The sequence below is a fragment of the Rhinatrema bivittatum genome, chromosome 3 (genome assembly GCF_901001135.1).
Source record: "Rhinatrema bivittatum chromosome 3, aRhiBiv1.1, whole genome shotgun sequence".
Lineage (NCBI taxonomy): Eukaryota > Metazoa > Chordata > Amphibia > Gymnophiona > Rhinatrematidae > Rhinatrema > Rhinatrema bivittatum.
Window position 1 is genome coordinate 301,470,593 of NC_042617.1, and position 268,211 is coordinate 301,738,803.

The 268,211-nt window shown below is 46.0% G+C and overlaps 3 protein-coding genes across 3 annotated transcripts in view; all 3 read left to right on the forward strand.

The window, feature by feature from the left end:
- Nucleotides 1-17,401, forward strand: part of IGFBP6 (insulin like growth factor binding protein 6) — an 18,946-nt gene extending 1,545 nt beyond the window's left edge. The window contains exons 2-4 of the mRNA XM_029595058.1: nucleotides 1,973-2,124; nucleotides 2,690-2,809; nucleotides 15,527-17,401. Of these exons, the coding sequence (XP_029450918.1) occupies nucleotides 1,973-2,124; nucleotides 2,690-2,809; nucleotides 15,527-15,646 (392 nt within the window). The 3' untranslated portion in view covers nucleotides 15,647-17,401. The remainder of the gene's footprint in view (nucleotides 1-1,972; nucleotides 2,125-2,689; nucleotides 2,810-15,526) is intronic.
- Nucleotides 17,402-66,284: 48,883 nt separating this feature from the next.
- Nucleotides 66,285-238,375, forward strand: SOAT2 (sterol O-acyltransferase 2). The gene is made up of 16 exons (XM_029595059.1): nucleotides 66,285-66,347; nucleotides 84,886-84,986; nucleotides 101,488-101,618; nucleotides 106,805-106,941; nucleotides 120,402-120,461; nucleotides 121,371-121,478; nucleotides 121,743-122,031; nucleotides 159,307-159,382; nucleotides 168,697-168,781; nucleotides 170,372-170,417; nucleotides 173,557-173,686; nucleotides 180,446-180,543; nucleotides 187,595-187,693; nucleotides 200,457-200,592; nucleotides 202,635-202,780; nucleotides 237,639-238,375. The coding sequence occupies exons 2-16, from the start codon at nucleotides 84,920-84,922 to the stop codon at nucleotides 237,693-237,695; spliced, it is 1,665 nt and encodes a 554-aa protein (XP_029450919.1). The 5' UTR covers nucleotides 66,285-66,347; nucleotides 84,886-84,919; the 3' UTR covers nucleotides 237,696-238,375.
- Nucleotides 238,376-256,765: 18,390 nt separating this feature from the next.
- LOC115088576 lies at nucleotides 256,766-266,607 on the forward strand. The gene is made up of 3 exons (XM_029596833.1): nucleotides 256,766-256,864; nucleotides 258,401-258,936; nucleotides 266,440-266,607. The coding sequence occupies exons 1-3, from the start codon at nucleotides 256,766-256,768 to the stop codon at nucleotides 266,483-266,485; spliced, it is 681 nt and encodes a 226-aa protein (XP_029452693.1). The 3' UTR covers nucleotides 266,486-266,607.
- The last annotated feature ends 1,604 nt before the right edge of the window (nucleotides 266,608-268,211 follow it).

Sequence of the window (268,211 nt, forward strand, 5' to 3'; positions counted from 1 at the left end):
CCAGTGCAGAATTCAGGAAAACTGGTATGAACAAAGCATGTCACAACACCTTGTTAGTCACAAAGCAAAACGAATAGTGGGAAATATCACTAAAGAAACATTTGAACGTTCAGAAATATCCATAAGAGGGTAAATCCTATCTTAAGCACACATTTTTGGTGCTTAGATTTAAAAGTAATCATCTGCGCCGCGTCCCCCGTTTTTCAGAAATACATGTTTTTTTAAACAAATGCAGTCTTTTTTTTTTTTTAAATCAGAAAAGGTTTAAAAGAAATAAAACACCATAAATTCAAAACAATATCAATACACCATTCGAAAAATAGGAATAAATGTTGCCTAAGGGGGGGGGGGGGGGCAGCTTCTGGAAGCCTGAACTTGACTCCAGATTTTCTTGGTCTGAAAAATGTACATCAGGGCCCCCGGACTCCCATCAAGGAGGCCAGAAAAATACAGAGTTGGCTTATAATGCTGGCCATGCATGCACCGACACTGTACCGCAATCTAAATCAGTCCATTTCCAGCCACCCATATTAACAAAACGTCTTGAACAATTGAAAGGACTTTGGACACCTTAAAATAAAAAATAAAGTTTTGAACAGGAGAACTGGGGTTTTAAATCCATATTATTCCGTACCAAAGGCAATGCCACCACCACCAAAACAGCCCACCATGTCTTTTTGCAGCTGATAACAAAGATCAGCACCAAAAGGTGGAAGCTGTTGAATGAAGCAGACATAAATGAGAAGTGATCTAAGATCTTGAGGCATAGTTAAGTGGTTGACAACTAAGGGCCAGATTTACTAAGGCTTTTCTCCCATTCTGTGTCTGGGGGGGGGGAAAAAAAAAGCTTAGTAAAGGAGGCTCTAAAAATTAATGCAAAAAAAGGGTGCCAAGCCTTGCAGCTGGGGAGCAGAAATCCAAGGAAGCAGTACATGATGGAAGGGAGAGCTACTGATGTGCCCCAAACAGGAGAGAGACCTCATCTGATGATCTCAAAGTTCCAAAACAGCGGGCCAGGGAGATGTCCAGAGACAAGAGGAGCGCTAGGGAACCCAGGGAGACTGGCGTAACATCAGACATGAGCACCCCAAGTTCCCTTTCTTTTCAGGGTGCATCTAGCTTGCCCCCTCTTTCCCCCATTGTGGATTTCTGTGTCCAGAATACTGTATGCTTTTCTTTTTTTTTTTTTGCATTGAATCTCAGGTGCGAACTCCTTGAATATGAGAGGAGAATGTATCCTATGCACAACCCATAGGGGGCAAAGACCAATCAATCAAACAGTTGGCACCTGAGATTTACTAAGCATTTTTTCCTGTAGACACAGAATGGGAGAAAAGCCTTAGTAAATCTGGGCCCTGGATGCCAAACGCTTAACCATGCCTCAAGATCTCATTTTTTTGTCTTCTGAATCCACCCTGCTGCAGATCTTTGTATCATCTGCAAAAAGATGACCCTTTCCTATTGCTCCCTCTGCAGTATCACTTGTGAAAATATTTGCATTTAGCTCATAACTTTTCATTGGTAGCACAAGGCAAGTTACATTCAGGTACTGTAGGTATTTCCCTGCCCCAGCCAGCTTACACTCTAAAGTGGTCTATTTACTAAGTATTTTTTCCATAGACACAAAATGTGAGAAAATCTTTCCTAAATGATCCCCTGAGGTAATGAGGGGTGAAGTGACTTATCCAACGGTAGCAGCAGCAGAATTTGAATCCTGGCTTTTTGTTCTTAGCCTATTGCTACTAACCTTTAGATTACTCCTCCACCCCTAACAGGGAACAAAATCTCCGGTGATTAATAATTGCCATAATTTTCTGCCATTGCTTGCAGTATCTCCATTTGATAATGCTAATTTTATCTATCTGTTTAGGGGGCACTGGCCAATAATATGTCTGATTAAGATTTCAGTATTTTGACCCGAAATGCATTGAAGCTCAGACTTTAAATCGCTTTTACTCTCTTCTGACTCCAGGAGAAAGTCGGAGGGATAACCGTCGAGCAAAGGAGAGCAGGCCGACACAGGAGCCCGTCGTTCCCCAGCAGCACCTGCTACTCATAAACAGCAGCAAAGAGGATGTGTTTCAAAGCACTCAGGATGCGGACATTAAACAAGAGCCAGAGGTGGTGGGTAAAGGGCAGTTCAGTGCTGTATTGAAATTCAGTCAACACCTCCTGCTGAGAGAGGCTGGCACTGCAGGAGCTGGCGGGCCCCCCTCTCACACAGGTAGCATTCCTACACCATTCCTTACAGCGCCTTCTGCTGGAAGAGGCTGGGACTGCAGAAACTATGAGCTCCCACAGCCAGAGCTGTGCAACATTCCCTGCAGCACCTCCTGCTGGGAGAGGCTGGAATTGCAGGAGTTGTGTGTTCCCCCCACAGACAGTGATACTGCACCATTCCCTATAGCACCTCCTACAGGGGAAAGGCTGGGACTGCAGGACCTAGGATCTCCCCCCACAGCCATCACTCCTGCATCATTCCCTGCAGCACCTCTTGCTGGGAGAGGCTGGAACTGCAGAAGCTGGGTGGCAGTTCAGGCTCTTCCTCCACTCAGTTGAGTTGTGTGCAGACTTGTGAGGTGAGAAGGTGTATGAGTAAAGTTCCCCGAACCACCCATCTCCCAGCAGCCTACAGGAGCAGCGGTTGCAGCTGGCCTTGCTGACCTTGTCTTCTCTCCCTTGTTTGCAGGCCCCCTGTCGGGTGCATTTGGTGATAGTTCTGCAGGAGCTAAAAGCTTCTGTGTTCCGCAGCCCGAAGGACATGTACATCCCCAACTGTGACACCAAAGGCTTCTATCGGCGAAAACAGGTACTGGCACCCTCCTTCCGCTGCATCTTCTGACGATCCCACCCCATCCTTCCTCTATGGATGTACCAGTTAGAATGATTTTGTTCTAAACCGAACCATAGCCCTTGCTCCATTAATACTGGGTGGGATTACATTCTTCTTCACCTTTTACACACATTTCCTACTGGTGGGGGTCTATGCCCTTAGCCGTCCTCTGCCATGCTACCTGGTAAAATGTGGGACTTGATATCCCAATAAATAGAATTGGGATGCAGTCAATATGCTGAGGCGAATAAGGTGGGAAAGGTAGGAGGGGGGGGGGGGGGGGCTGAAGAGGTGGGAGGTCCAAGATTTTTGGCCATGAAAATCTTTGAGGGTGGACTATCCCAAGATTGACAAGATCTTGGCGTGGCAGACCAAGGAGAAGCTAAAGATACGTGTATATATTCATCGTGATAGGGGAGCAGCCATTAGGCAACTGCAAAGTGGCAATAATGAGAGCCCCAAGGGGATTTGAGGTACAGTGGGTACTGCAGAATGCAGGTATATTAGTAATGGAAAGTACTGCCTGAACGTACAGGAGGAGCTTTGAGAAGGAATTCTCTGTGCGCGTTTTCGTCCCCCCTGACCTAACTCCCTCCTCTTTTTCTGTGGGGGAGACGGAGGGGGCGCTATGAAACAATGAGGGGGGAGGGTGGGGGAAGGGCCCCCACTCCCTACATTCACAGAGTGTCTGACTTTGATTCAGGCCCCTGGGTTTAGTTGTCAATTATTAAACAATTCCAAATGAATAATAATGAATCCAACCATATACTGTACATGTAAACACACCCAGATCCCTCCTTTCCTTTTGCCTCGCCTGTCTTCTCCTGGCTCCCATTTCCTTTCCTTCTCCATCGCTCTGTTTTCTGCCCCTTGTGTCTCCCATCTCCCCATCCCTTCCTGCATTCTCCCTCTGCCTAAGTTCTCCATCCTGCATTTAGTCCTTCATCTTCCCTGCTCAGTTTTCTACCTTTCCTTTTAATTCACAGTTCAAATCTCCCCTTTGCCTTGTTTCTCCCTTTTCCCAGCCATCCAATTCTTTCTGTCTCTCAGCCCTTCTAAATTTCTCTCTTTTATCCCTCTGAATCTCATCCTCCGGAGCTCCTCAACTCTGCAATCTCTCACCCTTTCCAGCCTTCTTCACCTCTCACCCTCTAGGCTTGCTATCTAACCCCAATATCCTCCACTGTCTCTTCCCGTCTTCTCACCTCTTCCAGTTTACATCTCCCTAGCTCCCCCTCCGGCTACTTCCCACTCTCCTTTACGCCTCCTTTCATGTCCACCAGACCCCCATCAGGCTGCAGCAAGGGGAGGAGGCTGCTCCAGGGTTAGAAACTGGAGGAGGCTTACGGTGGCAGTGGGTCGGGTGGTGTGTACAGGAAGCAACTTGACCCTCTTGGTGACATGAGGCAGCGGCCCCCAATGGGACCAGAAGCCACAGACAGCCCTGACCGTATAATTGCAGCAGGAGACAGCATCTTGGCGGCGCGTGCTTGCGGTCCCCGTGGCTGCTTTCCTCCTTCTGCTCATGTCCTTTTTTTGAGTTAAAGTGTGAGCCATGGAGGAAGAGCAGCCGCCGGGACAGCAGGCGCATCCGCTCAGGCTGTTCCCGTGCTTTCCCTGCCAAGAAGCGGTGTGCTGCATCTGCCATCAGGCCAATATTCTTGCAACTGCTGCTACACTTGGACCCTTCTCTTCTTTGTGATGGGTGGGGAGATGCGGCCTGACCCGGACTTCTTCTTTCTGCTGACTCTGGAAAAGACGAAGTATCAGTGGCACAGCTCAGGCCTAGACCTGGGATCCCTGACGGCCTGGAAACTCTGGCAGACGCAGTCGTGGCTATGTCTGTCTACGTCCACCAGTGGATGCATGTGATTTTCTGGGTTTTTTTCCAATGCTGTTATGGATGCTATGGAATTCTGTCACTGGGTTACATTTTCAAAAGTGTGTGGTTGTACATTTAAAGATGAATTTTTAAAGAGTTGCGCGCGTACAAAATATCAAATGTATGCACAAATAGCACATATTCGCAAAATTGCTATTTTATAAAACTCAAACATACATGTGCAAGTAAATGTGCTCGTATAAAAAAAAGGGGGCGGGCCAGAGATATTCCAGGGCAGGGCCAACATTTACACGTATAAGTTGCTATTTTATAACCTGCGAAAGTGAGGCACATACGGCTGTTACCCGCGCATATTTACACCCCCTAATTATCTGGTATAAGTGGGAATAAACTTCTTTATAGCCAAATACTGCCTGGGTGAGGGGTCAGGGTAAACGGGGGGGGGGGGGGGGGGGGGGGAGTTCATTCAGGCTGAAGAATCAGGAGGGGTCTTAATGACCTAGACATGGACTGGGCAAACTGGCGGACTAAGTGGTAAAACTGGTAAATTCCTTCACTCGTGCACATTACAAAATTCGATGATTTACACGTGTAAAAGCCTACAAGTGCTAAGGAAAATAACGCAAGTTAAATCTCCATGTGTAAATGATTAAAATAGGGAATACAAATACTCACCTACAGGAGGTTTGCACCACATCTTCTAGATGCGTGAACATGTTAAGTAGATTTAAGTACATTTTGTATAGTGTGTGTGCATTTGCGCGCACAATACAAAATATGTCTGATTGCATGTATGCGGCCATTTATGTGCATTCATCGGCACACATGTTTAAAAGATACACACATAAGCACTACATTTTCAAAGACTTAGTCACATTTTATGTGATCAAAAATAGAGGGGCTGATATTGAAAAGGGTTTGAGCAGGTAACCTTTGATTTCCTAGCGTGTAGCCAGATGGACTCAGGACCAATGGGTATTGTGCTCTCCTGATAGCAGATGGGAGACTGAGTCAGATTTCAAAGCTGACGTGGCGTTAAAAGCATTTAGGATAACTGGTTAAGGCTAGTAGTCCGCATGCTTTCTGTTAAGAGTAATAACTGCTGCTCTGTGCAGGTTACCCCCATGCATCTTTTTCGTCATTTCCAACCTCTAGCCTTTAGGGATTAGCAGTGTTTATCCCATGCTCTTTTGCATTTTGTTTTCATCCTCACCACCTCTTCTGGAAGAGAATTTCAGGCACCCACCACCCGCTGTGAAGAAATATTTCCTGATGTTGGTTCTGAGACATCTAGTTCTACAGCTTGCTTTCCAAAATGACACAAAGGGGGGGGGATATGATAGAGGTCTACAGAATCATGAAAGGACTTGAAAAAATTAATGTAAATTGGTTATTTACACTCAGATAATAGGACTAGGGAGCACTCCATGAAGTTAGCAAGTAGCTCATTTAAAACAAATCAAAGAAAATTATTTTTCACTCGACGCATAGTTAAGCTCTGGAATTCTTTGCCAGAAGATGTTACAGAAGTTAGTGTAACTGGGTTTAAAAAAGGTTTGGATAAGTTCCTAGAGGAAAAATCCATAAACTGCTGTTAATTAATAAGCAATCGTAGCTTGAGATTTATTTAATGTTTGAGTACTTGCCAGGTACTTGTGACCTGGATTGGCCACTGATGGAAACAGGATGCTGGGCTTGATGGACCCTTGGTCTGACCCAATATGGCATATCTTATGTTCTTACATATACCTATGCAGCATGCTTAGCTCTTCAATATTTCTCCATCTCCATAGCAGATGCGGACACTATTCCAAACGAGAATAGTGTAACATTTACAAGAAAGAAGAAAGAAAATTTATCTTTAAGAAGAGAGCCACACTTCTCCTGCGGTGAAACCTAATGGTCCCTCCCCCAGTCGAGACTTTCCTGAGGTGATTTTTGATATCCCTCAGAGGTGAGCCTTAGTCCGCCGGCCGATTCCTGGCATGGACAGCCCCCAGGGTGGCTGAAAGGCAGCAGGTGCAGATTCGAGTGTGGCGGTGAAGGTATTCCCCTCTCCCCCCGCAGCTGGAGACCGCTCGGCACTCGACCGATAAGCGCTGAGACCAGGTAAGGTAGAAACCTTTACTTCTGAGTCTTCGGTCTCCAAGGCTCGAACAGCTGTACCGTCCTTCCTCAATTGAGGTTTAAATCAGGTTGAGCAGCCCTCCTTGGGGCAGGCCCTGATTCGGTACGAGGGTCCACACATATGGAGACCCTCCGGGGGGGGGGGGGGGCAGGGGGTCGACATCTTGCCTTCGGGGTCGTCGGTGCCATTTTCCCCCTCCAACCGATGGTATGCGCGGGGCAGGCAGGAGGCTCGAAGCACCTAACTTAAGCGCTTAACTACGGTTTGAGTGCACAGCGGTGCGCACAACTAGACCCCACGCATAACTGGGCATTTAACTGTGCTGCGTGCATAAACTCCGTTGCCTGCACGCACAACTTGTGCGCACTTTGTGCGCATAACTTCTGCTCATCCGATGCTCACAAACTAAGCACATCCGCGCTCATAACTCCACGAACGGGCGAGTTCCTAAGCCCTACACGCGCACAAATAATGGCACTGCCAGCCAAGAAAGCCAAGGGACCCTTCCTTTGCCCAGCCTGCCACTTAAGAGCCGCACAGCCTGGATAGGAATCCCTCCTGTGCCAACAGAACCAGGGAGAACTAAACCAAGACCCTCTACAGCCAGGAGAGGAATCCGGAACCACTGATGATGGCATCCCGGACCTAAGTGTTTCCAACTCGGCGCCCCCACAGGAAAATTCCTCCGGGGCAACCTCTACAATCCCCCCTGGGATCAACATGGACCCAGGAACATTCTCTTGGGTTAAATTTTTTAAAGGGCTGCAAACCTTTGTCCAGGCACAATCAGCCCCTACTACCCACCTAATTCAAACCCTGCTGGAAGCTCAAGCACTTCCCGGCCCCTCCCGGGTCCCTCGAGACATGCCTTTCCTAACCAAGAGCGTCCCTGATGAGGATCCAGACACCTCAGAAGAGGAAACTGACTCCCTGGAAAAAGTAGAAATTCCCCCAGGGATGGAGCCATACCGGACCATGCTCCCATTCATCCACAAGGACGAATTACCAGCCCTCGTGTCACTGGGTCTTCCAGGCACGGAACCTACATCAGAACCAAAGAAGAATCCCATGTTGGTGTACTTCCGTAAGGCCTCATGATATTTCCTATGTTGGAGCCCATCAAGGAACTGTTTGACCTGGAATGGAATGCTCCAGAGGCCACTTTCAAAGGGGGGCGGGCACTAGAAGTCCTGTACCCACGGCTAAGGAATTTCTACGTTTCCCCAAATTGGATGCTATGATCTGTGCAGTCTCAAAACGTACTACAATCCTAGTGGAGGGGGGAGTGGCGTTGAAGGACATCCAGGATAGAAGGCTGGAAGCCATCCTTAAGCAGTCCTTTGATGTTTCAGCAATGACGCTACCTGCTGCGCATTAGCGACACATTCCTGTTTGATCCTCGCCAGAGATGCAACCATGCCCGGAGAAGCAATGGAGCCTGCGGTCTCCTTCCTCACTGATGCTACTGCAGACCTCGGCGCACCTCATCCAGGGGTGTCGCCGCCGCAGTGGCGGCAAGAAGACAATTATGGCTCCAGATGTTGTGTTTGTGGCATTATGGACCCTTGGTCGCAATGGAGATGACTCCACCCACGGGGAAGGGCCCCGAGGGGAACCACTGCGATTGGCTGACACAGTGAGCAGACACAGAAAGGACAGTCTTTTATTGTACTGCTGTAGATGATGGTATGCAGGAAGAAAAGGCACAGATCCAAGAGGTGCCAATATGCTCAACAGGCTCAGTAGTGAATTCTCACCCAGATGGTCACGATAGGCAGAGCCCGCAGTGCGGGAGGTGTCACGGCTGGTGGGTGGAGTTGGAGCACCGGCTCGTAGAGGTACTCGCGGAATGGAGGCGTCTTCCTGTAGGTGGTTAGTTAGGACCGGAGGTCCGTGGTACAGGATATAGCAGAGAAGGGCCCTAGAGGAATGATTACCCAGTAATCCTGATATCCTGAAAGAGATAGAGAGACCCCCGAGGAGCGGTTGTCTGTGTAGCGAGGACTCCGAAGGGGAACAGAAGCGAAAGACCCCCAAGGGGCGGGTGTCTGGAGCTTCAGAGGATCGAAGCCCTGGAGAATTGCGTCTAAGCCGCAACTTAGAGCAGGCAGAGTAGCGAAGAGAAACCTTGCTAACTCGCTGGTGTGGCGGAAGCGGAGGCTTGATGTACCCGGAGGTACTGACGTCATGCGGTAGGGCCGCCCCCGAGGTTCCCGCCATGAAGTGTATTTGAGCGTCTGATGTGTGCGCCCGAGGAGGCCACGGGAGTGAGCATGGCGGATGGGGACGCCCATGCTTGATGGAGAACGCCGAGGCCTGCGGCACTCGGCACTGGAGACAGCCATCTTGCCAAGAGAGAGAGAGAAAGGGGAGAGAAAGAGGTAAGGCAGAGAGGTCATAGCCGTCTGTGACCGACGGACGCAACACCGGAATTGGTCAGCTGTCGTGACTTCCAAAGCAAACCTCACAAAAATGCCTTTTAAAGGATCCTTCCTGTTCGAGAGCGAACTGGAGAAATTAGCCAATAAATGGGGGTGTTATGATATCGAGGTGTTTGGTGGATTCTTAGGGGCAACAGTGATAGTGTCTCCCACGGGGAGGAGCCCCATAGGGAACTGTTGCACCAGGCTAGACTCAGATGCACAAACACAGAGAATATATATTTATTATGCAGCTTGTATGGTTCACCAGAGGTGGCAGTAGAGAGTGGATTAGGTAGTAACAGTCTGTGATCCTCGGTGGAGGAGACCCGTCCCACAATGGTGGTATAAGGCCCTGATGCAGATATCCAGTGAGGCGCTGTAGGAGAGACAGACTGGCAGATGTTATAACACACTCCCTGGTAGCTGAGTACATAGAGTTCCCAGTAAGCAGTAGAGAGAGGATAGGTATTAACAGTCTGTAATTCTCGGCAGAGGAGACCCGTTCCACAGTGGTGGTGTAGGGCCTGATGCAGATGACAACAAGGAGCTGTAGATGAACAGACTGGGAGAAGTTGTACTCACTCTCTGTAGCTGAAAGGTAGTGTTCCAGCAGGTAGAAGAATTGGTAGCAGGCACCAGGATAGACACACAGGCCCTTGAGGAGCGAGTACCTGGATTCAGGATAGGCACCTGGAAATAAGCAAAGGGCCCCCGAGGAGCGTGTACCCAAGTTTAGTAGAACCCCGGAGGGTGTAGATAGCTTCTAGCAGCAGCATAAGTGACAGAGCAGCTTCAGACCGGAACAAATCCAATCCATTGCTAACTCGGTGAGAGTCAGCAAATGGGCAACCTTTTGTAGTAGGAAGCAGTGACGTCACTCGAGGGGGACGCCCCCGAGGTTCGCGCCAACACTGATACAAGGCCTCAGGTCAACATGGCGGGATGCCGTGCCAAAGCCGCTCCAGGGTGTGCAGCAAGGAGATGCTAGGGACGCCATTCTCCCGAGGCTGATGGAGAAGGCTGAAATAGAGGTGAGGACAGGAACAAAAGAACATATCAGTGCTCCTCCCCCAGAAGAACCAAGGGTAGAGGAGCGCAGCGCTTTAAGCCTTACAAGAATACACAGTCCCAAGCACAGTCCCAAGCACCTCGTCCTTCAGGAAGGTCTCAGTCCTTTCGAAACAGGCACATTAAGAGAGGAGCAAGCTCAGGGGCAGGCCCCAGCTGTACCCCACAATGAGAAGACGCAGACCCATCCACAGAAAGAAGTCATAGGGGGACAGAATTACCCTCTTGTACCTAAAGTTTCTCGGATAACTTTAATTGGGTAAATTCAGTGGCAGCGTTATCCAGCTAAGCGTTACAGTGTAACTTTATCACTCAGTGGCCCGAAAGTGGATTTTCAGCTGCCTAATCGTGCACATGTATTTTCATTTTCTCCACATTCTTGGCTGAATATATAAAAAAAAAAAAAAAAAAGTATTGAGGGGATGGGGGAGGAAGCATTTTGAGAGTATATATTAGATTTACATCTTCCGTTTTCCAAAGGTATGAGTGTGGATGGCATGCTGCTAATGCACTTAATTCTGTCGTGTCGTCCCCCCCCCCCCCCCCCCCCCCGGTTTGAATTGCCTGAATGCATGCACATACATTTACCCAACTCCGTTTTCAGATTTAATTTAGATGGGTACCTTGTGTTTGAAAATCACTTCATTCTGTGCAGTCTGAAGATTGTGTGCATAACTTTGCTGTTAGGCTCCTAATTGAAAATTTATCCTCTAAATGTAAGATGCTCATGCACTGGCCCTGGTTAGGTGCATGCAAAATGAGGTGGATTTTCAAAGATCACTAGATGCCCAGTCTTGGTGTGGAAATCCCTCCATTTAAATGCATAAGGTTCTATAGAAGAATTTAAATTTTAAAGTGTTCAGTACCTATATGTTAAACATCCATGGGAATGAACTTATGCCTCCATGCTGTTTGACTGGAATACAGTATTTTCTGCCTGGACAGAAACTGGAGGTTGCCACCTGGTTTCATGTCATAAGGACCAGACTGAACCAGTCCTAGTTGTGCCCCATTGCGTGCATGGAGCTGTAGATCTGATTTCTAAAGCCAAGCAGGAGTCCCCTTATGCAGTCTGGGGAGTAAACTCAGCACTGAATCAACAGAAGCAGTGCTGGTTGGCAATCTTAATAAGAAATGCCTTTTCAGACTTTTATCTGTTTAACAATTTTATATAAGGAGCTCATGGGAGCACCACTAGCCAACAATTCAACAGAAACAGATTTATTGAAGTCTGAAGTTTGCATTAAAAAAAAACAAAAAACAAACCCAAAGTGATTCAATCGCCACCAAGCCATATTACAAAATATTGCACACTGTAATTATCAAAAGTAATGATACATTTCATGCTAATCATAACATGATTAAATATGTTCTAAAAAGTGTGAGTTTTGCACAAAAATATCTCTAGGAAAGGAAATTTGGAATTATAGCCATCGTGGAAAGCATAAATTTATACCTCATGCCACCAGAAGGGAGCAAAGCCTGGAGCCTCATTATCTTAACCTTGATTCTACACTTAACACACCAGCGTCACAGATTAAGAATTATTTATTGTGCAAGCAACACAAGGGTATAAATTATTATAAACACCAAATACCTAGAAATGAAATTTGGAAATGGCTGATAGATTTTTTTTTTTTAAACCGTATTTTTAGCCCAGTAGTTTTCCCCATACTCTATTGCGTTTCCAGCTGAATTGGAACTGGCCTTCATATTGTCCATCCAGTCTCCCAGCTAGTTTTTGTAGGGTAGTTAACTGCCACTCCATGCAGGATACCGCCAAGCAGAAATGTAAACTTTAGATGTAATAGAAAGGTTGCTCCATTTGTTCCTTTCCATCCTCTAGCCATTCAGGATCCTCTGGGTTTGTCCTGTGCCCTTTTGAATTCCATGACCGTTCTTGTCGTCACCACCTCTTCCGGGAGGGCGTTCCATGCATCCATCACCCCTTCTGTGAAAAAATGTTTCCTGACATTGTTCCCGAGTCTAATCCCCTTGGAGTTTCATATAATGACCCCTAGTTTTACAGTTTCCTCTCTTTTGGAAAAGACTTGATCCTTAATTCCTGTCAGGTATTTGAAAGTTTCTATCAGTATCTCCCCCACCTCTCCTCTGCTCCAGGGTGTATATATGTGTATGTGTGTATATATATAGATATATATATATATATTTAGGTCCTTCAGTCTCATCTCATAAGTCTTTCAATATGGACCCCACACCATTTTGGTCACCTTTCTCTGGACCGCCTCCATCCTGTCTCTATCCTTCTCGAGATATGGTCTCCAGAACTGAACACAGTACTCCAGGTGAGGCCTCACCGAGGATCTGTACAGGGGCCTTATCACCTCCTTTTTTTTTTTTTTTTTAATTTATTTATTTATTTAACAATTTTTATATACCGGCATTCGTAGGACACATCATGTCGGTTCACAATTAACTGAGAAAGGAAATTACAATGAACGAGGATAGAGAGAGTCAACGATATTACAATGAACTAGGAACCAGGATAGAGAGAGTCAACGAGCAGGGATACAACTTTGAAAAACGAACTGGATGATGATTATCCATGTTAAGAGTAGGTATGCATCAGGATGTTAAGGATGCATTTACACTTAAGAAATTAACATGAACTTATTTACAAAATTAAAATTAAATGCAGGGGCAGGGAGAAGGGGAGAGGGGGAGCGAGGGGGGAAAGGAGAGGAGGGGGTAGGGGTATAGGAGAACGTTAAGGCAGTGGCACTTTCAAGGAAAGGCTGTTTGTAGGAAAAGAGGGGAGGGGTAGGGGAGAGGCAGCAAGGTGCTGGGGAAGGGTGGGGGGAGGGAGCAGGGGGGGAGGGAGCTGGGGAGGGTGAGGGAGCTAGAATGGTGAGGGAGAAGGGGGGAGCTGGGAAGGTAAGGGAGCGGGGGGAGTTGGGATGGCGAAAGGGAGGTTGAGGAGGGGGTGTGTAGGCTGAGCGGGAGCTGAGTAAGATCGAGACATGACAATGCCTAGGATTGGGAGGAGTTGGGGTATGCCTAATTATTCTAATTATTCCTCTCTTTGCAGCCCAGCATCCCCTTGGCCTTTGACACAGCCTTGACACATTGCTTCGCCACCTTCAAATCATCAGATGCCATCACCCACAGTTTCTCTCCCAGTCCCAGCACATCAGTCTTTCCCCTCCCCCATGCATGACTCTGCACTTCTGGCATTGAATCCCAGCTGCCAAACCTTTGACCATTCCTCCGGCTTTCTTAGCTCGCTTCTCATTCTCTCTACTCCTTCAGGGGTGTCCTCTCCGTTGAAGATCTAAGATATTTTCTCAATTTTTATTAATTAGCCTGCTTTCCAAAGGGAAAGAAGGTTTATGAAATCAGGGTGTGTGAGTGTATGTATATCCCTAATAACTTTTGTGTTTGATGTCCTAATCCACACCAAACTTTCAGAATATGAGGACTCTTGACAGGAGGGTTTTTTTTATGTTTTCCTGGATTTAAACCTAATCCAGGGACTGAGGCTGTGCACACATTCACATTCCAGAAGATAGTCTCCTTTAGTTCCTGGTAGAACCTCTTGTTAAAGATCTTCTCTATTCCAGCCAATGCAGCAATGATCCTTGGGGTTGAAAGTCGTGCACCACAACTCCCTCCCGGTACCCTGTACCCTAGTCTCAGCCACTAGATGTCACCATTGAGCAATGGTTGGGACTGTGAGTGCTGCATCTAAGGCATTCCGAGCCCAGCCATGCCTGGGAGTGAGAGCCAGGCCAGGGAATCAAACCTGAATGGCACTGCACAGTGCTGCCACTGAGCCCATCAGGCTGACCTGACATGGCTTGGCGGAGCACAAAATAATTTATTTACTCACTGAAACAGAGTCCCAGCTTAGAGGAAAAAGACTTTCCATATAGTCTTACACTCCCACAAACAAGGTTTGAAAAAACAACAACTTGGGACCAAAAAATATTACAACCTAATTGTATCTGAATCAAGAAATATGATTATTATGAAAAGGAAAGCAAGAATGCAGAACAATTTTGGTATCAAAGGGTTACAGCAGAAGCTGTGCTAATAATTACTAAGGCTCATGAGGAACTGAAATACGTTTTTAAACATATGTAGTCAAGCAATTTTGTATCTAAGCTGGGTGTAAATTGTCCCTGGGAGTAAAAAAAATAAAAAGCTATATATACACTCTCAGCCAAAATCCCTTCCTGCCTGAGAACTTTAATGTTAGATCCATATGGGTGAAATTTCAAAAGTTTAGCAAGCAGATAAATCTAGCTAATAAGAACCTCCCTCAAGACTGGCTAAATTTTGTGTGCACAAATTTAGCTGGAAAGAAAAGGGGCAAGGCCAGAGACAGGCCCATGGCAGGTTACAGTTTAACCGACCCAAATCTAGCTGGACAATTTAGGGAAAATTCAGGCACAAATGAATAAACATTAAGTGTGGTGGAAAATTTGGGGGAAATTATCCTGTGAGGGTTTTTGAAAATTGACCAGATAAAGGCATTCCATTTTGACATCCAGTGTTACATCTAGATTTCAGGAAAGGAAACAATTCCACAGAAAAAAAAAGTATGCAAAAACAACAACGCTGTGGGACTTTAGCCCCCCCTTAAGGCCTAAATTTAAGGACTGGGCAAAGGTTTCCCAGTACTTTTTATTTTTATTTTATATTTATTTATATAAAGTTTTTCTTGACCGATATTCATCAGAGACATCATGCCGGTTTACATGTAACAGGGGAGAACGAAAAAGGAGAGGAGCAGTTACAAAAAACAGGGTAATGAGGAACTGGGAAGTGCAAAAGGAGAAGGTACAGGAGAAGGAAAGCAATAGGCAAGGAGGAAATATATAAACTTATATACACAACATGTATCCCAAACTTAAGTTGGGATGTAACAACACAGTTAGCTAGGGTCATGTAAAAAGTATGGAAAACTTATATACACAATTTGTTATAGAATTTGTTAAATATAGAAGCTGTTTCTTCCTTTGGAATCTTTTTTTTGTCATCATCGCACGAAATTAAGACCGCAGGCAGAAGACGTGCCATTCCAAAACTGCGCACGACCTTCTCAGCTTCTCCTATTTTTTTTTTTACAGCACATCCTTAACAGTACAGATATGGCGCATTTTAGACCGCACATGCATTAAGGCTGCCTAATCCTTCACTCTGGCCCAAAGATTAGTTCTCTTTCTTCTGGTCCCTCTGTTGACGTGTTCCCTCCCTTCTGTTCACAGTGCAGGTCATCCAAAGGACTGCGGAGGGGGCAGTGCTGGTGTGTGGATAAGAAGGGCCATCCTCTACCGGGCTCCGAAGGATCCTCTCACTGCTTGTCTGGCGGCGGTGGAGGCGACTGAGACCAGCATCATGCGCTGCAGGCTGTATCCTGCCGCTCTCCTCCCTCCCCAGCCTTCATCCCAAACACAAAAAAGGAAAGCAGAGAGGAATAAAGAGGACACTAATAGAGAAGCTACTGTCTTTAATTTATTAAATGGAATACAGCACTGACGAGGAATACCCAGAAGCCGAACAAAGAAAAAAAAACGAGTGCGTGCATCCTCTTTCTTTTTGTTATTTTAGTCGTATGGCGAGATTAAGTGTTTGAAATGTTCGGGAATGCCATCTGCTTTGCTAGTCCTGCTGCTTCAGATCTTGGTAAGGAGGGAGGGGGCTGCCGTGCTGTTCATTATCATTACTCTTAGCATTAGCAGATCTGTCAACAGGTAGTATCCTATAACCAGTATTCAGCAGTCTTATAGTGTTGAGTAAATGGTGCTTCATATATGTTCATAAAGACAGGAGGGATGGGGAAATTATGAATGCAGAAAGGTATATTATTCCGTGCAGGCAGTGCCTCAAGATGGAAAATGTTAATACAGGCCTAGCTCTCTCTCTCTTCCCCTCCCTTTGCCACGGCTATCCTCCACTTTTATTCACCACTCTCCCTCTGGTGCTCCTCCAATTTTAATTTCCTTCCTCATGGGCCCAGCAAATGTCTTTGGGGGTGGAGGCATAACATTAGCACTCATAGCCCCAGAACCGAGTCTATGTCCGATTGCCACCTCCCGTTGCTTAAAACCCTCTCAAAGATATCAGTCTGAGGACAGCTGTCCCTCACCATTTAATCCCACCCTTGAGAGGGCAGTGCCTCCGTCTCCAGGCGGGTGGCAGTGGGTCTGGGATGGGAGACTTGCAGCATGGGGGGGGGGCCCTGGGAAATTGTCCTGATTGACCACCCTACAATCCTCCAGCACCAGCCCTGGTAACAAAGAAATACGTCTTCCCAGAGAGGGCGCTGGATGCAGGGGAGGTAGTAGGATGACAAAAAATGGTAAGAGGACTTAGGAAAGACCAGGGTAAGCCCAAAGAATCCTTAAGTTACAAAGAAGTGCAGTTTAAAAACCAGATACCAGGTAAGGTCCGCGGTCCGCAGTCCTGCAGCAGAAGTGGAGGCAGAGGGGCTTTGCAGTCATTATCTGCCATCTGATTCTAAAACAAGGTGATTTAAGTAGGGTGTCCCCATGCTGGGTAAGAATTAAACTACTGTGTGGCATGTATGAATGCCTTAAAGCAATTTGTTGCCTGTAAATACCTGCCAAAGTACCTCGAGTACTGTGACAGAGTCCTTTTCTTCTGTAGCTCCTGAGTCCCTTAACAGCTTTAAGTTACAACAGCGCCTGTATGCTTAGGGCTAGGCAACCTCCAGTCTCGTGGGCACCAGTCCACTGGGGTTTCAGCATATCCCTAATGAATATGCACGAGAAAGATTTGCTTATAAATGAAGCAGTGTCCAAGCAAATCTTTCTCGTGCATATTCATTAGGGATATCCTGAAAACCCCAGCGGATTGATGTCCAGGGGGACTGGAGGTTGCCTAGACCTGTATGTAGCGTTACACATTTTCTCCTTCTATGTGACTATGGGGAAAATGCTTAATACTTAAAGCCTTATATTTTTCATAAAATGTAACTTTGTTTGAACACAACATTTCATGTGATGTATCCTTTCAAAAAAAAAACTATCAAAAAAAACAAACTTATTTTTGTTATAAAATTGAGGGATTATTTTTACTTTTCAAAAATTGTTATAAAATAAAGTGAGTTTATGAATCAGTTTGTTTTATCAGTTTCAGTTTATTCTCATGCGCATTCTGAAGCATAACAATTTGTAAATTCAGATGAGTAAAAACTAAGCGAAGGTGAGAGATCTCATTTCAGTACAGGGGTGAAGAGTAAATGCAGGTGATTGTGTTTCTGAGCACTCGGTAATTAATGTGTAATGCTTGTGAGGACAGTTTCCAGAAGGATCTAGGTCCCAATCCTGGAGTTAGCCTAGACCTGTGTTTCCCAATGGGTGTGCGCCTTCAGACCTGATCAAGTGCGCCACGGAAAAGTTCACCACTGCCTGATGCTCAGACCCAGACCAGCACCTGGGCTCTGCTCTCAGCACCTACGGGGGTGGCCCTTAAACGTGCAGCAGCTCCTTTTTGCGTTCAGGTTCTTGCATGTCTTCTCCCTAGCTACAGCATAAGCCCTGCGAAGGTGGGCATTAATGAGCCATATGCAGGGCTTGGATAGCCCGCTGCTGTAACCACTAGGTCACTCCTGCACCTCAGTTAATTTGAAAGACACTGGAAGGCTGTGACAAGTCCATGTGTGTCTCTGTCCCCTCAGAGAGAGGCAGGGGCTTTGAGTGCTTCCTTAACTCTTCTTTTGGCCACATAAGTCCTCCTCTGCTAAGGCTGGTGTAGCACACTATATTTTTTTTATTAATGTAGGTGGGTCTTGGGCTTGAAAAGATTGAGAAGTATTGGCCTAGATCCCAACACGCTTTGTAAGTAGGCCAGAGCCTCCCAAACTTGTCTTGGTGATAACCCCCCCACCCCCACCAGCCAGTTGGGTTTACAAAATATCCATCATGAATATACATGAGGCACATTTGCATATACCAATCTCCTACAGAGCCTTCTATGCTCACTTGAGTTACAGTTAAAAGAATTATTTGCCTTGATTTTGCTGGGTTAACACTTTTTCTGTAGTGTTCTGTTTCTGTGTAAAGATGCATTGGATTTAAATGTACACAAGCCATGTAGCTTTTGCTTTGAAGAGCAAATAGGCTGACTTGGAATCCCATCTTCCCCACCGCCTGTTTTATTTCCATACCCTTTTTAGAAGGGAGATCTGATTTTATAAAACTTTGTTCAGCTCTGCATTTAACACCTCTTATTTATATTCAGGCCGATACAGTAAAAATCGCAGGAGTGCGCGCGATTCAGTAAATAAAATGATTCAAATTAGGGCCCGTGGTAAAAAGAGGCGCTAGGGACACCAGTGCATCCCTAGCGCCTCTTTTTGGACAGGAGCGGCGGCTGTCAGCGAGTTTGACAGCCGCCGCTCAATTTTGCCGGCGTCGGTTCTCAAACCCGCTGACAGCCACGGGTTCGGAAACCGGACGCCAGCAAAATTGAGCGTCTGGTTTTCAACCTGCGAGCCACGGGCCGATTTAAATTTTTTTTTTTTAAATTTTTAATTATTTTTAACTTATGGGACCTCCGACTTAAAATCGCCATGATATTAAGTCAGAGGGTGTACAGAAAAGCAGTTTTTAGTGCTTTTCTGTACACTTTTCCGGTGCCGAGAGAGATTAACGCCTACCTTTGGGTAGGTGCTAATTTCTGAAAGTAAAATGTGCGGCTTGGCTGCACATTTTACTTACTGAATCGCGCGGGAATAACTAATAGGGCCATCAACATGCATTTGCATGTTGCGGGCACTGTTAGTTTCGGGGGGGTTGTACGCGTGTTTTCGACGCGCTATTACCCCTTACCGAATAAGGGGTAAAGCTAGCGTGTCGAAAACGTGCGTCCAAACGCGGGATAACAGTGCGCTCCGCTGCAGCGCACTGTACTGTATCGGCTTGTTTGTCTGTGAGTGTTTACTAGATTGTAAGCTCCATGGAGCAGGGGCTGTTGCTTCTGTGTACTTGTACGGTTCTGTGCCTGGGCACATCTGGTTGTGCTATGGCAATGACTAGTAGCAGGAGCAGAGGTAATGTTCAGTGTATGCAAATTAATCTCATGCATTAGGTCACCTGGACAGGTTTGGGAAACCCTGATGTGTGTGTGGGGCGTTTGGAAGAGAGAGGAAAATTTATGCATAGAATTGCATTTTTCAGTTCGGTGTGTGTCATTTCTCCCCCAGAACCCCATCTGTCGAAGTTGGGAGGCTTTTGCAAAGGGTATGCACAAGCGTCACACCCACGTTCCTTTAGACGGTTTTAAAAATCTGTCAACGGTTATGCAGATAGAGAGTATGGGTTGTACTTGACCGCTAGGTAGCTTTAGTAAATATTGCTCCCCTTTATGAGTTCTAACTGTGGGGCCGGCCCAGCAGCAGAGGGCTGTGCACTGCCACGAGGGAGAGAGTGGGATTTCCCAGATCCAGCTTCTCTTCCCTATGGACAGGAAAGTGCATGCACATATCTGAGACACAGTTTGAAACCTGTGAGCAGGAGCACCAATCGTCAAGGCTTCAATCCTGGCTACTGTCCATTCACAATTCACACCTTGACTTTGCCCCTGCCTGCATCGCACATGGCTGGCCAGCATGCAGGCTGAAGCTCTTGAGGAGCTGTCTTGGGAAATGTAAATTAAAAGGTGAATAGTTGATGGATATGATTGTGCAGGGAAGGGGGCTGGGAGAGGAACATATTTTTAAAAATAGCTGGGATGTAATCCTATGAAAAAAAAAATAGAGCAAAAATGCACATTTGTGGGGGTTTGTTTTTTTTTGGGGGGGGGGGGGGTTTGCCGGGATGCAGTCCTGGAATTTGCATATGGAGCAAGGATACTCTTTTTTTTACATTCAAGAAAATGGGTCCCCTGTGTGGCTGAGATCATCACTTGGCTCTGAGTGTAATAGGAGAACTTTAAACTGGACAGTCTGAAAGCCTAAAAAGAATTAAGTTTTGATATTTATATAATAAAAGAGGGTGAGGATCCTAGCAATGTAATGGTAATGCATGTTCTCTCCACGCCATCTCCCCACCTTCCCTGGTTAATCACACCCATCACTAAACTGTTCACCTACTGATATTTATATTTCCCAGGGCAAAGCCTTTGAGAGTTTCAGCCTGGATGCTGGCCAGCCAATTCTGATTCAGGCATGACATAAGTCAAGGTACATTAATGTACTTCCCTGTGGAGGTAGCATTCACAGCCCCTGCAGGAGGGAATCTCAATTATTGCTGAATGGTGACACCTACTGGCCAGATTTAGAGTGCATGCAGACTGGGCTCCGGCAGGAACAGTGAATCTTTGGCCACCGGCCAAGGACCTTCCCTGCAGTGGCTGGGCTAGATGTTGGGGTTATTATGAACACACAAAAAAAGGGAAATGCAAAGTCAATACACAGTCCAGAAATCAATAAATGTTTAAAGAAAATCTTCTTTATTACTTGTTCCTTATAGATTCAATACGGCTGCTCCAAAACTTATCACAGTATAGAGAAGTTGTCAGCTGGGTCCCCCGACAAGGACCTGTGTTTTGCCAAAGGCTGCATCGGGAGGGACTATTATAGTGTATACTTTTCACCACTACAAATAAAACAAATAATATTCATGAATACTGTAGACTGTAAAGTAGTACTGTAAAAATTTCGCCAAGACTCATCCATATCTGAGTCAAGGGAGAGCGGACAGTACTGACTGAAACAGGAATTTAAAGGGGTGAGAATTTGGCAAGAAAAACTGCGCCAATGAAACGATTCCAAACCAGAGCAAATGAACCAATCACAAAAAGACAGCATAGAAACAGATGCGAAAGCAACTTGAAAGGCACTCAAATGAAGTGATGCCATTCCTTTCATTGTTAAGACCCTGTGGAGATAAACTATCCAGTCTGTGTATCCATTTTTGTTCTCTACGAACTAATGTCTCACAAAAATTACCCCCCCCCCCCCCATGTTGGGGGAGGTATTATGTCAATCACAAAAAACTTCAAGTCCATTTCAGTATATGCATGGTGAACCCAATGGGGAACTAAGGGAGCAGTTTCTCGACCAGTCTGAATATTAGAGCGATATTCAATGATCCTAGTATGCACCGAACGAGTTGTCTTGCCAGCATACAATGTAGAGCAAGGACAGACAATCGCGTAGATTACTCCCCTAGAAGCACAAGTAGTAGAAAAATAGAGAGTGTAATTTTTACAGGAAACAGGATGTTTAAAAGAAGTCATAGGTAAGACATGAGGGCAAACTGAACACTGTCCACAGGACAGATGACCAGAGTAACCTGAAAGATTTGGGAGATCAGCAATTCTGAGTTGTGAATGAACTAATATGTCTCTAAGATTGTGTCCACGTCAAAATGTAAATCGTAATGGGTGTCCAAAAAATGTATGTAAGGATAAGATGGGCCAGTAGCGGCTAATAATTACCGTGAGATCTTGTGTGTGAGTGGACAGAGGCAAAATGCAGTTGATGCAACCATCAGAAGAACGAGTCTGAGGGAAAAACAAAAGGTCCCGATTCGCAAAAAGGGAAAAGGGTACCCTTTCTCCCTGAACCAGGCCACTATCTGCTTAGCTTGAATTAGGAAATCAGACTTAGACAAACAAAGCCATTTAAGTCTTAGTAGCTGACCAACTGGTTTATTCATTCTTGTGAAATCTGTTTTTATTTTTGAAAAAGCAGCGAACACACTAGCAAAACTTGACATATGATACATAAAGTGGTCTGTTACATATCATACAACAGTAAACTTCTATGAACGTACGTTTCACCCCCAGAACCCCTAACTGGCCCTAAACCTCCCTCCCTTATCAATCAATCCCTCCCCCCCCCCCCCCCCCCCGGTGCACTGAAAGGGGCCAATAAAAACTCCCAATGACAGAGACCAAGGTCCTCCTGGATCACCATGAATGCAACATATCAGACATCTATATGATTAAGGAATAAACTTTTAGAATCAGGTGGTAGAGTTAGAATGAATGGTAACCAGACTGTGTTAATAGCTCTCCTAGTTCGTATCGGTAAGTGCTGGCAGGACAAGGTTTCCATTGTTAACAATTGTATAATGGAGGAGCGCGTCACAGATGGCCCCTCTGGTTTTCGCCATACTGTGAGAATTGCTTTACAGGCTAATAAACAAATTTTTGTAATCCAAAGGATGTGTCCTTTTTTCCCCTTAAAAGATCAAGGAAAGATCCCAAAGAGTGCCACCAGTGGTGAATATGGTATCTTAACACCAAGAATTCCATTTGCGGAATGAAAGACTTTCTTCCAGAAAGATTGTATTACTTGGCAACCCCAAAGAGAATGTCCCAGATGTGCTCCCCCCACACTGCATTTTATACAGTCATCCAATGTTGCGATCCCTGCCCGATATGCTTGTCGTTGGGAAATGAACATCCTGTAGATGACTTTGTAGTGGGTCTCTCGCAAGAGCATATTACTAGTAATCCTGGTCATCATGATGAAGATAGATTTGAACGCTGCAATCATTATGGGTTGTGCAAGCTCAAATTGCCATTTAAGTCTCACAGCCTCCAGGGACCAGCATTTGTAAGTGGTTTCCAATTGCCGGTAATAATAGGAAATGGAATGTTTCTTAGGATTGTCTGGGTCAAACCACGTTCGCAACAATTGCCACTTAGGATTCAAAAAGTTTGAATGCCCTAACGATTTCATATAATGTCACGCTTGTAGGTACTAGAAGTAATCCTTAGCTGAGAGACCATAGAGATTGCAGAGCCCAGGAAAGTCGAGCAGGTTCCCATCTCCGCAAGTCAGTTGGGCTATACAAGTGAGCTTGGATTTTTCCCAAATACGGAACCTGGAGGAACCCTCTTCCGCAGGGAATGATGGATTACCACAAAATGGGAGGAATGGTGAGACATTGGATGGCAAGGCAGCCTTTTTCATGAGCCACTTCCACGTCTGTCGCAATGGTCACAGTAAAAGTCCCGAGCTGATGTTCGTAGAAAGGGTAGCACAAGATACATGTAGGGCAGGGGTCAGGAACCTTTTTGGCTGAGAGAGCCATAAACGCCACATATTTTAAAATGTAATTCCATGAGAGCCATACAATATGTTTAAAACTAAATACAAGTAAATGTGTGCATTTTATGTAAGATCACACTTTTAAAGTACAATAAGTCTCTGAAAATATTACACCAGGCCTTAAGACACCAATACATCTCCTATTAGGAAAACGGACCAAGTCAGGCTGCTATAGAGTCCTACACAAACTACACGCCAGCAGAAAACCTCACCTGAATCACGTGCTGTCCCTCACCTAACATAGAATAAAAAGACCAAAACGCATAACAAGAAGCATGCAGAAAAAACTGAATTGGAAACTGCACCAAGCCAGTCTCTGTATGCAGTGTAACAAAGGAAAAAGAAACATCACCCATCCTTATAAAACAAATCAAGAAATATAAAATCATCAGCAGTAAAACTGTACTAACAAAAAGAACATATTTCGAAACAGCTGATGAGTGGAATATCCAATAATTAAAAACTCATATAAAACATTTCCAGATACCAACAAAATATTTCAAAATAGCAGACACAAAGACCCAGTAATGAAAAATAATAAGGATACAAAAATTTTTTTGCTCTGCATACCTGGGAACGTTTGATATCCAGGTGTCCCGAGATTGTTCTGAATTAGCAGGAGGTGGGGTGGTTTGCTTGGAACTTTCTCCTCTCTGTCACATACCAGCGCTCTCTCTCACACTGGCTCTCAATGACACACCTATACACACATGCTCTCAGTCACTCACATATACACATATACTCTCACTTATATAGGCTCTTAATTACACATTTACACACATGCTGTCTATCTTTTCACGCTTACACACATACACAGGCTTTCAATCACATAAATACATGCTGTCTTTTTCTCTCACACACAGACTCTCATTCACATGCTTACAAACATGTCCTCTCTCTCATTTAAACACAGGCTCTCAATCACATACTCACATGCTCCATCACCTAAACCAGCTCTCAATCACACACAGACACATGATCTCTCTCTTACTTATACACACAGGCTCTTAATCATACATACACATGATTTCTCTCACACACAAATGATCTCAATCATACACACATACTCTTTCACACAAACAGGTTTTCAATCACAAACTTACACATACAGGTTCCCAATGGTAAACTTACATTCATGCTCTCTCTCTCTCACAGGCAGGCTCTCAATCACAGACATACTCTCTTTCACATGTACAGGCTCTCAATCATTCACATACATGCAGTCTCTCACTCACACACACACACACACACACACACACACACAGGCCCCCCCACCCCCCCGCGGCCCGGAAGAGGAAGTGGAGAGTATCGGGTGCCTGCGCGGCAAGAAGAGGCCACGCAAGTGCGCTCGGCATCGGCCCGAAGAAAAGAAGACTGCAGCGCGGCTCGGAGGAAAATGAAGAGGTTCAGCCGCGGCCGATGGGACTCCGCCTCCGCGAGGGCTGAAAATGAAGAGGTTAGCATTGGGAGGAGGCTGCTGCTGCCACGAGTTCCCGGGGTGGGGGAGAGAGAGAGTGAATGAGCCCGGGCGGAGGAGGACCGGGGAGCAGCTGGGTCAGCGGGAAAGTGTGGCGACACTTGTCTGCGAGCCAGATGCAGCCCTCAAAAGAGCCATATCTGGCTCGCAAGCCATGGGTTCCCGACCCCTGATGTAGGGCATAACGAGGAGAAATAGGAGTAAGTAATTGTGATTCAAGGATAGTATCAGAGAAAAACATTGTATCCAAGAGCCAATCCCCAATATGTCTCAGATTTATCGCATGATTGTATGTTTTCAAGTCAGGAAGGCCAAAACCTCTCACTGACATCGGCCGCATCAAAGTCTGTAAAGCCAACCTGGGTCGCTTCCCACGCCATAGGAATTTAGTCATCATTCTCTGAAATTTGGTAATTGTAGCTTGAGTGAGAGCAAGTGGTAGGATGCTAAGGATATACAACCACCGGGGGAGCACAGTCATTTTCAGTAAATGTATGCGTCCAATGAGCGAGAGGGGAAGGTGGCGCCAGGAAGTAAGCGAATCCTCAGTTTTCTGTTGCAATGGAAGCACATTACCATCATACAGATTGTCAGTACATTTCGATATCCAAACCCCTAAATATTTAATCCGATCACCCGCCCATCTTAAAGGAAACTCCCCGTTCCATGGTATATTCATTCTTAAAAGGGATGGATGGTGACTGTCTTATTTAAGCAAAGTGTTTCGGTCAGGTGTCTTGCGAAAAACAGATGTAAAAAAAGAGCCCGAATCGAGTGTGATCATGATATCAAGAAAAGGAATTCTTTGAGAACTGATGCAAAAATTAAATTGTAAATGTTTGTTACAAGAGTTAAGCCAATCTAAAAACATAAAAAACCCGTACATCAGTACCTGTCCAAAGCAAAAATATGTCATCAATGTACCACCACCAAATGTGAATAAAAGAAAACCATCTGTTACTTCTAAAGCTAAAACCTATCCTCGATGGGATGGAGTAATCTTGCAACCTAACGTAACCTCCTTCCCATCTGTTCCTTTGTGCAAGGGGGGGGGGTGGCAGACTCAGACCTCTCAGTGCTGACTATGTTCTCTAATATGGGGAGGGATTTTTCCATCAGGTCTTGAGATGCTAGACTTTTTAACTTCAACATACTGTTATGGCTGCTGGCTGCGGCGGGCCGCGACCGGGACCAAATGTCATGGCCGCCGGCTGCGGGGGTCCATGACCGGGGCCGAAAACTCACTGAAGGCGTCAAGCCGCCTCTACGGATTCCAGAGAGGCAGGCAGGCCTCTTTAATGCTGACTTTGCGGCTGCTGTTGTTCCTGGGCCCGGCCGCATGACTTCCTTCTCGGCCAGGCTGACTCCTCCCACTCTATCTCTGCTTAGAGCTGCGCGCGCCGCTGAAGCTAAGATTTAAAGGGGCCATGACAGGAAGTTGTCGTGGCTCCTCCTGAGGACTCCTCCCCTAGTTTTTGTATTTAAGGCAAGGTTTGCTCCTCAGACCTTGCCTTGGTATCTTACCTTCAGGCCTGCTTGGCTCCGATGTTCCTGATCCTCGCTGTGGACATCTGGTTCCTGTTCCGGTTCTTCTGTGTTCTTCTCTCCCTCTCTCGTTGGACGGATTCTCTGGAACTGTTTCTTGGATTGGCTTCTGACATTCCCTTGGCTTGACGTTGGACCAGCTTCTGACCACTCTCCTGGATTCATCTCTGGACTGGCTTCCGACCATTCTCCTGGATTTACTGTTGGACCGGCTGCCGACCATTCTTCGGGCTTGGACTACTGGATTGGACTACCGACCTGCTGGAGGCGCCAGCCGTCTGGATTCTTCGACCTGCAGGAGGCGCCTGCATCCAGACTACCCTCTGTCTTCTCCGAATCATCTAAGTCCAAGCGGCCGGGTTCCTACGGGCTTCTCCTGGGGGAACCACAGGCTTCCAGTGGCGAAGTACCGGTGCAACTGCCAGTCTGCGAAGCCTCGCCTTCCGACGGTAGGAACCTAAGAGGGTTCTCTCTCATAGGTAGTGCTAAACCTACCTCGGACTAAGGGTCCACCTCCTGGTTCGTAACACATACAGTTGTGGTGTTCCAAAAAGAAAGCTTTTGTTTTTTTTACAAACCAAGGAACATTTATTAAAATAAACCGCAAGCAGGATATTAAAAATTCAAATTTGGTATCTTCAGATCATTGGACTGCTACAAAAATCAGGGTGAGGATGTTCAACAGTAAAGCAGAAATCATCATTAAGAAAATATTCATATTATGGGTCCTTTTTGCTGGAATTCTGCCCAAGATAGAAAATGAGAGAACATTCTTTGCAAATTGGTCACTACATTTATTGTCCTACTTATTTTGTATCACCAAATACAGCTGAACCTGCTATCCGTAAAAAAAAGGAGGAAAAGACCTCAGACCACCAGCATGTCATGTTCAGTAAACTTCTGAATATGCTGCATTATGTTCAATCATAGGTCATAAAAACTTCCTTCTACCTATATTTTTATTATTGTGCAAATAATTATTTTTGAAATGTTCAATTTTTTGAAGGTCCAAATTTTGGATTCATACAAAATAATTATTTGGTTTATTTTCAATACGGCAACTCCATTGCTCACAAGCCAAACTGAAATAGTTCTCTTATAGGGTGCCCCGACACGGACCCCGTGTTTCGCCCGAAGGCTGCGTCGGGAGGGACAGGGTAATTTTAAGAAACTAGAATAAAAGAAACAACAATTATGCATTTATAAGAACTAGACCAAAAGAGGGTACATAATGTCAATGTTTGCGCCGAGAAAACATACCTTTAAATGCAGAGAGGGATTCTTACAGCTGACAAGGCAAGGAGAGCAGGAGAACATAAGAACATAAGAAAATGCCATACTGGGTCAGACCAAGGGTCCATCAAGCCCAGCATCCTGTTTCCAACAGTGGCCAATCCAGGCCATAAGAACCTGGCAAGTACCCAGATTGACAGAACACAGCGTTTAAAGCAGTCTGTTTTGGCGCGAAAGTTTTACACCAATCAAAACAGAGGAAAACCAGCCAATCAAAGAATAGGTAAACAATACAATAGCGAAAACCAAACATAGAATCACTAGTTATATAAAATATTGCCACTAAATTTAATTATTTAAACCCTTGGGATGGAGATAGTCTAATCTGAAAATCCACTTTTGTTCTTTTCGAATAAGCATCTCAGAAAAATTACCACCCCGAAGTGGTGGAAGTAGCATGTCAATTACAAAAAATTTCAAATCATTTTCTGAATGCCCTGCCAATCGCCAGTGTGTAACCAGGGGTGCCGTTTCAAGGCCAGTGCGAATGTTAGAACAATGTTCCATGATTCTTGTCCTAACTTGTCTGGTGGTTTTGCCCACATACAATTTAGGGCAAGGGCAAGGGCAAGAGATCACGTAGACTACTCCCCGTGATTGGCAAGTGGTGGAAAATTTGAGGGAAAATTTTTGATGAGTTATGGAATGTTCAAAATTAGAAGTGGGAATGACATGAGGGCAAACAGAACATTGTCTTGAAAATGAGAATGAACCAAAATATTTCTAAGATTCTTGCCAAGGCAAAAAGAAAAACATAAGGGACAGTCAAAAACTTCATGAAGTGACAGCATAGACCAATGACGTTTTATAATGGATGTGATACTATGAACATGGGTGGAAAAAGGTAAGATACAATTAATGCAAGTGTCTGCTGCCTTAGTTTGGAGGATAAAAAGAAAATCCTGATTCACGTATAAAGCTCACTTGAAGGCTCTACAGAGGACCTGGTGAGAGTACCCCCTTCTCCTTAAACCTAAGCAGCATCTACTTAGCTTGTGTTGCAAAATCCTCATGGGACGAACAGAGGCAGCGAAGCCTTAACAATGGCCTAGCAGGAATGTTCATTTTTAAAGCAGTGGGGTGATGACTATCAACTTGCAACAGCGTGTTGCAATCTGTACTTTTACGGAAAATAGATGTGGTGAAAACACCATCTTGCAGCTGGACTTGCACATCCAAAAACGAAATTGTGAAAAAATCAATAGAATAATTACATTTCAAATGCTCATTGCAATTATTGAGCCAATCAAAAAATAAGAAAAATTGAATGTCCGTCCCCTTCCAAATCAAAAAAAATGTCGTCTATATAACGGTGCCATGAAAAAATAAAATGAAACCATGAAGAAGTATAGATGAAATCCTCCTCAGATTTACTTACATATAAGCAGGTGTTTGAAATTGATATATTTGGAGTGCAGTTTTTGGCTCCGTTTTCTCGTGATTTTGGATATCTCCAATTATTTATTAAAAACACTTCTCAGCACTAGTTTGCTTCTTCAAACTAGTGCCATCAGTTCTAAAGATTGGCACTAGCTTCTTCAAACTAGTGCCATCAGTTCTAAAGATCTGCCGCTGACGTCTGGCTCCAGGAATGAACATTTGCTGAAATAAAGAAAACAAGATATGCTCTGAGGCAGCTTAGTCATCGAAACACTTGGCCAATGTCTGCAGCAGATCTATAGAACTGATGGCACTACTCAAGGTCTCAGTTCAGAACTGGAGCTGTGACAAAGTCAATGGAGCCAACTTTCAAAACAACTGGGGTTGCTAAAAACTCAACACAAATTACCGCTCCTTGGTCTTGATGAAAGATTTGTCCAATACTTCCCATGAAGAGATTTACTCCCTCTACTTGTGGAAGCTCTCCACGTCAGAGGGGACTGAGAGCACAGTGAACTGTTAAGTGCACTATCACAGAGGAAATACCTTGCCAGTTAGGCAACCAGAGACTGGCTTCCTCTCACTCTAGGCTCCACGACAACTCTCCCTAGGGTAGCCAACTCCAGTCAGGACTGGCACCACTGGGTGTGCAAACTGTGCAATTGCACAGAGTGGTACAACCAGTGGGGCAGCGTCGGGAGCAGGGAGAGGCCCATGCTGTCACAGTGGACCCGATCCCACCGGTGGCAGAAGCAGGAGACCGCAGCAGAGTACGCCTGTCCTTCAGCTCTTCCTCTTCCTGTATTGAACACTCATGGTGCTAGAACGTCCTGTATTCTCGCAAAATGAGAATACAGGAAGTGCTAGCATTGCACAGGAAGAGGAGCTGCAGAACAGAGTTTCTCCGCAGTGAAGGAACAAGCTGGCAACAGCAGCGGAGGAATGAGAGAGTGAGAGAATGTGGGGTACGAGTGGATTCCAACCTGCAGGTAGAGGGCCTAGGGCTGCTGGTATACCCCAACCAAAGAAGAGCTGAAGATGCCTGCAGGTTTGTCTGAGAGGGAGCGTGTGTGTGGGCCTAAGTCAGCGAGAAGTGAAGGACATGTGTGTGTGGGCTTTATGAGAACCAACTACAAAGGAGAACACAGGGACTGATAAGAGATAGTCTATGTCTTCCTACAAAGTATTGTGGGGAGATGCAAATAGAATGGAAAATTGGACCCGAAAGAAAGGAAGAAGGAGAACAGATGTTGGGGTGCAGGTGGTCTAGGGAAAGGAAGCCAGGCCAGAGTGACACATTTAGAAACGATCAATAGTTGGCAAAGGTAACTAGGAAAAATGTATATAAGCCTTGTAACGTTGTGACATGGGAAAGGAGGAATCCCAAGGTGTTCAGTGTTCCTTACTGACCCTGTATTCTCCTTCTTAGACACGTATATTGTGATTGGCCAGTCATTTAGTATAATAAACATTTTACTAAAGTTCTAAATTTTGTCAGAGTCTCGTGTCTGGTATAGAGCGGCTAAAAAACATACAGACGGTGGTGGTCCTCCCTGGAGTGCTGCAGTGGGTTCCCTTCAGAGATACCACAGTGACTGCACAAGTTGCAGACCCTGCAACCTTCCCTATCTGAATAGATGGAACTGGGTGGAGAGAGAATTTGTTCTTTATTTTGTGATATACACGACAATGAAGGAAACTGCTGTGTATGAAAATGCATCTAGCTACAAGAGAGATGCATCAGCACCTAAACTGTAACCTCTGCATTATCACGTGTCCCAGAAAACACAACTACCCCACTTCTATGCTCTAACAGAATCTTCTCTCTCATCACCATTTCCTGTTTCCCTCACATCTTTCCACTGTCTTTCCTTCCCTCTGCAGCTTCTCTTACCACTTTCAGGCCTGCTTGTGTTCCTCTTCCTTCATCTTTTTCACTGTTCCTATCTCTGCTGCTTTATCTTTTTCCCTTCTCCCCATGTCTCTGTGCTACACTGTCCTTCATTTCACTCAGAAATGGAATATTTTATAGTAAATGTTTTGTGGAGTAGCCACTGCTATTCGAGACGTATGTAGCAGTGAATCAAATTCGGTAGCACATCTAAAATAACAGAACATTTAAACAAACATCTCCCCAACCTTTCAATGTCTGAAGTTTTATCCTTTCGTCTCTGTTCTCTATTTTGTCTTTTTTTTCCTTAATCTTCTCTTGAAACTGCACTCGTGTTATTCATTCCTGTCATCTTTTCCTCCTTTCCTGTCTTTTTGGTCTTTTTTTTTTGGCCAAATCAACATCCTCTATGCACTACAACCCCTCTTCTTCCTCACATGATTCCTTTTATTCTTCCTCTTTACATCTCCTACCTCTGCAATCTTCTTCTCTCCACTTCTCACTCCTCAGTCTTCTTGTGCTCTTCACGACCTTCACTATTTCCACTCCTCTGCAGTCTCTTCCTTCTTGCCATCATTTTTTTCTGTGGTCTCTCCCTTGTTCCCTTTTCACCGTAGTCTCTCTATATTCCCTCTTAGCTATCTTTTTCTGCAGTCACTTTTTCTTCCACCTCAACCTTTCTCCCTTCATTTTTCCTTCATGAAGTCTCTTCCTCCCATTTTTCCAACCTTTTCTGATGTTTCTCTCCCCGACTTCCATCTTCTTCTTGTCTCTCTTCCATTTCTCTCACTACTGTAGACTCCCCTCCCCTGCAATCTTTTATACTCCCCCCATAGCCTCCCCCCTCACTACCACAGCAGTTTCATGGTCTGTCTTTCTCGCCACCCTAGCACAGGTCATCATGCCCATCTCTCTTTACCTTTCAGCCTAAGTTGGAGCAGCAGTAAGTGCACTGAGCATCTCTCCTGGCTTTGCTGATAGATGGATGGATAGGTCTTATCCAGCTAACTTTAGACCTGCTGAAAATATAGATAGGCATAGTTTAATGGGACAAAGCCAACATGGATTTATCCAAGGGAAGTCTTGCCTCAGAAATTTGCTACATTTTTTTGAAGGCGTAAATAAACATGTGGATAAAGAGATCACGTGATGTGGTGAGCAGGGAGGACGTGTTTGCCTCGCGCTCCCAGTGCTTTCCCTCCGAATAATCCCTCTACCACCAGGATTTTAAGACCTCCACCCCCTTGAACAGCATACTTTAATCAAGGTTGAATAAGGAATCGGATTGGATGATATTTTATCTACTTACGAGACGGTATGACTACATGCCCAACTAGAAAAGATAAAAAGACAAGCAGAGCAAAACTGAAGTCAAAATGACCACCATACATCCAGCTATGACAGACAGGGCCTGGAACGACTCTGCGGTAGCAATGATTACCACTGCAGTTGTGGCAACTTTAAACTCTCGTTTCGATGACATTTCGGCGCAACTGGCAGAAGTCAAAAGCTCGCTCGTAGATTATAATTCCTGCATTGATATCATTGAAGGTCGGGTGAACATAGTGGAGGATGACACTACAACCCTGCAAGTCAAGATAGTGACTCTAGAAAAAACAGTGGTGGCACAAGACTCAAAAATCAAAGATCTGGAGAACCGTTCAACGAGATCGAATCTAAGGTTCGTGGGATTCACCGAGCAGATTGTAGAGGCAAATCTACCTAATTTAATTGAGACCTGGCTCCCAGCAGAACTGGGTTTACCGGAGTTAGTGGGAAACCTTAAAGTAGAATGGGCCCACCGAGTCGGGGCTATATTACCAGATAGAAAATCACCGAGAATTGTGGTGGCAAAAATACTACACTATGGGGCGGATTTTCAGAGCCCTGCTCGCCTAAATCCGCCCAAAACCGGGCGGATTTAGGCGAGCAGGGCCCTGCGCGCCGGTGAGCCTATTTTACATAGGCCTACCGGCGCGCGCAGAGCCCCGGGACTCGCGTAAGTCCTGGGGTTCTCCGAGGGGGCGTGTCGGGGGCGGGCCCGGTCGTCGCGGCGTTTCGGGGGCGTGTCGGCAGCGTTTTGGGGGCGGGTACTGGGGCGTGGCTACGGCCCTGGGCGGTCCGGGGGCGTGGCCACGCCCTCCGTACCCGCCCCCAGGTCGCGGCCCGGCGCGCAAGAGGCCCGCTGGCGCGCGGGGATTTACTTCTCCCTCCGGGAGGCGTAAATCCCCGGAGAAAGGTAAGGGAGGGGTGTAGACAGGGCCGGGCGGGTGGGTTAGATAGAGGAAGGGAGGGGAAGATGAGGGGAGGGCGTTAGAGGATTCCCTCCAAGGCCGCTCCGATTTCGAAGCGGCCTTGGAGGGAACGGGGGTAGGCAGCGCGGCTCGGCGCGCGCCGGCTATACAGAATTCATAGACTTGCACGCGCCGATCCAGGATTTTAGTGGATACGCGCGGCTCCGCGCGTATCTACTAAAATCCAGCGTACTTTTGCTGGCGCCTGATGCGCCAGCAAAAGTACGCCTATTCGCGTTTTTTGAAAATCTACCCCTATGCGCATAAAGTAAAACTCCTTCAAGCATACCACAAGAAAAAAAGAGCTCCAGTATGAAGGGAAACACCTGTTGATCTTCCAGGATTTCTCTACTAAAGTTACACAACTCAGACATGCAATTTGCATGAATCTGGTGAACCGCCAGCTTCGATTTGCTTTAAAATCGTTTAAAAATTTGGGCCGAGGCTGGCATAAAATTCTTCGAGATGCCGAAAGCAGCAGAGGAGTTCCTCAAGGAAAGCACACAATCATCTACCTCAGTTAGGCAGAGAACACATGACCCATTACAGAAGCCTAAACAGACTAGTTTTGAGTTGGGAAAAGAAGGCATGATTTTGTGTGCGTGAAACAAGCTCCCAGGAAATTCAAACTCTCATAAGGAAAGTCTGTTTGAAATAATGGGAATCCTCCCTGAAGGGAAGTATTTAGTTAATATCATTGCATTTTTCTAACTATTCAAATAATGTTCTGTGTTCTTAGTTTCAAGTTGGGAATTCCCAATTAGGGAACACTGGACTCTTTAACAAATTACTTATTTTAGGGGAGCAGTGGAGAAGGAGGGAAGGCACCTATGTGCTCTAATCTGATCTCCAAAGGATGAATTTTTTACCTCCTTCACTAGGTATTTTCTGAGGGATAGAGGGGGGAGGGGGCATGCGGGCGGGAAAGAAGGTTGTCTCCAAGAGGTAAAAGTAGGCTTGCAAGCTCAGCTATTTTAATAAGCTTAACTTACTAAGTTAATGTTGGTATTGTTTTGTTTACAATCACAGGAACCTGTCACATTCTAATGATTAATATCTGGTCCGGTAAGAACATAAGAACATAAGAAAATGCCATACTGGGTCAGACCAAGGGTCCATCAAGCCCAGCATCCTGTTTCCAACAGTGGCCAATCCAGGCCATAAGAACCTGGCAAGTACCCAAAAACTAAGTCTATTCCATGTAACCATTGCTAATGGCAGTGGCTATTCTCTAAGTGAACTTAATAGCAGGTAATGGACTTCTCCTCCAAGAACTTATCCAATCCTTTTTTAAACACAGCTATACTAACTGCACTAACCACATCCTCTGGCAACAAATTCCAGAGTTTAATTGTGCGTTGAGTAAAAAAGAACTTTCTCCGATTAGTCTTAAATGTGCCCCATGCTAACTTCATGGAGTGCCCCCTAGTCTTTCTACTATCTGAACGAGTAAATAACCGATTCACATCTACCTGTTCTAGACCTCTCATGATTTTAAACACCTCTATCATATCCCCCCTCAGTCGTCTCTTCTCCAAGCTGAAAAGTCCTAACCTCTTTAGTCTTTCCTCATAGGGGAGTTGTTCCATTCCCCTTATCATTTTGGTAATCCTTCTCTGTACCTTCTCCATCGCAATTATATCTTTTTTGAGATGCGGCGACCAGAATTGTACACAATATTCAAGGTGCGGTCTCACCATGGAGCGATACAGAGGCATTATGACATTTTCCGTTTTATTCACCATTCCCTTTCTAATAATTCCCAACATTCTGTTTGCTTTTTTGACTGCCGCAGCACACTGTACTGACGATTTCAATGTGTTATCCACTATGACACCTAGATCTCTTTCTTGGGTTGTAGCACCTAATATGGAACCCAACATTGTGTAATTATAGCATGGGTTATTTTTCCCTATATGCATCACCTTGCACTTATCCACATTAAATTTCATCTGCCATTTGCATGCCCAATTTTCCAGTCTCACAAGGTCTTCTTGCAATTTATCACAATCTGCTTGTGATTTAACTACTCTGAACAATTTTGTGTCATCTGCAAATTTGATTATCTCACTCGTCGTATTTCTTTCCAGATCATTTATAAATATATTGAAAAGTAAGGGTCCCAATACAGATCCCTGAGGCACTCCACTGTCCACTCCCTTCCACTGAGAAAATTGCCCATTTAATCCTACTCTCTGTTTCCTGTCTTTTAGCCAGTTTGCAATCCACGAAAGGACATCGCCACCTATCCCATGACTTTTTACTTTTCCTAGAAGCCTCTCATGAGGAACTTTGTCAAACGCCTTCTGAAAATCCAAGTATACTATATCTTCTGAACACAGCTATACTAACTGCACTAACCACATCCTCTGGCAACAAATTCAAGAGTTTAATTGTGCGTTGAGTAAAAAAGAACTTTCTCCAATTAGTTTTAAATGTGCCACATGCTAACTTCATGGAGTGCCCCCTAGTCTTTCTATTATCCGAAAGAGTAAATAACCGATTCACATCTACCCGTTCTAGAACTCTCATGATTTTAAACACCTCTATCATATCCCCCCTCAGCCGTCTCTAATTCGTACAATGCACAACATCATTCAGACCCAATTCTTTTCTGGGAAACTGCCAAGGTAGTTCTCCGGGGTGATATTATTGGGTATTCAATTAGGTGTAAAAGGGAGCTAGATAAAGAAATCTTAGAATTAACTACTAGTTTTAATCAATGTAAAAGAGCCCTACATTTAAATCCCACCCCTGAAACTCAATGAAAGTTTATGATGCTGAGGGCATCACTTAATGACGTTTTACACAGGAGAGCGACTTCGTCTATGTTCTCACTAAAGCATAGACTTTGTCTTTATAGCAACAAAGTGGGGAAAATGTTGTCCCATCTTATGAAAGGAGGACGGAAACAAACTTATATTTCTAGTCTCTGGGTTAAAACAGGGAAACTAACATCATCATTAGATGACATTACCACTCTTTTCCATTCTTATTATCAGCAGCTATATATAGCAGATAAGGAAGACTTGCTGGCAAGAGATCAATTTATGCAGCAGATCTCGCTGCCAAAATTTACCATTGAGCAGGTAGCCCAGTTGAATGACCCAATTCGAGAAGAAGAAATCATGGCAGCGATTCAAGGTCTTAAGTGTTTCAAAGCCAGTGGACCAGATGGGATGCCCCCTTTCTTCTATAAGATGCTAAAGACAGAAGTGCTCAGTAGCATGAATCCTTATTTATAGCTATGGTTTGGCAGGGTTCCATGCCTGAGACACTTTGAATGGCTACAATGATTGTTTTACCAAAACCTGGTAGAGACCCAGCATTCACGTCGGCCTATAGGCCAATCTCTACTCAATGTTGATATTAAGATATACACTAAGTTCCTGGCCAATTGACTGGCAGATATTCTCCCTTCTTTACTTTCACCAGGTCAGGTTATTTTCGTGAAAGGGAGACGATAGAGTATAAATATTAGACATATCGCTCAGTTGTTAGATCTCTGACACCAACATAAGTTTGTAGATCCTGTCCTGGTGGGATTTGATGCTGAGAAAGCATTTGACAGAGTCTCTTGGCCCTCTCTTCTGTTTGTGTTAGATAAGTTTGGTTTCTCTGGCTTTTATTTACAGGCTATCCAGGTGCTATATTCCAATCCCGGGACGAGGGTCTTGGTAAACGGACACCTATCAGTTCCTTTTTCTTTAACAAGAGGTACCCAACAAGGATGTCCCTTATCGCCACTCTTGTTCATTTTATCACTGGAACCTTTAATGCATGCTCTTCAGGGTATTTTGGACAATTACACAATCCTTGACAGAGTATTTTTTTGTTTTCAGATGACATTCTTTTTATTCCCCAAGCTCGCAAGCTCCTCCCGTGAATTTTGCCATCTTTGGTTCTTCCTCAAATTAAATCTGGAAAAGTCTGAAGCTTTAGATATAATGGGCTATCTACAAGCATCTTGGATGGATATTTCACTACATTGGGTAACAAATTTGCTTAGATATTTGGGCATATATCTTCATAGGGACCCTGCTCAATGGTGTTCAGTAAACATCCCACCTATTATAGATAACATTCGAAAACTAACTCTCGGATGGATGCAACTCCCTTTTTCTTTAATGGGACGTATAGCTCTATTTAAAATGTCTCGCCTTCCGAAACTCCTCTATGTTTTACAAACACGACCTCTTATTATAACTCCTTCAGACTTACGTAATCTACACAGGTTGAGCTCCTGCTTTTTATGGAGAAATCGAAGGGTGAAAATAGCTTTCAGGAAACTAATGATACCTGCAAGTGTGGGAGGCTGGGGATTCCCTAATATACAGCTATACAATTTAGCGTGTGCACTTCATTCAGTTGGGGATTGGATTTTCTATAGTAATTGCTACTCGGATGTGCAGTTGGATTGCCGGTTGGCAAGGCCTCTGGATTTACGCTTTTTGTTATATGCGGGCACAAAGGATCTTCATTTACATTTGAGTACAAATATTTTGGTGAGATATGTGCAGTTTGGCTGGAGAGCCACACATAAGAGGATGTTGCTCCCTTGAACGATGTCACTATAGATGCCTCTATGAGAAAACCCTAGATTTATTCCAGGCCAAGTTTTACTTACGCTTAGCTCAACAAGACTGCTTTATTTTTTATGATTTTATTCATCCACAGACCCAAAAAATATATCCATTTACTAAATGTCAATAATTATTTGGGTTCCAACCTAATAATGTTTTCTATTATCTCCAAATTGCTAGTTTTATCTCTAAACAGCTTGGGTTGGATACTTCCTCATATATTTTGGGCCCCTTTCAGAGATTAATGTCTCTGTTTTGAGAAAGGAAACAGTCACTGGCCAATATTTATAAACTGTTACAATCTTCAGTGTCCTATAAAATGCTGGGTGTTTTGGCTGAGCTCTGGAATTGAGATCTGGGTTTAGATTTAGATGAAGATGATCTGATGGACGGTCTAAGAGATTTTTATGAAGCCATTCCATCGATCGGACTGAGGGAGCAATTTTTACAGGTCATACATAGAATAATTCTATCTCCTCTTAGAGCTTTTAAAATTTATTTATTTTATTTATTTAATAAATAAATAAATTTAATATTTAATAATATTTAATAATAATAATATTTAATTAATAAATAAATAAATAAATAAAAGCTTTTAAAATGAAACTTATTTCGTCCCCACAATATCCTAAATGCTCAGAGACCCAGGCTTCGCTGAGCCATGGGCTGTGGGAGTGTCTCCAAATTTAAGGATTTTGGGATATAGTGCTGAACTATATGGCAGAGATATTAGGGTGTCCACTCCTGAAGAAGGCGTCTTTAGCTCTGTTTGGTATTTTAGACGATGAAACAAGCTGCACGAGCCAGAACTATTTTCTTCTGGATTAAGGGTTTTGTAGCCAAAAAATGTATCCTGCTTAAATGGATCCAACAAGATCCTCCGTTGTTGGATTTTTGGTTTGTCGGAATGTTGAACTTTTTGAATCTCAATCATTGTACATGGATCCTTTCGAGGAAAAGCAAGAGGACAGCCTTCTTTAAAGTTTGGGACCCATTCATTAAACACCTCCTTGCTGCAGTGCAGAGCAGATATGTAGCAGAGGCTTGAGAGTCCTCCTGTCATGCTTGTTATTGGTAGAGGGAGTGTTACTTTTGGGGTAATGTTTAACAATAGCCTGCAACTGATGGTATCATATATGTTCTCAATAAGTCTCTTGGATGAGTAATAATGGAGATTAGGGTTATGGGGGGACAGGGGTTATATCTGTTGTCTCACTGGATGTTTATAATATTCAATGTTGTTTATATCATAATAAAGACAATTATTAAAAAAACAAAACATGTGGATAAAGGTGAGCCAGTTGATATAGTGTATCTGGAGTTCATGAAAGCATTTGACAAAGTCTCTCATGAGAGACTTCTTAGGAAATGAAAGTGTCATGGGATAGGTGGCAGTGTCCTACGGGGGATTGCCAACTGGTTAAAAGATAGAAAACAGAGAGTAGGGCTAAATGGTAAATTTTCACAATGGAGAAAGGTGTATAGTGGAGTGCCTCAGGGATCTGTTCTGGGACCACTGATTTTTAATATGTTCATAAATGACCTGGAAATGGGAACGAGTGAGGTGATCTAATTTGCCGATGATACAAAATTATTCAAAGTTGTTAATTCACAAGAGGATTGTGAGAAATTGCAAGAGGACCTCACAAAACCGGGAGAATGGGCTTGTTAATGGCAAATGACATGTAATTTGGACAAGTGCAAAGTGATGCACTTAGGGAAGAGTAACCCAAATTATAGCTACACAATGCAAGGTTTCACATTAGGAGTCACCACTCAGGAAAAGGATCTAGGCAGTCATTATTGATAATACATTAAAATCTTCTGCTCAGTGTGCAGCAGTAGCTGCCAAGAAAGCAAATAGAATGCTAGGGATTATTAGGAAAGGAATGGAGGATAAAATAGAGAATATCATAATGCCTCTGTATCGCTCTTTGGTGCGACTGCACCTTGAATATTGTGTGCAGTTCTGGGCACCACATCTCAAATAAGATATAGTAGAATTAGAAAAGGTACAGAGAAGGGCAACCAAAATGATAAAGGGGATACAACAGTTCCCCTATGAAGAAAGGCTAAAGAGGTTAGGACTCTTCATCTTGGAGAAGAAACAGCAGAGGTGAGATATGATAGAGGTTTACAAAATAATGTGGAATGGAATGAGTAAACAATCAGTTGTTTATTCTTTCAAAAAGTACAAAGATTAGGGGACACAGAATGAAGTTACTAGGTAACTAGATGTACTAAGTCTCAGTCTTTTCCAACTAATAAGATAAAATACTTTTTTTACTCAACGCGTAATTAAGCTCTGGAATTCATTGCCAGAGGATGTGGTGAAAGCTATTAGTGAAGCTGTGTTTAAAAACAGTTTGGACAAGTTCCTGGAGGAAAAGTCCATAAACCATTAAGGTGGAGTTGCACATATTCACTGCTTATTCTTGGGATAAGCAGCTTGGAATCTATCTACTCCTTGGGATCCTGCCAGGTACTTGTGACCAGGATTGGCCACTGTTGGAAACAGGATACTGAGCTTGATGGACCCTTGGTCTGACCCAGTATGACAAGTCTTATGTTCTTATTGAGCAGGTCTAACTGGATAAGTCCAAATATTGCTACTTATCCAGCTATGTTAACTGTATAAATAAATCCTCTCTGAAATGTCCAATTCCCATCCCCCTACTTATCCAGATAAGTGGTGACCGCTAAACATAAGCAGATATTCAGCCATGCCACCTCTTAACTGGATAAGTTATCTGGCAATGTGGCATTGAATATCAACTTCATTATTATTTCCCCAAACTAAACCATACATGTTACAAAGTCTATACTATATTTAAAATCACTTTTACATTTCTCATCTTAGGAGCATGATCCTTTGGTTGCTGCTACAAAGGACACTGACAGCAAACCAATCAGCATGTGTAGTGGAAATCCTTACGCAAACACATTACTTCATTTGAACCCAAACTGCTTCCATTGTACTGTGGTGATATGCTTGCTTGAGGATTTCTAATACATATGTCGAGCAATTTCTTGTACATGGTTTATCACCGTCACTGATCACAAAATGGTATCATCCAGAAATGTATAAGGGGTAAAAATAGCGCGTCGAAAATGCGCGTCCAACCAGGGGCTAACAGTGCGCTCAGCCTGAGAGCACTTTACTGCATCAGCCCAAAAGTTGGAAAAGACTGAGACTTAGTACATCTATTGGACAAGGAAAGTTGCTCAGCACTTCTTCTCTGTTCAAGTCTTTTTTCTTGGTATTCTCTACTTCATGGGGCTGCATGGGGGTAAGGGGGTACCCTGGCCATGTCTGTGATGCCTCCTCCATGGTACAGTCTGATACCAGATTGTTCTCCCGCTCCCCCCCCCCCCCCCCCCCATCCTCTCCTCACATTTCCTGGCTAGCTGCCACCTGCATCTCAGGTTTCTAGGTGCACTCATGCTAGAGCGTGTGTGTGTGTGTGGGGGGGGGGGGTGAGGGTACATGAAAGCTGTAGGGGACTGGGAGAGAGGGGACCATCAACAGCACACCTTCCCTGCAGGAGGCAGAGCAGAGCAGCTCTGCAGAGCCCCCAATACTTACAACTAGCCATCCTCACTGTGAGTGAAGCCCCCTGCCTACCATTCCTATCTGTGTAATGGGGACTCAACAGCCTGCACTGCTTGGCCACTCACCTCCAGGGCCTGGCTCCTCTTGGTGTTCCTGTGGCAGCTCGCATTGCTCCTTGTCATGTCGTCGTCGATGGAAGGATCGAGGTCAGCCCAGAGGCAGCAACAGAGGAGAGTAAAAGTCTGTATTGGACAAGGTGGAGTCCCAGAGACCCAGGTGCCAATAGAACCAAAGTCAGACAGGGGACGCCGGAGCAAGAACAGGCTGAAGCCTGAATAGGCCAAGTCCAGGACATAGACTGAAGAGGCATCGTAGGGCAAGCTGGAGTCAGGGCCGGCAGCAATCTGGAAGCAGTTGCAAGCAAGGCTGAGGACTGGACAAGGAGAGAGTCAAGAGTGTAGTTGGGCAATGCAGAGGTCTGGGTCTGGAGAGAGGCAATGGAGTATTAAGGCAATGCAGAGGTCTGGAGAGAGGCAACGGAGTAGTCAGGCAATGCAGAAGAGCCAGCGGCCTACCGCCGCCAGGGACAAGGGACCAGGCACTGGATTCACTTGAGAGATGTAAGAGGGCCAAGCTGCGGGTCTGCTGCGGCCAGCACGCATAACATCTCTTCAGTTCCTGGCCTTCTTCTCTTCAATTACTGTCTCAGTGGTCCTCGCCTTCGTATTGTGGTCAGTCTTCACTACTTCTGTCTCCTCGCGTGCTCGTCTGTGCTGTTCCTCACCTTCCTGCCTGCCTGTCCCATCTTCCCATGGACAGATCTCCGGTTCTGACTTTGGATTACCTTGGACTCTGCTTGACCTCTGCCTGCACTGACCACTGCATGATCCTCAGCTACATCTGAACTCCACTTTCCTCTGACCGCTGCCTGCTCTCTGACCATTTCTGAGCTGTCTGCCATTGACCACTACCTGCTTTTTGACTATGCCTGTCCTGGACCCTGGCCTGTAACCTGACCATCTCTGTGGATCTCCAGTTCGTTAGCAGAGGCCCTTACCTGTGAGCCTCAGCACCTGAGGGCTTAACTTAAGGGGGAACTAGAGCTGGTGTAGGCAAAGCTCCAATCGGGCCTCTGCCTCATCCAGTTCCACCAGCCAACATTGGGGACTTGCAGGACTCCACCCTGCAAGTTGCGCCAACTCCACCTTGGCCCAAGGGTCCATGGCCGAAACACTCCCTTAACTTCTTTCCCTCCAACTGACCCCTCTCCCAATCTCTATCCCTCCAGCTGATCCCCTCTTACATCCTCCAGTTCCTCTCACCTATGAGGATCCATTGCCAATTTCCCCTCTGGCTTCTAGGTGGCGCTGTGAACTGCTTGGACTATCTATCCAGTCTTCCCAGCTCTGTGCTCCTCACTTCCCCCCCCCAAAGCTTTTCATCAGTGAGTTGCCAGAATTTAATCCTGCTTTCTGGTCCCTGTACTCTGGCTTTATCCTTGTTGCCTGAATCCAGAAGACATCTTCATCTCTGGTTTCTGCCTTCAACGTTCTTGCTTGCCTTCTTCTATGTTCCTAGATTCCTGGTATGCTCCAGCTTCCTGTTGTATTCCAGGTATCTCGATCCTTGTTTGCAACGGGAGGCTACCCCTGTTTCTCATGACTTGCCGGCCACCAGCACCTAAGGCTCAAGCAACAGGGAAGATGGTGTTACGCCTGTCGGTCACAGATGGCTGCGACCACTTATGCTCACCTCTTTCTTTGCTGCACCATCAATCCTAGGAAGAATGGCGGCCTCTGCCAATCACCGCCGACCTGTGTGGCATTCCCAGGATGGCGTGGGCGCTGCCGACCGGCATCTTGTTTCAGGAATCACCTAGCCACGTGCTTGCGCAAGGGCCACCTTTGTACACGTCATGGCGGGAACCTCGGGGGCATCCCCTCCGAATGAAGTCATCTCCCTGCTGTACTTATACTGACTGGCCCTATGCTTCGATGAGTTAGCAAGGAGTTTCTTCGTTGCTGAATTCCGCTTCATCCTTGGACTTCCGGTTCCAGATTCCTTCCTTGGCGTGAGATGCTCTGGGTACCCACTCCTCGGGGGCCCTTCCGCGTTCCTGGCTATCTGTACTCAGAGGGCCTTCCTGCCTTGGACTACTCCCTGTCCCTCTTCCCGGGACACTCTCCTGGAACTACCTCTTGTGAGTACATGACTACAGACTTCAACGATACCGAACCTATTGTGGGATTCTCTGCAGTGTACCCCGTGCCTCGGGCCACTACCGTATCCTCCCCAGTAGGAGTCGCTCCGGTATACCCTGCGCTGCAGGCTATTACTGCACCATGTACAGGAACCTCTTCCGGGTTCCTGCACCTCAGACTACCTTCTCATCATCAACATAGAACAGACATCTTCGGCGTACCCCGCTCTGCGGGCCACTACCGGATCTTCACTTCGAGGGTATACCCCTCAGCTCAGAACTTTACTTTAACTGCATCTCCCACTCCGTGGGCTTTGCTTTTCCTTCCTTCATAATAAAGTCTCTACCTTACAGCTGTGTCCGAGACTACTGAGACTACACCTACCGACGGTGAGGCTCACAGAGCTCCTCCCTGTGGGCGGAGACACCTCTCACCTCGGCCCAGGGTTCACACTCTTACAAAACAAAACAGACGGTTGGCATAGGCAGAAGCCCTTTTATTGTCGGCTGCCTGGATCTGTCTCTCTAGACCAGAGCTTTCCAAACTGTGTGTCGGGACACGTTAGTGTGTCGCCTGCAGTGTGCAGGTGTGTCGCGCAAGCCCGGTCAACTCTGATGCGAGTTTGGGCTTTTTTTTTTCTAGAGATTCACTTTTTTTTTTCAGTTTATGGGTTGCTTATTATTGGGTGATTTTTGCTGTCAATCGCGTTTTTTGGGGGGGCTTGGTGGGAAGAACGAGCCCAGCCATCCTTGCATTGGCTGCTGCTGCCGATGAGGCCTGGCCATGAGGAGTACTGACTGCAAGCAGCAGTGTCTGGTGATCATGGAAGGGAGTGAAGCACTTAACTGGCAACAATCAAAAAGACGAGGTACATGAGTGTGGGGGCCAGAGATGTGCTGGGGGGAGAGAGATGAGTGAGTGGGGGGCAAACGTGCTGGGGGGACAGACATGTGCTGGGGGGAGGAGAGAGATGAGTGTGTGGGGGACAGACAATTTGTTTTATTATTGTTTCTCATAAATTATAACAATAACATGAATCTTGGAATATATATTTTTAATATAAATTTAAGGTTTTCATGAGATAGGTTGTGTCGTGAAACATTTTATTTATGTATATATTTAAGGAAACATACATAAATTGTCGAAATATGTTTTGTTCGTTTAACCTTTAACCTCTGGTTTACTAGTAGACTGAATTACCGTGTTGTGAAATTATGTTTGTCTAAAAAGTGTGTCACCAACATGAAAAGTTTGGAAAGCTCTGCTCTAGACATTAGGCTGCTCATTCCTGGGGCAGCCCACAGATGATTACAGTCGCATCAACGACCCAGTCCATTCCCTCTCTCTTTCACCCTTTTCAGCCCTTTCTGCATATCCCCAGCAGAGCTTCTGTCACCCCCCAAGCCCTTCTTATAACCTGCAGCTGATCCTCTGTCATCCTCATCCCCCTTCTCTCGGCCTCACCTTCTCCCCTCTGACCCTCCTTTCACACACACCCTAGCTGACCTCCTCTCACCCTCAAGCTCCCCCAGTTCATCTTCTGTTATTCCCCCTCTCTCCCTCCAACCCTAAGCTAAACTCAGAGGCAAACCAATGGTCTTTTGTGCCTGGGGGGGGGGGGGGAGGGGGGCCAATGCATTTGTGTTGCCTCTCCTGTGTCCCCTGCCTGCCCCAACCATTCTCCTTTTAGAAATGGTTAAGATTACAGAGTCCCACTAATAACCCCAGAAAAAAAAATGAACTGGCAGACTGTTGTGAATAGCTTACAGGCAAAACTTTTCCCTGCCTGCAGACAGACTGCCAATAGAGTTCATTTGCCCTTTCCCTCTTCCCTCTATGGTACTGCAAGCAAACAAAAACATTATCTAATAAAGAATGAGACCAAGAGTCAAGGACTGTGAAGTAAAATTTCTAAATTCTTTGAAATTTTCCAATTTTTCCACTTCTGCAAAAAAAATAAAGAAAAACCATTCCAAATCTGTCCTTTTTTTTTTTTTTTCCCAGACCTGCATATATCTCTGCAGCCTCATTACAGCACACTGCCTGTCCCCTCACTAAATACAGAATAATTAACCACAAATTAAAGAAACATGGAGACAAAAGCTGAACTGGAAACCCCCAACAGGCCAGACTCTGCCTGCAGTATAACACCAGAAAAATAAAAATGGCATTTTCCCTGTACTGTAAAAACACGGAAAAAGACACAGAAAAAATACAATTCTTCCCACTTCTCATCTCAGAGAAACAGAAGCAATAGCAGCCTCACTCTCTTATCCTCCCAGTCCCCAGCAATCTTGCTCCCCGGCCCCTTTCCCCTCCCAGCCCCCTCTCCTCTCCCAGACCTCCCAGCAGTGTTGCTCCCCAGCCTCTTCCCTCCCAGCCAGGCTCATACACAGCACAACAGTGGAAAAATGGAAACATCACCATTCCTCATAAAACAAAGTCAAGAAATATACATCAACATCAATCATAATAGCAAACCATACTATTACAAACATTACTTCAAAACATACGGGGCTGGATTTTAAGAGGCATGCGCGGGCGTAGATTTGTGCGCACAACCCGGCGCGCACCAATCTACGCCCGATTTTATAACATGCGCGTTCAGCCGCGCGTATGTTATAAAATCTGGGGTCGGTGCGCGCCCCCTTGCATCTCCTTGTGAACACTTGTGCACCTTGCGTGCGCCGAGCCCTAGGGGAGCCCCGCTGGCTTTCCCTGTTCCCTCCGAGGCCGCTCCGAAATCGGAGCATCCAGTATCTAGCTGCTTCTCTCATATGCACAGCTTCTCCGAAATCGGAGCGGCCTCGGAGGGAACTTTCCTTTCGCCCCCCCCCCCCCAGCCCTACCTAAAACCCCTCCCCCATATCTTTGTTTTGCAAGTTGCGCCTGCCTCTGGGCAGGCGTAGGGTGTGCACGCCGGCCAAGTGCTGGTGAGCGATCCCCCAGTCTAAAGGCCCAACGGAGGCCTCTGGCAACGCCCCTGCCCCAGACCGCCCCCGCTCCTTTTTTCAAGCCCCAGGACATATGCGCATCCCGGGGCTTGCTCGCGTCGCCGGGCCTATGCAAAATAGGCTCGGCGCGCGTAGGGCTTTTAAAATCTGCCCCACGATGAATAAAGCATCTAATAAATAAGAATAAGGATAAAAAAAATCTTTAAATATTTCCCAAAAATCAACTGAATATTTCAAAACAGCAGATATATCAAACAGCTAATAATTAAAACTAATAAGGATAAAAAATGTCCCCCTCTCCATACCTGGGAACTTTTGATTTCCAGTCACTCTGCAGTTGTCCTGGATTAGGGAGGGTAGGGAAGGAGGGAACTCACAAACATTTTCCTCTCTCTCTTTCATTTACACACATGTTCATTCACACACATGCACCTTTCCTATCCTCTCATTCTCACTTCCTTTTTCCACTTCTTCATGCCCCCTTTCCCACATTTCTTCCCTCTCACTCAATCACCCCACCTCTTCCTGTACTCACTCTCATTTCCCTTCCCTCCCTCACTTACCCCTCCCTCTCTTCCCTCTGAGTCACTCACCCCATTCCATTCCCTCTGAATCATTCAAACCCCATCACTCCTTCCCTTCTTTCTGAGACATTCATCCCCTCCTGACCACTCACCCCTTCCCTTCCCTCTGAGTCATTCATCTCCTCCCTCCCACTCTGTGTCCTTCCCTCTCAGTCACTCACCCTTTCCCTCCCTCCCACTCATCTGCTTCCCTTCCCTCTCAGTCACTCGCCTCCTTCCCTCTCCTCTCAGTCATTCACCTCCTCACTCCCCTCCTGGTCACTCAACCTTTCCCTCTGACTCACTTTGTTCCTGTCTAATTCACTCCCTCCCCTCTCAGTCACACACACCACCCTCCTCTTCATCCCTTTCCTCTCAGTCACATCCTGGTATATGACTTCCCCCCTCTCCCCATTGTGGCCGCTTGTTCCTGTCATCCAGGTGCGGGAAGCCCACTAGCAAGCATCCAGTATCTAGCTGCCTCTCTCATATGCACAGCTTCTCACACACTTGCATGCATCCTCTCTCTCATACACAAAGACACACACACACACATGCACAAGCTCCTGCTGTCTCATATACAGACTGTCACAAACACACACCTCACTCTCATTCGCACAGGCTCACACACACACACACACGGTCCTTCTCTCGTACGCACAGGCTCTTACACATACGCACACTCCCTTTCTATCATACACATAGGCTGTCATACACATACACACACACACACACACACACACACACACACGCTCCCTCTCTCATACAATAATTTCACACACAAAGGCATACTTTCTTTCTCTCATACGCAGAGGCTGTCACACACATGCATGCTCCTCTCATATACCCAGGCTCTCATACACATGCATGCTCCCTGTCTCTCATACACCCAGGTTCTCACAAGCTTGCTCTGTCTCATACACACAGGCTCTCATACACACATACATGCTCCCTCTCTCACAGACATGCATGTTCTTTCTCACTCAGACACAAAGGCTCACGTACACCAATGCTGTCATACACACAGGCTCACTTTTTCTCACCCGGGTTTCTCCCTCTCTTTTTTGTGGAGTTTGCAAGAGAAGGGGGTCCTGCGGTCTCCTCATTCAGGCCATTGGTCGGTTGGGGTGCGTTGGTGGCCCCAAGGCCTCTTCTTCATTTCAGCCACTGTCGGGTTGGGGTACACAGACAGCCCCGATGGACTTCTTCTTTGGTTGCCATGGGGGGTCCAAAGCAATCTTGATGGACCTCTCCTTCATAACCCAACAGTTGCGGGAGGAGAATAGAGGTATGGGCCCCATACGCAAAGGCGAACAACACCACTGCTCTACTTTCTTATGTACATGACCCAAGCTGCTCTATCTCCTTTTTAAAGGTTAGCGCCAGCAGTCTGGTTCCACCCTGGTTAAGGTGGAGCCCATCCCTTCGGAAGAGACTCCCCCTTCCCCAAAAGGTTCCCCAGTTCCTAACAAAACTGAATCCCTCTTCCTTGCACCATCGTCTCATCCACGCATTGAGATTCCGGAGCTCTGCCTGCCTCTGGTGACCTGCGTGTGGAATAAGGAGCATTTCAGAGAATGCTACCCTGGAGGTTCTGGATTTAAGCTTTCTACCTAAGAGCCTAAATTTGGCTTCCAGAACCTCCCTCCCACATTATCCTATGTCATTGGTGCCCACATGTACCACGACAGCCGGCTCCTCCCCAGCACTGTCTAAAATCCTATCTAGGTGATGAGCATCATAGCCTTTCTTTGCTCGTTGTCCTGCTTTACGAAGCATCTCTTTAGTTTTAGTCCAAGGTTGTTGAATATCTTTGGCAGCAAATTGAGCTGCCGGGGACGACACTGAAAGTGGAAGTGGTAAGGATGGTGTTGGCAGTCGTCCATAGACCACTTCAAATGGTGTTGATCCAGTAGATGTTGCTGGATGAGAGTTGATGGCGAATTCAGCCCAGGGAAACAGTTCAGCTCAATCATTTTGGCGAGTACCCACTGTTATGAATGAGCAGTGTATGGGTGGATCCTTGGGTACTGTGGCAGATGACCACGCCCAAGGGGAGGAGTCCTGTGAGGAGCAACAGTACTAGGCTAGGCTCAGATGCACAAACACAGTTAGTTCTTTTATTAAACAGCTTTGAAGAGTACCAGCAGAGGTGGCAGTAGTGAGGCAGTCTGGTAGTTGCAGTCTCAGGGACCTCGGCAAAGGGAGCCCTTCTCACTCCGTTGGTAATGGGAGGTTCCGAAGCAGGTTTCCCAGCAAGGAAATACTGTGGATGAGATAGACTGAGAGTTAGTGTACTCACTAGGTGTTTGCTGTAGATAGGCGATTCCACCAGGTTGTAGAAGTAAATACAGGCACTGAGACAGGAAGAGCAGGCCCTCGAGGAGTGAGTACCTGTTCCCTGTAAGTCACCTGAAATAAAGCAGAGGGCCTCCAAGGAGTGGGTACCCAGATTAGCAATTACCCCTAAGGGCAGCGGCAGCACGGAAGCGGCAGAGTAGCGTAGACAGGAACGGATCGAGTCCATACGAGTCCATACGAGTCCTTGCTAACTTAACGAGCTAGCAAAATAGAAGATGTTATATACCCGGATGGCGTGATGTCAGTAAGGGGGATCGCCCCCGAGGTTTGCGCCAAGGGTTGCATAAAGACGTGGGTGACATGCGCGCACCCTAATAGGTACCTGGGAGGAGCATGGTGGGAGGCAGAACCATAGTCATTCCGGGGACGCCGGAGAGGTCAGCTTGTAGACGCAGCAGTAGCCATCTTTCCTAGGTAAGCGGGAGGAGCCGTGAATAAGGTGAGGCAAACGGGGCGAAGCCGTCTAGCACCGATGGACGCAACACCCACATAGGCACAAATAAACTGCTTGAGTGTCCTATTCATTCTCTCCATTTGCCCATTAGACTGAGGATGGTATGATGAGGTGAAGTCGAGAAAGATATCAAACTTCTTGCACAATGCCTTCCAGAACTTAGCTGTGAACTGGGTTCCTCTGTCAGAGACGATGTGCTTTGGCATGCCATGTAGGTGAAAGATGTGAGTGATGAAAAGCTTTGCAAGCTCCATGGCTGTGGGCAAGCCAGGGAGAGCCACGAAGTGAGCCATCTTCAAGAAACGATCCACTGTTACCCAGATAGTGTTGTTTCCTCCTGAGAGTGGTAAGTCTACCACAGTCTGTAACGATGTGTGTCCAAGGCTCATCTGGTACTGGCAAGGGCTGGAGTAGGCCCCAAGGATGGCCAGGCGGTGGTTTCTGTCTGGCACAATTAGAGCAAGAAGCAAAGTAGGAGAACATGTCTTCTTTCATGGTGGGCCACCAGTAGTACTTCTGAAGTTTTGCCAAAGTTCTGCGTTGACCAGGGTGTCCAGCCTGTTTAGAGTTGTGAGCCCACGCTAATAACTTTTTTCTTAGGTTCTTGGGTACAATGGTCTTACCCGCAGATACTGTGTGAGTAGCTGACAAGATAACTCTTTTCGGGTCGATGATATGTTGAGGTTCTTCAAGTACGTCCTCGGAGAGGAATGAGCGAGATAGGGCATCTGCTCTGACGTTCTTATCTCCAGGCCGATATTTCAGCACAAAGTCAAATCTGTTGAAGAACAGGGACCATCTCGCCCTCCTATGGTTTAGGCGCTGTGCGTGGCGGAGGTACTCCAGATTTTTATGATCTTCAAGCCAGGGGCGCCACTCCTCGAATGCCATCTTGATTGCCAGGAGTTCTTTATCTCCTATTCCGTAGTTCTTCTCCGCTGGCGAAAAGCGACGGGAGAAAAATGAGCATGGGTGTAAGGTCTAGATCACCAGCCTGGCTTAGCACCGCCCCTACACCTACGTCTGAGGCATCGACCTCTACGATGAAGGGCCTGTTTGGATCCAGATGTCGGAGGTATGGCTTGCTTGAAGGAGAAGGAAATTGATGGACCAGTTGAGAAAACTGTTGAACGGTGCTCGCCCCACAGTATGGGACTATCTACAAGTCCTCGGACTCATGACATCAACCCTAGAAGTCGTACCATGGGCAAGGGCCCACATGCGACCACTACAAAGCTCCCTACTGTTACGATGGAACTCGATGTCCCAGGACTACACCATCCGCTTCCAGTTGTCGGGGGAGGTACAGACCCAGCTCCTATGGTGGCTACAAGAAGACCATCTGAGCAAGGGAGTAAGACTATCTCCACAGACCTGGCTCTTGCTCACCACGGATGTGAGGGTGGGGAGCCCACTGTCAGGAACTGATGGCCCAGGGGCAATGGGACAAGGAAGAGTCGGGATAGAACATCAACCGACTGGAAGCCCAGGCAGTCAGACTAGCCTGCCTACAATTCAGTCACAGACTCTGAGGAGAAGCTGTCAGAGTCATGATGGACAACGCCACAACAGTGGCCTACATCAACCGCCAGAGAGGAACCAGAAGCCAACAGATGTCCATGGAGATAGACCCCCTAATGACGTGGGCGGAAGCAAACCTGCAAGGGATCTCAGCTGCCCACTTTGCGGGAAAAGACAACGTCACTGAGTATTACCTCAGCAGAGAAAGACTAGACCCAGGGGAATGGAGGCTGTCACCCACAGCCTTCCAGTTGATAATAGACTGCTGGGGAACCCCAGTCATGGATCTCCTGGCAACCCGATCCAACGCTCAGGTTCCCAAGTTCTGCAGTCACAGACGAGACCCGCAATCCCAAGGGATCAATGCCCTCGTCCAAAACTGGCCACAGAAAGACCTACTGTATGCCTTTCCTCCATGGCTACTACTGGACGGGATCATCCGCAAGATAGAACACCACAGGGGGCTAGTACTTCTAGTGGCCCCGGACTGGCCAAGAAGGCCATGGTACGCAGACATGCGACGACTTCTGGTGGGGAAACCCCTGTGTCTACCTTCACACAGGGACCTGCTCCAGCAAGGACCGATCCTCCACGAAGACCCAACTCGATTCTCTCTTATGGTCTGGCCATTGAGAGGACCCACCTGAAGAAGAGCGGATACTTGAGAGCAGTAATTGACACCTTGCTACGAGCACGCAAGTTTTCCACATCCTTAACTTATATACGAATATGGAGAATATTCGAAGTCTGGTGTGAAGACCGCGACATCCTTCCGTGGACAGTCAAAATTCCCAAGATCCTGGAATTCCTGCAGGATGGCCTGAAGAAGGGGTTGTCTCTCAACTCCATCAAGGTTCAACTGGTCGCGCTGGCCTGATTCAGAGCCAAAGTGGATGTCATCAGTCTATCAACCCAAGCAGACGTCTCCCGCTTCCTGAGAGGGGTCAAGCAAATCCAACCACCACTAAAGTGGCCAATACCCCTATGGAATCTCAATTTGGTACTTGACTTTCTAGCGGGAGCTTCCTTTAAACCTACACACAGTCTGTCCCTATGGCTCCTGACCTTGAAGACTGCATTCCTAGTGGCAATATGTTCAGCCCGTCGCATCTCCAAACTTCAAGTGCTATCTTGCCGGGAACCATTCCTCAGATCCACACCAGGATCCATACAGCTATGCACTGTCCCCTCCTTCCTCCCAAAGGTGGTTTCTCATTTCCAACTAAACCAAACCATCTCGCTGCCATCTCCAGACGAGAAAAAGGACTCGGAAGACTCACGACGCCTACGCCATCTTAATGTCGACAGACTCCTAGTGCACTACCTGGAAAGATCGGAATCTGTATGAAAAATGGACCACCTATTCATCCTTCACAGCAGGAAGATGTTACAGTTTTGGCTGCAATGCAACCGCCTCACCACCAGGGGTCCCTCTAGTGCTGGCTTTCCTGACAGGCCCAGTCCATCTCCTCTGTCCACTCTATGCTCTGGGTGTGCCCTTATAACCCTGCCTGACAGTTGCCTCGGTGCTTCGGCATCGAGCTCTCCTGGGCTCCCTGCTCTAGCCTTGCGCGGCCTTCGGGCCTTTCCTTGCCTTGCCCTGCGCGGCCTTCGGGCCTTTCCTTGCCTTGCCCTGCGCGGCCTTCGGGCCTTTTCCTTGCCTTGCCTTGCGTGGCCTACGGGCCTTCTGACCTGCCTTGCTCTGCTTACGGTGTGTGGCCTATGGGCCTTCTGTGTATGTGTGGCCTACGGGCCTTCTGACCTGCCTTGCTCTGCTTACGTTGTGTGGCCTACGGGCCTTCTGTGTATGTGTGGCCTACGGGCCTTCTGACCTGCCTTGCTCTGCTTACGGTGTGTGGCCTACGGGCCTTCTGGGTGTGTGTGTGGCCTACGGGCCTTCTGACCTGCCTTGCCCCGCTTACGGTGTGTGGCCTACGGGCCTTCTGTGTGTGTGTGGCCTACGGGCCTTCTGTGTGTGTGTGTGGCCTACGGGCCTTCTGACCTGCCTTGCCCCGCTTACGGTGTGCGGCCTACGGGCCTTCTGTGTGTGTGTGTGGCCTACGGGCCTTCTGACCTGCCTTGCCCCGCTTACGGTGTGTGGCCTACAGGCCTTCTGTGTGTGTGTGTGGCCCACGGGCCTTCTGACCTGCCTTGCCCTGCTTACTGTGCCCTGACCCAGCCTGAACCTAGACACTGCTTTCTGCCACCTGCCCTGACCCAGCCTGAACCTAGACACTGCTTTCTGCCGCCTGCCCTGACCCAGCCTGAACCTAGACACTGCTTTCTGCCGCCTGCCCTGACCCAGCCTGAACCTAGACACTGCTTTCTGCCGCCTGCCCTGACCCAGCCTGGACCCGGACACTGCTATCTGCCGCCTGCCCTGACCCAGCCTGGACCCAGACCCTGTATTAGCCATTCTTGTCTCTCTCAACCTGGAGCCACCCTTCTGTTACGACTGGGCTCCTGACTGGAGCCCAGTCGTAACAGAAGAAACAAGGGGAAGCAGCCTCGCAGGCAACCATAGCCCACTGGATCAAAGAAGTAATCAAGGCGGCCTACGTAGAGGCAGGCAAGCCTCTACCTCTACAAGTCAAGGCCCATTCCACAAGGGCCCAGGCAGTGTCCTGGGCAGAAACCAAGATGCTGTCACCCACCGAGATCTGTCGGGTAGTGACGTGGTCCTCCATTCACACCTTCTCAAGGTTCTACCGCCTGGATGTCCAGGCTAGGGAGGACACAGCATTCGCTAGGGCAGTACTAAGTGAGGCACGGGCAGCCTCCCACCCGGTTCGGGAGTAGCTTTTGTACATCCCATTGGTCCTGAGTCCATCTGCTACACGCTAGGAAATGGAGAAATTACTTACCTGATAATTTCCTTTTCCTTAGTGTAGACAGATGGACTCAGTATCCTGCCCACAGCTGCCTCATAATACGGAAACCTCGGGTGACAATCTCCGAAAGCAAGACAAGCACGGGTAAGCCATGCTTTACCTCTAGTTAGGACACCCATAGTTACCAGGTGTCGACATTTCTCGGTTGAGTGCACTGGCGGTCTACAGCTAAAATTCACGTCAACTAGTTCAAGTTCATCAAGTTAATCAAGCTAATCAAGTTAACCAAGTTAATCAAGTTATTCAAACACACAAATATCCACAATTGCTTTTCGAGGAGAATACTGAAGAGCAGAGCTTCCTGCAGGGGTATATGTACTTATGTAGTGCTGACATCGGATTGAAATCTGATTCCGTCTCCAACTGCTATCAGGAGCACACTATACCCATTGGTCCTGAGTTCATCTGTCTACACTAAGGAAAAGGAAATTATCAGGTAAGTAATTTCTCCATTGAGCTTTTCAGTTAAAGATTTGGAGGAGCTTAAGGCCACTCAGAAGGCACTTAATTCCATACTTCATGAAAGGGCACAGGGATCTCTTTGTAATTTGAAATATCAATTGTTCCGGATCGAGAATAAATATGGGCGTTTAATGGCATGGTTGTTAAAAAGCCAAGAATCCTCTAAATTTATTCCAGCTATTAAGGGATACTAAATGGCGCCTTAAAACATCTCTGATTTTTATCAGAAACTGTATTCTGCCGACCAAGTTAATCAGATGGTATTAATAGGTTTTTACAATATATCTCCTGTCCAACTTTGTCAGATGTGTTATTGAAGAAATTGAATCAGAATATAACCTCAGGAGAAGTTTCTGAGACTATAAAATCTCTGCCTGCATTAAAAGCCCCGGGTCCCGATGGCCTTGAATCTCTTTTTTACAAATCTCTATTTCCCAGGGGTGTGCATTCGTTTCCTATGTATTGCTAATCTGCAACGTATAGGGCCATATTCGTTGTATTCTTGGGGAAGCGAAACGTATCGCGATTCCCCACGAATACAACTAATCTTCGCCGAATTATTCGGCTGTCTAAAGGAGCAAATTTAATCAAACCCCCCACACTCCTGACCGCCCCCCAAGACTTACCAAAACTCCCTGGTGGTCCATCGGGGGGGCCGGGTGCCATCTCCTGCACTCACGCCCTCGGCTGCCAGTATTCAAAATGGCGCCAATAGCCTTTGACCTTGCTATGTCACAGGGGCTACCGGTGCCATTGGTCAGCCCTTGTCACATGGTAGGAGCAATGCATGGCCGGCGCCAATGGCATCAGTAGCCCCTGTGACATAGTGAAGACAAAGACTATCGGCGTCATTTTGAATACTGGCAGCCGACGGCCTGAGTGCAGGAGGTCACTCCCGGATCCCCGCTGGACCACCAGGGACTTTTGGCAAGTCTTGGGGGGGGTCAGGAGGGTGGGGGGTTGTAGTTAATTCAATTTTAGCTGGGAAACGAATAAGAATTAACGCATGAATGTATCGGGGGCCCCCCTTGCCGAATGTGACGTATCTGCCCCCTAATGAATACGAATCCCAAATGCAACGTATGGCGTCCCTCTGCACATCCCTACTATTTCCTGATATTGTGTTTTATATGAGGATATTTCTGCTCAGGATAGTATGCCTGTAACTATGAGAGCAGCCACAATTGAGGTTCTACCAAAATCAGGTTCGGATAGTCAACTCCCTTCTTCGTACAGATTGATCTCTCTTCTAAATTTAGACATTAAAATCTATGCTAAGCTATTAGCGAACAGGTTGAAGCATGTCATGCCTGTACTTAATTCACTGATCAAATGGGTTTTGTCCATGGGACGCGCTCGACATTTAACATTCATAAGGTGCAGGCGGCCTTGGAGTGGTGTGATTTAGCTGCTAGGCCAGACCATCTTTTTGTTAGCTGTGATGCAGAAACCTATAACCTCTTTTTGATGCTCCCAATAGTATTGCGGTCTAGGGCGCAATATATAGTACAGAAAAGTTTGGGATCCTTTATTTGGAGAGGGAAACGGGTGGGGATATCATTTCAGACACTATCTGCCCTGCGGGCTCAAGGTGGGTTCAGTGTCCCTGATTTCAGGGCATATTCTTGGGCTGCCAACCTCCGTTGTTTAGGAGACTGGTTAAATAATACTTCTGAGTACACAGATACCTACTTGATATCAGCCATTTCTGACCCTATAAACCCCAAATTTACCCTCCATGCCTCCAGTAGTGAGCCTCAAGAGGCTGGGATTCACTCTGGGCGGGTGAGTACAATGAGAAAAGCATGGGTTGAGATATGTACACTTTTGAAGTTATCTCCTCATGTATCTCCAGAGTTCCCATTAAAGGAAACCCCGTATTTTGCCCATGCAACATTATTTCTCTATTTCCCCTGATTGACTTTTTTGGGAGCTTATGGACCCTGTTTCGGAACAGTTTTATTCATTTGAAATGCGCCAAGAGAAAATAGGTATTAAGCCCACACAATTTTTATTTTATGGCCAATTGAAAGCTTTTTTTGCTCATCATATGAGAAACAATTTGGAGTCAATGACAAATTCAGCTTATGATTTTTTATTATGGCTATTCGTAGCTAAACAAGGCTCTCTATCGAACTTATATACTTTTTACCAAGGTTCAAAATCTCGTACTATTTTTTCTGCTCTCCTTGGGAGGTGGCAACCAGATTTCCCGGAAGAGCTGGATGATATCATGCTTTGAGACTGTTATCTTTTTATTACTAAACTAACTGTTAATGTCAACCTCAGGGAAATTAAATTAGGATTTTTCATAGAGCAATATTTTCCCCCCATCCATGCCCACAAAGTTCACCTAATTGCTTCTAGTATATGTCTCAAATGTGGCTGCTCTTATGCTACACTTATTCACTGTCTGTGGTCATGTGAACCTGTTCAAAAATTCTGGGATTGTGTACGCAAACAAGTTTTGGATTGTATTGGTGTGGACATCTGGTGATCTTGTTCTTTCTGTATTTTACACAAAGACGGTGGAGAGAACTCTTTAAATGTTGATAATATAATATTTATTTCCAAAGCCTGTTTAATCACAAAAAAATTCACCCCCATCTGGAGAGACATAGAAATCACTAATGTTAGAACTATTTCAACTGGAATATGGTTTGCAATACTCCCACTTCTCACAAAAGAAGAAGTTGTTCTTTAAGTCATCAGTCACTATCAGCCAATGTTCAGTCACTTTTTCCTCTGGACACCTTTTTCCTCTGGACACCTTGGGGGAGGATGGGTCTTAAAGGGAAAAAATGTATAGGAACACTGCCTTATTGTTCATATATAAAAATGCATGTAGTTACTTAATGTTTGTTGCATTATTCCTAATAAGCAAAGCTTTAAAAAAATGTTTGGGATGTCTGTTTACTCAGGCTATTGTAATGTTTTTGATGAAGATATTCAATAGAGCTTTCAATATAAAAAAAATAATTGTGGCTAGCCTAATGTTTTCTGATGGATAGAGAGTCTAAAAGAGGCATGTGTCGCAATAGTGTTCATGTAGGATTGCCAACACAGTGTACATAGCTTGGCCTTGCTTGTGGCGTTTTGCTTGGCAACCCTACCCATTGGACCCTGTCCTAGCCCTCACAAGTGGGTGAGATAGTGCCATAGGTCTGATGAAACTTCAACAGGACCTTGAACATGGAGCATAAATGCGCTAGAAATCCTATAAATCACAAGTAGCTCTGAAGCTTAAAGGCACAGCCTAAAGCTACAGGTAGACAGTTTACAGTATCAGTCACAGAGTTGCCATTTTACAGCCTCACCATAGCTGATAACTGTGTGAATATGAAGTTATGCACCTTGTCATGGGATGCTTTGTGTCACATGGGGTCTGCAAAGACACTGCTGTCAGCACTGCCTCAGCTGTTTCAGAGTCAGTGCTGACTTTAGAGTACTCACCTAGCAGGCCTTCAGTTACAGGCTTTAGTAAAGTGCCTGTCAAGGATTGTGGCATTCCCACAATGGTCCTAGGTCCTTCCAAGCTAGCATACCTCTTTGTGGTTGCATGCACCCATACACAGATACATCCTGCTACTTAGGCAAAATGTCAACTATCATGTACAGATGATGAGGAGGCCCTTTGCCATTGGGATGTCATTTGGTTATGCTAGCTTCTTGGGGAGGCTAGACAAGGATGCTGGTCAGACTGTGAAGGTAGGATTGAGAATCAGATGGTATCATGCCTTCACTTGTATTTGAAAGTCATCTCTGAAATGTCAAGGGCAGTCTACTTTCTAAAGACTCTGATAGCACCCACATATCTCCTAAGAAAAGGTTCACCTCATTGAACCCAAAGCAAAAGTGTGTTAGCTATTTGCCTTGCTTGACACATCACAGTTAGCCTTTGTCAAATATGGAGATATCATGGTGCTGCAAAGCCTTTGGCTGGTGAAGCTCAGGACTAATCATGTGGTGCTGCTTATGTAATCATGTGGTGATATACCTAGAAAATATGCAGAGTAGTTTGTTTGTTGCGATAGCTAGTTTCAGTTACACTCTTTGTGCTATCTGTGGCCACTCTTAGCACATAGGCTGAGGATTCCTTGGGTGAAAAGTTTGCAGAATGGTCCATTTCCAAAGTGAATCACTATCTTTCCAGTGTTTTATGGTTGGAAGCCCTTGCTGGTCCATAAGGCTACCATGACTTGTGGACAAGCTGAAAGAGTTGCTGTCCTATAGGCTATGTCTCATGTGGTGTTTGTGAGTTTTACAGTTTGTGCTCAGCAAGGCAGGTGTGCTGAGAGACTCCCAATCAATAGAAGATGTTGCAGCTGATGATCTCAGGAGCCTACATACTGCCTCATTCTGATACCTGCCACTGTGCTGAATGTATAGGCCAACTGCTCCCAGAGGTCTCATGTGTTGGGCATGATGGCTTAGGTACTTTCTATTTTAGTCTCTTTCTTGCAAGACAAGCATTGTTTGCCACCTGAGGGCTTGAGGGGCTTACGATATATGCTTCTCACAGATGTGTGTCATGTTGGTAGGTGTAGAGAATCTTCTGTGTATAGTTAGGACTCTGACTTCCTCAATAGCAGTTATGGACCAGGCTGCCACAGACATCAATGATGGTTGATTAGAAACAGGGCCATGTGTAGGTGCACAAAGTGCAGGAGATCATCTGTACCCAGAAACACCCCCTTGACCGCTTACCTTGCAGGGTGTTCCTGGGTCCGGGACTGACCTGGCGGGAGCTCTCCTAGGGCAGACTCTATCGGTCCTCATGTTCTTGATGCCTGGTGTCTCCTCCTGGGGAAGAAGGTGTTAGTGGGTGGGAATTCCCTCCCTTCACCCCAGTAAAACAAATGGGATTGTGAACAAGGCTGGCAGTGTGTACAAATATATATAGGTTTATTAGACTTACAAGTATATATATTTCTACATGACTATGTACATTGCTAATTGGATGTCAAGCAGCACACTTATCTACTCATGGTCAGTAGCCTCAGACTACACAACTATATAAATTCCTTCAAGGTAGCACAAACATTTAATATTTGGCAATTTGGGGTTGTTGGCCCCCACAATATACCATCCTATAGAATAGAAGGGACCTCTTGTGTTCCAGCTTACTTAAGTATTATTATTATCCCCCCCTTTATCCCAAGTCTCATTCATGAGAAAAGATGCAACTGGGCTGGTGGGAAGTGTTGGCCTGGGGGAGTCTGTTGTATCTAAACTGTCTCCTTCCGCTCCGCTGAGAGACCTGACTCTTCCTCCTGGTCTGTCACTGGGGTCCACGTCCTCCTGGGGATCTGACTTCACCTTCTGGACTACTGCTGGGTCCATGCCCTCCTGGGGGACCTGACCACCTCCCAGTTTGCCGCTGGGGTCCCCACCCTCCTGGGAGATCCGACTCTGCCTCCCAGACTGCTGCAAGGAAGATGGGATAAAGAAGAAGCATTATGTGCGTCCTAAAAAAAGATGCTGGTGCATCCATTTTTACTGGAGTGGTTTACAGGCCTCCGAATCAAACGGAAGAACTAGACAAATAAATGATTGAAGACATCCAAAAGATGAGAAAGAAGGGAGAAGTGGTGATTGTTGGAGATTGTAATCTGCCAGACATAGACTGAAGAATCTCTTCTGCAGAATCTAAAAGAAATAGAGAGATAGTGGATGCCCTGCAAGGGGCTCTGTTCAAACAAATGGTAATGGAACTCACGAGGGAGGGAGCTATACTTGATTTAATGCTCACTAACGGGAATAAACTCTAATGTCCGGGTGGGTGCCCACCTCAGAACCAGTGATCATCAAACGGTATGGTTTGATATTGCAAATTAGCATACGGAGAAATCACATGAAGACCCGAGTTTTGCATTTCAAAATATGGAATTTTTTGAAATGGGGAAGTACCTGGAGGGAGAACTAGAAGACTGGGAGAAAATGAGAGAGGTGGAACAACAGTGGGCCAAACTAAAAGGCGTAATTACAAAGGCAACTAATCTATATGCTAGAAAAGTAAACAAAAGCAAAAGAAATAAGAAATATATCTGGTTCTGAAAGGAGGTGACTGATAAAATAAAAGCAAAAATGACAGCGTTCAAGAAATATAAAAGATTCCAAAGGGAGGTACACAAGGAAGAATATCTGGTGAAACTAAGGGAGACAAAGAAAGTAATCAAGAAGGCAAAAATTCAAGGTGAAGAAAGGATTGCCAAAGAGGTAAAGCGAGGTGACAAAACATTTTTCAGATCCATCAGAGAAAGGAGAAAGGTCCAAAGTGGTATAGTGAAATTGAAAAGTGAAAAGGATCAATATGTGCAGCGAGAGATGAAGAAATAGCAGAAATATTAAACAAATACTTCAGTTTGGTGTTCACTAAAGAAGACCCTGGAGAAGGACTGTTGCTAGTTAACAAGAAAATGGAGGGGGGCGTAGTAGACGAAACTCTGTTTACAGAAGAAAATGTATGGGAAGAGCTAGGAAAACTGAAAATGGACAAAGCCATGGGGCCTGAAGAGGTTCATTCCAGGATACTGAGGGAGCTCAGAGATGTGCTGGCTGGTCCGCCTCATGACCTGTTGAATAGATTCCTGGAAACGGGAGTGGTGCCAAGTGATTGGAGAAGAGCGGTGATGGTCCCACTTCACAAGAGTGGGAGCAGAGAGAAGGCTGGAAACTACAGGCCGGTTAACCTCACCTCGGTGGTGGGAAAAGTAATGGAGATGCTGCTGAAGAAAATAATAGTGAACTATCTACATTCAGAAGAATTGCTGGACCAGAGGCAGCATGGATTCACCAGAGAATCTGATTGACTTTCTTGATTGGGTGACTAAGGAACTGGATCGCGGAAGAGCGCTTGATGTGATCTACTTGGATTTTAGCAAAGCTTTTGATACGGTCCCTCATAGGAGGCTTGTGAATAAAATGAAAAGCTTGGGAGTGAGCGCCATGGTAGTGGCCTGGATTACAAACTGGTTGACGGATAGAAGAAAGCATGTGATGGTAAATGGAACCTACTCTGAAGAGAGAATGGTGTTAAGCGGTGTGCCGCAAGGATTGGTGTTGGGACGGGTCCTGTTCAATATCTTTGTGAGCAACATTGCAGAAGGGATAGAAGGTAAAGATTGTCTTTTTGCGGATGATACTAAGATCTGCAACAGAGTGGACATGCAGGAAGGAGTAGAGAGAATGAGAAGTGATTTAAGGAAGCTTGAACAGTTGTCAAAGACATGGCAGCTGGGATTCAATACCAAGAAGTGCAGAGTCATGCTTCTGGGGTGTGGTAATCCAAAAGAGCTGTATGTCTTGGAACGTGAAAGGTTGTTGTGCACGGAGCAAGAGTGGGACTTTGAGGTGATAGTGTCTAGCGATCTGAAGACGGCGAAGCAATGTGACAAGGTGATAGCTAAAGCCAGAAGAATGCTGGGCTGCATAGAGAGAGGAATAACCAGTAAGAAAAAGGAAGTGATAGACCCCTTGTACTAGTCCTTGGTGAGGCATTGCCTGGAGTATTGTTTTCAGTTCTGGAGACCGTATCTCAAAAGGGACAGAGACAGGATGGAGGAGGTCCAGAGAAGGGTGACAAAAATGGTGGTGGTGGGGATTGGGGGGGGGGTCTCCATAAAATTACTTATGAGGAGATGTATACCTTGGAGGAGAGGAGGTGCAGGGGAGATATGATACAGACCTGAAAAGTTTTAATGATGCACAATCGACAACCCTTTTCCATTGGAAAGAAATCCGTAGAACTAAGGGTCATGTAATGAAACTCCAGGGAGGACGACTCAGAACCGACAGGAAATATTTCTTCACGGAGAGGATGGTGGATGCCTGGAATGCCCTTCCAGAGGAGGTGGTGAAGACAAAAACGGTGAAATATTTCAAAGGGGCATGGGATAAACACTGTGGATCCCTAAAGGCTAGAGGATGGAAATTAAAAAACAGTGCATGGGGGTAGCTTGCTGGTGTGGCGGTTACAACCCTAAACCAATAAGCCTTCATACTGTTGATGCAACTCCATTATTGCTCTCTGCTTTTATGACAGGGGGAAAAGAGGGAAAGGGGAATTAGATTCAGACAGCAACCAACAAGGACATTGGATTTTATGGTCTGGGAAAACAAATAAGCATGGGGGTAACTTGCTAGTGTGGTGGTTACTACCCTTCACCAATATGCCTGATACTTTGGATACAACTCCAATATTGCTCTCTGCTTCAACGGCAAGAGGTAACAGGGAATTGGACTCAGACAGCAAACAACAAGGACCCTGACTTTGACGATTTAGGAAACTAAGTAAGGGTGTGACTTGTATGGCGCAGCAGATGCTACCATAAGCTTGGTGGGCAGACTGGATGGACCATTTGGTCCTTTTCTGCCGTCATTTTCTATGTTTCTGTGTTAACATATAAGTGTCTGTGTCTGCGTCTGGGTGTGTGACGTGCTCTGTTGGCCTCTGTCTAGATCTGTGTCTGGGGGTGAAGTTGGCATCGTTGTTCCCTCCATTAGTAAACCTATGCATACCCCAGAGCACACTGTATGTGCATCCATTTTTTGAACACACTGCATTTGGACACCAGCAATCCTGAGCTACTCTTTACAAGGGGTGCCTCAGAGATATGATAGTATTGAATGGGGAGAAAATGACCTGATGCTTTGTCAAATACCTTCTACCTAGGCTTCATGCAGATTATTCCTTGGGTCGAGATGGTGGATGAAACTTGCCAGCGTCAGACCTCATATATGGTGCGTTGCATTTCTGGATGAGTAGATATCTGCCTATAGTGTACACCTTCTGCCACCCCCCACCCCCCCGGACCCTGAGGCTCTTCCATCTAATAGCTGTAGTGGGCCTAATTGTCTTGTTATTTGTGGGTATGCATAGTTCCAAGAGCTGCAGCTGCCAGGAAAGGTTAGCTGTTGGGGTGGGGGGGGGGGGGGGGGGGCCTGAGGCCTACTAGCACTTTTTTAGAGGTTCTCTTTTTTGAGACAGTGACCTCCTTTCCCTTCTCTCTGTAGAACATATATAGAGGCTGCCACACTAGGCCACATCATTTGAGACTTACTCTGCCATATATCTAAGCTGGCAGGTGAGATGAGATGAGACAGATATCAGCATCAGGTGCAGGAGATGAGACATGATGAGAAGAGACAGCAGCTGGACTGTGACTGGAGACCGCATTAAAGAGGCTGGAGTACGGGCAGAGCATTGAGGAGGGCTTTAGAACTAGACAGCAGGACAACAGTGGCAGACAGTAGACCATCCCCATCAGCAAGCCGGCACAGGAACTCTGTGGTCAGGATGTTCCTAGCAAGCTTCTTCCATCTAGCTGGCATAGGAACTCTGTACAGAAGCCCAGCTAGGCTTCTTTGGACAAATCTTGTTAGTTGGCGAAAAATGTCATTAGGTCTGCTCCTTCATGGCCCTTTGCCATGGTGTGGCTTGCCACTTGGGGGGGCAGCATGTCTTTAGGGGGCCTGCCCCTGGGTTGTCTCTTGGGCCAAGGACTGCTGCAGGGTGTGGAATCCTAGCTTTCTGGAGAAGGCTCAGGTGGAGGCTAGGGTATGCATATAAGATATGAGTCAACATACTGGTCATGTTGTTGAATGATGTCACCACCATTGTCAGAGCTTGTGAGTGTTCTGCTGTCTGATCACGCAGGGCCTGGATTTGATTGTTGATAGCCCTCCTAAGGCGCACTAGCTCTGCCTATATGCAGTGGAGGTATCCCCAATGCTTCCTTTCCAGCCGGTCCAGGTGCTCATTCATTAAGGTCTCTGTTGATACTGGTGTCGATACTGGTACTGGTTCCGGTACTGTGCTGGTTGTGGCACGAGCTGATGTTTCGGCTTCCAAAAATGGCATGAGGGGGCTGGTGCGCTGGTTCTGCTGAGTGACTGCTGCTTGATGCTGGTGACGTGCTCGCGAGAGGTTGCGGTGGCTCAACTGGCTCCCACTGCAGGCTGGGTTCCTGCTATTGTTTGTAAGGTTTTGGGTGGACCCTTGGACACTGTGGCAGCTGACCATGCCCACGAGGGGAAGTCCCGTGAGGGGCCACAGGTCAGGCTCAGCTTTGGGACACGCAACACAGAGTTATATCTTTTATTAGACAGAGTTGAGAAGCGACCAGAGGTGGCAGTAGAGAGTAGATGATGAAGCCCGGCTGGGCTAGGGTTCCTCAGGATACTGAAACAGCGATTCCCTCTATGGCTGTGCTGTAGTGGAGAAAACTGAGATAGTGAGTACAGTGGAGCATACACAGAGTTCTGGTATAGAGCCTTGTTGGTAAAGTTACTCACACAGCGGTTTCTCCCGGAAGGTAACACAGAAGCTGGAATAGAGGCAGGCACTCGAGGAGCGAGTACCTGGTTCCAGGGAACAGCTCTGAGGAAATAAAGTTGGTAACTCACTGATGATGTAGGCAGCGGTTTCTTCCAAGCAGAAGCGATAAGTTCAGGCAGCGAGTCAGGGAACATGGGCCCTTGAGGAGCGAGTATCGGTTCCTGATAGCGACCTGAAAGAAATGACAGAGGCCCCCAAGGAGGCCCCCACGCTCTCCTGACACGCACCCAGGCCACTCTCCTGGGCGCGCGATTCAGAAAATAAAGATATGCAAATTAGGGCCCACGGTAAAAGGAGGCGCTAGGGACACTAGTGCGACCCTAGCGCCTCCTTTTTGACAGAAGTGGCGGCTGTCAGCGGGTTTGACAGCCAACGCTCAATTTTACCGGTGTTGGTTCTCGAACCCGCTGACAGCCACGGGTTCAGAAAACGGACGCTGGCAAATTTGAGCGTCCATCTTCCAGGCTGCGGGCAGATTTTTAATTTTTTTTTTTTAATTTTACTTTTTTTTTTATTTTTGCGGCCTCCGACTTAATATTGCTATGATATTAAGGCAGAGGGTGTACAGAAAAGCAGTTTTTTCTGCTTTTCTGTACACTTTCCCTGTGCCGGCCGAAATTAACTTCTGCCTGTATCGCGCGGGAATAACTAATAGGCCCATCAACATGCATTTGCATGTTGCGGGCGCTATTAGTTTCGGGGGGGGGGGGGGGTTGGCTGCGCGTTTTCGACGTGCTATTACCCCTTACTGCATAAGGAGTAAAAATAGCGTGCTATTACCCCTTACTGTATAAGGAGTAAAAATAGCGTGCTATTACCCCTTACTATAAAAGGAGTAAAAATAGCGCGCTATTACCCCTTACTGTATAAGGAGTAAAAATAACGCGCTATTACCCCTTACTGTATAAGGAGTAAAAATAGCGCGCTATTACCCCTTACTATAAAAGGAGTAAAAATAGCGCGCTATTACCCCTTACTGTATAAGGAGTAAAAATAACGCGCTATTACCCCTTACTGTATAAGGAGTAAAAATAGCGCGTCGAAAATGCGCGGCCAAACTGGGGCTAAAGGTCTGAATCGGCCCGACTGTGAGCTAAACTGCATGGCAGGAGCTGAGGGGGAGGAGAGGCCAGGTACTGACATGATTAAGGAAAAGGAGGAGCCATAGGGAGGAAGCAAGCTGTGTAACCAAAACCAGAAGAGACGGAGGCTGAATAGGGGCTCCCCAGCTACCAGGTAAAGTGCAGTGTTCAGTCTTGACTGCATGACCATTTGGAATAAGATTTGCCTAGGGGAGGTGCAGGGGCGGGCTGCCACAAGCCAAAAGGAATAGCTTGAAACTGTCCTGCAGGCGGGTGATGGCAATTCTCCCTCGGCTGCTTAGCAGTGCTGGGGGAAGGGAACTTCAGGATGTTTGCGAATGAGTTAAACCCTGAGTTCAGGTAGCCTGATTGAAGCAGTTGTGCTTGCTGGGAAAAGCAAGGCTTTATGGAACTGAGTTTTAAAACCTTTGATATTATAAGCAGGCTTACCAACTGCCTGGTTTTGGAGCGGATAAGGTTTTCAGGCATTGTGGGCAATGTCGAATCAGAAGCACCGACGATGCTAAAAGTCTGGTTTTGCAGGTGGCTCCTCCTCTCTCCCACAGCCTCTTATTTAGAGAGCTATAAAGACTATGACGATGTCTATCAGAGGAGAGCTGTGCTGTATCCCTGCCCCCTGCCTGATGCTGTGATTGAACGTAGGCTTGCCAACCTTTCCACAAACCAGGAATGGACACTCAAGGACTGAGGTGGGATTCCCCTCTCCTCCCTATCATTTGCATACATTTGCATAAAATCTTCCCTATAATAAGAGCAGGAGGAAATGGCTGGTGGCAGGTGAGAAGGGAGCTGAGGGGAGAGGATGGGGGGGTCAAGAGGCAGTGCAGATAGGAGGGGAGAGAAGTCACTCCCTCACCACCAGCTTTCTCTTTCAGCAAAATCCGCAGTCCCTCCCCATCCCCCATTAAGCATGCTCCGCCCTCCCCTCCCCACTTAGGGGCCAATGCAATAATATACACGAAAAAGCGGGCGCTGACTTTTCAGCGCCCGCTTTCTTAACGCACACATGGACCTGCAAGGGGGGCGCCATGCAATAAACAAATTAGGGGCTTGCGCGACCTTAGCGCTTCCTTGCTAACGCGACCCCGCAGTTACCGGCGGTCTGCCGGTTATGAACACCAACGCCGATAAACTCTGCGTCGGTTTTCATAACTGCGGTCAGCCGGTTATTAAAACCGACGCCGAGCATATCGGCGTCTGTCTTCAATGCGGCCGGCTGAGGGGTTTTTTTTTCTTTTTTACTTTTAAAGAAGTACAGAAAAGCAGTTTTTTTTCTGCTTTTCTGTAATTTTTTTCAATGCGCTCTGCAATTAATGTGCGTCTGAGACGCACATTTATTTTTTTGCATTCAGAGTGAATGAGTAATAGCCTCATTCAAATGCATTTGCATGTGATGAGCGCTCTCTCATTCACTCCGCGTCGGACGCGAGTTAAATAGGCGCTAATTCCTCTATTGCATTAGGGGATGGATTAGCGCCTATTTAACCCGTGTCTGACTGTGGGTTATACAGTGCGCTTGGCTGAGCGCACTGTATTGCATCAGCCCCCTAGTCCCTCATTCTCTCCTCATAATTGCTGTCTTCTGCCTCTTCTCCCATTCTCATTTTCCCTGCTTCCAACTCCCTCCCCCTTGTTCTCTCTTCTCCCTGCACACTTCACTCCTCTTCCTCTTGCTCTCTTTCTCTTTTGCCCCACCCCCTGCTCCCCACCTCTCCTAGTCCATCCCATACCTGGTCTTGGTGGCGTGCAGATCTCTTTGGATTGGAGTGGTGCTGAGCTGGACCACAGCAGACAGGCGACAGCAAGTCTCAACTCCCACACATGACACGGCATGCACAGCAGCCAGCAACAGGCTGGCAGCACTGTCGGAAGGCAAGGTAGCAGTTCCCATGACCCCAGCTGCATGCAGGCAGATGGCTGATAGCATCAGCAGTGGCAGCAGCAACACCGCAAGGCACCAGCAGCAAGAGTAGGACTGAGAAGAAGGTTGAGTTACCAGCACCAGCTAGTAGATGGGGTCTGGCAGCAAAAAGGGACACATTGTTGAGCTGCTGATTTTTTTTCTAACTTTACTCCCTGGGGGAATTCTGTGCACAAAAACTTAAAATTCTGCAAACTTTATATTGATCAAAATAACACAACTTGGGGAGCCTGCCGGTACGAGAAGGGAGGACACGGGGCTAACGGACTAGACCCTGGAAGGAGCTCTGTAAGATCGTAGCTCCGCCCACCCCGTCAGTGGGAGTTGCTGTGCCTATATAAGACCTACACAGCGGCGTTTTACCTGGGAGCCTGCCGGTACGAGAAGGGAGGACACGGGGCTAACGGACTAGACCCCGGAAGGAGCTCTGTAAGATCGTAGCTCCGCCCACCCCGACGTCAGTGGGAGTTGCTGTGCCTATATAAGACCTACACAGCGGCGTTTTACCTGGGAGCCTGCCGGTACGAAAAGGGAGGACACGGGGCTAACGGACTAGACCCCGGAAGGAGCTCTGTAAGATCGTAGCTCCGCCCACCCCGACGTCAGTGGGAGTTGCTGTGCCTATATAAGACCTACACAGCGGCGTTTTACCTGGGAGCCTGCCGGTACGAGAAGGGAGGACACGGGGCTAACGGACTAGACCCCGGAAGGAGCTCTGTAAGATCGTAGCTCCGCCCACCCCGACGTCAGTGGGAGTTGCTGTGCCTATATAAGACCTACACAGCGGCGCGCAGCCGCCAGCGTGCTGCCGAAGCCGCGTGCCAAAGGGGCGCGCCCCTGGGCACGTTTTTTTCCCTCTATCTCTTCGTTTGAAAGAAGTCGTCAACTGATGGGGAAGAAGAGGAAGGTTAAAACATCAACGCCGGTGGCAAAAGAAGTATGAGGCCCTATGGATGCTTATCTCCAGCGGAGGGTGAGTTATAATTTGAGAGAACTGGCCACTGAAATTTCTTTTTCATCAGGGGAATCCGGGAGTCCACCCCAGAATCAAACAACCATTTCCCCCCTGGCAGGAGGGGAGCCCACAGAAGTAATTGTGGATTCCCCCCAAGTAGTATTAACATCTAATAGTCCAGGGGCAGAGTTTGAAGGTCAGGATATGGCTACGGGAGCAGTAGGAGGAATAAGCACTATAAAAGAGGCTATCCAAGGATCCCTCCCGATTATGGGATCAAGCATACCTGAACCTGAAAACATTTCCTTAACAGACATATGGAGGGCAGTAACCAACATGGATAGGAGATTAGTCCAATCCATGAATTTAGCCACGGCCTTTTCTACAGACACAAAGAGAACCCTAGAGGATCACGAAAATAGACTGAAAATTTAGAGGCAACTGATGCAGCTATAACTGCAAAAGTAGCCACTATTCAAGCATCAGGTTCAGCGTTTATGAAGGACACATTAATGATATATAGACAAATGGAAAATATGGATAATGTATTGAGAAAAAAAAATCTTCGTATATTGAATTTTCCTGTAACTAGACTCTTGTCTGCTAAAGAATTATTTAGGAAATACTCAAAAGAAATTTTGAGTATTTCTGAGGAAATACTTATTTCCAATTTGTATTATGTATCTAATGTGAAAAAGAATCTTGCAAAGATTGATGGTGAGATGGATATACTCCAACCAGAAAGCCCCAATTTGACATCATTTTTGGAGGCATCGGTGGATAATATCCAAATAAGATCGACCCTAGTGGTGGTATTTGCACTAGAGAGCCAGAAAAACCTGGTACTCCAGAAGTATTTTTTGAATAAAAATATTGCTTTTTGTGGACAAACGATGCAAATGTTTCCTGACGTGTCAAGGGTAACCCAACACAAAAGGAAACAATTCTTGGAAATGAAGCAAAGAGTATTGGCTCTAGGAGCCACATTCTTTTTAAAGTATCCATGTAAATGTATGATTTCATATTAAAAAAATAAGTTTGTTTTCGTTGATCCAGGGCACTTGGAAATTTTTCTTCAAGATAAAAGTGGCTAAACTGGCTATAGCCCTATTTTGTGATTAAGTTTGATAAAGAAGTGATGAATCTCGTAGGTATATGAATGGGTCATATTTACCTTGATTGTTATACTAGTAGTAAAAGGCTCCCACTTTGATAATGGGGTCTGTATAAGTTTGTTACAAGAAATTTCCTGTATTGTTAGGTTAAATAATGATATGTGATGTAACATTTTATTTTCTTTTTCTTATTTCATATAAATGTATGTAAGAAACTCAATAAATTATAAATAAAAAAATAAAAAAAAATAACACAACTTACATGACAGTCTTTAAGCAATTACATTTTTAATTAATACAGAAAAAAGTTATTACTTAAAGATGCAGAATTTTAAATATTTTGAGCAGAATTCCCCTAGAAATTCACTGTAAGTGTCCCTTCCACTTGCTGCCCCTACTCCCCTGGATACTTTGCCCTCTCAGGCTCCAACTCCTCCACCTGCCAGTATCTCTCCCCACCATCTCTAGGCTCAACCCCTTCCACTCTATCACCAGTCCTAGAGTTTGACCCCATTCTCAGTATTGCCCCTCACACAGGCTCCCTCTGTCCCTCCCACTCTCACACACATTCTCCCTCTCTCTAGTACACGTACACACCCCCTCATACAGGCTCCCTCACTCTCTTGCACACATACCCCCTCATAGAGGGCCCTCTCTCTTGCATACACACCCACACAAGCTCTATGTCTCTCTCTCTCATGCACCCCTTCACACAAGCTCTGTCTCACACATACACAATCCCTTCACACAGGCTAGCATCCTCACATACACACGATCCCTTTTTCATACACACAAGCTCCCAATCTCTCACACACATACACACTCCTTCACAATCTCCTCATATAGGCTCCCTCTCTCTGGCACCCACACTCAAGCATTTCCCCCACCCCCCCCCCTCACCTCCCATGCTCTCTCTCATACCCTCCTGCTCACCCCCCTGCTCTCTCACCCCCTTGCTCTCTCTCTCTCTCTCTTACAACCCCTCCCCTCTCCTCAAGACACTGTACAACTGAGGGAAAAACTGGACTGTGATTGAAAACCGGGCAGTTGGTCAGCCTAATTGGATAACATGGGAAAAGAAGGCAGGGCACAGCACAGTCCTTAGTTCCCAGTGGCTATACAGATGTCTGAACATTCGCCCTCTTGGTCCCAGCCCCTCCCTCACAGCATGCTGTGCCAGGACCTGGGATAGAGGATGCAGTGAGCCCTGCCGAGACAGATATAAGCGTAGGGGAGATAGCAGAGAGATAGACAGACAGAGGTACAGGCTGGGGAGAGGATAGAGACACAGAGGGGACAGAAAAAAAAGTAGAGATAGACACATGGTGGGGAGCAAGAGATGATTGAGCAGGGGGTGCATGGAGGGAGGGAATGGGTCACAGGATCTCACACTCAGTGCAGCCAACAGCTACAGCTGTCTGGGAAGTTGCTCTTTAGGCTGTACTTTCCTCCTTCAGGTCTCACTCTAGAACCATACCTTGTCCCTTAGCAACTTGGAAGTTACCTGGTGTTAAACAAATACATATGGGGCGGATTTCTAAAGGTTACGCGTGTATATTAGGCGCGTAACCCCGAAAACCCGCTCCTGCGTGCGCCGAGCAAGCCCCGGACGCGCGTATGTCCTAGGGCTTTGAAACAGGGGTGGGGGCGGAGCCTCCAGGCACAGCGGCCATTTGCCACTGTGCCTGGGATCACAGGCCTGCCATTGGCTGGCGCGCGCAATCTATGCCTGCCCGGAGGCAGGCACAACTTAGAAGTTAAAGGTAAGGGGGGGGGGGGGTTAGGTAGGGTTGGGGGGCGGGTTAGGTAGGGGAAGGGAGGGGAAGGTGGGGGGAGGCAGAAGGAAAGTTCCCTCCAAGGCCACTCCGATTTCGGAGTGGCCTCGGAGGGAACGGAGGAAGTCTGCACGGCTCGGCGCACGCAAGTTGCACAATTGTGCATCCCCTTGCGTGCGCCGAGCCTGGATTTTATAACATGCGCGCGGCTGCGCACGCATGTTATAAAATCGGGCGTAGATTTTTGCGCGCTGGGTTGCACGCACAAATCTACTCCCGCGCATAATTCTGAAAATCCGGCCCATAATGTTCTGCAGTTACCACCTCCCGCTCTGTGCCCATGCCTGTACCCACTTCCTGGCCCTTTCTCTGCCCCAAACGAAGTCTCTCCACCCTCTCCCACTTATTATCTTCCTGCTACCCTCAGGCCTGTTGCTGGGCTGCCCAGTGTCCCAGGCAGTGTGGGTAGCATGGCTGACCATGGAGGGAGGGGATTGTATCTCCTTGGATGACATGACTGTCCAGCTGAACCAGCAGCCACATATAGAGGCTAAGGAGGGCTTGTTCCACCACGTGGAGGTATTTAGCACTGGTGCCCAGCTCCCTGATGACGTGCATTAGTGCTTCCTGGGCCTGGCACCTTGGTTGGTTGTCTGCCCCTTATACCCTCTGAGATCAAGTGTAATAGAGAGAGGGAGCATGTATGAGTGAGCGTGAGAGAGAATGAATGTGTATGAGAGAGAGAGGCAGAGGAGAAAGTTTGTGCCCCCCACTATCCCCCTGATAATTCACGAGATAAGAAATGGCAGGGGGAGCCCCTTCTTTGCCCTGAGAGGCTGGAAGAGAAACTGTTGCCTACGTGCAGCCTGTCAGCTCATTGTTGCCCTTTAATTCATACATAGATACATTGTTTAGGTAGTTCATTGGCAGGATCTAAAATTTATGCAAATGGAGGGGGTTACCATTTCTTTCCCCTCCCTTTTCCAGTCTGCAAGTGTCTAGTCCCCTGGTCTGTGGAAAAGTTGGCAACCCTAGTTACAAGCTATTGTTTTTTTTGTAATTTAAACTTTATTAGAGACTTCAAATACGCATCCAATTATGTTCCTGAATTCAACAACAGCAGTTGTAGTACACAATTATGTGAGTAAATTACCAACTGTTGGACACTCAATTTCCTATTCCATCTTGATGCGAAATATTTGCAGATAACAAGAACGTTCTGTCCAACCTGAAAATATTTCTGCTTGATTAATAACTATATCTAACTTTCTGTATAAGTATCAACCATACAATTGTCTGTCTTAATATTTCACAATAAAACATCATAACGCTGATTAGACTCTCATTTTCTTATTAACCCCTCCCTAACCTCCCCCCTGATACTCTTTATAATGAAAGGAAGAAACCGTGACACTCGCTAGGGCTTGTGAAAGTTAGAAACATCCTATCCTAGAGGAAAACCTCAATAGACATTAAGATTGTGCTGATCTCCAAGTCAGATAAGGGGACCATATATTTTTTTTAAATGTTCCTACTCAGTTTATGTTTATGTGCTCAGTACAGTTCTTCTGTTTCAGACTGTACCGAGGCAATGGTAGGAACAGTCCACACTCGGGGCCAATTCACATCTAGCAGCAGTGGCAATTAGTTTAATTAGTTTTTGTTGATGGTGGTTTATTAAAGCAAAAGATTCATTTAGCAAGGCAGTTTTGGGAGTTAGAATGATATCCTTTTGGAGAATAGTACCCAGCCATTCAGAGATTGCAAGTCAGTACTTTTTGTAATCAGAGTGCAAGTCCGCCAAAGATGAAAAAAGATACCACATTCACTGCAGCTCTTCCAGCATTTATCAGAAATGCTAGGATAGAGCTTGTGGAGCTTAGATGGAGGGTAATACCACTGGTATAAGAGGTTGTATCTATTTTCAATTAACAACGCTGAAGTTAAATCTTTACTGATGACCAATATTTTTCATCCCAGAAATCTTCCCCTTGTTCCCCCCCCCTAAATCTGCCTCCCAGGCCTGCACATATGCAGGCTTCCATTTGTTTTCCTGATTTTTAACATTTTTTTTGTCAAAATACTTTTTTATTAACAGGGGAAAGCGGTACAGCAAGACTTCAAAACAGCCTCTATCATGACCACAAGACACAAGTAACAGCCAACATAACCAGTGTAACAAAACAGATTGAAAAAGCACACGGTACCATCAAACCCTGACTTTCAATTTTCTCCCCAAAAACCCTTCCCCCCCCATCCGTACCCCAAACCATGCGCACCACATTCAACCATCATGCACCCCTTGATCCCCCCCGCCCCCCCCTTTGGAGGACCAGTGCAATGTGTAGCCATTAAGGCGCAGTCCATCTTGTAGAGCCTTAGGAAAGGCAGGGAAGCATTTGGACCAGCAGGCACAGTAGATGTGGTCGGACTGTCTCTTTCCAGCCAGGAAGTCCAATCTTTTCAATTGTGCTAAGGAAGCCATTCTACCAAACCAGGCAGCGGCCGAAGGCACAGTCAGCGGCTCCGTCCATTCAGCCAAGATAGTCCGACAGACCATCAAGATAGCCACTCGTTCAAATTTGGCTCTCGAGTGGCCCCCAGGTTGAGGCTTAGGCAGTGCGCTGGCCAACAGCAGTCTACTTGTATTATCAAGAGACACTCCAACACAGTCACCGAACACCTCCAGAACGGTCGCCCAGAAGGGTCGGAGTAAGGGACAGTCAAACAGCCGGTGGGGCAGGGTGCCACCCTGCATACTGCATTTAATGCAGAGGGTGGACAGAGCTGTCATCATAGTAAAGGTAGTGTAAAATTTTAAACTGTACTTCCCGGAGGCCAAGGACAGGCAACGTTTTATGGAGAGCCGTAAACCAGGCGGAGATCTGTTGCACAGTAACAGGGGAACTCAAAGCTGTAGACCATGGGGTAGCCAAATGGGTGGCGTGGTCAATGGTGCTGTACTATTGTCCCAGCTTTTTCCAGCCCGCAATAGTGTTTGCTAAACAGGCAGTGTCAAAGATGGCATTTGCAAACTTAATTTCAGCTTCCACCATGGCAGATGTCCAGGCAAAAGATTGCAGATAATGGCGGGCTTGGAGAAAAGCATAGAATTGTTTCGTAGGCACTCGGAAAGTGTGCGTCAAGGTTGCAAAATCCAGTAAAATACGTGACTCAGGATCAAACAAATGAAAGGCAAACATTACCCCTTTATCCACCCAAGATTGAAATACCGGGCTACTATCTCGGCCCGGCAGAAATTCAGGGTTACACAAAAAGGGAAGCAATAAGGACCTAACCCCAGTCATGTTACTCAACCGGCGCATCCAGCTCCAGGCCTTTATACAAGGGTATAGCAGCACATGGGGGTAGTTCACAGTTTGGCGTTGTCGTGCAGTAATTTGAAGGAGACTCAAGGGAGACCCTGGGGCCGTCATGCGGGCCAACAGCCCTGCATCACAATAATGGTAGGACCCCGTGAGCCACTCACCGACAAACCAGAGTTGGCAGGCTACATTGTAGAGCCAGAGGTCTGGTGCATTGAGCTCTCCCTGCTCCCTAGGGTGTTCCAATACAGTGTAAGCAAGGCGCGCTCTCTGTCCCCGCCATAAAAAGCGCTGTATGCTGGAGCGCAGGCACCGAACATCACTCACCGTCAACCAGCAGGGAACTATATGTAAAAGGCAGAGAATTTTAGGCACCAACACCATTTTAACTAAGGCACATCTTCCAAAAAGGGAGAGTGGTAATGGTTGCCAAAGGGCTAATTGGGACTGCATCCGATCAATACAGGGGGAGATATTTAAGGCATATAAATGCCTCAAATCCTGCGGGATCCAGACCCCAAATACTTGATTTTACCTGGAGCCCACCTAAAGTGAAATGGACCGCCCCACGTGTCTGGGAGACTGGCAGTTAAGGCTAACTCCTCAGATTTATTATAGTTGATTTTTAGGCCCGCCACCAGATGGAATTGATCAAACAGGGTTATTATAGTGGGCACACTAGTATGTGGCCTACCAACAACAAGTAAGATGTCGTCGGCAAACAATACCAGTTTCAGGGGTGGCCATCTACACTAATCCCACTAATGGCCCGTTCTTTCCTAAGACAAGTGGCCAAAGGCTCCATGACTAAAACAAACATTAAGGGTGATTGGGATTCGACAGGGCTGCCCCCTCAATGTATGGAAAAGGGCCCCGTGGGCGTTCCATTTAGCAAAATAGTGGCACTTGGATTATTGTAAAGGATACACAGCCTCTGTAAATAAATGCCCGAGAAACCATACCGCTGCAGCACCCAAAACTTATACTCCCATGATAAAGAATCAAAAGCCTTTTCGGCATCGAGGCTTAAGACTTTTATTTGTAATTTTACAGAAGTTTTCAAATAGTGAGACCATTTTTTATAAGTTCCTGTTTCACACTGGGGGGGACTGTAAAAAATGACATAATTAAGAACATAAGAACTAGGGATGTGAATTGGTTCTGGAATCGTTTCCGGAATCGTGTTTGTACTAGAACCGCGGGAAATCTTCGTTTCCAGCAGGACCGCTTTTTTTTCTCGGCTATCCCGAGCCAAAAAATAAAAAACCCCACCCCAACCCCTTAAATCTAATTATTTAGAAACCCCCCAACTTTTCTAAAGTACCTGGTGGTCCAGCGGGGATCCCGAGAGCGATTTCCCGCTCTCGGGCCGTCGGCTGCCAGTAAACAAAATGGCGCCGATGGCCCTTTGCCCTTACCATGTGACAGGGGCTATTGGTGCCATTGGCCGGCACCATCTTTAAAAATGGCGCGGGCCATCCATTGCTCCTACCATGTGACAAGGGCTGGCCAATGGCACCGATAGCCCCTGTCACATGGTAAGGGCAATGGGCCATCGACGCCATTTTGATTAGTGGCAGCCGACGGCCCGAGAGCAGGAGATTGCTCCCAGGACCCCCGCTGGACCACCAGGGACTTTAGAAAAGTTTTGGGGGGGTCGGGAGGGTGGGGGATTCTAAATAATGAGATTTAAAGGGTTGGGGTGGGTTTGGGGTTTGTTTTTGTGTGCCCTTTCTTCCCACCCCCCTCCAAAATGATAAGAGAAACCCACAAAAATTTCATGGGGTTTCCTATCGCTTTCGGGGACCCCCCGATTCCTGACGGATGAGAAAATATCGTACGATATTTTCATCCGTCAGAAAAACGATTCACATCCCTAATAAGAACATGCCATACTGGATCAGACCAAGGGTCCATCAATCCCAGCATCCTGTTTCCAACAGTTAGACTAACCACATCCTCTGGCAACAAATTTCAGAGTTTAATTGTGCGTTGAATGAAAAAGAACTTTCTCCGATTAGTTTTAAATGTGCCACATGCTAACTTCATGGGTGCCCCCTAGTCTTTCTATTATCTGAAAGAGTAAATAACCGATTCACATCTACCCGTTCTAGACCTCTCATGATTTTAAACACTTCTATCATATCCTTCCCTCAGCCGTCTCTTCTCCAAGCTGAAAAGTCCTAACCTCTTTAGTCTTTCCTCATAGGGGAGCTGTCCATTCCCCTTATCATTTTGGTCGCCCTTCTCAGTACCTTCTCCATTGCAATTATATCTTTTTTGAGATGCGGCAACCAGAATTGTACACAGTATTCAAAGTGTGGTCTCACAATGGAGCGATACAGAGGCATTATGACATTTTCTGTTTTATTCACCATTCCCTTTCTAATAATTCCCAAATTGTACGCCCCTCTTAAGTCCAATTTAGTGAAAACTTGAGCTCCTCTGATTCGATCAAAAAGTTCGGAGATGAGAGGAATAGGATATCTATTCTTCCTGGTAATATTATTTAATCCCCGGTAGTCGATACAAGGCCTTAACGTCCCATCCTTCTTTTTGACAAAAAAGAATCCTGCCCCCGCAGGAGAAGTGGAAGGTCTTATAAATCCTCGGGCTAAATTTCTTGAATATACTGCGTCAAGGCTACTGATTCGGGTTCAGACAGAGCATAAATCCTGCCTCTGGGGGGAATCCTCCCGGAAGGATGTCAATAGCACAATCGTAGTCTCGATGCGGCGGTAAGGATTCTGCCTGTTGTTGGTTAAAGAAGTCAGCAAACTCTTGATACGGAGTGGGAATGGGTGACAAGATCTGTAAACGTTGGATCTGACATTTCTGAAACTTCTTTAAACAGTTCTGAAAGCAAAAGGGACTCCAACTAATTAGTTGAAGTGAAGCCCAATCCAGTCGGGGTTGATGTTTGCGTAGCCAGGGTAGACCCAAAATCACTTGGTTGACTGCCGATGGAAGTACATACAATTGAATACTTTCTTGATGAAGGACCCCGGAATTCATAAAGATGGGTTTGGTGATCTGAGATATACGGATGCCCAGAGGCTGTCTGGATACAGAAGTGACTGAAAGCGGTATAGATAGCGTTTCCACAGGAATTTGATGACTCCTCACCAGGCTTTCCTCTATGAAATTGCCGGCCGCCCCTGAGTCTATGAAAGCCTGAAGTATAATAGGTTCTTCGTTAATGTTGATGGTCACCGGAATCAGTAGTTGGGGAGAGGGAATAGTGGGACCCAGGGAGGCCTCTCCTACCCGTCCTAGGTCCGAGAGTTTCCCGGCTTGTTGGGGCATTTGTTAATGAAATGGCCTGCTCCCGCACAATACATACAGAGGTTTCTCAATCTACGTCTATGCCGTTCCTCAGGATATAGCCGGAATCTGTTTATCTGCATGGGTTCCTTGGTGCTTACAGACTCCTCAGATGCCCGAAGAGCTACAAAAGGTTGGAGCCAAACGAAATGTTCTACAATGAACCGAACGTTCTCGAGCTCTCTCTTGGAAACGTAAATCCAAACGAATGGTCAGGCGAATGAGCTCCTCCAAAGTTTCCGGAGGGTCTCTTCCTGCTAATTCATCCTTAATATTCTCCGATAATCCTTGTCGAAAGATAGTGGTGAGACTATCTTCTCCCCAAGCGAGCTCCGCAGCTAAAGTCCGGAATTGAATAGCATCCTCGCCTACCGAACGAGAACCTTGTTTGATTTGTAATAGTTCATTTGCCGCAGAGGTAGATCGTCCTGGTTCGTCGAAGATAAGGCGGAACTCTTTCAAAAATCTGTCCAGATTATTAAGCATAGGGTTGTCTCTCTCCCAAAACGGCAATGCCCAAGCCAAGGCTGGACCCTCCAATAAAGATAAGATAAACGTAACTTTGGTCTTATCTGAAGGAAACGAGGATGGCTGCAATGAAAAGTGTATTCCGCACTGGTTAATAAATCCTCGACACTGGGCTGCCGTTCCATTGAAACGTGGTGGAGGAGGTAGACGAATAGGGTTGGTTGGAGCATCGACAGGGGTTGCGAAGGCCGCAGGTGTGCGAGCCAGGGCATCCATGCGAGCGACTAATCGGTCTAGGACTCCGGTAACTTGATCAAGGACTCCTTGCTGTTGCTGTAACTGGGATGCCATACCAGGGATGGCCTGGAGAGCGGTCAAATCTACCGGTTCCATGGCTTCGGCCAACTGTTACGGTAATCCGTGGAACCTTGGTCAGTGACCGCTTACCTTGTTCCTCTGAGCCGCGGACGGGATCCGGGAGTCAGATAACTGGCAGAGGAGTTCCTTAGACAGTCCAGATCAGGGCAGGCAGCAGACAACAGATCCAGGGACAGTCCAGGTCAGGACAGGCAGCAGACAAGAAATCCAACGACGTAATCCAAGTCAGGGCAGGCAGCAGACAACAGATCCAGGGACAGTCCAGGTCAGGGCAGGCAGCAGACAACAAATCCAATAAGCAATCCGGGTCAGGCAGGAACGAGAAACCAAAAGCGCAGCAAGCAGCAATCCCAACACTACTTGTGGCCGAAGCAAAGAGGGAGAGAAAAACCCATGTTTAAATCCCTCCAGTTTCCCACACAGACCGACGTTCCTGTCGGCGTCTGACGTCATGCGGGGGCGTGGCCACGGCCCGACTTGCTCGGGGCCGCGGTGAGCCGGAAGTCAACCCCGCCAGCGCCTGGGGGCTTCCTTGCGGGTAACACGCTGGGTCCATGGCCTTGCAAACTGTTACGGTCGTGGACCCTTGGGCCGGCTGAGACAGTGGATGGTATGCTGTGGAGCCCCACAGCGAGTGTCACAACCGGGAGGCAGCACGGATGACTCTGAAGAGGCTTCACTACTGGAAGTCCGAGGTCCCCCCAGGAGGAGCCCGTAGGGACCCGGACCTCTTGGACTTAGGTGGAACCCTATGCGACCAAGGATCCGAGTGGTGGCCGAAGAGATGGATGCAGGACATCTGGGCCCAAGTAGTAGAAGAGTCTTCACCCTCGGAAGCCCGTGGCTCCCCCGGGAGGAGCCCGTGAGAGCCCGAGCCGCTGGGACTTAGGAGAATCCTCTGGGCCAGCAAGTACCGGATACCTGAGGTACTGGAAGAGGCCGAAGTTGGAGTCCAAGAGCGAAGCCGGGTCAGAAGCCAGAAGTCAGAGATCCACACTAAAGCCAGGGACAAAAGCAGAAGATGGAGTCGTGGGACGGAGCCGGGTAAAAGCCAGAAGTCAGAGGACGAACCAAAACCAGGAGCGGAGGCTGAAGACGAAGTCAGGAGACGAAGCCAGGTCAGATGCCAGAAGTCAATACCAATACCAGAAGCAGAAGCTGAGGACATAGTCAAGAACAAAGCCAGGTCAAGAGTCAGAAGCCAGAAGGACGATCAGGATACCGCAGCAACTAACAACTCAGGGGAACTGAGGAACCTCGTTGCAAGGCCCTGAACTGCTGCAGCTGCCGGGTTTAAATGGCCCGGCAGCATCTGATGTCATCAGGGGCTGTTCCTGTGTTTTCCCGCGCTGGCCCCTTTAAGAGGGAACTGTAGCGCATGCACGTGCACCTAGGCGGCGGGGTCAGTCGGGGATTAGCGTCGGCGTCTCCCTTGCAGGGGGCCGCGTCTTCAGCCTTGGAGGCTGGGGGGAAGGCGTTCCTGCGGCCGGGCAGGCCGCATGGTAAGTACAGGCTCCAGGGCACGGCTCAGGACCGTAACACTATTGGAAGAGGATACTGGGCTTGATCGACCTTTGGTCTGACTCAGTATGGCAAGTCTTATGTTTGTATGAGATAGGGGCAGTGACAGATTGTGGTGACGCTAAGGGTGCATAGTCGTTGCTAGGGACAACTGCATTTTATATAGCCGCAAAGAAAGGTCTTGCTGGATCTCAATAATGTGATCTTGATTTTTTTCTTGTTGTTGGACCGCCTGGAGAGGTCTCACAGAAACTCCGGAAGGGCAAAGTCAGCCAGGTCCATGGCCTGAGAAAACTGTCACAGTCTTGGAAGAGTGGACCTTGGAACCGCTGACAGACAGGGCCAAGGCATGGTATAGATTTGTGAGGCAGAGACATGGTCAGACAGGCAAGGTCGAGGCAGAGTCCATCCAAAAGCCAGAGAGAACAAGGATCAGGGCAGGTGGCAGACGGAAGCAAGGTAAGGGACCAGTTTACACAGTATCATACATAGTAACATAGTAATGATGGCAGAATAGGACCAGATGGTCCATCCAGTCTGCCCAGCAAGCTTTTTATGATAGTATCTGCCACTCCATGCAGGATATCGCCATGTTTCTCTTGTTGGGTCTCAGTCTGTTGTCGGAATCAGGAACAACCACACACAAGGGAATGAAAAATCAGAACCTGTTGCTCAGGCTCCTGCCCACAGGAGTGAGCTTCCGTTTATGTTAGATCAATGCTGATGTCATCACTTGGAAATTCTGGGTGCTGGCTCTATAAGGCTGGAGAGTTGCCACAGGTGTTTACTGGGAATAGTAGGATGCAGCAGAGTAGCAGGACACCAGGAGCCATGCTTGGAGGCTCCAGCAGCTTTCAGGACACAGCACTAGACCCAGAACAATAAACTATAGGACGAGATGCATCACCCCGTGGGTCGGCAGAATGTTACACAAAGGTTAGTAGCGCGGTCAGAAAGAACTACAATAATGTTCTCTCAAAAGCTGCGGCCGCTCAAAGATCCAGAAAGAGTGATTCTATGTGCAAGATTAAGGAAAGCAGAGATGAGATCCCAGGAGAGAGCTAGACATATGTCTGCTCACTAACACCATTACATGGCTCAACCCATCTTCTTTTTAAGAGTTAGTGCCAGCAGCCTGGTTCCACTCTGGTTAAAATGGAGCACATCCTGTTGGACTAGGTTCCCCCTTCCCCACAATGTTCCGCAGATACTAACAAATCTAAAGACCCTTCATCATCGTCTCATCCACACAGTGAGTCTCTGGAGCTCAGCCTGCCCATGGATTCCTGCGTGTGGAATGGGGAGCATTTCTGAAGATGCAACCCTGGAGGTTATAGATTTCAGTTTTCTACCTAAGAAACTAAATTTAGCCTCTAGAGCCATCCTCCTGCACCTTCCTATGTCATTGGAACCTACATATACCATGACAGCTCCTTCCCAGCATGTTTTAAAATCTTATCTAGGTGGCACATGAGGTCCACTACCTTTGCACCAGTCAGGCAAGTTACCACGAGCTTCTCACCCCCATTAGCCACCCATCTATTCACTTTCTGAATGATTGAATCGCCAACTACAACTGCTGTCCTAACCCTTCTCTCCTGGGCATAGACCTCTGGAGAGACATCCTCAGTGCAAGAGGATAAAGCATCACTTGGAGGGCAGGTCTTAAGTAAAGGATCACTTCCTGCCACACTAAGATAATAGTCTCCTGCCAGATGACCCTGCTTCTCCAAACCAACACAAGGACTTCTAGACTGGAGTTGGGACCACTCTGCTATGTCCCTGCAGGTCACCTCTATATAGCTCTGTCTGTCAGAGCTCCTCCAGATCTGTCGCTCCGGCCTCTAAAGATTGGACTTGTTCTCTGAGACTCAGGAGTTTTTTGCACTGGGTGCACATGTGCACCCTCTCACCAATAGGTAGATAATCATACATGTGGCATTTAGTGCAAAAGACTGGATAACTCCCAGCTCGCTGCTGGGCTTCTGCGTGCATCTTAATTTGTTGAATTTGTAGTCTTAAAGGCTGATTAAGAAGTGGATATGTCTCAGTTTGGCTATGGTTTTTAATTGGAAGAGTAACTTAGTGCTAAAAGCAGCGGGCGATAAACCAAGAAAACCAGAGTTCAAATCCCAATGCCACTCCGTGTGACCTTGGGCAAATGGCTTTATCCTTTGTTGCCTCAGATATAATAAACTTACCTGATTTACTAAGGCTTTTCTCCCATTCTGTGTCTATGGGAAAACTGCTTAGTACATGAGCCTGTTAGATTGTGAGCTCTCTGAGGATAGGGAACTATCTAAAGTACCTGAATGTGATCCGCTCTGAAGTGCCAGAAAAGTGGAATATAAATATAAGTATCTTTTAAAGCTATGTTTCTAAAATTTTGAAGACTAGTTGACTATGTTCTTATGTTCTTAATGTTTGTTAATGACCAGCAAAAGAATGAAAATTAATCACTAAAATTAGGGTTAATTGAATGTTATTGTAAATCACAAATTGACTCTTATTTTGAAGAATAAAAAACAAACTATGAAAGGGAGATGGGGTGAGTAGGAATTAAACCAGTGAACTAGTTGCCCAGGAACAATACTCTCACCTTCTCAGATCAAGTAAGTGATCTTTGCAAACCTGTAATACTGGCAAGCAAATGCTATCTGTTACTGGTTTATAGAAATAATCTGTCTGTTTTTCCCAGTATACACACCATTCTAACACTGGCAATCAAATAAATACTAACGTTAAAAACAGCATGCAGTACAAGCAGCCAGTAATAGTTTAACCCTCCCAGACATTTTTCTCTCAAGACTGAAGTGCTTTTTCCCAAGAAGTCCAATTTACTACTGGCAGATGAAGGTTCTGCTGCCAGCATTTCCTCTGGAGCCCGTGCTCCTCCTGCTGCTGTGCATGTATTGTGCATCATGGACTATGTACGAATGTACTCATCTCTCTCACACACACACCCACATAGCAATATATAGAAATGCCTCACTTTCCACCAAAAAGGGCAGAATAAATGAGCCAAAATTCCTCTTAATTCAAAATAGCTAGGAAAGGTTATTGTGGTGCAGTGATATCAGGCGTTCAGGATGGGGGTGAACAAGGAGTATTTGTTATTATCGCATTCTTCATTTAACTCTAGCTGCAAGCCACACAGAATAGTGGGACAGAGGAAGCTGTAGGAGGGATGGGGAGGGAGCCAGCCCCCCTCCTAGTTTGGAACAGTGGGAGCACTCGAGGTGAAGTGGAGGGAGCCAGCCCTATACCAGTATGGGAGAATGGGAGCTCTGGGGATGAAGTGAAGCGAAACGGGTTCCTCTCAGGGTGGGATGGGAGAGCTCTGGGAACCAGCTCCCTCCCAGTATGGGCCAGAGGAAATATGAGGCGTGAAGGGAAGAGAGACCCCCTTCAGTGTGGGGCAGGGGAAATATGAGAGTGAAAGGGAGCCGGTCCCTTCTCAGTGTGGGACAGAGGAAGTTCTGTGGGTAAAAGGAAGGGAAACGACATTCTCCCAGGGTGGAACAGGGGGAGCTCTGAGGCGGGGACGAAGGAGGATGGAGACAGCCCCCTCCCAGTGTGGGTTAGAGGAAGAGGTCAGAAAGTTCCTTGTGCCATGCTGGAGGACCCTCACTCGGGTTAGAGTGTATTTGCATTGCAATCAACAACTCTAGTTACACAGATGTCCAATTTTCCTGTTTTTAATAAGTAATACTGACAGAGCAACTGCTGGCACCTCATTTTGCTTAACTGCCAGGATGCTAGCCGGGGACGGAAGGGCTGTAGTTATCCTTGCTGTTATCAAAGGACTTTTGAACTTTGAGAGTCACATATTACCTGCAGAGACACAGTGTGCTGGGAGGTAATGATAGCTCTGGATATTCCCAACAGAGTTCAGAGGACAGAGAGAGACACTGTGGAGGGAATGGAGGAGTCCAGCAGAATCAGGCAGAGGAAGAATGAGAATAAGGAACTCTGTGACATAACTAATGGTAAGAGGGAGACCTGTCCTAGCACTTGGGACCTCTGGCTGTAAGCACGATGAAAGGGAGCAAAGAAGTACAAGAGGGGTGAGTTGCAATGAGACAACATAGCATGTTTATTAGCTCTGTGTATTAACTAGAAGAGTTTATAGTTTGAGAAGAACACCGAACACAGACTGCAGGGCATAGGAGAACCAAGCATGGTATGAGTCCTTAGGAGAGGCTCCGGAGCATGCTTGACTTCGTCTTACATTGGCACCATGTACAAATTGTTATTCCAATAAAGTTTATTGGCTCTGACTCTGCCTGTCAAAACCACAGGTTATCCCCAGTCCTGAGCCAGAGCTGGTGCTTCCGTTAGACAAGCTAGGCAGTCCCCTAGAGTGCCAAATGTTTGGGGGCAGCAAAATCACCCCAGCACAAGGCACAGAGGGATGTCGTTTCAGAGACAGTACTGCCAAAGAAGAGAGTGCTCTGCTGGTTCCACTGCCACTAAGGGAGGAGGGAGGGCTGTGTTGGAGCTGCTGCCAATAGATTTAGCTGAAGAGGAGGTGCATGCCCAAAGCTGGTTCTTTAGAAATGGGTGCATCCAGGCCAGCTGATGCAAGGAACAGGGAGGGATGTAGGGAGGGTGCAAAACACATCCTGAGGAAGATCAGGGATCTGGAGAGAAGAAGGCGTGTCGAAGAGACCTGGAGGGGATCTGAGAATGGCCAAACAGAAAGAAAGTGATGAAAAGGGAGAAAGATGTGAAACCTTTCTGAAAAATTCAAGAATTTTAAATACGCCCTGCTGATCCGTGTTTGTTTGATCCCCTGCTGGAAGCAGGAAGGGCGAGTGGGTTCAGAATGAGCTGGTGTAACAGTTGGGGGTAGATTTTAAAAAAGCGCGCCTTCACGTACTTTTGTCGGCGCATCAGGCGCAAACAAAAGTACGCTGGATTTTAGTAGATACACGCGTAGCCGCTAAAATCCTGGATCGGCGTGCGCAAGGCTGCTGATTTCGTGTAGCCGGCGCGCGCCGAGCCGCGCAGCCTGCCACCATTCCCTCCGAGGCCGCTCCGAAATCGGAGCGGCCTCGGAGGGAACTCGCTTTTGCCCTCCCCTCACCTTCCCCTCCCTTCCTCTATCTAACCCCCCCCCCCCCGGCCCTATCTAGACCCCCCCTACCTTTGTCGGGGGATTTACGCCTCCCGGAGGGAGAAGTAAATCCCCGCGCGCCGCTAGCACGCCGAGACGCGACCTGGGGGTGGTTCCGGAGGGCGCAGCCACGCCCCCGGACCTCCCCAGGCCGAAACCACGCCCCGCCCCCAAAACGCCACGCCCCGCCCCCAAAACGCCGCGCCGATCCGACACGCCCCGACACGCCCCCCTCGAAAAACCCCGGGACTTAAGCGAGTCCCGGGGCTCTGCGCGCGCCGGTGCGCCTATGGAACATAGGCGCACCGGCATGCAAGGCCCTGCTCGCGTAAATCCGGGTGGATTTACACGAGCAGGGCTCTTAAAATCCGCCCCTCGGTGTATTTAGGGGACCACAGGTGATAAAAATGTAAGTTTTAAATATTTCTCAAGGAAACAAACACATAGTTATTACTTCCACATAAACTGCAAACCACATTGGCTCATGATCCAAACTTGGCTGTGTTTGTTAAGCAACAGGGCAAAAACTAAACATTTTGCACAAATTCCATCCTCAGGATGCTTTGCAAAAGTTCTTTAACTTGCCCCAGTTCTCTGAAGGTTTTACAATCCATTTCAAGAGTTTGCTTCAAGGGATTGACAAGTTTTTCACTTTTGCCATCATTCTCTCACTACCAGCAAAGTATGTTCTTTATGTGAAGTGGTCCTGACAGTGGGTTCATACCACAGATAAGATTTTACTAAACTCCATTTCTTCAGTCTTGAAAGAGAGTCACTGGCCCCTCAGGGAGCAACCTGATCCAATCCACAGCCACTGCCATGTGATGTTAGGAGTCGTCCTTCCTTGGAATCTTGTCGGCAGAGTGCGTTAGGGGCAAGACATTCAGGTGCTGCTGTCTCCTTTCTCACAAATTCTGCAGGTCATCACTCAGGCTGACCAGTCAAAGCCTGCAATCGCTCCAGGGCTTAATTGATGAAGGAATGGCTTGGAGTGCAGTTGCATCACTTAAGATTTAAGAAGTAGAGCAGCAGGGGTGTTCTGCTCCTGCCCCTCCCCTTAAGGCAGCCTGCAAGGAAGAGGAGGAGGTTGAGAGGGTGAGCCTGGAGCAGACAGAACAGAGAACAGCCACTCTAATCCCTAATACAGTCCCTTCTCCTCTTCTACAGGGAACTGGCAGAGAAGGGGAGATATTGAAGCATAGCAACATAAGAAGTTGCCATACTCGGTCAGACCGAGTGTCAGTCAAGCCTAGTATCCTGTTTCCAACAATGGTCAGTCCAGGTGACAAGCATCTGGCAAGATCCCAGTTAGTAAATAGATCCCATGCTGCTATTGCACAGTGATAAGTAGTGACTATTCCCTAAAGAGTGGACTTTCAAAAGTTACACATGTAAAATTCAGCATATATCTGTGTGAATAGCATATACTCACATACATGCTATAAAAACATAAGATATGCCATACTGGATCAGACCAAGGGTCCATTAAGCCCAGCATCCTGTTTCCAACAGTGGCCAATCCAAGTCCCAAGTACCTGGCAAGTACCCAAACATTAAATCTCAAGCTACTATTGCTTATTGGTTAATAGCAGTTTATGGATTTTTTCTCTAGGAACTTATCCAAACCTTTTTTTAAACCCAGTTACACTAACTGCTGAACCACATCCAGAGCTTAACTATGTGCTGAGTGAAAAATAATTTTCTTTGATTTGTTTTAAATGATTACTTGCTAACTTCATGAAGTGCCCCCTAGTCTTTCTATTATCTGAAAGAGTAAATAACCAATATGACATCCATCCTTTTATTTGCCATTCCCTTCCTAATAATTCCTAAAATTCTGTTTGCTTTTTTTATTGCCACAGCACACTGAGCTGATGATTTCAATGAAGTATCCACTATGACACCTAGATCTCTTTCCTGGATGGCATTTCCTAAGTTAGAACCTAACATCGTGTAACCACAGCAAGGATTATTTTTCCTTATATGCATCACTATGCACATGTCACGTTAAATTCCATCTGCCATTTGGAAGTCCAATCTACCAGTTTCGCAAAGTCCTTCTGCAATTTATCACTGTTACACCAGTCGGCTGACCTCACTCACCGTCCTGCTGGGGGCGGCTTCTGGCTCTGCTGCGGGTCGGAGGAAGTGCCCGCAGCGCGTCTCGCCTCTTCACGGCCCTACCCCCTGACGAGGAGCCTCGATTCGCGGCAGAGACACTGCCGCCGTTCCATGCTCCACCCTTGGGTCTCCTTAGGCAGGCGCGCGTGCCACCAGGATGTTATTTAAAGGGCCCAGGGCAGGAACCCTGGGCCAGCCCTGTTTGATGACATCACTTCTGGGGGACTATTTAGCTCCTCTCCCACTCTTCACAGATTGTCTTGACAAAGACTTTCCTTTACTGCTGTATCCTGCTGATCTCTCCTCAGACGCTGGTTCCTTGTTCCTGCTCCTTCCGGCGTGAGACACTCTCGGGTACCCCGCTCCTCGGGGGCCTTGTTCCTGTCTCTGGTTATCCGCTCCTCGGATGCTGTCTGCGAGCTTCCCCGCTCCTCTGGGTTGCTTCTGGAACTACTCTGCTTCGTGGAGACTCAGCGTTGGTGTACCCCGCTCCGCGGGCCATTGCCTTACAACTGTGACTGTATCGTGCTCTCCACTCCTCGGGGTAGTGGCTTGAGTATTTCTGTGACTAGGCCTCGCTCCCCTGCTCCTCGGGGCTGTGCCTGGATTCACCTTGCTATTCACGTGCTTCGCACTCACTCCTCTCTGGGCTTGCGCTGCACTTCTCCTCACTGAGTCTTGCTCCAGTACTTGCACCTGCATCTCAGCCAATCTCTCGTCATACTCTCTCCTTAGGCTGTGCCATCTGCGGTCCAGACCTCGCCTCCCATCGGTGAGTCCCACTGGGAGCTCCCTCCCTCTGGGTAGCGACATCTCTCACCTCGGGCCAAGGGCTCACTACCCACGGATCCTAACAATCACAGTCCGCTTGAGATTTAACTACTCTACATAATTTTGTGTCATCCACAAATTTGATCACCTCACTCATCGTACCCCTTTCCAGATCATTTATAAATATACAAGCCGTTAAGCCCATAACAACGGGCTACATTTAAAAAAAAAAATTTTGGTCCTTTTTCAGCCACTGCACCTGTCTACTCTTCTTTTCCCTCAATCCCCCTTCCCCTCGCTCATTCACCTCAGTCACTCATCCTCCTTCCCCCCCTCGATCACTCACTCCCCCTTCCCTCCCCCTTCCCTCACTCTCACCTCCCCCCTCATTCTCCCTCCCCTTCCTTCACTCTCACCTCCCCCCTCATTCTCCCTCCCACTCCCTCCCCTCACTCTCAGCTCCCCCATTCTCCCTCCCACTCCCTCCCCTCACTCTCACCTCCCCCCTCATTCTCCCTCCCCTTCCCTCAGTCACTCCCCACCCTCTTTCAATCCCATCCCTCACTCTCATCCCCTTCCAGCTCATCCACACCCCTTCCCTCTTCCTCTTGTGCTCTTCAGCACGGCCCGCTCACGGAGACAGGAGGTCTCCGGGGATCCCTCCCTGGCGCGCACCTCAGCTGCTTCTTCCCGCCACTACATTTCCTTCCGATATTGCCGCCGCTCCGCCGCTGCTGCTCCTCCCAGCACCATCTTAGCTCCACGCTGACCTCTGCTCTGACCGACGTACTCTCCCGCCCTCTGCTCTGACCGACGTGCTCTCTACTTTGCATTTGCGGGCCGTCGGTCAGAGCCCATTTATAAGGTAGATTAAAAATCACCGGTCTAAGTACAGATCCCTGAGGCACTCTACTGTTTACCTTTTTCCACTGTGAAAGCAGATCATTTAATCCTAATCTCTGTTTCCTGTCTTTTAACCATCTTCCAATCCACATAAGAACATCGCCTGCTACCCCATGATTTTTTAGCTTTCTTAGAAGCCTCTCATGTGAGACTTTGTCAAACAGATTTTTTGAAAATCCAAATACACCACCTCTACTGGTTCACCTTTGTTCACATGTTTATTCAACCCTTCAAAAGAAATATAGGAGATTGCTGAGGTAAGACCTCCCTTGGGTAAATCCATGCTGGCTGTGTCCCATTAAAACAGCGAATTATTTCGTTTAAGATGAAAGAAAATGTCCAAATAGTTAAAGAAAAAGAAGATGGGGAAGAGGGTGGAAAAAATGGGGATTCTACATTAGACTTATCAGATTTTTTAGAGAAATCACAAGAAGAGTTAGTTGTGGGTAAGACAGGCACGATGCTAGTAACCTTCGCTTTCATTACCGATCGAGATTTGGTTATGAAATATTTTTTCCGTAATAGGTCTAAAACCTATTATGGAAATAAAATATGGATATACCCAGACCTAGTTAAAAACACTCAGACTAGGAGGAAACAATTCTTGGAATTAAGGCCTAAAGTAATAGAAAGGGGAGGTCAATTTATCTTACGATACCCCTGTAAGTGCTCACTTAAATTGGATGGACATAATTATCAGTTCACAGATCCAGAACACCTAAAGACACTCCTGCGTGAATGAAGGAACGTTAGATAGAGATAGAATGAGGGGGTTAAACCTAATTTACCTATATATTATTTTGTTTAAAAATTGCTCATAGTCTATAAGCATCCCTAATTTTACTTTTATAAATACAGAAGTAATGTAAGAGAAAATTAGGTTTGAATGAATATATTTCATGTTTGTTTATTTTCTTTTCTTATATTACATTACTATCTGTAATTTTCATATGGACAAGTTATTCTTGTATATATGTTGAAACTATAAATAAAGAATTAAAAAAAAACAAAAAAAAAAAAAAAGCGAATTATAATAATAAAGATACAAAATTAAATAAGTAGGTGAATAGCTGGGAGCAGGGCCGGCGCTTCCATTAGGCGAACTTTGGTGGTCGCCTAGGGCGCCGAGCCGTAGGGGGCGCTGAACAGCAGCCACATGGTGCCACAAGCGGGGCCTATCTTGCTCACGGCAAAGAGAACTAGAGACTGTGTGCTTCTCAGGGCTGCTCGCGGCCCTGAGAAGCACAAAGTGTCGCACCCCCCCCCCCCTACCTGTTTCGGCGCCGACTGTTTCTATTTCTCTTTGCCGCGAGTGGGATAGGTCCCACTTGCGGCACCTCGTGGCTGCTCCTCGGCACCCTGAGAAGCACACAGTCGGCACCGAAACAGGTAGGGGGAGGGGGGCGCGACCGGGGAGGGGGGCAGCAGCACAAAGGTCGCCTAGGGCACCCAATACCCTTGCACTGGCCCTCATTGGGAGGTACATTTATAGTGACTATGTTCCTGAAAGGTATTTCAGGTGGCTTTGAAGTTTATCGACTGCCAGTCTGAATTGTGTTGTAAGGATTGGGTTGTGTGTTAAAAATAATATCGTGTCAAAAATTTGTACTGCATTTACCATATTCCTATGTTGCAACATAAGAACATAAGATATGCCATACTGGGTCAGAACAAGGGTCCACCAAGCCCAGCATCCTGTTTCCAACAGTGGCCAATCCAGGCCATAAGAACCTGGCAAGTACCCAAAAACTAAGTCACAATGTTATGATTCTGAAAGGTGGTCCCCTGGCCCGAGATGGAGTTGGCGCCACCTGTGGATGAAAGCCCCACAGGTCCCCTCTGTTGGAAGGCAAGGCCGGCATGAAGCTGAGACCCCGCAGGAGCTTTACCTCTACCAGCCCACTTTCCCCTCAGGTTGAGCCCTTGGGTACTGGGGCCGGCTGGATTTTTGTGGGGTCTCTGATTGAAGAGGAGACACTGGAATGAATACCAGGCCTGGGGCCAGAAGTGGATGAAAGGCTGGAGCGTAGAGCGAGAGCTGGAGCAGACTGCAACACTTGAAGCAGGAGACCAGGCATGGGTCAGGACAGGAGGCAATTCTCATAGACGAACTTCCAGGCACAGGGTCGGGACAGGCGGCAGTCTTCGGAATCAAGGTTCCAAGTGAGGGTCAGGTTCCGGGAAACATCAGTCAGGTCAGAAAGCAGGAGATATCCTTCGTGGAGGAACAGGATTTAAGACCAGGAAGCCGAGAAGCCAAGGCAAGGTCTGTGGGGCAGACCCTTGCTTTAAATAGGAAAAGGGCCAGGTGGGGTCAGCAGGAGCAGCCACGACAATTTCCTGCCATGGTCCCTTTAAATTTGGTAAGGAAACGCGCGCGCGGGCCTAAGGAGGCTCAGCGGGGGAGGGGTCTGCGCAGGAAGCAGATCGCATGTCTGCGGGCCCTGGAAGGCGGCAGTCTGAAATAGAACTCACAATAACTGTGTATGGAATGGCTTCTGGAACAGAAGAGAGGCTAGAAGAGATTTAGGAACATAGGTCCTTGTGGAACGAGTATTGGTTCCTACCTGTTAATCTGTAATAGTAATCCATAAGATATAGGTATGCGATATCTTCTGAGGAAGAAGAGAGTCTGAGAAAGGTATTAGGAGCATAGGCCCTTGTGGAGCGAGTACCGGTTCCTATCTGCAGTCTGCAATGGTAACTCACGATCTCCGTATCTGCGATAACGTCTTAGACTGAAGGGAGTCTTAGAGATTAGGAACAAGGGCCCTCGTGGAGCGAGTACAGGTTCCTGTCTGTAATAGGACTCACTGTGTTCACGTCTGCGATTGCCTCCAGGCAATAGGAATCTTCTGAGTCTTCGGGAACGTAGGCCCTCGAGGAGCGAGTACCGGATCCCGTCCAACAATCTGAAATCAAGAAGAGAGAGAGCGGAGCCCCCGAGAAGCGGGTACTCCTGGTAAGTTTGAAAAGGCTGAGCAGTGGAGAAAGATTTCCCCTTGCTGACTCGGATCGTTGTTGCAAGTAGTGTGGACTGCCAAAGCAAGTCCCGTTGGAGTTCCTTGATAACTCGTTTGTAGTTAGCAAACAAAGACCTTTTAAATTGAAAACGGATGACGTCACTACGGGGGGACGCCCCTGAGGATCGCGCCCTTGCTGGTACAAAGTCTGGAGCGCACGCGCGTGTGCGCCCTTACGTCATCAAGTACATGGCGGATCCATGGCGTCAGGCCAGCCCGGGGATACCGGGACCAAGAGGCGGGGAGAAGCCTCGGCTGCATCTGTCCGTCTGAGCCGAAGGGAGTCGCCACAAAGGTAGAGAGGGTGGAGCGAGGGCGAGAATAGGCACAATGCAACAGCTGGCCTACTACATCTTCCAGGTTTACGGTGATTTGGTTTAGTTCGTCTGACTCATCACCCCTGAAAACCATCTCTGGAACTGGTATCTCCCCAAAATCCTCATTAGTAAACACGTAAGCAAAGAATTCATTTAGTCTTTCTGCAATGGCCTTTTCTTCCCTAAGAGCCCCTTTAACACCCTCGGTCATCTAATGGTCCAACTGACTCCCTCATAGGTTTCTTACTTTGGATATATTTTTAAAAGTTTTTATTATGAGTTTTTGCCTCTATGGCCAATTTCATTTCAAATTCTCTCTTCGCCTGTCTTATCAATGTTTTACGCTTAACTTGACAATGCTTATGTTTTATCCTATTTTCTTCAGATGGATCCTTCACCTCACCTTTTAACCATGACGGCAATCGTTTTGCCTTCCTTCCACCTTTCTTAATGCGTGGAATACATATGGACTGCGCCTCTAGGATTGTATTTTTAAACAATGTCCATGCTTGTTGGATGCTTTTGACCATTGCAGCTGCATCTTTCAGTTTTTTTCTATTTTCCTCATTTTATCAAAGTTTCCCTTTTGAAAGTTTAGTGTTAGAGCTGCAGATTTACTTATTGTCCCCCTTCCAGTTATTAGTTTAAATTTGATCATGTTATGATCACTGTTGCCAAATGGCCCCACCACTCTTGCCTCTCTCACCAAATCCTGCGTTCCACTAAGAATTAAATCTAAAATAGCTCCCTCTCTTGTTGGTTCCTGAACCAATTGCTCCATGAAGCAGTCATTTATTACATCTAGGAACTTTATGTCTCTGGCAAGTCCTGATGTTACATTTACCCAGTCAATATTGGGGTAATTGAAATCTTCATCTAGACAGGTGCAGGACAGAAAATGAAGTTCCATTCAAAATTCAAACGTGTATTTATTATATAACTGAATTTTCATAGTTCATTCAATACGGCAACTCCTTCAGGTAAACAAAGAATATTTTAAATACTTGTCCCCCGACACGGTCCGTGTTTCGTGTGAACTGCATCAGGAGGGACCGCAGTATATTATGATCTACAATAAAACGATACATATCAAGAATGGAACAAAATAGGCTGCTGGATTTTCACATTGGATTCAGTTTTCCCCAATGGCTTAAATAAGGAGATCGAATGGTACCAATTTTATTAATTGTCTATTAATTCGACATGTGTGTGGCTGTGCGTTCCGGCGTTTTCCAGCTTCTCGCGAGAGGTTTTCCTTTCGCGCCTTTTTTCCTTTTAAATGGCTGTCATTGCTATAGGGCGCTCGCGCTCCTGTGATCTCTTTAAAGGTATGTACCTGTCACGTTACATTTGTTTATATATATTTTTTGCAGCCTATTTTGTTCCATTCTTGATATGTATCGTTTTATTGTAGATCATAATATACTGCGGTCCCTCCTGATGCAGTTCACACGAAACACGGACCGTGTCGGGGGACAAGTATTTAAAATATTCTTTGTTTACCTGAAGGAGTTGCCGTATTGAATGAACTATGAAAATTCAGTTATATAATAAATACACGTTTGAATTTTGAATGGAACTTCATTTTCTGTCCTGCACCTGTCTAGATGAATACTTGCTTATGTGCAAGGTTGGCTTCTGTTGATTGTTTGGTAATTGAAATCTCCCATTATTATTTCTGTCAAATTGGTTAGCTTCCCTGATTTCTCTTAGCATTTCATTATCTGTCTGCCACTGAAAATGTTTTTCTGTCAATAAGCATGCTGAATTAGCCATGATCTCTGGATGATGTCATTTGGCAGCACCGAATGGACATGTTTTTCCAAGCTAGTAGAGCTTTGATGATATTCAATTTACCATACCTTACAGTGATTCTTGGTTCACGACTTTATCAATTGCTAGTCTTTGCATTAACTCTATTAACACCTGGTTATCTCATAATCATTTAAAACTTAATCCTTCTAAAATTGAAATTTTACATCTATCCACTATTCCTCGTTCTCAGTGTCACCCACCGACGCATTTAACACTTGGCAGTTTTTCCATCCCTATAACAACTAAAGTTCGCAATCTCTGTGTCACTTTGGATTCAGAACTATCCATATCCCAAAATATTTCTTCTGTGGTAAAAACCTCATTTTACAAGATTCATCTGTTGAATGCTTAAATACTCTGTTCTACCCCAACGACTTTCGTACAGTTTTATAAGCCCTCATTCTTAAAGGGTTAGGTTACTGCAATGCATTATACGTAGGGCTTCCAGACATTGCTTTACGTCCTTTATAACTAATACAAAATGCAGCTGCTCGTGTTCAAATTACTCCTGTCCTCTGTTCGCTGCACTGGCTCCCTGTTTCATTTCGAAAACAATATAAAATTCTATTATTTATGATCTCATATACAAGAAATCTGCTATTTGGTTATGCTCTTCTTTAATTCTGTATCAACCTACACGTCATCTCTGCTCTAGGAACAAAAGTCTCCTCGAGGTCCCCTCTGTCAAAATGGCCAGATTAGACATCACTAGAAGGCTTCACTGTCCCCATTCTCTGGAATTCCATCCCTGATTCCCTCAGGCAATTAACAAATATTAAAGAGCTTAAGAAAAATTTAAAAATGTATGCTCCATTGCATTTAAATAGTCCACAAAGATTTGAGTCCCAACAGTTTCCACCTAGAGGCATGACCTATTTTTGTTTTACTGTTTTGCTTTTATTAATTTTTATGACTTGTCTTTAGTTGTATCCTATTTTGTGTTTATGTCTTTATTACGAATGTATATTTTTGTAAACTGCTTCGATCTACTTTTCATTGTAGAAGCAGTATATAAAAGGTTTTAAATAAATACTGAGCATGTGTAGGAGTTCCATGCAGGTATTGCCTTGAGAGTCTCCTCAGTCTGTTTTTGTCTGAGCATAACCTGGATATGTACTCAGTTTTTCCAGAATTCTTTAAAATTATGTTTTTTTTCTTCAGTTTCTTCACTTGTAGTTGCCTTGCTGCTCTGCAGCACCCATAACAGCACTTTTAAGTGTTACAAAAAAAAAATATTTCTTCCTTCTCAAAATGGTCAAAGAAGGTGCCCTAGAGGCCAGGTGAGTCTCAAGGATATAAGTAAAGATATGTGAAAGGTATTGTGTATCTTTATTCCAAGTTCAGACCGTGCATCCTGGCATTCTGCCCAGGGGCTCTGATCTGGGGGGGCTAATCTCATTGAGGTCCACACTGGGGGCTACCTGAGGGGCTTATCACCCGCATGCACGTAGGTCTACCTCAAGGGCTTACCCAACATAAACACACACAATTACTGGGATTATACCTGAGGGCTTGAACCTAGGAGCTTATTCCCTATACAAATAGCCACACACAATTACTGGGATTTTACCTGGGGGCTTGAATCCAGGAGCTTATTCCCTAAACAAACTTTGATTCAGTACATCACGGTTCCAGGTACTTAGGAACGTAAGTTTATTTGAGCAGTAGGAGGATAGAACAAATACAATTAGATCATACAGAAGAAGGTAGATAGAAGCTTACATGTTTCCAAAGAATTAGCCTGTGCTATCACGTCCAGAGTGTGCTTTCCCTCTCCCTAGCTGTTATTACTCCTTTCACTAAAAATGCTTAGGAAAGCAGTGATGTTCCCTCCCTCTGAGTTCTTATCAATTTCAGGCACAGCAGTGTGGCCTTCATTTTCTCTCAGGCTTTAGTATAAGTTAATTGCTTGCTTTCTCATCATAGACTTACTGGAATAACAAAAATAAACAGACTTTTGCCTGTTTGTAAACATTTCACAGTGTAAAACAGTAAATAGGAGTTCACTGAGTTTGGCCTGTGGTCTTCAAAGTAGTCTGTGACTGGGTGAGAACTTTGAATCCATACGGCCTACCTTCTATATACATAACAAAAAATTACTTCAACGATCTTCAATGTTGGTGGCAGCTTCAGCTGATACATCATGGGTCCTGTTGCGTCCGTCGGTCTCAGACGCCTTTGACCTCTGTGTCTCACCTTTCTTTCTGCTCTCTCTGCTAATCTTGGGAAGATGGCTACTGCCGCGTCTGCATGCCGCTCTCTCCGGCATCCCTGGAACAGCTATGGCAAGGCTATCCGCCATGTTTCTCCTAAGGGCCTCCTAGGGTGCGTGCGCGCACGCCACCCACGTCTTTATCCATGTCATAGTGGGAACCTTGGAGGCATCCCCCTCGAGTGACGTCACGCCATCCGGGTATTTAGCCTTCCCTTCGTAGCTGACTATTCGAGTTAGCAAATATTGGATCAGGATTGACTCCTCCGATCTGAGCTACTCTGCCGCTTCCGTGCTGCCGCTGGAAGCTCTCCCTGCCCTTCAGGGTATTTCTCCTAACCTGGGTACCCGCTCCTCGGGGGCCTTGTGCTTTCTTTCAGGTGCCTATCTGGGATCAGGTACTTGCTCCTCAAGGGCCTGCTCTCCCTGCCTGGTACCTGCATACCAACTACTTCTGCCTGCTGGGATCTCCATCTACACAGCTACCAACTTAGTGAGTAATCTAACCATTGTCAGTCTGTCTCATCTACAGCTCAGCACTGGGAACCTGCACCTGGAACTCCCTATACTATTGTGTGCTGCTAACATCTACCATTGTGGGATGGGTCTCCTCTGCCGAGAGCCCCTGGGCTGCTACTACTGGATCATCTCACTACTGCCATCTCTGGTGGTATACCTCAAGCTGTATAATAAAGACAAATCTTCTGTGTTTGCGTGTCTCAAGTCTAGCCTAGTACTGCGGTTCCTCACAGGGCTCCTCCCTGTGGGAGTGGCCATCGCTGCGGTACTCAAGAATCCACTCCAACACCTCAAAGCCACAACAGGTCCCACTTGGGAGAGTATTGGAAAGGGGCCAATGTAGCAGGGAGCCAGGTGCATGGAAGGCACTTTCAAGAGAATATGTTGTGTGCTCAACCACACTTTCTCACCCACTTGGTCTTCTGTGGATATCAGTAGTTTTCTTTTCCCTGTCTGTGGCCTTCTGAATGAGGTCATTGGTTCGTATTTAAAGTTCTTGTAGCTCCTGGCAATAATTGGGTTGCTGGTGAAGATATTGTTATGGGTAGAAGTAGAGGTGGTAATGGCTGTTTCCCCTAGACTAGTTGGAATGGGGAAACCCCAGTGGCAGCATTGACATGGGTATTATAAGAGAACTCTGCCTAAGGTAAGAAGACGGCCCAATTGTCTTGACACTTGTTGACGAAAGCATGAAGGAAGATTTTGAGTGTGCAATTTGTGTGTTCGGCCCTCCATTTCCTTGAGGATGGTATGCTGAAGTGAAATCAGCATAATGCCAAATCTTTTTACAGAGTAAGTGCCAGTATTAGGCTGGGGAACTGTTCCCCTCGGTCCGACAGGATGTGCTTGGGCAAGCCATATAATGAAATATGTGGAGCGTGAAAATACATGGAGCTGTGTTGATGAAATATGTGGGCAGAAGGGAAGCCCAGAAGTGGGCACAGTGATTCATTTTTTAGAGGCGATCAATGACCACCCAGATCACAGTGGCGCCATCTGAGAGGACGAGGTCTACGATGAAATTCATGGCCAAGTGAGTCCAGGGTTCCCTAGGGGCTGACAATAGCTGAAATAGCCCCCAGAGTCACCCATGCAGAGTTTTCTGCTGTGTACAGTTAGGGCATGAGACAACATAGGCCTTGACATCTTGCTTCATTTGAGGCCACTAGTATATTGCTGAAGCAGTGCAAGGGTTAGAGCCTGTCCACGGTAACCTGCAACATGGGAGTCATGGGCCCATTTTATACCTTTTCATGTAGACGGGATGGAATGACCATCTTCCCTGGACAGATGGTCATGGAGATGGCCAGTTGAATCTTGGTGGGGTCAATAATATGCCTGAGAGGCTCTGGAATGTCCTTGGTTTGAAAGGAGTGAGAGAGAGCATCCTCCCGTAGATTCTTTAGAGCTGGGTGATACCATAATTCAAAGTTGAAACAGGCAAAGAATAGGGACCAATGAGCCTGCCATGCGTTCAACTGCTGAGCATGGTGAAAGTGTTAGAGATTTTTGTGATCTGTATAAATCGTGATAGAGTGTTGGGTGCCCTCTAGTAGATGGCACCACTCTTCAAGAGCCAGTTTGACGGCTAGGAGCTCCCTGTCACCAATGCTGTAATTGCGCTCCACAGAAGAAAATGTCTTTGAGAAGAATAAACAGGAGTGAAGGACTCCTGGGCGAATGTTGACTTAGAACTAAGCCTATCCTTAGTGTGGAGGTGTCCACTTCAAGGACAAATGGACATGTGGTATCTGGATGATGGAGGCAAAATTTTAACAAGAAGTCGTACTTGAGTTCCCAGAAGGAACCCTTTTGGGTGAGAACTGTAAGGAATGTTGCTACAGCAGAGTAAGTTGGGATAAATTGGCATTAAAAGGTGGTTTTGTCAGCATGATTAGGGCAGGGGAGGAAAAGGTGTACATATATGAGATTTTCAAAAGTACATACCAATATAAGATGCAAACCATAAAGACATTTTTAACTCACAGACTTTGCAAGTTGTTTCTCTTTCAGAACTGACACCATGTGCAAAGGCTAAAACAATCCACATAATTAGCACACAACATGATCTATTGAAAATTGCTCCCTAAATACCAGTTGAAAAGCAGGCCCAAATACCACCCTGAAATGTAAATATAGTATTTGCTCTGAATGTTTAATTTTAGTGACCCTTGGAGTACACAAGACATCTCAACCTCAGTAGTCAGGAAAGACTGAGACCCGCTGCTCCAGTTCTAAAAAAGAAGTTCTGTAATCTCTGGCCCTACCCAGACATCCAGAGTATATCGGCATTGATAAACTTGTTTCTCCTTTCTCCCTGTGCTCTCCCCATGCCAAGATAACATTTGCCCTGCATTCCAAATCAGCCAAATATTACCCCCAAAATTACCAGCTTCAGAAGCTGGGGTGGAAGGGCTTCTCTGGCTCTTTTCTTTTTCCTCCTCATGTAACCTTTCCTGGAGGTTTTAGTCCCAAGGGCACACAAACATATTTATTATTCTTCAGGGCTGTTCCAGCTAGCAATTTTCTCCCATGCTTAACTCTTAATTCTGGGGGGTTTCTTTTTATGGGGGGAAGCTCTCGCTTATGGCCTGGACCATGGTGTCTTGCTTTTGGTGTGTGTAGACTGTTGATGCATCCCATTGGGGCGAGATGCTGGGACAAATCAACAGGACCAGAATTAAAGTTAACTGATTGATAATAATGTCCATTTATCCATAAATAGTGCATTACATCTAACTGTTGATAAATGACTGATTTTCTCTGTAGGTAGATATCCTTTGTTTCAGAGGTCTGGGTAAAGCTCCCATGGTGATTTACTTGCTCAAAGCTCACCCATCAGCTGATCGGGAATCCTATTGGAGGGGTCCCCAACTTCACAGCAAAACAATCCTACCTTAATCCATGTCTTTTCTGGACACTCAGCCCATTCTGGTCCCATTGATGGAGATCTAGTTCGGGTCTCCAGATCTTGTTCTTTCATCCTTAGTTGATATTTCTGGGGGTCTTCTCTTGGGGAAATGTCAAATGGGATCAGGGTATATCAACACTGTACCCCAGTGGGGAGGGGGAATAAAAAAACCTCCCCACGCTGTTCAGATCCAAAAAATACTTCTAAATGGTAACCTGGATATATCTTCAGCTATCACTGTCTCTCACAGCAGGATCCATCACTGGTGCTTGCCCATATAGAGTTTAGAGTGGTCTCACAAGTCTTCAGTCCTCTGGGTGAGAGCCTTTTGCCCCAAAGGAAATAAGGCATAAAAATCTATTTCTTCTGTAAATTAGTAGGAGAAGGACCCTCTGGAAGGGCATCCACAATGAGGTATCACTTCCAACTGAAACTCCAGGTTGAAGCTGGGAGGCCTCACCAGAGTGAGGCCTCCCAGCCAAACCATCAAACCACCAAACCATCCTTACTGTCACAAGGCTTCCTAAAACTTATCCCAAAGAGTTACAAAATGGCTGGGCTAAATAGGATTGAGGCATCCAATCCAGACTCTCCAGGTTGGGAGGGGGTGAGAGGGATAAATGAATCATTATATTAAAATTTCTACACAGGAACTTAGTGATGGCTAGTGGCCAACTCATATGGATGCCACACTCATATGAAGCTTCTCTTTTGTGTCTTCATGTCTTAGATGGAAGTAGTTCTTGGGGAAATTCATTATCTCAATACTCTGTTTACAGGTAACTCTGATTCTCTGCTTGGCGTCTCCAACCTTGCATGCTGGAAGAAGCAAATGAAAGTGAGTAACCAGAATACCTTGGTTGGATTACAACAGGATTGCCCAGATTTGGTTCTGCGGACCTGCAGCCAGGTCAGGTTTTAGGATAACACAAATGATCTAATCAATCTATTTATTTTTAGATTGCATGTATGGAAATAGAATTAATTTATATTCATTGTGGGCATCCTGAAAATAAAGGCCTGGTTGCAGTTCTTGAGGACTACAGTTTGAGAAACCCTGATCTGGAAGATCTTCGAGGAGAGAGAACCCCTCCTTGCATACAGAAGTGTTTGTACAATGGTACCTCTTTAGGAAGGGCACTCCTCTTTGGAAAAATAATTACCATTTCCCTGTATGTACCCAGATCAGTCCAGACACCTGGGTTCATTCGCCCCTGCCAGCAGATGGAAACAGAGAAAAAGCTTCGCTGACACCGTATCATAACCAACAGTACCCCCTGCAGTTCCCCAGTATTTCTCTGTCTCCAGTAGATGACAGAGGGTGTGAATCCTGCAGTTCTGCAGTTTACCAATTTTTTAGACCAATATTTTTTCTTTGAGCCTTCCTCCCGGGGGTTCTCTTGGTTTTTTAGGAATCCTGGTGGGTTCTGCCTCGTCCGGTTGAGGCAGCTGAGCTGGGGGTTGGTACCTTTGTGTGTGCTTGGTCTGTGTGCCCATGAGGTGTAAATCTGGTTGTCCAGATCCCTCCCTTCACAAGGCCGCTGAGGCGGCTGCATGCTCTTTTATACTATTTTTCTTGGTTTTTCATGACATTTTTGTCTTTGCCTATTTTTTCAAGGCAGATTGTTTTTTTCTGTAAAGCTAATTGTCTGTCTCATTCGGTTCAGAGATCCTGGTCCACGAGAGAGTTTGCCTGGTCTATCAACTGGCTAGAGACCAGGGCGGTTCGTTTGGCTTTGAAGGAGTTTCTACCTCTGCTATGGAATCATCCGGTTCGAGTGCTGTCAGACAATGTGACAACAGTGGCGTATATAAATCAACAGGGCAGAACCAAGAGCCAGGCGGTGGCTCTGGAAGCACAGAAGTTTGTGCTCTGGGCGGCGCGACATCTGGAGCGATTAGCGGCAGGAGCAGAGAATGTTCAGGCGGACTTCTTGAGTCGGATTCACTTGGATCCAGGCAAGTAGGAATTGTCAGAGAGAGCCATGCAGTTGATTCGAGATCGTTGGGGAGCGCCGCATGTGGACCTTATGGTGACCTCTCAGAATGCCAAGGCATTCCTGTTCTTCAGTCGCCGAAGGCAGCACGGTACCGAAGGGGTCGACACTCTGGTTCTACCATGGCCTGATGGGGTTCTACTTTGTTTTTCCTCCTTGGCCGCTGGTGGGCAAGGTTCTCCATCACATAGAAAAGCATTGCGGCGAGGTGATTCTGCTTGCTCTGGAGTGGCCTCGGTGCCCTTGGTTTGCGGATCTGGTCAACCTGGCGGTGGATGGGCCACTTTGCTTCAGCCACCTAATGCAACTTCTTCAACAGGGTCCCATATTTTTCGACCAGGCTGCTCGCTTTTGTCTAGGGGCATGGCTTTTCAGAGGAGGCATTTGAAAAGGAAAGGTTACCTGGACTCTGTAGTCACCACATTGTTACAGTCTAGAAGGAAGTCTACTAACCTGTCTTACGTTCGGTTATGGAACTTTTTGAGTACTGGTGTTCCTTCAGGGGTGTTCTTCCACTCAGGGCCATAATTCCCGAAATTTTATCTTTTTTGCAGGATGGCTTCGCAAAAGGCTTATCTCTCAGTTCACATAAGGTGCAGGTAGCAGCACTGGGCTTTCTCCGTGGCAAGATTGATGGCTCCTGTATTTCGACTCATCCGGACTTGGTTCGTTTTCTGAGAGGGTCGATGAATTTACTTCCTCCAGTTCGGAAATCCTGTTCGTCCTGGAATCTTAATCTTGTCCTTAGAGCTATTTGTGAAGTTCCTTTCAAGCCGCTCCAAAGGGCTACGTTGAAAGATTTGACGCTTAAGGTAATTTTTCTGGTGGCCATTTGTTCAGCTAGAAGGATTTCTGAGTTACAGGCGCTACCTTGCCGAGATCCTTTCCTTCAGATTTCGGAGTCCAGAGTTTCCTTACGGACAGTACCTTTCTTTTTACCAAAGGTGGTTTCAGCGTTTCATGTCAATCAATCAGTGGAGCTTCTGGCCTTTCCTGCCTTACCGGCGTCAGATCCTCATGCGAGGGAGCTCAGACATCTGGATGTACGGAGAGCCTTATTGCATTACCTTGAGGTTACGAATTACTTTAGGTGGTCCGATCACCTCTTTGTGCTGTGGAATGGTAAGAACAAACGTTCCAAGGCTTCTAAAGCCTCTATTGCACGATGGTTGAAGGAGGCATTTCTTCCACGTATATCACGCAGGATCGTCCAGTTCTGGAAGGGTTGCATGCTCATTCCACACGTTCACAAGTGGCCTCGTGGGTGGCGTCACAACTTGTTTCTCCACAGGAAATTTGCAGGGTGGCGACTTGGAAGTCGCTGCCTACTTTCGCAAGGCACTATCTCTTAGATGTGGGGGCTCCGGCAACCCCTTTGTTAGTGTTTGAGATAGTTGTGGGTGAATCCTTGGGCCGGTGGCAGATGACCACGCCCCCGGGGAAGATCCCAAAAGGGACCACAGGTCAGGCTCAGAGGTTGGAGACAGACACACACTAGCTCTTTTATTAAACAGTATATTGAACCACCAGAGGTGGCAGTAGTGAGCTGGAAGCGTTCGGCTGGGCTGTAGTCCCTCAGATACTGGAACAGCGATCCTGGATAACTGAGCTGTAGAGAAACTGAATATAGTGAGTAGGCAGAGTATGCAGAGTTCAGGATCAGAACCTTGATGGTAACACACACACAATAGTCTCTTAGAAACAGCCCAGGAGCTGGAAATGAATTAGGCCCTCGAGGAGCGAGTACCTGGTTCCAGGGAATGCTCTGAGAGAGAAATGGTATCTCACTGGTGTTGTAGGCAGCGAAGACTTTCTGGCAGAAGTGGTATTCAGTAGCAAGTCCGGGAACGTGGGCCCTCGAGGAGCGAGTACCGGTTCCAGACTGCGACCTGAAAAACAAGAGAGAGAGCGAGGCCCCCCGAGGAGCGGGTACCTCTGGTAAAGTCCGAGGAGGCAGAGTAGCAAGGTATGCAGAGAGTGAATCCCATCCGCAGCGATACCTGAAAGAAGCTAGGAATCCTTTCCGTTCCTTTGCTAACTCGATTAGTTAGCGAATTCAGAGACCTTAAATATCCGGTGATGATGATGATGTCATCTCAGGGGGACGCCCCTGAGGTTCGCGCCACTGCTGGTACTTGAGTCGGGGCCGCGCCGCACGCACGCCCTTAGCCTTCTGGGAAACATGGCGGAGTGCAGCGTCTAGCTGGTCCGGGGACGCCGGAGGAGGTTGGCAAGATGGCGCCGCGGCAGCCAATCTTCCATCAAGCAAAGAGGGAGTCGCCAAAGAGGTAAGGTGGGTGTACTGGAGACATCGGGCAGCGACAGTCGCAACACTCTTCCTTTAGCGAGAGTGTTCTGCAAGCGGGACTCTCCAGGTCCCACACTGGATAAGGGCTTGGGTACATCCCAGGTGTCTGGACTGAACGTACAGGGAAAGGAAAATTGGTTCTTACCTGTTAATTTTTGTTCCTGTAGTACCACGGATCAGTCCAGAGCCCACCCAATTAGAGGAGGGGTATATTCGGGGGAGAGTCATCCGCTCTGCTGTAAGATTGGTCTCTGTTACATTCCATGTTGTTGTTGATTATCATTTAATGGTTCAATATTTTTGGCTATTATCTGCTTTGATACAGATATACTGAGGAACTGCAGAGGGCACTCTTGGTTATGATACGGTGTCAGCAAAGCTTTTTCTCTGTCTCCATCTGTTGGCAGCGGGGGAATGAACCCAGGTGTCTGGACTGATTCGTGGTACTACAGGAATGAAAATTAGCAGGTAAGAACCAATTTTCCTTTTCCCACCCTGCTAAAAGTCCCCAGACTCTGAGGCGTTTCAGTGGGAGATTATTAATACATTTAGTAACATAGTAATCAGGAGTGCTCAAACCTGTCCTCGACTCCATCCCTCCAGTTGGGTTTTCAGGATATTCCTAATGAATATGCTTGAGAAATATTTGTATACATAGGAGGTAGTGTATACAAATAAATCTCATGCATATCCATTAGAGATACCCTGAAAACCTAACTGGCTTGGGGGGGGGGGGGGGGGGGAACCAAGGACCAGTTTGAACACCCTGATAGTGGATAACTATAGATAAAAAAAAACAAATAGACCCATCCAGTCTGCCCACTTGAGATTTTTCCACTTTCATTAGATAAGCAGATAAATTCCCACATGCAACCCAAAACCAACTCCTTCCCTTCATCTTGTCTTGTATATGACCTCTCAACCCTCCATATCTGTCCCAAGCATGCCCAGAATCTGTCAGAAGTGCTGGTAGACCATTTCAAGCTTTCTCATCTTCAGTTTTGATTCTTACAAGACCAATACTTAATACAACACCAAGGCTCCTTTCCATGTCTTATTACCAAGTTTTGCGATAAATACCACAGCCACCAAAATTGAACAGGGTAGTTGTCAAAAAAAAAAAATCCGGCCTCCTGGTGCTTTTTGAGTTTGTGTTTTAATCATGATCCCTCTATGCAGGTTATATCAGCCTTCTTGGACCCCTAATACTGCTGTTAGGGCTGTAATTACAGCTCTGTACAGGCTCTCCAAATACTTTCTTGAAGACCTGAGTTAGCCATTCTACTGCTATTTAGGATTGTAGCCACTGCTCTGTACTACTCCTACTACAGCACCATTAATATACACTGCTCTGTATAATATAACTCAAACAGTTATGTCTCTTTCTCAAACTGTTTACGATCGTTAATACTGCTGTGCGTGATTAATATATCAAGATAATATTTCATAGTTTGATGGCCAAAGTGTATATAGGTTTACTGCTAGGAACTGAGAATGGGGGAGGATGCATGTTTCATGATGAGGAGACTTGTCATATTTTGTTGCCCAGGCTCCTGATTCTGAATGTGTTTGAAAGTAATGCAGTAACTCAGTAGTTGTTGGCCCTTGGCCCATATAAGCTATTTAGTTGCCCCCTTCCCCCCACCTACTAAGACTTCATCTCTCTTCTTTATGTTAACCAGCACCCTCAGTTTCTATCTCCAAATGTGCTTGAATTCTGTCAGGTACCAAGATTGGTGGGTAAGGGCGAGGGAAGTTGCAGGGTCACTGACGCACCCTACCCTGTTGCAGATGGTGAAATCAGAGCTCTTGGATCACAGGCACCTGCAGATGAACGATGCGCTAGACAGAGCCGTGCAGGAGACTGCAGAGGCCGATTCTCAGCACCCGAAGGGCCAGAGCACAAAAGAACTGGAGAACCAAAATCAGTAAGGACCACACTGGGGTAGCACTCCAACTCAAGCATTGCCTCTGAAGAGCAGAAAGGTTGAAATGACATGAGTTCCCTACTAGTTCTGCTTTTCTGAGCTGATATATTAACAGCATTGCATATCCTCCATCTTTAGTGGGGGGGAGGGGGAGCCTAATTCCAAATGAGAAAAAACTAGTCCTAGTTTTCTACCTGGAAAGACAAAAGGAAAGGTGGGGTGAACCACACAAATAGGAAAACAACAAGAGTGGTAATAAATGGATAATTAATTATATAAAAGTAAATATTCAAAGACACAAAATAAAATATTATAAATTTAATATCAATAAAAACATAAATACAAAACATAAAATTAACATGATGGATCCAATATACCCGACATGGCCGTGTTTTGACAAAGTGTCTATATCAGGGATGATTATATAAAATGATCGTCCTTAGTTCCTATCAAGAAATCATAAAAGCAAGTTTGCTTACAGTAAACTGTGTTTCTGTAGATAGCAGGACGAATTAGCCATGCTGTCGTGGGACTGTCCGTCAGGCTTCGGAGGTGAAGTTTAACCAAACTGTTACAGAGCTTAGCTCCGTGCAGCTGCACGTGTGCTCCCGCACAGGAAGACAGATTCTCCTGACTGAGGCGGGTGGCGGGTGGGTCAGCATGGCTAATTCATCCTGCTATCTACGGAAACACTGTTTATGGTAAGCAAACTTGCTGTTTCCATCGATAGCAGAGCTGAATTGTTATGCCTGTCTGTTGCAGACAGCTGCGACCGCAAGTACTCATTTCTTGCACTGCTCTCCTGTTCTCCCCGGGGCTGTTCGCTGCGCAGGCCTGCCTACATCGCCGCGTTCCACGGGACTTCTCTCGGCGGCATGGACACCGCTACTTCCTACTCTGACGATGGGCCTTCCTAGGTGTGCGCGCGCGTCATAGGCCCCGCCTTTGAAGCCTTTTCGGCGGGAACCTCGGGGGTGTCCCTGTTTGATGATGTCATTGATCCCCAAAATTTAAGCTCCACCTTCGCCCTCAGCAAGCCAACTTGGCAACAAGTTCCATCCGTGGTCTGAACTCCTGCCTTGTGTTCCTGAGACGCCGCCTCCTGCCTCGCTCTTGGACCCTGTCTGGTACCCGCTCCTCGGGGGTCAGTTTGTGCTCCTATAGGGACTCGTGCTCTGCGCCTCTTGGGTCCTGCTCTGCATTGGCTCCAGCTACTCTGGTCTACTTTGGAACATGCAGCAACATGTGAGTTCCTCATCTGGCTTTCCCCGCTCCTCGGTGTTGCGCTGTATCCTCACCAAGACTGGCTGCGCTCGCCTGCTCCTCGGGCAGCGCTTCTATTCAAGAGACTGCCTAGTACCGCCCCGCTCCACGGGGCTGGACTTCAGCTTGTTCCTGGTTGTCAGCTGTCCCGCTCCTTGGGTCAGTCCTTCTGCTACACCGTTGGCAATTCCTCCGCCCTCTGGGTTCCTGCCTACATCAGCAGCTGGGTTCGAGACTGGACTATCCTACCCCCTGGGTGGTCTGCATCTCTTACCTACACCCACCACGCTGCAGCTCCGCCCCCTCGGGGCTGACCTCCCGGAGAACCTCCTACTTGACTATCCCTGCACCTTCCGCTCCGCGGTTCGCCTGGTGCCTCTCTTTTCAGGGATGCACTCCAAGAACAGGGGTTCCCTCCTGGTCCTTGGGGCCTCTCCACCACTGTGCCTAGAGCTCCCCACTGTGCCGGTACCTCTCCTCCTGACAGTGTGGACCTGTGGGGCTCCTCCCCACAAGCTGTAACAACTCGCACCTCATACCAAGGGTCCACATACCCACAAACCATAACATGAATTAGCCATTATGTCATGGGAGTCCCTAGCTACCGATCACACGAGGGATTATGCTGTCATTTCTGCTCAAGCATGACCTTGCAACTGTGGACAGCCTGCCTGGATCATTTATGTGGCAAACCTTTTCAAGACTGCTTGTCCCAGTTTGGCATCCTCAGATGTTTGCTGGTCCAGACAGTAATGGGATGTGGAGGTATGAAGAGACTACCAGGTGGCAGCCCTGCAGATGTCTATAGGTGGAACATGTCGCAGGTGAGCCACCGAGGTGGAGACTGCTTGCAGTTGATGAGCATGTGGCTTCTGTTGGAGATGAATGTCTCTCTTACTGTAGCAGAATTGAATGCATTGCGATATCCAACTGGAAATTGCTCATTTCGCCACTGGTAGACCAGTGGCGAAATGAATATCCCTCCAGATAAATAATTTCTGCCATCTGCTACCCGTTCCCTCCAGATAAATAATTCTGCTACCCGCTCCCCTGGCTCTGCCAGTTCCCCTCTCTGCCACTGTACATAGTAAGTTAAATCAGAACATATTACTGTTAAAAAAGTTATTTTATAAAGCAAGTTATATGTACTTAGTTAATTAATCTGTTACACTATATCATGTCACTATTAGGCTTGCCTTAGACATCATGTTGTATGTAAACCGATGTGATATGTCAAATCGAATGTCGGTATAGAAAAATAAATAAATATATAGACCAGGGGCATTCGGGTTAAAAGAGATAAAGAGTTGTGATGGTCTAGTGTCAGAGTGGGTCCGACTTTTGTAGTAGGCCAACGCTCTTTTACAGTCTAGTGTGTGTAGTAGTCGTTCCCTTTCGTTCTGATGTGGTTTAGGAAAGAATGTTGGGAGTTCGATGGACTAGTTAAGGTGGAAGGCTGAGACCAGTTTCGGTAGGAAGGAGGGATGAGTCCATAGCGCTGCCTTGTGGTGGTAAAACTGAAGATATGGAGTGGAGTGTACCAGCGCTTGAAGTTCGCTGACTCGATGTGCTGATGTCACAGCGACAAGAAAAACTACTTTCCATGTGAGGTATTTGATGTGCAAGGACTCCATAGGCTCAAATGGAGGTAGCATTACTTGCTCCAATACAAGACTGAGATCCCAGGCTACAGGTGGTCTGGATATTGGGCACCGAAGATGGTATAGGACTCTAATGAAGCTGGTAACAAGTGGGTGGTTAGATATCAGGTGCCCCTGGAGCGGTTTGTAGTAGGCAGCGATGGCACTCAGATGTACCCTAACAAGCCGTCGCTAATTCCACTGTGTATAGCTTGTATAGATATTCCAGGAGGGTTTTTGGAGAGCAGTCAAAGGGATCAAAGTGGTGAAAAGCATACCAGGAGGAGTAGCGTTTCCATTTTAATTGTAAGTTCTCTTGGTAGAGGGTTTCCTGGCCGCAAGAATTTCTAGAGCACTCTGCGATATCCCTTGTTCTCTTAGTAGTGACCGCTCAACCTCCACGCTGTCAGGTGGAGTGAGTTCTGCATCGGGTGTAGGAGGGCACTCTCCTCTTGGGATAACAGGCCACTCTGGTCGCCGAGCGGAATGGGAGTATCGACTGATAAGCGGAGAAGGTAAGCGTACCAAGTTTGTCTGGGCCATGCTGGAGTAATCAGGATCAGGTCCGCCGTATCCATTATGCACTTCTGAATCATGCACGTCATGAGTGGAATCGGTGAAATGCGTACATTAGTCCCTCCGATCATGGAAGCAGAAAGGCATCCTGCGCTGTGCAGAGATGACTGGGAAACACCGAGCAGAAATGAGGCACCTTTCTGTTCTTCTCCATGGCAAAGAAGTCTATGGTCAGTACTCCCCAGTGTGCGAAAATGTTGTCTGCCACCTGCTGGTGAACGACCACTTGTGAGGGTGGAATATGTGGCTTAACTTGTCTGCCCGGCTGTTGGCTATGCCGGGTAGGTATGTTGCTTGAAGGTGGATTGCATGACGGGTTGCCCATTCCAGGATGAGGAGTGATTCTCCGCAGAGGATCTATGAACCTGACCCTCCTTGCTTGTTGATATAAAACATGGCCACTTGGTTGTCTGTGTATACCATGACCCGTTTTCCCCGAAAGTATGAGACATAGGTCCGAAGGGCATACCTGATGGCCCTCAGTTCGAGAAGGTTGATCTGATATGACTGTTCCCGAGGGGACCACTGGCCCTTTGTAGGTGGTTGAGATGGGCTCCCCATTCTTTGTGGGAAGCGTCCGTTGAGAGCACTACATTGTGAGGTGTGGACTGAATAGTGCCCCCTTTATGAGCATATGTAGTTTTAGCCACCAGTTCAAGTCCTGGACCATGTCCTGCATTAGGGAGACTGTCCGAGATAGCGGTTGACAATGTCGTGACCATTGCCTTTTGAGGCCCCATTGAAGTTGGCGTATATGAAGACGGGTTGGAACCATATGAATGGCCACTGCCTTATGGCCCAAGACGGTGAGATGGGCTGATGGCCTTGCTGTAGAGTGGAGTTCTCCTGTTAATCGCTTGAGTACTAGCCTTTGGTCCCTGGGAAGGAAGGTCCTGTTTCTGGCTGTGTTGATCTGGCCCCCTATAAATTGAAGTGTCTGGGAGGGCTGGAAGCTGGATTTCTCATAGTTGATGATAAGCCCCGGCCTTTGAAGACAGGAGATAGTTTGTAGAAGGTGGGATTGAAGAATCTTTGGATCCAAGGCTACCAGGAGCCAATCATCTAGGTAAGGGAACAATTGGATCCCTTGCTGTTGAAGGTGGGCCACCACCACTGCCATGCACTTTGTGAATACTTGAGGAGCGGCCGATAGGTCAAAGGGGAGAACCTTGTATTGGTAGTGCTGACCCTTGAACCAGAAACACAGGTATGGCCATGAGGAAGGGTGCATTGGAATATGTGTGTAGGCATCCTTCAAGTCCAGCAAGCACATCCAATCATTGGGTTGAAGAAGGGGAAGAATGGTCTTTAGGGGAGACCATTCCGAATTTTCTCGAACCAGATGTTTGTTCAACTCGCGAAGGTCCAGAATCAGACGCAGACCCTGCCCCCCCCCCCCCCCCCCCGATTTTTGGGGGATTAAGAAGTAAGGGGATTTTCCTCTCCTGGTTGAGGTTTGTTTTTTCTTTCTTGTCCGGCTGAGGAGACAGCAGCTCCGTGTACGTTCCCGCTCACAGAAAGGACAGACTGAGGAGAATCTGCCTTCCTGCGGGGGACACACGCGCAGCTGCACAGAGCTAAGTTCTGTAACAGCTTGGTTAAACTCCACCTCCGAAGCCTGACGGACAGTGCCATGACCACATGGCTAATTCAGCTCTGCTATCAACGGGAAAATATCTCTCATCAAATTAATAACATTATAATAAACAACAAACAATAGTAAATAATGCTAAAAAGATAAGAAATAAAACATAATAAATAATAATCCAATAGAATTACATAATTGAAAATAATAACAATTTTAAATTAATATAAAATGGTAAGACATAATAGAAGTAAATGAGGGAAAAAATAACACATAACAAATACCAAGGTAAGAACCAAGATAGGAACCAAAGACAATCGTTTTATGTAATCATCCCTGTTGCAGACACTTTGTCAAAACATGGCCATGTCGAATGTATTGCATTCATCACTGTTTTAATTTTATGTTTCGGATTTTTATTGTATTTATGCTTTTCTTGATATTAAATTTGTAATATTTTATCTTACATGTTTTTTTATATTTATTTTTATATAATTAATTATCCATTTATTACTTTTTTGTTTTTGTGTATCATTCTAGTTGTTTTCCTAGTTTTCTACCTGCCATCCCGAGGGAGCTTGGTGCTTGTCCTGCAGACTATTTTGGGATTGGTCCTGGAGACATTTTTTTGAGGGTTGCAAAATCTTTTATTGAAGCAACATAAGAGTTCTCAATGATTATTTAAGATTATAATTTATGTTGTTATTGTAAGCCAGGGATAAATACAATTACATACGGTAATAAATAAATACTGAGCATGAGCATTTGAGATGATGCAGGTCCCTGTATTACATGTGTCATTATGATGTAGTTCAAACTGTAGACCACATCTGGATTTTTAATCAGATGTCAATTTATGAGAAAGTGAAAGAGGGAGTTTCATACACACACACATTAGATAATATATAGAAGCATAAAGCATTTACCTGACGCACTTTCACTCGTATAATAACAGTAGGCGACCATCTCCCTTGTCACCCCCCCCCCCAGCTCTCCACTTATTTTTCAAACTTTTTGATAAACTCCCTGCTACTTTACATAGCTTCAATTTTTTGCACATGTGTTCAACTTTGTATTTTATCCCACAATATTTATTATGTGTTTTGGTTATTTAAGTATCCCAATTGTTTTGGTTATTTAAGTATCCCAATTGTTCTTTAGATTTTTTTGTATTGACTAGCTTGTTTATTATTCTAATTATCTCATCTGTTCAAATGTAAAGTGCCGTTGCTATCCGTTATGTTAAATGGAAACCGATATGATATTACTAAACGAATGTCGGTATAAAAAAATCTTTAACAATAGTGAACCACGTAATATATAATGCCAATATTATTGAGCTTTTGACAAAACCCTCATTCATGAGCAAATGTCCACACACTGCACTGTGTTTGACGATATTCACTTATAAAGATGTATTATCAATATCCAAGTGTAAAGTGAACTGCTCAAACACATTTTTTTGTAATCATAGGGTTTGTCAACAAAGATTTTTTTGAAGGAGATTCAACCTTAATTTTTCTTTTTAACGCTTTTAAATAATGTAAACACTTATAAATTGCTGTTATATAGACACTTGTAAATCACTGTTAGAAAGCAATTCAATGCCTTATAACCACAGGATAAGGACATTTATCGTTATGATGTTATGCAGCGGCACAAAATTTAAATGCCCTGCCTGGAACGCCCAAATATATGCAGTGGCATTAGCTTTAAATGCTCTGTCTGGAACGCTCGACACTGCGCGTGTTTCGTTGAAAAACTTCATCAGGGGCTCGGGCATAAATGTCTATGTCTCTGAGCATCCATTTTTGAAAACGCCGAGCTTCAATAATACGCTGAGAGGAGTTTCATTCACAGAGAGACACAGACATTGATGCCTGAGCCCTGACGAAGTTTTTCAATGAAACACGCGCAATGCCGCATTATACAGCTGCAAATCTGGCATGTTAAGGCCTCCTTGCTCCCAGGGGCTTTCCAATACACTACATGCTAGGCGAGCGCGCTTTCCCTTCCATAAAAAATGTTGGATACTAGAGTGCATGCGACTGAGGTCTCCTACTGTCACCCAGCATGGAACCAAATGGAGAAGATATAAATGTTTTGGTACGAGCACCATTTTCAGCAAGGCACATCTACCAAAAAGGGACAGTGGGAGGGGAGTCCATACCTGCAGCTGTGCTTGTAGTTTATCTATACATACGGTAATATTCAGATCGTATAAGCGATCCAAGTGCCGTGGGATCCTCCTCCTTTTTCCTCTTCCTATGCACCCAAGCATCCTTCTGGCTTTTACCATTGATTTATTTGTTGGCAGCTTAATGTAACCGTTTCTAAAGGTGAGATATACTTCTATATATTTCTGGGGCTAACTTCCTCTGCCACAGGTTCCCTCACTGATATTACCCCAGGGGGTGAGTCCTTTCTATGGGGGTAAGTGGAAGCTTGTGGCATAGGTGATACGGTGACTCCCTCCCTGGGGTGCAACTATGCAACGTAATGTCAGATGCTAGATGGGACAAAGAAGGCAGAACACAGGTCTGGGTGTTCAAAAGTAAAAATGTATTGATTTCTTTAGAAAGGAATCAATGTAATATCCAGGCAAAACATATGGCTGTACAAATGAGTGTCCTTTCACTCTCTGTGTATGTGCTAGTGACTCAGGTTTCTGGGGATTTCTAACTCTCTTTGAGCGAGAGCTTCACGGTCCCATACTCTGGAGGGCTCCTAATCTGCAGGGGATCCCCTTAGAGGTTTTCATAGTCCCTCCTGAGTTCTAGCCATCCTCACACTGTTACCCTGCCTACGCCTGTGTCCCATGAGAAGATCCTGTGAAGGGTCTTCTTTGCTGCTCTTCTGTTTCTTTGGTTGCTTTATTGAGCCTCTCTGAAGGAAAGGCCTTGCTGTAGGAGTCACGCTCCTTGCCCAGTCTCCAAATACAGAGGAGGGGGTGACAAAAAGACATCCTCTAATCCCAAAAACCTGGGATTTCACTGTCACTGCAGCTCTTCCCTGTCTCTAGAAGGATATTGGCAGGTCTTCAGTGACCTGGCCTCTGGATTCGGGGGTTGGCCATCTCCAGACGCACAGGCTGTAACCCAGTTTAGTAATCTTTAAAACAGTCAAAAATCCTTATAAAGTTTTTCTCTTCTAACTAAAGGAGTTCCCAATGTGGTAGGCAGTACACAGGGAGTATCCCTAAAAATATACTGAGTAAGGCTGTAGGACACACTAAAAAGAGCCCACTCAAGCTGGAGCTCCTCTCTCTCTTCAAACTCTCAACTAAAAAGCCACAATGAATTTAGCCCTAGCCCCTAATTATAAAAGGGTCTACCCACTCAGCTGCCGAGCCAGCCCCAGGACACGCGTAAGTCCCGGGGTTTTCCTGGGGGGGCGTGTCGCGGTGTTGCGTCATTTGGGGGCGGGGCCATGGGCGTGGTTCTGGCCTGGGGCGTTTCGGGGGCGTGGCCGAGGCCTCCGAAATGGCTCTGTTGCCTGGGAATCGCTCACCGGGGGCCAGCCCGGCACGCGCAAGATACGCCTGCTTCTGGCAGGCGTAACTTGTACAACAAAGGTAGAGGGGGTTTAGATAGGGCCGGGGGGTGGGTTAGGGAGGGGAAGGGAGAGGAAGGTGCGGGGGTGGAAGGAAAGTTCCCTCCGAGGCTGCTCCAATTTTGGAGCGGCCTCAGAGGGAATGGAGGCAGGCTGCCGATTTTGCGCAGCCTTGCGCGCGCCGACCCCGGATTTTTAAAAGATACGCGCGGCTACGCGCGTATCTATTAAAATCCAGCGTACTTTTGTTTGCGCCGGTCGCTCAAACAAAAGTACACATGGGCGCAGTTTTTTAAAATCTACCCCTTTGTATATCAATGCATCTATTAACCTTCTAACACTTTGTCCATCGAATATGAGTTAATCAAAATGAATATGATATTAATCCCCATCCTAACAACATCTTACCCATCGAAACTTGTAAACCGTTGTGATGGCGAAACCGAATGACGGTATATAAAACACGATAAATAAATAAATAAATAAATCGTAGAGTATATAGAAAGACATGGTTTAATGGAACACAGTCAACATGGATTTACCCAAGGGAAGTCTTCCCTAACAAATCTGCTTCATTATTTTGAAGGGGTTAATAAACATGTGGATAAAGGTGAACCAGTAGATGTAGTGTATTTGGATTTTCAGAAGGCGTTTGTCAAAGTCCCTCATGAGAGGCTTCTAAGAAAACTAAAAAGTCATGGGGTAGGAGGCAATGTCCTTTCGTGGATTACAAACTGGTTAAAAGACAGGAAACAAAGAGTAGGATTAAATGGTCAATTTTCTCAGTGGAAAAGGGTAAACAGTGGAGTGCCTCAGGGATCTGTACTTGGACCGGTGCTTTTCAATATATATATAAATGATCTGGAATGGAATACGACGAGTGAGGTTATCAAATTTGCCGATGATACAAAATTATTCAGAGTAGTTAAATAACAAGCGGATTGTGATACATTACAGGAGGACCTTGCAAGACTGGAAGATTGGGCATCCAAATGGCAGATGAAATTTTATGTCGACAAGTGCAAGGTGTTGCACATAGGGAAAAATAACCCGTGCTGTAGTTACACGATGTTAGGTTCCATATTAGGAACTACCACCCAGAAAAAAGATCTAGGCATCATAGTGGATAATACTTTAAAATCATCAGCTCAGTGTGCTGCAGCAGTCAAAAAAGCAAACAGAATGTTAGGAATTATTAGGAAGGGAATGGTTAATAGAACGGAAAATGTCATAATGCCTCTGTATCGCTCCATGGTGAGACCGCACCTTGAATACAATTCTGGTCGCCACATTTCAGAAAAGATATAGTTGCGATGGAGAAGGTACAGAGAAGGGCAACCAAAACGATAAAGGGGATGGAACAGCTCCCCTATGAGGAAAGGCTGAAGAGGTTAGGACTGTTCAGCTTGGAGAAGAGACGGCTGAGGGGGGATTAGATAGAGGTCTTTAAGATCATGAGAGGTCTAGATCAAGTAGATGTGAATTGGTTATTTACACTTTCGAATAATAGAAGGACTAGGGGACATTCCATGAAGTTAGCAAGTAGAACATTTAAGACTAATCAGAGAAAATTATTTTTCACTCAATGCCCAATTAAGCTCTGGAATTTGTTGCCAGAGGATGTGATTAGTGCAGTTAGTGTAGCTGGGTTCAAAAAAGGTTTGGATAAGTTCTTGGAGGAGAAGTCCATTAACGGCTATTAATCAAGTTTACTCAGGGAATAGCCACTACTATTAATTGCATCAGTAGCATGGGATCTTCTTAGTGTTTGGGTAATTGCCAGTTTATTGTGGCCTGGTTTGGCCTCTGTTGGAAACAGGATGCTGGGCTTGATGGACTCTTGGTCTGACCCAGCATGGCAATTTCTTATGTTCTTATCAAGAAGCAGGTGGTGATAAACAGTGTCAAATGCAGTAGATAGGTCAAGGAGGAAAAGGATTGAGTAAAGACCTTTGGTTTTTGCCATAAAGAAATCATTGGGGACTTTGGTAAGAGCTATTTTTGTGGAATGTAAAGAAAATCATGACAGTGGAGGTGAATAGCATGTTCAATAGTTTAGATGCAAAAGGGAGGAGAGAGATGGGACAATAGTTACCAGGGCAGGTAGGGAGAGATTTTTGAAGAATAGTGTGATCATAGCATGTTTGAAGGCAGCGGGAACAGCTGCAGTGGAAAGTGAAAGATTGAAGATGGGGCAAATGGAAGGGGTGACTGCAGGGGAAATAGGGCTGAGGAGGTCAGTGGGAATAGGGTCAGAGGAACAAGTAATGAGTTGTAGGAGGAGGAAAGATAGACAAGTTCCTCTACTGTGATTTTAGAGAAGGAGGAGAGGGTGTCAGGGGAAGGAATGAAGCGAGTGAGGGGAGATAGAGGTGATCTGGTTCAGAACTTGAGACTAATTTTGTTAACCTTGTCATAAAAGTAGTCAGTCATGGTCTGGGCAGAAAGTGAAGGTGGGGTGGTAGGCAAAGGCAGTTTGAGGAGGGAAATGAGTGTGGCAAAATGGTAGTGATGTTGGAGGTAAGAAAGCTTGTCAGATGGACAAGGTTGTGTTGCTTAGCAAGTGCAATAGCAGACTTGATACTTGCCAGGTACTTGTGATTTGGATTGACCACTGTTGGAAACAGGATACTGGGCTTGATGGACCTTTGGTCTGACCCAGTATAACAAGTCTTATGTTCTTATACCCTCATCAGACACAAAACAAAGTTTAATATTTAAAAGTCAGATGTCTAATGTGTCTTATAGGATCATTTGAGGAGAGTTGATAGTGGGGTGATCATGATTGCTGAGTTTAATTATCAAAACCTCAGGCTGGGGTGGAGTTAAGATCCTGAAAGTTAATTAGAGAGGGTGCAAGGCTGAAGTTTCACCTAGGCTGCCTAATACTATTGCACTGGACCTATTTCAGAGGAGACATAATTAAATTTTGCACGCACATTTACAGCAACAAACTTATTTGGATGCAATTTAGTGACTATTCTTGAGACTCAATAAACTCGACACATAGATAAGTTGTATGTCATACATAAAGAGACTACTGCACTGTCCACGCGTCAACTGTCTGAGGAACATCTGACATGCAGGAAACAGCAACTTTCGTTGTGAAATTTGCATTGAATCCAAGCTGCTTGTTGCTGGGATAAGCAGTATGGAATCTATCTAGCCCTTTGGATAATGCCAGATAGTTGTGACCTGGCTAGCCACTGTTGGAAATAGGATGCTGGGCTTAATGGACTTTTGGTCTGACCCAGTAGGGCAATTCTTATGTTCTTAAGAGATCAGCATGGGCACGGGAGTTTAGTCAGAGACACTCTGCAGAGCACACACAGGAACATAGGAAGCAAATTCTGGGAGCGAATCAAGCTTGGGGTTTGGTGCACCCTGCAGGATGGGTAAGAGGACAGGCAAGAGTGTCTAAACTGGAGGAGAATATAGTATCGTAAAAAGAAATATTAAGCTAGAGATATTATACAGACATATTTGGTAGTAATGTCAGGAGTGGTGGGGATGGGATACTGCTGCTTTAATCTTGCAGGGTGGAGGTAGTGAGGAGCCACTGGGAGGGAAGAGGAAAGAGGAGGCAGAGACTGCAGTGAAAGGAAAGATGAGAAACCATTGTAGGTGTGGATGGGGGAGAGGGAAGCCGCGGTGCTCTCTCATCAGAAGAAAAAAAATCAGTAATTTATCTCATCGTCCATACTTTTGCAAAGACAAGAAGCTTCGGCGCTGGCAGGCTGAAAGGGTAGGTGCTGTGCACATGGGCCAGGGCTCAGAAGTGCTCCCCGGTCTGTTGCACGCGTGCCACGCCATCAGTTCTCCCTGGGCCACTGTCCCCAGAGCACACACACAACACAGAATCAGAGTTTCTCTGCTCCTTTTCCCTACCAGGACCTTGAAGCCTGGAGGCCAGCCAGGAGGCTTGTGTCCCCTTCCAGATTGTACCGTACACCGCCTCTGGCGTGGGTGCCATGGAGTCATTGTTACTGACCTAGACCAAACAAAAAACATTTCCTGTTTTTCATCACCTTTCTTCTGACTGCTTCAGACACAGTGATGCTCTATGGGACCGTCATATAAACCCCAGTTATTAACGTCTTTTAGAGCATTAAATTATGCTCCATTGATAACTCAACGGGGTGCAGTTTTAATCACTGGTCCAATTTTTTAAAAAAGTGCACTTTTAAAAAAACCAAAAACTTATTTTTTGAAACTCTTAAAAAAATACTTAAAAATTCTGAAAATTGGACCAATGATTAAAACTGCACCCCGTTGAGTTATCAATGGAGCATAATTTAATGCTCTAAAAGACGTTAATAACTGGGGTTTATATGACGGTCCCATAGAACAAAATATTATTTAGTGTTGGATGAATATGTGTGTTGTTTGAAATTTACTGGTTCGTTTCATCTTTGTAAGGCTTTTTTCTCTATATCAGACGCAGGGATGGCATTATGACTTTAGATGCAGTATTGTGCCTTCACTATCCAAGGTGCATCTGTAAGCTCTGTACAGGAGATCTCTGAGTGCTGGCTAGAAGCAGGGGAACTGATTATATGAGGCAGGGCCTTGGTATGGATGCAGCTGCCTCTGGACCTTGTTCAGCCCTGTCAGACTGAGCCAGTGCTGCTTTTACCCCTGGGTCTCTATGGTCTTTTTAGTTTTAATTTCCTTAAGAAAGGAAAAGTCCATAGACACCATGGAGTAAAAGCAGCCTGTTGGGGCTAACCCAGGTCCGGTGGCAACTCTTAATTGTAAATCTAGCTGACGTACCTTTGCCTTCCCTGCTCTGACATGTTCCCCAGAAATATCTTTCATTTTTTTATTTTTTTAAATCATTTTAGGCAACATGCGAGATTTTTGGAGAAAAAGAAAGTCTTTGTGGAGCGACAGTCACTTCTGGAGTGAGTACGTGCAGTTAGAGGACCGGTGGTTGTGGTGACAAGCCTGCAAGTGTGACCGACAAAGGGGCCGATGCAAAACACTGCGCTCAGCCGAGCGCACTGTATAACTCGCAGTTGGATGCGGGTTGTATGGGCGCTAATTAATCCCCTTATGCAATAAGGGGATTAGCGCCTCCACAACGCACATCCAACGCAGAGTGAATCTAATAGCACTCATCACATGCAGGCGTAAATAGCTGAGCACTCCTAAAACTAGTACAGAAAAGCAGAAAAAACTGCTTTTCTGTACTGCCTCCTACTTAATATCGTTGCGATATTAAGTAGGAGGAAAAACTAGACTAAAAAAAAGTTTTAAAAAAAGCACCGGCAGTCGGGTGCAGGAAATGGACTTTCAATTGACAAGCGTCCATTTCCTGAACCCCTGGCTGTGCGGTGTTTAGGAAAACCGATGGCGATAAACTCGGGGTCGGTTTTCCTAATCGGCGGATGGCCGATGCTCTCGGGCTCCTTGATAAGGCAATCTCTAATTTAAGTATTGCATGGCGCGTTAGGAAAGCGGACGCTGACTGCTCAGCACCCACTTTCTGCGCATAAATATTGCATCGGCCCCTCAAGATGGGACTGGGGAAGAAGGCAGCTCAACTGGGAGGCGCAGAGAAAGAAGTGGTGGGTGGAAGATGGGTTCTCTCCTTCCCTATTTAATTCTCAGGGTCTCTCCTCCTTACTGTCAAAATGTTTTCTGCTTCCTGCTCTAAGGTCTCCCCCTTTCCTTCCCTCCCGCACCTGGTCTCCCTTCTCGTCTCTTCCTCACTCTAGGCATCTCCCCCTTTTCTCCTCCTGACTCTGGGGGTCATTTTCTGCCACTCCCCTTCCACTGTCCATGATACTTTACCCTCTGCTGTCCCGCAGTGAGCTGATGGAGACAGGGCACTTCCGCATGATTTACCACGTATTCATCGCCATATTCTGCGTGTTCATCATCGGCAGCGTGGCTGCGGACCTCATCGACCAGGGGAGGTAAGAGAGTCCCAGGCATGACTCGAGGCTCTGTGCCTGTGAATGGGGGGTGGTGTGCGTGTATATTCCATATCAGTATGTGCTCACGTGTTCAATGGCTACGTGCACTTGTATAGCAGATAGTACTATATATGTGGGCTGTAAATGTGCACTGGGGATATGTGTGTAAGTAATTTATCATTTCTGCGCTTGGTCCTGCCAGGCGAGTGCCTTGGTCACACAGTGGGGAGAACGTCAGCTTGTTCTGTTAATCCCTTTCTGCAGTCACAGGTCAGTGCTGGAGTTTGATCTCCTGTTTTTCGCCTTTGGGAAGTTCCAGACAGTGGTGTTCACCTGGCTCTGCATGTTCTCCTGCACCCTGCTGGTGCCCTTCAAGGCTCTGCATCTGTGGGGTGGCTGGTTCCCCACCACCCGCTTCCCCCGCCTCTTCTCTGCCACCGTGGCTGGGCTGCTCATTGTGTGCCAGACCTGTATGCTCGGGCTGTACCCTGCCTACATGGTAATCATGCACAAGCTGCCGCCGGTCTCCAGTATAATCATCACCCTGGAACAGGTATGCAAGCTGGGCAGGGCAGGGCAGAGAGTGCTTTGAGGGAAGCCTTGGGAGAGGTGAGGGGTGAGCAAGGGAGGAACTTGTAAGGGGAACTGGCTGAACAGTGGATTTCGTCACAGCCAAAGGTTTTGAAGCGCTAAGATGTTATAGCAAGACTTGTTAAAATAACTCTGTGCACAGTATGCTGCAGGCAAGAAGCTTTGGATCTTAGGCATGTTACAGTGGTAATGTGCTTGATCTCCAGGGATGGAGGGGAAGGTGGCTGCCATAACAGTTGCACAGGGGTGGCTCAAGGCAATCTGCTTCCTGAGGTGAAGAATGAAATGGTGCCCCTCCCCCCCCCCCCTTCACCATGGCTCGGCGCAGGTGAAATCACCGAGGGCCAGGGCATGGGGAAGGCAATAGAGGGTGAAGGGACTTGCCCAAGGTCCCAAGGAATGGCAATAGGATTTGAACCCTGGCTTCCCTCCTTGCAGGGCACTGCTCTAACCATGCAGGTTTTGGGCCTGTTATTTTCTTGTTCTCAGTCTTCGGCATTCACACTAGGGGGCGCTGGAGAAATGTTTAATGGGACGGGGCAATCTTTGGCTGCCCCACCTCCTGGGTCTAGAAACAGGACTCCTGCATTCCCTATTGTCTTCCTCCCACCCTTCTCCAGGATCTGCCCCCTGGGGGTGTGAGAGGTTGGTGAATGCTGGGAGTGTGTGTGACACACTCTCTCTTAGGGCTGATGCAAGGGTATGAGATAGCCTAGACAAACCTTACAGCATTTCATTCCCCTTCCCTCCTCTCCCCACATAATTAAAATTTATGCATTCTTTTCCATTTTAAAATGTATTAACTTCCCCAGCCTAAAAAGGCAAATTGCATATGGAAAATAGACGTTCAAAGTACAATCTTCTGAAGTAAAAATATCACTTACAACAACATATATATTATATAGGCATATACTGCAAAAAAACACATTTTCAATAATAATCATTTATTAGACGATCAAGGTGGTTTACTGGATCCCATATGATATTAGGCCTATGGTAAAGTGCTCTGGGTGTGGACTTGGCCCACAGAAAGCCAGGAATAAACTGAATTATAATTCCAATACAGTAAGCCTTCCATATCATAATTGCCTTCACTCAACCTATGAAAAAGCCATACTGCAAATATTACATCAGGCCCTAAACACCAATACACCTCCTATTAGGAAAACGGATTAAAGCCAGGTTGTTGTAAATCCCTATACAGAAACCACATGCTAGCAGAATACCTAAAGCCTCAGTCACACAAGCAGAACACAGATAGACTCTCACCAACTACAGAATAAAGAGATCATAAAATATAAATTGAAACGTGCAGACAAAAACTGAACTGGAAATCACAAGAAACCAAACTCTGTAAGCAAAGCAAGCACAAACAAGAAATATAAAACATTAAACATAACAATAAAAAGAATATCAAATCTGCTGATAAATTCAGCCAATTAAAAACATGTATAAAAATGTTTAAAATATTACCAAACACTAATAAAATATTTCAAAACTGCAGATCCATCACATCCAATAATTAAAACTAACAAGGATGGGGGCAAGATGGCAGCGTGAGCAGATCACGAAAACGCTGAGCTCCGTTCCAGGAATAATTTTCAAGATGCCTGCAAAGAGAAAAGGAAAACTCCTTGTCTTTCCTTCGGACCCGGAGATTCCTATAACTCAGCGACTTATAACCTCCTTCATACCTGCTAAGGCGGTGAAATCGGGAGGAGAAGTCTCCGTTGCGGGTGCCGGCGAGGGAGCGTCGGTCTCGCCGGGGGAAATTACACTGAGCCCCCCGGATCCTCGTATGCCCGTGATTGCTACCTTCCCCGACCTTTCTCAGACGGCCGGGTCGCAGAGTCATGACGTGGCTAAGGCGACATCAGCAGGAGGAACTCAGAGAGCAGGAGACGCCGTAGCTCCAATACAGCCCCCAGAGTGCCTGGAACCATCATGAGTGGAAGTTTTGACTTCAGCGCCTCCCGGGTCAACTCCAACACGGGAGAGGGAGATGGAGGTTTCTGGAGGGAGCAGCGGTTGCTGAAGGGGAAGATTCACTGGCTGGAATATCTCCTGTGGTGAAAGTGTGTGAGTTTTTCTAGCGCCCCTTGCTTTCCGATGCCCATTAAGCCAGCAACAGTCACACTGGATGCAATCTGGGACCTAGTGGCGGCACTAGGGAACTCAATGGGAGAATTTCAAGATAAATTTGATTCTTTTGATCATAAATTTGATTCCCACGACACCCAGATAAGAGAAATAAAGCCGCGTTTGGAGACTATGGAAGTTGATTTGATGAGGTCCCAAGACTGTAATGCTAAGACGGTGAAAGATCTTAATTCTGTTTCACGCAGGCTGGAACATTTAGAGAATCATTTGAGACATTTGAATTTACGATTCTTAAACTTCCCCAAGATAGTAGGCAAACTCCCTTATGTTTCGTTAAAAAAATATTTTATGGAAATCTTGAAATTCCAGGAGGGAGAGATCCCCTTGGTAAATAAGCTCTTTTATTTACCGGTATCAGCAAGGAATAGAGATATCCTACAAAGTAGTACAAATACAGGGAATTTGACCAAATTCTTGGAGGATTCTACTTCTGAATTTTACGAATGTGCTACATTAATGGTTTCTTTTATTTCAGAAAGGGATATCAGTGAAATAATGAAAAGATACTTTAGAAATATAGATTTGCCCTTTCGGGGCATACAGATACGTGTATATCCCGATTTTGCTCCTGTAACGCAGGACAGGAGACGAGATTTTCTAGCATTAAGAGCTCAAGTAGTTGCTTTGGGATTTTCATTTGTTCTAAAGTATCCCTGAAAATGTGTTGCTAAATCTTCAACAGAGTGCTTTATTTTCTTTTATCCCAAGCAATTAAAATCTTTCCGTAATGCCAGGAGGGTAGTTATTACCTCCAATAAGGAACCCTAGTGAGAAGATCATATTATGTAAATGACTGCCTTAAAATCACGCTATTGCCTGTTACATGCATGCTGTTTTTTTCTTTCTTTTTATTCTCCCTTATTTTCTGCCCCCTTTGGTTTAGGTTTCTTTAAGGGGAATTGCAATAGTTCTGTAAGTATGTTAAAGTGCAAAATAATATTTTTCTTTATAAATTTATTGAACTGCTTTTCTGTACGTGAGATTTATGTTGCTGTAAGTGTTAAAATGATAAAAATAAAAAAAAAAACTAACAAGGATAAAAAAAAAAAAAAAAATCTCCCACTCTCCATTCCTGGGAACTTTAGATTTCCAGTTCTCTTGAGATTGTAGCAGGGTGCCCAAACTTTAACCTCTCTCACACATATATATGTACAGGTATTCTCACACATGCACAAGTGCAGGCACTCTCCCTCATAGACACACACACACCCACCCTCTCATACACACACCTTTCTCATATATATTTATTTATATACCAACATTCAAGCTGAGATATCACATCGGTTTACATTCAGGTACTGTAGGTATTTCCCTATCCCCAGGGGGCTTGTAATCTAAGTTTGTACCTGAGATAATGGAGGATAAAGTGACTTGCCCAAGGTCTCAAGGAGCAACAGCAGGACTCAAACCATGGTCTCCTGGTGCATAGCCCATTGCTCTAACAACTAGGATATTCCTCCTCTATAGATAGCCAAAATGTAGGCAATATCCCTATTTCTTTGTGCTCTATAATTAACAACAAAATACATTCTCAATGGAGTGGTATATAAGTACATATCAAGTTTTCACAAGAAATTCTCTTTTTACTGTCATTTAGAAAAATATCAAAAAACATTCATATTACATTTATCATTTGTACAATATATAATATTTATCCAATCATTTTTTACCACAATTATTAATTTAAAATATCCCACTCATACTCACACATACTCATACATACTTATTACATTCATAAAACCAATCCAAATACATGAAAACTCACCAAATTCAATCTACCCACACTTGGTTATTCAATTGGACTTTACCACAATATCTGTTTTACATCTGTCTCATTAGATCAAACAATTCATTCCTCAATTCTTCCCTTTATAGCAGTCCCTACATCCTGATAGAGGGGGCGGATCCAACATGGCCGCCAGACAGTTCAGCATGGCATGAGCACTCTCAGTGAGAGTTTAATTACTGTTGTCTGCGATTTCCCTTTCTTCTAAATGGGGAGGAAATGAAAGCCGAGAACTTCATACCCCGCGACGACCCCAGCGACATCCATAACTGGGCCAATGGACGCCCTCGTTTGGCGCAGCGACGCCAGCCGCTGGAGAGAGGAGGAGGGGAATGTGAGCTCCCCTCTCTCCCTGGCTCAACATCTTCATTCAGTTCCGTTGAGAGGACACCTCTGGCGAATCCTGCTGCCAGAAGAGGAGCTCTACAACCAGGGCAGGAAATCCACAACCGAAGTGTTGAGTAGGCCTACCATGCGGGGCCGGGAGGAGCAACGGTGACAACTTCAAGCCCGAGAGAGACTCCAGGGCAAGCCAGAATGGAAGGAGGAGAATCTAGGGAGGTAATTGCAGGAGTGGTTGGGGGAATTCCCACATTAGAAATTCCATCTATGGTAAGACCTCAAACTTTCTCACTTGAAACGCTGTGGGAAGCTATAAATGAAAGAGACTATCTATTCTCCAACAACTGATTCCAGTTACAGAGCAAGTTAAACAACAGGAAGTTAAAATTGAAGTCGTTTCTAATAACTATTTGGAACTGGAAAAGCAGGTTTCCTCTATCAGGACTGAATTAAATGGAATTCAACAGTCTCAAGTATTGATGATAAAAGATAAAACTAATACTGCTTTGAAAATCGAAAATCTTGAGAATCTGGTAAAAGGCAGAAATCTGAGGTTCATAAATTTTCCTCAGATACCTTTAAGATCTCCTAGAGAGGTCTTTAAGAAATATTTAACAGAAGTTCTTAAGATCTCAGATTCTGCATTTCCACCAATATCAAAGATATTCTATTTACTCTCTGTTAAATCCCTAATTTTACTCTGTACTCATATATATATATATTTTTTTTCATGTAAACCATTGTGATGGCTAAACCAAATGACGGTATACAAAATATGTTAAATAAATAAATAAAAATAAATTACCTAAGTTCAGAAGAGCAGCTGTGGAACAAGAAGGAGATATGGATCTTATAAGATTAGTACAGGAACAGCCACTTGATCTTTCTGCAATTCTGGAGACGACAGACTCGGAGATAGCAGTCCCTGCAAACCTCATATTGACTTTGGCACTAGAGACTGATAGGGAATGGCTATTAAAAATGGTATTGAGATATAGAAATGAGAGTTTTATGGGATGTAGAGTACGTGCTTTCCCAGATGTCTCACGTGAGACCCAGAAGAGGAGAAAAGCTTTCCTCTTGCTAAGACCACAGGTCTTGTTAATTGGGGGCAGATATTTTTTGAGATTTCCATGTAAGTGTGTGGTAAAATACTTGGAAAACACTTATGTTTTTTTCAATCCACCTCAATTAACCAATTCTTAGTTGGGAAAACCCCGATGACATCTATATCCCCAGCAACATCCTGTTTAGAGACTCCCAGTCCCTCATTAAAAAAAAAAAAAGTTGTTCACTGTTTAAATGTCTGGCAATTTTTTGTTAAGAGGTAGCACTCTTATTTCCTTAGGTAGAGAAGTATCTGCCTCCTCCTATTAGAGGACTTGAATATAGAGGGGCGGATTTTAAGAGCCCTGCTCGCCTAAATCCGCCCAAAACCGGGCGGATTTAGGCGAGCAGGGCCCTGCGCGCCGGTGAGCCTATTTTACATAGGCCTACCGGCACGCGCAGAGCCCCGGGACTCGCGTAAGTCCCGGGGTTTTCGGAGGGGGGCGTGTTGGGGGCGTGTCGGGGGTGGGCCCGAACCGCGTGGCGTTTTCGGGGCGTGTCGGGAGCGTTCCGGGGGCGGGCCCAGGGGCGTGGCTACGGCCCGGGGTGGTCCGGGGGCGTGGCCGCGCCCTCCGGACCCGCCCCCAGGTCGCGTCCCGGCGCGCTAGCGGCCCGCTGGCGCGCGGGGATTTACGTCTCCCTCCGACAAAGGTAAGGGGGGGTTTAGACAGGGCCGGGCGGGTGGGTTAGGTAGGGGAAGGGAGGAGAAGGGAGGAGAAGGTGAGGGGAGGGCAAAAGAAAGTTCCCTCCGAGGCCGCTCCGATTTCGGAGCGGTCTCGGAGGGAACGGGGGTAGGCTGCGCGGCTCGGCGCGCGCCGGCTATACGTAATCGATAGCCTTGCGCGCGCCAATCCAGGATTTTAGCGGATACGCGCGACTACGCGCGTATCTACTAAAATCCAGCTTACTTTTGCTTGCGCCTGATGCGCCAGCAAAAGTACACGAATGCGCCGTGTTTGAAGATCTACCCCAGAGAGTGTATAAGATATTATTTCCTGATATATCTATTCTTATGTAATATTAATTTTCATGATATACTCTCTAAATTTTGCCTGTTCAAGATTTGATCTTGTAATTATTGTAAACTTGCATAAATAGCAGTCCCTACATCCTTAAACCACTCTTTTTTCTATCAATCCCTTGATCTTTCCATCAATCCCTACAGGGCCCTTGTTTCACCTCACGGTTTCATCCGGGGAATTTGAAACTACTTGTTAACAAACAAGGGGCCTTATTTACCAAGGCTATCGCAGGCTTGCGCTGTTAGCACAAGCCTGCGATAGTCTGCGAAGGTAGCGCACGCCTGCGCTACCTAAATCGGGGCGGAGTCGCCCCGGAAGAGGAGGAGTCGGAGCGTCACCGGGGCCAACTCTGCGAAGACGCCGCGGATGGCGAAAAGGTAAGGGCCTTTTCGCGTCCTACTTCACGCCCAATAGCTACACCTTCTATGGTGGCACTACTGGGTGCGAAACTGGCAGCGATCGCACCGCGGTGGTGCGATCGCTGCTGGCTAGCGCAGGACTGCCCCCCCCCCCGCTTTGACCCCTGCCCCCCATTAGCGCAGTTTTCTAAAGTATTGCAGGCCTGCGATACTTTAGAAAATGAGGCCCAAAGAGTCTCAACATCATTCAGTGTTCTACAGATAAAGGGCATTCATTTATACATTTCTTCCAAATCAATATCCTTGCAAGGTTCTCAGTCTCCCACTGTTCTTGCAATATCCCGTTGTGTTTGTAGATACACAACTGGTCTTTGTTAAAACTTCCAAAACTTTACTTCATTGGAATCCAATTTCTTTTTCTACATTTAAAATTTGAAAAAACATTATTATAATTAAAACAGTTTCTGAAATTTCTTATTCCTCCCCTCTTCTACAAACTATGTCCCCTCGCAGAAAAACTCTTAAATACCTACACCAATAATCACAATCCGCTGTCTTCAAACCTCACACCGATCTTCACGAAGGGCATGATTTACATCTTCAATGCTGCTAAATATAAATAAATCAACATTGCCTATTTACGCATAAACTTCACCAATCTCTATACACTCCTACCATACCTCATCTTATATCCTTTAAAGACGGGAGGGTAGTTACCATCCCCCTAGCTACTACAAAACTCAACAGATCACAGCTACTTCATATCCTTAATGCTATCTCCATTGAACAAACGTCATTGTTGAAACCCGCATCTATACCGCCTACCATTCATTTGCCACCAAATTACTTCCTTCTTCTGGCTGCTGCCGATATTCTCCACGTATTTCAAAACTTCACATTTCCATTCCGTGTTATCTACAGCAATTTGACCTAATAATCAAAAAGAACTTACTTAACCTTCCTCATCAATATTTTAACATAAGCCTCTCCTAATACTTAGAAGTCCAATAAAGTATCTTACCTCTGTAGAGAAGAGTGTAAAGATAGTATCGACCAATGCTGTAAAAAGATTTTTTGGATCTGATGTAGCCCACTAAAGATTTACAAATGCATTTAGCTGAGGGTTTTGGAGACAGCAGTACAACAGAGATTGATTACTCAGAAAGAAAGAGATTTTTTGACTGAATTGTATCCATCTACCCCTGTATTTTATACAGTGCCTAAAATCCACAAATCATTAGTTTCACCACCGGGACGTCCCATTGTGTCAGGTATTCAATCTATTTTAGAACCATTGTCTAAATATGTAGATACCTTTCTCAGCCCTTTGGTAAAATTGGAACAATCTTATATTAGAGACTCGGCAGACTTCATTTTGAAATTTCAAACAGTTCAAGTAGTGGATGATCAAACGTCATTGGCAACTTTGGACGTTACGTCTTTGTATACAAATATCCCACAGTCTGTGGCATTAGAATTGGTTAAAAAATTGTGGTTGTCACAAGATGTTCCCGAAAAGAAGGCTTGCTTTATTACGGAACTGGCGTCTATAGAATTTTTTCCAGTACAAAAGGCAGTTTTACCAGCAGATTAAGGGGACAGCGATGGGAGCCATGATGGCTCCCTCACTGTCATGTATGTCTCTGAATTTGAAAAGACCAACATTTATGTATCTGATTTTTGGCAGAATATCCAGATTTGGATGCGATTTATAGATGACATTTTTTTGTCTGGAAGGGGTCTGAAAGGGGCTTGCAAGCTTTTGTTACATGGCTTAACTCGTTGGATGCCAATTTACAGTTTACGTTGACTTGTCACAGAAGGTCTATAGCATTTCTAGACCTGGGTGTATAAAGATCAAGAGAAGTTGGCTACAACAATTTTTTCCAAAGCAACAGATAGAAATCATTTGCTTCATTATGAAAGTTTTCATCCTTTAAATTTGCGGGACAACATCCCCACAGGACAGTTTCTTCGATTAAGGAGGCTGTGTGATGGGATTGGAGAATACAGTAAACAGGCTGTAAAAATGAAGGAGAGGTTCCTCTCTAAAGGGTATCCTAAAAAAGTAATTAAACGGGCGTTTAAACATGGGTTATACGCTAATCGAGATTTATTGCTTCAATCTAAGCAGAGGTCTGAAAATACACAAATGGTTTGTGTGTTACCATTTTCATCTACGACACATCAGATCCAAAAAATCATTTTACAGCATTGGTCGATACTATCTTTACCCTCTTCTCTATAGAATAAACCTATCTTTGCAAGACCCAGAGGGTGTAATTTAAATGATTTACTGGTATCCTCAGTAGTGAAGGAGAATAGTACACAAGAAGCAGAGGGACAAGTTTGTTATAAGAGGTGCTCTGTTTGTGCACATGTACTGGTGGGTCAGACGTTTGAACATGAATCAGTTCCGTATAAGTATACTTTGAGAGTACATTTTGATTGTAGTTCCAGCAGGGTCATTTATGTGATTCAGTGCCCTTGTCCGAAGTTATATATTGGGCACACGATTTTACCAATACGAATTGGATTATCCAACATAGGAGTTGTATCCGGACAGAGAAGTTAGAAGTACCTTTAGTTAGGCATGGGTTGGAAATGGCTCATACGATTGAACAATTAAAGTTTTGTGTTCTAAAACAGTTACCTTGTCCTCGGGGAGGCAACATCTCACAAACATTGAGACAACAGGAGCAAAGGTTCATTTTTCAATGGGACACGCTGATTCCGCGTAGGCTGAATAGTATGATTGAGTGGGAAGCATTTTTTTTAAATCAGAGAGCCACGCTAGTTGTCAGAAACAGACTTAAATAACCTAGGAGCTGTGTGATTGGTGGATTGTTTAACAGCTGGTATGCTAGCGCCAATGAGCAGAGGTATAGATCTAGGGGAGGAATACGATTGGTGGTTATACTATCAGAAGGGCTATTTTTAAGGTGTGTTTGTAAAGCTGTGAGAATGAGGAATGGAGGCAGGAAGGTTTAAGCGTCCAGAGGTAAGATGCTTCATGGGACTTCTAAGTATTAGGAGAGGCTTATGTTAAAATATTGATGAGGAAGGTTAAGTAAGTTCTTTTGGATTATTAGGTCAAATTGCTGTAGATAACACAGAATGGAAATGTGAAGTTTTGAAATACGTGGAGAATATTGGCAGCAGCCAGAAGAAGGAAGTGATTGGTGGCAATTGAATGGTAGGCGGTATAGATGAGGGTTTCAACAATGACGTTTGTTCAACGGAGATAGCATTAAGGATATGAAGTAGCTGTGATCTGTTGAATTTTGTAGTAGCTAGGATATAAGATGAGGTATGGTGGGAGTGTATAGAGATTGGGAAGTTTATGTGTAAATAGGTAATGTTTATTTATTTATATTTAGCAGCATTGAAGATGTAAATCATGCCCTTCGTGAAGATCGGTGTGAGGTTTGAAGACAGCGGATTGTGATTATTGGTGCAGGTATTTAAGAGTTTTTCTGCGAGAGGACATAGTTTGTAGAAGAGGGGAGGAATAAGAAATTTCAGAAACTGTTTTAATTATAATAATGTTTTTTCAAATTTTAAATGTAGAAAAAGAAATTGGATTCCAGTGAAATAAAGTTTTGGAAATTTTAACAAAGACCAGTGGTGTATTTACAAACACAACAGGATATTGCAAGAACAGTGGGAGATGGAGAACCTTTCACGGATATTTGTTTGGAAGAAATGTATAAATGAATGCCCTTTATCTGAGGTAGACAGAATGATGTTGAAACTCTTTGTTAACAAGTATTTTCAAATTCCCCTGATGAAGCCATGAGGTGAAACAAGGGCCCTGTAGGGATTGGTGGAAAGATCAAGGGATTGATAGAAAAAAGAGTGGTTTAAGGATGTAGGGACTGCTATAAAGGGAAGAATTGAGGAATGAATCGTTTGATCTAATGAGACAGAATTAAAACAGATATCATTGTAAAGTCCAATTGAATAACCAAGTGTGGATAGATTGAATTTGGTGACTTTTCATGTATTTGGATTGGTTTTATGAATGTAATAAGTATGTATGAGTATGTGTAAGTATGAGTGCGATAGTTTTAATTAATAATTGTGGTAAAAAATGATTGGATAAATATTATATATTATACAAATGATAAATGTAATATGAACGATTTTTGATATTTTTCTAAATGACAATAAAAAGAGAATTTCTTGGGAAAACTTGATATGTGCTTATATACCACTCCATTGGGAGTGTATTTTGTTGTTATATATATATCTCTATGCGAGAGAGATACACACACCATCCCCTCTACCCTCTCATACACACACACCATCCCCACTACCCTCTCATATACACACACATTGGCTCCCTGTCTGTTAGGCATTCAGACATGCTGGCTCCCACTTACTCCTGCACACACACAGACACACACACTGTCTCCCTTTCTGTCAAGCACACACATGCACGTGTTTCCTCTCTCTCAAGCACAGGCACACGCTACCTCTCTCTCAGACACACATGCTTACACACACACATACACACATACTCTGTCCAGTAGGTGTGCAGGAATGATCCCCTGCCAACACAGGGCCTCCTTTAGTTGGGCTGCTGGGCAGGAAGCTATCCCCTGGCAGCTGTGGTGCTTCCTCTATTGGCCTCAAGGCAGGATGCGATTCCCCCGGTGGCCATGGGGCCTCCTTCTGGTTGCCCTGATGACCAGGACCTCTTTCAGTTGGGCTGCCGGCTGGGATGTGATCCTCTAGCAGCCACACGTCCTCCTCCATTTCAGCTGCCAGGCGGGATGGGATCCCCCGGTGGCTGAGTCCTCTTCTCCAGTTCCACAGGCTGAACTAGCCATGCTGTATGGGAGATGTCCACGGCGACTTCTAGGCAAAGCTTCCTCAGAAAATACACAGAGTTCAAACTCTGTGCGGCTGCATGGTTCCCTTCCTGCGCGATTCAGGATTTCCTCCTCAATCTGTTTTTTTCCGCGTGCCATTCGCACGTAGAGTCTCTCCTCAGGAATTTTTTACTCTCTTTTTCGGACCGCCTATTTTTCTCTTTGATTGCCGTTATGGCACCAAAACCCACTGGTTTTAAATATTGCCAGTGTGGGGAAATTATGTCGCTCACAGACGGACATAATTACTGTTACTTATGCCTGGGGCCGGACCACGACCAGTCCTCTTGCCGGGTCTGTGGTCACATGTCCCCCCAGGCCCAAAGAGAGCACGCCACAAAATTGCACACCTCTGGACTGACTCGAGCTCCTATGCGCCAATACCGATCGCTCCACACATTCTTTGCCCGGACCGGGCAAGGCCAATAGAAGGCAAAATGAAAGCGGGCATCTTCCTGGGCCCTCATGGCAAAACCCAGGGATAAGGTATTGCCCCAACCTTCTTAAGCCCCCCTCCCCGAGGAGCCCTCTACAATCGGCGTCGGGAAATGCGGCAAAAAAAGTGAAATCTAGTGGGCTTGCGTCTAAGAAGGACGGCCAGGATAAATCCTTCCAGGCCAAGGATAAAGTATCCGGCGCACATCAACCTGACGTGCCGCATAAATCAATGCGCGCCGTCCATCAGTTGACGCTGATGCAACTGCTCGATGCTCCCCAAATGTGCCGGAAGCGCATGATGCATTTGACAACACCCAAAGCATCCTGATCAGTAGACGCATCCCAAGCCATACGACGCATTACTCGACACCATCGCTCGATTCACTCAACGCATTCCAGAGACTCGACGCATTCCAAAGTCTCTGTTGTGTCCGTCGGTTTCCCGACGCCCTCTCTCCGCCCTTCTCACCTCTTTGGCGCCTCCCTCTTAATCCGCGGGAAGATTGGCTGCTGCGGTGTCTTCCTACCGTGGTCCCCCCGGCATCCCCGGACCGGCTCCATGCTGCTAACCGCCATGTTTCCTGGAGGCCTAGGGGCACGCGCGCGGCGCGGTCCCGACTGAAGTACTGGCGATGGCGCGAACCTCGGGGGCATCCCCCCGAAGATGATTTCACCCGCGACGGATATTTAAGGTCTTAGAATTTGCTAACAACATCGAGTTAGCAAGGATAAGGAATGACAACGGATTTGGATTCGCTCTACCTAAGCTACTCTGCCTCCTGGGACAAACCAGGGGTACCCGCTCCTCGGGGGCCTCGCTCTCTCTCTTACTTTGTAGATTGCAGTCTGGAACCGGTACTTGCTCCTCGAGGGCCCTTGTTTCCGGGCTTCTCGAATTCACTTCTGCCTGGAAGTCAGCACTGCCTACTACATCTGTGAGTTTACCATCGCTCTCTCAGAGCTTTCCTGGAACCAGGTACTCGCTCCTCGAGGCCTATACATTCCAGCTCCTGGGCTTCTATGAGACATTGTGTGAGTCTTACCATCAGGTTCGGTACATGAATTCTGCTTACCCTGCCTACTCACTATATTTCAGTTTCTCTACAGCTCAGCCTCCAGGGATCGCTGTTCCAGCTTCTGAGGGACTACAGCCCAGCCGGGCATTCCAGCTCACTACTGCCACCTCTGGTGGTTCAGTATACTGTCTAATAAAAGAACTAGTGTGTGTCTGTCTCCATACTCTGAGCCTGACCAGTGGTCCCTTTCGGGGTCTTCCCCGGGGGCGTGGTTATCTGCCACTGGTCCAAGGATCCACCCACAACTCTCCTAAATATTACAGATTGCTAAGTCCTCATGGAGAACACATCAGATTGCTAACTCCTATCTGATTGCTCCTCCCATCAAATAGCGATTTCATTACAGTTTCGACGCATTCACAAAGGGACTCGACGCATGCACCACCTCGCAACTCACCGATCCCTACTGCGGAGCCCGGTGGCACGGGGACCACTGCTATTCTGAGCCCCCCCTGGCTCTTCCCCATCTAAAAGCTCAGTTTATTCAGGGATGTCCTCAGTGTCTTGAAAGAAGAGCCTGTCACCTCAACTGCAGGAGCCTCTCATAAAAAGGCTCAGGCCTTCTCCCATTACAACTGTCCAACCAGGGTGGGCAAAAGACCCAGGAGGACATTTTGAGAGCAGCACTGCCTATACAACCTAGGCCATTTAGCCTTCAGCCTCCCCAGACTGGAAGCCTCACATCTCAAGCCATGCTGCATATCTCAGAGGCTCTATCCACCTTCTTTAGTGATCTAGAATCAAAGGTCTTGGGAATAGTAACATGCAGCCCCCTCCTCTCCAATTTCATGTCCTGTAGCTCTGCCGACTCAACCCCAGAGCCTGGTTGATCAAACATCCCCGGCTCTCCAGAGTCACAGAGCTTGGACTTGCCGATTTTTTCCATCTTCTTCCCTGGGTTCCTCAATGGGCTTCCCGTCGGACCCACCAGAAGAACCTCCAGAACCTTATTCTTCATCCGAGGACCTTTACTATGTGAAATTCATCGAAAAGATGGGATCCCTCCTCAAGGTAGAGACTGGAAAGAACCCAGACCCTAGATCAGACATACTAGGGATCTTAAGAATTTTTGTCATCCATCCTGAATCGACAGCGCTTCTACCACACTCAGTTCTAGACACACTCCTACATAAGACCTGGAAGTATCCTTTCTCTAGTCTGCTTCCCGCAAAACCAATTTAAAAATTCGGATGCGGAACTCAACAGTTTATTCTACAGTTCAGTTACCACACACTTCTCTAGTGGTTGAGTCAGCTATGCAAATGGCGAAAAAATCCCGCCTGCACTCTAATGTTCCCCCAGGTAAAGACAACAAAACCCTTGACGACTTTGGGCGAAAGACCTACCACTCCGCGATGTTGTCCTCAAAAATTCAACATCACCAGTTCTATATCACACAATACCTCTACGAATGCGTACAAGCCTTGAAACCCACTTGCCTCTCCGCTTCAAGATTCCTTGCCCCGACCATTCCTTGATATGGAGAAGAGCCTCCGCCATCTCCTCAGGACCATTTACGAGGCTTTTGAGGACATCAGCTCGCACTTGGCTGCAGCCATTGCAGCTCGTCGTATGGCATGGTTTAGGAGCCAGTGCCATACGTGAAGATGTACACGAGAAACTTGTCAACTTACTGTGCCAAGGTGACAAATTGTTTGGCTACAGATTCGGATAAACGGTTTCTCAACTTAAAGAGCAAAACATAGCTATCCTTTCCTTGACTTCACCCAGGGATCAGCAGTCAGTGGCTAGGAGGTTCTACCCCTCATACCATAGACTGCCATTTCATAGGAGGCAATTCAGACAATACATGCCGTACCGTCCCCAGCCGTATACACAACTGAGGCCTCAAACTCATCCACAGTCCCCTTGTGCATGCCCTTGTCAACTACAGTAGCCCAGACAGACCTCGACTACCCCACAAAAACCATCTCAAAATTTTTGAACTTTGCCAAGCCACTCCCATCAAATTACATAGGGGGCCGACTGTCCCACATCTATGCTGCCTGGGAACAGATAGCAACCGATCATTGGGTTCTAGATGTAATTCAGGAAGGATATTTAACCTACATTAGGCACTGTATCTTTACTTATGCCTACATTAGGCAATGTATCTTTTACTGGTTAACCCCATATATACCTATCCAAGTTATATCTACCTGTTCATTGTAAGACATTTACTTGTAAATGTGATTGTTCTGTTATAATGTAAACCGAGTTGATCAGTAATTCTGTTATTGGAAAGTCGGTATAGAAAAATGCTAAATAAATAAATAAATAAAGGATGCCATTTAAATTCGCCGAAACATCACTCTTAGAGACGGAAATATCATCTCTCCTGTGTCACCGATTGATTCCAAGTAATACCGCGTCACGAAGAGGGTCACGGGTTTACTCCCAATTCTTCCTCATCCCCAAAACATCAGGGGGACTCCGACCAATTCTAGACCTACAAGCTCTCAACCAATATCTTCAGAGAGAAAAGTTCAAAATAACCTCTCTGAAGTCCATCCTTCCCCTACTACAACCCAACGACTGGATGTGCTCGATCGACCTGAAGGATACTGTTCTTCTTGGCGTTACCTATGTTTCCAAACACTGGGAAGACACCATCAATACAAGGTGCTCCCTTTTGGTCTCTCTTCAGCCCCTCTCTTCACCAAAATATTTAGCGGTGGCAGTGGCTCATCTTTGATGACAGGGTATCCAACTCTTCCCCTACCTGGACAACTGGCTTCTAGTAGCCTCGGATGTGGACACTCTAATTGCGCATACTCATCAAATCATCGACTGCCTGCACAACCTGGGGTTTCTCATCAATTACTAAAATTCCACCTCCAACCCACCCAATACCGGTACAGGGATGCGCCTATCTTCCTCAAGACAGAGCCCGCACCATCCTCTCGCTGGCCCAAAAATTGCTCACCTGTCGTCACCCCCCCCTGAATGACAAATCCTTACCCTCCTGGCCATATGGCAGCTGCCATTCACTTAGTGACCCACACAAGACTGCACATACGCCGCTTACAGTGGGGCCTCAAGCACCAGTGGTCTCAGTTTCTGCAGCCACTGATGACAAAGGTGTCAATTGACAAGGATATCCGTTGGTGGCTATCCCATCAAACCTTACCAGAGGGACACTTTCGTTCCCTTCCACATCAACTGGTGCTCACCACAGATACTTCCAGGAAGGGCTGGGGAGCCCACCTGGGCGATCTCAAGACTCAAGGCCTATGGTACCCGAAGGAGGCCAGCTGTCAAATAAACTTGCTGGAACTCCGGGCGATCTGGAACACCCTACTGACTCTCTCCTCCCAAATCGAAGGAAAACAACCAACAACTGACAACCAAGTCACCATGTTCTACATAAACAAAGAAGGAGGGTCCGGTTCCTGGATTCTCTGCCAAGAAGCAATATGGATCTCAGATGAGCAGAAGCATCCAATATCTCCCTCCAAGCCACCTACCTACTGGGCTTGGACAATGTCACGGCAGATCATCTAAGCAGAGTATTCCATCCACACAAATGGCCCCTGAACCGACTGTAGTCCTCAATATCTTTCACCAGTGGGGCTTCCCGATCATGGACCTATTTGCGACGGAAAACAACTGCTAAGTCCCGACCTACTGCTCCATCTACCCCAGCACACAGAGGTACGCACAGGATGCATTCCTCATTCCCTGGATGAACGGCCTATTCTATGCTTATCCACTGATTCCCCTTGTCTCGCGGATTGTTCAGAAGTGTATCCAAGATGTAGTGGACTTGATACTCATTGCCCTGGCATGGCCGAGAGAACCCTGGTACACTTATTTAATACGGCTTTCTGTCGCCCCACCCATTCCCCTGGGGGCCGCCCAACCCTGCTCACTCAGGAGCATGGAACATTACTTCATCCAATTCACCACTCCCTGCACCTCACAGCGTGGAGATTGAGAGGTCGGTATTGACCCACCTTAATCTTCCTTCCAATATTGAGGATATACTCATTTCTTCTAGGAAACCTTCCACCAGAAACAATTACAGGGGAAAATGGCTTCGCTACTCTAAATAGTGCTCGTTAAAGGACATCGACCCATTCTCCTGTACTCCTACAGTCCTCTTGGAGTATCTTCACCCTCTCTACCAATCTGGACTGGCCACGGCATCGGTCAGAGTACACATCAGTGCTATTGCTGCTTTTCATCACCCTCAGAATGGGCAACCGATCCCCAACCATCCACTAGTCTTCCTTTTCATGCGGGGCATGTTTTGGCTGCATCCACCGATCCCCAAGCCACCCATACCATGGGACCTTAATATTGTCATACAATGGCTCATGGAACCCCCCCCCCCCCCCCCTTTGAGCCTTTGAACATCTGCCATGTAATATTCCTCACTTGGAAAGTGATTTTTCTGATAGTGGTCACTTCCGCCAGACGAGTCAGTGAACTTCTAGCACTAGTTCAATATTCACCATACTTGAAATTCTTCCATGACAAAGTTACCCTACGCCCCCACCCTACCTTCCTCCCCAAGGTAGTGTCAGCTTTTCACCTTAATCAAACATTAACCTTGCCTATTTTCCACCCAAAGCCCCACCACAATGAAAGGGAGCGGCTTCTTCATATATTGGACTGTAAAAGATCCCTAGCGTACTACAAACAGAGAACCAAACTCCTTCCAGACCGTCACAGCTCTTTCTCTCCTTTAATCCCAGTGCTCCTGGACAACCAGTCTCCAAGAGGACATCAAGCTGGCTGGTGCAGTGTATTCACTTTTGTCACTCAAAGAGTTTGTCACCAATAACAGGCAAAGCACATTCACAATCAGAGCAATAGCAACCTCCGTGGCCCACTTCAGGTAGTGGACATTTGCTAAGTGGCTACTTGGTCCTCTCTTCATACTTTCACTTCCCACTACTGCCTTGACCAACACACATCCTCAGATGCAGCAGTGGGTTCTGCAATCTTGTCTAATTCTTTCAAGAAATGAGACTGTCTACATTAAGATCTGGGTTGTGTTTTCTGGACTGCCATGAAAAGATCGCTATGTCCCACAACCCAGGAGCTTGGGGCGCCCATACAGCATGGCTAGTTCAGTCTGCTGTCGGCGAGAAAAAGCAAGTTTGCTTACTGTAAATGGTCTTTCTGTAGATAGCAGGATGAACTAGCCATGCGACCCACCCTCCTCCCTAGACAGTCTTCTGATGCTCCGCTACGCAATAGCAACTTGGATATAAACAGACGGAGGAGGAAGTCCTGAATTGCGCGGGAAGGGAACCGCGCAGCCGCACAGAGTTAAAATTCTGTGTACTTTCTGAGGAAGCTCCGCCTAGAGGACGCCGTGGACGTCTCCCATACAACATGGCTAGTTCATCCTGCTATCTACGGAAACACCGTTTACGATAAGCAAACTTGCTCTTACTGCTCCTAAGTGCTAGCTCACCCATTTGACTATTCTCAGAATAACACATCATGGAATCAAAAGCAGTGAAAAAGAGGACAATTTTCAAAGCCATTTATGTGGATAGGTAACAATTGTCTTGTATAAATTGTCTTGTCTGAAATTGCTCCATCTCAGGATGGCTGAAAATAGGTGTTTCGTTTCACAATGCTCATGTACTTTGAGTTGTATTTAGGGGAGGCATTCCCCGGGGCATGTTTTGGGCGGGATTGCAATAAGAAATATGTGTTGGCATTTGCTGAGGAAAGTCCACCCATGCCAGAAGCTGGTGGCAAATGCGTGCATGGCACTTTCTTTTTGAAAACTTACTGCTAAGTCTGTGAGTCAAAAGTCCCCATGGATATTGGTCTGGCGCAGGCAGTTGGAGAATTGCACAGAGAGAAAAGTGGGACAGCTCTGCTGCTTTGCTCCTCAGGCAATAAAGTGTAAGTGGCTTGTTCTTTATAGCATGGGTGTGAAGCCCTAACTGGTGCGCGAGGCAGGCTGTGCACAAGGATCACGTTGTACATACATCAGCTTTCAGGCCGTGGTACATCTCGTTTGCCTGCTTTCATGTCATTAATGCTTTAGTGAGCAAAGAGTAGGTTTACAATATTTGCTGTGTTCCAACCAGAGTGTATTTTGGCAACATTGATGTGAGAATGTAGACTTTCAGTGTAGTACTAGCCAATGCCTTAGGGCAGAAAGGACAGCTTAGATTCACCAAGGTCTAGCTTTATTCCTGCACTAATTGGAATGACAAAGATAGGTGGCATACTTGTTCATGGTAATCCTTGAAAATGTATCTAAGGTATTTAGTGAGGCCTAATCTGGAGATCATATATATGCGATGGAGAAGGTACAGAGAAGGGCTACCAAAATGATAAAGGGAATGGAACAACTCCCCTATGAGGAAAGACTAAAGAGGTTAGGACTTTTCAGCTTGGAGAAGAGACGGCTGAGGGGGGATATGATAGAGGTGTTTAAAATCATGAGAGGTCTAGAACGGGTAGATGTGAATCGGTTATTTACTCTTTCGGATAGTAGAAAGACTAGGGGGCACTACATGAAGTTAGCATGGGGCACATTTAAAACTAATCGGAGAAAGTTCTTTTTTACTCACGCACAATTAAACTCTGGAATTTGTTGCCAGAGAATGTGGTTCGTGCAGTTAGTATAGCTGTGTTTAAAAAAGGATTGGATAAGTTCTTGGAGGAGAAGTCCATTACCTGCTATTAAGTTCACTTGGAGAATAGCCACTGCCATTAGCAATGGTTACATGGAATAGACTTAGTTTTTGGGTACTTGCCAGATTCTTGTGGCCTGGATTGGCCACTGTTGGAAACAGGATGCTGGGCTTGATGGACCCTTGGTCTGACCCAGTATGGCATTTTCTTATGTTCTTATATCTTTAAAAGGATAGAGACAGTATGGAAGCGGTCCAAGAAAGGCAATCAAAATGGTGTGGGGTGTACAACAAAAGCCATATGAGATGAGACTGAAGGATCTTAATATGTATACCCTGGAGGAGAGACAGGACAGGGGGGATACTTGAAGGGTACAAGTGATGCTGTTACGCCCGTCGGTCGCAGATGGCTGCGACCGCTCTTGCTCACTTTATGCCTTCCTGCATCAACTCCTCTGGGGAGTTTGGCGGCCTCCGCTAGCTATCGCCGGCCTGCACGCCCTAGTTCCTGGGCCTAGTCATGAGAGTGACACAATGGACTCAAATCTCAGTGGCACCAAGCCACTCAGCGCTCTCATCCCTTGTCCATATAACCAACCACTTTGTTTGTCCCTTGCCTGGTGGACGCACAAGGCCAACTTGCAAACAGGTCTTCCCTTCCAGGCAATCAGCTCCTCAGGTGACTTTAACCACGGACGCCTCCAACCTGGGTTGGGGAGCCTATGTCGAAGGCCTTCAGACTCAAGGGATTTGGACAAAAGCTGAAGCAACCTATCAGATCAACTTTCTAGAGCTTCGAACAATGCGGTATGCCCTTTATGCATTCAGGGACTGCCTATCCAACAAGGTGGTCTTGATTCAAACAGACAACCAAGTAGCAATGTGGTACCTGAACAAACAGGGGGGCACAGGCTCTTATCTGCTCTGCCAAGAAGCAGCGAATATTTGGGCCCGGGCCCCTGTCACATTTCATACTACTGCGAGCCACTTATCTGGCAGGCACACAGAATGCAATTGCAGTCTGTCTCAGCTGGACTTTCCAGCCCCACGAGTGGTTGCTGGATCCCTTTGTAGCGAGCAGAATCTTCCACCAGTGGGGTCAGCCGGACATCGACCTCTTTGCGTCGAAGCACAACAGCAAAGTAGACTGGTTCTGCTCACTACACAAGGACCGGACAGCTCCAGCCATGGACGCCTTCGCTCACCCCTGGACCACAAGCCTCCTATACACGTACCCTCCGATTCCGCTAATAAGCAAGACTCTCGTGAAACTACAGCAGGACCGAGGCTCAATGAAACTCATAGCCCCTTATTGGCCACGCCAAGTTTGGTTTTCCATACTTCTTGACCTCTCTGTCCAGGAACCCATTTGCCTGGGCACATCGCCCAACCTCATAGCATAGAATCACGGCAAGTTGCGCCACCCGAACCTCCAGACCCTGTCCCTGACGGCCTGGATGTTGAAAGGTTAATACTATAGCCTCTCAATCTTTCTAGTAGCGTCTCTCAAGTCCTTGTAGCTTCAAGAAAGCCTTCCACGCGGAAGTCTTACCGCTCTAAGTGGAAGAGGTTTACCTTGTGGTGCACACAGAAAAGCTTTGATTCCTTTTCTTGCCCCACACCGAAACTCTTAGACTACCTCTGGCACCTCTCAGAATCTGGTCTCCATACTTCCTCCATACTAGTACACCTCAGTGCCATCTCTGCTTACCATCAAGGAATAGGGGGATAACGGCTCTGTCCCTTATGGGTCGCTTCATGAGAGGCTTACTACAGCTTAAGCCTCAACTACGACCACCGGTCGTGGCATGGGACCTCAACGTGGTACTTGCACAGCTCATGCGTCCTCCTTTTGAGCCCCTGCACTCCTGCAAACTCAAATATCTTACATGGAAAGTAATTTTCCTGGTAGCTATCACATCTGCTCGCAGGGTCAGTGAGTTGCAGGCTCTAGTAACCTACTCGCCCTATACAAGATTCCTCCATGACCGGGTGGTTCTCCGCACTCACCCTAAATTCCTTCCTAAGGTGGTAACTGTTTTCCACTTAAACCAATCTATTGTCTTGCCCACTTTCTTTCCAAGGCCTCACACTCACCTGGGTGAGCGAGCTCTGCACACCTTGGACTGTAAACGTGCGCTTGAATTTTACGCAGTCCATAGAAAGTCCACCCAACTCTTTGTTTCTTTTGACAAAAACAGCTTGGAATTGTGGTGGGCAAGCAGACTCTCTCCAACTGGGTGGCAGACTGCATTGCCAACAGCACCCTAGTTGTTGTGCCTGTTGCACATGTTGTGTGCTGGTTGGCCTGCTTTGTTCTGAGTTAGCCTGTGGCTTGCTAATCACCCATCTGTGAGGTCTACCATCCTGCTTGTCCTGGGAGAAAGCAGAGTTTGCTTACCTGTAACAGGTGCTCTCCCAGGACAGCAGGATGTTAGTCCTCATGAAACCAGCCTGCCACACAACATGTGCAACAGGCACAACAACTGGGGTGCTGTTGGCAATGATGAGGCAGTCTGAAATTCACAGCGGGTCGAGATAAGACAAGTTGGGTTTTTACACTGGGAATAAGTTTCGTAGGACAGACTGGCCAAAGACGGAGTCTTGTCGTCCAGCCTTGTCGCGACAGTAGTGGGCTGCGAAGGTATGGAGAGAGCTCCATGTCGCGGCCCTGCAGATGTTGGCAATCGGTACTGAATGGTAGTGTGCCACTGACGTTGCCATGGCCCTGACTGAGTGTGCCTTCACTCATGCGGCAGCTAGAGTTCTATCCGGCAAAAGAAAATCAGACCACATCACCCCGGTACTCAACAGGCTTCACTGGCTACCGGTAGAAAAGAGAATCAAATTCAAAATACTGACAATCCTACACAACGCAATATACAAAGCAGACGACAATGCATTCAATAACATAATAAAGATACACAAAGCACAACGCACAACAAGAACCGCAAGTAAACTACATCTAGTCATACCATCACTTCCATCAGCTAAGCTATCCAACACAAGAAACAGAGCCATTTCCATTGCAGGCCCGAAATTATGGAACTCACTACCAGATTACCTGAGTTCACAAAGCAACATCAAATCATTTAAAAAGAAACTCAAAACATGGATCTTCAGTCAAACCTTCAAAGACGGTATCAGTTAATTTCACATACTAACTTTACACATAACCAATTTCAGTTATGCTAGAACAATTCCCAAGTCCATTGCACTGAACATTTAAGCCTGATTGTTCAACGACAATAATTATACTACATATTATCCGCAGACTTTTAGAATCAGCTTCTCATAGATTAACCGAACCTTAATATACTCTTCTTCCCTTTAAAAATATATTTCCCCCATCATTAATAACATATTTCTCCCCGTCAACGACAACTCATTTCAAATTATATAAATTACCCCACTCTAAGCTGTTTTATGTACATAATTTCTTTAAATGTGGTGTTTTTATCACCTGGTTGACCCCAGCTATACCCTATTTGTTTCAACTGATGTCAAATTGTGTTGTTTATATTGTTGACAAAATGTACTAAGTTGCTATATCTGTAAACTGGAGTGAAGGCATCTAGCTATATTTCTGACTTAATATCATGGCGATATTAAGTCGGAGATCCCGAAGAGTAAAAAAAGTTTAAAAAAAAAAAAAATTTGAATTCGAGCCGAAAACCGGATGTTCAATTTTGCCGGCGTCCGGTTTCCGAGCCGGTGGCTGTCAGCGAGCTCGAGAACCGACGCCGGCAAAATTGAGCGTCGGCTGTCAAACCCGCTGACAGCCACCGCTCCTGTCAAAAAGGAAGCGCTAGGGACGCGCTAGTGTCCCTAGCGCCTCATTTTGCCTGTCTTTACCGCCGGGCCTAATTTAAATACTGAATCGCGTGCACCGGCAAGTGGCCGGTGCGAGCGCCAGGAGAGCGGGCATTTGCCCGCTCTCCCGCAGACTTTACTGTATCGGCCTGTAAGTCTGGTCGTGGAAGAGAGCAGGTCTAAAGTTTTTTACAGGTAGATTACCAAGACAGCTTTAAACCTAACTGGGCACTTGTTTGCTGCTAAATATCCCCGCCAATCCTCCTGCTCTCCTCCAAGTTTAAACAAAAAAAGTTGCAGATTGTAGCAACCAGATCCCTACCCCCATGTAAGTTTTACAAAATCATGTGGGGGCCTCCATGGCTTAGTTCGCCCCATCCCCAGTCCCCCAGCCATCCAAGTTTTACAAATAAAGGTGGGGCGGCCAAACAAAGGGAGGAACCATCCCTTCAACCCTCAAAAACCAAAAGGCAGACAGCACTGCGGGTACACATCCCACACAGAAACCTGAGATCAGCCAACAAAGCACTCCTTCAGTCAGGACAGCTGGACTAACCCAAGTTAGAGAAAGGGCATTATCTTTAGCAGGTCCCAGACTGTGGAACACAATGCCCCCAGAGATCAGATTACAAAGAGACCTTAAAACCTTTAAAAAAAAGTTTTAAAAACCTGGCTTTTTAAACAAGCTTTTTACAAAGAGAATGGAGAATAGAAAGTATGCAGGAACAGGCAGAAGATCACAAGCACACAGCACTATTCTTAATATCAGCTTGTAGTAGTTTATTAGTTTATCTCACGGCTAACTTAATAGAATTACACAGAGCATGAGAATTATATCTGTAAATAAGTAACTTACATGTATATATGGTCAAGACTTACCTCACTTACAGGCCGATACAGTAAAGCGCGGCCGCAATTACCCCGTTTCTAACCCGCTTTGTACCCACAATTTGGCTGCGTAAGTCCAATCCGCGATTCACTATCCCTTTTAACCCATCCTTACCGCTTCTTGAAATCAACGGGTAACCCTTTCCGCCCGTGGCATGTATATGAGATGTAAACGCTCCGATTAGCTATTCCCTCCCATACAGTAACGTGCGCCCCGATTATCGCCTTTTTAACCTGCAGTTTTGCCGCGTGTTTAACCTGCTAATTTACCGCCTACCCTTACCCCTGCGTTAGTGAGGAGCGTCAGGCAAGCCCCAGCAGAGAAAGACAAAATTTCATGGGCAAACTTTCCTGTGAGGCTTCAGCAGCCTGGGGCGGATCGGGCGCTCCCCATTCGAGGTGGCTTCCAGCAGCCCCTCGCCGGCGAAGGTGCATGAGCGCATGCAAATGATTGCTTCACTGCCTGACCCCCTCACCCCCTGGGACAAGACCTTTAGAGGAGCCAGGATCGGACAAACTTTTCCCCAGCCCCCGCTCACCTGCCCTGGCCGCGTCCATGGGTGCCGGTCTCCCGTGCGGGCGGACGCACTGGCAGCTCCGGAGCAGCCCCAGTCCTCTCTCCCCTCCTCCCGAGCGGCTTCAGCAGCAGCCCAGGGCGGATCGGGTGCTCCCAATGCGAGGCGCGGCTTCCAGCAGCCCCCGCCGGTGAAGGTGCATGAGCGCACGCCGTGACCTGAACGCCCGGCTGGACGTCCGAGGTCACGGTGTGCGCTCATGCACGTGCAGGCGTGCGCTCATGCAACTTCACCGGTGAGGGCTGCTGGAAGCCACGCCTCGCATTGGGAGCGCCCGATCCGCCCTGGGCTGCTGCTGAAGCTGCTCGGGAGGAGGGGAGAGAGGACTGGGCCTGCTCCGGAGATGCCAGTGCGCCCGCCCGCACGGGAGACCGGCACCCATGGACGCGGCCAGGGCAGGTGAGCGGGGGCTGGGGAAAAGTTTGCCCGATCCTAGCTCCTCTAAAGGTCTTGTCCCGGGGGGTGAGGGGGTCAGGCAGTGAAGCAATCATTTGCACAGGACAACTAAACAAATTGCACCAGCCCTTCTCCTGTATCCACTTCCTGGTACCTGTCATTTGAAATGATATTTGAAATGACAGGTACCAGCGCACCCAGGATACTGTATAGGCACTGTATAGCGCTCTATACAGTAAAATGGATTGTGCTTCATGGATGCGCTTTGGACGCGGCTTGCATTTGCATGCCATTTAAATACTGTATCGAGCAGTATGTGATCCGGACTGTGCATGCAGCAAACGAGGGTGCGCCTGGCACTACTGTACTCTTTCTTCCGCGTCCTTACTGTATCGGCCTGTTAACAAATAAGATTACAACATGATGTAACCGAACCTTATTGGCACTTGTTAGAATGTACTACCATACACATCTACCAACTTTAATTTATGTGCCTGTATGTAAACCGTTATGATGGTATATAACTTATTGACAGTATAGAAAAGATTTTAAATAAATAATTAAATGAAATAGTACAAGTTCCTACTCCTCCCACATAAAGAATACCTATGTGCCGATACAGCTGACCAATCCTTGTTCAGCCTGGGTGTTGGTCCCTTCAATGTTTCTATAAAACTCGGGTAGAGAGACTGAGATAGAGCTGGCATGTACGATAAGTTTTGTTTTTGTTTTGTTTTTTTAAACTTGGGGGTGTGGAGGGATCAAGCCACTCTGACCGTGATATCTTTTTTTAAGGGCATAAGAAATGGCACCATGCTGGGTCAGACCAAGGTCCATTGAGCCCAGCATCCTGTCTGTAATAGTGGCCAGTTCAGCTCACAAGTACCGTGCACATCCCAAAAAGTAGATCTATTTCTTGTTGCTCACCCCCAAGGATAAACAATGGCTAATAATTGTTTATGCACTTTTCATCCAGGAACTTGTCCAAATCTCTCTTAAACTCTTCTAAGCTAGTCGCCTTGACCACATCCTCTGGCAACAAATTCCATAGCTGGATTGTGTGCTGAGTGAAAAAATACTTCCTATTATTTGTTTAAAATCTGGTTATTAATACTTTCAGGGAGTGTCCTCTTGTTTGAGTATTATTTGAAATAGTAAACAACTGTTCCCTGTTTATCCTTTCCACCGTACTCATTATTTTATAAACCTTTATCATATTCCCTCTGTCTCTTTTCTAAATTGAAGAGCCCCAACCTGTTTAATCTTTCTTCATAAGAGAGATGATCCATTCCTTTTTTCATTTTTGTTGTCTTTCTCTGAACCTTTTCTAGTTCTGTTTTCTTTTAACCCTTCCTGGCAAACATTTGGTTAGCCTTTGATTTTTTTTTTTTTTTTAATGCATGGAATACATTTTGTCTGGACTTCCAAAGTGGTATTTTTAAACAATATGTATGCTTCATGCAAACTTTTAACCTTCACAAGCACTCCTTTTAGTGTTTTTCTAACTAATGTCCTCATTTTATCATAATGTCACCTTTTAAAGTTAAATGCTTCTATAGTAGCTATACTTAATATCTGTCCTCCAATCACTATGTCAAATTTAATTGCCATTGCTAAGTGGATCCACCACCTTTACCTCTTGCAACATGTCCTATATTCCACTGAGAATTAGTTTTAAAGTAATTCTACTCCTCGTTGGTTCCATGACCAGCTGCTACATGAAGCAATCATTTACTGTATATTATGGGGAAGATTTTCAAACATACACGTGCATCAATGTGCGTGCGGTTCCCGGCACGCACACATGGACCCGCCAGTTTTATAACATGCACACGGTAGCACGCACATATTATAAAATCAGTGGGCCACACGCACATGTGTGTGCGGATTTTACAATCCGCACACACATGTGCGGGTGGCACATCAAGGGGGGGGTTCAACTTTTGCAATTTCCACATGGCGACGCAATCAGGCCTTCCCCAGTTCCCTACCCCCCTACCTAAACTCTCTTCCTCTTCCCCTCTCCTCCCCACCCCCTAAACCCTACTGATCTATTATTTTTTTTGTTTCGCAACTTACTTCAGACGCAGAGCTGAAGTAAGTTGAGTGTGCCAGCTCGCGAGTCATCGGGACAGCCCCGCCCCTCCCCACCCAGACCACGCCCCGGCCCACCCCTTTGAAGAGACCTAGCACTTGTGCGCGTTCTGGGGTTTATATGCGTGGCCAGGCCCCTTTGAAAATTTGCACGGTGCGCAAAAGGCCTGGCCACATGCGTAAACCCTGGGATTTACGGACACAGGCTTTTTAAAATCTGCCCCTATCTGTGAACTTTACCTCTCCAGCATGACCTGATGCAACATTTTACCCAATCAGTATTAAGAAAATTGAAATCTCCCATTACTGCGTTGCCAAATTTATTAACCAATCTAATCTCAGTTAGCATTGTACAGTGTTTCCTCAGCAGTAATATATCTCCTCTGCTCTGCATTCCTTGTTTTGCTTGGAATTTCTATCCATGAGAATTCCAGAGTGCTGTTTGTTTCCTGCAGAACTTGTATCCTGGTTGACTCTGCCATCCTCCCCAATTTAATCTGTCTTGTCATGCCAATATAATTTATACCCTGGTATCACAGTGTCCCGGTGATTATCTTCCTTCTACCAGGTCTCTGAGTGCCATACATTCAAACTCTCCAGTTTTGCTTCTCAGACTTCTGGCATTTGCATACAGACATTTTAAAATATGATTTTTTTTTTATTTGTGTTTCTATTTTTATTTGTATTTGCAACCTGCTTATTAGCAGATGATACAGGCAGTTTGGAGTCATTCATATATGTGTGATCTTTATTTAAATCTATCTGGGCTACTTCATCCTATACCACAGCCTCTTTATTGGGATATTCTAACTTCCCTGTTATGTCTGTATCCTTTGATGTTATCCTCTGAACCATTTGATTCTGAGCAACTATCAGCTTTCCCTCTGCTTAATTTTCTTTTTAAATCTTAGCACTAGAAGCCAGGCTCCAGCCTGGTTAAGATGAAACCAGTACCATCAGAAAAGGCTTCCTCTTCCCCAGAACTTTCCCCAGTTCCTAAGAAAGCCCTCTTCCCTGCACCATCTTCTCATCCACATATTGAGACTCTGGAGCTTAGCCTGCCTCTGGGGTCCTGCACACAGAAAAGGGAGCATTTCTGAGTGTGGCTTTCACTTTCCCACCTAAAAGATTTAATTTATCCCCAAGACCCTCTCTCCTGCACCTTCCTATGTGCTTGGTACCCACATGTAGCATGACAGCCGGCTCCTCCTCAGCACTCTTCAAAATCCTATCTAGCTGACACTTGAGATTCACTATCTTCACACCAGGCAGGAAAGTTACCAAGCGATCTTCACACCACTAGCCATCCAGCTAGCTACATTTCTAGTGATAGGAAGGGTAGCCCTGTCACTTCCTTCCTGGGCACATGCCCTTGAAGACACATCCTTGGTGCAAGAGGATAAGGCATCACCTGGAGGACAGATTCAAGGTCCCTTCCTGCCACACCAGGTTGACGGTCTGCTGCCAGGTGAATTCATTTCTCCGAAATAGCACAGGGGCTACCAGACTGGAGCTGGGACTGCTCTACTATGCACCCAATGGGTCAGTCTCTTCTTTGTACTTTTCTGTTTATTTCAGCTGCTCCATCTCTGCCGGTCTCAATATGCGCACGCACACACACACACACACACACACACACAAGACTACAGGAAATTAAATAGTGCAAGGGAGATAGTTTCTCTTTTTAAGCATATTGAGATTGGACTTATTCCCTAAGAGCTAGGAATTCTTTGCACTGGGTGCACACATACAACCTCTTACCAACAAGTAGATAATCATATATGTGGCACCCAGTGCAAAAGACTGGATAGCCCCATTTCACTGCTGGACCTCTACATCTTAATGTTGTTCAGATGTTCAAGTTATTTAAAGCTATTTATTTATTTGGACATTTTATATACCGTCATTTCATGTAAAGTGTTGCACTCACCGACCGCGGAACCCCTAGGCTGGCTCTTCCTGCTCTTCAGCGCCTCCCTGCAGTGCCGCCAGTTCCCAGGCCCTTGACTGCAGCGGCCTGTCTCCCCTTTTGGCTCCGTTCACTCTCTCTGACAGCTTGGCAACGAGTCTCCTGTGCTGCTTCTTCTTGGGATCCTGCACTGCTTCCTCCAGTTCCTGACTCCTATTCCGATTCCTGACTCCTGTTCCAGTTCCTGACTCCTGTTCCAGTTCTTTGATCCTCGTGCCTTCTCCCTCAGACGGATCTCTCTGGCTATTGGACCTCAGACTGGACTTCACCTTGCCTGCTAGCCGCCTGCCACCGAACCTCAGCCTGGGCTTCACCCTGCCTGCTAGCCACCTGCCTCAGACACACTTACCGTACTCCGGAGCATCTCCACAGGGACCCACCTAAGACCAGCCGGCCCAAATATCCAAGGGCTCAACCTGCGGGGAACGAGGGCTGGTCATGGCGAAGCTCCAGCTGGCCCCTGTCTTCCTCCGGCCTCGCCTCCTGATGTTGGTGACCTGCAGGGGGGTACCCCTCTCGGGTAGCATCAACACCAACTCAGGCCAAGGGTCTACAGTCTACTTTGTGGTGGCAACATAAAGATCAACACATAAGGAAAGGTTACAGAGGTAGTATTCATCAAAGGCATCAAATGAATGTTCGAATACATATTAACTAAAGATTTAGGGCAAAAGGCGTGGAGAACAGAATACTTAATAATATAACAGATTTCACATTTTAGACAGTATGTTTTGTTGAGGTTCTTACATTCCCTCATTAAATTTAGTCCTCATGCTTCAATTGAATTTCTCTTGTGTTTCTTAATATTGTGTTCTCTGCATTCTGATGATTTTAAGCTAGGTTATAAACATTCTTGAATAGCCATGTTTTTAGCTTGCTTTTAAATCTTTTTTGTCTGTTATTAAATGTAACATTTCAGGTAGAGAATTCCAAGTTTTGGACCTGCAATGGAAAACACACGATCTCTTACTTGCAACGGATGTGTGCTCCGTATTGTGGGAACAGTCAATAGTCCTTTATTTTGAGAGCTTAGTGTTTGCTGAGGAGTGTATGGCTGTAATTTATTTATTTAGACATTGTGGGCGGATTTTAAAGCCCTGCTCGCGTAAATCCACCCGGATTTATGGAGCAGGGCCTTGCGCGCCGGCGCGCCTATTTTCCATAGGCCTGCCGGCGCGCGCAGAGCCCCGGGACTCACGTAAGTCCCGGGGTTTTTTGTCGGGGGGCGGGGTCGATCGACACGGCATTTTGGGGCGGGACGCAGCATTTCGGGGGCGGGCCGGGGGCGTGGTTTTGGCCCAGGGCGGTCCAGGGGCGTGGCCGTGCCCTCCGGAACCGCCCCCCGGGTCGCGTCTCGGCGCGCTAGCGGCCCGCTGGCGCGCGGGGATTTACTTCTCCCCTCCGGGAGGCGTAAATCCCCGGACAAAGGTAGGGGGGGGGTTTAGATAGGGCCGGGGGGGTGGGAGGGGAAGGTGAGGGGAGGGCGAAAGCGAGTTCCCTCCGAGGCCGCTCCGATTTCGGAGCGGCCTTGGAGGGAACGGAGGCAGGCTGCGCGGCTCGGTGCGTGCCGGCTGCACAAAATCGGCAGCCTTGCGCGCGCCGATCCTGGATTTTAGCAGATACGCGCGGCTACGCACGTATCTGCTAAAATCCAGCGTACTTTTGTTTGCGACTGGTGCGCCAACAAAAGTACGCGAACGCGCATTTTTTGTAAATCTACCCCTTTATATACTGTCGATCCATGTATAGGTCACAATGGTTTACAAAGTAACATTCTTAATTATAACTTAACAGACATATAATGATCGGTTTCAGAAGTGGTATTAATAGACAGGCATTAATATTTATCAAGTGACATTTTATATTACATATAATGATTGATCTGGTACTTAAGACAAAGGTTATTGAAAATTAAAACAAAATGATAGTTTTCACATCTTAGTCATTGGGTTGTTTTGAGAATCTTACATTCTCTCGTTTGATGTATTCATCATCATCCAATTATTATCTTTAGTCCTTCTTGTCCTTGTGGCTCTATATATTTTGATGTTTTAAGTTAATTCATAAGCGTTTTTGAATAGCCATATTTTTAGCTCACATTTAAATTTATTTTTATCTGGTAAGATACATGGTCATTGAATCAACAAGTCACCAACATGCTGTTCCAGCAATGGGGTCAACCGTCGATTGACCTTTTTGCAACGGAACTCAATGCGAAACTTCCTCGCATTTCCTCCGTTTGGACCAGCAATCAGCGAGTATCTCAGGATTCGTTTCTTCTACCATGGACGGAAACCCTAATGTATGCATTTCCTCCCATTCCCCTCATCACAAGAACATTGCAAAAGTGCATAAGCGATGCAGCACAATTAATTCTGATAGCGCCGGCATGGCCATGCCAGCCATGGTACTCCCATCTCCTACAACTTTCAGTAGCGCAACCCATAACACTACCAGATCGCAGGGATCTCTTAACACAAGACCGGGGAACATTACTCCATTCTATGCACAAGTCACTATACTTAAAAGCATGGAGATTGAGCGGCTCCTCTTGACGGAACAAGGAATATCTGTATCGGCGCAAACCGTACTTCTTGCTTCAAGAAATTATACCTTCAAGTGGAAGAGATACTCCGCCTGGTGTTCCAAAAATGAAATATATCCATTGGACTGTTCACCAGAGAAATTGCTGGACTATCTACACTCATTATATACCACGGGATTGGCAACTTCTTCGATCAGAGTACATCTCAGTGCCATAGCAGCCTATCACCGACCGTATAGAGGACAGCCTATCTCTATACAACCCTGCATCTCCCGTTTCCTTAAAGGTCTCACACACCTGAGACCTCCCATTTCCAAGCCGCCGGTACCATGGAATCTTAATGTAGTGCTAGAACAACTAATGGTGTCTCCCTTTGAACCAATGGAGGAGGCACACATAAAATATCTCACGTGGAAAGTAGTATTTCTAGTTGCGGTGACGTCAGCACGTAGAGTTAGCAAATTGCAAGCCCTATAATCCATATATGCAATTCTATAGTCCATATATGCAATTCTATCATAACAAGGTAGTGCTTTGCTCCCACCCTTCTTTCCTTCCAAAAGTGGTCAGCCAATTCCACTCGAACCAATCCATCAAGTTACCCACATTTTTTCCAAGACCTCATCAGAATGAGAGGGAAAATTTACTACATAGTCTAGACTGCAAGAGGGCACTAGCGTACTATAAACGCAGAACGCACTCAGAGTCAAGAGCCTCTCAATTATTTGTCTCTTTCAATCCGAATGCCCCGGGTATCCCGGTAGTGAAACGAACCATATCTAGTTGGATATCCCCATGTATTCAGTTCTGTTACACGAAGTACAACCTACCCTTAACTTCATTCCCTAATGCGCATCAAGTGCGGAAGGTATCGACCTCCATCGCATATCTGCGACTCGTAGCAGCCATAGACATCTGCAAGGCTGCCACCTGGTGGTCTGTACACACGTTCACATCTCACTACTGTCTGGACCAGCAGACGACTAATGATACTGAACTCGGATGAGTTATCCTGCAAACTTTGCCCACCTGAATTTCCATAGACTATCCACAATTTACATCACGCATAATATCTTAGAAGTACCTGGTTTGCTTGGGACTCCCATGACAGCATGGCTAATTCAGCCCTGCTATCAACAGGAAAAACCAAGTTTGCTTACCGTAAACCAGGGGTGGGCAATTCCAGTCCTCGAGGCCACAAACCAGTCGGGTTTTCAAAATATCCCTAATGAATGTGCATGAGAGAGATTTGCATGCCCTCTACCTCAGTTGTATGCAAAGCTATTTCATGCGTGTTTATTAGGGATATCCTGAAAACCCGACTGGTTTGCGGCCCTCGAGGATCAGAATTGCCCACCCCTGCCATAAGCGGTGTTTCCGTAGATAGCAGGATGAATTAGTCATGCTGACCCACCCACCTCCCTGGATAGTCATCACTAAGGACTAATAACTGCTAGTTTACAGACTGAGGAAGACGGTTTTTCTGCGTGGGAAGGCACGCGCAGCCGCACAGAGCAAAGCTCTGTATTCTACTTAAAGCACCGCCTCCTGGGCCCTGATGGACAGTTCCCATGATAGCATGGCTAATTCATCCTGCTATCTACGGAAACACCATTTACGGTAAGCAAACTTGCTTTTATATAATATGGTCACTTAATTCTGTGACTGGTGAGGGTCAATCTATGTTCTGGTCAAGGCCAGCTTTTGAGGTGTGCAGTGGCATTCCTAAACTATGTGGTACCTGGGATGGATACTTCCTTTGGCACCCTCACCCTCAAAGTTAACTCCTCCATCGCCCCCCCCCCCAGTGATCTCCGGTTCCCCTCTCTCTCTTGCATAAATGCAGCCCCTCACACAGGCTCCCCCTCTCTCTCTCACACACACACACACCCCCTCACACAGGCTCCCTCTCTCTCTCTTGCATATACACACACACCCTCATACAGGCTCTCTCTCGCAGACACACCCCCTTCTCACAAGCTCCCCCTCTCTCTTACGCATATTCTTACACACCTCACACAGGCTCCCTCTCTCCACACACACACATGCACCCTCACTCCCATACACACACACACACACACACACATGCTCTCCCATACGCACCTCAAATTCCCAATCTCATAATCACATACACACTCACACACACACACACACACACACACTCACTTTCACTCCCATGCATACACAAACAGGCTCCCAATCTCTTACACACACATGCATACACACACTCACAAACACACACATCCCTTCCTCTCTCAATCATATAGACTCATGTGAGATCATTCTGGACTTCTCCCTCTTCAGCTGCAGACGGGATGGACCTGCCTGCAGCTAACTGGCCGCTCTCTTCCACCTTGAGCGGAATGGGCTCCGCTTATGGTACACTGGACTGCCTCCATCTTCTGCTGTGAGTGGGATGGACTCTGCTTGCATCCTGCTGGATGTTGCCACTCCTTGGCCATGAGCAGGATGGGCTCTTTTCGTGGTGCACTGGGCCTCCTCCTTTTGCTGTGAACAAGATGGGCTCCACAATTGGCCCACTGGAGATCACCACTCTACCAGTGGCCTCAGGTCGGAGCCTTTCAATGGCATCCACCTCCTGCCTATCACCCAGAGAAGACCGCTCCCTTGCCCCCCCCCCCCCTTTTAGTTTAACACTAGGGGTGTGCATCCTGTGTGGCCACAAAGGGTGTCATGCTCAAGGGGGCACCACTGCTCCTTCCCTCCTGCACCCTTCCATATGATGACTGCAAGGAGGAATGCTGTACAGGAAGAAGGAAGCTTCTATCTGTGGTGACTGATGAAGGATCATTCTTCAGGAATGAGGAGGAGGGGAGGCAAGCAAAAGAGTGGGATGCTGCTAGGCAAGAAAAGGGGGAGAGAGAAAATAGGATGATAGAGAGAGAGAGGATGTTGGACACCGTGAGCAATAGGTATACTGGTACTGGGCAGCGGAGAGGGAAGTTCAGGAGTGTGGCGAGAGATGGGTATACTGTGTCAGAGTCATTTCCACTGTTGAAGGAGGGACTGTTGTGCTAGAGCTGCCACCAAGGGGGAGGCACTAATTTCAGTTTTTGCATAGGATGCTGGTTGGCCTAGGGGTTGATTCCAGTTCTTGTGTGTAATTGAGGTGAGGTATTCTGCTACTGTGTAGTTTTGTATAGGGTTATAAGGCAGCCTGATTTGTTCTGTTTTGTTAATAGTAATGGTGTTTTAGGGCCTGGTGTAATATTTGCATTGTTGCATTTTCATGAATAGGGTTCTTACTGTTTGAGTTTTGATATGGGAGGTTTACTATATTGTAATTATAGTTCAGTTTACTCGTAGCTTTCTGAGGGCCAAACCCAAACCCAAACCCACCACACTTTATAATAATAATTTAATAATATAATAATAATAATAATAATTTAATAATGACTTAATTAGTCATGATTGTTTTACTGCAAACTCCTCTAAGTTCATTTATGCTCCATTAAGCTCCTCTATGCTCCTTTATGTTTCTCTGTTAATTGTTACAATGTAAGCCGCCCCAGAGGCGACAGTTTTACTTCCTTGTACACCGGTGTGATATGTATATTATACAGGAACGTCGGTTTATAAAAACTAAAAATAAATAAATAAATAAATAATAGGCCTAAATACCATATGGGTTCCAAGTGTCTTTATTAAAGAGTTTCCTCATTGACATCACAGCAGTGCATGAAAATATAATATATGTATTTATTTAATTAACACATCACTTTTATTCCACACCTTCCCATGCAGTCGTTCATGGCACATTATAATCACACTCAAAAAACAAAAACATACAAAAAACAACATTAATCAAAAACTCCATTAAAATAGCACGCTTTAACTTTTTTTCTAAACACCTTAATGTCTGTCTTTCCACGTAAATCCAGAGGTAAAGCATTCCACAAAAGGGGCCCAATATAAGAAAATGCTCTGTCACAAGTAGATTGAAGTCTATAGCTACTCAAGGAAGGAATAGCAAGTAACTGAAAGTCTGCAGGCCGCAGTCTTTTAATCGGACAATATTTTGATAACAGATTATGTGTAATGGAATGGTGGTCACCATAAAATAATTTATAACCACTAGCTTAAACCTCTGTCACCAAGAAATTGGTAACCAGTGTAATTTTCTCATTGTTGGCGTGATATGATCAGACTGCATGAGACTGAAAATTAGTCTTGCCGCCGTGTTCTGCATCAGTTGTAGCAATCTTAAATGACATCTAGGTAAGCCCACAACCAATGCATTACAGTAATCTAGTTGTCCAAATGAAACCAATTGTAGAACAATTCGAAACAGCTCTGTCAATAACAAGTTCTTCAGTGGAAAAAGTGATCTCAGCTTTAAAAAATCCAGAACAAACTAAATACTTCAAATGAGGTATGTGTTGCTGTAAGTGATATTTTTACCTCAGAAGACTGTACTTTGAATGTCCTTTTTCATATAAAATCTGGCACTATAAATGTATAATTTTTAATTGTGTGTGTGATGGAGGCATAAAGCTGTACGGTTCGCTGAGCACCTAATGCCCTTGCACCGGCCCTGAGAGAGTTCGCCACACATAGATCCTCTCCATTCTCTCATCTCCCACTTCCCCAAGGGATGAATGCTGGGGTATGGTGAAAGGCAGGTGACTGGGTTCCCAGGAGTGTGGCAGGGTTGCCATCTTCCTAGAAACATTAATACTGACACTCTATCTGCCATTCCTCTGGCAACCCTGGCTCCAGCCTCCCCCTTCCCTAGCATTTCAAATCAATGAATGGGCCAGACTCCAAGGCTACCACCTTGGCCCTATTAGTGATACCTATGCCATGCCTTAGGGAGAAGTGCCATCTCATTCCATGTCTCAGCCAGCAGATTGCCTTGAGCTGCCCCTGATACAATGCGCTGTATTACTTTGAGAACTTTCACTGTTGCCATTTTATTAGTTTCCTATATTCTTTTCTCTGTGTGTACCTGCATGGCTTGTTTATATAGCTGGAGGCGATGACAGATCATTTAAAGTGAAAGGAAGCTATAAGAGGTTCATCGGTCATATTGTAAGTGGTACAAGAAGGCTGCTATTCTATTTCACAGTCTCTTGGGAATTGCCAGGTCTTTGATCAGCCTTTTGTATTTTTTTCTGATGACTGTGGTCTTTCCTAAGCCCTTTGTCATTCTTCGCAGTTCCGATTAATAATGAAGAGCTACTCCTTCCTACGTGAAAAAGTTCCTCAAATTATCCAGTTGAACCTCAACAAGGGTGAGTCTGCAGTGTGACCAAGTTCTGGTATTGCTGGCTGAGAGAGGGTGTGTATGCATCAGGGGACACTTCTAATCCCTCGAGTACTACTGCTGCTATGGGGATCATTTCAGTATGGATGTAGTAGTGGGGCACACTCAAAAGGGAGAGGTGTAAGGTGTTAATGTATCAAAATCCCATAGATCTTGCTTTTCCAAGGACAAGCAGGATGGCAGTCCTCACATATAGATGACATCATCAGATGGAGCTTGGCTCAGAACTTTGCAGGGTCCCTCAGTCTCTTTTCTATGGAGTCTGCAGGTCGAGGTTCATCTCTCTTTCTTGCACAGCTGCTGCAGTGAAAGTTTTCTGGAGCTGCAGAAGATGTTTCTCACAGAGCCCCATAGTTTGTTTTTCAATCTCTAGTCCTCTAGGTAGGTAGTTTTCATACAGTTTTATTTTTCTGTTGGCCACGCGGTGCCTCATCATCCAATGGTTTATTTGATTCACTTATGTTTTTGTCTGATGCTTTGGAAAGCCCGTGGCTTAGGTGGTACCCCCTGCATGACTGGGTTGGACTATCATGCCCCATGATTGATTTATTTATGCATTCTTCTTGACCGCTGATGCGGGGGAAACCCTGGTTGGTACAGTGCACAAGTTTAAACAGATCAATTCACAACTCAATAAAACAATACATAAAACTACAATAGCAAACCATACAAATTAAAAAAAAACTTTAAACTAAAATAAAATGAATTAAAATATACTGCTTACAGATCTAACATAAAAAGAACCAAAATTTCCCCCTCTTCCAAAAAAGTAGATAATTTGGCTCCATCCACAACTCTCTTGGTGCTGTATCCCACAATTCGGGGCCTATGATGGAAAAAAAGCCTCTTCTTAATTGTGCTTCTTGATTCCTCCTTAACTGTTGGTACATTAAATAAAATCTCTGATCCTAAGCAGAGGCATCTCTTTGGTTTGTAAATCTCTTCCAGCTGTTGTAAGTACTTTGCCCCCTATCCCTTAGTCACTTCATACATCAAATTCATGATCTTTCCAGACCCTTAAGGATTCACTTCCAGCAATTGCAGCAAAATCTTAAGGATTTTGGACCCTTAAGTGAATCCTTAAGTGAATCCTTAAGTGACCCTTAAGTGAATCCTTAAGTGAATCCTTAAGGACCCTTAAGGATTCACTTTCCAGACCCTTAAGGATTCACTTCCAGCAATTGCAGCAAAATCTAATACAGCAATACTGAACATTTTCTATCAAATAAAATATTTATTTAAAAGAACAATTACTTAATTGAACATTCCCTTCTAAACGGAATCAATCACTACAAACCAATCACTACAATGTTCTAATTCTTATTAAACTTGTTTATCTTTCCTTTAACTCTAATCCCAGTTAGAATAACCCCTGTTTATTGTAACTTTCTCTTCCGTGCACTTGTTTTATACTACTGTAATGTATACTCTTATGTTTTAGTTATGTATGTTATAATGTATTGATCACCCCTTGTTTTATGTAAACCGACATGATACGTACTCCCGTGAATGCCGGTATAGAAAAACACAAATAAATAAAAAAATCTTAAATTGAACTCTTTGTTGAACTGGAAGCCAGTGTAGCTGCCTTAATAAAGGATTTGCACTGACTCTTCGAGAATAATCATAAATCAACATTGCTGCCATATTTTACATAACCTGAAGCCCATGAATGCATTTAACTGGTAACGCCATCAACAACCCATTACAATAATAAATCTGAGGCAAAATAAAAGTTGAAAAACTGCCAAAGATAAGTATGATCAATGGATGCTTTCCTGGTGGGCTGACCACAACTTCTTGGGTTGCTTCCTCAGTGAAGCTATGACTCTTAGAGGACATTGTTCCCGGCAGGAACTCCTAGAATTTATCCCAGCCACTAGGCATCAATGGCATCAGCATCGAGGGACCAAGGAGCTACCCCCACAATCAACATCAAGGTGTCATCGATATTCCCATTCATTTCCAGATACCAGGAAGGATTAAAAGGCTTCCACATTGGGATAATGCACAGTGCAAGAAGAGAGGACATTCTGGTAGCAGCCATGAATCCCACTATTCATTCCTATGAGGAGAAAAGCTCATTTTCACAACAGTCCCAGGAATTGCATTAGTCTCCAAGGATCCAGGTGATTAAGTCACCTCTGGCATCCAGGAAGATATGGTCAGAGGCGGATTCCCGATGACAACCAGCCCGGGGATTCGACTCCCAGGCTGGCCGAGGACATACCACATGGTCTGCTGAGTAAAGCTCTGTGACAGCCGTGCTCGGCAGACTACGTGACTAGAGTGACCGGCCCACCGGGGGATGCCCAATCCCCCCAATAGGTCAGTCCGCCCCTGGATATGGTCTTCCCTCCTGCCTCCCAGTCTTTGCTGGCATCAGCAGTTTCAAAGAGGAGCTGAGCAGAAAGCTCCAGGAGGCCCTGGAGCATAGGAGCAGAGTAATGTTGGTGTTGATGCAGGCATCCACTCCCTTTTGGTGCTGCCACTCCAATGGAAGTTGACATAGGGCACCCATGAACCGATGTTATCTTTCCAGTGCAATGGCAGGGGAAGCTCCCCCAGTGCACAAATGTTCTTCCTGGGTCCCATTGGCAACTGAATCCTCACTGGGGCACTACCTGCTAGCCAAGTGAGATCCCAGCCCATGCATCATCATGCCTTTTGGGTTTGGATGGGGTAATCATGGGGTGGGCTCTGATCAGGATGGTCAATGCCCCTCTGACTCATCTCCTCCACAGGAAAGGAGAAAGTCTCTTTCAGAGGATCTCTCCTTTGGTGACTTTATGAAGAGAATGGTGGATGCCATTCCATTTGATTTGCAAAAGGAGGAACCTTCCAGAGATATCACAATAGCGCTGTCCACAAGATCCTCCAGGGTACCTGGATAAAAATGTGGGGGTCTCTCCTTTCTACTACTGCATCAGTCTGTTATGGTCAAATCTGCCTGCAAGAGGGCCAAGAGGTTTAGGACCTGTTATACCCTGGGCATTCTTGTGAGAAAGTTGTATCAGAATTCAGTACATCTGTAAACTCGTTAGTGTTGATGTGCTAGAGTGTGGAAATAGCATGATCTGTTTGACCTATGACATTTTGGATGCCATAATATGAGGAGAATCTGTTTGGCAATAGTGTCAAGGAAGCAATGGCTCAATGATAAGGCCACTGTATTCCCTATCCACTGCCGCTCCAGACCCAGCATCCACAGCCAAGGGGCTTTCGAATAGGGTGCCAAAGTGGGAGGAGATGCTTCACGCCAACTCCTCCCCCATCAGCTAGCAGGGTCTTCTCTCTTGCCTTGGACAGCAAAGGGCCCCAAAAACACTGCCTGCAGCCCAGCCAAGACCTATTGTGGGGTTTTGACTGGCTTGGGGAAAGCATAGCCTAAATTCCAGTGTCTGTGTTAGAGAATCATCTGGTTGAGGGGAGGCTGAAATTTTAAGTAAACTATTGGCACAGAGTATCCTCAGACACTTAAGATCTCAGCATAATCAGAAGAGGAGAGTATACTTATTTGATACTCCTCCAAATTACCCACCAAGAAGAGTTTGGGCAGCCTCTCTCTATCAGGACCTACTGCAAGAGGATCTTTCCTTCCTCTTAAGAGGCCCTTGTGAACCTTAAGAGGTTCACAAGGGGTAAGAGGATGGGATTATGCTCCAGGTATTTCCTGATCCCCAAACACAGGGGAACTCAGTTCCATCCTTGACTTTTGGGCATTAAACAAGTACCTAATAAGGGAAAGATGAAAATGGTTTCTCTTGACACCACGATTCTTTTTGTGGAAATGGGGGATGGCTGTGTTCCATATGTGGGACCCCCTGAACGCCCACTGGATGGCCCCAGAATCCTGCTATAGGAGTTAGATCTGCAGAGAGGGAGATACTGTTCCATCAGTACCTCTCCCAGGATGTCTGAAATGGTTGGATCCCTGTTTACAAGTGGGGGCTAGGAGAAGTATTAGTGTGGTCAGTTTGAGGTGGCTTCTGAGGAAGAAGGAGCCAGCTTTGTAGAGGGTGCACCCCTTGCCTGCTGGGGTCTGCCTCTGTGCAAGTGAAAGATTTTGTTTTACTGTTGGGCAAGTTGTTTTGAGTTTTGCTGGGGTGAGACCCTGGTACTATTTGGTGAGAGACAAGCCCCTTATCCAGCGGCCAGGGCCGAGAAGACCTGCATGTGTTACCTCCCCTGAAGTGAAGGTGCAGCAGTGACTCGTCACCTCCAGAGAGTTTTTGGACTGTAAATGATTTTGCTCATTTTAGTGTGAGGAGGTTTTTATCACCCCTCTTCACTGAATTTTTCCAAGTGTTGACTTTTCCCCCTGAGAAATCCCATTCAGAGGAGTCAAGAGGAAAAAGGCAAGATTTTCTGGAGACCCTCTACAGGATCTTCACCTTTGAAATACATGACACAGGCTGAGGGGAAAAGGAATGGACTAGTATGGGTCCTCAGGTACTGTTCTGATATTCAGGGGCCCTTCCACATCTGTAGGGATTACCCTGCCAAGACTGGTATTTTCTGTTATCAGCTTACTCCCTGAGAGATGAGCTATAGCTAGGAATTGGTACTGAGGACACCTACACAGAAGGAAGGAAGCAGACTCCAGATTTTAATGCCCCAAAGGGAGCACAGATTGTAAAGTGGCCCATGTTATATTGATTGGACAGTTGTTTAATTCAGATAAATCAGTAAATTTAAGTTGAACACCCACTTCTATGTTCCATGTGGTCTCTGGCAGCACAGCATTCACTAAAGACAGAGAGTCACAGCAACAAACACACACTAGGAGTATTCACACCACCACTTGGGCCAAGAAGGTCTGCCTTCACCCCCAGAGAGAGGACCCACACCTTGGGGACCACAGGAAGAGGGAAATTATAAGAGGAGACAGCCCCAGAAACAAATATTTTTGTGTGCCCTTGGAAACAGTCAACTCCAATGAAAAAAGGGTTATACATAGATTTAAGGATCTTTCAGCTTTCAGGAAGTGTCTCAGATGTGCAGTAAGGAAACACCAATTCCAATATCATGTGCTGCCTGCTTACATGCAAATTGGGGAGAGGTGCATGTTTTTCCTTATCTAGACAATTGGTTGGTCGAAAGCACACTTCGATGAGGAGCTGCAAACTTAGGGGCCGATAAAATACAGTGCGCTCAGCCGAGCGCACTGTATAACCCGCACTCAGACGCGGGTTAGATAGGCGCTAATCCACCCCCTAATGCAATAGGGGGATTAGCGTCTGTTTAATGAGCATCTAACGCGGAGTGAATGCAATAGCGCTCATCACATGCAAATGCATGTGAATGAGGCTAGTACTCATTCACTCCACATTAAAAAAAAAAAAAAAAGTGTGCGTCTCAGACTCACATTTATTGCTCAGATATTAACACCTGCCTGGAGCAGGCGTTAATAGCTGAGCGCATGTAAAAAAAAGTACAGAAAAGCAGAAAAAATGCTTTTCTGTACTTCTTCTTTTTTTTTTTTTTACTTAAAAAAAAACAAAAAAAAACCTCGGCAGACCGCCGAGTTATGAAGACCAATTCCAGTAAACTCGGCATCAGTTTTCATAACCGGTCCTCTGCTAATTCGACGTCTGTTTTCATTATTGGCAGCCGCGGTGGGGTCGCGTTAGCGACCTTAGCGCCTCCTTGCTAGCGCGCCCCCCCCTAATTTGCATATAGCATGGGACCCTCCTTGCAGGTGCTATGCGCACGTTAAGAAAGCGGGCGTTGACTTTTCAACACCCGCTTTCCGCGCTTTTTATTGCATCGGCCCCTTAATGAGCAAGATCATCCGGGTGTGGGAATTGCTACAGGTCGCCAGTTGTGTACTAAGGGGCAAAGAGGGGCTGTCCACCCCGGGTGACAAGAAGGGGGAAGGGTGCCATTGCCACTAGCATACAGGAAGGTCCCACGGTGGCACGGAGAAGTGATGTGCTGGAGGGGTTCCCACTCCCCGCTAGCAAAAAACGAGGTCCTGTGGAGGAAGAAGAGGCCCAGTGGTACCACAGCCATTTCCTCCGAGCCGGCGGCAGATGAAGAAGCCCTGCATGTTTCCCTGGAGCTGGTGGCAGATGAAGCCCTGTGTTGCCACCAGCGTTTTCCTGGAGCCGCCAGCAAACGAAGAGGCCCTGATGTGCAGCCAGTGGCCAAAGTAGAGGTCCAAAATGTGTCTGAAAGAGAGAAAGACCGGCCCTGTGAGAGTGAGTGCCTGTGTATGAGAGGGAGGCAGGGCAATGCGGTAGGCAGCAGTATTTTGAAAGGGCACTTTTTTTGCCCTTTCAAAATTCTGCCGCCTACCACGGCGCCCCCTACCACTCGGCGCCCTAGGCACAGGCCTAACTCGCCTGGTGGTTCCTCCGGCCCTGACTCTACTCACAATTAAGCTCTGGAATTTGTTGCCAGAGGATGTGGTTAGTGCAGTTAGTGTAGCTGGGTTTAAAAAAGGTTTGGATAAATTCTTGGAGGCGAAATCCATTAATTGCTATTAATCAAGCTGATTTAGGGAATAGCAATTGCTATTACTGGCATTAGGAGTATGGGATCTACTTAGGGCTGGATTTTAAATCAGCCACGTGCGTAAAAGCCAGGCCTTACGCGTGCCAGGCCAATTTTCAAAGGCCCAACCACGCGTGTAAGTCCCGGGGTTAGTGAAAGGGGTGGTCCAAGGTGGGTGTGGCGGTCCAGGGGTGGGGCGGGGCTAGAGGCACCTGGCACAGCGGACTGCGTATCAGCAGGGTGCCAGTGCGCGCAACTTGCTCCTGCTCAGAAGCAGGAGTAAAAGGTAAGTTAAAGATTTTGGGGGGGATTTAGGATAGGGATGGGGGAGGGCAGGATAGGGGAAGAGGAAGGGAGGTCAGGCTAGGGGGTTAGGAAGTTCCCTCCCAGTCCGCTCCTTAATTGGAGCGGACTGGAAGGGAACTGGGGAAGGCCCTGATACGTTGCCGTGCGTAACTGCAAAGACTTTCCCCCTTGCGTGTGCTGACCTGGAATTTTATAACAAGCGCGCACCAGCCCGCACATCTTATAAAATCACACATCCATGTGTATGCGCCAGGTAGCGTGCGAACATGGATGCACGCGAGCAATGTTTTAACATTTACCCCTTAATGTTTTGGGTACTTGTCAGGTACTTGTAACCTGGATTGACCACTGTTGGAAACAGGATGCTGGGCTTGATGGACCCTTGGTCTGACCCAGTATGAAATGTTCTTATGTTCTTAAGCATGTGTGTGTGTGTGTGTGTGTGTGTATGTGTGAGAGAGAGAGAGAAAGAGAGACAGGGGAAGCATGTGTGTGTGTGTGTGTGAGAGTGAGAAAGAGAGACAGGGGAAGCGTTGTGTGTGTGTGTGAGAGAGATACAGAGGAAGTGTATGTGTGTATGTCTCTCACACACACACATACATGCTCCCTCTGTCTTTCACAAAGCATGTATGTGTGTGTATGAAACAGAGGGAGCATATTGTGTGTGTGTGCATGCATGCCCCCAGTCTACACCATTCTTAGGATGACAGATATGGAGAGTGGAAGATTTTTAAAATCCTTATTCGTTTTAATTATTGGGTGTTATTTGATGTGTCTGTTGTTTTGAAATATTTTATCGTTTTTGAGGAAATTTTAAAATTAAATATGGTGTGGGGTGCCAAAGGACATCTCCGCACTGAATGCCAAATACTTTAGGTACACCACTGCAGTTCGCTATAAGTTATTGCAAATTCCACCTGAGCCCATCATCTCAATTGGATTTATAGGAGTTTTGCTAGTTGTTACTCGGGCAGAAACTCTTCTTCCACAAAAAAGGATTAATGCATTGATATTTTCTGTGAAAGGATAGAAAGTAGTCAGCAGACTTCAGCATGGGACATGTCCAGGTTGTTCGCCCAAGTGGCTTTGACTGTATGCATTACTCCTATGGCACATCTTCATAATTGAAGAGTCCAATGGTCCTTAAGATCGCAGTGGATTCCAGCCAATCAGCATTTCCAGGACAGTATCCACGCCACTCAGCCTTGAGGGACTTTCTGTCCTGATGGCTGAATCATTCCAAAATTCCTCTGGTACAAATTACATCCAACTTGGATTGTGGAGCTTATATAGAGGGGCTCTGCACCCAGTGTCTCTGGTCTGCTCAGGAAGAATTTCATCAGACGTCCTCAACCTAAGGGAAGTAAGGTATGCTCTGAAGCCTTTCAGGGCTTGATTACCCAAAAAATTTGTCCATATTCAAACAGATAGTCAGGTAGCCATGTTCTGCATCATCTAACAAGGAGGAATGGGATTGTACCTCCTGCAGCAATACATTTTCCAGAGCCGACACTGGGCTATCTCTCATTGAATGTTCCTCAGAGCTTCTGGAAACTTTGATGTTGAAGTTCCATGCTGAGTTTCATGTGGTGAAGTCACCCATATCTAAGGACTGACATTCTGATGTCCTTGGAGAACACCTGTTACAGGAGCATAACTATATTTTCCCATCTAGTTCTATGAATTAACATAAAGGCACCACAATCTGGCTTTCCAACTTAGCAGTACAGTACCAGAGGGGAGATTTAATGTAAGTGGAATTTAGCATGGCCCAATGTTCACTCAAGAAATAGGTCCCGATTCCTGAGCTCAGTTCCTACCTTGTAGGTTGGTAGTGCATGAAGGTAGCATTCTCAGCCCCCGTTCCAAGAAATGTTCTAAGTTATTACTTTTTCTCCTTTATGCAGGAGTCCTTCTTAGTCATGTATTAGATATGCAATTTTTTAAATTACTCAATTTCAGCTTATTTCGGTGTGAGATTAAATCTCACTTTTTCTCCCCTGATTTCTTCTGCTTAAGTGCTTTCATTTATTGCAGAATCTTAGATGAGAGCTCTTAGGGCAACTAGCAATCTATACACAGCATAATAACCTTAAAGAGTGATTTATCATGCTTACTCTGCCACAGAAGACATTGTGCATTTCAGTCCTGGAGACCTAAGAACAGAATGGGTGGGATGGGAAGGAGAAAGTGTAGGAGCCATGAAAGAAGGTGAGTGGTTTGGCTACAGGTCCCTCAGCTAGTGGACAAAGTATAGTGTGAAGAACTAACATTAGAGAAGCTGCCAAAGGAGGCAAAAAAAAGTGGAAGGAGGAAAGTAAATAGATGAAAAATGTTAATAAATGGAAACTGATAACCATACAGAACTAAGAATATACTACAAAATGAAAATGCAAAATATAGGGACTCTCATAGACCTTGTGTCCTGAGATCCTACTTCCAAGCCTTTTATTTCTCGTTGTTAACTTTCTGTTTCAGAAAAGGAAGTGATGCTACCCAAATTTTCTAGTTACCTGTATTTTCTGTTTTGCCCAACCATGATCTACAGAGACAGCTACCCCAGGTAAGGGAAGTCCCTAGACTGCACATACTGCTTAAAAGAAGAGGAGCAAGTTAAGTGTACCCCAAAAATCTATGTAGAAGCATTCAGGGGTATGCTCCTGGTACAAATTCCTTTGGTTTCTGTTTACTGTGACATAGGGTAATAATCTTCACAAGAACACTTGGAAATATAAAGGAACTCGCCAGCAACTGAATCAGCAGCAAACCAAACTCCAAGAATCCAGTTCAGTTACACAGTATTTCATTAGAGGAAAACCACAAAGTCTGTAAGGAATTTTTGAAATATGTTGTCATTGGACTGAAGTTTTGGAGTTTATTCAGATCTCACTGGATTGCTGCTGAGACCTGCTTGAAATGTTATTGATAAGAAGTCCTGGGGGTCCAAGGGGTGGTCTAGAGATGTTACACATCTTGTGTCTTATACCTCTGTTCCACTCATGCAATGATGCATCTCTGTGTTTAATAAAGTTTTGATTAACACTTAAGGAACTTCGAAACAGTTTGGAAATAGCATCTTACTCTGCTGGCAGGAGCGAAGGTTGGAGAAAATATATTTATACCCGATGGAATATTTCTCGGTTAGTTATGCATGTAAACTGTGCTTTGTACAATAAAAAAGTTTAGAATAATCCACCCACATTGGTGGTGAGAACTTCTGCCCCAGACCTGGAGGTTTTGAGTGCTAAAAAAAACCTGGAGGTTTTGAGTGCTAAAAAAAACTCCAACATCAATTCAAAGTAAACTACCCAAAGAAAAGCTATTGTGTCTTGTCAAAACGTTGCTGGGTTACAGCAGCCTGTGTTAACTCTAATGGCACATCAGCGTGAATGACATTGAGATAGCAGACTTGTATTGGTTTTCCACCCCAAAATGGTGCAGAGTCTGTGTAATACAGTTTCTACGCAGAGAAGCGTAAGGAACTTCTCTGGAAGACAGAAGGGAAAGAGGGATAGAATAGAAACATGAATATTTTCAACAAGGTACAAGAAAGCAGCATTATGTGCAGAAAAAGAAAATCTAGAACCATGATACAAAGTTGGGAGGAAGGCTCTGAGGTTATCTGAGGAATCCTTTACCGAGAGTGAATATCTGGAATTCCTTGCCAGCAGAGATGTTAGAAACTAAAACAGTGACAGAATTCAGACATTGCCATGACAGACAAAAAGAACAAAAGTAAGGGTGAGGGCAGGAGATGACCGGAGATTGAGTGGGCTCTCAGTAACACTGTAGGCAGGAAGCAAGTAAGTGACCAAGAAGTCCTTGTCTTATGACAACTACTGTTACTGTATGCTGTGGTTCTTGTGTTCCTGGTTTCTAATAGATGTGAAAGGGCAAGAATGCAGTGGATTCATGGGAGCTGGAAAACCAGACGCAAATCAAAATTCTCAGGCTGACCCATATTGCCAACACTGAATGGCCAAATATTGACTCATCCTGCCTGAGATGACCCTCTGCTGGCCACATCTCTTCTCTCAAGCACAAGCAGACCTACTTGCATTTGTGTACTGCTTCTTAAAGAGAAGAACGAGTTTCCAGCATGTTTGAAATTTTCCAGCAAATGACATATGCTCTTCTCTTCTTTTACTTCCAGAACCCCGTTCATCAGGTGGAAATACGTAATAATAAAATTTGTTCAGGTGAGACTTTCCACATAGAACAAAGCCCTGGTAGGGTTAGCAAAGAAAACAGAAAAGAAAGATTTAAAGGCATTTCACTTTAAGGAAACCCAGGAGAAAAAGTGGGAAGAATGGGACCACAATGACAGATCGAGAAGAAGCCCACTCTTCATTTTGCTTTTATTTTGTAAATTATTTATTTATTAACTGTCTTTTTGAAAGTAAACTTTCACTCAAGGTGGTGCACATCATGTAATCATAACAGCATTGCACAGCATTGATACAGGCACATAGCAACATAGGTGTGAATACGGTACATGGTATGCTGAAAAAGTGAACACACATAAAGAATCAGTTTTAGGAGATGTGCTGATATCAGGCATTGTTGTAGATGGGACAGCACAGCAAAAAGGCTATTCCTCTAGGGGAAAGCATGCACTAGATGGAGAACAATGGAATTCAATCTTCCCTCTGGATTATTTGTTTAAAAGTTTTATTACCCTCACTGATCACAATGTTCCGGGCGGGGTACAATTTTACACATATTAAGATTAAAGCAAAAAAAAAAATAAACAGTACTAAAATTGCTAATGCTGCATCCTTGATAAATCAAGACGTCTTATAAACATCCCGTAAACCAGAGGCTCGGAAGCTTGCATGCTAATTGTTGCATGCCTATGAAAAGAGATACGTTTATAACTGCTTTCTGAATACTTTTGTGCATGAAATCAGTCATAAACAGTTCCAGAAGGTAGAATCCGGCAACCAAGAATGCCCTCTTAAGAAATTTAATCAAGCAGGCCAGACTGATTATGGAACTTCGGTGTTAAATGGAGAAGTTTCTTTCACTGGTGCAACAGGGCACAACTTTCCATTTGCACTGTAATTTTAGAATCCTTCAACAGTAAACAGTAACTCCAAGTCTATGACGAAAATGAGCTGTTGATATTGAATAATAAGCTATAAACATTGTAGCCTGGTGTTGTATGCATGGTGACGAGGAGGCATCTAGTGGTTACAGCATTGATCTCTGGTTCAGAAGAAGTCCCTGGAACATGAATCATTCGAGACTCACTTCTGTTCTCTATAATCCTGGGCAAGTCAGTTTATGTCCCTGTATCTCCAGGTCCCCATTAAAAACATGATGTTTGTCATAATCTGGTGTGACCCTGGTCTAAAACCTGTGTATTTTAGGTCTATATTTACTAGCTACTGTTCACTTAACCTCCACCCATATAGATGAATGGGTTGCAGTAGATTCAGTCTTTGATGCCTATAACCCTTGGTGATATCGTAGGATGACATCTAGCAGTACGAAGGATGAGTCTTGCTGAGAGGGTGTATCTTTGTCCTTTTTTTTTTTGTCAGTCTGGTCTGCTTTTACCTCACCTCTGAGCTAAGGTGCTCCTTGGTGCAGAAACGGCACTGTTTTCCATGGAGGGAGTCAATTCTATACTCTATTCATAAGCCTAAGGCCTAGCTCCCTTTAAAAGAACCCCTAGGAGGAATTATGTGGACACCACCAAAGAGAGCAACCTGCCTCGGAAGACTCATCATTTGTCTCAGCTTCTGATATAAAAAGACTGACTTTCTCAGATGAATTGTACTGGATTGTCAGGAATGAATTTTCTATGATGAAGGATTTTTTTGTGGTAACACGCACGGTGAATTTTAAAAGGCCTACACACGTCGAAGCCAGGAGATATGTGCACAAGTCCGGCCAGTGTGCACTGCGCGGATTTAAAAAAAAATCGTGTGAGTAGGCGCATATCTCCCTGTACACGCATGAGAAATCTTTTACAAAAAAGGGAGGGGCATGGGTGGAGTCTGGGCGGGGCATGGGCAACCCGTCCGTAACCTGAAGTATGTGCGTAAGTATTTATGAGCACAAGCGCGCGCGCCGGAGTCCCTCATCACGTAACTTTACTTCTGCCTTGGATGGTAAGTTTTAAAGTTAAAAAAATCAGGGCTAGTCAGTGGGGTTTGAAGGGTAGTGGCCAATAGGGTAAAAGGGAGGAAGGTTTATTAGGGGGATTAGAAAGTCGGGAGCCATTATCTGGGAGAACTACGAACAGACTGGGAAAACTGATAATTCTGTCGGCACGCGTATCTAATAAAATCCTCCCACTTATGCATTTGAGCCGGCAGTTGCGCACACAAGACCGCATCCATATTGTGCACAAGTGTACAGCTGATTTTATATCATACACGCATATACGCATGTATTTTATAAAATCACGCACAGCTTTTTAAAAGTTACCAAAGTGTTTATTTTTGCTGCTGTCTGCCTTACTGTTGAAATTCTGATTTTCTTTTTTTTTGTATGTGTAATACATTTGGCAATACTGAACAACCAAATACTACAACCAATAATAACCAATGAGGATCCTGAGTACCCTCCGTTTTTATTCTTTAATTAAATGCCTTTTTTTGTTTTTTATTCTCCTATATAATAAAAAGATGTTTTTAAGATTAACAGCCATTGAAAGTAATAAACTAAAATATAATAAAAAAAAACAAAAACAAAAAAAAAACATTTAATTAAAGAATAAAAACGGAGGGAATACATTTCAGCGAGTAGGTATAAATGTTACTCTCGCTGTGTATTTCTCACTGATCAAACCTTTGCCACCGTGGTACTCAGGATCTTCATAGGTTGTTATTTGTTGTAGTATTTAGTGCAAGAGCATCTTTTGGGGTTTTTGTGTTTTCAGTTAATATTGAAACACCAACCAAGAAATGGACTGCATTCTTAATCCCAGAGTTTGAGCTCTCTAGTAACAGCAACTGCGATCTGTTGTAAGTTTGAAGAAGCCAAGTAGTTGAGGGGGTGGTATGTACATTCACAGAGGGGAACGGTTCCCTATTCACTGAGGAAGATCACAAAGCACTAAACGTCTAGGGCCCAGTCCAATACACCATCAGGCCGACCATTTTATTTTGTGAAACCACACCCCAATGCAAAGAAAAATCAGAACCCCTTCTGCTTATGTATTTTATGTTATTTGTCCTTAGCAGGGGTTACACTGGTTTCCCTAGTCAATAAATTAAATGTATTTATTTAATTTGTATATTACAATCTGAGTACGGTATGCACTGTAGTCTTGTTCTGCTTAGTAATTTGTAACAATTGTATCATCTTTTCCTTCCATTTCTGTAGCTCCTGGGCGGCATATTTTACATCTATTTCATCCTGGTAACTCTCTGCATTCCCACCTTCTCCAACATGAGTAAACAGCCGTTCAGTGCTAAGGCACTGGTGCTGTCCATATTCCATGCCACCCTACCTGGTAAGGATCTTACCTGATTATCCCAGGCCCCTTCTCCTAATTTTGAATTTCTCTGGTGAGCTTGGAAAGCAAACCCAGCTTTCAGGAGACATATCAGTTTTCAGTCTGGATAATGAGAGTGGGGTTATCATGTACCCTCAGTAGGACTTTTGTGTTCACAATCCATGGGTTTGTTGAACGTTCCATCAGTAAAAGAGGGCAGGTTATCTCAAACTCAATCCAGCACAGTGGAATAATTTGCAAGTTGAGTGAGAGGAATGCAGAATGTGAAAGATTTCAGGAAGGGGGGTAAAAACACATCTTTTTCAAGAAGCATAAATGGTATGAATGAGATGTGTTCATTTTATGTAATGCTTATGTAATATATGTTCCTGTACGTGCCCAGACTCCTGGGTTTATGCATCCCTGCCAGCAGATGGAGATGGAGAAAGTTTCACTGACACTGCTTGATAAGCCCTAATGCCACCTGCAGTTCCTCAGTATTTCTCTGTTTCCAGCAGATGGTAGATGGTGCTAAACCTGCAGTTCTGTGGTTTGGGCAGTTTTTGATTTTGAGCCTTTCTCCCGGAGGTCTTTTTTCCTTTTTGGAATCCTAAGGGGTTCTACCCTGACCGGTCCAGGCGGGCGAACCAGGGGTCAGGGACCTCTTTGTGTGCTCGACCTGTGCGCCCATGGATTGTAAATCTGGTGGTTCAGATCTAGGCTGGTGCCTCCATAATAAAGTTTTTGTATAAAATAAAAATTAAAAAAAAAAAAAAGCCAGAAGCAGAAATTTTGAGCACAGGCAAGGCTTGCTGTGCAGGTGGCTTCTTCTTCCTTCCAGGCTTTGGTGGGGGGGGGCGGGTCTGATATCGGAGGAAGGTAGGTTTAATTCTAGCACAGGAAGTCCCCCTCTCCAGTGAGATGACAAACGGGTCGGCATGCAGGGCCTGTGGCTCTGCTTGTGCGCAGCTCAATTGGCAGTGTTTTTGTGCGGGGTGCTCCAATGGCGGGGAGGGCTCATTGGAGGGTCCGCCGGCAGCGAAACAGCGTCAGAGCTCTTCCGCGGTCTGGTCACTCGCGCAGCATGGCTCTAGCCATTTTGTTTTCTTCATCGACAGTTCCTGCAGAGGGGGGGAGGGGGTCGCTCCCCTGTGCCTGGCCCTGGCCTGTTCCAACTCCAGCCTCAATCGGGGGATGGGGAGGGGGAAGTAAGCCATAGGTTGCTGGTTCCCAGCCCCCTGCAGGGTGGGGCAGACCTGCTGCGGCCTTTTTCTCTGGATTTTGTCCTGCTGCTACATGATGCCTATTTGGCAAGGCAGCAAGCAGAGTGCAGGGCTCAGTTTTCCAGGACCCTGCATGTCCGCCAGGCGAAAAGCCCTTCAGGGCTCCTCAGGCAGCATGGCTCCGTCAAACCACCCAGATCCAGTGGCTGCTCGGTCCTCCTCCTTCTTCAGGTACTGGTCAGAAGTCAGACGTTATGCACGAGGTTTCTGGGGACCCCAGGGAGAACCCTGATCAGGATGGCCCGGTCGACCTGGTGGATCCGGGGACCAGAGGGCCAGACCCAGGGGATAGTTTGCTCGCCTCAGTCCCTGAGGGGGATGACCCGAAGGTGGTTCGCCTTTTTCAGAAGGACAAACTTGAGGCTTTATTGCCTTTGGCCTACCAGGTCCTGGGGGTTAAAATCCCTCAGCAGGAGTCCAATTTGGATGAGGCTGATCCCGTTTTAGATGGTATGCGCAGTCCTCCTACAGCTTTTCCAAGCTACATATCGGTGAAGAAATTGGTGGAGGTGGAATGGAGTTTTCCTGATTCCGGTCTCAAGGTGGGGAGGGCCATGTCAAAGATTTATCCAGTGCCAGAGCAGGCATTGGAACTTTATGCTTTCCCTAAAGTGGATGCTGCAGTTTCCATGATCACCAAGTGAACGACTATCCAGGTGATAGGTTCCACGGATTTGAAAGACATTCAAGATCACAAATTGGAGATCCATCTCAAGTGGGTTTTTGAGGTCTCGGCCTCGGGCTTGAGAGCCACTATTTGTTCTAGGTTTATGCAGCATGCGTGCCTCCGCTGGTTACAACGGTTGCAGGAGAGCTTGCCCAAGTCGGGGAAAGATACAGACAAGGCTGCAAGGATTGAAGCAGTCATGGCTTATGGGGCGGATGCCCTTTATGATTTGGTGTGTACCTCCTCTAGGGTAATGGTTTCAGCTATGGCGGCCAGAGGATTACTTTGATTGCGTAACTGGGCTGCGGATGTCTCCTTCAAAGCGCAGTTAAGCTCGCTTCCCTTCAAAGTCGCCTCTTATTTGGGGAAGATCTTGAGCAGCTAATGCAGTCTCTTGGAGAGAATAAGGCCCTTCAGTTACCTAAGAATAAGCCTAAGGGCAAAACGTTTTTTCAGGTGCAGTCTCGGTTTCATTCCGATAGTAGATCTAGACCCTTGAGGGTCGCGCCCGGTTTTTAGAGGCAGTTTTTTCCTCGGAGGCAGTCCATTCGGGGTGCCCGGAGGTCATTTTGAGGAGCCACTGGAGGGTCTATGGCTGGAGGTAAGTCCCCTCAATGAGGTGAGGCTGGTCCATTCTGTCATTCCTATTATAGGAGGTCACCTGACTCAATTCTATGATGAGTGGACCAGAGTGACACAGGACCACTGGGTTCTCAGTGTGGTCAGAGATGGCTACGCTTTAGAATTTGCTCGGCCCATTTGCGAACAATTTCTAATTTCCCCCTGAGGTCCTGTGAGCAAGCAGTCAGCGTTATGGGAGACCCTAGATTGGGTAATTCCAGTTCCCTCAGTGGAAGTTTGCAAGGGAAGATATTCCATCTATTTTGTGGTCCCAAAGAAGGAGGACACATTTTGTCTGATTCTCGATTTGAAAAAGGTAAATGCAGCGCTCAAAGTGCTGCGTTTCCAGATGGAGACCTTGCAGTCAGTGAGAGTGGCGGTTTGCAAGGGAGAATTTCTGGCTTCGCTGGATCTCACCCAGGCCTATCTCCACATTCCCATCTATCCGGACTCATGGCATTTTCTCCACTTCATCATTCTGGGACAGCATTTTCAGTTTCAGGCCCTTCTTTTTGGTCTGGCCATGCCCCGCGCACTTTCACCAAAGTGATGGTGGTGGTAGAAGCGGCATTGTGGCGGGAAGGTGTTCTGGTGCACCCATATTTGGACGACTGGATTATCAGAGCAAAGTCGGAGACCCTTTGTCACCAATCGGTTCACAAGGTTCTTGATCTTCTCCAGTCTTTTGGTTGGGTAGTGAACGTTGCAAAGAGTCATTTGATCCTGACACATTCTTTGGAGTATCTAAGTGCTCAGTTCGACACTTTGGTCAGCAAAGTGTATCTTTCAGAAGAGAGTATTTTGAAACTGCAGAGTTAGGTTCGCTAATTGTTGCAGTTACGTGTTCCCAAGGTCTGGGGTTATTTGCAGATCCTGGGCTCGATGACTTCCACCCTGGAGTTGATGCCGTGGGCGTTTTCCCATCTGACACCCTTGCAGAGGGCGCTTTTGGCTCGTTGGCAGCCGATATCCAAGGATTTTAAATGTCGTTGCCCCTCAAGGGCAAAGCGAGAGAGAGCCTTTCCTGGTGGCTTCAGACTTCCAATCTCGTTCAAGGGGTGGACCTCGAGGTTCCGGATTGAGTGATAGTTACTACCGATGCCAGTCTCTGTGGATGGGGAGCAGTTTGTCAGCAGCACTCGGTCCAGGGTATTTGGTCCGCGAGAGAATCTGCTTGAGCTATCAACCGGTTAGAGACCAGGGTGGTCCGTTTAGCCTTGCGGGAGTTTCTGCCATTAGTCTGCGGTCAGTCAGTAAGAATTCTTTCAGACAATGCGACCACAGTGGTTTATATAAATCGACAGGGTGGAACCAAGAGCCAAGCAGTAGCTCGGGAGGCACAACACTTGATTCTTTGGGCGGAAAGGCCCCTGGACCATATAGCTGCGTCCCACATAGCCAGGGTCAAAAACATTCAGGTGGACTTCCTGAATTGAACTCAGTTAGGCCTGGGCAAGTGGGAATTATCGGATTTCGCGATGCAACTCATTCGAGATTAGTGGGGGTCTCCTCATGTGGATCTCATGGCGACTCGTCAAAATGCCAAAGTGTTTCGTTTCTTCAGTCAGAGATGTCAGCACAGGGCCGAAGGCGTCAACATGCTAGTTCTGTCTTGGCCGCAAGGGGTTCTTCTCTATGTCTTCCCCCCCCGGCCATTAGTGGGCAAGGTGTTGCGTTGCATAGAAAAACATCGCACAGAGGTGGTATTGGTTGTGCCGGAGTGGCTGCAGCATCCTTGGTTCACGGATCTGATCAACCAGGCAGTGGATGGATGGATTTGCTTCGGGCATCTGGAGGGTCTCCTTCGTCAGGGCCCCATATTTTCTGACCAGGCTGCTCACTTTTGTCTAGCGGCATGGGTTTGAGAGGTGAAGGTTAAGGAGTGGAGGTTATCCTGACACTGTCATAATCACCTTATTGCAAACCAGAAGAAAATCCACAAATATGGCTTATGTTAGAGTATGGAAGGTGTTTGATTTCTGGTACGAGGTTTGTGTGCGGCACCTTTTGAGCCCCTGCAGAGAGTGTCATTAAAGGACGACTCTCAAAGTGGTGTTTCTCATTGCTATATGCTCGGCTAGAAGAATTTCAGAGTTCAAGTTTTTTCCTGTCGAGACCCCTTCCTTCAAATTTCAAGTTCAGGGGTTTCGTTGAGGATAGTGCCTTCTTTTTTGCCGAAAGTGGTTTCCACATTTCATGTGAACCAGACAGTGGAGCTTCCAGCCTTTCTATCAGTAGATACATCTGCTCCATATGTGAAGGACCTCAAGCGGTTAGATGTTTGACAAGCTCTGTTGCGCTATCTCGAGGTGATGAATGATTTCAGGAGGTCCAACCACCTTTTTGTTTTGTGGAGCGGCGGAAAGTGAGGTTTCAGAGCTTCTAAGGCTTCTATTGTGCATTGGTTGAAAGAGGTGATTGGGTCCATTTACATTACAGGAGTTTGTGAAATTCCGGAGGGCTTACGGGCTCATTCTACGCGTTCACAGGTGGCCTCCTGGGCAGAAGCACAGCTGGTGTTTCCTCAGGAGATTTGCAGGGCAGCAACTTGGAAGTCGCTACATATCTTTGCGTAACACTATCGTTTGGATGTGGAGATTCAGGTTCTCCTTCCTTTTGCGAGAGTGTTCTGAGAGCAGGACTCTCCAGGTCCCACCCTAGGTAGGGGGCTTTGATACATCCCAGGAGTCTAGACTGATCCAGGTATGCACAGGGAAATGCTCAGGGTATGCACAGGGAAAGGAAAATTGTTTCTTACCTGCTAATTTTCATTTCTGTAGTACCATGGATCAGTCCACAACCAACCTGATTAAGGAGGTGGAGCGTCTCCCGCTCAGCTGTTCTTTTTATTACGGAAGGCCATTTTGAGAAGTTGGTTTTTACAACTGTTTTTTATTGCTTGGGTACAGATCAATACTGAGGAACTGCAGGTGGCACTAGGGTTTATCAAGCAGTGCCAGTGAAACTTTCTCCATCTGCTGGCAGGGATTCATAAATCCAGGAGTCTGGACTGATCCGTGGTACTACAGGAACACAAATTAGCAGGTAAGAACCAATTTTCCTTAATATATTTCTTATAATATGTTGATACTTATGTATTATATATGCACTTATGTGATCCACCCTGGACAAATTTTACATTTGGAAGTTGCGGAATATAAGTATTTTTAAATAAATACATGTGAGACAGGCTTTGCTAATGATGCCCTTTAAAGGGCAATTCAGCTTTCTGATGGCCTAAAGAAACCAGAGGCAAACTTAGGACTATATCAGCCTGTTCTTTATAATTGGGGGACATGAGGAAGCTTTAAGTGAGTGCTTGGAAATGCTGGGACTGTTCATCACTGTGGTTGTTCTTAGGACTTGCAGGTGTGTTCCATGGTGGAACACCACTGTGAGGCAGCGCCCCTAGTGTTCCCCTATTTACCTGTGCAGGACCAGGCTAGATGCCTGGTCCACCTTAAATCCGCTAAAGAGAATATGTTCTATGGGTGGGATCCTTCTGGGCATATTGGGCTCAGAGGGTGAAACCAGAGATTGGGAAATAAAAGCTGGGATCCAGATAGGGATAACCAGACCAGACCTAGGTCTCCAGGAGGAAGGCAGCTCCTGCGCTTAACACTGTCCAAACATTGAGCTGAGATGAAGGAGTAAAATTATGAGTAAAGAAAGTGTACATTGTCTGACGTTAAAGTCAGTCTACTGTTGTCTATATAAATGAAGCTGTGAATAAAAAGTATGTTTTAAGAAAGGCTGTGAAATTCTGCCTCCAGGCCTGTGGGAATCACTGCTCGTTCCCACACCCACCAAGAAGAATGAGAAGGAAGATGCAGTGCTTTCAAGTCGTGCTCTGTAAATGTCATCATAAACTCAGTGCATCACCTGCACACCCGCACATTTAGAGAGATGTTACTCTTGCAGGAGGGAACCATGGGAAAATCTTTAATAAATGGTGACTTTGGAGTGAATTGGTTTAAAATATCATATAGGTCCAAAAACCTAGAAGGCGTAATGAGCAAGCCCATGGGAGTTGGTGTGGGAGCAGGATTGGGGTTGAAGAATTATGGGTTATGGTAATCAAGAAGGTGGTTGGGATGAAAGGGGTAGCCTGGCAGAGGCTTGGCTACGGGCCTGCCCTACTTTGCAAAGCCCAGCATACATCCATGCCAGGTTTCCCTAACCAGATTGACTTCTTTGTTTCTCCAGGCACCTTAGTGCTGCTGGTGTCATTTTTTTGTTTCCTTCACTGCTGGCTGAATGCCTTTGCTGAGATGCTGCGCTTTGCAGACAGAATGTTTTACCAGGTAAACAGCTGAGTGATTCTTTAATCATGGTATGCGAGAAAGGAGGAATGTTTCAGCTGTCTCTCGCTTCACTTCTGTTATTTATTTTATTACTCAGAAAGTAGTTTGAGCTTCCTTATTTAATCCTTATTGTTCTTCATGAGATTTTGTAGATTAAATGCATTTGTCACATCAATTTCTTTTATTATCAACAATGAAGAGCTGTAATGTAGTTTCATAGCTCTTTTTACTCAGTCCCTATTAACTTTCTCACAGTACATTAAAAAATCATTTTAAATGTATTCTGTAATGGCTGAAGACATTGTCTCCTTGCAGCTTAAAACCAGTGGGAAACCAGTTTCCAAACTGTTTAGATATTAATGAGGATCATCCTCTAAATTCAGTTTCCTGTCTACTTATGTTATTGCTGAAAGAAGTAATAAAGAACAAAGGTGATTGCCCCAACCTTATAGTAATCAAAAGCAGTACAATTTCAAAAAATGTCCAATATCTTTGTCTTTCAGAAAGATTTATTGCACAGACATGTCAAAGGTATAGCAGATTTTTTTTATAAAATTACAGGGTCTGCCAACACAGACAGTGTTTCATATGACAACTGCGTCAGGAGGGTCCAACAATCCCAAGCTTCAAAATTGAATAAATGAAAACTGCTGAACAGCTCAATGAAAGATATGGGGATTGGATGTCACAAAAAGCTATTTTTCTTTTAGCTTTTTCAGAATGTTTGTGCATCTACTGGCATGTTCTGTACTTCTTTCAGCAATCAAAAGCAACAAATGATGGGGGAATAAAAAAGCAAAAATATCCAATATTATGTCTTTCAAAAAGATTTATTGCACAGATGGTATAGCAGATATATTGCACAGAAGGTATAGCAGACTTTTCGCATGAAGTAACATTACTTGGATGCACAAACATTCTGAAAAAGCAAAAAGAAAAATTGATGTTTGGGATTATTGGTCTCTCCCTACACAGTTGTCATACAAAACACGGTCCATGTCGGCGGACCGTGTAATTTCATAAAAAATCTGCTATACCTTTGATGCAAACTGGAAATAATATTACTTGGCTGCACAAACATTCTGAAAAAGCTAAAAGAAAAATTGCGTTTTGTGACATCCGATCCCCATGGGGGTAGATTTTTTAAAAAAGCGCGATCACGTACTTTTGTTTGCGCAGCAGGCACAAACAAAGGTACGCTGGATTTTATAAGATACGCGCATAGCCTCTAAAATCCTGGATCGGTGCACGCAAGGCTGCCAATTTTGGGCAGCCTGCATGTGCCGAGCCGCACAGCCTGCCTCCGGTCCCTCTGAGGCCGCTCCGAAATCAGAGCGGCCTCGGAGGGAACTTCCTTTCGCCTTCCCCTACCTAACCCACCCCCCCAGCCCTATCTAAACCCCCCCCCTTACCTTTGTCCCTAGATTTACGCCTGCGAGAAGCAGACGTAAATCTACGCGCGCCAGCAGACTGCTGGCGCGCCATCTTCCGACCCAGGGGCTAGTCCGGAGGCCTGGACCACGCCCCCGGGCCGACGCCACGCCCCCGGTCCCGCCCCCAAAACGCTGCATCATCCGGTCCCGTCTCCGACACGCCCCCTTCAAAAAACCCCGGGACCTACGTGCGTCCCGGGGCTCTGCGTGCGCCGGCGGCCTATGCAAAATAGGCACGCCGGCGCGCAAGGCCCTGCTCGCGTAAATCCGGGCGGATTTACATGAGCAGAGCTTTTAAAATCCGCCCGCATATCTTTTATCAAGATGCTCTGCTGTTTACATCTATTCAATTTTGATGTTTGGGAATGGTGGTCCCTCCCGACACAGTTGTCATACGAAACACGGTCCGTGTCGGTGGACTGTATAATTTCATTTTAAAAATCTGCTATATCTTTGACACATCTGTGCAATAAATCTTTCTCAAAGTCAAAGATATTGAACATTTTTTAATTTTTATTGCCTTATCATTTGTTGCTTTCAATTGCTGAAAGAACAGAATATGACAGTAGATCAAGGCACAGTAGCCCATCTAACAGGCCAATGTAATATCATGCACTGAGCACAGTTAATGAGCACAGGTTAACGAGCGCTTGGACACACATTTTGCACATATGTCCATAACCCCCGATGCAATAAGTAGATCAGAATGTCCAAAATGCGTGTCCAAATGCGCATAGCTATTAACACTCATCACATGTAAATTTGTATGGTTTTAGTCCCAATATACCATACACTGAGATATTTTAGTAAGTTAGTAAAATGTTTATTATGGTAAATAAGTGATTGGCAATTGGGAAGGAGAAATATAGGGTCAGCAAGAAACACTAGATCCCTTAAGATTCCTCTTTCCCTATGTCACAATCTTATAAGGCGTATGTACATTTTTTCTGGTTTCCTTTGCCAAGTATTGATCATTTCTAAATATGTCATTCTGGCCCAGCTTCCTTTCCCTAGACCACCTGCACCCAAACATTCATTCTCTTTCTTTCATGTTGAAATGTTTGATTTCCTTCTGTATTATCTCCCCACAGATGATAGAAACACATCTATCATCTCTTATCAATGTCTGCACTTTCCTTTTTACTTGGTTTCCACACAGACCACATATGTATCCTATGTGGGCCATTCCCATGGTGGGAACATTATGCAGATTAGTAATTGTATATATGGGGATTATTAGACGCAGGGAGTTATTGACATTATGGAATTATCTTATTAGTTAATTTGAACTTGTTTTGCTCTTATATTAGGCCTTAATATGTAACAGACACATCTAACTTAATTATGAGAGTTAAGAGGCTATGCTTCGATGTCAGAGAAGCATTGTACAGTGAGAACTGTATACACCATTTGTCATTGATCTCAGAAATCATCCTATCCTTTGCCACAGAAGAAATCTTGCACCCTTAATTTTATAGACTGAAATGCTCACACTTTATGCCCGATGTTCTGTCTTCATGTTTTTCTTGTTCTATGGGGGTAGACTTACTTAGATACTGTTTTATGAAGCAATAAACCTTTATTTGACATGTAATAACTGATTGTCATAACAAAATATTTTATGATATACCTAGTTAATATCTAGTTACATGCCTATTTGCAAATGTCATTATTTAGATTTTTATGTTAATCATACAGTCTGAATAATTAGTCATTCCATCTCTGTGTTCAGGGTCAACAGCATATTCTATCTGTATGTCTATCCGATATTCAGATAGTAATTTTTCTTTTTAGAGAGAACTACAATAGATTTTTGACACAAGGGTTTTGTTTTCATTTTTACATTGCACCACTGGTGGGGGGAGTATATGCCACACCTGAGTTTAACTGTTCCAGATACCTAAAAATAATGAGTAATAAGCTGTGCACATTGGGAACTACTAAGAAACAAGGATTTAAGCCAATATTTCATTACAGGGTGGAGAGACACTCAAATAACTGCACATGTGGAGCTTTTGTTATACAGGCTATACCGAGCGCAGTAAGCTTGACGTTGAAAACAAAATGAAAGATGGCCTATATATATATATATATCCCCTGATGAGTTGGGGATCCCCCAAAAGTCAGAGAGGCCAACTATGAGCACAGCTACCAGCCTGGAGACTTCTGGGCCAGGTAAACTCCAGGTGTGCTTGAGCTTAGATGGAGCTTAGGTTATATTGATGAGGGTCATGTGATGACCAATTACAGAGAGACACCAATGGAGTAAAAGTTTGGATTTCTTACCCTGTGTTATATCCCTCATTATGGGCCTTATTTTCTAAAGCTATTGCAGGCTTGCGCTAACAGCGCAAGCCTGCGATAGCTAGCAAAGGTAGCGCACGCCTGCGCTACCTACATCGGGGTGGAGTCAGCCCCGGAAGAGGAGGAGTCGGGGCATCCCCGGGGCCGACTCTGCGAGGATGGTGCGGACAGCGAAAAGGTAAGGAGCCTTTTCGCTGCCTATTTCACGCCCAATAACTACACCTTTTATGGTGTAGTTATTTGGCGTGACGCCGGCAGCGCAGGACCGCCCACCCCCCCCCCCCCCCCCGCCCCCTGTGACCACCAGATTTTCTAAGTTCTGTGAACTTAGAAAATCCAGCCCTATATTAGGTAGGAGTCATTGTTAGGAAAGTGGATGCAGATAGCATTGATTTCCTTTCTTTCCACTGTTGTGGCCTAAGCTTACTGTTGTCAGAAGTCTGATGATGCCCTCCAGTCTCTGCTGCGCAATCTCTCATGTTGCCCTGTACTCTCTACAGACTGTGAACCTTGGTTAGTCATATGTTCACCAAGATTCAAGAGGGAAATGTATAAAGCTGCTAGTGCTTACTGAACTGTGTCCTACTAAGCTTGTGTGCCACAGTCTGACAATAAGTGCAGCTGTAGAATGTGGGCTAAATCAGCAGAAAATGAAGGGCATGGGAATGGCCCACATAGGATACATGTGTGGTCTGTGTGGAAATCATGTATTTATTTTATTTATTTATTTATTTGTTTGGTTTGGTTTTCTATACCGAGGTTCAATCAGACATATCACACCAGTTTACATAGTAAGAGAGGATTCAATAAGAAAATATAGCTTCTTATTTTACAATGAACTCTTAGTAACATATTTTACGAATAACTTGTGGAGTAAACAAGAGTAGCAGCTTTGTGGAGTAGCAGCTTTGTGACATAAGCAACAGAAAATGCAACAGAAAATATGCAACCGCAGATATGCAACAGAAAAACCAACAGAATATGCAACAGAAAATATAGCTTCTTATTTTACAATGAATTCTTAGTAACATATTTAACGCATAACTTGTGGAGTAAACAATCAGTAGCAGCTTTGTAACATATGCAACTGAAGAACTTGTGGGGTGAAAGATATTACACTGGTTCTCTGAATTGCCTTTTTACATTTGAAATTTTTTTTGTAACAGGTGTAACAATATGAATTATGGGGTGCTTGACACTTTGTAGCATTTGTAGGAAAGGGGTAGGTTGGTGAGGAGGTGAGGTGCTGAGGATGGAGGTGGGAGGGGGTATCATTTGTTGTGACTGGTGGTGGGAGTTAGGTGTTTGTTGTGAAGGCTTTTTTGAAGAGCCATGTTTTAAGATTTTTTTTTTGAAGGATTGAATTGTGGGGTCTAGTCTGATTTGGGGTGGTAGGTTGTTCCAGAACGATGGTCCAGCTATTGTTAGGGGGCAGTCTCTTGTTGAGGTTAGGTGAGCTATTTATTTTTGGGGGGGGAGGGATGAGTCTGGTGGTGGATTGGAGAGTTCTCTGGGAGGTTTGAAAGTGTATGGCGTGGCTCAGCCAGTTGAATTTTACGTTATATAGGGCTTTGTGGATGAGAGTTAAGATTTTGTATTGTATTCTGTGGGGGATGGGGAGCCAATGAAGGTTTTTGAGAATAGGTGTGATGTGTTCGGATCTTTTGGTGTTTGAGAGTGATCTTGCCGCAGCGTTTTGGAGTAGCTACAAGAAAACTACAAGGAAAGTGTAGACATTGATAAGAGATAATAGATGACTTTTTACAAGGTGTGGGGAGGTAATACAGAAGGAGAACAAACATTTGGACAGGAAAGAAAGAGAATGAATGTTTGGGTGCAGACGGTCTAGGGAAAGGAAGCCAGGCCAGAATGACTTATTTAGAAATGATCAATACTTGACAAAGGAAATCAGAAAAAATGTATATAAGCCTTGTAAGATTGTGACATAGGGAACAAGGAATCTTAAGGCATCTAGTGTTTCTTGCTGATCCTGTATTTTTCCTTCCCAGACACCCGTACTATGATTGGCAATCATTTATATACCATAATAAACATTTTACTAAATTACTAAAATATCTCAGAATTTCGTGTCTGGTATAATGGGGCTAAAACCACACAAATTCCATGTAGATGAGGCTATTACCCTGTGATGCAAAAAATCCCTGTGCGCTCAAGGTGCACGTTTTAACCCGTCAAAGTTTATGCCTGCCCGGAGCATAAAATCTTCCTGCATATCAAGGGCTCAACTTAAAAACAAAAAAAACCTGCTGTTCTGTGGTTCCTTCTACTTAGTTATCGTCGCAGTACTAAGTAGGAATAACCACAGAAATCAGCACCATGCAAAAAAAAAGTCTTCACGTAAAAAAAAATATATATTTCAGGGCGCACAATATACACCCACAATATACACGCTCGGGGCTGTGTATATTGTGCATGCGTATTGTGCCAGTCAATTAGCTGCTGCGGGATAAAACAGGCGCTCATAAATTGAGCATTCCTTTTGCTACCCTGCATACACAGGGCACTTAATATTAATTTATTCACTGCTTCACTTACTAACGATTGGTCCATTCACTGTCACTTGTCAGTGAAAGCACCAATCCCCTTTCAGAAGGTTGTTCTGAAAGGAGATTGGTATTTTCACTGACACTTGTCAAGGAAAAGGACCAATCAGGAACAGCCCTGCTGGGAGGTGGGGAGGAAACTCTGGCCAGGCTGATGTGGATGCACAGCCACTTCTCCTGGGCATCCGATGCAGAGCATATGGACCCACAAATTATCCATTGCGCATCCCTTTTAGTGCAGCAGCTCATTTGCGTATTGCATCAAGCACCAAGGAGAGGTGGATGTGCGCGCGTTCAAAAAACATTCATCCACTTTGGACGCACGTATTTTACGTGTATGATATTGCATCAGCCTGTGTGTCAGTTAAGTTTCCCTCCCTACTTCAGAACTATAGTTCCCACTTGATTTCAGGCATGAACCTGGCTTCCTCATTGCCAAGCATTAAACTGAATTGGATTACCTCATCTGTCTTCAGAATTCCTAATGGTCTCTATAAATTAGGGATATTTACTTCTAGTTTTTGAAGGTTATAGAGCAATCTGATTTTCATGATATCCATAATAAATATTTGTCAAATAAATTTGTATATATTTGACCTATGAACGAGGTTAATTTGCATATTTTGATCTCCCTGAAGGATCTGCTGTAAATGTACCATGCTGCCCCATCTATCCCTTTCATGTCTCATTGCAATCTGTTTATGCTGGATTCAGTTTTCCTTATCTGTCCCTTTACCCTCTTATCTCCAGGACTGGTGGAATTCAACATCCTTTGCAAACTACTATCGGACATGGAACGTGGTGATCCACGATTGGCTGTATTATTATGTGTATCAGGATCTCATGTGGGTAGGTCAAATCCATGATGGTTTAAAAGGATTTGTTCTGAACGTGGATCCTTGGGTCAGCTGATCAATATGAATTGAATAGCTGAGAGGCGATTCAAGACAGGAAACAGTTTAAATACTATAACTTGTATTTATTAGACCTTAGGAACGAATCTGAAGCTAGAACATCCAAGCAAAGTTCAAATGACAAGACAAATTAGAAATCCATACAGCAGGATGTCAGATGAGACAAAACAGAATTCCATACAGCAGTATATCAGATGAAAGCAGGAAACGGTTAATTTATGAATAAGCAATTTACGCAAGTCCACAAATCATTTAGTATGAAGAATCTAGTAAGACTATTGCTTAAACATTAATTAATGAATTAACTAAACTGAGACTGTAGCATTAATATAAATAAAACAATAAAGATAACAGTTTGGCAAGCATAAAAGTCAGTATGATCCTCTTACAGTTGATTTCTGTTGCCAAGTCAACGCAGACGCCTCGTTGGGACTCCTTTGAAGTCCTCCGAACATGACGTGTAGCTCAAACAGCTCAGGGAAAGGCTCGAGGGAATCCTTCTGTCATCCACCGGAGTCTCTCTCCAATAAACGCCGCGTATAAACGCGCGAACCCAATAAGAAATTTTACTTAACGGGCCTATGTGCATGCAGGTGATGACGTCGCATGCACGCGTGATGACGTTGCACACGCAGCATCAAGTTCCGCGACCCGACCAGCAACGCCAAAATTCCCCAGCAACGCCAAAACCCCAGAGAACAACCCAGCTGAGAACAACCCGCCGACCAAACCGCGCCAGCCCGAGAGGGAGAGGTAAAACCGATTGCAGAACCTTAACAGGATCCAAGCAGCCTAATCTCCAGTTAATGAAAGGGAAGGTGGAAGGACCAGATCAACAAAAAATCACTGAGCTCTTATTTACTTATAGAAAAAGTGCACAAGACAGATTTAAAAAATTCAGTACAGGTTAAGGAGTAAATAATTGGACTATTCTCCCACCCCTTCCATTTTTTTAAATTTAAGAATGAAATTTGGAACTTGTTGACATCAAAAATAATATTTAAAAAAAAATGAGCATACCCATATATTCCTTCTAGAAACATGTGCCTCATCATGGAAGTGAGGTATAAAAATCTGCACTCTTAGAACACAATTGGGGTCAGGCTAAGGGATTAGCAGAAGTCCTATGGTGCTATCTGCGCATATTTCGCAAGATTTATGCCCAGTGTCAAACTTATGCCTTGGGAAAATTTGTGCAAGCAAATGATTGAAGACATTTATTGCAGATTTGTTTGTGCCTTTTTTCTATTTCTTTCCAGAATGGTGTGTTAAGCGCACCGTCCGCACCCGGCCTGCGCAGGGGCCTGCTCATCTCGTTGGCTCCTCTGCAGGTCACGGGTCAGCCTCCCCAGTGGCAGCCACAAGCTCCTCCAGGCCTCAGTGTCCCGCGACGGCGGTCACTGGGCCTTCCACTATGCACCAGGCCTCACGCCGGAGCTCGGCGTCTTCAATTGCATTGGCCACACCCCTACACACATGCGCGCGCTCCGTTCGGTCTCTTATATGGCCAGGGGCGGGTCCTAGCTCCGAGGCGCGCCCTGATTGATTGCCCGATATAAGGAAGACCCTGCCTGCATTTCCTTGCCTTGGCAATCGGGTTGACACTGTATGTGTGTAAGTTTGCCTCCGCATTCACAGCCTTGATCCAGCCTTGTTCCAGTCTAATTCCAGTCTTGTTCCAGCCTTGTTCTTGCGTGCTACTGTTCCAGCCTTGTTCCAGCGTCCTACTGTTCCAGCCTTGTCCCAGCGTCCCCCTGTTCCAGTGTCCATCTGTCTCATCTCCCCAGGTAGTACCCTCGGATTGTCTCTCTGGTACTGACCTCAGCTTGTTCCTCGACCATTCTGCCTGCTGCCTGGATCCTGACCTCTTCCTGCCTTGTGACCTTGTCTGACCTCCAGAACCTGACCCCTGCCTTGTTGACTACTCTTCGGACTGATCCTTGGATTCTGACCTCGGCTGCCCTTGACCACGCCTCTGATTCTAGCTCTGTCCCTTACCTTGTCATCGCCTATGTTGTTCCGGTCCTCCTTGCTCCATCTGACCTTCAGCCTCGAGACTGACCATGCTCCTTTGTTGTCCGTGGGCACGCTTGTCTACTACCTCTCCAGGAGACCCTGCGAGGCCCACCTAAGTCCAAGTGGCCTGGGTCCCTACGGGCTCCACCTGGGGGGACCTCGGGCTTCCAGTGGTGAAGCTCATCTTAGCCTCTGTCTCATCCAGTGCTCCACCCCCTGGGGGCAGGTGTTTCCTGGTCCCTACCAGGGAGCAGTTCTCCACTGCCCCAGGATAAGGGTTCACCCCCGAGCCCAACAGGTTGCCAAGGCCATGGACTCGGCGGAGTCTCCTGCCTCCAGGGCCCTACCAGGTGTGGCCACCACAGTCCAAGAACATCACAGAGCTTTGGAATCGCTAGCCTCTTCAGTGGAAGAGCTTTGTTCACAGCTGCGACATACAGCTCTGGCCAAACCCATGGGCCTATCGGCCTCTATGCTTCCCAAAGGATCGTTGGCACTTCCTGCACCTCCTCGATACAATGGGGACCCACGCTCCTGTCATGGCTTCCTCAATCAGTGCTTCATGCAATTTGCACTGCAACCCTCCTTGTTCCTGAAGGAAGTCACTAAGGTGACCGTCATCCTTTCCCACCTAGAAGGGAGGGCTCTTGCATGGGCCTCTCCCCTATGGGAACGCTCTGATCCTGTACTTTCCAAGTTATTCGAGTTTATTGTTCTCTTCGAGCAGACCTTCGGAGACCCAGCCCGTCAAGCTGTAGCCAGCCATGATCTACTCCACCTCCGTCAAGGGTCACAGACCCTCTCCAAGTATACGGTGGAGTTCAGGACCCTGGCCACTGAGCTCGGGTGGCAAGAAGATTGTCTGCAAGCCATCTTCCTAGATGGACTCTCCAGCACTCTCAAAGATGAACTCTCCGTCCGTGAGACTCCCATGTCTCTAGAGGACTTGGTTTCGCTAACCGGGAAGTTCGACCATCGTCTCCAGCAAAGGTGCTTAGAAGTAAATCTATCTGCTCTCCTACACTGCGTCCCACGCGTGTCCATAGTCCTCCAGTCAAGACTCCAGCACCACCACCCTCTCCTGTGGTGGAACCCATGGAAGTGAACCGTGGGCGACTGTCTCCAACTGAACACCTCTGTTGGAGGAAGGAGGGTCTTTGCCTTTACTGTGGCGCTTCCGGACATCTTCGGCAGTCTTGTCCGGCTCGTCCGGAAAACTGCAACGCTTGAGCCTGGCAGGGGTCCCGAGCTTAGGTATTGTCACTGGCCCCCAACTCCTGCTTCCCGTCTCTCTGGGCATCGAGGCCCACTCCTTTGCCACCACTGCTCTTGTCAATACAGGAGCGAGTAGCAGTTTCATCATGGATGACATCATCAAGCTTCCGAACATTCCTCTTCAGCCATTAGATGTGAGTCTTTGTATCACCTCCATTCAAGGGGAACATCTTCCAGGGCTCATCACCCATCGAACAGTGACTGTCCGTCTTACCATGGGCACTCTCCACGAGGAGGAGATGTCCTTCTATGTGTTAAAACGTTCTACACATCCAGTTATCCTGGGGCTGCCCTGGCTCCAGGCCCACGAACCCCAGTTCAATTGGCATTCCCTGCAGTTGGTGGAGTGGGGCTCCAAATTCCAGAAGGCATGTCTACGTCAGGTATCTCCAGTAGTCTCTGTCCTGAAGTCTACCACTCTGGTTTGCCTGTTCAGTATATTGACTTCGAAGACATCTTCTCGAAGCAGAAGGCGGATAACTTCTGCCGGGCACCACGCCTCCCAAAGGCAGAACTTATCCACTGTCTCATCCAGAAACCCTAGCCATGTCTGAATATATCAAAGAGAACCTAGAAAAGGGGTTCATTCATCCATCTGATTCCCCTGCAGGAGCAGGCTTTTTCTTCGTCAAGAAAAAGGACGGCAGTTTACGCCCTTGTATTGACTACAGAGGGCTCAATGCCATAACCAGGAAAGACCGTTACCCACTGCCCCTTATCAGCGAGCTGTTTGACCACCTGCAAGGGGCATGGATCTTCACCAAGTTGGATCTGAGGGGTGCGTACAATTTGGTACGCATCCAACCTGAAGATATTTGGAAAACCGATTTCAACACAAGGAATGGTTACTACGAATATACCGTGATGCCCTTTGGGCTAAGCAATGCCCCAGCGGTCTTTCAACGCCTTATGAACAAAATCCTCCGAGACCTCTTATACTTCTTCATAGTCGTATATCTTGACGACATCCTGATCTTTTCTAAAGATCTGGAATCCTATCGAGATCATGTTCGGACTGTCCTCCAACGTCTAAGAGAAAACCATCTTTATGCCAAGTTAGAGAAGTGCCTCTTCGAACAAAATTGCTTACCCTTCTTAGGGTACATCATATCTGATCGAGATTTTTCCATGGACTCAGATAAAGTCCAGGGGATCCGAGACTGGCCCTAGCCAGTAGGCCTACGGGCCTTACAACATTTCCTTGGCTTTACCAATTATTACCGGAGCTTCATTGCCAATTATTCTACCCTAGCTGCTCCACTCACCGCCATGACCAAGAAAGGGGCTAACACTTGTGTGTGGACTCCCAAAGCACAAGCCGCCTTTCAGATACTCAAAGAAGCCTTCAGTTCCTGTCCTTGTCTTCAGCATCCAGACCCAAGATGTCCATTCGTCGTCAAAGTCAACGCCTCTGCAATTGGAGCAGGAGCTGTCTTAAGCCAGTATTCTCCCAAGGGTAAATTGTTCTTTCTACTCACACAAGTTCTCACCCATAGAGCAGCACTACACTGTTGGCGACTGAGAACTTCTTGCTGTCAAGTTGGCACTCCAAGAGTGGTGCCCTTGGTTGGAAGGGGCGCAACACAAGTTTACCATTTTCACCGACCATAAGAATCTTGAGCACCTTAAAGAAGCTCAACTCCTGAATCCTCGACAAGCCCAATGGGCGCTCTTCTTTGAACAATTCAACTTCATTCTCCGTTATTTATTTTATTTATTTTATTTAAATTCTTTTACTATACCAATACTCAAGACGAGATCTTATCGTACTGGTTTACAATAAAACAGGGGAAACCAGTTAACAACAAGTAGAAGGTAAAGTTACATTAAACAGGAAGCGAAAACATGGGAGATGGAAGACAGGAAAGATTTTAAACGATAACAACTGGAGAGTGATATCACCCAGCTTCCAAGAATCTCTGTGCTGACGCACTCTCCAGATCCTTTGAACCTGAGGATGCCCCTGACGTCCCCAGTTACATCATAGATCCTGCCTGTGTATCCCTTGCCTTGACCACCACAGTCCCAGCTGGGAAAACTGTCATTCCACGTAGATTGCGTGAGTAAGTACTGAAATTGGCTCATGATTCCAAGCTGGCAGGACACCCGGGTCGTGCCAGGACCCTAGAGATGTTGCGACGATACTACTGGTGACCTAACATGGTGAAAGACTCCTGTAACTATGTAGATTCATGTCCCATCTGCGCCCAATAGAAGCCGCCTACCGGACAGCCTTGGGGCCTACTCCAACCACTTCCAGCACCTACCAAGCCATGGTCCAGCATCTCAACAGACTTTATCACAGATCTGCCTCCATCTCAGAACAATACCATAATCTGGGTCATCATTGACCTTTTTCAAAAATGGGTCACATCATTCCCTTGCTGGGCCTCCCATCGGCCCCAGAATTAGCCAAGTTGTTTTTGAAACATATTTTCCGTTTCCATGGACTCCCAAAGGAGATTATATCCGACCGAGGCCAGAGTTTGCCGCCAGGTACTGGCACTCCCTATGTAAGAAGTTTAACATTGCCTTGAGTTTCACATTGGCCTATCACCTACAGGCCAATAGTCAAGCTGAAAGGACCAACCAAACTTTAAAAACATTCCTCCGTTCCTATGTGAATGATCAGCAAGACAACTGGTCTGATCTACTACCCTGGGCTGAGCTGTCGCACAATACCCATGTCGCTGCTGCCATCGATGTATCTCCATTCTCCATGGTATTCGGACGACAACCTCGGCTTCCACTTCCAGTTCCGCTGACTGTTCCTTCTCCAGCTGCACAATCCATGCCCCTTACCATTCGTCAGGTATGGAATCAAGTCAAGGAACGCCTTACCCAGGCCGCCGAACATTCCAAGCGTACTTCTGATGTCCATAGACGTCCCGCTCCACTCTTCCAGCCTGGTCAGAAGGTGTGGCTAAGCACTCGCCACATAAGATTGAGACTTCCTTCTCATTGCCTGGCTCCCAAGTACATCGGCCAATGTTCTGTGCTTCGAAGAGTGGGAGCAGTGTCTTATCAGCTCCAGCTACCTCATGCCATGGGCATACACAACACATTCCATGTCTCGCTATTGAAGCCTTTGGTGCTCTCCTGGCCCTCTCGTAGAGAACCTTCACCACCACGGATCTCCACCGAACCAGACTCATCTCTCCAGGTGAGAGAGGTCCTTGATGTCCGTCGGTGTCGAGATAGATGGGAATACCTCTTAGCCTGGGAGGGTTATGGGGCTGAGGAGAACTCATGGGAACCGTCCCATAACATTCTGGATAAAGAGCTCCTCAGAACCTTCCATAGGACTTATCCTGATAAGCCCAGACCGCGTAGAGGGAGGCCTAAAAGGGGTGTGGGGGGGGGGTAATGTTATGCGCCCCGTCCATGCCCGGCCCATGCACAGGCCTGCTCACCTTGTTGGCTCCTCTGCAGATCACGGGTCGATCTCCCCAGTGGCAGCCGCGAGCTCCTCCAGGCCTCGGGGTCCCGCGGCGGTGGTCGCCAGGCCTTCCACTATGCACCAGGCCTCACGCCAGAGTTCGGCATCTCCAGTGGCGTTGGCCATGCTCCTGTGCACGCGCTCCACTCGGTCTATTGTAGGGCCAGGGGCGGGTCCTAGCTCTGCGGCGCACCCTGATTGATTGCCTGATATAAAGAAGTCCCTGCCTGCACTTCCTTGCCTTGGCAATCGGGTCGACACTATATGTGTGTAAGTTTGCCAGTCTTGTTCCAGTCTCGTTCCATTCTTGTTCCAGCCTTTTTCCAGCGTCCTACTGTTCCAGCCTTTTCCCAGTGTTCCCCCTGTTCCATTGTCCGTCTGTCTCGTCTCCCCAGGTAGTACCCTCGGACTGTCTCTCTGGTACTGACCTCAGCTTGTTCCTCGACCATTCTGTCTGCTGCCTGGATCCTGACCTCTGCCTGCCTTGTGACCTTGTCTGACCTCCGGAACCTGACCCCTGCCTTGTTGACTACTCCTCGGACTGATCCTCGGATTCTGACCTCGGCTGCCCTTGACCACGCCTCCGATTCTGGCTCTGTCCCATGCCTTGTCATCGCCTATGTTGTTCCGGTCCTCCTTGCACCATCTGACCTTCAGCCTCGAGACCGACCGCACTCCCTTGTTGTCCATGGGCACGCCTGTCTACTACCTCTCCAGGAAACCCTGCGAGGCCCACCTAAGTCCAAGCGGCCCGGGTCCCTATGAGCTCCACCCGGGGTGACCGCGGGCTTCCGGTGGTGAAGCTCATCTTAGCCTCTGTCTCCTCCAGTGCTCCACCCCCTGGGGGCAGGTGCTTCCTGGTCCCTACCAGGGAGCAGTTCTCCACTGCCCCGGGACAAGGGTCCATCCCCGAGCGCAACATGGTGCAAATTGCATGAGGTTTTGCAGCAACCTTAAATTGCATGCAAATGCATGCAAAATACCTGCAATTTTTTCCTGGGGATTTTTTTTTTTTTTTTTTTGCAATCTTTTTGTCCAGTTTATAAATCTAGAATGTCTATGAAAGGTAAGAAAAAGAATGACATGTATGGCTGACTCTTTTGAGGTATAGCCTATAATCCCCCCTCTGTTTTCTGGTTTAGTTATAGAGGTGCTTCAACTTTACAGATTATAAATTCAGCCAGGTTGAAATGCTTCCTCCCGTCTTATGGCTGTTTAGCACTTACCTATAGTGTTACACAACCCTAACAAAAACAAAAGTAACTTTAAAATAAAGAACTATTTCCTTGAACTTTGTTGTGCACCAGGGATCTTGTGTTTCTTTCCCATTGGTGTCCCTTCATCTAGCTGATCCTGCCATCAAGCTGTGTGTTCCCATTGCAGTTCTCCAACAGACTCAGCAGTGGATGTAAAGGCCAGTCATGTGCTACCCATTCAGAAAATAATTGTTGAGTTCGTGGACCCTTGAGCAAACTAGAGTTGGAAGCGCACTGTGAGAAGGCCCACAGTGGAGGTCATAGCCGGGAGGCGGAAGAAGTCGGGAGACCCAGCGAATCTTCACCACTGGAAGCCCGAGATCCCCCCAGGAGGAGCCCTTGAGGATCCGAGCCGCTTGGACTTATGTGCGGTCTCCCGAAGACGAGTCTCCGAAGTGTTGTCCTGAAGTTGAGAGCGGAGGAATTGTAGAGCCAGGAGACCAACAGGAACTTCACCACTGGAAACCCGAGGTCCCCTCAGGAGGAGCCCGTGAGGAACCGAGCCGCTTGGACTTAGGCGAGGTCTCCCGGAAGGAATGACATGGAGAGTCCAAATCAAGATAAGCAGCAGGCAAGCAGTACGTTGGACAAACCAGGAGTCAGGGCAGGTGGCAGACAGCAATAACCGAAGATGAACCAGGGGTTGAGACAGGCAGCAAGCGGGATATGAGAGGTCAGGAGCCAGGAGACGAGCCAAAGTCAGAAGCTAGGAGACGAGCCAAGGTCAGAAGCCAGGAGACGAGCCAAGGTCAGAAGCCAGGAAGATGAGCCGAAGTCAGGTGCCAGGAACAGGAGCAGGCAGGAAGGGCTGGAGCAGGAACCAGGGACACACAGGAGTGGGAACGAAGACAGCAACTAGCAACCTCTGAGAAACAGAGAGAACCTTGTTGCAAGGCAAGGTATGGTTGGACTGCAGGGTTTAAATCCCTGCCGGTGTCTGACGTGTTGCCGGGGGCGGAGCCATCTCTCCCGCGCTGGTCCCTTTAAATTTGGAGTCCTTGCACACGAGCCTAGAGGGGCGGGACCTGTCGAAGGACGTCGGCGGCGTCTCCCTCGCCGAGGGAGCGCCGCAAGCAGGAGCCAGCCAGGCCCGAACAGGCCCCAGAGAGGCCGCAGCAGCCTGGAGCGTCCCTGAGGTAGGGAGAGGGCCCGGGGCCCGGCCCGGGACCGCAACAATAACCCCAGACTATGGAGAAAAATGCTTTTAAAGAGTAAGTTCCTTCTTTGCTATTCTGAAATTTGTTTTTTTGGTACTGTGCACCCTCAAGGGGGGAAGGGGTCATTGCTACTTGACTGCCTTTTGAGCTGGCCAAACTGAGGTACATCTAACACAGGAAGGGCAATTTTCAAAGTCATTTCTGCTGGTAAATAGTCATTTACATGTGTGACTTGGCCAGTCTGAAAGTTACCCTCCTTCAACAGGCCAAATGTACTCTTAGCTGCATGTAGGAGATGCAGTTCCCCAGGACTGTGTTTTGGACAGGATCAGACAGTAACCCGGAGAGATTGCAGTTTCAAGCCTGCATGCGTTATTTTCCATAGAAGATCTCCCTGCACAGAAAGCAGGTGCAGATGTCCTTGGTCAAGTATCCATGGTAGGTTTTAAACTGAAAGTCTGTGCGTGTTCTAGGCTAGGTCCACGGGCTTTGGTTTCAGTGTGTGTCGGTCCAGCAGGCGTTGTCCACAGGCACCAATATTCACCATGAGTGCAATTTTGAAAGGGATTTCTGCAAGTAGCAGTGGCGTTTATAGCACAGTAGAGGGTGACTTTCAAAGAACCCGCATAAGAAACTCAGCACAAATGCGCACGAGGTGCACCAATTTCTGAGGCAGACTCACACATGTAAATCTGCTTGGAAAGTTATCCCAGTACCAAATCTTCCACTCAGTAGGTTGATTATTACTGCACCAACTAAACAAAACAAAACCTACCTACACTACCTACCTATTTGTGGAAAAATCTGCCCAGTGTTACCCAAATAATTTAGTGAGTGAATGGTGGTAGTTTCATGTGTACACTATTTATAAGTCCCATTCCGGTTACCGAATAATGTTAAATTTAGACCACCATCATCTGCAGAGGCCCAGAAAATCAGGGAGTAAAAGACAAAGAAAAATGGAAAAGGGAAATCTGATGCATCTCAGACATTATACAATAATCCAGGAATGATCCCACGTTACCACCCTCTCTCCATAACATCAGACAGCAGGAGGACTCTCATTCGGAGCCCTAGAATTTATAAAGCTACGCAATTGTGAGGGTTCAAAGAATACAAATTTCTCAATGGAAAAAACAACCAGACATTTGCAAGGAAACAAAAAATAAAAAACTGCACCACCACCTCGTGGCGCAGAGCCAAAAATGTCTTTCTGCAGTCTTGCATAGATCTGCAGAAATCAGGAAAAATCTGGACTTTGAATCCCATAAAAGGCAAATGAGCAGAAGAAACAATAAAACAAGCGGAGAACCAAGTCTTTGTCCTGAATAGAGGAAAGCGTCACCAAAAGAGTGACCCGGGGTGTCTCGTCAGTGACCGTTGATTCCAAAATGGCTGTGATGTCTAAGCCTTCACCCGCTTGGAAGGGCAAACCAGGGTCATTATAACCATTTGCTGCCCCTCTCCCACAGGAAGGTAAAAAGCTTTAACCAAGCCAGGCGTGGCACAACGGGGAAGATCAAGAAAATTCTGCATATATGATTTTAAAAGGTTCAGCCGGCGAGATCATAGCCACCACAGGAAAGTTTAGAATACGAAGATTTCTGCTTCTAGCAAAGTTCTCATGGCTCTTAGCCCTGCGATGGATCACATTTCTGTACTGAACAAGAGAACTCTGAACAGCAGACATTTTCTCAGTAGATTGCTTTACATCAGCAATTTGATCAGAATGTGCCAACAAAACACCATCCTGAGATATAGTCCAGCTATGTACTTCATTAATAGAACCAGTCAAAGACGATAATGAAAGTTCCATTGATGAGAGAACTGTCCTGATACCATCCAGTGTAACAGGGGAAGGTTTAGCCGTGCAGGGTCAAGCAGCCAGTAAAGCAGGATTTAAATCTGCTTGAAGATTGAATGCCATAGGGGGCAAGGAAGAGATGGCACTTGCCTCGGAGAGGTGTTGCTCACCACCAACGCCCGGGACATCTTCCTTACCACCCTCGGAAAACTGGCGCTGAACTCCCCGAGAAACTGCCCCACTGGTTGTTCCTTCAAGCGTCATCGCACCTCCAATGCTGCCATTCTGGTCCTGCACCAACAGACCGGAGGCGCTTGCAGATGCGCGACAGTGGAGAACACCGGGGAAGGAGGAATCCTGGCGTCGAGGCTAAGCGATAATTCTGCCTCCACCTCTAGCTGCTGGGCAGCTCACTCCAACACAGCAACAACGAAGTCTGACCCCGGCGAAGATTGAGAGAAATGGAGCTCCAAAATCACCACTTGCCACATCTCGGTAGGCTGTGGGTAAGTAGGGTAACCCCCCTGAAGTTTTCCCTTCTGCTTGACCATCTGAGCAGTAAAATTTCCAAGGAAAAAAACACCGATGGTGCAGAACTGCATACATGCTTTTTAAAATCCAAAAGTGTGCGCTTAAGTCCAAAGCCCTGTTCAACTCTACCCCCAGGCACGCTGCTGCTCAGTCCGAGGAAACATATGTATAAAAGGGACAGATGAACATAAGTCTGCCCACATATCAGGCAGGCAATTTTGTAAAAAGGGCCATTTCTGCACCTAAAACACTGTAGTCATGACTAAAAATCAACAGTAAAAAAAAAAAAAAGAAAATGAACTAAACCCCCAAATTTTCTGAGCTCTTCTGTGAACAGAACATAAGGCCAATGTGATTTTCTGACAATCAGATCAGAAATGACCTGCTCTGTTTTCAGAAACAACTGAAAACCTATGTTTTTTCCCAAGCTTTCCCAGGTCAGTGAGGGCTAGGAATTGGCATGGTCTGGGCACTGTGTGCTGTGCCGTCTGTTTTGTAGCATCATTTCAGATTTATTGTGGGTTTCTATGCTGCTTTACCTTTCGTTCAGAATCTATCTTTGTAATTTTTTTGGTAAACTTTTAATTTGTTTGTGTTTTGTATTCTTAGATATTTTGTAGATTATTTGTGTTTTGCCACTTTTATTATGTGTGTTTATTGTTATCAGCTAAGAATTTTGGTTTAGCGGACTACAATTTTTAAAAAATAAACAAAATAAATAAATAAACTTTCCTAAACTTCACAAAATTGTGCAAAGTCCGGTTCCAATGCTAAAAGCACAAATAGTGGGCCTTATTTTGCAGCAGCATGCACTGTTTGCTAAATAGAGCTAAATTGAACTATTTGTTATTCAAATAGCAATTTTTTGAACATAGTTTCAAGCATACAAAATTTTATTTAGATTAATAGTTAATTTGTTCTGTGATGCAAAATTATGTAAAGCAGCTGAAAAATAAGTTTGTAAAGATGATGTTGCAAAAACCTTAACTACAGCTCAATAAAAGTATAGTTAAAATTGTAGTGAAAAAGTTTGTAGCAAAACTGCGCATGCTCTTTTGCTACCAGGCTCATCTGCATGGAAGCCCTGGTAACAAAATAGAGCATGCTAAAACCTAAATCGTGCAAACAATTTTGCATTGCTGAGTACATGAGCCTCATAGTCTGAGTGGCACTGTTCTGACCAGGCCATTTTCTTTTCTGTTCCTTTGTTATGTATCCAGCTACTCAATAAGAAGTGTCGAGCAATGGCTATGCTGGCTGTGTTCCTAATGTCTGCTGCAGTCCATGAATATGTCTTTACCTTATCTCTTGGCTATTTCTATCCCGTCATGTTCTGCCTCTTCGCTATCTTTGGAGGTAAGAACCTGTATGCCCTGATGAAATTCTTAGTATTAGCCAAGACCAAGGTGTCTAGTGTTGGAAAAGCCTTCATTGGAAAGATCATACTGAAACTGAAATTCTTGCTTATTAGGGTACTCAAGTGAGTTTTGTTTTTTTTTTAATTCATCCATTAAGAACTGAAATAAGTGAATTCTAGCTTGTGTGAATCAGGACAATGGAAGCTTGCCTAGAATAGAAAGAGTACTACCCGGGGGGGAGGTGGGGGGAACAGGGCTAAAAAAATTATGATCCAATAGGATCATTGGTAGGAAGGCTGTCATGCAACTGGATCAGGGATTGAAAGGTTGTGATGGACTGAAGGGCATGCCTGAATGCAGCGCTTCCCAAACTGTGGGTCAGAGCCCAAATGGAATCGCAAAAACCTTTAGCTGTGGTCACAAGTGCCTCAAATGCTGGGGTGGCAAGTGCTCTTCAGGTGCTAGAAGCAGCAGCATTCGTAATGGAAGGCAGCATGGGGCCTGTGAGGCAACACACACACTCCCAGGCCCTGCAGTGGCCCTCGCTCTCACTTGAGTTTCTGTGGTAACAGAAGAGGAATTGGGACTTGCTGCAGGGCCTGTGAGCTTGCACTGGCTCACAAGCCCCGTGCTGCCCTTCATTACTAACGCTGCTGCCACTTGCAGATCACCGTCAGGCTTGGAGCCAGCAATGAGGGGAGGGGGGAAGACTAAGTGTGTACAGGCCAGTGGATATTATCTCCTCACCCACCACTGAACCTACCCCAAGAGAAAGAAGTTGCCCCTGTAAACAGCCTGCCCTCTCTTCCCACTAGTTGTCATCCACCTTTGGCCTAAGACCCAAAGGAAAATATTACTACTGACCCTGGCCAGGGGAATGTTTGGAGAAGGGGCCGTTTGAAGGAAGGGTCAGCTGGAGAGGGATTGATTGTAGAGGGTGAGAGAAGAAGAATGAAAGGAGATCGACTGGGGGTGTTGTAAAAGAGGAGCTGGGGGTGAGAGGGGATTAGCTGGGAAAGATGTGAGAGAAGGGTTAGAGGGGTGATGTGAGGCTGGGAGGTGAGAGAGAGAAGGGCTGGGGGGGCTGAGATTGAGGACGGCATGGGAGATGCAGTGAGAGGGAAAGATGGCAGAGGCTCAGTCTGGGGTTATAAGAAGGCCTTGGAATGCAAAAGGGGGTGAGAAGAGCTGGAAGATGTAAGAGGGGATCAGCTATAGGGGTAGAGGCTGAGAGAGGAATCTCCTGGAGGGGAGGAAATTAAGAGAGGAAGTCCTCTGGAGGGATGGAGGTTGAGAGAAAGGATTGATTAGAGAGGTTGGAAGATAAGCGAAGGGATCTGCTGAATGGTGGGGAAGGAAAGAATGGTGTGTTGTTGTTTTAGTTATCCTCTGAGGTCATGTGAATATTCAAGTGGTAAAATTTTGGGAATCCCTGCCTTCATATATTAGAGATAGGAAGGCTAATCCAGAGAGACTGGAGCAGAAAGGGCAGGATCTTTAATGACTTTAGATAGACTAGCTTTAATCCAGTGGAACTGAGGCACAAAAATCATAATCTCATAAGCTGTGGTCCAATAAGATCTGTAAGGTGGTCGGTGCCATTGGGGATTACTAGTTATAATTAAAATAAGTTTTTGTCAATTGCAAATGACTAATGGAAGTTATATCACAAGCATTGTTAGTCTTTGTGTGTCCCTTGCAAAATGACACCAGAAGCATAACAATACTGCTAACTTTCCTCTGTCTCCTTCCTAGGAACTGCACCTCTGGAAATAATTGGTAGAAACTAAAACATTCAGGACCTGATATGTCAAGCACAGCCTTGCATTCTTTGTATCTGTCTATAGATGAGGCCCATAATATTTTAATTCACAGTCCTATGAAACTAATGTACAGGTGCTCTGCTTATCTACTTGTGACTGAGGAAGTTGTAGGTCTGCTTGAGATTGGATAGGGGATATTCTACGAACCCAGTATTTATAGTAGAAGGCTTTCAGCCTGTAAATAATGGGGCATAATATCTGTCTCCTGCCTCTCCAGTGATCTTCAATTTCATGCTGAGTGACAAGAGGAAAAACCCTGTTTACAATGTCATCGTGTGGACCTGCCTGATTATCGGCCAAGGTATCCAGATAAGCTTGTACTGCCAGGAATGGTTTGCTCGGATACACTGCCCTCTCCAGGAGGTAAGTCAGTGCACTGTACTCTTACTCCATGCTTAGAGTAGGAGAATCAGACGTACACTATTACAGTGGTTCTCAACCTTTTTCCCATCGTGACACACCTGACAGGCCACGCTCATACGTGTGACACACTGCTCATTACAATTCACGCCGGAAATAAAAAGTAAAGGTCCGGTAATTATTTTTATTGTTTAAAATGACACAAGGAAAAGATACATATTCTATCTGAACAGAAATTGCATAAATAGTAAACATCCCACACCAAAACAGCACCAATTTCCGGCACTTAAACAGTAACCACTTTACCTAAGAAAAGGCAACACTGAAATATTACACCAGACCTTAAGACACCAATACATCTCCTATTAGGAAAACGGACCAAGTCAGGCTGCTATAGAGCCCTACAAGAAACTACACCCCAGCAGAAAACCTCACCTGAATCACATGTGCTGACCCTCACCTAACAAAGAATAAAGAGACCAAAACACATAACTAGAAGCATGCAGACAAAAATTGAATTGGAAACTGCAACAAGCCAGAGTCTCTGTATGCAGTGTAATAAAGGAAAAAAGAAACATCACCCATCCTTATAAAACAAATCAAGAAATATAAAATCAGTAGCAGTAAAACCATACTAACAAAAAGAACAGATTATTTCGAAACAGCTGATGAGTGGAATATCCAATAATTAAAAACTCATAAAAAATTTCTAGATACCAATATAATATTTCAAAATAGCAGACACAAAGACTCAGTAATGAAAAATAAGGATACAATAATTTTTTTGCTCTGCATACCTGGGAACGTTTGATATCCAGGTGTCCTGAGATTGTTTTGAATTAGTAGGAGGAGGGGTGGTTTGCTTGGAACTTTCTCCTCTCTCTGTCACATACCAGCGCTCTCTCACACTGGCTCTCAATTACCCACCTATACACACATGCTCTCAGTCACTCACATATACACATGCTTTTTCTCTCACTTATATAGGCTCTTAATTACACATTTACACACATGCTGTCTATCTTTTCATGCTTACACACACAGGCTTTCAATCACACACATACATGCTGTCTTTTTCTCTCACACACAGACTCTCATTCACATGTTTACAAAAATGCTCTCTCTCTCATTTACACACAGGCTCTCAATCACATACTCACATGCTCCCTCACCTAAACCAGCTCTCAATCACACACAGACACATATGTTGTCTTTCTCTTACTTTCACACAGGCTCTCAATCACATACTCACATGCTCCTTCACCTAAACCAGCTCTCAATCACACACAGACACACATGCTCTCTCTCTTACTTATACACACAGGATCTTAATCATACATACACATGATCTCTCTCACACACAAAGGATCTCAATCATACACACATACTCTTTCACATAAACAGGTTTTCAATCATAAACTTACATTCAGGCTCTCTCTCTCTCACAGGCAGGCTCTCAATCACAGACATACTCTCTTTCACATATACAGGATCTCAATCACACACATACATGCTATCTTACTCACACACACAGGATCTCAAACACACATGCTTGCTCATTCACTCTCTCTCCCTCCCCCCCCCCCCCCCCCACCCCGGAACTAGCTGCAGCAGCAGCCTCATCCCAACCCTAACCTCCTTCATTTTCAGACCTCGCGGAGGAGGAGTCTCATCAGCCGTGGGAGTTGACGTTCTTCTTCATTTTTCTCTGAGCCGCGCTGCTCATTCCTTTGGGCCGACGCTGACCATTCGAGCATGGTCTCTTCTTCCCGCACACGCACCCGATGCTCACCACTTCCTCTTCCAGGCCGCGGAGCAGGAAGAAGAGACCATGCCGATGCTGCTGCCTCCAGCTGTCCTGCCGCGTTCCGCCCGGGCTGACAGCATTTTAAGCCCGGGCGGAGGAGGACCGGAGAGCAGCTGGGTCAGCGAGGGACCGGGAAGTGTGGCAACACACCTGCGTGTTCTTGGCGACACACTGGTGTGTCGCGACACACCGGTTGAGAACCACTGCACTATTACATGGTACTCTGCCACAGACTTTCATTCTAATGCTGGCCACATCCCACAATCACATATTCTGTCTCACTAGTGGAAGAGTGCGGTCCTCCCTATGCTCTTTTTTAGCCAGAAACTTACATTACTCAGATTTAGGCCTGGACAACTGCTTAGGGTATCATATTTTGAAGGCAACAAATACCTGGCCAAAGAAGAGGCTTTTCCTGCTTACTTTAGTGCCATGTGTTGGTGCCCTTTCAAAGAGCCAAAATCGTGGCACTCTGGCACAACACCCCCCACCACTTTCCAGGTGAGAACTCTACACTGTCTGATCTCTGAAAAGAGTTCCATGCCCTCACCCTTTGATCCTTTCTGTGGGTGCCAAAATCTTAAATCTGTCTCTGATTACATAGTGTTAATCACCTTTCCCATGGAAGGTTGCATCCCAAGATGCCGAGGAACTAATTGATGCGATAACGCTGGAAAATGAAGTGCAGGAGAAGGACCTTTACCATCCTATTGCGTTTTCGTTTTTAATATAAAAATCCCACATAACCTGGATGTAGTTCCTCCTGAGATAGAGGGGAGGGGCTAAAGCAAGAGGATGAGAAATTTTATATACAATCAGGTAAGGTAAGTATAATGAGGTCCATATTGAAAGCCTAGCTGGGTAGCTATGTTAGCTGGATTAATTTAGCCGGGATATCCAGTGGTGTGGCTGTGCTGTTGAATATACCTGGATAATTGTAAAGTTATCCAGATAGGCCTGGTCAATAGCAGATCTAACTTGTCTGGCTAACATAGCCAGATAAATGTGAATATCGTCACTTATCCAGTTAAAGGGGTCATGCATCAAAATGCATTATGGCATTAACGCATGTGAAAACACTGTAGCGCATGGCGCAAATGGTAATTTTGGTGAGAGGCGGGATCATGGAGGAGTTTTGGGTGGGAATTAGTTAAATTAGGGCCCATATTGTGCCGTGCGATAGCATAATGCATGCTATCACATGGTGTTAATGCCGGAAATAACTATTAAGCTTGTTAAGCTGTGTGATATGTCCGAAATGGCCATAATGCAATTCGTAATAAATTTTTGGAATTGCATTTTGGCCATTTTTGGGCTGGGGGAGAGGGAGAATGTAGTGGAGAGTGAGAGCCTCTCGGGAGGGTCTCCCTGTGTGCACCTATTTATACCTCTATAGGAGGGCCACCTGATAGGTCAAGGTGAGGTATTAGTGGTGGCTTAGGGTTTAGGGGCCAGTTTCACATGTAGAGTTAGATGTACGAACAGCACAGTACACCTTGGTGAAGATTTGACATCATTTGGAGTGAGGAAAGTCTCAAAAAGATGAAAGTTTGTACTATGTTCTCTCACCCTAGCTGACCCTGACCCTAGAGAGTACCATCAAGCTAGGATGAGAGAACATAGTACAAAATTTCATCTTTTTGAGACTTTCCTCATGCCAAATGACGTCAAATCTTCACCAAGGTGTACTGTTATCTTCACAAATCTAATTCTACATGTGAATCTGGCCCCTAAACCACCACTTACACCTTACCTCGACCTATCAGGTGGCCCTCCTATAGAGATATAAATACTTAACTATTTTGAGGGCTTTGTAGATAGTCTCTCTCTTTCTCTCTCTCTCTCTCTCTCTCTCTCTCAAATAGGATTTATCACATGGTGCAGTAACTCAAACATTTCCATAAATATGCCCCTTTTTGTTATCACAGGCGTTATTAATGAATCTAGGCCTAAGTTAGCTGGGTGAGTAGCTCCTCCCCATTATGATTTTGTCCCACCCACCAATTAGCTGGCTAAGCAGTAGCTGCTGAACGCAGCCGGATATTTAAACACTGCCACTTAACTGGCTAAGTGGCGCTGAATATCGAGCCCAGTGTTTGTGCATCTGAGTCTACCCTGGTGCTGCAGTTCCCCGCGGAGCTCTTCCCCATGGGAGAGACCATCACTGCCGCCCCTAAGAATCCACCAAACACCTCAAAACCATAACAGATTGCTAACTCCATGGATTCGGCTCAGCTCACCACATTGCAGGCCATTCCAGGCCTGGCCCAGCGAATCTCCGAACAACAGAACTCGCTGGATAGCTTGACTATGGCCTTTAATCTACTGCACTCACAGATGAACACCTCTACTACCACAGGTAAAGAAGAAACACTGCCAGAAGTGACGGTTAAGACTGTTGTACCTCTCTCTGCTCCTAGATGCTTCTCAGGGGAAGCTTGGAGATGTAGAGGATTCATCAATCAATGCTGTATGCATTTTGCCCTACAACCTAACCTTTTCCCACAGCTTATGCCAAGACCACATATATCCTGCTTATCTGGATGGAAGAGCACTGGCTTAGGCTTCACCGTTGTGGGAGCGTGATGACCCCATTCTGAAGGAACTTACCGGGTTTTTGGAACTGTTCAAATCTGTATTTGATGACCCTGCCCGGTACACGACAACAGGATCTACATTGATTCATCTGAAGCAAGGTAACAAACCTTTACCAGACTTCGCCATAGAATTCAAGACTTTGGCTTCAGAGTTAAATTGGGACTCGAGATGCCTGAAGACACTCTTCTTTGAAGGCCTGAACTCCCAGCTAAAAAATGAATTGGCAGCTTGAGAAATGCATGAGACCTTGGAGGACATGATGAAGATGGCCACAAGGATTGACCACCGACTTCGGGATAAAGTTCAAGAGGTCAAAGGTTCCAGGAGACCTAGCCAAGGAGAAATCCAAGTCAAAACCGTACCTAAGCCTATTCAGTCTAATCCTGTTGCTGGCAAAAAGGAACCAATGCAACCAGGCCGCAATCACCTGACTTCTAAAGAGAGAAGAACATGAAAAAGATTGGGCGTCTGCATGTATTGTGAACAAGCTGGCCATGCAGTACAAACATGCCATATCTGTCCGGGAAACTGGCAGACCTAAGTCCTGTGGGAGGACTCTTCTTAGGTCTAACTGCACCCTCTCCTCCACTCTTTCTTCCAGTCTCTTTGATATGCGGACCGCTTGAATACCAGACTCTTGCCCTAGTGGATTCCGGGTCAAGAGGAAACTTTATACTAAAACGTCTAGTGGAACATCTGCGGATCCCCACCACTACCATGACGTCTCCGCTACCACTATCCTTTATCCATGGAGAGCCTTTACCGGGTGAAGTAACCCTACTTACTGAACCAGTAAGTTTAAGGACAGATGCTCTTCATACAGAGACTATTTCCTTCTTTGTGCTAGAGAAGGCTATGCACCCCCTAGTACTTGGGTTACCATGGCTGCAAAAGCACATGCCTCAATTCAACTGGGCTACACTGGAGCTTTCACGTTGAGGCCCAGAGTGTCATTGCAAGTGCCTGAAGGAGGTTTCTCCAATACCCTGCATGCCAACGACCCCAATGTTGCCTGGGTTGCCACCACAATACGCATCTTTTCAAGATGTATTTTCTGAAGAAGCCACTGATGTATTGCCTCCACATAGATCCTATTACTGCGCTATCACCTTGAAACCGAATACCGAACCACCCAAGGGACGGGTCTACCCCCTCTTTGTGGTAGAAAATAAAGCGATGTCTGAATACATCCAAGAAAACCTCCAAAAGGGTTTCATAAGACCATCCAAGTCTCCTGCTGGAGCAGGCTTTTTCTTTGTGGGGAAGAAGGACGGAACTCTACGTCCATGCATTGATTATCGTGGTCTAAATGAGATCACGGTCAAAGACTGCTATCCCTTACCACTCATCTCAGAGCTGTTTGACAGACTACAGGGAGCCAAGATATTCTTCAAGCTTGATCTTAAAGGAGCATATAACCTTGGTCGTATTCGTTCAGCCGACGAATGGAAGACAGCTTTTAACACCAGGGAAGGACACTTTGAGTATTTAGTGATGCCCTTCGTCTTGTGCAACGTCCCGACTGTCTTCCAAAACATGATGAACGACATCCTGCGTGACCTACTCTACCAATATATCATTGTATACTTGGATGACATCTTGATATTCTCTCAAGACCTGAAAACCCACACGGAAGATGTCAAGAGAATGTTACAGAGACTGCGGGAGAATCATCTATATGCTAAGCTGTCCAAATGCAAATTCCACAAGGAATCTGTACCTTTCTTAGGGTACATAGTGTCTAACAAAGGGTTCCAGATGGACCCTCAAAAGCTTGAGAGCATTCAGAAATGGACTCAACCCACTGGTCTAAAAGCTCTTAGAAGATTTCTGGGATTCACAAATTACTATAGAACCTTCATTAAGAATTACTCCTCACTAACTGTGCCATTAACAGCTCTGACAAAGAAAGGTGCCAATGTTGCCAATTGGTCTAAAGAGGCTGTCACTGCATTTCAAAAGCTGAAGGACGCTTTCTCTAGGAAGCCATGTCTCCATCATCCGGATCCCGCACGCCCCTTCATCATTGAGGTGGACACCTCTGATGTTGGCATAGGGGCTGTGCTAAGTCAGACCAGTGACTCCAAGATCCTACAGCCATGTTCCTTTTTCTCCAGACGCAGAAAAGAATTATGGAATCAGAGATAAAGAACTGTTGGCGATAAAGATGGCGTTCGAGGAGTGGTGACCCTGGCTCAAAGGTGCTCAACACCAGATCACGGTTTTTACAGATCAAAAAAACCTAGAATACCTTTGCCATGCCCAGCACCTCAACCATAGACAGGCGAGGTGGTCCCTGTTCTTTAACAGGTTTGATTTTGTCTTGAAATACCGACCTGGAGATAAAAACATCAGAGCGGATACCCTATCTCGCTCTTTCATATCTGAAGACGTACCTGATGCTCTGCAACATATCATTAACCCAGAGAGAGTCATTCTTTCTGCTACTCACCCAGTGCCCTCGAGCAAAACTATTGTGCCTAACAATCTCTGGAAGAAACTACTAGCATGGGCTTACAGCTCTAAATTAGCTGGACACCCCGGTCAATGGAGAACTCTGATGAAGCTACAGAAATACTACTGGTGGCCGTCTATGAAAGAGGCCACTTTTGCTTATGTAGCGGCCTGTACCAACTGTGCCAGACAGAAACCTCCACCTGGACGTCCTTGGGGCCAGCTTCAACCCTTGCCAGTACCAGACAAATCCTGGACTCACATCGCCATGGACTTTGTGGTGGACTTACCACTCTCTGGGGGCAACAATTCCATCTGGATAACGGTGGATCGGTTCTCAAAGATGGCTCAATTTGTGGCGCTTTCTGGCTTACCAACTGCTAGTGAACTTGCAAAACGTTTCATCAGACCACAGTGATAACATGCAGTCAACATTATGAAGGAGGGTTGCCCAGAAGGGAAGAGACCAATACAAGGAAGTTAGCCGGATGAAGACAAATTGAGGATATATAAAAGTGGTGTATATCATTACAGAATTATGTTTTAACATGGTGAAAATGGGCGAAAGCCAGGTATAGATTTGTAAGTGGTTAAAACCACAGAGAATCCATGTGTATGACATTGTATTAGGATAATGAAAAATATTGCTGTATAGGCCTTTGGGTCATGTGGCTTGCTATTCCCTTGTATTTGGTGTGATGATTTTAGAGTATGAATGAGTGTGTGTGAGTGTTTGTATTTTAGGACACATTTCCTAAATTATTTAAAAACTTGAGATAATAAAATTGTGTGCTTTTCTCTTATAAATTGGTGTGAAAACTTTTCATCAGCTACATTTTCCGCCTGCATGGAATGCCTAAACATATCGTCTCAGATAGAGGTGTACAATTCATAGCCAAATTCTGGAAGGCTCTTTGCAAGAAGTTTGATATCACTCTCGACTTCACTTCATCTTACCATCCTCAATCAAATGGTCAAACTGAAAGGATGAACCGTACCCTCAAGCAGTTCCTCCATGCCTATGTTACTTCATGTCAGAATGACTGGGCTGAACTGTTACTGTGGGCCGAGTTTTCCATCAACTCCCATCCAGCTACATCTACTGGATCAACACCGTTCGAAGTGGTATATGGACGACTACCTTCACCACCTTTGCCACTTCCGCTGTCAGTGTCGTCCCAGGCAGCTCAAGCTACTGCCGATGAGATTCAACAACTTTGGAAGAAGACCAAGGAGATGCTCATTATAGCTGGAATTCGAGCTAAAAGAGACTATGAAGCTGGCTGTCTACAAAACACCTTAGACTCAAGTTACCATCTGCTCGCTTCGCACCACGCTATGTCGGACCATTTCCCATCCTCCGACGTCTGGGCAATCTCTCCTACAGTCTCAGACTTCCCCCAGCAATGAAGATCCATAACATGTTTCATGTCTCCTTATTGAAACCGCTCATTCTCAACAAATTCTCAACAAATTCTGTTGACGCAGAAGAGGACATTGAATTAAATGGAAGAGAGGCAGAGTTTGGGAATGCCTCCTGTCATGGGAGGGCTATGGACCAGAAAATAACTCATGGGAACCTATGGTTAATATCATGGACAAAGAGATGCTGAACCAGTATCATCGATCGCATCCTCGGAAACCAAGACCAGGTAGGGGTTCTGGAGGAGGCTCTTTGAAGGGGGGTACTGTTGCGTCCGTCGGACTCAGATGACTTCGTCCCACTTGCCTCACCTCAATATTTGCTTTCTCCACCAGCCTCAGGAAAATGGCGACCGCAGTGTCTGCTTGCGTACCCTCCGGCGTCCCCGGAACGGCTATGGCGAGGTGTCCCTAGGGCGCGCACGCGACCCACGTCTTTATTGCGATGTTGGCACGAACCTCGGGGGCGCCCCCCTCGAGTGACGTCACACCATCCGGGTATTTAGCCTGCCCATTTGCTGACTGACTGAGTTAGCAAGGATTGGATTCGTCCAGTCTAAGCTGCTCTGCCACTTTTTGCTGCTGCTGGAAGCTCTGTCCACCCTCCGGAGTTCTACTGACTTGGGTACCCGCTCCTCGGAGGCCCTATGCTTATTTCCAGGTGCCTATCCAGTATCCAGGTACTTGCTCCTCGAGGGCCTGAGTTGTCCACTTTGGTGCCTGATCCCATCTCTTCTACCTGCTGGGAACTCCACCATTACAGCTACAAGAGGGTGAATAGTCTAACATCTACCAGTCTGTCTCACCTAAACTCCTCATTGAACACCTGCATTGGAGCTCCCTAAACCACCATTTTGGGATGGGTCTCCTCAGCCGAGGACCCCAGACTGCTGCTACAGAAATCTACTCACTACTGCCACCTCTGGTGAAACTCTACAAGCTGTACAATAAAATATGGGGTAGATTTTCAGACGAGCGCGAATAGCCTACTTTTGTTTGCGCTCCAGGCGCAAACAAAAGTACGCTGGATTTTAGTAGATACGCGCGTAGTCGCGCGTATCGGCTAAAATCCTGGATCGGCGTGCGCAAGGCTATCGATTTCGTATAGCCTGCGCGCGCCGAGCCGCGCAGCCTACCCCCGTTCCCTCCTAGGCCGCTCCGAAATCGGAGCGGCCTAGAAGGGAACTTTCCTTTGCCCTCCCCTCACCTTCCCCTCCCTTCCCCTACCTAACCCACCCGCCCGGCCCTGTCTAAACCCCCATCCTACCTTTGTCGGGGGATTTACGCCTCCCGGAGGGAGGCGTAAATCCCCGCGCGCGAGCGGGACTCCTGCGCGCCGGGCCGCAACCTGGGCGCGGGTACGGAGGGCGCGGCCACGCCCCCGGACCGCCCCGGGCCGTAGCCACGCCCCCGTACCCGCCCCCAAAACGCTGCCGACACGCCCCCGCAACGCCGCGCGCTCCGGCCCCGCCCCCGACACGCCTCCCGACACGCCCACTCCGAAAACCCCGGGACTTACGCGAGTCCCGGGGTTCTGCGCGCGCCGGTGAGCCTATGTAAAATAGGCTCACCGGCGCGCAGGGCCCTGCTCGCGTAAATCCGCCCGGTTTTGGGCGGATTTACGCGAGCAGGGCTCTGAAAATCTGCCCCTATATCTCTGTGTTTGTGCATCTGAGTCTAGACTGATGCTGCAGTTCCCCTTGGGGCTCCTCCCCATGGGAGAGACCATCATTGCTGCCCCTAAGAATCCACCAAACACCTCAAAACCATAACAGCCGGATAATGAGGTGCTATTTATTTTATTTATTTGTTTTTGTATACCGACATTCGTTGGGATACATCACATCGGTTTACATGTTGGCATGGAGAAACAGTAGGACGAGCGTGTCTTACTATTTTACATGGAGGAGGCAAATCAACAGTTAGTACAATTACATTACGCGAATCAACAGTATAACTGTCTTTCAGCAATTCAGCAGTTAGTGCAATTACATTTTAGTCGTGGTGAACATTGAAACGGAGTTGATTCAAACAGCTCAACAGTTAGTACAATTGGGGCGGATTTTAAGAGCCCTGCTCGCGTAAATCCGCCCGGATTTACGCGAGCAGGGCCTTGCGCGCCGGTGCGCCTATTTTACATAGGCCTGCCGGCGCGCGCAGAGCCCCGGGACTCGCTAAGTCCCGGGGTTTTTCGAGGGAGGCGGGTCGGGGGCGTGTTGGGGGCGGGGCCGATCGGCGCGGCGTTTTCAGGGGCGCAGCATTTCGGGGGCGGGCCAGGGGTGTGGTTTCGGCCCGGGGCGGTCCGGGGGCGTGGCCGCGCCCTCCAGAACCGCTACCGGGTCGCGTCTCGGCGCGGGGATTTACTTCTCCCTCCGGGAGGCGTAAATCCCCCGACAAAGGTAGGGGGGGGGGTTTAGACAGGGCCGGGGGGGTGGGTTAGGTAAAGGAAGGGAGGGGAAGGTGAGGGGAGGGCGAAAGCGAATTCCCTCCGAGGCCGCTCCGATTTCGGAGCGGCCTCGGAGGGAACGGAGGTAGGCTGCGCGGCTCGGCGCACGCCGGCTACACGAAATCGGCAGCCTTGCGCGCGCCGATCCTACTAAAATCCAGCGTACTTTTGTTTGCGCCTGATGCGCCTACAAAAGTACGCGAAGGCGCCCTTTTTTAAAATCTACCCCATTATATTTTAGAAGTCGATTTGAATTAACATCTCAGTAGGTCGATAACTGTGGTTACATAGGGAGGTAGGTATCTCTAGTTATTTACAGAGGGCGGAGTCTGTACATGGGAGGCAGGGTGGTGCTTATTGAGGTACGCAGACATGTCTAGAGGTTGATAGGGATTGTGACATTTCTCCTTTGTTCTGAAGTTGGGATGGGTATGAGGTGGGGGGAGTTAGGTTTGAGGACTGGAAGGCTTTTTGGAATAGCCAGGTTTTTAGATTTTTTTTGAAGGACTGGGTGGACGTCTCCAGTCTGAGTTGTTCAGGGAGTGTGTTTCACAGAAATGGGCCGGCTATTGATATGGTGCGTTTGCTGGTTGCGGTTAGGTGTGCTTGCTTTGTGGAGGGTATGTTTAGTAGGCCGGTATTTTTAGATCTGAGGTTTCTTTGGGTGTGGTGGTGGTGGAGGGCATCTTTAAGCCATTCAGTGTTTTTGTGTATTGATTTGTGTAGTAGGGTAAGGGTTTTGTATTGAATTCTGTGGAATATTGGGAGCCAGTGAAGGTCTTTGAGGATGGGTGTGATGTGGGCGGATCGACTGCTGTTTGTTAGTGATCTGGCTGCTGCATTTTGGAGAAGTTGCAGGGGTTTGAGGGTGGATGAGGGGAGTCCAAGTAGTAGTGAGTTGCAGTAATCCAGTTTGGAGAAAATGAGGGATTGAAGTACTGTCTGTTAAGGATGTGGACCCTTAGGCTGGCTGAGACTGATGATGTTGCACTGTGGGGAGCCCACAGTGGATGTCGCAGCCAGGAGGTGGCACTGGAGAGGTGGTCCTGAGAAGGCTTCACCACTGGAAGCCCAGGGTCACCCCAGGAGGAGCCCGTAGGGACCAGGGCCTCTTGGACTTAGGTGTGATCCTCTGCAACCAAGGACCAGAAGAGCAGCCTGAAGAGGTAGTCCAGCGAAGCGGCTGCGCCCAGGAGGTCAGAAGAGACTTCACCCTTGGAAGCCCGCGGCCCCCCCCCCCCCCGGGAGGAGCCGGTGAGGACCCGAGCCACTGGGACTTAGGCGAAACCTCCAGGCAAGTGAAGAGCAGGATACCTGAAGAAGAGAAGAGGGTTGAGGCCGGAATCCAGGGACGAACCAAGGTCGGAAGTCAGACATCAGCTGCCGAAGACAATAGCCAGAGGTGGAAGCTGAAGCCGGAGTCAGTGGACGAAGCAGAGTCGGAAGCCAGAAGTCAGATGCCGAAGTCAAAGCCAAGGGCAGAAGCTGAAGCCGGAGTCGGTGGATGAAGCAGGGTCAGGAGCCATACATCGAAGACAGTCAGGAACCAGGAACAGCAACTAGAGACTAACGAGAGTGAACCCCGTTGCAAGGCAAGGTAAAAGCCTAGCTGCAGGGTTTAAGTAGAGCTGCAGCGTCTGACATCATCAGGAGGCAGTCCTGTAGGTTCCCGCGCTGGCCCCTTTAAATTCAGAGCCCCTGCGTGCGCCTATGGGGCGGGGCCAGACGCGACGGATCGTCGGCATCTCCCTCAAGGAGGGAGCGCTGCGACCGAGGCCAGGACAAGCCTTGTCGGCGTCTTGGCGGCCTTAAGGTGAGTGGAGGTCCCGGGGCACGGCCCGGGACGTAACACTGTCCTGTAGTCTTGGTTGAAGAGGAAGGTTTTATTTTCTTGAGGACTTGTAGCTTGACGTAGCCGTCTTTTATTGTGGCTGTGATGTGTTTTTTTTTAGGTTGAGCTCGGAGTCCAATGTGATGCCTAGGTTTTTTACTTCGGTAATGCATCGGCTGGGTGGTTGGGTGGGTGTGGGACTTTGGATGTTTTTTGAGCGGTGCTTGTTTACTATGTGTAGTATTTCAGTTTTTGAGTGATTGAGTGTGAGGGAATGTTGCGTGAGGAGGTTATTTATTTGGGTTGAGTAGGTTTCCCATTGCAGTAGGGTGTGTTGTAAGTTTTCTTTCATCGGGAGTAGTATCTGAACGTCATCTGCGTAGACAAAGTAGTGGAGGTATAGGCTGGAGAGGAGTTTGCAGAGGGGGAGCATGTATATGTTGAATAGGGTGGAGGATAGGTAGGAGCTTTGGGGGACGCCATGAGGGAGTGGGAAGAGTTTCGATTCGCAGTTGTTTAGTCCACTTTATATGATCTGTTGGATAAGTAAGATTTGAACCATTTGAGGGTTTTGTCACCGAGTCCGATTTCTGTTAGCTGTGATAGTAGAGAGTTGTGGTTGATGGTGTCAAATGCGGCAGAGATGTCCAGTAGTATTAGGAGGTAGGAGTGTCCGGCGTCAAGACTTCTCAGGGCGGTGTCTGTGAGGGATAGTAGTAGGATTTCAATGCTGAGTGATTTCCTGAATCCGTGTTGAGAGGGGAGGAGGATTTTGTGTGTTTCAAGGTGTTCCGAGAGTTGGCGGTTGACAATTTTTTCTAGGATCTTCGAGATGAAGGAGAGGTTTGAGATGGGTCTGTAGTTTGCAGGGTCAGAAGGATTCAGTTGTGGTTTTTTTAGGATGGGTTTGATTACGATGCATTTGAGCGCATCCGGATAGAGACCTTGTTCGAGGGATGAATTTATTATGTTGGCTATTGGTTTAGCAATAACTTCAGGGATTAGCTTGAGAGTTTTTACTGGGATGGAATCCATGGGCTGGGCTGCTGGGTTGGTTTTTTGAATGATCTTTTTGACTTCTGTTGAGGCAATGAGGTCGAATGTGGTCCAGGTAGGAGATGCTGTGTTGTAATGATTCAGTCTATTCGGGCTCGCTGGGGGATTGGTTGGTATTAATTTAGATATTTTGTCTGTGAAGTATTGGGCAAGTTTCTCACATGCCTTCATTGAGTCTTCCTTTGATAGTATGTTGAGGCTTGGTTGGGTTAGGTTGGAGACAAAGTTGAAAAGAATTCTGGGGTTGTACTGGTGTCGGTGGATTTTCTTTGAGTAGTATTCTCTTTTGGCTTTGTTGGTGTCAGACCTGTATATATGGAGCAATGTTTTGTATCTGTTGAGGTGGAGAGCAGTAGGATGTCTTCACCATCTTTTCTCTGCTTGTCTGAGACGTCGTTTGATGTTTTTTAGTTCTGATGTGTACCAAGGGGTTTTATGTGGGTTGTCCGTATTGATAATTTTGGTGATCATCGGGCATTTGGATTTACTATTTCTGCGTTGATGGAGATCCATGAGTCAATGGCGGTGTTCGCATCTCTTGCAGTGCTGATTGTTTTTCTGGTTCTTTTTTTTTTTCATTTGGATGGACTGGCTACTTTTCCGTGGTTTGGGGATCTTTGTTTGCTGAGAGTTCCCACTCATTGTGGGAATGTCTGCTGTGGGTCAGCGTACTCGTGTATTTGGACATCCTCAGCATTTTCAGTCATCTTCCTCGGAAATGTCTCTAATGCAAGACCTGGCTCTATCATCTGCTGGGGTCCACTATTCATCTGCTGTTTCACATTCCTAGTGGTTCAACAGACATCTGTTTTTGTTTGTGACAGTTACATTTCTTCTGTGGTTTTCACAAGTGCCTTATCTAGGCTGTTTTATTTGTTTTCTTGATAATGTTATATTTGCCTGTATTACTATGCTAGACGGGGGAGGATTGGGGAGGGGGAAGGCACCTGTGTGCATCAATGATGACTTCAGCTCTCTGGTAGGGAGTGTATTTTCTAATGTAGTTGGGCAGATAGGAGGAGGATGGGGTTCAGGGGGGGTGGACAGGGGGAAGAGAGATGGGGGTGAGGTCCAGGCTGCAGCGGTGAATGGGTTTCAATGAAACAGTCCTTTTCACATGTTTTTTTGGCAGGAATAAATATTATTTTTCTTGAGTTATTTGCTATGCCTACAATTATGTTAAGTATTATTGCAGAGCAACAAAACAAAGAGCAAAAAATTGCGACCCTGTCGAAACTGACAACAATACAAAAGGTATCGCCACACATATAAACTTGTCACACCGTGTGTGTCAGAATTAGGACAACAGGTTAGAACAATAATTTAAAGGGAACAGGACTGCATCAGCAAGCCTTTGACGACGTGCACAATAACCGTATTGAGCCGTCCGGTCTTTTCAATCATTTGCAGCCTGTTTTTTTTAAAGTGTTCAAAAGCCCATAGTGAATTTCTCTCATTGGGGCAATGCAGAATTCAAAAGCAAAGTGTTCAAAAGCCCACAGTGAATTTCTCTCATTGGAGCAATGCAAAATTCAAAATCAATATCTCTAGCAGCAGTTTCCGATGTGCTGAAGTTGAAGTGCTTTAATGGGATGACATAATGAATTCAAATCTCAAACACTCTATTAAATTCCATTCATACACAAAACATCAAAACGATGCATTCTCATGATCGGTGTCTGGGATGCCGACTCGACAGCGGCCGTGTTTCGCAGCCTGCCGGCTGCTTCTTCAGGAGTCTAATTTCTAAACAGAAAATAAATGCAACAGAGCAGATAGTCAGCATATATCTCTTAATAGGAAACTGATACTTAACTGACAACGGTGCGATCACCTCTTGAAAATAGGAACAAAGTCTCAAGTCATCCTTTCCAGCAAACGCCGAGCTAGAGACCGCATCGAACTAGCTTGACTGATTAAATAGCCCGCTCTTTTGCGGACGTCATGACGTCATCAAAGACGTACTTGATCATCAAAACTGAAATGTGAAACGGGAGGCCATCATAAGAATACATTATATTCCAAAGCGTTGTTAAGACCCTGGGGGTGGACAGTATGTAGTCGGTGGATCCATTTTTGTTCAGCTTGAAGCAGTTTCTTATCAAAATCTCCACCTCGCCAGGAGGGAATCAGCTGTTCTAGTACGCAGACCCTTAGATCTTCAAAAGTGTGAGTGAAATCTATACAGTGAGTGACCAGAGGCGCAGTGATTCTGTTCATGTTGATACATGATCGGTGTTCTATAAGTCGGGTTTTCAAAGTTATTTTACCTTTTTCTTCAATGTCAGCGAAAATTAAGTCGATCATTTCCCACAATTGGAACATTTTACAATTACATTCTGAATTCCAAAATTTTCCTAGATTTGCGTACACTCGAGGAGCCAACTTAAAAGACCAGTTGGTACATTCAGATTCCACGGTTCGTGATTTATCCTACCAATCTGGCTCACATTCAAAATGTGGTTCATGTACTGTCTGTCCAGTGATGATAGAAACTTCTGTTTTACATTTTTCAACATTAAACAGTAACATTTATCTACATCACAATACTACCTGTGTATCTTCAGGAGTTATAAACATTATTCAATGTCCCTGTTGATTGTGTTACATCGGCAAAACAAAGAGAACTTTGAAAACCCGACTTATAGAACACCGATCATGTATCAACATGAACAGAATCACTGCGCCTCTGGTCACTCACTGTATAGATTTCACTCACACTTTTGAAGATCTAAGGGTCTGCGTACTAGAACAGCTGATTCCCTCCTGGCGAGGTGGAGATTTTGATAAGAAACTGCTTCAAGCTGAACAAAAATGGATCCACCGACTACATACTGTCCACCCCCAGGGTCTTAACAACGCTTTGGAATATAATGTATTCTTATGATGGCCTCCCGTTTCACATTTCAGTTTTGATGATCAAGTACGTCTTTGATGACGTCATGACGTCCGCAAAAGAGCGGGCTATTTAATCAGTCAAGCTAGTTCGATGCGGTCTCTAGCTCGGCGTTTGCTGGAAAGGATGACTTGAGACTTTGTTCCTATTTTCAAGAGGTGATCGCACCGTTGTCAGTTAAGTATCAGTTTCCTATTAAGAGATATATGCTGACTATCTGCTCTGTTGCATTTATTTTCTGTTTAGAAATTAGACTCCTGAAGAAGCAGCCGGCAGGCTGCGAAACACGGCCGCTGTCGAGTCGGCATCCCAGACACCGATCATGAGAATGCATCGTTTTGATGTTTTGTGTATGAATGGAATTTAATAGAGTGTTTGAGATTTGAATTCATTATGTCATCCCATTAAAGCACTTCAACTTCAGCACATCGGAAACTGCTGCTAGAGATATTGATTTTGAATTTTGCATTGCTCCAATGAGAGAAATTCACTGTGGGCTTTTGAACACTTTGCTTTTGAATTCTGCATTGCCCCAATGAGAGAAATTCACTATGGGCTTTTGAACACTTTAAAAAAAACAGGCTGCAAATGATTGAAAAGACCGGACGGCTCAATACGGTTATTGTGCACGTCGTCAAAGGCTTGCTGATGCAGTCCTGTTCCCTTTAAATTATTGTTCTAACCTGTTGTCCTAATTCTGACACACACGGTGTGACAAGTTTATATGTGTGGCGATACCTTTTGTATTGTTGTAAGTATTATTGCAGTACAGTGTGTACTCCCTTTTGTGCTACTGAGTGGTCTGCCCAGGGAGTGCTATTGATGATCCAGAGCAGGATCAGCCACACAATTAAGATCTCCTCCAAGCATGTTCAGTGCTCCCTTATGTTTTGTATTGTTCAGTTTTGGGGATTCCCTTTATATTTTGGCTAATGGGGAGTACAATTAATTTTCTCACGTGGAATGTGGCGGGGTTAGGTATCCCTGTGAAGAGGGGAAAAAGTACTCTCTAACCTAAATCGCTTAAAGGATCTGTTGTTTTTTGCAGGAAACCCACATGAGTGCCAAAGCACTTCTCAAATTTAAAAAAGAAGGGTTTCAATCAAGTTTTTGTGGCACTGGGTTCATCTCACAGTTGAGGCGTGGCCATCTTAATCCATAGATCAGTTTCTTTTCAATGGCAGCAGTCCATAATGGACCCTAGGGGGTGCTATTATTGTTGTGGGGTTTTTTTTTTTTTGGTAAGCTCACAATCCTGGTTTCGGTCTATGGGCCGAATCAGTATGAACATGGGTTTTTTCCGATCTGGTTGCTCGTGTTGTTTCCTTAGGCAGAGCGCTGAACATGCTTGGAGGAGATCTTAATTGTGTGGCTGATCCTGCTCTGGATCATCAATAGCACTCTCTGGGCAGACCACTCAGTAGCACAAAAGGAGTGTGTTTTCCTTGTGACTCCCTACATTTTGTTGCACCTGTCGGTCGCAGACGGCTGCGACCTTTGCTGCTCACCTCAATTTGCCCAGTAGCTCTGATTCTGGCTAAGATGGCCACCTCTGCCTCTGCACACCGACCTCCCTGGCGTTCCTGGGATGGCGTGGGCAATCCCGGTCGCCATCTTGAATCTGGTGTGACCTAGGGCACGTTGGTGTGTGCGCGTCTGCCTCCTTCTTATGCACATCATGAACCTCGGGGGCATCCCCTCCACATGATGTCACTACCTACATTTATTTATGCCTACCGGGCTTTCCTACCTATGAGTTAGCAAGGATTCCATCTTCCTCTATTCCTTCCTCTGAAATGCTTCGCCTTGCTGTTCCTGCGTTCCAGACTGAGTGACTCAGTTACCCGCTCCTCAGGGGCCTTGCTGCACTCAGGGCCATCTGCTCCTCAGAGAGCCTTATCTGCCTGTCTCACCTCCTCCAGCTAAGTGAGCTCCTCTCGCTGTTTCCTCGGATGACCCTTCACTGTTCCTGCTTCTGGTCTCCGCTGCTGCTACTAGGTATTCTCTACTGCAAACATTATGGAGTGAGTACAAGAGCTGTTCTACACTACTGCTTCCATCTTGCTGTGTGGATCCTCGGGTTACCCAACTCTGCGGACCACTACCAAATTCACGCTGTCTTGTGCCAGTTATCAGCATCTATCTCCGGCCTAACCCGCACCGTGGACCACTGCCGGAGCTACCTCACACAAGGCCTGTCATAAGCAAGTATTCCCTGAGTTACCCCACTCTGCGGACCACTACTGGATAATCCATCTCAGGTCTTCCTACTCCAGGACTGAATTAACTAACCCACTCCTCAGGTTTCTCTTTGCTGTATAATAAATATTCTCTGACTCCTGTGTCCATCACTGCTGAGACCCCACCTGTCATGGAGAGTCCCCACAGGGCTCCTCCCTATGGGTGGAGCCAGCTCTCTCCACGACCCAAGGGCCCACGAACCAAGTTCAAACATAACACATGTTCTTGATGCTTGGAGAATACTCAATCACTGCACCAGGGACTTTACTCACTGTGCACGATCTGCTGATTCTAAGTCCAGGCTTGATTATCTACTGGTCTCTGGTTCCCTTTTTTCTCAGCTGCGGAGCTCAGTTATTGAACCTATGGTGGTGTCCAAACAATGCTTGGTGACTTGTGTTTTGCAGGGGCCAGGCTCTAATCATAATTTCCCTAATTGGCAAATGCTTCCTTGGTTGATGCATGATAAGGCCTTTAAGGATTTCTTGTTGTCCAAATGGCAAGCCTATGAGTTGCATAATAAGCAACATCAATCATTCTCTTCTGGGAAACAACAAAACTTGTGCTTCAGGGTGAAATCATTGGGTACTCTATTCATCGTAAACGGGAAATAGGAATATTCTAGAGCTTAACGATCCAAAGACAACGACAAACCTTTTCCAACAGAAAAAAATCAGCAGAACCAGAGGTCACGAGCTGAGGCTCCAAGGAGGAAGACTAAGAACCAATGTCAGGAAGAATTTCTTCACGGAGAGAGTGGTGGATGCCTGGAATGCCCTTCCGGAGGAAGTGGTGAAGTCCAAAACTGTGAAGCACTTCAAAGGGGCATGGGATAAACATTGTGGATCCATCAGGTCCAGAGGACACGTATAAAATAGCAGGTAGCAAAACACTGCACCGAGCGGCAGTAGCCACAGAGGCATTCACGGAGCGGGATGCCAGTGGCCAGTGGTAGGTGTCCACCTTCACGGAGCGGAAGGATGGAGGGCTGTCATCTCCCAATTAAAAAAACAAAAAACAAAACAGGGATGGGATCCATCAGGTCTAGAGGACGCATATAAAGAGCAGGTAGTAAAATACTGCACAGAGTGGCAGTAGCCACAGAGGCATTCACGGAGCGGGATGCCAGTGGCCAGTGGTAGGTGTCCACCTTCACGGAGCGGAAGGATGTAGGGCTGTCATCTCCCAATTAAATAAAAAAAAAACAGAAAACAAAACAGGAATGGGATCCATCAGGTCTAGAGGACACATATAAAGAGCAGGTAGTAAAATACTGCACGGAGCGGCAGTAGCCACAGAGGCATTCACGGAGCGGGATGCCAGTGGCCAGTGGTAGGTGTCCATATAAAGAGCAGGTAGTAAAATACTGCACAGAGCGGCAGTAGCCACAGAGGCATTCACGTAGCGGGATGCCGGTGGCCAGTGATAGGTGTCCACCTTCACGGAGCGGAAGGATGGAGGACTGTCATCTCCCAATTAAATAAATAATAATAAAAAAAAACAGGGATGGGATCCATCAGTTCTAGAGGACGCATATAAAGAGCAGGTAGTAAAACACTGCATGGAGCGGCAGTAGCCACAGAGGCATTAACGGAGCGGGATACCAGTGGTAGGTGTCCACCTTCACAGAGTAGAAGGACGAAGGGCATCCATCTCCCAATTAAAAAAAAAAAAAGAAAAAAACAGGGATGGGTTCATGGGCTATAGGTATTACCAATTATTAGGCTTTTCAATATTTGATGATAGTTAATGTGACTTTCAAGGCATGCTTCACTTTCGGTGCATGTCCGGCATGACTCCCTGCTTCAATGACAGGGGAAAAGAAAAACTGATACTTCACACATTTCCAGCATTGCCCTCTGCTTCATGGCAGAGAGCTATGCTGCCGCTTACCCAACTAATCAAACTTAATATTTCACTTGGAAGCAGCTCCATCACTGCTCTCTACATTAATAGTGGGGGTGAAAAGGGAATTAGAACATAAGGTTACTAAGAGCCAAGAGAAACAGTTAAGTATGAGAAAAAATAAGTGTAAGGCTTGCTGGGCAGACTGGATGGACCGGTTGGTCTTCTTCTGCCGTCATTTCTATGTTTCTATGTTTCTTACCAATCAGTTAAGTCAATGTAAGAGGGATCTTAATACAAAATCGACCCCAGAGCTCCAATGCAAATTTCTTTTCTTGCAGAAAACTTTAAATGAGAACTTGCATAAGAGAGTGACATCTTCTTTGTTTCATTGAAACACAAATGATTTCTTTTTGGCAATAGATCTGGTAAGATATTAGCAAATGTAATGAGGGGGGAACGAAAATCTGTCTTGGTTTCCAGCCTCTGGGGTAGTGATGGGAAACTGGCCACCTCCATTGATGGTATTGATGCTATTTTTCAGACTTATTATCATCAATTATATACTGCAGAGGAGGAAGACCTCTCTGCTAGAACCCAGTTTATGGAGCAGATCTACAGGCTGAATGTGCCATTTAGGGTAGAGGAAATTGCTGTGATGGTTACAGACCTAAAAAATTTCAAAGCACCCGGACCGGATGGGCTGACATCTTCTTTTTACAAAGCACTGAACCCAGCTGTGTTACAGAATATGAAGTCTTTGTTTGATGCCATGGTGATCAAGGGGGAGATGCCTGACATACTTCGTATGGCCAATATAATCATGCTTCCTAAGCCTGGAAGAGATTCTTATAAGTCATCTGCTTATCAACCCATTTCTTTGATAAATATCAATATTAAAATTTATGCTAAGCTTTTTGCTAATTGTCTGACAGATATTCTTCCCTACTTGATACGGGCGCGGCCACAAGCTCATGGGAGAACGTGAGCCCCTGAACCACGGCACGACTCAGAGTGGAGCCCCGAGCCACACAGTGGGAGGTGAGCGCATGCAAGCACGGGCGGAGCAGGAACAAAGCAGGACTGGAACTAAAGCAAGGAACTCAGAACAGGCACCAAGCAGGATCAGCCCTCCACTGGACCTACACGCACCAAGGAGACCCAGCAATACAATGCTGGTCTCAGGAGTAGCCCTCCGGCCACTCGAAAGTCCTTTCGGACCCGCCGCTTGGGAACGACAAATGTGTGAGGCCATACGGAGGCTGAGGGCAGGAACAAGATGAAGACTTGGAACTTGGAAGGACTCCGATGAAAACTTGGAACTTGGAAGGACTCAGACAAAGACTCAGGTTACTCAGAAGACTTGAACAAGGACTCAGGTTACTCAGAAGGTCTCAGGCTTGGAACTTGGAAGGAGTCAGACAAGGATTCAAGTTACTCAGAAGACTCGAACAAGGATTCAGGTTACTCAGAAGACTTGAACAAGGATTCAGGTTACTCAGAAGGTCTCAGGCAAGGTTTCAGGACTCAGGCAAACGACTGGGTGAGAACTGCATCACAACGCACCCTACACAGCCGCCCACGGCTGGTCGCGGACCACGCTGAGTGCAAAGCAGACTCCAGGCGACGTAGTGGAACTTGAGATTGGAACATGTTGAAGATTCAGTAGAGGCCTGCACAGGGGCACGCTCTACCCAGCCGCCTGTGGCTGGTCGCGGACTACGCTGGAGCAGAGCAGGTTCTAGCAGAGTCTTGGGCATGGACGGAAGCAGGCAAGGAACTCCAAAGCCCGGGACAGGATTCAAGACTCAGGATTCAAGACTCGGAACGTGGAACTCGAAACATTAAAAACAGAGGTCTTCCGGAGACTTGCGCTGCAGACAAGAAGGCCTTGTACCACTAAGCGCCCTACACAGCCACCCATGGGCTGGTCACGGACCATGATGGTGGCATGCCAGGAAAGGTGGAAGCAGGAAACTGGGAACTGGTTGCAGAGGCAAAGACAAAGGCATCAGGACCAAGACATCAGGAAGAACATCTGGAACATCAGGACTCGGGAACCAAACCACAGAACATCAGGACATGGAACAGGCGACAAAGGAGCTCTGACGGAGGACGAGACCAGGAACATCAGGATGAGGAGACCAGGAACACAGAACGAAGAGCCATCTAGACAAGTGAAGACCATGGAGAACCTGGACTGGCACAGAGGAACATGGACAACCATGAAGTCCAATCCGAAGGCCTCGAAGCAGGAAGTTGAGTGAAAGCTGGCTTTCGGTGGGGTCACGGGCTTTTCCCACCGCTGGCCCCACCGACGGCTAGAGGAGCCTAGAGGAGGGCCCAGGGAGGAAGCAGGACCATGGAAAGCGGCATCCCTGCCGCAGATGGAGGAAGGAGCAGGCAGGTGTCGGGAGCGGCCTCCTGGTCGCAAGATTTTATTTATTTATTTATTTATTTATTTAACAGTTTTTTTATACCGACCTTCATAGTAGATAACCATATCGGATCGGTTTACATTTTAACAAAGGGTAAACTGAGGTAACAATTCTTGGTAAATAATAGATAACAAAGGAAAAGGAATAAGTCAAAGTTACAATCAACAAGGAATGGAAAACTTGGAGGCTTAAAGTCAAGCTGGAAGGAAGATAGAGGCAGGTAGATTTGTACAGGATTCTGAAATTTACTGGTAACCAATGTAGGTTTCTGAGGACGGGGGTGATGTGTTCACCGCGGCTGGTGTTGGTCAGCAGTCTCGCTGCCGCATTTTGTAACATCTGCAGTGGTTTGGTGGTAGATTTAGGGAGGCCTAGAAAGAGGGCACTACAGTAATCTATTTTGGTGAACAGAAGAGCCTGGAGGACTGTCCTGAAGTCTTGGAAAAATAAGAGTGGTCTCAGTCGTTTCAAAACCTGTAGTCTGTAGAAACTGTCTTTGGTAGTTGTGTTGACCATTTTTTTAAGGTTTAGACGATTGTCTATTATTACCCCAAGGTCTCTAACGTGCGTACAGGTGATGTGAGCATTGTGTGGTGAAGGTGGAGGAAGATTGTTTTCATTTGAAGAGATGAGGAGAAGTTCCGTCTTTGAGGCATTGAGGACCAAGTTTAAGCTGTTGAGTAGATTAGTAATGGATAGAAGACAGTTATTCCAGTAGGTGAGAGCTTTTGAGATGGATTCTGTTATTGGGATTAGAATCTGTACATCATCTGCGTACAGATAGTGAATTAGGTTGAGGTCTGTCAGTAGTTGGCAGAGGGGGAGGAGGTATATATTAAAGAGGGTTGGGGATAAGGAGGATCCTTGTGGTACGCCAAGGGAAGATTTTGTTAGAGGTGACTCCTTGTTATTGATTTTGACTTTGAAAGTCCTATTGCTGAGAAAGGACCTGAACCAGTTGTGGGCTGATCCGGAGATGCCGATATCCTCAAGGCGATCCAGAAGGATGGTGTGGTTGACGGTGTCAAATGCCGCCAAAATGTCTAACAGAACTAATAAGAAGGAATGTCCTTTGTCTAACCCCATTATAATATGGTCTGTAAGCGAAATGTGGAGGGTCTCCGTGTTGCGTGATTTCCGGAAGCCATATTGCGAGGGGTATAGGATCTTATGGTCCTCTAGATATTCTGAAAGCTGGGTGTTTACCAGTTTCTCTGTAAGTTTGGCAACGAATGGAAGATTGGAGATGGGTCTAAAGTTGGCTAGTACATTAGGGTCTAGATTGTGTTTCTTGAGGAGGGGCTTAAGAGAAGCGGTTTTTAGGCTGTCTGGGTAGCTTCCTTGAGTTAGAAGGCTGTTAATAATATTTGTTAGAGGTCCTGAGATCATGTCTGGAATAAGAAGCAGGAGTCTTGATGGGATATTATCAGCCGGATGACTAGATGGTTTCTGTCTTTTTAGAAGGGATTCAATCTCTTTGGTGGAGATTAATTCGAAGCTGTCCAACTTAGGTTTAGAGAACGAATTGAAATACTCATCTGATTTGAGAGGTGTTGTATTAGGAGGAAGGAGGGCGAGAGTATTTAGGATCTTCAGTTGAAAAAATGAGGCGAGTTCATTAGCCTTGGATAGAGCTTGTTCGTCTGGAATAGGTGGCGGGGTTGATTTAGTTATTTGTGTTACGTAAGCAAATAGGGCCTGGGCGTCATACTGGTAGTGGTGTATTTTGTTGGCGTAGTATTCCTTTTTTTTTTGTAGTATGCAGGTCCTATAGCAATGTAAGAAACCCTTGTATGCTGAAAGGGTAGTTGAGTTGGGGGTTTTTCGCCATCTATTTTCTTTATGGCGTAAGTCCTGTTTCATCTGTTTTAGTTCGGTGCTGAACCAAGGTTGATTCCCCTTTTTTTTTGGATTGATTGTTTTGGAGGTTATTGGGCACCATTTGTTTGCGACTGCTTCAGTAATTGTTTGCCAGGAAGATAGGGCTGAGTCGGGATTAGACAGGTCCAGGTTGGAGAGTTCCTTGGAGAGCTGCTCGCTGAGTATATCAGATGGACATGATTTCCTGAATTGAATGGTGGAAAGGTGCGGAGAGGTGTGAGTCTGTTTGTATGTGGAGAAGGATGATTCTATCAAGAAATGATCTGACCAGGGGATTGGGGTACATGTGGGATCTACCGTGCACGTGAATTTAGAGTTAATGAATATTAAATCCAGGATGTGACCAGCTTTGTGTGTGGGGCTGTTGATAGTCTGAGAGAATCCCATTGCAGTGAGGGTGGTGAGGAAGGCTTCGCAGTTCGCAGATCGCGGAATAGCGTCTGTATGGAGGTTGAAATCACCCATAATCATAGTTGGTAGGTCTAAGTTAATATGTTTTGCTATGGATTCTATGAGGGGTGAAGGGTCGGTTTCTAAAACTCCAGGAGGAGCGTAGACTAGCAAAATTTGTAGAAGTTTTGACTTGACTAATCCTAGTTCCAATTTGGATTCAGTCTTGATGGTGTGAGCGGTCAGTCTGAGTTCTTTCTTGGAGGCTAGAAGAAGTCCGCCACCTCTTTTTTTGTGTCTATGGAAGGTGAAGATGTCATATAACTGGATAGGTAGTTGGTTGGTTAAGGCAATGTCCGAGTTTTTTAACCAGGTTTCTGTGATGGCACAGATGTCTGGGTTGGAGTCCAGGAGGTAATCATTGAGGATGTGTGTCTTTTTAGTTAAAGATTGTGCATTGAGGAGGGTTACTGAGAGTAGCGTGAGTCCTAGAAGTTGGTTCAAAGGTGACGTCATGATTGGAATAATTCTTTTTTGTAAGACGTTTGTGGAGTTAGGTAAGGAGATTCTCCTCTGGTTGTAGATGATTGGGATGTTGTGTGTGAACATGATGAATGAGGTTCCGGAAGAGGTTTAGTCTGAGAAATATTTTGATTGGGACTGGATACAACTGGTGAGAGTCTGTATGAAGAAGAGATGTCTGTGGACGGATGAAAGAAGGTGTTTGTCTGAATGAAGGATGAAAGAAGGTGTTTGTCTGAATGAAGGGCGGTTTGGATGATTGTTGAAAGGAAGTCTATAAGCTTGTTGGATTGATTGGAGGCGTGCTCCGTCCTCCGTAGGTGTGGGTGGTTGTTTGACCAAGTGGTGGTAGAGCTCCACTTCTGGAGGTCACTAAGTTCGAGTGCTGGGGTGAGATGCTGGGGCGAATCTTGGTTGAGAGCTGATGTTGAGTGCTGAGATTGGATGCTGGGTTGCGTCCTGGTTGCGTGCTGAGGTCGAGTCCTGATTGAGAGTTGGTGAAATGCTGGGGTTGTGTGCTGGGCGGTTGTTGTCTGATGCTGGTTGAGTGTTGGGTGCGGAATTACACTTTCTCTGGGGGGATCTGCAGTGTAGGGGCAGAAGGAGGGGTTGTAAATGGGTCTGTGCCAGGTTACAGTCGCTCCCAGTTGAAGGGAAAGGCTGCAAAAAATGACGGGGAGTGGGCAGGTTGACCGGCTTGAGAAACGGAGGGCTGAGCAGTTTCAGAGATCAAGATAGGGGCTATCCTGCGGGGCTACACTAAGGGGCACACAAAGGGGCAGGCCCCTTTGTTGCGCTCCTTCGACGCGCGACGCTCGGCGCGCGGCGCCTGGCTGGATAGCAATTTAAAGCCCCTCAAGGGCTGGCTCCTATTGGAGGAGCTGGATCGGTGGGCGGGGCTCATTTTCGGCGATTTCGGCGCGGTTTTTACTGCTTACAGGTTTTAGTGAGTCGCTTCTGCCGCGTTTGTCGTCCCCGTGTCTCCCCGGGGGGGGAGAGAAAAGCCCTGGCCTTCCCCCGGTGGGGCTCTGCGCCGACAGCGCAGGCCTTCCCCGATCGCCGCAGTGATGAAGAGCGATAAAGATGACATCGCAGTGGCAGCGGCTTCCCTTGCTGCTCAGGAAGAAGGAGCCAGGCGGCCTCCCGCCGCAAAGAAAGAGTCGGCAGTGGCGGCTTCAGGGCCGCCCCGAAGATGAACGTCGGCGGTCCACAGGCCGTGAAGAAATGGAGTCCCGCCGGCGGTTCAGGGCTGCAACGAAGGAGGCAGCGCCGGCGGCGGTCTCCGGCCACCCAAGGGAATCCCAGCAGGGAAACCCCCCACTGCAGAGGCAGAGCTCCAGCGGTGGCACAGGCTGCGAAAAGGAAGGGTGGCGGCGGCGGCTCCACCCCACAAGGAGCAACAACTCGGTGGCGGCACTAGGCCGCGAAGACAGATGACAGCGGTGGCCTGGGGTAAGTGGAGAGGCCTGCTCGTGGGATGGGCTCCGCGAGCAGGATCGTAACACTTGTTCTCTCCAGGACAAGCAGGTTTTGTGAAAGGTAGGAGTTCCATGGTGATCAAGGGGGAGATGCCTGACATACGTCGTATGTCGTACGACGTATTTCCCTTTTACTTGACCTTTGCAAATGCCACCATGTTGTTGACCCTGTCCTGGTAGAGTTTGATGCCAAAAAGGCTCTTGACCGGGTTTCGTGGTCTTTTTTTTTTTTTTATTTGTTTTGGATAAATTCGGGTTTGTGGGTTTTTTTCTCCCAGGTTATTCAGTTCATGTATGCTGATCCAGGGGCTTGTATTTTGGGTTAATAATAGTCTCTCTCAGAACCAAGATGGCCGCCACTCTGTGAACACGAATCCATCTCGGCTCCGTGGTGTCTTGTGAAATTTCTTCGTCTTTGCTTCTTTTATATTTCCTTTATGGACATGCCACATAGTAAAAGAAAAGCAAAGATTCGTGAAACTTTTTCCTCTACCCCAACATTTTCTTCACGTCAGCCACGGATCGAGGAGGTATTTGGATCTGTGCACCCGAGACCGGAGGGTGGGGCCACGGGCGCCGGCAATGGAGAGCGACCACCGGACGCCCAGGCCTAGGAAACATCTTTGAGCCCCGGGGCTCCAACAGTTCCAGCAATGCCATTTAGAACCCCAGATGGAGTGGGGTCGGAACAACTACAACCAATGCTGATACATCTAACTCGGAGGATCTCTGATACCCCAAGAAGGGACGGTGAACAGCCATCAGCTTCAGTGAGCTTGATTGAGAGCTCCAAGGGTGAAGAAGAGGAAGTAAGGCAAAGGGAAAATGGCGAAGCTGGCCTCTTAGAGCGGAGAGGTAAGGAGACTAAGATTAACGTGATTGTGAAAGCACCGCTGGAAATTTCAGAAAAAATTACACTGGAAGAAATAAGGAAGGCACTTATAAATATGAATAAAGCTATATATGATTTGACTAATATGATAAAATAAAATATGGATAAAGCCCAAGGATTGGAGAATAGGATACAACTGGTAGAAACATCTGTTTAAAAAGCTGAAATTGAAATTAAAAGTGTGAAGGAAGTTCAGTGTAACCTGATAAAATCTGAAAGTATGATAATGAGACGGATGGATTTCATAGAAAATGAAGCACGGAGAAATAACTTAAGACTTTTACATTTTCCCAAATCCAGATGGATGACAGCTAAGGATTTGTTTAAAAGTTATCTTTTAAATATTCTGGGTTATTCTAAGACTTCTATGCCTATGGTTTCTAAAATACTTTATTTACCTGAAAAAAAGGAAGAAAAGAAAAATGTTGATCGAGAACCAGATAATTTAACAGAAATTCTGGAAAAGTCCTTTGAGAGTAAAATTGAGTCCAGAGCAACGTTATTAGTGACGTTTATTCAAACAAGTGACAGAGATAATATATTACAAAAGTCCTTCTGAAATCAAAGTCAACTTTTTTATGGATACCAAATAAGAATATTCCCGGACATTACTAGGAAAATGCAAGAGAAAAGAAAATGTTTCCTGATGATGAAAGGGGAAGTGATTACACGTGGCGCTAAGTTTTACCTGAGGTTCCCGTGTAGGTGTATTGTGGTATATCAGGATAATAGAAACATCTTCGTTGAGCCCAGGCAATTACGTTTAAACTTGGACTCCCACTCCTAAATGTTCTAAGAGGGTTGGACAAATTGTTATAGCGGGTTCACAACACAGAGTTTCAGCGAATAATGCTATGATGATAATTTATTTCCTTTTGTACCGCTTAATATTTGATTCTCCTTCTGTTCTTATAAGTTATAGAAGAAATTTTTCCACTATGTCAAGATAGTTGATGAGGATGATGATGTAATATTTTTCTTTCTTTTTTCCTTAAACATGTATTCAATATATATTGTTGAAACTTCAATAAAAATAAAATTAAAAAAAAAAATAATAGTCTCTATACTTCTTTTCCTCTGTCCAAGGTACTCGCCAAGGCTGCCCCTTGTCTTCCCTGTGTTTATCTTATCGATTAAGCCCTTGGTACATGCCCTTCAGGACTTCCTACAGGCTTATATGGTGTTTAATAATTTTTCTTTTATGAATAAGTTCTTATTTACAGGTGAGACACATTCTTCCTCAGATTTTGTAAATTTTTCAGGAATTTGGTTCTTTTTTGGGCCTCAAATTTAATTAGGACAAGTCCGAGGTCTTAGATATTATGGGGCATTTTCAAGATTCCTGACCAGATCTCCCTTTGCGTTGGGTGGAGGATTCGCTTAAATATCTGGGAGTCCATATTCATAGGGATACTGATAAATGGTATCAAGTTAACATTCCACCATTACTAGGGGATATTCGTAAATGTACTTTGAGGTGGATGAAACTTCCTTTATCACTTATGGGCAGTACAGTGTTGTTTAAGATGTCTCTTCTTCCTAAACTATTCTATATGTTACAAATGCCGCCTCTAATTCTCACCTCCTTAGACCTTAAAGGGTTTTATTATGTCTGTTCCAGGTTTATCTAGGGGAGCTTAAAGCAAGGGTGTCTCTTGTCAAACTGATGGTGCAAAATAGGCTCAGCGTGCGCAGGAGCGGGTTTTCAGGGTTACACGCGTTATATACACGCATAGTCCTTTTAAAATCGCCCCAATATTTGTCTTAATTTTGAACTTGTTCTATGTAACCTGTGGATACTGTAAATCACTTTGATGACTTTCATCAATTAGAGGTCAAACTAAATTATAAAAATAATGACACAAAATTATTCAAAGTAGCAGGTTGTGAAGAATTGCAAAAGACCTTGTAAGACTAGCAGACTGGGCATCGAAACTGAAGTTATATCCACATTCAAAGATAGTGGTACTCCACTGATAGATTAATCTGAATCTAAAAACAATGCATTAGATATTGCGTGACTTTTCCAAATTATTTCTAGCCATGCCAAACTTGATCATAATCTTGTGTGGTTCAAGTGTACCATCTTAAATCGATAATAATCAACTATCAATATTAAAAAACAAACAAATTAACCACACGGCATCCATAATTATAACCTGAGGCAATAATTAATTCTCTACAAGTCAACCAATGTTGTCAAAAATATATTAGCCATACTTAATTAAGACATTTTTATTAATTTCATTAATAAGTACTCCATAAAATATTATTACAGTGGTGGTGAGGTCCGCTAAATAAAGTATACAATGGACTAATTTAACTTTATTGAATCGCCGTGTGTAGATAAAAACTGATACTATATAAGTCACTACTCATAGAAAAAAACCCCGCGGTTATAGAAACAAATACCTTTGAGAAAAAGCAAATATAAACAATTCCAAAAAGGTTGATTCACTTCATAAATACAAAATATCAATCTTATATGTATTATTCTTTATTATTTTTCTTAATCTATCCACTTTGATTAACGCAATATATCAGTATAGTTTGGCAATCTACTCGAATTTATCAGCTAAAAAATACATAAATTGTTGCAAAAAGCACTATAACTTATATACCCGATTAGTAATATTTAATACATAATTTTATTGTTTAGAGCAACAGAGCAGGGATTGCAATTCAAAATATCTTCGTTCTAACCAACTTTCTTTAAAAAAATACTCAAACGCTCCCAAAATGCACTCATCTCAAGAAGTATTTAAATAAACTTACTACACATACAGGACCTCAAACCTCTACTACTATAATAACTGCTCCCTGATAAAAAAAATATCCAGAGAACTTCAAGAGTAGTGACTGATGCCATACGTAAAGTCAAAGACTGCCAGAAATCATTCCTTTTTGTAAAGCTGCTTCGCGCCACAACTGACGTTGATGATGTCATTACACATCAAAAAATAGCCTTGATTGACAGATATGCCGACAGGCACCAGTATGCTAATTCAAATCGCATTGTTACCCAAATTGTATACTAAATAAAAACCTAGTCAAAGTTTTACATCACAGTCACATATTGGTTATTTCCAATAAATATTTTATGAATCGGTCTCACAGTATGTTCACTGCTTAATGGGCAGTACTTCAAATTGTTAACATAATGAAGGTATTATAAATTAATTAGAGAGTAAATGATAGAAGGAGATGAGAGATGAAAGGGGATAGAGAAAGATGAAAAAAATATGTGGTGGAAAAACCTTGAATTTTAAATTTATATTCCATAATCAGATAAAATAAATTAAATTGTCAATTTAAAAAATGATGTAAAAGATAAAAAAATAAAAAATAAATAAATATAAGCTTTGATTACTTTCAACAATTAGAGGTCAATCAAACTAAGTGGGTCATTTTCTATCCCTATCGCACGCGAAAAGGGACTTTTCGCGTGCGATAGCTAGACAGGGGCGGAGTCGGCACTGGCGGCAATAAGGTAAGACCCGTAGCACGCCCAATAGCACCACCTTTCACGGTGGAGCTATTGGGTGTGAAAGCTGGCAGCGATAACACTGCGGAGGTGCGATCACTGCTGGCTTTCGCAGGCCGGCCCCCACTTTGCCCCCCCCCCTGCCCCCCGTTACCGCGAGATTCAGAAAGCCGTGCGATATTAGAAAATCCAGGCCTAAATTATAAAAATAATGACAGAAAATTATTCAACGTGGCAGATTGTGAAGAATTGCAAAAGAACCTTGTAAGACTAGCAGATTGGTACATCTAGATGGCAGATGAAATTTAATATGGACAAGTGAAAAGTGATGCACATGGGGAAAAATAATCCCAACTACAGGTGCAGAATTCTGGGTTCCATTAAATATCATTACCCAGGAAAAGGACCTTGGAATCCTTGTGAACAATAAGTTGAAATCCTGGCTCAGTGCATGGCAGTGGTCAAAAAAAGAAATAGAGCATTAGGAATTATTTGGAAAGGAATGGAGATTAAAACAAGGATATCATATTATTTCTGTACTGAGCTATGGATCAACCTCCTCTTGAGTATTGTATGCAGATCTGGTCACGTCATCTCAAAAATACATAGCGGAATTAGAAATGGTACAAAGAATGGCAATAAAGGGAATGGAACAGCTCGAATATAAATAAACATTATAATGCATAATGAACAGAACCATTGTATAAAGGCAGTACAAACTAAGCAGCACACATAAAAATGAGAATAAAGTTAACCGGATCAAGCCACGTAAAGCTGACTAGTTTTGGCAGATTTAAAAGTTAAGAACAGAAATAAATAGCTACCAAATCCTGGAAAAAAGTTAATTCACTCCAGGCTGTGATACCCGGCCTGAGCCAAAAACCTATCGTGTTTGAGCCAACTTCCTAAAGGCAAGCAAATCCCTCACACAGTGCCTGTTCCACTGAGAGGGTAAGAAAAAGAACTCTGCCTTATTTCCGACAATATTGGGAGTTTCAGGAAAAAAATTAAAGTATCAGCAGCTGAGGCAAGCAAACACATAGCTAAATATCAGGCCAATACAGTAAAGTGCGGCCGCGGTTACCCTGCTTCTAACCCACTTTCTACTCACAATTTGGCCGCGTTAGTCCAACCCGCGATTCACTATCCCTTTTAACCCATCCTTACCGCCTCTTTAAATCAACCGATAACCCTTTCCGCCCGCAGCATGTATATGAGATGTAAACGATCAGATTAGCTATTCCCTCCCATACAGTAATGCGTGCCCCGATTATTGCTTTTTAAACCTGCAGTTTTGCCGCGCGTTTAACCTGCTAATTTACCGCCTACCCCTACCCCTGCGTTAGTGTGGAGCGTCAGGCAAGCCGAAACGAAATTTCACGGGCCACGGAGCAGCCCCAGCCAGCCCCGCTTCACTGCCTGACCCCCTCACACCCCGGGACTTTCCGCCAGCCCCCGCTCACCTGCCCTGGCCGCGTCCATCTCCCGCGCTAACAGCTCCGGAGCAGCCCCAGTCCTCTCTCCCCTCCTCCCGAGGACAGCCGGCGGCGACAGCGGGCGCTCCCCGTGGCTCCCTATTCTCTAAAAGGTAATGAGTGCACGCCGTAACCTCGGACGTCGCACGCCGTGACCTCAGACGTCCAGCTGGGCGCTCAGGTCACGGAGCTGTCAGCGCGGGAGATGGACGCGGCCAGGGCAGGTGAGCGGGGGCTGGCAGAAAGTTTGGGGGGAGTTAGGGGGTCAGTTAGGGGGTCAGTCAGTCCTTCTCCTGTATCCACTTCCTGGTACCTGTCATTTCAAATGTCATTTGAAATGACAGGTACCAGCACACCCAGGATACTGTATAGGCGCTGTATAGCGCTCTATTCAGTAAAATGGATTGCGCTTCATGGACGCGCGTTGGATGCACGTTGGACGCGGCTTGCATTTGCATGCCATTTAAATACAGTATCGAGCGGTATGTGATATAGGGTGTGCGTGCAGCAAACGCGGGTGCGCCCGGCACCTCTTTCTACCGCACCTTACTGTATCGGCCCGTATGGAACTAACCTCCTGTACAGATAAGGCAGGTTGGTAGTGAATGTTAAACAGGCTTCCTCTCCATAGCAGATTCCAGCTTAGAACTCCTCACGGCTGCTCCAGGTACTTCTCTCTCTCTCTCTCTATCTCCTGCAGCTCCAGGAGCTCTGACCTTGAGTCCTAGATGGCCTGTGGAGAAAACAGAGAAACTCTGCTACCTTGAAATTCCTAAATACTTCGACATCTCCCAGAGAAAATTGTCAGAAAAATCACTACACCTCCCTTCTGACATTAGTGCTGTGTGTCAGTGAAGAGGCACACATCACTAGGCCAGGAACATAGCCCCCCTTGTGTACATGGAAACAATAAGAATAATGAACCTGCAAATGTTTTATTAATACTGGAACTCTTCTGTCAAGAACATAAGAAATTGCCATACTGGGTCAGACTGAGGGTCTATCAAGCCCAGCATCCTGTTTCCAACAGTGGCCAATCCAGGTTACAAGTACCCATGCTTCATACAGTTTGATGTAAACATAAACAAGATGAGAATTGTTCTTCTCAGGCCTCACAATGAGCTGGCACTTCCTGTGATATGCTGGTGACTTCAGATCACTACTAAAACCTGTATCAGACCTCATCAAGATTCATGAGGGAAAATCCAACATTTTCCGAGCAGGTCTCTGCCAAACATAAACCAGGTGGAAATTTGCCTGGTTCGAACTGAGTAGTGAACAATGTGCAATGAGTTTAACCTGCTTACATCATGTCTATACAGACAGAAGATGTGTAACACTAATATTACTACTAATAATCATTTGTATGTACCACCAGATGTACACAGCGCTATACAGAGACACGTAAGAAACAGTCCCTGCTCCTTGGGACTTACAGACTATTGCAGACCTATCCGTTTAGGACTTTGCTTATTTTACAGGCCTCACTTTCTTTCGTAGACTACATTTCATCATAATATTGGAAGAGCTTTTATGTCAAGGGTGGTTGCACTCTGGGCCCTATTTACTATACTATATCAGATAGGCCCCTTAATGAGATATACAAATATAGAAAGAAAAGCTTATAAAAATTATACAGCAGGAATAGTCTTTAAGATGGCAGGATGTTTTATTTACTTCTCGTGTTTGCTTTGTTGTTGTGCAGAAAACATTCTGGGGACTGGTGACACCACGCTCATGGTCTTGCCACTTGCAGGAGTGACTTGCTTCTCCAATCATGCTTCCGAAATACTGCCATTATGAGCACAGGATATCAGCCCTAGCCTGCTACAAACAGTTTGGTTGGGAATTCAGTGAATGCACCAGACCAGAGAACCTACATCTGATATCAGTGATCCACCAAATCATGACTTCTTGCTTTATTTAGCCCTCAATATCTTCAGAGATTCTTCAGTCAACTGTGCGGTTTTGTTTTCTCAGACAGTTTTCAACTCTAGGGCTGGAAGGCTCATGGGACTGGCTCAGGAATACAGAGCTTCTCACCTCTAGGCTTGATACTGAGGGGATGGGCACAGGGATACAGAGCCTTTCACCTAGTGAGATGGATACAGGGATGCAGATCCTCTCACCTCTAGGCCCAGATAGCTTGGGCACTGCTATTAAAACTAGTGTGCAAGAAGGGCAACTACACAGGGCAGCAAGCTAGGTGGGGAGGAACAAGAGATTTTTCCATCCTTTTCAGTCCATCTACGATTATGTGAGAATACGAGCCCAAAAGGAAGGGGGTGGGCAAAAGTAACCTCTCCCAGTGCACTGTTTGTCCAGGGACTGCCCTGGTCTTAATGCATTGAGCACAAGAATACAGAACCCATTAATATTAATCCGGTTAAGGTTCTTATGTGAAATAAATTATAAAATGAAGTCTGCCTCTCATCATCATCACTGTTTGTTTATGACACATTTTTCCAGCCAGAGAGTGCAAAGCGTGTTACAGATTGAGCCGTTTGAACAGTGAAGTGAATGAGTTCACACCGGCTGCTAAAGTGGGGGTAGTACAGCGAGGGGGTGGTGAATAAAAAATGGGTGTGCATTACAGGAAGGATTGTTTAGTAGGAGTATTGCATAATAGATCAGCCTAGTTTGAGGAGCAGGTGTGGCACATAGTTAGCAGAGTGCAATACAGAAGTGGTTTGTAGTCAATAACTATACAAAGTTAAATACAAAACAGTAAATCGAGTATAATATATTGCAGAGGGACACCAAATCGTACAAAACTATTACCATGCCATATCAAGTAGATTTTGTTTGGCAGAGGAGGTAGATAGTTCCAGAGAGGTTCCTGTCAACCAATAGGATATACGATAGGGGTTTAGGATAAAGTGGACAGGTGTTCGCATATAACTGACACTACCACCAGAACTTGAATTATTTAAAACTTGTGTTGGCAGTCTAAGTGGAAAAGTGACTGGATGAACATGTAAACTGAAGTCTACTGTAACAAGTTAGCGGCATTTCTTCTAGCATAGAGCTAAGGCATATTTGTACGCAGGGTATGTGAGAAAATCTTGCACTGAATTTGCCCCTACTATACCTGTTCTGTGGTGGGGCAGAGTGTGTGTGTGTGAGAGAATCTTGCACTGGTTCTGCCTGTGCTGTACCTGTTCTATGATGGGACAATCTATATAGTAAGCTTAAACTGCTACTGCCTCTATTGTACCTGTTCTGTAATAGCATAGTATGTATATGTGTGAAGGAAGATTGCACTGCCGCTACCCGTGCTATACCATGGGCAGCAGCCTTGCAAGCTCTGTTCTGTGGTAGGGTAGTGTGTGTTTGTGTGTCTATGTGAAGGAAGTTTGCACTGCGGCTGCCTGTGCTGTACTTGTTCTGTGGTGGGGCAGTGTAGTATTGTGAGTGAAGATTGCAATGCTGCTGCCCATGTTATACCTGTTTTGTGGTGGGGCAGTTGTGTGTGTGGGGGGGGGGGGGGGGAAGCTTACACTACTGCTATCCATTCTGTACCTGTTCTGTGGTGGAGCACTGCTTCTGTCTTTGCTGTATCTATTCTATGGTGGGGCTGTGTGTGTGTGTGTGTGTGTGTGTATGTATGTGTGTGTGTGTGGGAAGCTTATACTGCTACTATCCATGCTGTACCTGGTCTGAGGTGGGGCACTGTGTGTGAGGGAATCTTGCCCTGCTGCTTTTTCTGCTGTACTTTTTCTGTGGTGGGGCAGTGTATGTGTAAGGGAATTTTGCACTGCTGCTGTCAGTGCTATACTTTTTCTGTAGAGGGCCAGTGTGTCTGTCGGGGGGAGCTTGCAAGGCTGCTGCCCGTGCTCTACCTGTTCTGTGGTGGGGCAGTGTATGTGTGTTTGTGTGAGGGAAATTTTCAGTGCTGCTGCTTGTGCTGTAGCTTTACTGTGTGGGGACAGGTTGTGTGTATGAAGAAAGCTTGTCTTGCTGCTGCCTGTGCTTTACGTGTACTGTGATGGTGCAGTATGTGCGTATGTGTTTGTGTGTATAAGGGAAGATTGCAGTGTTGCTATCCATGCTGTACCTATCCTGAGATAAGGCAATGTGTGTGAGGGAATCTTGCACTCCTGCTTCTTGTGCTGTATCTATTCTATGGTGGGTCAGTGTGTGTGTGAGGGAAGCTTGTCCTGCTATGCCCGTGCTTTACATATACTGTGGTAGTACATTGTGTGTATGTGTAAGGGAAGATTGCACTGTTGCTGTTCATGCTGTAGCTGCTCTGTGATGAAGCAGTTTGTCATAAGAACATGCCATACTGGGTCAGACCAAGGGTCCATCAAGCCAGCATCCTGTTTCCAACAGTGGCCAATCCAGGCCATAAGAACCTGGCAAGTACCCAAAAACTAAGTCTATTCCATGTTACCGCTGCTAGTAATAGCAGTGGCTATTTTCTAAGTCAACTTAATTAATAGCAGGTAATGGACTTCTCCAAGAACTTATCCAATCCTTTTTTAAACACAGATATGTTACGAACGCGCGCGGGCGCGGTCGTCTCGGGCGGGTGGTGAGCCCTTAGGCCACGGCAGGACCCCAGGAGAAGCCCAAGGCCACACCGTGGGAGGTGAGCTGAGCAGGCATGGTGAGCCAGGCAGGCAGGAACAGAAGCAGGGAGTCCGACCCTCAGCCGGACCTGCATGCCCATGGTAGCCAACACGGGGAAGTTGACTAATGAACGGTCCTCCGACTGTTCCCGGCCCTTTCGGACCTGCCGCAGGGAACGGCAATGGGCAGCAGGCCGGACAGAGGCGAGGGCAGACAGAGTCCTTAAACAGAAGACATCAGACGGGGCAGAAGCAGGCTGAAGCAAGACGGAGACATCAGGACAAGGGCTGAAGCGAGACACAGGAAAGGTCCAGGCGAGCAGGAACTCCGATGCGGGATACTCACATCCGAAGCCCCCTCGGCTGGCAGAAGCTCAAGAGCCCGTGGGACGAATCCCTCCTGTTGGCCACTCCAGGGCCCAACAGGACAGAAGGCTCAGGAACCAGGTCAAGGCAGAGACAGGTAGACATCCGGACAAGGGCTGAAGCAGACACTGAAGACAAGGCTGGACGGGAACATTGCACTGTCCATCAGGGCACCCTACTCAGCCCGCCCGTGGGACTGAGTCGCGGACCACCCTGTCCCAGACGCGCCCTACACAGCCTAGGAAGGCTGGTCGCGGACCACGCTGAGAAGGAGGGCGCGGGGAAGACCCAGGCGAACAGGAACTCCGATGCTGGGATACTCACATCCAAAGCCCTTATGGCTGGCAGGCACAGGAACAAACATCTAGGCAGAGACACTGGACAGGGATCCATCAAAGCATAAGTGATCACAGAAGACCTGGATCAGCAAGTATACAGACGACTGTAGGACCTGATCCGAAGGCAAAGACACAGTGAACAGAAAGTCCTTAAATACTGGAGGTAGAAGGCAACTCCCTGGGAGGAGCTTGCCAGGACCGCCCACCGCTGGTCCTATAACTAGGGTAGAGAGCTGCGGGCCAGCCCCTAGGGAAGGGCGTCGCCCAACAGGAAGTCCAAACACTGAGGCTGCAAGCCACCGGCATGCCTCAGGAGCAGCTAGGCCTCTCAGGCCCTGGAGCAAGTCCTGGATGATGCGCAGGCGAGGCCCTGGCTTCAGAGCGGCCTCTGGAGGAAGGTAAGAGACCTCCTGTAGCGCAGCAGCAGGGGGGATCGCAACAGATATACTAACTGCACTAACCACATCCTCTGACAAAAAATTCCAGAGTTTAATTGTGCATTGAGTGAAAGAGAACTTTCTCTGATTAGTTTTAAATGTGCCACATGCTAACTTCATGGAGTGCCCCCTAGTCTTTCTATTATCTGAAAGAGTAAGTAACCGATTCACATCTACCCGTTCTCGATCTCTCATGATTTTAAACACCTCTATCATATCCCCCCCTCAGCCGTCTCTTCCCCCAAGCTGAAAAGTCCTAACCTTTTTAGTCTTTCCTCATAGGGGAGCTGTTCCATTCCCCTTATCATTTTGGTTGTCCTTCGCTGTACCTTCTCCATCGCAATTATATCTTTTTTGAGATGTGACGACCAGAATTGTACACAGTATTCAAGGTGCGGTCTCACCATGGAGCGATACAGAGGCATTATGACATTTTCCATTTTATTCCCCATTCCCTTTCTAATAATTCCCAACATTCTGTTTGCTTTTTTGACTGCCACAGCACACTGAACCAACAATTTCAATGTGTTATCCACTATGATGCCTAGATCTCTTTCTTGGGTGGTAGCACCTAATATGGAACCTAACATTGTGTAACTATAGCATGGGTTATTTTTCCCTATATGCATCATCTTGCACTTATCCACATTAAATTTCATCTGCCATTTCGATGCCCAATTTTCCAGTCTCACAAGGTCTTCCTGCAATTTATCACAATTTGCTTGTGATTTAACTACTCTGAACAATTTTGTATCATCTGCAAATCTGATTACCTCACTCGTCGTATTTCTTTCCAGATCATTTATAAATATATTGAAAAGTAAGGGTCCCAATACAGATCCCTGAGGCACTCCACTGCCCACTCCCTTCCACTGAGAAAATTGTCCATTTAATCCTACTCTCTGTTTCCTGTCTTTTAGCCAGTTTGTAGTCCACGAAAGGACATCGCCATCTATCCCATGACTTTTTACTTTTCCTAGAAGTCTCTCATGAGGAACTTTGTCAAATGCCTTCTGAAAATCCAAGTACACTACATCTATCAGTTCACCTTTATTCACATGTTTATCAACTCCTTCAAAAAAGTGAAGTAGATTTGTGAGGCAAGACTTGCCTTGGGTAAAGCCATGCTGACTTTGTTCCATTAAACCATGTCTTTCTATATGATGCTTAGAACACTTTCCACTATTTTTCCTGGCACTGAAGTCAGGCTAAACGGTCAGTGGTTTCCCAGATCACCCCTGGAGCCCTTTTTAAATATTGGGGTTACATTTGCTATCCTCCAGTCTTCAGGTACAATGGATGATATTAATGATAGGTTACAAATTTTTACTAATAGGTCTGAAATTTCATTTTTTAGTTCCTTCAGAACTCTGGGGTGTATACCATCCGGTCCAGGTTATTTACTACTCTTCAGTTTGTCAATCAGGCCTACCACATCTTCTAGGTTAACCATGATTTGGTTCAGTCCATCTGAATCATTACCCATGAAAACCTTCTCCAGTACAGGTACCTCCCCAACATCCTCTTCAGTAAACACCGAAGCAAAGAAATCATTTAATCTTTCCGCGAGGGCCTTATCTTCTCTAAGTGCTCCTTTAACCCCTCGATCATCTAACGGTCCAACTGACTCCATCACAGGCTTTCTGCTTCGGATTTTAAAAAGTTTTACTGTGAGTTTTTGCCTCTACAGCCAACTTCTTTTCAAATTATCTCTTAGCCTGTCTTATCAATGTCTTACATTTACCTTGCCAACGCTTATGCATTATCCTATTTTCTTCTGTTGGATCCTTCTTCCAATTTTTGAATGAAGATCTTTTGACTAAAATAGCATCTTTCACCTTCCCTTTTAACCATGCCGGTAATCGTTTTGCCTGCTTTCCACCTTTCTTAATGTGTGGAATACATCTGGACTGTGCTTCTAGGACGGTATTTTTTAACAATGACCACGCTTCTTGCATACTTTTTACCTTTGTAGCTGCTCCTTTCAGTTTTTTTCTAAATATTTTTCTCATTTTATCAAAGTTTCCCTCTTGAAAGTTTAGAACGAGAGCCATGGATTTGCTTACTGACCCCCTTCCAGTCATTAATTCAAATTTGATCATATTATGATCACTATTGCGAAGCGGACCCACCACCGTTACCTCTCTCACCAAATCCTGTGCTCCACTGAGAATTAGATCTAAAATTGCTCCCTCTCTCGTCGGTTCCTGAACCAATTGTGCCATAAAACTATCATTTATTCCATCCAGGAACTTTATATCTCTAGCATGTACCGATGATACATTTACCCAATCAATATTGGGGTAACTGAAGTCTCCCATTATGACCACCAATTTGGTTAGTTTCCCTAATTTCTCTTAGCATTTCACTGTCAGTCTCACCATCTTGTCCAGGGAAGCTTGCATTGCTGCTGCCTGTGCTCTGCCTATTCTGTGATAGAAGTGTGTGTGAGAGCAAGGGAGGTAAGGGGGGTGGGGGGATGCTTGAGTGGGGGGTTCAGAGAGAAGGAGCCTATATGAGGGGAGGGGTGTGGGGGGAGGGGAGGGTGAGAGCAAGAGGGTGTGAGAGAACATGGGAGGTAAGGGGATGGGGGGGCTGCTTGAGTGTGGGTTTCAGAGAGAGGGAGCCTATATGAGGGGAGGGGGTGTGGGGGAGGGGAGGGTGAGAGAGAGCAGGAGGGTGTGAGAGAGAGCAGGAGAGGTAAGGGGTGGGGGGGATGCTTGAGTGTGTGTTTCAGAGAGAGGGAGCCTATATGAGGAGATTGTGAAGGATTGTGTATGTGTAAGAGAGTTTGGGAGCTGGTGTGTATGAAAAAGGGATCATGTGTATGTGAGGGTGCTAGCATGTGTGAAGGGATTGTGTATGTGTGAGAGACAGCCATGTGTGAAGGGGTGTGTGAGAGAGAGACATAGGTAGCCTGTGTGAGGATGTATGTGTGAGAGAGAAAGGGAGCTTGTGTGGGTGTATATGCAAGAGAGAGGGACCCTATATGAGGGGATGTGTGTGTATGTGCGCAAGAGAGTGAGGGAGCCTGTATGAGGGTGTGTGTATGTGTATTAGAGAGAGGGAGCATGTGTGTGAAAGAGGGAGGGACAGAGGGAGCCTGTATGAGGGTGTGTGTATGTGTATTAGAGAGAGGGAGCATGTGTGTGAAAGAGGGAGGGACAGAGGGAGCCTGTATGAGGGTGTGTGTATGTGTATTAGAGAGAGGGAGCATGTGTGTGAGAGAGGGAGGGACAGAGGGAGCCTGGATGAGGGTGTGTGTATGTGTATTAGAGAGAGGGAGCATGTGTGTGAAAGAGGTAGGGACAGAGGGAGCCTGTATGAGGGTGTGTGTGTATGTGTATTAGAGAGAGGGAGCATGTGTGTGAGAGAGGGAGGGACAGAGGGAGCCTGTGTGAGGGGCAGTACTGAGAATGCGCCTGCTTCAGGGGCACTCAACTACTCTCCTACAAAGAAAGAACAATTTTAATAGTCCTTTTCTGAATTCAATCTAATTTTTATGTGACTAACGCAACGGGACTTACAATTTAGCTCAGCACGACTTCTCCCGACTTCTTCCTGCATTCAAATAAGGCGCTCAAACGCTATCTTTCTCCTTTTACCGGAAGTCTGCTGTTTTATAGCTATGTCATGAATAATGATCTGTCCTATCAGCTTCTTTCTATAGGTATACCGACCAGTCTGCTTCCTTGTTGAGCCCTGCTGGGGCTACCGTATTCAGCTTAAAAATCTACCTCTGTTCGCGTTAAAGCAGACAAAGATTTAAATCCCCTCCTCGCTCATCTCGCTCCACGCTTTCTAAAACTGTGCACCGTAAACTGTCAAAATTATGAGATTTGTCTATGCAGTGTTGTACTCACGGGGCTTCCAATTTGTCGCATTTCAATGCGCTTTTATGCTCTATTAAACGAGTCTTTAATAGTCTTGTCGTTTTACCTATATATATTCGCCCACAAGGGCACCATATTGCATAAACAACATTGCTTGAAATACAAGATGTCTTTTTTACAGGCTTAAATTTTCTTAATTTGTCCAATGGTATATCAGTGTTAGGGTAAGCTAATGGACACATAGCACAAGACCCACATGGAAAATGTCCCTCTCCCTCCCTAGTGCTATTAACTACTGCCTTAAAGTGTGACCTTACCACTTGATCTTTAATATTGATGCCTCTTTTAAAGGCTATCAAAGGCTGTGCTTCAAAAACCGTGTGGACTTGTAAGACATTCCAGTGGCGTCTGATGCTGCGTACCACCTCATTCACTCCCAAAGAATATGGTAACACACATGTTAAACGCTTAGTGGTTTCTTTCTGTTTAGATTCAAGTAATTGTTCTCTGTGGTTCCATCTTGCATGCTTGCACACTTGGATACCCTCTGTCTACAAATCTTTGGCTCATCTCTCTCGCTCTTACTTTGTATTCCCCTACTGTTGAGCATAGCTTCCTTAGCCTCAAAAATTGGCCGAAGGGGATACTATTTCTTAGTGTTAACGGATGACAGCTGGAATATTCCAATATTGTATTATGATCCGTTGGCTTCTGAAAAATTGTAAAAAAGAATTTCTGGACATAAAGATTTCTATAGAGGTGGAAAAATTATTTTTTACAATTTTTCAGAAGCCAACGGATCGTAATACAATATTGGAATATTCCAGCTGTCCTCTGTGCCGGAGAAGGACCAGTCCGAGCACCGAGGGAAACATTGTCACCGGCACCGATGTGTGTCCCTGCCCAGTGCTGGCACCGATACCACAGCGGCATCGATTCCTACTGAGCCGGCTGCGAAGAGGGCCCTGGGAGAGAAACCCCCATACTCCTCTGGACCTGGGACCCCGAGGCATTCCCCATGATATCAGTGCTGGGTACTGACCCTCCACAGATCACTGTGGAGATTCCAGTAATGCCTAGCGTGCTTCCTACCCCAGATGCAGTGCTATCAATGCCAGCCTTCAGGGAGGAATTGGACAAACTGGTCCAAGAGGCAGTGCTCAATGCCCTCCAGGGCTTTAATTCACCATTGGCAATGGCCCCCATACCGGCACCAGAACCAGTGCCCTCAATGTTCACACTGCTCCTCGAGCGCTTAGACACCTTCACAGTGCCCTGCCGACTCAGACCGTGCCATTGGACATGTTGGTACCAAGTCGGCCATCGAGGCCTCCGCAGGTCCCGATTCCCATACCGGGTTCCTCGGAGGAGGAAGAAGGGACGTCCAGCCTGATCCCAGCATGGGATCCACCAATGCCTGTCGGTGCCCAAGCGCACCACATCTGCCTCGGTGCCCTCGATGCCAGTGCCACATCCATCGATGCCTTCTCGTCCTCCAGGTGCTGACATCCTTCCTCCCTCAGGAATCCCGGTGGGAGAGGAAAACACTCCCTATGATCCATTGGAGGAGGCATCCTCGAATCATTCCTCACAAGATTGAGGAATTGCTTTCAGAGCATTCACCTCCTGAAGAAAGGCGCCTTTCTCCCCTGGAGGACCTCTCTTTTGCCAGCTTTGTCAAGGAAATATCTGAGACTATACCATTTCCACTGATAACGGAGGAGGACTCTCGCCACAAAATGTTTGGAGGTCTTACAATTCGTAGATGTTCCAAAAGAGGTGATGGTGATACCAGTGCACAAAGTTCTTTTTTTTTTTTCTATTTATTAACTTTACAAACTTCCAAGCATCAAATTTGAATTGAAATGCATATCAATCAAAAACACATGTTTAACATTAGTAATTGTGAGTCTTACAATTACACATCATTTCAAAACTAAGATAATTAACACTATCACATATAATAGACTAGCTTCATGCATTAGCCCTCAAACTGGAATCAAATTCACCACAATCTCTCTCTATTTCAAATATAGACATTAAGTAAAAAAAAAAAAAAAGAGCCACATAATGGGAATCAGCTATATTCTTACAAGATCTCTAAATACAGCTTTCATAGAGTTTCTGGGCTAGAGGTTGAGATCATATTAGGTATACTCTGTTTTTTATTGGCCAGAAAGGAAATTTATTGGGAAGGCTGATAAAATACATAAGAAATACTTTGACATTTAATTAAACATTTACATGGGTGTTTTAAGTAAATTTGTAATCCCAATTGTATAACTTGCGGTTTCAACATTAAGAACTGATGCCTTCGTTTTTGTGTTTGTATTGACAAATCTGGGAAGATTTGAACCTTGTGTTTCAAAAACAACTCATGCTTGTGCAAAAAAACATAAGAACATAAGAAAATGCCATACTGGGTCAGACCAAGGGTCCATCAAGCCCAGCATCCTGTTTCCAACAGTGGCCAATCCAGGCCACAAGAACCTGGCAAGTACCCAAAAACTAAGTCTATTCCATGTTACCATTGCTAATGGCAGTGGCTATTCTCTAGGTGAACTTAATAGCAGGTAATGGACTTCTCCTCCAAGAACTTATCCAATCCTTTTTTAAACACAGCTATACTAACTGCACTAACCACATCCTCTGGCAACAAATTCCAGAGTTTAATTGTGCGTTGAGTAAAAAAGAACTTTCTCCGATTCGTTTTAAAAGTGCCCCATGCTAACTTCATGGAGTGCCCCCTAGTCTTTCTACTATCCGAAAGAGTAAATAACCGATTCACATCTACCCGTTCTAGACCTCTCATGATTTTAAACACCTCTATCATATCCCCCCTCAGTCGTCTCTTCTCCAAGCTGAAAAGTCCTAACCTCTTTAGTCTTTCCTTATGGGGGAGTTGTTCCATTCCCCTTATCATTTTGGTAGCCCTTCTCTTAAAGATTCTCTAACCGCCTCCATCAAAAAAGTCACCACAAGTGTTGATGTCGCCACTATTTCTTCCTCTGTATGTTCCAATACAGCAGAAATGTCAATCTTAGATGTTTCCCTTGGTAGCAAAACCTGAAAATCATTTTGATCTTCTTGTGACCTCTTTTTTTGGAGGTATATAATACGCCTTAGATATTATAGGCAGTACCTCTTCTTTAAGATGCAAAGCTTCTATCATATATAAAAAATTGCCATGCTGGGTCAGACCATGGGTCCATCAAGCCCAGCATCCTGTTTCCAACAGAGGCCAAACCAGGCCACAAGAACCTGGCAAGAACCCAAACACGAAGTGGGAGCACTGAGAGGAGAGGATCACCTTGCTAGTGGCTGAAAGGAATCAGTAAGTTTTTTGCTTGGGACATTGTCTTTTTTTTTTTTTTAAGTATTGGGGCAAAGTTAACTATTTGGGAATATTATTTAGTGTGTTTGTGCTTTTAATAATCAGTAAAGCAGTGAATAAACAAGTTAGACTGTTTGTATTTTTAAATAGTCAGTCAATAAGGCAGCTAGTAAGCAGTAGGTAGTGTGTTTATTTTTAAAATTCTGTAAGGCAGCTAGTAAGCAGTAGGTAGTGTGTTTATTTTTAAAAGTCTGTAAGGCAGCTAGTAAACAGTAGGTAGTGTGTTTATTTTTAAAAGTCTGTAAGGCAGCTAGTAAGCAGAAATGAATGTTTGTATTTAAAAAAAAAAAACACAAAACCCCCCCACAAAAAAAGTAGCTAGAAGCTAGAAATAAGCTAGGAGCAGTAAAAAGATTGAAAAGTTCAGTTCAGTTCAGTTACCCACCTTGGAAAGGTGTTGAGGTAGTGTGATTTGGTTTGAATAGGTACCAACATTTGTTAATCAAGAGAGCAGTGAGTCACTCTGGCTGACTAACTGAAGTTAGACTGATTGTATTTCCCAGCCCACCCACTCCTAGCTCATCCTTTAATTTATAGGCAGGTGCCACTTAAAAAAAAAACACCTTATTGAGAGTTTGATCATTCCCGAGTAGGCCACTACCAGACATATAGTGAATTCACTAATACATTTAAAGCACATTAATTAGACACATTCCTACTCTCATAGCAACCTAAAACTTAAGTTGGAACTGAACAAATGTGAAATGAAGGCAGCAGTCCAGCAGCAAGAGGGGGGCTTCCCAGTCTTCTGCATAGAGTGTCACATGTATGATTTTTTACCCGCCAGTGAGAAATTGTACATGTGCATGCGATGCAAAGAGCTCCTGGCTCTCAGAGAATGAGTCCGATCTCTGGAGGCTAGAGTGGCAGATCTGGAGGAGCTGAGGCAGACAGAGAGGTATATAGATGAGACCTTTAGGGACATAGTAGCCAACTCCCAACTTCAGACTGGCAGCCCTGGTGCTGCCTTGGAGGAAGAAGGTCTCATGATTGGAGAGCATCAACCTGATGCAGCAGGAAAGGATCCTGTAGCAAGGACCTGCTCTCCAGATGATGCATTGTCCTTTAGCACCGAGGATATCTCCCCAATGCCTACTGCCCAGGAGGGAAGGGTTAGGTCAGCTGAGTTGGTGATTCGATTATTAGGAATGTAGATAGCTGGGTGGCTGGTGGGCGTGAGGATCGCCTGGTAACATGCCTACCTGGTGCGAAGGTGGTGGACCTCACACGTCACCTAGACAAGATTTTAGACAGTGCTGGGGAGGAGCCGGCTGTCATGGTACATGTGGGCACCAACAACATAGGAAAATGTGGGAAAGAGGTTCTGGAAGCCAAATTTAGGCTCTTATAAGAAAAAAACTGAAAGGAGCAGCTACAAAGGTAAAAAGTGTGCAAGAGGCTTGATCATTGTTAAAAAAATACCATCCTAGAAGCACAGTCCAGATGTATTCCACACATTAAAAAAGGTGGAAAGAAGGCAAAACGATTACCGGCATGGTTAAAAAGGGAGATGAAAGAGCTATTTTAACCAAAAGATCTTCTTTAAAAATGGTAAGAAGGATCAAACAGAAGAAAATAGGATAATGCATAAGCGTTGGCAAATTACATGTAAGACATTGATAAGACAGGCTAAGAGAGAATTTGAAAAGAAGTTGGCCATAGAGGCAAAAACTATCAGTAAAAACCTTTTAAAATATATCCAAAGCAGAAAGCCTGTGAGGGAGTCAGTTAGACCGTTAGATGATCGAGGGGTTAAAGGGGCACTTAGAGAAGATAAGGCCATCGTGGAAAGATTAAATGATTTCTTTGCTTTGGTGTTTACTAAAGAGTATGTTGGGGAGATACCCGTTCTGGAGAAGGTTTTCATGGGTAATGATTCAGATGGACTGAACCAAATCACGGTGAACCTAGAAGATGTGGTAGGCCTGATTGATAAACTGAAAAGTAGTAAATCACCTGGACTGGATGGTATACACCCCAGAGTTCTGAAGGAACTAAAAAATGAAATTTCAGACCTATTAGTAAAAATTGGTAACTTATCATTAAAATCATCCATTTTACCTGAAGACTGGAGGATAGCTAATATAACCCCAATATTTAAAAAGGGCTCCAGGGGCGATCCAGGAAACTACAGACCGGTTAGCCTGACTTCAGTGCCAGGAAAAACAGTGGAAAGTGTTCTAAGCATTAAAATCACAGAACATATAGAAAGACATGGTTTAATGGAAAAAAGTCAGCATGGCTTTACCCAAGGCAAGTCTTGCCTCACAAATCTGCATTTATCCAGCCACCTCAGCATTTATCCAGCCTCCTCAGAACTCATCCAGCTACCTCAGCATTCATCCAGCCACCTCAGCATTCATCCAGCCACCTCAGCATTCATCCAGCCTCCTCAGAACTCATCCAGCTACCTCAGCATTCATCCAGCCACCTCAGCATTCATCCAGCTACCTCAACATTCATCCAGCCTCCTCAACATTCATCCAGCCTCCTCAGAACTCATCCAGCTACCTCAGCACTCATCCAGCTACCTCAGCACTCATCTAGCTACCTCAGCATTCATGACAGTCGGCCGCGGCAGTCCGCGGCCGGGACCAGGTACTCACCCGTGGCATCGGGTGAGTCCGGAGGCTTCTGCAGGAGCAGGGAGCCTCCTTCAGCGTTCTTCCTGCGGCATTAGCCGCTGCCTAGGCCGGCCTCGGAGCCCAGCGGGGCTGAGCTGACTCCTCCCCCTTCCTGGCTGCCTTAGAGCCGCGCGCGGCTGAAGATAAGATTTAAAGGGGCCACGACAGGATATGGTAGTGGCTCCCTTCTGTGACTCCTCCTTCATCCTGGTATTTAAGGCAAGATCTGCTCCTCAGACCTTGCCTTGGTATTGAGGCTTCTAGTTCCGGATTCTGCGCTGGTGTTCCTGGTCTCCGTTTCTGGTCTCTGTTCCTGGTTTTCGTCCCGCTTCTATTCTCCTTCCTTGTTGGACTGATTCTTGGCTTTCGACCCCTGGACCAGCTGTCGTTCTTCATTTGGCTTGACCTTGGACTGGCTGTGGACCCTTCTCCTGGCTTGCTTCTGGACTGGCTGTGGACCCTTCTCCTGGCTTGCTTCGAGACTGGCTGTGGATCCTTCTCCTGATTTGCTCCTGGACTGGCTGCGGACCCTTCTTCTGGCTTCGACCCTCGGAACGGCTTTCGATTACTCTTCGGCTTCGACTCCTGGACTGACTAGACCTGCTGGAGGCGCCAACCATCTGGAATCAACGATCTGCAGGAGGCGCCTGCATTCAGACCAATCTTCAGTCCTGAGGGAGTCTCCTAAGTCCCAGCGGCCGAGTTCCTACAGGCTCCTCCTGGGGGTACCGCGAGCTTCCAGGGCGAAGTCTTTTACTCGACTGGCGAACCTTCAGGCCTTGCCCTCTGACAATAAGGACCAGAGAGGATTAACTCCCCCTTTGGCAGTGATAATCTTACCTCAGAACAAGGGTCCACTTCCGGAGTCATAACAGAATACCAAGGCCATGGACCCGGCAGAGGCTTCTGCTCGTCAGGCCATTCCCGGACTAGCCCAGAAAGTCAGGGAGCAGCAACGGATATTAGAATCTATAGCCGCCTCCCTGGAGCGACTCAACACCCAGCTGGATTCCATTGCTGCAGTCCAGACAGCTCCTCCATCATTTCCGCCACCATCCGTAGGGCTGGGTAATGCCCATTCTATGATTCCTTTGCCTATTCCTCCACATTATGCTGGTGAACCTCGTTCATGTCAAGGATTCCTCGACCAATGCGGTATGCATTGTCAGCTACAAGCTTCTCTGTTTCCGGATGATCTAACCAAGACTACGTATATTTTATCTTTGTTGGAAGGCAAGGCACTAGCATGGGCTTCCCCCTACTGGAGACGATCAGATCCTATTCCACAAAATCTTCCTCAGTTCTTGAATCTGTTCCAAACAGTCTTTGATGATCCAGGGAAACAAGTAGTCTCTGGCTCCAAGCTTCTTCAACTCTGCCAAGGAGGTCATCTGCTGGCAGACTACACCATAGAGTTTAGAACTCTTGCATCAGAACTTCATTAGGAGGAGGAGAACTGTCTCCAGACCATATTTTTGGAGGGATTGTCATCCAAAATTAAAGAGGAAATGGCAGCCCGTGAGTTGCCTCACTCATTGGATTCTTTGATTGATCTTGTCACCAGGTTTGATCGCCGTTACAAGAAAGAGCTCGTGAAGGACACAGTACAGGTAGACACATGACTATGTCTAGTGCTGTTCATTCCTCTCCCCCAGCAGCTCGATCGACATCCAACACAGAGAGGTCGGGCGAAGAACCTATGCAGTTGGGCCGTAGATCTGTCTCTCCAGAAGAAAGGCAAAGGCGACGTAAGGCAGGCCTCTGTTTATATTGTGGAGGAGCGGGTCATCTCATTACACGTTGTCCTACGCGTCCAGGAAACTGCCAAGCTTAGGGTATATCGGAGGAGTAACCCTAGGCATCACTACTCCTGCTCCTCCACTCACATGACAAATAACCCTGCTTCTAAGAGATCACAAATTTTCTACATTGGCGTTAGTAGATTCTGGGGCTGGAGGAAGTTTCATCCTGCAAGATGTGGTGGAACAACTACATATTCCTATCAGTCTGTGCCCCAAGCCTTTAATCATCTCTTCCATCCATGGAGACCCTCTACCAGGGAGAATAACTCATCACACGATTCCCTTGGACTGCATATTGCACCGAATCATACTGAAAGCATCACCTTTTATATCATTCAGAAAGCCATTCACCCAGTTGTTCTTGGGATTCCTTGGTTGCAACTGCACAATCCAGTTTGACTGGACATCACTAAGACTGGTTCATTGGGCTCCAGCCTGTCGTGGAACTTGTATTAAAGAATCCAATGCCTCTAGTACCATTATCTGCACCACTCGTCTGGAGGGCCTTCCTTCCCAGTATGAACAATTCATCGATGTTTTCTCTAAGAAGGCTGCAGATATGTTGCCTCCGCACCGGGAATTTGATTGTACCATTAACTTGGTTCCTGGAACTTCCCCACCGTGTGGTAGGGTTTATCCGCTATCCGCATTGGAGACTCGTGCTATGACTGAATATGTCCAAGAAAACTTACAGAAGGGATTCATTCGACGATCCAAGTCTCTAGCAGGGGCCGGGTTTTTCTTTGTTGGGGAAAAAAGACGGTATGTTACGCCCTTGTATTGACTACCGTGGACTTAATGCAATTACCATCAAGGACAGATACCCTCTACCGCTGATAGCGGAACTTTTTGACCAACTACAGGGAGCCAGAGTGTTCTCTAAACTGGATCTACGAGGAGCGTATAATCTAATCAGGATTCGGGAGGGTGATGAATGGAAGACTGCTTTTAACACCAGAGATGGTCATTATGAATACCTTGTTATGTCCTTCGGATTGACAAATGCCCCTGCAGTGTTCCAGCATCTCATTAATGAGATTTTCCGAGACCTACTTTATGTATGCATGGTAGTCTACCTTGATGACATTTTGATTTTTTCCTCCAATCTACAGACACATCGGCAACATGTGATTCAGGTGTTACAACGCTTAAGAGAGAACCGTTTATACGCCAAGATTGAAAAATGCATCTTTGAATAGGAATCCTTACCCTTCCTGGAGTATATTATTTCCAAACACAGTTTCCAGATGGATCCTTCCAAATTAAGATGTATCCAAGAGTGGCCCCAGCCGAAAGGATTACGTGCACTTCAGAGGTTCCTCGGATTCACAAACTACTATCGTAGTTTTATTAAGAACTTTTCCAAACTGGCCGCACCCCTTACCGCACTTACCCATAAAGGGTCAAACATCAAGGAATGGCCTATTGAGGCTGAGCAGGCCTTTCAAGAGCTTAAAAGTTCTTTTCTCCAGCAACCCTGTCTTTGACATCCCGATAATAAACATCCATTTATTGTGGAGGTGGACGCTTCTGCGGAAGGAGTAGGAGCTGTTTTAAGCCAGCAGGACATCTCAGGGACCTCTCATCCTTGCTCCTATTTTTCGAAGAAATTTTCATCAGCGGAGCGTAATTACTCCATCGGGGACAAAGAATTACTTGCCATAAAACTGGCTTTTGAAGAGTGGCGGCAATGGCTGGAAGGAGCTCAACACCGTATAACGGTATATATGGCTCATAAGAATTTGGTATATCTTCAACAGGCCCAACGTTTGAATCTGCGCCAAGCTCGGTGGGCACTCTTTTTTACACGTTTTCACTTCGAACTGCGATATTGCCCAGCTAACAAGAATGTTAAAGCTGATGCCTTATCTCGATCGTTTTCCACAGAAGACACAGTAGAACCCATTCAGCATATTAAAGATCTGGCTTGCATCACCCTAGCCACCACCTTCACGGTCCCACCTGGAAAAACGGTGGTACCTAAGAGACTACGGAATAAAGTGTTGGCCTGGGGACACAATTCTCAGCTAGCAGGACACCCAGGACGAGCCCGGACCCAGACACTTCTACAACAGTACTATTGGTGGCCTGGAATGTGTAAGGATATAAAAGCTTATGTGGCTTCCTGTCCAACACGTGCCCAACATAAAATTCCTACTGGGAAAATACAAGGACTGATACAACCATTACCGGCACCCTCGAAACCTTGGACCCACATTTCCACAGATTCCATTGTGGAACTTCCGCCCTCAGAGGATAATACTGTTATATGGGTGGTAGTGGACCGATTTTCTAAAATGGCCCACTTTATCCCACTACCCTCCCTCCCGTCTGCTCCTCAGTTGGCTCAACTGTTTAATTATGCGCCATATCTTCAGACTTCACGGTCTGCCACAGCACATTGTTTCTGACCAAGGTCCTCAGTTCACTGCATGTTACTGGCGCAATCTCTGTAAAAAAATTTCACATTTCTTTGGACTTTACTACCGCGTTTCACCCGCAAGCCAATGGACAGGCTGAAAGTACGAATCATACTTTATTTATTTATTTATTTTTGGTTTTTATATACCGGAAGTTCTTGTATAATATACATATCACTCCGGTTCACAGATAACAGAGATAACTATCGCCGGGATGGCGGTTTACATGGAACATATCGAACAGTTAATCTATTATAAAGTAGAATACAAACTAAGATCTTTTAAAACAATTTCTGCACATATATGTCAATTCTCGCCAAGATGACTGGGCAACTCTTGTCTCGGGCTGAATTCTCCCATAATTCTCACGCCTGTACGGCTACGGGGGCTTCACCTTTTCAAATCATATTTGGACGGCAACCCAGACCACCTTTACCTTTGCCGTTACCGGTTCCTTCCCCAGCAGCACAGCTCACTGCTGCACAATTAAGACGGCTATGGGTCCATACTCAGCAGATGCTACGTAAAGCGGCACTCTCCGCCAAAAACTTTGCCGATAGGCACCGTCAACCAGGTCCTCAGTTCCGTCCAGGTGAAAAAGTATGGCTGAGCACCCGGCACATCCGCCTGAGAGATCCGTCCATACGACTAGCTCCTCGTTATATTGGGCCTTTTCTGGTGCTTCGACAACTAGGTCCTGTGACCTATCAACTTCGTCTGCCTGCGACATTACGAATCCATAACTCCTTTCACACGTCTCTGCTGAAGCCGTTGGTCCTCACTTGGCCTGCCTGCAAGGTCCCTGAAGCTGCACCGCCTAGGGCAGAAGAAGAGACGATTTATCAGGTGCATGAGGTACTTGATGTCCGTAAACGAGGTCGCACATGGGAATACTTGCTGTCTTGGGAAGGATTTGGGCCGGAAGAGAATTCCTGGGAGCCTGCTAAGAACATCATGGATAAAGCACTTCTCCAGACCTTTCACAATGAACACCCAGATAAACCCAAGCCTTCTAGAGGGAGGCCTAAAGGAGGGGGTACTGTTATGGTCGCCAGCCGCAGCAAGCTGCGACCGGGGCTGACTGTCATGGCTGCCGGCCACGGCGGTCCACGGCCAGGACCAGGTACTCACCCGCAGCGTCAGGTGAGTCCGGAGGCTTCTGCAGGAGCAGGGAGCCTCCTTCGGCGTTCTTCCCGTGGCCTTGGCCACTGCCCAGGCCGGCCGCGGAGCCCAGCGGGGCTGAGCTGACTCCTCCCCCTTCCTGGCTGCCTTAGAGCCGCGCAAGCGGCTGAAGATAAGATTTAAAGGGGCCACGACAGGATATGGTCGTGGCTCCCTTCTGTAACTCCTCCTTCATCCTGGTATTTAAGGCAAGGTCTGCCCCTCAGATGTTGGTTCAGTGTGCTGCGGCAGTCAAAAAAACAAACAGAATATTGGGAATTATTAGGAAGGGAATGGTGAATAAAATGGAAAATGTCATAATGCCTCTGTATCGCTCCATGGTGAGACCACATCTTGAATACTGTGTACGATTCTGCTCGCCACATCTCAAAAAAGATATAATTGCGATGGAGAAGGTACAGAGAAGGGCTACCAAAATGATAAGGGGATTGGAACAGCTCCCCTATGAGGAAAGACTATAAAGGTTAGGACTTTTCAGCTTGGAAAAGAGACGGCTGAGGGGGGATATGATAGAGGTGTTTAAAATCATGAGAGGTCTAGAACGGGTAGATGTGAATCAGTTATTTAGTCTTTCGGATAATAGAAGGACTAGGGGGCACTCCATGAAGTTAGCATGTGGCACATTTAAAACTAATCGGAGAAAGTTCTTCTTCACTCAACGCACAATTAAACTCTTGAATTTATTGCCAGAGGATGTGGTTAGTGCAGTTAGTATAGCTGTGTTTAAAAAAGGATTGGATAAGTTCTTGGAGGAGAAGTCCATTACCTGCTATTAATTAAGTTGACTTAGAAAATAGCCACTGCTATTACTAGCAACGGTAACATGGAATAGACTTGCTTTTTGGGTACTTGCCAGGTTCTTATGGCCTGGACTGGCCACTGTTGGAGACAGGATGCTGGGCTTGATGGACCCTTGGTCTGACCCAGTATGGCATGTTCTTATGTTCTTAGGCAAGATAAACCTCAATAGAAGAATTGAAAAACGATAGAAACAATTTAAAAATGACATTTTGATGTAAAAAATATATTTGGCTTGGGGTCCTGCAGGACCTGGGTTTGATTTCCGGACCTAAGCATAACAACAAACTGGACAATTCTGCTCCCTGGGCTGGCTGGAGCTGAGGATGCAGCCCCTGGTGGGGAGTGAAGCTTCAGCTATTGCTCAATGGTGACACCCAAAGGCCGGATTCCCAACAAGATTGTATTCATTTTTATGAATTCAATTGTTGTGGGTCCTTTTACCAAAGGCAAATGTATTAGTAAAATAAAATACACTAAAACGCTTCAGGGCGCTTCAGCCTTGGCGATGGCGCATGTGATCACCGCGTCCCCAGTGTGGCCAAGGAGGGACCCTCAGCCAAATGAAGGGAAGCCAAAGCTGGAAGGGGCTGCAGGTGCGGGAACCGCAGCCTCAGTCCAGGAAAAGTCTCCCCGCATCTGACAAAGCGACGGGGCCTCCGTGACAGCAGCTCCTGTACAGTCCCCGCCCCCTCCCAGGCGCTGCTCTGCAAGGAGACGCGCGACCGCCGAAAACAAAAGGAAAGCGCGCCGAAGGGAGCCACTTCTCCGAGACAGAGGGGAAATGGTGGGAACTGGATCCCCCTCGGCTTTCCCTCGCCGCGCAAGCAGTGTGCTCTAGGGGAGGAGACGCGGTTCGCGATCAGACGATGCAAGCCTTCTGCTGTGCATTTTGCTAGCTGCTGGCTGGGAGCCCGGCCAGAGTCGGAGATCCACGGTTCGGTCGCCAAGTGGATGGTGGCTTTTTTGGCTCGCGTCATGACGGCTCGGGAGTGCATCTTGAGGACCCTGGAGGAGCTGACCAGCAGCCAGCTGAAGGCATTTCGGTTTCACGCCGAGTCGACGGGGATCCCGAGGGGCCGCTTGGACGAGAGCCAGCAGCGGGAGGCGCTGGCGGAGCTGCTGCTGAGCCACTTCGGGAGGAAGAAAGCACTGGGCATGGCCACCTGCATCCTGGAGAGAATCCCACGCAGGGACCTGGTCAGGAAGCTGCAGCTGCAGGCATCAGCGCTCAGGTCAGCACTTGCTCTCTGTTCGGCTCGCGTGGGGGTTGGACGATCCGGGGCCCCTCAGGCAGTTCAAGAAACTTGAATAGGACAAACGTTTAAGAAGTAATTTGACATTTCAGTTCCCGAGCAGAGCCTTTTCCCCAGGGATAGAATGCCAGTGATGATGCTCATTCTCCTTAATCACAGATGATCAAAGCTCCGGGCGCAATGCAAGAAACCCCGCTGTAAATCATGATAGTTAAAATTCAAATCCAGTTGGAAAACTCCAAGTAAAAATCTAACCCACCTCAGCAACAAACATCTAGATAAACAGGTGAGACACATAATAGTCTAAGAAAACCGAAAGAAAATATCATGAAAACAATATATTTATCTTTATTAAAAATGCCTTAATCGCCTATGCAACAGGCACTAGGCGATGTACAAAATTAAAAACATTTATAGTCCAAGTAAAACAAAATATTAACATCTAATACAGACAATATGTACTGAACCCGCCTTATCCGCACATAAGAATCCTCGCAGGAGAATGTTCCTGCTTACAGTATCTTTAGCAATAGCTGACTGATAGCAGCAATGAGCTGAGGGCAATTAGCAAAAATAAGCATGGTTTTAAATGTTTTTAAACAATCCAGTTGCCTAATCTGTAGATAACTGGCAGAAAAAGACGATCACTAATAGATGAAAGGAAGAATCCACAGTCCGTGTTGCCGATGTTGCAGGCGCTATCTGCTTCAGTGGACCAAGCAGATCTCGATTCTGGCGTTCACTATATGGCAATCTGATTCACTAACACAAAAAGGGGTTTGAATTAACACAAGTTTGAAACCTGTGAGCAGTAGCGCCAATTGTCAAGGCTTCGTTCAGCCCTGGCTACTGTCCACTTGCACATCTTTCATTAACATTCAGAATTCAATTACCTTATAAACATTAAGGAAAAAAAACTATAAAAAATCTTATATTCGCTCATTTTATGCTTGGATCAGAAAGTATGAACTCCATCTCCCTGCATGCAATCGGGCAAAACCAGGACTAGATCAACCTCTTTGGGCTGACCTGGGTGAAGCGGCACCTATCACTGTAAATGATGAGATCGTTTCTCTCCGTTTTTGACTGCAGTTTGGAGCTCAGTATAAATGGATCTTTCTTGTTGTAGCCCGGTCTCTCACACAGCTTTGCAGACTTTCACTGCTTATGCTGCTGTTTTTTGTCCCCAGAGAGTGAGTGGGTCCTCTTGCTGTTGTCTCCACTCCTTTGTTCTGTTGTCAATGAAGGAACGATATACACAATGTCAGCCATGTGCAGAGTCAGGTGATATGAATAAACCAATTGCAAAGAAGGCAGCTTACTGTTTTTTTATGACTGCCTATACAGATAAATTCACTTCCTGTTCTTAGTCACCGGAGCCTTGCGTTTGGCAGTTATGTAGAGACCCCTTTGTGATCTCCACTATTTAGCCCCAGACTAAGATTTGAGGTAGAAGAGTGTAGGAGTGGAATTTGCTACAATACCCCTGCATTGTGGCCGCAGTACTGTGTTATCTAGTCTGCTAAGTACAGGCAGGATTAGAGGTCCTTTGGCATTTTTGCAGGCTAAGGGGCTGTCCATAAATGACAAAACACTATTTTGGCATGAAATCAACCCCCACCTCGTCACAAATCTCCAAACCCTCTTTCAACTTAGACCCCCCCCCCTCCCTCGTCACAAAAGTTGTAACTCCTCCCCCCTGTCGGAGTGTGACATCATTTATGGACCGCCCGTGCAATAACTGGTGTGTTAAAATTGTGCTGAAATTCAGTGGATGGTTTAACACAGGCAAACATTTTTTAAACTCCTGATGCAGTAAGCTAATATTATGCTAATGCATTTGGAGTTAAAATGTCCATTCAGCACAGGCAGAGTGCACATTTTAATTTGGGGTGGGACAGAAGTGTGGGTGCCGCGCCGTAACCTGCACTACTGCCGCTGAGAGAGTCCCTATCCCGGAGTTGCCAACTAAGGTGATTTAAATCAGTGAACCAGGTGGATCTCCCAGAGCAGCTGCAGCAGGCATCTGAAGTCCTCGGTCTGAAACAGGACCAAAAGAATACTTCAGGGGAGAGGACTGGAGGGGCTTGACAGATGCTTCTTGACTGTCCCGGCAGGCCCTAGACAGTGAGTGCTCATAAAAATATCCTGACTAAAGAGGGTGCTTAGAGATAAGAAATAGTTAAAAATTCCACGTTGTACATCCCCCTCCCCACTGTTTAGCCCTGTTGGTCCAGGAAAAGGAGTGGTCCCAGATATCACAACCTACAGAGATACCCTACCAAGGTTTAAAAGCCACTCTGATTTATGAGAAGACTGATCAGGTCCACATGCAGGAAGAATTTCGGCAGATTAATGCTGGAAACTTTCCTCCACCTCTCACCAAGAGTAAAAATTTCCAGTGCTAGGGAAATGAGACTTCTGCCAGCACGCCTCTCTGTCAGGCCAATACAGTACAGTGCGCTCCGACGACGGGCGGAAAACGCACATCCAATCTGCGGCACCTAATAGGGCCCTCAACATGCAAATGCATGTTGAGGGCCCTATTAGGTATACGCGTGCGATACAGTAAGTAAAATGTGCAGCCAAGCAGCATATTTTACTTTAAGAAATTAGCGCCTACCCAAAGGTAGGCGCTAGTTTCTGCCGGCATCGGGAAAGTGCACAGAAAAGCAGTAAAAACTGCTTTCTATGAAGAGTAAAAAAAGTAAAAGAAAAAAGAAAAAAAAAATTTTAATGGGCCGGCGGCTGTCGGGCCGAAAACCGGACGCTCAATTTTGCCGGCGTCCGGTTTACGAGCCCGTGGCTGTCAGCGGGCTTGAGAACTGACGCCGGCAAAATTGAGCGTCGGCTGTCAAACCCGCTGACAGCTGCCGCTCCGGGTCAAAAGGAGACGCTAGGGATGCGCTAGTGTCCCTAGCACCTCCTTTTGCCCATTTCTACCGCACCACCTAATTAGCATACTGAATCGCGCGCACCGGAAGAGCGGGCGTTCGTCCTCTTTCCCGCGTTTTTACTGAATCGGCCCGTGTATTGGGAGGAGATAGCCAATGCCCTCATGAGCTTGGGATTTCCATGCGAGGGCGCTAATTGAACTGCACAGTGTTGTGCGTCCATTTTTTTTGAACAGAAAGCTCCTTTGCTGCATCGGCAGTAAAGTGTCTGCTCCCAAAAAATGGGCGCACAAGTACAGGTAAAACTGCTTTCTGTTGAACGCACTTCATTGCATCGGCCTGTTGGTTAGCTGTTGAAGGAGAAGGTGCTGGCTTTTTTTTTTTTAGCAGTTGCCTTATATCCAGGGCCGGCTCATTCCAATACGTGAACTAGGCGGTCACCTAGGGCACCAGCCAGTAGGGGGAGGCAAAGAGCAGCCTTGTGGGGCCGCAGGCGGAGCCCATCCCACTCTCGGCCATAGAGACTCGGCGGGCCACAAGCAGCATAACTTCTCCAGTCGCTATATTTGGCCCACCAATGCCAAATGATGACATTACATCATCATCATGAGCCTGTTGCAGCTGAAGGCACATTAGGTCCACCCAATCAAAGCTGCCCAATACTGGAAGAAGAGACCTGTGGAATGGCCATCACGGATCCTATCCCATGGCATCCAAAGAAGAAGAGGGCTGCAGCGTATCCCAGCCATGGTGGCCAAAGAAGGGGTCTGGCAGTGACGGAAGAAGAGGCCGTGTGTGTGTGAGTCAGAGCCTCTGTATGTGTGTGTGACTGGGAGCCTGTGTGTGTGGGAGTTGGAGAATGAGAGACTGAGTGTGTGTATGTGTGAGAGAGCATGTGAGAGCAAAAGCCTGTGTGTAACAGAAGAGAGATCATTGAGAACGAGAGCCTATATGTGTGTGGGAGCATGTGAGAGACTGCAAATGAGAGCTTGTGTGTGGGTCAAAGTGTGAGTGAATGTGTGTATATTTGAGGGAAACTGTGAGAGAAAGCATGTGAGAGTGAGAGCGCGCGTGTGTGTGTGTGTGTGTGTGTATGTGTGTGTGTATGTGTGTGTGAAGGAGGGAAGATAGGAGGAAAGAGAAGAGACAGAAAGAGAAAAGAGACCCTGAAAAAGGAATTAGGAAAAGATCAACAAGGGGACAGTGGAAAAAAGAGACTGGGCCAACCAATTAGAAAAAGAAAAAAAATTCACACTACAAAGGTAAAAAAAAAAATGGAGGTTTTAGTGATTGGAATATGCCATCTTTGGGAATGTGCATTTCATATTTTTCTGTTTTGCTCTCTCTTTAGAGTTCCACTATTCAGAGTCTGGTTTCTCAGGCTTTCTATTTCGGTTTTGTCTGCATGCTTCTGTTTCTGATTTGTAGTCCTTTGTTTCTGCATTAGGTGAAGGTCTGTGTTCTGCCTGCGTGTGACTGAGGTGCAGTATTGCTGCTAGCCTGTAGTTTCTCTGTAGAGATTTGTAGCAGTCTGGCTTCTCTGTTACCCCAGAAGGTGGTGTTCTAGGGCTTGGTATATTTTCATAGATAAAGAATGCTTTTGTTTGAGTCCTGAGAGTTATTGCTGCGATTTGTATGGTATGGTAAGGTTCTAGGTATCTTGTGTTTTTTCGCAGGGGTTTGTGTTACTTCACAAGGTGTTTAGCAGTGGAGGGATTTTGTTTTGCTGAGGTGACACCAGAATTTGAATATATTTTTTTTCATGCTGGGTTGCAATGTAAGCTGTCCTAATTCTGTTCTGCACCTGATCTTATGATTATTATGATTATTGCTATTTTATTGTAGATGTGTTTTTTTAATGATGAACTCCAAGGGGGACACCCCCTACTCGAAGACACCTCCCCCGCCCCCACCCAGACAACGTATAATGTGGCACTAGCATAAAAAAGGTTGCCCACCCCTGGTCTAAAAAAACTAAAAAATGCAATAGAGGATGAGGATCATGACAGGATCAGTGGCAATGTATGATTATTCTGTATTTTTGGTGACGTTTGGCTCCATTCCACAAGACTGCCTCCCAGCAGCTTTAAAACAAAATGTGCCTCTCTCTCAACCCACTTCCTCTCTCTTCCCTGAACAATCGCATTCACATACAAACTATGCACCTATTGATACTTACATTTTCCAAGAGAACTCCTTAAGAGCTGCAATCCAAAGGCAGTTCAGCAATTTTAGATCCAAACAGGAGATAAGTAAACATGAGCCTTATGCTCCTCTTTCAAATAATTGAATTGTGAAAGATGTGTGAATAGACAAGTAGCCAGGGCTGAAGCTTTGACGATTGGCTCCGCTGCTCGCATGTTTCAAACCTGTGACAATTCATCCCCTTTATGTGGCAGACTGGCTAGATGAGCCGTTCCAATTTACCAATGCAACAGCCACACTAGAACCACCAACAATTATACTTAGGGAATAGCCACTGCTATTAATTGCATCAGTAGCATGGGTTCTTCTTAGAGTTTGGGTAATTGCCAGGTTCTTGTGGCTGGTTTGGCCTCTGTTGGAAACAGGATGCTGGGCGTGATGGACCCTTGGTCTGACCCAGCATGGCAATTTCTTATTTATTTAACACTGCTTTCATACCGATACCGGCATTCGTCAGAAAACATCATGCCGGTTCGCAGTTTAACAAAAGGTGTGGAAAATACAGTATAACATGGGATAGGGGAAAACAGGATAACAATAACCAAAGAAAGGCTATGAAGGTACAGATCAAAAATTGAGATTAAAAGTAGCAAAATTCAACCATAGATTAAATAACAAGATTAAATGACAACGATTACATTAATTTCTTATGTTCTTAACAAAGGGAGCCTACATGTACCCTCCCTAAAAAAGAACGCATCTTACCTCTACCAGGGAGCGTGCCCTCTTCAATAGCCGGACCCACGCTCCGGAACACATTACCTACAACCCTCCGTCTTCAGCCTTGCGCAACCAGATTCAAAGCCAACTTAAAAACTTGGCTGTTCAAACAAGCTTACCCACCATAGACTCTCGCCCCCTCATTGTAGTCCATTTGCATTTGATATTTAGCATTGTATCGTTTGCAGTTACACTGTATTCTTATCTCTACTAATGTTTACTTTTTTATACTATATTCATTTTTTAATTGTCTCACAGTTACCTGGTTTCTCCTTACAATTTACATGCCTTGTTAACTCTGCAATTTTCCGGCCTGATTTTCTTAGTTCTCTTTGGTTTCCTACTTCCCAATCCCCGTGTCCTGTTATTTGTAACTTTTCTTTTCTCTTCAGGTTTAATGTAAACATACAATGTTTAATGTAAACATACAATGGAACATATAGAACCGGTTTAATGTAAACATACAATGGTTTAATGTAAACATTAATGTAAACATACATTTTAATGTAAACATACAATGTAAAAGGTAAATGTAAAAGGTTAAATGTAAAAAGGTAAAATGTAAAAGGTTTAATGTAAACATACATGGAACATATAGAACCGGTACTGTTCTATATGTTCCATGTAAAACCGCCATCTCGGCGATAGTTATCTCTGTTATCTGTGAACCGAGTGATATGTATATTATACAGGAACTTCCGGTATATAAAAACCAAAAATAAATAATAAATAAATGATGTTGCTACTAATACCGGTATAAAAAAAAGTATTAAATAAATAAATACAAGATAGGAACATTTCCTGCCACACATGCTTCTTCCTTCTCTATAACCTTGAACAGGTCACTGTGTCTCTCTCGCCCTAGTTTACCAAGTACTGAAACCTGTAAAAAAAAAAAAAAAGTGTGTGCTGAATTCAGTGCACAGTTTCTCAATTTGCTGGCGAAACATTTTCAAGCCAATGCAATATGGGTGTGTAGAAAACGGGCGCTCAATGCCATCTCTCCTGGGCGCGCGATCCAATATTTAAATGAGGGACCGCACTAAAAAGGAGGCGCTAGGGAAAATTGTGCGTCCCTAGCGCCTCCTCGACATTGGGTGCCCAGGAGAGGTGGCTGTCAGTGTGGGTTAGGAAAATGGACGCTCAAGACACAAGCATCCATTTTCTCCCGTTACCGGCACGATTTACACGGCCTGGACCGTGCACGTATATTGGGCAGACAGAAGAAATGAAATGGCAGAAAAGAGGGAAAAACAAAATGGTGAAGCAAAGAGAATAAAATAAATTATCCAGACACAAGAAAGACTGGACATTTTTTTTTTTTTTTAAAGAAAACATTCTTGATTTCAGCATTCTGCTGTCTATAAATGTGCACAAACATACTGCAGAATTTCCGGAATTTTATCACAGAATCTGCCCCAGAGCTGCTGCATAGCAGGGGTTGTGAGTTTCAGCATTCCCCCTAATCTCACTTCCCCTTTTGTATTTTGGGGACTCACAGGAAGAACTGAGGATCTCACCCTCCCATCCGCTGCCTCAGGAACAGGAGGACTTAGGAAATAAGGGTGGGCGATGAAGTCAAACTGCTGACCATTCTGGGGGAGCTGTCCGAGGCTGACTGTTTATAAAAAAAAAAAAAAAAAATGTTATTTCTTCTTGGCAGCTCGGATCCTAAAGCGAAACTGAAGACTATCTCACGGACGAACTGACCGAACCGCTACAGCAGTGCCGCCCAGATGCAGCTCAGCTCCTGCAGAAGAAATTCCAAGGAGGGATCTTCTGGATAAGTTTAATCTGAAGTCCGACGAAGAAGGAACCAGTGACCTCATTCTCCAAGGTGAGATTCACATTAACCACCGCAAGCGGCTTCTCTCAATGACATGTGGATGAAAACCCTTCCCATACGGTGAGGTCAGTCTGCCTCAGCTGGGACTGGAGCTGGCGGCCTTCTGGCCTAGAGCCTTCAGCTCTGCTGATCAGTCAAAGGACCAGCCTCTCTCACCTCGTAGTGCTAGCCTCACTCTCTCACACTAACCATGGTGCCAGGGACCCAGTACCAACCTTACACTGTCACTGCACACCTCCCTGTCACATTAGCCCCCCAGGCCATTACAGAAATGGGGGCTCCACCTAATAACCAATTAAACAAGCACAACTATAAGGTGGAAAAAACGATACTCCCAAGAAAACCAACGCCACCGACCTTTAACTAAAAGGGGAATGTGTCAGTGTGTAAAATGATACAAAAGGCTAATCTGTAGTCTTTTGCCCTCAATGGGCTTTAAACAGTATTCATAGCTGACATCAAGATGTATAATCAGTCACAATCACCTCTTCCTACTTCCTACTTCCTACTTTATTATTATTCTTAGACTTAGAGGCCAATGTTCAATAGGCCGTTTAGTGGACACGTTATCCGGCTAATGGTAGCCGGATAACTTGTCCCGTATATTCAAAGGGATGAACGTCCCGCTGAATATATTTAAAGTTATCCAACTACATGTGTTTGGACTAGATTTAAATCTAATTGTCTATGTTTGAAGATAAGCCGATGGGATTTCAAGTTATCTGGCCTTGTGTGACTGGATAACTCCCACCCGGATGGACAAAACGGGCCTGCATCTTACTCTTCCCTTCCTGATCCCCAATTTTAGATATGGGTCTCTTGGGCTGTGTACCCCCAATCCTTTTAGAGGCAGTGGTATAGAGTGCTGGCACCTTACCCCCCTAACAAGACGCATCGGTGTTCCTCCCCCCCCCCCCCCCCCCAAAACCTGGCACTCCAGGAAGCCGCCATCTCACCTGCCCCTTCTGATGGCCCTGCTCACCTGTCCATCATGCTCAGGAGTCAAAAGTAATCAGATATTTGGGGCGTAAATTCAGTTTTCTCCACATGGACTTCTGGGTCAGGGACATTTGCAATCCCAGCCCTGGCTTGGGCACAAAGGGGCAGGCGGCAGTGTTGCACCTGGTTTCAGGCTCTTCTTCACCCCATCGGACTGGGACTGAGATTAGTAATTCAAGCTTCCAACAGGGCTTTTTGAGGAGAGAAGAGGGGCAGTGGCCCGGGGATCCCCTAAACAGACTGCAAGGCTGCTAGCGGCCTCTCTCCGTGTGCGGCTCTAAGTTCCCTCCCTTCCTCGCTCTGCTTTTTTCTTTCCTGACTCTTCAGACACCATTCACTTTCGGTCCTGGGGTATTAACTTCTGCTGGTCCCTCCAACAGACCAGTTTACCCTTCAGCTGCTGGGGCAATCTGGCCAGAACCTTTTGTTTGTATTCCCAGCATCACAATTCCCTTTGAGGCTGAAAAAAATGACATCCTGACATTCTCTTTAGAGCAGAAAGGCTGGAGAGATGATAACTAGACCCTGTGAAAGGGTGGAAGTTATGTATACAAATTATCCTTCACACACAGTCAATGGGTTTTAAAGTC

What these genes read in the sequence shown, in the direction of transcription:
- LOC115088576 (XM_029596833.1), top strand. Translation starts at nt 256,766, where the DNA reads ATGGTCGCCAGCCGCAGCAAGCTGCGACCGGGGCTGACTGTCATGGCT. An exon ending in GTACTCACCCGCAGCGTCAG is followed by an intron (nt 256,865 to 258,400) that starts GTGAGTCCGGAG and finishes GCCCCCTCCCAG; the next exon opens with GCGCTGCTCTGCAAGGAGAC. An exon ending in CTGCAGGCATCAGCGCTCAG is followed by an intron (nt 258,937 to 266,439) that starts GTCAGCACTTGC and finishes TCTTCTTGGCAG; the next exon opens with CTCGGATCCTAAAGCGAAAC.
- SOAT2 (XM_029595059.1), top strand. Translation starts at nt 84,920, where the DNA reads ATGGAGGAGTCCAGCAGAATCAGGCAGAGGAAGAATGAGAATAAGGAA. An exon ending in ACTCTGTGACATAACTAATG is followed by an intron (nt 84,987 to 101,487) that starts GTAAGAGGGAGA and finishes CTCTGTTTACAG; the next exon opens with GTAACTCTGATTCTCTGCTT. An exon ending in TACAGAGACAGCTACCCCAG is followed by an intron (nt 168,782 to 170,371) that starts GTAAGGGAAGTC and finishes TTTTACTTCCAG; the next exon opens with AACCCCGTTCATCAGGTGGA.